Source organism: Malaclemys terrapin, chromosome 13 (assembly GCF_027887155.1).
Source record: "Malaclemys terrapin pileata isolate rMalTer1 chromosome 13, rMalTer1.hap1, whole genome shotgun sequence".
In the NCBI taxonomy this organism is placed as follows: Eukaryota; Metazoa; Chordata; order Testudines; family Emydidae; genus Malaclemys; species Malaclemys terrapin.
In genome coordinates, this window is record NC_071517.1 from 15,238,841 (window position 1) to 15,521,302 (window position 282,462).

General features: G+C 49.2%; 9 protein-coding genes across 21 annotated transcripts; 3 read left to right on the plus strand and 6 right to left on the minus strand.

Annotated features, from left to right (window-relative positions):
* The first annotated feature begins 974 nt into the window (after positions 1-974).
* ITGB4 (integrin subunit beta 4) lies at positions 975-56,882 on the plus strand. Of its 4 annotated transcripts, XM_054047154.1 has the most exons (41): positions 975-1,472; positions 15,976-16,070; positions 17,360-17,442; positions 18,764-18,865; positions 20,303-20,507; positions 21,009-21,105; positions 22,313-22,484; positions 23,233-23,496; positions 24,722-24,811; positions 24,991-25,113; positions 29,447-29,614; positions 30,338-30,414; positions 30,662-30,873; positions 31,854-31,957; positions 32,401-32,499; positions 33,583-33,712; positions 33,897-34,019; positions 34,954-35,060; positions 35,785-35,818; positions 36,533-36,721; positions 37,392-37,495; positions 37,871-37,929; positions 38,751-38,774; positions 38,966-39,114; positions 39,213-39,392; positions 40,039-40,187; positions 40,928-41,132; positions 43,337-43,497; positions 44,587-44,767; positions 46,589-46,726; positions 47,477-47,659; positions 47,858-47,989; positions 49,194-49,415; positions 50,304-50,474; positions 51,086-51,259; positions 52,856-53,005; positions 53,933-54,121; positions 54,514-54,669; positions 55,065-55,229; positions 55,760-55,870; positions 56,531-56,882. In XM_054047154.1, exons 1-41 carry the CDS (start codon positions 1,468-1,470, stop codon positions 56,668-56,670), a joined length of 5,622 nt encoding a protein of 1,873 aa, XP_053903129.1. In that variant the 5' UTR covers positions 975-1,467; the 3' UTR covers positions 56,671-56,882. The 4 variants fall into 4 exon arrangements, with proteins under 4 accessions (XP_053903129.1, XP_053903126.1, XP_053903128.1 ...); XM_054047151.1 differs by lacking the exon at positions 49,194-49,415 and having other exon boundaries at positions 976-1,472; XM_054047152.1 differs by lacking the exons at positions 975-1,472; positions 49,194-49,415 and adding an exon at positions 1,505-1,581.
* Positions 56,883-60,664: 3,782 nt separating this feature from the next.
* GALK1 (galactokinase 1) lies at positions 60,665-69,994 on the minus strand. Its single transcript, XM_054046938.1, has 8 exons — positions 69,712-69,994; positions 66,811-67,000; positions 65,943-66,062; positions 64,810-64,945; positions 63,318-63,499; positions 62,603-62,753; positions 61,642-61,804; positions 60,665-60,931 (listed from the first exon to the last, which is right to left on the minus strand). The coding sequence occupies exons 1-8, from the start codon at positions 69,877-69,879 to the stop codon at positions 60,860-60,862; spliced, it is 1,182 nt and encodes a 393-aa protein (XP_053902913.1). The 5' UTR covers positions 69,880-69,994; the 3' UTR covers positions 60,665-60,859.
* On the plus strand, positions 69,523-106,108 carry LOC128847484 (uncharacterized). Of its 5 annotated transcripts, none has more exons than XM_054046934.1 (17): positions 69,523-69,588; positions 72,559-72,706; positions 80,057-80,164; positions 80,419-80,494; positions 81,487-81,643; positions 82,029-82,074; positions 84,816-84,874; positions 84,980-85,015; positions 86,583-86,635; positions 87,536-87,668; positions 88,040-88,236; positions 88,673-88,718; positions 88,851-88,916; positions 91,609-91,668; positions 93,061-93,143; positions 93,537-93,631; positions 105,370-105,555. In XM_054046934.1, the coding sequence occupies exons 2-17, from the start codon at positions 72,670-72,672 to the stop codon at positions 105,507-105,509; spliced, it is 1,392 nt and encodes a 463-aa protein (XP_053902909.1). In that variant the 5' UTR covers positions 69,523-69,588; positions 72,559-72,669; the 3' UTR covers positions 105,510-105,555. The 5 variants fall into 5 exon arrangements, with proteins under 5 accessions (XP_053902909.1, XP_053902910.1, XP_053902908.1 ...); XM_054046935.1 differs by lacking the exon at positions 69,523-69,588 and adding an exon at positions 106,061-106,108 and having other exon boundaries at positions 72,246-72,706; positions 105,370-105,544; XM_054046933.1 differs by lacking the exon at positions 69,523-69,588 and having other exon boundaries at positions 72,246-72,706.
* LOC128847486 (histone H3.3A) lies at positions 96,694-98,617 on the minus strand. Its single transcript, XM_054046939.1, has 4 exons — positions 98,518-98,617; positions 97,803-97,944; positions 97,519-97,672; positions 96,694-97,393 (listed from the first exon to the last, which is right to left on the minus strand). The coding sequence occupies exons 2-4, from the start codon at positions 97,928-97,930 to the stop codon at positions 97,265-97,267; spliced, it is 411 nt and encodes a 136-aa protein (XP_053902914.1). The 5' UTR covers positions 97,931-97,944; positions 98,518-98,617; the 3' UTR covers positions 96,694-97,264.
* Positions 106,109-108,409: 2,301 nt separating the features above from the next.
* On the plus strand, positions 108,410-171,049 carry UNK (unk zinc finger). Of its 3 annotated transcripts, none has more exons than XM_054047869.1 (17): positions 108,410-109,043; positions 136,365-136,574; positions 138,928-139,104; positions 139,558-139,688; positions 139,818-139,953; positions 141,654-141,771; positions 142,703-142,787; positions 145,157-145,299; positions 146,486-146,533; positions 147,323-147,523; positions 157,459-157,527; positions 158,124-158,298; positions 159,574-159,675; positions 161,229-161,417; positions 165,913-166,094; positions 166,862-167,119; positions 167,507-171,049. In XM_054047869.1, the coding sequence occupies exons 1-17, from the start codon at positions 108,946-108,948 to the stop codon at positions 167,660-167,662; spliced, it is 2,478 nt and encodes an 825-aa protein (XP_053903844.1). In that variant the 5' UTR covers positions 108,410-108,945; the 3' UTR covers positions 167,663-171,049. The 3 variants fall into 3 exon arrangements, with proteins under 3 accessions (XP_053903844.1, XP_053903845.1, XP_053903846.1); XM_054047870.1 differs by having other exon boundaries at positions 165,997-166,094; XM_054047871.1 differs by lacking the exon at positions 159,574-159,675.
* An 8,421-nt stretch (positions 171,050-179,470) lies between these two features.
* Positions 179,471-229,120, minus strand: UNC13D (unc-13 homolog D). 4 transcript variants are annotated; one of them, XM_054047486.1, is made up of 34 exons: positions 229,020-229,120; positions 225,323-225,468; positions 225,045-225,109; positions 212,654-212,686; positions 211,900-212,007; positions 211,094-211,153; positions 208,549-208,615; positions 208,017-208,209; positions 206,915-206,959; positions 206,027-206,095; positions 203,385-203,454; positions 202,677-202,781; positions 201,243-201,335; positions 200,524-200,627; positions 199,552-199,669; positions 198,644-198,768; positions 197,606-197,696; positions 196,931-196,987; positions 196,198-196,295; positions 195,720-195,771; positions 194,967-195,097; positions 194,305-194,425; positions 193,026-193,169; positions 192,589-192,687; positions 191,043-191,249; positions 190,560-190,628; positions 188,595-188,674; positions 186,878-186,983; positions 186,711-186,782; positions 184,145-184,228; positions 183,169-183,289; positions 182,154-182,277; positions 180,969-181,174; positions 179,471-180,391 (listed from the first exon to the last, which is right to left on the minus strand). In XM_054047486.1, the coding sequence occupies exons 4-34, from the start codon at positions 212,684-212,686 to the stop codon at positions 180,285-180,287; spliced, it is 3,159 nt and encodes a 1,052-aa protein (XP_053903461.1). In that variant the 5' UTR covers positions 225,045-225,109; positions 225,323-225,468; positions 229,020-229,120; the 3' UTR covers positions 179,471-180,284. The 4 variants fall into 4 exon arrangements, with proteins under 4 accessions (XP_053903461.1, XP_053903460.1, XP_053903459.1 ...); XM_054047485.1 differs by lacking the exon at positions 229,020-229,120 and having other exon boundaries at positions 225,323-225,550; XM_054047484.1 differs by lacking the exons at positions 225,045-225,109; positions 225,323-225,468; positions 229,020-229,120 and adding an exon at positions 219,267-219,342.
* Positions 229,121-232,468: 3,348 nt separating this feature from the next.
* Positions 232,469-241,684, minus strand: WBP2 (WW domain binding protein 2). The gene is made up of 8 exons (XM_054047278.1): positions 241,477-241,684; positions 240,102-240,210; positions 239,427-239,562; positions 237,650-237,742; positions 237,156-237,293; positions 236,775-236,897; positions 235,012-235,088; positions 232,469-234,729 (listed from the first exon to the last, which is right to left on the minus strand). The coding sequence occupies exons 1-8, from the start codon at positions 241,533-241,535 to the stop codon at positions 234,676-234,678; spliced, it is 789 nt and encodes a 262-aa protein (XP_053903253.1). The 5' UTR covers positions 241,536-241,684; the 3' UTR covers positions 232,469-234,675.
* Positions 241,685-244,925: 3,241 nt separating this feature from the next.
* Positions 244,926-263,498, minus strand: TRIM47 (tripartite motif containing 47). Its single transcript, XM_054047788.1, has 6 exons — positions 262,752-263,498; positions 258,452-258,547; positions 257,187-257,417; positions 255,126-255,321; positions 254,085-254,159; positions 244,926-251,686 (listed from the first exon to the last, which is right to left on the minus strand). The coding sequence occupies exons 1-6, from the start codon at positions 263,442-263,444 to the stop codon at positions 251,061-251,063; spliced, it is 1,917 nt and encodes a 638-aa protein (XP_053903763.1). The 5' UTR covers positions 263,445-263,498; the 3' UTR covers positions 244,926-251,060.
* Positions 263,499-268,415: 4,917 nt separating this feature from the next.
* Positions 268,416-281,822, minus strand: TRIM65 (tripartite motif containing 65). Its single transcript, XM_054048106.1, has 6 exons — positions 281,308-281,822; positions 278,848-278,943; positions 278,461-278,694; positions 275,628-275,799; positions 274,577-274,660; positions 268,416-270,179 (listed from the first exon to the last, which is right to left on the minus strand). Exons 1-6 carry the CDS (start codon positions 281,752-281,754, stop codon positions 269,647-269,649), a joined length of 1,566 nt encoding a protein of 521 aa, XP_053904081.1. The 5' UTR covers positions 281,755-281,822; the 3' UTR covers positions 268,416-269,646.
* Positions 281,823-282,462: the final 640 nt, after the last annotated feature.

Below are 282,462 nucleotides of genomic sequence, written 5' to 3' on the forward strand. Positions count from 1 at the left end.
GGGAAGGCAGGTGGAGCAGTGAAGAGCTCCTAGAGCTGCCCCCACCACCCTGGAAAGGGGGTGAGAGGAACCCCATTGACGCTACCCCCTCCCCAGGGCTGGGAGAGGGGGGGTGAAGAACCCTGGGAGCTGCAGAAGGTGGGCTGAGGGAGCAAAAACGATGCAGTAGCTGGAAGTTGTGTAATTAATTGGACTGGAGAATACTTAATAAATTAATTAGAAGTGTGGGGCTTGGGGAGAAGCTGGAAGCTCCACACCATCAGCCTACCAGCCAACCAGCAAGAGCTGCAGCCAGGACCAGAATCACCTTACAGTGTTAAAGCCTTGGCCCGTCTAAGCCTTAGCACAGATCAGGGATGTGGGTGGGTCCCGTTTACACTACTGCCTGGAAATGTTGCACCTGGAACCCTGGTTTGGTTCTAGGGGTAGTGCCTATGAGGTCTGAGGGATTTTTCTCCCATTCAGGGCGCAAATGGAGGATGCTGACCATTAATTGTTGTCAGCCAGACATGGAAAGAGACAGGGTAGGTGGGGAAGGGGTGGTGGTTGTCCCTGCTGGAACTTGATTGACCTTTTTTTGCAGGGATTCTGCTGGGACCTGAATTCTGCAATACAATATTATCTCAGCTTGCCCAGCATAGAAAGTCTGGAGGAAAAGATCCTACCAGACAGAAGTGACTACGGAGGGTGGGGAATTCAATACAATCTAGGGCCAGCCCCTGGGTGCTGCAAAGCTGTAAGCCCGGGGTGGCACACTCAGCACTGAAATAAGCGTCTGGCTTTGCGCTCATCGGGTTTCTAACACAAAGGCTGAGACGCGAGCCCCCCTCCCTCTCCAAACAATCCCTTCTGTAAATCTTTGTTGGTGAAGTGTAACTGGGCTGGGCTGTCTCAGCTCCCAGCCCTTTTCCTGTGGGTGGGTGTTTGTGTGGATGGGGAGGAGGGAGAGAGTGCCTAGCTGCCCTCGCTGTTCTTGCCCATACAGGTGTGCATAAATTGAAGGAATGCCAGACTGAGTCACGGGAGCCTCCCCTCCCCGTCTACCTGAGCTGGAATAAAACTGTCCCTTTCTGGAAAAAGGATCCCACTACAGCTATCCTCACCTCACCCTCTCTCCTCCTCTCCTTACACCGCTGGTGAGAGAGACAGGCAGAGGGAGTAACTCCTAAGAGAAAGAGGAGGAAAAGAAGTCCATATTTGATCAGAGGGGACAGAGAGCCCTGCAAAGTTATGTCAAGTTCATGAGCTGCCTGCCTGCCCTGTGGATTTAAACTTGGCAACTGAATGGAAAAGAGAGAAAGGGGACCAAAGAAATAAAATAAACAGGCTAAGTGTGGAAGTCTGCTGGTGGCAGTGAAGCAGTGAAATTCCCCTTTTGCCTTTAGAAGAATTTCTTGGCTTGCTGTGTGGGTGACTGCTGTTTGGATTGTTGCAGAGGATTTGGACTTTGAATCAGACAAAGCACTAATGAGGTTTGTGGAATTAATGTATCTGTGTTCTTTAGTGTGGCACTTGCTTTAATTTTTTGCTATTGATTAACAAAGGGGAGCGGTTACATGAAGCACAGGGCTTCTCTCACAGGTAGGCACAGGACAGATTGAGGTGGATTGCTAATTGTATGTATCTTTTTTGTTTTTTTTTAACTTTGTGTATTTTCATTCCTTTGTGCTGCTTGGAAATGGCACTGGTTGATCAGACAGGTTTGTTTTGCAGAGTTGTGCACTTGTTTGGGGGGGAAGGGGGTTACCTTGTTAAAATATGTAAAGTGCTGTCTCTCTCTCTCTCTCTCTCTCACACACACACACACACACACACACACACACACACACACACACACACACACACACACACACACACACACACACACACACACACACACACACACACACACACACACCCATGTCTGAGTTGTGGATTAGCAAACGTCCCAGGTTTCTAAGGTTTGCTCTTTTCATTCCGCCGCTTTCTAGCCAGGGAAAGATGAACTGTGCCAGGAGAGAGGGCATAGGGAACTTGTAACTAAGATGGCCCAAAGTGTTCAGATATGTAGGTTGGGTTTAGTCCATTATAAACACAGGGGCCATTTTGCAAAATGTGGATCTGTGTCTAAAGTTTGGGGTTGAGCCAGTTAGAAAAGGGCCAACTATGAAATCCGGGTTCAGATTCAGGATCCAGGAGTTTGGTCTCTTCTGAAGTGCAGATAGAGCTCGGCTTTTTCTTGCGGGCAAATCTGGCGTAGAGTGTGCACAAGAGAAGGAATACAGGGATGGGGAGGGGTGGTGAGTGTGGGGGGGAGAAGGGAGTCAGAGTGTATGTGTTGGGGACAGGATAAGGGGAATAAAGTGTGTTGGGGGAGATAAAAGGGTCAGTGGAGGGTTAGAGGACAGGAGGGGGGCATGTGTCAGGCAGTTGGAGGATAAGGGGCTGTGTGAGGAGGGGGGCAGGGAAAAGCGTGGGGATTTGTGGACGTGGAGCTATATCCAAATTCTGAATCTTGGTAACAGCACAGACAAGATTTGCAGTGCACTGCTGCAGATGCTCACCTCAGCAAAACTGTCTCCTAGTTGCTGGGCCCCTTTGTGGGGAGGTGACTGGGAGGAGAGGGGCACTAGAGTGAATGTGGTTTTCCAAGGGGCAGTCAGTACGCACTGGCCCAGCTGGACAGGGGCATTCCCCATGGTGTAACATTAGCACTGGAGGGAACAGGATACCACAGGGCATTGCTAATGAGCTATGGAACATTTTCACTGAGCAGTATGACTCCTGCCCAGCTCAGCAGGGATTAAAAGTTGTTCCCACCTACTGGATACTTGGTGGCCCTTAATGAGTTTGGTTTAATGAGCCGTGTCATGGACGCACCCCTATGTTTTGCACTAGACTGTAAGCTGGAGGCAAGGGCTGGCTTGTGCAGCATGTTTGTACAGTGCCTAGCACGATGGGGCCCAGATCTTGGGAGTTCCTGCAGCAGGGGCCGAAATCACTTAGATGGCAAAAGTTTGTGTCTCGCCCACTGGAGGGGTATTTTGGGGAGATCTCTCTCCTAACTTGCGAATTTTGGGGGTTAGCAACAGAGAGTTCTGGCTCCTCTGCCTTGTGGGGACTTTCCGCATGTAGCTGCGCAGGGGGGGCTGATGAGTCCACAATCACCCTGCAGCCCTACCATTCAGGGAAGGGCTTAGTCCAGCCAAAGAGCAGCTTGCTGCTGGCCCACAGCCTGCAAGGGTTGGGGGTGGTCCCAGTGCTAGCATGGCTAGTCGGCCTTCATTATTAGTATGTATTGGTGCAGTGCCTGGGAGCCCCAGTCATTGTCTAGGACACATTGTGTTAAGTGCTGTACAAACACAGGACTAATTGTAAGTGTGATGTTTGACCACTCAAAGAGATGCAGCACATGAACTCCTTTTAGGGGGTTATACCTGGAGCCATGTGCCATTGGAAAGGGCATTTGGCTTTGGTTTGAAGGGGTGTCTCTGGCCCTATTATGTGTGTGTGTGTGTGTGTGTACATAAGAATAGTCTGACCCAGTATGGTCAATGGTGCATCTAGCCCAGTATCCTGTCTTCCAACAGTGGCCAGTGCCTGATACTTCAGAGGGAATGAACAGAACAGGGCAATTATTGAGTGATCCATCCCCTGTTGTCCAGTTCCAGGTTCAGGCAGAGGTTTAGGGATACCTGGAGCATGGAGTTGTGTCCATGACCATCTTGGCTAATAGTCATTGATGGACCTATCCTCCATGAACTTATCTAATTCTTTTTTGAACCCAGTTATAATTTTGGTATTCACAACATCCTCTGGCAATGAGTTCCACAGGTTGATTGTGCATTGTCTGAAGAAATACTTCCTTATGTATGTTTTAAACCTGCTGCCTATTAATTTAATTGGATGACCTCTAGTGTTCGTGTTATATGAAGGGGTAACTAACACTTCCCCCTTCATCCACACCATTCATGATTTTTTTTTTTTTAGACCTCTATCATATCCTGCACTTCAGTCATCTCTTTTCTAAATTGAATAGTCCCAGTCTCTTTCATTTCTTCTCATATGGAAGCTGTTCCGTACCACTGATCATTTTTGTTGCCCTTCTCTGTACTTTTCCCAATTCTAATGTATCTTTTTGGGGCTGGGGCAACCAGAACTGTACATAGTATTCAAGGTGTGGGCGTACCATGGATTTATGTAGTGCATTATGATATTGTCCTAATTGTTCCTAACATTCTGTTCGCTTTTTGGACTGCCGCTGCACACTGAGCAGAAGTTTTCAAAGGACTATCCACAATGACTCCAAGATCTTTTTTGAGTGGTAACAGCTATTTTAGACCCCTTCATTTTGTATGTATAGTTGACGTTCTATTTTCCAATGTGCATTCCTTTGCACTTACCAACACTGAATTTCATCTGCCATTTTGTTGCCCAGTGACCCAGTTTTGTGAGCTCCCTCTGTAACTCTTGGCAGTCAACTTTGGACTTCAACTATCTTGAGTAATTTCATATTGTATGCAGACTTTGCCACCTCACTGGTTATCCCCTTCCAGATCATTTATGAATATGTTGAACAGCACTGGTCCCAGTACAGATCCTCTGGGGCCCCCGCTGTTTACTTCTCTCCTCAGTGAAAACTGACCCTTTACTCCTACCCTCTGTTTCCTGTCTTTTAATCGGTTACTGATCCATGAGAGGACCTTCCCTCTTATCCCATGACAGCTTCCTTTGCTTAAGAGGCAAGTACACTATATCAACTGGATCACCCTTGTCCATGTGCTTGCTAACATCTTCAGAATGCTAAGATTGGTGAGGCGTAATTTCCTTTTACAAAAGACTCCTCCTCAACGTATGAAGTTCATCTATGTGTCTGACAATTCTGTTCTTCACTGTGATGGGTAGATTGGGAAGTAATGAATAGATTTCATTTGCATTACCAAAGAGCTCTTGCTGTGCAGACTTTGCCTGGGTAGAATCTAGGTTTGCCAATTTTAGTTGGACGTATTCCTGCAGGTTTCAATAATCTTTAATTAAAGATTCATCTTTAACTCCTGGAGACTCCAGGACAATCCTGGAGGGTGGCAACCTTAGCAGAATCTCTATCGGGCATGTTCACAGAAATCCGGTGGGTGTGCAAGGGATTAGAGGCATGCAAGGAGCCTGCCGCTCCCACTTGAGGCTTGGACAGGAAATTCAGTTCGGACCCTGCTGCCAAACCATTCTGCAGGAGTGAGGCCGTTTCAAGAGAGAAAAATTAAAGCTTCTGTGGAGTGTTCTGGGATATTCAGGCTGAGGGGTCAGATTCTGCTGTCAGTGACCCACGCCCCCTTTTCCTTGTGAAGAGAGGCTTTCTCTCACCTTCCCAGCTGCCCGGGGATGGCCTTGGGGTTTCTAAGCACCGAGCTGCGTTCCCTCCTTGCCAGCCACTGCCTGCACCTGAGCAGACAGTGTGACGTCTGGCCCCAGCGAGGGGCAGCTCTGTGAGGCTGGGTAGAATAAGGCACTAAGTACTGGACTAGGAGCAGGCAGTTCTGATGCCGGGGTCGTGACAATGATGAGATGTCGGCTTGCTCCAGGGGCAGGAGAGGCTGTGGGGCTGTGCAAAAGAACCAAACTTTCCTGGGAAGGGCCCTTTCCAATTAAGGACTTACTGTGCCCATGAGTGGTGGTGGTGGTGGGGGGGGAATGACTCAATTTGCACGTACGGATGTCAGGGCGTCCCAGCAGGGGCACTTTGAACATCCGCCATAAAGCGCTTCAAAGGGCAGTTGAACACATCACTTTAAAGGGTCAGATCATCCGTCCCTTCCTCAGGGAAAACTGAAATTGGGGGAGATTCGCCTAGGGGAGCAGGGAGATTCGCTCCGATTTGGACAGGCTGAGCAGGAGACAGCATTGACGTTCGCTATTCAGAGAGGGAAGGGTGGTCGAGTGCTGGAGGCACTGGGCTTGGGCATGTGTGAGATCTGGGCTCATTTCCTGGTTCTGCCACAGGCTCCCTGTATGACCCAGAACAAGTCTGTGCATCTCTCCAGGCTTTGAATTCCCGTCTATAAAGCGGGGCTGGTGTTTCCTTCCTCTGTCTCGTCTGTTTGGATTGTCAGCCCTTCGGGGCAGGGCCTGTCTCTCACCGCGTGTCTGTGGAGCACCCAGCCCAATGCGTCCTGTTAGCAGATCTTACCACCCTTGCCGCAACTATCACACTTTAGTGCTTCTGTAGCAGTGCAAAAGAACCGTGCGCTTGCACCCAAACTGCTGTTGCCTCCAGCTCCTGGCTGGAGACGGTGATCCGGGAGGGCTCAGGGTTAGGAAGAGGGATATTTCTTACTACTGCCTGTCAAACCTCAGAAATAGGGGGCAGTATTCCGGCAAGCGGCTTCTCATCTGTGGCGGGGGCTGAGATGCTGTAGGAGATGCTGCTGGGGGTGAGGGGTGGGCTGCTGTGAGGCCGTGTGATTTCCCCCCCACCCGGAGTGCTTTGGGAAGGGGAGCGGGAGCCGGTTACTTGAGAGGAGAGACTGAGGAAATTCCTATTGTCCAGCAGCACAACATGGCCGTCATAGACCGAGACAGGGCCTGAGGGGAAACCTGAGCACACTGAGTCGTTTCATATCTCATGGGTGTGGAGCACAACAAAAGGCTGCTGTGTCCCAAGCGCTCTGCAGTTCTAGCCCCGCTGGGGGAAGTGCTCAGCTCACAGCAGAACACGCTTCTAACAGCTGGACCCTTCTCTCCTGGCTCCAAAGGTTCCCCCCAATGCATGGGGCTGCCTCTGTGCAGACTATGAATTCTTGATCTTTCCCACTCTGTTTTTCCTCTTCCCTTTTGTCCATGTTCCCTTGGCTCCCATCAGGTTCCATCTCAGTCTAGAAACAGCTGTTGTCTCTGCCAGTTTAGTATGGCAGAGCGGCCCAAGCAGGTGGAGTCCTCCTCTCAATGGCCGGCCCTTGGTGTGTCCCCTGAATGTTACCGCAGCTGAGAACCTGGCACCTGTGTAGTTGTATCTGTCCTGGGTGAGCCTACCAAGTGCCTCTGCCTGGCTGGACCAAGCTCAGCTGGATGGAATCTCGCCCTCCCTGGCAATATTGTCTGGCCCCAGCTGTTCAACTCCAGAAGCTGTGCAGGCAGCAAGGTGCCTGGGCTTAAGACTCCGCCTCACACCTGGGCTCTGCCCAAAGCTCCTGGCCAAGGGGAAGCTTGGAAAAGTGACAAACTGCAGCAGAATCCTGGCTCTCCAAACCCCTTCTCCAACGTCTCTCCTTACTCCGGTGCTTCCCGATGAGTCAAACGTCTTTGCCCTGGCTCAGGCTGTTCAGATAATCAGGAACCCACTGCCAAACTTACCAGAGTTTGCACTTGGAGTTTTATATCTGAAATCCAATTGGATCAAAATCCTGGTTGCATAGAAACCACTGGGAGCTTTTTCCCACTGCCTTCAGTGGGGTCAGAATTTCACACATGGACTCCTGATGACCCATTATCTTCTACCGCTCACTGCCTTAGGGTGCTGTCTGCTGACAGATGGACGGACAGATAAACAGACATCTATAACCTTGCTCATCACCATGTGGCTTCCACATTCTGTTATATTGGTGGTCCCTTTCTAAAGCAGATGCAGTGGCAACATACTGAACTATATTCATGTGGGGTAGGGGGAAGGTAGAGGAGGAAAGCACCAGGGTTTCTGGGGTCATGACCCTGGTCAGATAAATTGTAATTTGTGTCTTTAGGAATTTACACTTTGGTAGATTCTGCTTTTTGATTTAGAGGATTCCATTAGTGCAACTGCTACAGGCAGCAGAGATCCAGCTACTATACCTACTGCTAAGAGACAGGAAACAGTAGGATTAAATGGTCCGTGTTCATCAACGTTCCCTACGAGGTCTAATGTTTAATCCATTTATTAATTATCTGGAAAGGAGGGTGAGCAGTGAGATGGTAAAACTCTGCAGGTGTCACAAAGCTAGCTTTGTTAGTCATGGCCAGAGAAAACTGGCAGGAACTTCACAAGAGGGACCTCCCCCAGCTAGGAGAACGGACAAAGTGCTGGCAAATGAAGTTCATTGTTAAATGCAAAGTAATGCACCTTGAAGGGAAACATTTAAACTACGCCACCACCTTACAGGGTTCTAAATTAACTGTCAACCAAAGAAAGGGACCTGGGCGGAGTAGGTCAGAAGGTATAGACAGCTCAGTGAAGATCTCCTTCAATGTACAGCTGCACTCTAAAAGGCAAACAAAATGTTAGTGTGTAGAAGATTTGAAATACTATGTGCAGTACTCATCCCCCCCATCTCAAAAAGGATATAGGAGAACTGGAGGTGGTTCAGAAAAGGGTGATAGGAATGATCCCAGGCTTGGGAAAACTCTCCTCTGACTAGAAATGGAAAAGCCTGGGATTGTTACTTTAGAAAGAAGATGAAGAAGAGGAGACATGATGACAGTGTATGAAATAATGAATGGTTTAGAGACGGTAGGTCAGGAATTTAGTTCTCCCTGTCTTATATCACAAGAACTAGTGGCATTCAATGACATTTAAAAGTGACAAATTCAAAACCAATAAAACAAATGCTTTTTCACACAACACACAAACGAAGTGTGGAATTTGTTGTCACAGGATGTTCTTGAAGCCAAAAAATTAGCGCTATTCAAAGAGGGGCTGGACATTATAGGGATAAGAATATCCAGAGTTTATAGTTAATGCTAATAAATCCTGCAAGGGATATTAAACCTTGTGCACCAGGGTTTAAACCAATCTCTATTTGGGATTAGCATGAAACCTAACATAGATTCATAGATTATAGGACTGGAAGGGACCTCGAGAGGTCATCGAGTCCAGTCCCCTGCCCGCATGGCAGGACCAAATACTGCCTAGACCATCCCTAATAGACATTTATCTAACCTACTCTTAAATATCTCCAGAGACGGAGATTCCACAACCTCCCTAGGCAATTTGTTCCAGTGTTTAACCACCCTGACAGTTAGGAACTTTTTCCTAATGTCCAATCTAGACCTCCCTTGCTGCAGTTTAAACCCATTGTTTCTGGTTCTATCCTTAGAGGCTAAGGTGAACAAGTTCTCTCCCTCCTCCTTATGACACCCTTTTATATACCTGAAAACTGCTATCATGTCCCCTCTGTCTTCTCTTTTCCAAACTAAACAAACCCAATTCTTTCAGCCTTCCTTCATAGGTCATGTTCTCAAGACCTTTAATCATTCTTGTTGCTCTTCTTTGGACCCTTTCCAGTTTCTCCACATCTTTTTTTAAAATGCGGCGCCCAGAACTGGACACAATACTCCAGCTGAGGCCTAACCAGAGCAGAGTAGAGCGGAAGAATGACTTCTCGTGTCTTGCTCACAACACACCTGTTAATGCATCCCAGAATCATGTTTGCTTTTTTTGCAACAGCATCACACTGTTGACTCATATTTAGCTTGTGGTCCACTATAACCCCTAGATCCCTTTCTGCCGTACTCCTTCCTAGACAGTCTTTTCCCATTCTGTATGTGTGAAATTGATTTTTCCTTCCTAAGTGGAGCACTTTGCATTTGTCTTTGTTAAACTTCATCCTGTTTAACTCAGACCATTTCTCCAATTTGTCCAGATCATTTTGAATTATGACCCTGTCCTCCAAAGTAGTTGCAATCCCTCCCAGTTTGGTATCATCCACAAACTTAATAAGCGTACTTTCTATGCCAATATCTAAGTCGTTGATGAAGATATTGAACAGAGCCGGTCCCAAAACAGACCCCTGCGGTACCCCACTCGTTACGCCTTTCCAGCAGGATTGGGAACCATTAATAACAACTCTCTGAGTACGATTATCCAGCCAGTTATGCACCCACCTTATAGTAGCCCCATCTAATTTGTATTTGCCTAGTTTATCGATAAGAATATCATGCAAGACCGTATCAAATGCCTTACTAAAGTCTAGGTATACCACATCCACCGCTTCACCCTTATCCACAAGGCTCGTTATCCTATCAAAGAAAGCTATCAGATTGGTTTGACATGATTTGTTCTTCACAAATCCATGCTGGCTATTCCCTATCACCTTACCACCTTCCAAGTGTTGGCAGATGATTTCCTTAATTACTTGCTCCATTATCTTCCCTGGCACAGAAGTTAAACTAACTGGTCTGTAGTTACCTGGGTTGTTTTTATTTCCCTTTTTATAGATGGGCACTATATTTGCCCTTTTCCAGTCTTCTGGAATCTCTCCCGTCTCCCATGACTTTCCAAAGATAATAGCTAGAGGCTCAGATACCTCCTCAATTAGCTCCTTGAGTATTCTAGGATGCATTTCATCAGGCCCGGGTGACTTGCAGGCATCTAACTTTTCTAAGTGATGTTTAACTTGTTCTTTTTTTATTTTATCCGCTAAACCTACCCCCTTCCCATTAGCATTCACTATGTTAGGCATTCCTTCAGACTTCTCGGTGAAGACCGAAACAAAGAAGTCATTAAGCATCTCTGCCATTTCCAAGTTTCCTGTTACTGTTTCTCCCTCTTCACTAAGCAGTGGGCCTACCCTGTCTTTGGTCTTCCTCTTGCTTCTAATGTATTGATAAAAAGTCTTCTTGTTTCCTTTTATTCCCGTAGCTAGTTTGAGCTCATTTTGTGCCTTTGCCTTTCTAATCTTGCCCCTGCATTCCTGTGTTGTTTGCCTATATTCATCCTTTGTAATCTGTCCTAGTTTCCATATGGGGGACAGATTATCCCACATCTGCCTAATGCGAGGTTTCTTGCACCTTCCTCTGAAGCATCGAATGCTGGCCACTGTCAGAGACTGGATGCTGGACTAGATGAACTTCAGGTTTGATCCAGTCTAGCAATTCTTAGGGTACTTATCGAGATATGATGCCTTCCAAGGACATCGATCTTCAAGCACCTCTGGCTCTTGTGCACGTATTAATACGTCATTGGACTAGGCCTCTATTCATGATGCACTTCATGTTTGTTGGGAGGAGGAGCTCCCCTTTCCAGCCAGGGCTGCGCACGTGGACCTTTCTTCCATTAAAACTGTCCTGGAATCCAGATGCAGCACCCTGGCAGGTTTACGCCTAACCCATCTCGCCAGCTGGTACAGCCATATTGGTTCAGTAAAGGTACAAGGAGCAGACTCTGGCCAAGACTAAGGTGGCTCAAGTGAGGCACCCACCTACTTTTAAAAGGATTTGCAGAGGGTGGCTGCTCCTTTCTTGCCTATTTAAGCTGTAACTTCCTCAGGGCAGGGACTATGTCTTATAGTGTGTATGTGCACCATCTAGTACAAACAAGCCCTGATTGCGGTTGGGAATTTCTACTGCTACAGTAATACAACTTGTATATGGCATTCATATTCCCATTTTACAGCTGGAGAAATTGAAGCATAGAGATAATTAATACCCATCTCTTATCTAATGCTTTTCATCAGTAGCTCTCAAAGCACTTCACAAAGGAGGTCAGTGTCATTATTCCCCTTTTACAAGTGGGGAAACTAGGACACAGAGGCAAAATGACTTGCTCAGGGTCACCCAGCAGGCTAATAGCAAAGTTGGGAATAGAACCCAGGTCTACCTGAGTTGCAGTCCAGTACTCTAGCTACACAGCCCTTCTTGAAGTGACTTGCCCAAACTTGCAATGCGAGTTAATGGCAGAGTCAGTATTAAGATCCCAGGTCTCTGGGCTCCCAGTCTGGTGCCCTGCCTGCTACACCCTCTTGCGTCCCCGGTGCTAGAACTGGCCAGAGCTGCTTCTTTCCTAAGCTGCACCTTTAGAAAAGGGAGAAACCAAAAGCGTAACAGACCACGTGTCTGCTAATGAGTGCCGGGAGATTAAACTCTAACAAATCTTTCCCACTGAAAAATTTTCACTTCCTCGCAGGGGTTTGGAGCCGTTTTCACTGGCTAAGAGGAAATGTGAGACAAAAGGAGAATTCAAAACACTCCAGGGTTGTTAAGACACAGTCATCTCCTGCCTTTAACTCCTGCTCTCCCTTTCCGTGCGCTGGGTAGTTCATCGGGGTTCTGAAATGGTCTGACCTGTTGGGCAGCTGTGATCCTTCTTGGTGGGCCTGGGGTATGTTTGGGTTGTTTCCCCCAGGGCAGGGCCGGCTCTAGGTTTTTTGCCCCAAGCCAAAAAAAAAAAACTTCCGGGAGCACAAGTGCCAAAGTTTCCCCCCCCCCCCCCCCAAAAAAAAAAAAAAAAGCGGAATGCCACCCCAGAAATTGTTGCCCCAAGCACGTGCTTGGCTTGCTGGTGCCTAGAGCTGGCTCTGCCCCAGGGTGTCCCCACGTTGATCTGACCGGGCAGGGCTGAGCACTGAACCTACTCTGCAACGTCTAGGATAGCTAGGTGAGAAGCGCTAGCGGGAAAAGTGGGGGCTACAGCACTCCTTATTATGTGTATGACAGTAGTGCCTGGAGACCCCATTTGAGTCAGACCCATTGTGCTAGGAGCCATACAAAAACCTAGTAGGAGACCACAGCCCATGCCCTGAAGAGCGCACTGTCTAATGGGGTTCCTACAGACACACACAAGCCATGCTGGGAATTACTGTCCACGTTCCTTGGTCTGTTGCATGGCAACATCGCTGTTAAAATGGGGCTGGATTTTATTGTCTTTTATCTAACCGCTCACCATGACTTGATGGCAGCCTGTGTGCCCAAGGCACTGAATAGCACATGGTGACTCAAACTCTCCCCTAATGGTTCTTTCCTGTCTTTCCTCTAAACAATCGAAGTACCCACCCTCCTCTGGAGTTCTATATATATCTGTGAGCTTGGCATGCCAACGCTGGTGCCGGTGTGACATAGCGGGCATCACATGCAGGGTCTTCACAATGGCCATGGGCTCTTTAGATGTGTTGTGGAGTGGGTTTTGCTGAGTGTTGGTAGTGGCAGTGCAGAGAGGTTTACCTCTGTGCTTTCTCCTGCTGGCTTGGGAAGAGAGATCCTTTGGGTCTCAATTGTGGATGGTGTTTCAAGGCATTTCTATAGCGCTCGTTACTGGAGAGTCTGGCAATTGGTGTTTCCCTGCTTCTCGTTACAATCCTGTCGTCAGGACTGGGGCTCAGGAGGGCAGGAGGCAGCTCATGGGAAAGGGAGACTTTCCCCAGTTCAGAACCATTCCCGCTCAGTAGTAATTGGAAACCGTTACCATCTGGTGCCAAATGAGATGGTCGTCTCAGTGCAGTGCCTAATGGCACCTGGCATTAACTAGAGCTTTGCTGGCAGTGACAGCAGAAGCACCAAAGTCTGAACGGGGGCAGAGGTTGAAATATCCTCTGACTCCTTAGAGATGGGTCAGGGTGAAATGCACTGTCAGGGAGTCAGGGCAGGAAGCCACAGCTGTGAGTAACCAGAAGACATTGATCTCCACGGCTGTCAACCTAGCATCTTCCACCAGCTCTAAATTCACTTTAAACTACAGCCAGCATGACGGGTGGCTTGATGATAAACCAGTGGGACTGAATGCTTAAGCCACAGCAGCAAAGTACATGAACTAAGTGTATCTTGTCATGTTATCCAGGCGCTCTAATGAAGAGCGCAGTATAACACCAAGAGGGAGAGGCCAGTGCTTGTGCACGGAGGCCCTGATCCAGCAGACTGACGCACATGCTCAGCGTTATACACTGTGAACAGTTCCGTTGGCTTGGCTTCAATGGAGCAACTCACCACAGAACTATAGAGAGGTAGGGCGGGAAGGGACCTGGAGGCAAGTCTTTGCAGGATCTACGCCTGGCCCAAAACCCATAAAGTCAATGGGAGTCTTTCTGCTGATTACAGACGATTTTATATGAGGCCCTTACCAGCTAGTTCACAAAGCCCAGTTCTTCTGAATGGTCTCCCAGTGGGAACTGGTGAGCTGCTGCTGTATGTGATAATCCAAGACGCGTCATTCCACCTTCCTGAAAGATTCCTGCTTTAAAGGGTTTTACAGCCTCTGGATATTTTAACATCATGCTCAGGAGCATGGATTACCCTGAAATGGAGAACCAAACCAGCTAGCCCCAGGCAATCTTCGTTGTGCGAGTCAACCTTGCACAGTGCCTGCATCCTCTAGCTCAGGGGTCGGCAACCTTTCAGAAGTGGTGGGTCAAGTCTTCATTTAGTCACTCTAATGTAAGGTTTCGCGCGCCGGTAATACATTTTAACGTTTTTAGAAGGTCTCTTTCTATAAGTCTATAAAATATAACTAAACTATTGTTGTATGTAAAGTAAATAAGGTTTTTAAAAAGTTTAAGAAGCTTCATTTAAAATTAAATTAAAATGCAGAGCCCCCTCCCCCGGACCGGTGGCCAGGACCCGGGCAGTGTGAGTGCCACTGAAAATCAGTTTGTGTGCCGCCTTCGGCACACGTGCCATAGGTTGCCTACCCCTGCTCTAGCTCGAGATGCTTTAGTACCTTACACTAGACTTCGGCCTTGACGTTTTTAATTTTACTGCCTACATGTAACAATACAGGGAATCACAGTCCTCCTGGCAGAGGAGGTGTCTATAATAGAAAACAACTACAACCACAAACTCCTAAACGAGCTTCTGCAAAGCTCTAGTTTTGTCTCCTTTCCTTCCCTGGGGGCTCCACACCCCATCTGGAGCGCTATGCAGTAGCCAGAGACATCTAGTGGCTGAATAAAATATTGCAAGTTCATGCATGGCCACAGGAAACAGGATTTAACAAGTCAAGGTTTTGCTACGAGTTTGACTTCAGTGAGGCTGCAGCTTTGGAACAGACAGAGGGTGTAAGTTGCTCTTCACTGGCTCTCAAGGATGCAAATTGGTTCAATAGCCTGTCACGGGGCCAAACATCTGGGTTCACTGTGGAAGTCTGGCACTTGCCAGGGTGGTTGGTGCCATTCTGGAAATTTAGTACAATAGAAAATAGCCAAAAGGAGGAATTCGGTATCTTGTTTTTCCTTCTCCATATTTCATTAGACCACTGGGCCCTGATCCCAGGAAAAGAAGGTATTTGCTCTGGCTGTGAGTCATGCAGGCTGACTGGCACTGGGCTCTGATTAGCCATGGCCTTACCCTATTGTTGGTCCCCAGGCTACAGAGGGATGGTGGAGACAGTCAGTGCTAGTGGGTTCTCCTCCTTAGTTGGGGCTGGAAGGCAGAGAACTATAAGTGTTTGTAGCTCTGCTGAGAAGGGTGCGGAAGAACCAGCGGTTACTGGAGCCTTTAAAACACCTAGCGACTCCTGAGAAAGGAGGATCTCGGTGAAGGGAGGAGTGGGCAGCTAAGAGAGGGGAAGGGAGATTGCTTGGGTCCGCTCCTGAGCAGAGACTGAGAATAGCTCTGCCAGAGCCAGGCAAGCCTTGTGCATGCCTCCCCATGCAGCTCTGCCAGTGCACTTGGATCCCAAGCCCACAGCCCCCATCTGTTTGTCCTGCCACTCTGCTGATGTACCTCACACCACACGTGCAGCACTCCCTGATATTACAGGGCTGGGCATTTTCCTAGTGACCAGACCTCACTGCTGCTAGGCATCGTTCTCGGGCCCCTTCTGGGCCCCAGTCCCAGAGCACAGCATGTTCCTGGATATGAGCGAGCCTGCCAGAGAAAGGTGACCCAATAAAATCTGTGCTGAACAGGGCAGTGGCTGCTGCCAGCATGAGGGCACTACACATAGGGATGCGTTGGGATATTCAACCCCTTTGCACAGATCACTGGCGCTTTAAAGCTGAAACACCTGTTTGGGAAACTAAAGACCTTGCTTCATTCTCCTGTCCTCCAGTATCCCATGGGTTAATTCCAGTATAAAATCCCCCCCCCCCCCCCCCACATACACACACACACGTCTGTGTGGTGGGAGGGTGTTCCTCCTTGTGGGGGCTCTGCCAATCACCCCATGCTGCGAACCTATCTGGAGGTAGAGACCTCTGCAGCCCCACGGCTGCTCGGCTGTGATTGCTCGTGTGTTGGATGCATTGCATGGGTTATCCCCAATATAAAACTCCACACACACCCCAGGGGAGGTTGTAACATTGTTGGCTGGTGCATTTCCAGGAGGAAGAGGATGGATGTGCTGCTCCAAAGGACGTGGGCCGGGCTGCTCCTGTTGGTCATGGTCTGTGATGTATGCCTGTGCCAGAAAACCAGAAGTAAGTTCAGCTCTTCTGTGTCTCTCTCCTATTTGGTTACACTGCTGAAGTCCTTGGCTCTGGGAGGTCTGGGGCACGGGCCTCTCCAGCTGCCTTCTCCTGGCCTGCTAAGCCAGCCACCTTGTATCTGCTCCTATTCCAAAAGTTCCTAAAATGCAGAGCTTGTGGGTAGCACCTAGGTGTCCTGTCTGCTAGGCCCTGGTGCTATCCAAGACAATAATTCTCCTAGTTCTTTTGTGTGCACTTGCTCCATAGCTCGCTTCCGTTGTTCTCTGACCTACTCAGGGCTGCCCAGAGGGAGGGGCAAGTGGGGCAATTTTAGGGTTACCATATTTCAGCAAGCAAAAAAGAGGACGGGAGGAGCCCCGCCCCTGCCCCTCCCACTTCCCGCCCCCCCCAGAACCCCCAACCCTCCCCCCGTTCCTTGTCCCCTGACTGCCCCCTCCTGGGACCCCTGCCCCTAACTGCCCTCCAGAACCCCACCCCTAAGCCTCCCTGTTCCTTGTCCCCTAACTGCCCCCTCCTAAGACCCCCCCAACTGTCCCCCAGGACCCTACCCCCTACCTGTACCCTGGCTGCCCAAAACTTTCTCCACCCCCTCCCAAAAGCCCCCCCCCCGTTTCTTGACTGCCCCCTCCAGAACCTCCCTGCCCCCGGTCCCCCTTACCCTGCTGCTCAGAACAGGGTGTTGGGCTCTGTGCAAGCCGAGCCGGACACGTGGCTGCGCTCCCCAGCACAACAAAACCCGGTCCCTGGCCCTGCACAGTGCTGCCGGACCGGGTTGCAGGAGAGGCCAACTCAGAATGCAGGGCGGCTCCGGCTCCTCTACAGCTGCTCAGGAATCCAGCCCGGGATTTTTCTGCAGCCCTCCCAGCCGCTCGCTCTGCTGTGCCGGGGGAGGGGGAAATCCCGGACATTGTGAGTGCTTTACAAATTCCCCCCGGACGCTATTTTTAGCGCGAAAAGGAGGACATGTCCGGGTAAATCCGGACGAATGGTAACCCTATTTTCCCCAGGCCCCCACGAGAATATAGTATTCTAAAGTATTGCAACTTTTTTTTTATGGAAGGGGCCCCCGAAATTGCTTTGCCCCAGGCCCCCTGAATCCTCTGGGCGGCCTTGGACATACACGCTGTCTCTGGTTTTGAGCCAGCTCCCACTAAGTCTGCGATAAAACTCCTATTGACTAGGAGCAGGCCCAGCCCCTCTGTTCGTGGCTCGCCCCCTTCTTGCTTTCCAAGGTCGGGCTGGCTTCTTCCGCTCTTGATGCGTTCGCTCTTGCCTCCTAGTTAATCGCTGCGTGGCCTCCAGAGCAAGAAGCTGCACAGAGTGTATCCGAGTGAGCAAGGACTGCTCCTACTGCACGGACGAGGTGAGCGCCTCCCCTCCCAGGACCTTGTCACGCACAGTGTGATCACGTGGCCTTTACCAGAGAGAGGCCCCCCATCAGCATTCAAGAGAGGGAACCTGGGTTTAGATCCAGCTTTGACGATTGAGCCCTCTCCTTCTAATAGGATGGATCCCGGCTTTGGCAACGTGGCTCCAGGCTGTCTCTGTCTGTCACTCAGACAGTTTCGGGGTATTCCAAGGTTTTGGCTCAGGCCCATGTCTCTCTTGACCTGCCGCCGCCTCAGTGCAACCCTCTGCTCAGACTCCCGGAGAGCCTCCCTGCTAGGGGAGCTGTATAAGAGGCTCCTTTAGATTCTGCTTCCTCAAGAAATGGGTCCAAAGGGAAATGGGCCTGGCGGCAGTATAACCCAGGGAGGGGGTCAGTTTGTGGTGGGCTCAGAGCAGGGATCTCTGGCTGCTCAGGGATAGACACCAACCCCCAACTCTGGAATGAGAGCGAGGGATGGGCATTTGGGTCCTGTGAGAGGAGGGGTTGGGCCATGACCAGACAAAACAATTGCCCCACTGCCTTCTGGTCCCCCGGCTCTCCAGTCCAATGGCACAAGTTACCACGGTGCAGATCTGCCCAGACGTGAGCTGGATAGCCCAGTGGCAAGAGAGCAAAAGCATTTCTTGCAGAGCTGCCGTGGCAGGTAGCAGGACCCCGGCCGCAGCAAGGTGGGGCGGAGGGGGGCGCACAGAGTAGACCACACGAGAGGTGCTGGCTCTGTGTGTGGGAGAGAAAGGAAGGTGTGTGGGAGAGAGAGGAGGGACTCAAGTGAACCAAGAATGCAGGAAATGAGGACAGGTGAGGAACTTGTAAGAGGGCTTTGTTGTAATTTCAGATAAGCCTGATCCTTGGCTCAGTAGAGGGGGAGAGGGAGCAGAGAGGCAATGGGATGTAAAACACAGGCGGGTGAAGCACAGAGACCGCTAGCATAGACCACAATGTGGGAGAGGTGGAAGAATGAACAGGTGGGGGACTCCCTCTTTTCTAGCTAAGATGACGTTTCAGTATCTGTTTTATGCTCTCCAGGGGGGTCAGTGTTTGCAGGGAGAGAGGGCTGACTGGCTGAACACCCTGGTCTTCATGAACGGGACGGGAGCTGGGGCCTGCGACAGAAAGGTGTCTAAGGGGCAGTCTCTCATGAAACTGAAACGCCTGCCCAGGCGAGCCTTTTCCACTCTTGCCCGCTCCCAGCCTAAAGGAGGAGGGGTCGGCTGCCTGACCCCCGAAATGCTTCCCGTCCGCATGGTGCTCTATTTATTTCCTAACTCTGGTTTTTCCTCTCCTGTGGTCACAGACCTTCAAAGAATCCCGATGTGACCTGAGAGAGAACCTGGTGAGCTATGGCTGCAGCGGGGCCAGCATTGTGTACGTGAGAGGAGAGATGCTGGTGCAGCAGGTGAGCAAAGAGCACCTGAACCCTGGAGATAATCCACCAATGTTCTGCTTCTCATTTCCTTGACAAGCCTTTCGCTTGATTGCCTTCGGACAGCTCTTCAAGGGGCATCAGCGTGTCCCGAACCTCACCTTCTAGTTGTTACAATCTGCTGAGAGAACCCCCTCCAGATTCCTAAATACTTCTTTGCAATTCCACACGGCTAGGCGAATATAAATCCCAGCAGCTATTGTTTACATAAGGCCTACTCAAAAACAGGCTACGCCCTTTGCTAGCTGATTAACATACCCCACTCTCAAAGCCCTCCTGGTGAAACGGATGCATGAGCAAAAAGAGCCGCGCGTGTCAAGCTCTGTTAGAAATGCAGGAGCGGGTGATGCAGCTCGACGGGCTAACTCTGGCGTGGGTAATGGGATAACACAACCTTTCACCTCTAGGGCGCCAGTCGGAATTTAGCCAAGGTTGACCGCTGAGTGGTCAAGACATGGGGGAGAGGCAGGGAAATGTTGGGAAAATGTCCTGGATCTTTTTCCGCCCTATTGGAAACAATGATGTCAACATTTGACCCCTGTGGCCCAGCTCCAGTTGACAGCTATTGATGGGAATGATTGGATTGATTGATGCCTGTTTGGCAGCCTATCCGAAATGAGTTTGGGATCACAGCACAGTTCCTTGTGGAAAGGGGTACCGGCCACACCCACCCCACCACAAAGTGCACCAAGGCCTCGTCGGCATGGAGAATTTGGGGCAACCTCTCCCTTCTGTTGCTCTCATACAGTGTAGCTCCTTCAGCCCTAATGTAGACCAGCTGCTGGCGCCTAGGGTGACCAGACACCAAGTATGAAAAATTGGGATGGGGGTGGGGGGTAATAGGAGCCTATATAAGAAAAAGACCCAAAAATCGGGACTGTCCCTATAAAATCGGGACATCTGGTCACCCTACTGGCGCCCTAGCATGGTCCTCTCACCCTGCCCAATCAACATGGCCTCTCTGGGGCTTCCCCTTGCCAACGCTGGTGCAGCTGGAGTGGGGTGGGCAATGGAAGGACCATCCTTCGTGCTGACAGGGCAGCAGAATAAACTATTCTCAAAGCTCCCAGTCCTCAGGTAGGTTAGACATGTCCGGGCACAGTCAGCGAGGGCCTGTCCTTAGAAATCACACGGATAAGAAGCAATCCCCCTCAGTTAGCACAAAAATAAACAGACATCTCCAGCTGGGGGGTTAACCCAGACTCACCTGGGTGCAGGGGTTTCCCACTGGCGTCAGTCCCGCCATGTGTCCCCAGCAGCCCTTCCCCTGAGCACATGCAAGGGGAAGGAGAATGAAAGTTAACCCCTTGTTCCCCACACACCAGCTATTACCCCTGCTTCCCATCGCAAGCACCAGGGTGAATCTCCTCTGCTGCTCCGCTAACTGTTTCCTGTTCTCTCCTCTGGCAGAATTTTAGCATCGACACATCTCTGAAGAAAACCCAGGTGTCCCCACAGCGGATGTCCATGCGGCTGAGAGCTGGGGAAGAGGCCAGCTTCAACATGGACGTCTTCCAGCCCCTCGAGAGCCCTGTGGATCTCTACATCCTTATGGACTTCTCCTACTCCATGTCTGACGACTTGAACAACCTCAAAGAGATGGGCCAGAAGCTAGGTGAGGCTGGAGCAAGGCATGCTAGGGGAGGAAGAGAAGCCAGATCCCCCTACTGGCAGCATGGGCAGAGAATCTCCATCCAGGGCAGGGAAGAGTAACACAACTGGCAGAGGGGCTGTGTGCATCTGGCCACCAGGTGTTTGTCGTTGGCCCTCGGTGCTTAGTGACGCACCTGGCTCTTTCTGGCCTGGGGTCCTCTCCCCACCTGGAGTGTTCCTTCTGGCCCTCGCTGCACTACAGGGCCCAGCATGGGTCCTCTTTTCTAGTCTTGTACTAAGAAAAGCTGAGAGCTGGTGTCTTCTGTGTGGTGCCCAATGACCCAGATGCTCTGTTCTCCTCATCCCATAAGTCCTTGCACTAGTGAGGAGCCTTACCTGAGGCGTGGCATTCAGAACAGCTCCATGTGAAGGTGATGGGAAAAGGGCTCTGGTCTCAGCTGCGACCCTGCCAGTGCGTCCCAGCTCACTGCTCTCTCTCCCTCCCTCCCTCCCTCCCTGCCAGCGGGATTCCTGCAAGACTTGACCTCCAATTACACCATCGGATTTGGCAAGTTTGTGGACAAAGTCTCGGCTCCACAAACAGACATGAGACCTGAGAAGTAAGTGAAGCTGAGAGGCCCCAATGGACAGGCTTCGATGAGATTGGTCAGGGAACGCTAGTCTGTCTCCTCATTGGCTCCCCCGCTCCGCAGTCTCCAGTGCTCAAACCCCCGTCCCGGTTTCTTCTCTTTAATAACTGCAAACCTCTCCTTTCCTGCCTTCCTGCCCTCCACGCCAGTGTCTCCCAAACACCATGGCTAATGCCATCTCCTGCCCGCAGGGCCGGCTCCAGCATTTCTGCCGCCCCAAGCCCCCCCCCCCCCCCCCCCCCCCCCAAAAAAAAAAAAAAAGCCGCGATTGGCGGTGGCAGTTCAGTGGCAGGTCCTCCCCTCGTAGAGGGTGTGAGGGACCTGCCGCCCCCGAATTGCCGCAGGTGCCGCCCCTCTTCCTTGGCTGCCCCAAGCACCTGCTTGTTAAGCTGGTGCCTGGAGCCGGCCCTGCCTGCCCGCCCTCCGCGCCGGTGTCTCCCAAACACCACGGCTAATGCCATCTCCTGCCCGCCCTCTGTGCCGGTGTCTCCCAAACACCAGGGCTAATGCCATCTGCTGCCTGTCCTGCCACAAGCCCACATCGGCCCCACTCCTTGGTTCCCATCCTTGGTTTCCTCTTTCCTACAACAATAAATTCAAGCTGCACATTCTCTTGTAGAGTTTAAGGCCAGAAGGGAACAGATGATCTAGTGTGGCCTTCTGTACATCACTAAACACCATCCAGTCACTTCCATGCTAAGCCAACAACCAGAATTAGACCAAAGTATTACCACCCTCAGGAGACTAGATGACTGGGTGCCTTCAGAGCCCTACGTGATCTTGCTCCCACTCACGTCTCTGCTCTCACTGCCAGTGCTCCTCCCAGTCATCTCACCTCACTGCTCCGCATGTCACTTTTTGGACCTCTCAGCTTCATGCCTTTGTGCTGCCCCGCCAACTGGAAAAGGGACTCTTCGTTCTGGGACCACCTTTCTCTCCTGCTTCTAATCTTTCTTTCTGCACCAATTCCTCCAGGGATCTCCTCTATCTTCTCACCAGTGATCCTCATGCAGGGCCCTTCCTTGCACACCCTCTTGTCCCATGCCATGCCGTGGGTTGCAGGGGCAGTACCTTGCTCTGTGCCAGACACGTTTATGGCACCATATGTGGTAATCCCTTGATGACTCCAGTAGCCAAGCCCCATTTGAAAGCCCTTGTTTTCCCTTTTCTCCATCAGGCTGCGAGAGCCCTGGAGGGACGCCGACTCGCCCTTCTCCTTCAAGAACGTCATCCGCCTGACCAGCAACATCCATCATTTCAGCCAGGAGCTGATGAAAGAGCGCATCTCCGGCAACCTGGACGCCCCGGAGGGGGGCTTTGATGCCATCCTGCAGACGGCTGTTTGCAAGGTGAGCGTGGAGGGGGCTGGCTCCTTTAGATGGTTTGTGTGTTGTTTGGGAGAGAGACAGCAGGTGGGATAGGTGACTAGCAATGTGGCTAACCCGAGCCCAGAACTAAGGGCCATACCTGGTGGGAGCTACTGCTTTCCCAGGATGGCCAGTCCGCTGCACCTGCTGCTGTTGCTGAGACGGCAGCTTGTCTCATCTTCCTAGAGTAAACCCCACTGAGAAGGTGCCTCCAGTCTGCGGTGCTCCCCTTGGGTCCCCTCACCCTCTGAGCTGTTCCCTTGTTCCTAGGGTTGTGTGGATCTGCTCCCCAGAGGCCAGCATGTCGTGGCAGCAGGTTTTCTGGCTGGGGAAACGGATATTTCCCTTATCAGCAGGCTAGCGCCCTGCCAGATATATCCAGGAAACAGCCTGCTTCTCCGCTGCAGCTGGACCTACCTGGACCACCCCAGAGGCTCGGTGGGAGATGTGCACTGGGGGAGCAGGGAAGGGGGTTAACCCTTTCATCTCTGCCGTTTTTGAATTCCCTGGGCTGTGTGGCAGTTGGACGTGTGCACTCGCGGCGAAGGCGGGGATTATGAACAGAGTCAGGTACCCAGAGACCCCTGGACTTTCAGTGAGGAGTCGGGTGCCATGCTCTGAAAAGCCTTGCCTGCCACCGCTAGTGCGCTCGCTGGAGACTAGCCCTGTGCATTGTGTTTGATGGGCAAGTGAATGAAATGCCCCTCACCCTCCTTCCCTCTGGCCCTAGGAGAAAATCGGCTGGCGGACCGACAGCACTCACCTGCTGGTGTTCTCCACCGAGTCCGCCTTCCACTATGAAGCTGACGGCACCAACGTCCTGTCAGGGATCCTGCCAAGGAATGATGAGCAGTGTCACCTGAACCGAGCGGGCACCTACACCTACGACACCAAGCAGGACTACCCCTCCGTGCCCACCCTGGTGCGCCTGCTGGGCCAGCACAACATCATCCCGATCTTCGCCGTCACCAACCACTCCTACAGCTACTACGAGGTGAAAGGGGTGGGTGGGCAGACGGTTGAGTGGGAGGCGCAGGGAGTTAAGGCAATGGTCATGGGTAGGATTTGCCAACTTTCTACTCGCACAAAACCGAACACCCTTGCCTTGCTCTGCCCCTCCTCCGAGATCCCACCCATGCCACTCCCCTTCTCCGAGCCCCCCCCCACTCACTCCATCCCCCCTCCCTCTGTTGCTCGCTCTCCCCACCCACACTCACTCGCTCATTTTCACTGGGCTGGCTCCGGGGGCTGGGGTGTGGGAGGGGGTGAGGGCTCCGGGTGGTGGTGTGGGCTCCAGGGTGGGGCCAGAAATGAGAAGTTCAGAGTGCGGGAGGGGGCTCCAGGTTGAGGCAGTGGGTTGGGATGCAAGGGGGGCTCCGGCTGGGGGTGCAGGCTCTGATGTGAGGCTGGAGATGAGGTATTTTGGATGCAGGAGGGGGATAAGGGCTGGGGCTGAGGGGTTTGGAGGGCGGGAGGGGGCTCGGAGGAGGGAGTGAGAGCTCCGGCTGGGGGTGGGGGCACTGGGGTGGGGCTGGGGATGAGGGGTTTGAGGTGCAGGAGGGTGCTCCGAGCTGGGATCGAGGGGTTTGGATGGCGGATGGTGGTGTGGGGCCCAGGCACTGCAATGGAAAGTCCCACAGAAAAGCCTACACTAAAGTGGGGAAGGGTTGGGGTGCAGAAAGGAAGAGGTCCTTCTCGCTTCTGGGTATTGATTAGGCCACCCTCCAAATCCACCTCCCTCTGGACTGAGCGGGCTTGTCCCATTGGGTTTGTCATGCTGATGAATGCGGGTGGAGTGGGCTGGAATTCAGAACTACAAGATCCCACGTGCCACCTGTCCTGTGCATAGAAAAATGATGTTTTGAAGATGCCCCCAACCATTCCCCACTGTGCTGCTTCACCGTCGTTGTGTTTGGAGTGATGCTCGCTCTGAATCTGGAGGTGAAATGGGGGAAGCCGCTGCTTTTTATTAAGAAGTGACTTAAACTACCTGAGCAAGATGGGGCCAGGGATGTCTCGCTTTAGGCAGGCTTCAGAGAAACGCCACGCACCAGCTGTCCACTCCAGCACAAACTCCCATTGGCTGTTCGTAGCCTGAAGGCGGGGCTCTGCTACCTTTGCTGCTGGTTTATGGCAATGAACCCTTGCAGGGGTGTCTCCGGAACCCCAATATTCCTGCGAGGGTTTGTGGCTTAGCTTCCTCTCCCTTTGTTTCTCAGAAGCTGCATAAGTATTTCCCCATCTCGGAAATCGGGGTGCTGCAGGAAGACTCCTCCAATATCGTGGAGCTGATTCGCATGGCTTTCGAGGTAAGAGATGACCTCTGGGGTGTTGGTCTAGCTCCCAAAATCAAGCCACTGGGCAGCTGGGTAGGGGGAGCATTCTGCCGAGGAAAGAGCAGTGGGGCAGGTGAGAAGGGGTGGCGTGGATGGGTTATGCGCTGAAGATAAGTGCTGTTGGGATCTACCTTTTTGTTCTTCCATCCCAGCGTATCCGTTCCAAGATGGACATCCGGGCTGACTCAGTCCCTAAGTCCATGAAGACAGAATTTACCTCCTTGAAATATAAAAAGACAGAGTCTGGGTCGTTCCATGTCACCCGAGGGGAAGTGGTAAGTCCTACGCTGAGCTTCAATCCGTCTGTAACGGTTCTTTGGGTGCCCAGGGTTGTGAGTCACCTTGTTACCTCCCTACCTCCAGCGTGAGAGAGACTTGCTTGTGCTGCACTGGGTGTCAGCTCCCTGACACCACCAGCTGTTAGCCACCCAAGCAATCTTCTCTGGGCTATGCCAACCAAACTTTGCCTTGCGGGTTACCAGTAGATGCATCCCACTCCGAGTCCCTTTGAGGCGTTCTCCTGTTACGTCCAGCCCCTGACACTGAATGCTCACAGAAATGACCAGGTTTGCTGTCCCCAAGAGAACACTACACACACCTTGACTGGTTCTACACAAGACCAGCTCCTATAGGACATCAGAGCACTGAGATATATTTATAGTGAAAACAATCTGAAGTTTATTATCAAAGATTAAGATTGAAGAGACAGTGAGTTAAGGATAATGGAAACAGGATGGTTATGTGTAAAACAAAGTAGAGCGCTCTTCCTAGAGCCATATGCGGCTCCTTGTATAGGCACCGACTCTGGGGCTGGAACTAGAGGCGTCAACTTTCCAATGTGCCAGGGGGGGTGCTCACTACTCAACTTCTGGCTCTGCCACAGGCCCTGCCCCCACTCCACCCTTTCCCACTTCCTCCCCTGAACCTGCCTGAGCCTCCTGCATGCCACGAAACAGCTGATCGGGAGGGGTAGGGAGGGCTGCCGGTGGGTGGGAGATCCTGGGAGCGGGTGGGGAGGGGAGCTGATGGGGGGCTGCTGACTTATTACTTGGCTCTTTGGCAATGTATATTGGTAAATTCTGGCTCCTTCTCAGGCTCAGGTTGGCCACCCCTGTCCTAGAGTCTAAACATAACAGAGTGAGCTTCTGTTTAAAGATGCTGATCTCACCCAAAACAATCTTCCAGCATCTCCAACCAACTGGCTGGGATCCCCCTTTCATGAATGCAGAAAGCACTGTCCTTTAAAGGATAAAGAGGCTTCCTTTTGCCTTCTCCTTATATCCCCTCCTCCTCCCGCAAATTCATTTTGTCCCCAAAATTGGGATGACCCCTCCTGGTGTGTTAACCTCACATCTGTATGCTGACTTTGTCTGCAACTGGGGCACGTCCATTGTGTTTGCTTACAATGCTTAATTTACACGTCAACCAAGGCAGACGAGTCGATATACATCCTGTGTCTGGCAGAAACTTGTTTGTCAACCCTGCCCTGATTCAGACTTTATGAACATATGTCCGTGGTACAGTACATACATACATAACTTTTAAAATTCCATCAATACGTACACATCACAACAATTATGAGGATCACTATGACATAGGGTTGCCAACTTTGTAATATTTAAAAACCTGACACTCGAGCAGGAGTGCCGGAACCTCTCCTTCCCCGCCCCTTTCCCCGCAAGGACCTGCCCCTGCCCTGCCCCTGTCCACCAGGCCTCACCCCTGCCCTACCCCTTCCCCTGAGGACCCGCTCCTGCTCTGCCCCTTCCCCTGAGCCCCCACCCCCATTCGCTCCTCTTTCCCCCTCTCCCTCACTCCCTGTAAGGGTCAGGAGGGACTTGACTGGGAGCTGCAGCTGCCTGATGCAGGTGGGAGGCGGCCCTGGCTGAGTAGGGACTGGCGCGGGTGATGACTCTGCGCCTCTCCCACATGCAGTAACCAGACTTTGGGTGTCCAGTCAGTAGATCTGACCAGACACCATCAGGTCCCCTTTCCAATTGGACTTTAAGGTCCAAAACCGGACACCTAGCCACCCTACTATGACATAAGCCTTTATTAGAGACCTCATGTGACATCATTTATGGATAAATACCATGAAAGCGGGGTGCTAATGGTTGGGAGTTTGTCAGACCTTGTCAAGGCTGCTTCCCCACTCTGAACTTTAGGGTACAAATGTGGGGGCCTGCATGAAACTTCTAAGCTTAACTACCAGTTTAGATCTGGTCCACTGCCACCACTCCCAATGTGCTAATTCCCTTCCCTGGGTAGCCTTGAGAGAGACTTCACCAATTCCCTGGTGAATACAGATCCAAACCCCTTGGATCTTAAAACAAGGAGAAATTAACCATCCCCCCTCCTTTCTCCCACCAACTCCTGGTGGATCAAGATCCAACCCCCTTGGATCTAAAAACAAGGAAAAATCAATCAGGTTCTTAAAAAGAAGGCTTTTAATGAAAGAAAAAGGTAAAAATCATCTCTGTAAAATCAGGATGGGAAATAACTTTACAGGGAAATCAAACTTAAAGAGCCCAGAGGACCCCCCTCTAGCCTTAGGTTCAAAGTTACAGCAAACAGAGGTAAACACCCTAGTAAAAGGTACTTTTACAAGTTGAGAAAGCAAAGATAAAAACTAACATGCCTTGCCTGGCTGTTTACTTACAAGTTTGAAATATGAGAGACTTGTTCAGAAAGATTTGGAGAGCCTGGATTGATGTCTGGTCCCTCTTAGTCCCAGGAACGAACAACCCCAAACAAAGAGCACAAACAAAAACCTTCCCCGCACCAAGATTTGAAAGTATCATGTCCCCTTATTGGTCCTTTGGGTCAGGTGTCCGCCAGGTTACCTGAGCTTCTTAACGCTTTACAGGTAAAAGGATTTTGGAGTCTCTGGCCAGGAGTGATTTTTATAGTACTGTACACAGGAGGGCTGTTACCCTTCCCTTTATAGTTATGACAGGCCTGTTAGGAGTTGCTGTTACACAATAGTGAACCTGTTGCCAGTTGGCACTGAGTGGCTCTTAAGGTCACACCTCTTCCCTTACTGGCTGATCTGCAGGTGTCGGGTCATAACCCTCTTGCTTGAACAGGACATCTGCCATAATATTTTCTCTTCCCTTAATCTGCACAGTTTCCATGCCATGTTCTTGGAGCGTGGTGTAGCAGTTTGGAATTAGTACTTTGGGTTCGATGCAGCCACACCAGTGGATATCGATCTGTCAGGACCTAAACCTTCTGTTAACAGACAGGGCCTTACCGGTTTGACATCCCATACAATGGGATAACATTCTTTTTCCATGACACAATAATTCTGTTCAGCGGGTGTCAGTTTTTTACTTCAGAAAGCGACAGGAGCTTTTTGTTACGTCCCCCCCGGTTTGCGTCACCGCTGCACCCAAACCAGAGTCCGATGCATCAGTGCATAGTTCAAACATTTTGTCAAAATTTGGACTGGGCAGAACAGGCTTTTCTGACAGGATTTTCTTTACCTCATCAAAACCTTTTGTCCCCACCCTGTTTTATTTGGTTTTGGCTTTTGCACAAGTCTGTGACTGCAGACACAATGTCACTGAAACATGCACGAATCGGCGGTAATAGTTAACCAACGCTGTAAAGACTGGACTTGTTTTTCAGTCTGGGCCATAGGCCAGATGAAAACAGCTTTCACTTTCAGGGGATCAGGAGAAATGTGGCCACCTCCCAACCAGTGTCCTAAATAAGGAACTTCAGCACCTTCTGTTTTACATTTTGACACCTGTATAGTAAGACCTGCATCTCTGAGTTTTGTTAGCACAGTGCCCAAGTGGTTTCAATGATCTGACCAAGAACTGCTAAACAGTGCAATGTCGTCAGTATAAACTTGGGCAAAGTCTTGTAGCTCGTTTAACACTTGATTAACGAGCCTCTGAAAGGTGGTTCCTGCATTCATGTGCACCCCAAGAGCCCTCATGCCATCCGTCTTGGAGACTTAGCTGGCCTGCATCATCATGGTATCTGAGCACCTCAGTCTTCAGTGTATCCATGCTCACAACACCCCTGTGAGGTAGGGCAGTGCTGTTATCCCCATTTTAGAGAAGGAGGACTGAGGCACACAGACTAAGTGATTTGCCTAGGGTCATGCAGGGAGTCTCTCTCAATGCAGGGAAATGCATCCAGGTCTCCTGAGTCTCAGGCTAGCGTCCTTCCTGTCTTGTGTAGGTTAGCAGCAATTTTGGCATGTGCACGTTCCTGGTGTTACCAGAGTAACAGCTGGACTTAAGCTCCTTGGAGCATGGACAGTCTTGTGGTGTGTTTGTACAGCACCTAGCACAATGGGGTCCCTCGTTTATTATTGCGGCTTCTAGGTGCTGCTGCAATACAGATGAATAATAGCGGAAGGTACTTTGCAGGCCGAGCCTCTACAGCCAGGGCAAGATAGTTCCCCACCATTCATTTATTATCCTGGAAAGGAGATAGGTATTTTAAAAAAAAAAAAGCTGTCTCTATCCTTTCCTTTACAATGTTTCCAGCTTCTCACCTCCAGGCCGCCAGTTCAAATCCACCAGAGCAGCGGCTGGATCTAGAAGGGGCGTTTGGCCGCTGGCAGCTAACAAACAGGTCTCTTCCATTCAGGGCAGCTTCAAGGTTCGCGTGAAAGCTCATGAGTATGTGGGCGGGGAGCACGTCTGCAACCTCCCCAAGAAAGAGCAGCAGGGCATAATCCACGTGAAACCCTCCTCTTTGAGTGACAGCCTGAAAATCGACGCCTCCGTCATCTGTGATGTCTGCCCCTGCGAACAGGTATGGCGGCTGCACTCCCACCGTCTTTGCTTCCGGGGGAAATCCTGGGATGTTTTCTGCCCTGATACAGATCTGGGATTGTAATGAATTGGCTAGTGTGTGTGAGCACCACTGCCCTCTACTAGATGGGATCCTCACTGCTCAACTGTGTGTCATATGCCCCTTGCAGCTACCAGCTAACGGAGATTCTCCTTTAGCTCAGGTAGCCATGGTTTGTGCTTTTAGAGCAGGAAATCTGTCCTTGCTGCTGCCATGAAGGCACAAGTGGCTGGGGTGAGCAGGGTAGTATCAACTGCAAAGAGCTTGGTGGCCGTGGATTTGTTTCACCGTTGGGGATCTGGGGGTGGAATGGAGTTTACAGGTGTGTCTGCTCGGGGTGCTGTGGGCAGCGTCTCTAGGCATTTTGAGGGAGGCTTCCCAAGTGAAGTGAGTTTATTGTTCCCTGCGTCCTGTGGAACAGATTCCTAATCTGGCCAAGGAGACATTTTGCTACAGCCCCGTGCACAGAGCCAGGGATACAGTACCTGCTAAAAAGAGCTCCCCTCACATTCTGCTGAAGATCTGTCCACCCCCCATCCGCCCTCTCTTCATGTGCCTTCAGGGGGCCATCAGCAGAGGGTCCTAGAGACCCTAGAGCCTGCTAGTCTGTCTTCTAGGGACATGTGACTGGGTCTGAGTCTCTGGAGGAGGGTCAGTAACGTCCCGTCTCTTTCTCATTTACAGCAAAAGATGGTTAGAGCGGCCATGTGCAGTTCCAACGGGGACTTAGTCTGTGGGCAGTGCGTCTGCTACCCGGGCTGGTAAGGATCCTGTCCAGCGCTGCTCCGTAGGGGACCCAGTCCTGGAAACCTCCTCCTCTGGGCTTCAGTTATCAGTGGAGGTCAAAAGATCTTGGCTTAGGCTTTCTCACCCTGTATGTGACGGCTGCTCTCTCTGTGGATGTGAATCTCCCCACTGGGTCCCGTGCCAGGGATCTGTCCCCTGATGGGCCCTGTGGTGCCTCTGGCTTCTAAGGCCTCTCATTGTGTGTCTGTCTGTCTCTGCCAGGCGAGGGGACATGTGTGACTGTTCCACAGCCTCTTCCAGTGACAACCAGGCCTGCATCCGCCCTGGAGACTCAGAGCCCTGCTCGGGGCGGGGCGAGTGCCTCTGTGGAAAATGCCAGTGCTATTCTGAGGACCTGACCCAGCGCTACGAGGGTGACTTCTGCCAGTTTGACAACTTACAGTGCCCGCGCACCTCCGGCTTCCTCTGCAATGGTGAGTGGGGGCCGAGAGGCTGGCAGCTGCTAGCTGGCCTCGGGGGGCTCCTGCAGCTCTTTCCCATGGGGCGCTGCCCAGACAGCGGCGGGTGCAGCCTGGTTTTGGTAGCGAAGCAGGCGCAGAGCTTTGCCATTCACACCCCTCAAGAGGTGAGCTTCAACGCCAGCTGTGCAAACGCCCCACAATGCAGGGGTTAGATCCGGAGTGTTGGGTCAGGACCCATCTCTGCAAAGAGCTTTTCAGAACAGTAACTTCCTAGAATGGCTGCGAAAGCTTGTCCACCGGCTCGCGTGACCGAGACAGCCCTTGAGAGTTAGAGCTCAATACAAATACTAAATACAACACAGAGCCTGGCTTTCAGCCTGCGCCTGTAACAAATCTTCCTGCTCATAGAGAGGCTGGGGAGAGAACCCAGGACATGAGGCTCTGAATAGAGAGGTCTCTGCCCCTTGAGCTACAGGAGATTTCCTTTAGCTGGTGCTAGTAGTAGTAGTAGATCCTTTTATGCACTAAGAACCAGCCACTAGAGAGAGACATGGCCCCCCACACCTCCTGAGCCAGAAGGCCACACTGCAAAGCACAAGGAAGGGAGTGCGCTTTGCTCACCTTAGAGTTGCTTTGGCCCCAGGGCCACAGTGAAGGATCGGTGCAGCTCAGGTCTGATTAGAACCCTGGATCCTGGCCCACCCCTCATTGAAGTGAATGGAAAGATGCCCGTTGATCTGAATGAAACTGGGTCATGCCCCTGGTCTGTAATCAGTATCATCAGTTGCTTCTTCGCACCACGCTTGCGACTATCCCTTCTCCTCTCCCCCGGGGACAAAGCCCAGCCATCTGAGATACAGTGAGGGAATCCTCTAGGGAGCAGCTGGGATGCCTCATTGGACTGTTGAAGGCAGGAATATCCTCAGGGGATCAGGAGCTAGAGATGCCGCCCAATTCAGCACTCACCTGTAGCATCCGCTCTTTCTCTGCAGATCGTGGTCGCTGCTACATGGGTCAGTGTGCATGTGAAAGTGGCTGGGGGGGGCCTGGCTGTGAATGCCCCACAAGCAATGACACCTGCGTCGACAGCAAAGGGGTAGGTTACGGAGTGCAGGATTGTGCCATGCAGGGGCGGGGGAGGGCAAATTAGGTGGAGGCTGGGTCTGACTTTCCTGCTACCCTGGATCCAAAGGATTCGGGGTTAGAGAGAGATCTGGATCCAATTAAGCTGGGGCGCTGGATGGCCTGAGAGAAGCAATGCTCTCCCTAGCCCAGTGCTATCCCATAAGTGGGGGAGTTTCTTCCTGACCCAGCTGATTATCAGCTCCTGCCCTGATGCATGAGGATCCGATGGACTGTATCATTTATATCCCAGCTGTTGTCATTGTGGGTAAGTGATGGGGATGAGTGGGTCGGGGAGAGGTTGACAGGGCAACACTGAAGGAGAGCTGCTGCTCTAGGACCTCTGTTACCAGCAGCACTAAGTGAGGGCTTATCGGTAGTGTCAGAGGCTGATCCTGGCCCCCTCTACTCCTGCAGGGGATCTGCAATGGCCGTGGGAAATGTGAATGCGGCAGGTGCATCTGCGAGAAGCCTTCTCGGTTCACTGACCTCACCTGTGAAATCAGCTACTCCCTGGTAAGGCTCCCAGTTCGATGTCAGAGACCAGTACTCCTAATCTATCCCCTCTCTGCTCAAAGCCTGGCTCCTGAGTCTCTGGGGGAACATGGGGCTCTTGAGAGGGCTGGCGGGGAAACCCCAAACAAGGCCAGGAGCACATACAGGCCAGAAGCAATCTCCTGGGGACGGTCCTGCTCTCTCCTCAGGCTCGTTAGAATGGTTTCCATCCTGGGACAGCAAGGCTAGTGTAGCTGCTGAATGGCTACAGGAGGCTCTTAGCCAGGTCTGTTTAGCTCACAGATGCTATTAAACTGATAAATACAACCGTATACCAAGATATGCATTTACAGGAAGGGAGCAGGCCTAGTGGTTAGAGCATACATCTGGGATTTAGCTCCTGGCTTCTATTTCTGACTCTGAGACACTTAACTTCCCTGTGCCTCGGTTTCCCCAACTTTAAAACGAGGAATATACTTCGCTACTTCTCAGGGGTGTGGGAGACTCAGGTTGTTAATGTCTGTGAAAGCTCTCTGAGATCCTCGGATGAGAGCTGCTACCTCAGGGCAGAATATCAGTGTAGATTATTTTACTGAGATGGGGCTGATTCAAAATCCCAGATCTAAGTATCTCCTACATTTGGGAAAGTTTGGCTCTGGATCAAAACTTTGTGACCCGGGGCCTGTCTCTGTTGATACACTGCGTGCATTGTGTGCGTACGTGCATGTGTTTGAATCTGGAGTTTTGGTTTTGCCCACTATAGAAATTAGGAGCCAGCTGCCAAAATCTAGATCTGGATTCCAAATTCCACCTCCAGGCCCGAAAGGAAAAGCATCCAGGATTGTTTGGGATTTCAGTTTGAGTTTGTAAAGGGATTTGAACTGAGCTGGGTTCCCACTCACCTTCTGCTGCAGAGTCGCTCTTTGTGTGTCACCGCCACACACTTTCACGCTAGTCCCCCCCGGTCTGATGTCCCTGCTCCACCCCCGCCCTTACTCTGACGATGAGGGCGCATGAATTGTCTCCAACGCTCATCCTTCAGAGTCCGACATTGTCCCTCTCTCTGTCCCCCTCACCATCTGATGTCATGTCTCTGGTGCACAGGGCGTGCTGGGGATTTGCGAAGACATTCGAAGCTGCGTCCAGTGTCAGGCCTGGGGGACCGGGGAGAAGAAGGGGCAGAAATGCAAGGACTGCTCTTTCAAGATCCAGATGGTGGATGAACTGCAAAAAGGTACTGAGCCCTCAGCCTGCGGGTGTCAAAGGTCTGTGTGTATCTCACGTGGCTTCCCCGAGCCCGGACCGTGTGTGTTTGCATGCGAGCAGCGCCTAGTACAATGGGGCCCAATCCCAACGGGAGCCTCTGGGTGCTACCTCCCATGACAACAGTCGCACACACACCCCCTCTCTCTCTCTAGAGAAGGAGGTGAACGAGTACTGCTCGTTCCAGGACGAGGAGGACGACTGCACGTACCGCTACACCCTGGACGGGGATCCCGGCACACTGCACAACAACACCATCCTGATGCAGAAGAAGAAAGGTGAGCGGGGCCTGGTGGGGGGAGGAGGCGTGGGTAGGGCTCAGAGCTAGCAGGGCCTTGTGCCTGCGCCAACCGCTGATCACAGCTCGACCTCTCTCTCTCTGCCCCTTGCGGGCGTCAGGGCTGCAAACCCTGAGTCTGAGCTCCCCTCGGTGGCCATTCTAGAGGCCACTTCTCTCCTAATGAAGAGTATGAACTTGGGGCTAGTGAAAGGTAGCATCCTGGGGGGTTCGAGCCCGCCCCATCCACAGCACAGGCCCAGCATGGGCAGGGGAAGATGCAAGCTACGGGGCCTCCTCACGGCCAAGAGCATGGCTCAGTCTCCAACTCACGTCTCCAAGGACACCTGTAAACCCTGGCTTGCCTGCCCCGCAAATGGTAGCACACCCCAGAGCAATAAGCTGAAATATCGAGGGACCCCCGGCTGAGCCCCCAGCCGCTTCCGGCTCGTGGCTTGTCTTTGCGCCTGTCCGTAGCACCCTGAGCGCATCGGTGGGGTTGTACAAATAATGCTAAGTGATCTGGCCAGGCCGTGGTCACTCGGCCAAGGCTGCCAGCAGAGGGGCCTGGTAGTGCCCATGGGGATGGTTACCACTGTCCCCTGGGAACTGGACTGAGATTCCCCCCAGTTCATCCCACACAGGCCACCCAACAGCCATCAGCTGGGAGCATTTTTCAGTCATTCCTGAAAAACTGGCTACGTGCTAGGGAAGTGAATGAAGAGCCGGCAGCCCCCTCTCCTTGCCTGGCGCTTGTGGGTGAGCACCTGGGATGTTACTGGACCTAGGGTTGGCTGCACCCTCCCAAGAAGAATCCCCTCTCCCATTCCCCTCTCCCTTTCTCTGGCTCGGCTTCCCTCTCCCCCTCCCCCACCCCAGACATGCTGGGCTCCGGCTGCCCCCGTTAACCGCTAGTTTATTGCTGCTGGTTGCAGAGTGCCCACCAGGAAGCTTCCTGTGGCTCATCCCCCTGCTCATTTTCCTGATGTTACTCCTGGGGTTGCTGCTGCTGCTGTGCTGGAAGTACTGCGCTTGCTGCAAGGTGAGATCCGGGTCCCGCCGGGCAGGGCTGCATGCCGAGCCCCGGGGCAGGTGTGGCAGACACGGGAGTTATCCAAGGCGGAAGACTGAAATCCTACCTATGGGAAAGCAGCCGCTCAGACCCATCTCTCGGAAGACGCTTTACAAAAGGCCCCACTGCGTCCTTGTGGATCCAGCCGGGAAGCCAAAGGGTTTGAATGTAATGTAGTCTGGGGAGAAAGGGGGCCAGTTCCCATTGGAACTCAGGGGAGTTGTGCCCGTGGCTTCAGTAGGAAGTAGACTGGAGCCGGCCTGTGCCAAACGGTCCTGGCACATCCGTGGCTGTGTCCCCCTTAGGGTAAACACACTGGCCCACAAGGGACAGCAGTTGGTCTGTGGTTTAGCAGGCAGACGTCTAGGCTTTCCGAACGTGGTTCGCCCTGCACTGCTGAGGAGTTTGCAGCCATCTCCCTTAGTGCTGTCGTGTGCACAGGCCAGGATGGCGTGGGGGCAAACGGAGATAGGGGGCGGCAAAGGGACCTGGCCTCAGCATTCCCAGGGGAACGATGACATGGGGTTGGCAGTTCTTGCCATCCCACATGGAGACCCCACAAGTTGTATCCAGGCCCGCCCCTCCAATGGATTCCTGTTGCTGATCTAACCCTCTCTGGCAGCACGGGAGGGAGCATTCGAGGAGCTCCTGGCCACAGAGGGACTCTCCATTTCTGTTTTTTTTTGTCTCCTAGGCTTGCCTGGCCCTGCTGCCCTGCTGTGCACGAGGTACCTTGTTCTGTGGGGAGGGGGACCACTTTGGGAGGGGGGTGCGCTTCCTGTACGGATAGGAAGGGAAGGGGCTGGGCGGAAGCAAGACCCCCAAGTGGGGTTAACCCTTCAGGAGCCTGAAAGGCTCAGCTGGGCAAAGGTTCTTAGTGGAGACCAGTGGCCTTGGTGGGAGACTGGACAAGCTGTGTGCTCTCTACGGGACAGAGCCGGGGCTGCTGCTAGAGCACGGCAGCTGAACAGGCACTGTTTATTCAGTGGACACGCAGGATGTCCTGCTGGCCTGATGCACCCTCGCTGCCCTTGGGTCCCCCATGAGCCATGCCAGCTCTGGGCAGATGCCGCTGGCATCCTGGGCTTGTAACTTGCAAAGAGCAAAGCACCGAACCTCAGGCAGCAGATGGATCGAGGGGCTCCTGGAAGGTCCTCCTGGGGGCAGTGATCTCGGGAGGGGTAAGTTCCACAGGGGCTAGGAAGAGGTTGCAGGCGCTGTAGAGAGGAGGGTTTAATGGGTCCCTTGCTGGCGTCTTGACAGAGAGGCCCTGGATGAGCTGGGCCATGGAGTCAGAGCTCCCCGGCAGGGCAGTGCGTTGGGGGAGCCTGCTTTGTGGTTTAAATGGAGGGGGTCTGTCAGTCCAGCACCGCGTGAGTGCAGGGCAGAGCCTGAGCCTTGGAGCCCTCTGAGCTTTAACCTGCTCCCCCCTCGCCCCGCAGGCCGCACTGTCGGGTTCAAAGAGGATCACTACATGCTGCGGCAGAGCCTCATGGCTTCGGACCACCTGGACACCCCCATGGTGCGCAGCGGCTCCCTGAAGGGCAGGGACACCGTCCGCTGGAAGATCAACAACAATGTCCACAAGCCGGGCTTCTCCTCCCACACCACCACAAACCCCAAGGAGCTGAGTGAGTGCTAATGCCGGGCGGGGGGGGGGGGGGGAAGAGTGTGTGTGTGCATGGCCTCCCACTGACGCCAGATGGGAAGAGGGTTTGGCTGCCTTGGGGTCTCCTCCTGGCCCTTCACAATCCCCAGGTCCCAGTTAGCTCCTTTTCCAGGACAGCACCCCTGCGAGGAGACTCCCCTTCCCATTCTCTTCTCCCGCCCCCAAGGAATAGATGCCTGCCCCACAAAGTGTATCCCCCTCTCTGTCGCAGTGACTGCGAGGGTCCCCCGGGCCCGCCACCGTGAGCATCCCCAGACGTTCCAGCCCAGAACAGCTATTCCAAGCAGATGCCCCATCTCTACATTCTGCCTGATTCAACTTTCCGCTCTCCCTGCTGCTGCTTTGGGAGTGGTGAGGGAAATGATCACTCTACTCCTCCATCCAGAGCGGCTGCTGAGACAGCTCCTCATGCAGCTGCCTTCCTTGGGCTCTGGCTGTGTCTTGCCCGGCACCTACTGGTTGCTGCAACTGATGGTCTGAGCACCACGTGAGCCGTCCGAGCCCTGGAAACTGGGCGCTGCTGGCTGGGGTGTGGGCCACCAAAGCCCTGGTGTTTCCTGACTCCCAGCTGTTCACGGGGTGGTTTCTCCGACTGACAGTGAGGGGGTCTGATCGGGGATTTCTCTCTCCAGTTCCTTACAGCATCTCGCTGAGACTGGCCCGGCTTTTCACCCAGAACCTCATGAAACCGGACAGCCGGGAATGTGAGCAGCTGCGCAAGGAGGTGGAGGAGAACGTAAGGGGCCAAACCGCGCTCTCTGGGCTTTGCCTTTTGGGGCGGAGGGAGCCAGGTACAGCCGGTGTGAGCTGTGGCTCTGTGCCTAGGGCCCAGGAAAGCAGGGGGCCGGTTGGGTGCAGCCAACAGGGCTGGGGAGCGGATGGAAACAGACATGGATTCTGAAGGGCTCGTCTTACTGAGGAGGTTCTCCCTGCCGAGGGCGGTACGGACGAGGGGGAGGCCCTGGGTTCTCTGGCTGGGGTGGTACAGAGAGGTGGGCAGGAGGGTGGGAGAGGGAGAGGGCTGAGCGGAGCCTGCTCGGTTTGCTGGCAGCATGGTGCCTGCTGTGCTGAGTCCCTGTGGGGCTGTAACAGACTCTCTTGCTCCTTACAGCTGAACGATGTTTACAAGCACATTTCCGGTGTCCACAAACTCCAGCAGACCAAGTTCAGGTGAGTGACCCAGGGACAGAGCGGATGTAGGGGTGCTGGGAAGAAAGGAGGGCATGGGGCACCCAGGGCTACAAACTCTGACCTAGAGGGGCACCTAAACTCTGCATGGGCAGTTTCTGAGGAGTAATCCTTCCCCGCAGCCCGGGTGCAGTGGTACCCCCAGTACCGTGATGTAAATGCCAGGGATTCACATGCTTGCCAGGGACCTCCCAGCGTGCCCCCAAAGGCACCACCATGGGCTCTCTGGGCTACTTCTGGCTCCGTATGTGGTACTAAAATGCTACAGATCTAATCACGTCTCGCTGAAGTCAGTGACAAAATTCCCATAGACTGCAGTGAGGACCAGGTTTTGGTCCTGTAAACGTGGTATCCTCCTCTCAGCTGGGAGAATCGTTCCCCAAGGTTAACGCTCTGTAAACCACATCCCTGGGCACGTCTGCTATGGTGTCTGGAAAATCTGGGTCATAGGGAGCAGCAGGACATGTAGGGACCAGTGATGGGGGTCAGCAGCTCTGGAGGACACAGCAGAGAGATGCCCTGCATGGCACTTGCTAGCCAGCGACTGAGGCTGCGTCCCACAATATGTGGGGCATTGCACAAGAGCAAGGAGAGAAACTGGAGTGACAGGGAAAAGTCAGAGGTGGGACTTGAACTCCTGCCTTCAGTGTTCCCACGAGGGTGCTCTGCTGCTGGGGCCAGCGGAGCAGCTCTCATAGCTCTAGCCTGTTATAGACAGACTCTGGATACTTAGAGACCTTCATGGTACCCCAAGTGGGATTTGGTGGGGTTATTCACTCTTGCTGGTCTGTTTTTTTCCCTAGGTTGCAGCCCAATGCTGGGAAAAGGTAGGTGGAGTGTTCAAATCTCTCTGTCTGTCCGTCTCTCCGTTCGTCTGTGCATAGCACATGTGTATTGGCTGATTGAAAACTTTGATGGCTGACTAGCGCTGTGAATGGCTGGTTGGCAGAGGCATCTGATTGACAGAACAGGGGCAAGTCATGAACTCCTTTCTCTCCTCCCCCTGACTGGGCTGCAGGCAGGACCACACGATTGTGGACACAGTGCTCACCGCTCCCCTTTCGGCCAAGACGGAGATCGTGAAAGTGACGGAGAAACACGTCTCTCAGGAGGCTTTCAATGAGCTGAAGGTGACGCCGGGTTACTATACCGTGACTTCTGACCAAGGTAGGAGGCGGGTGTTGAGCTTATTGACCAAGGCAAAATAGGGATTTGTGAGGAGGGACCCTCTCAGCTATGCCCTTTCACCCTCTCCACCTGTGCAGATGCCCACGGGATGGTGGAGTTCCAGGAAGGTGTGGAGCTGGTGGACGTCCGGGTCCCACTCTTCATCAGGGAAGAAGACGACGATGAGAAGCAGTTGCAGGTGGAGGCGATTGAGGTCCCCATGGGGACAGCGGCGATTGGACGCAGGCTCGTTAATATCACCATCATCAAAGAGCAAGGTGAAGGGGGCGGAGGGGCGTGTGATAAGAAATTCTCAAACCTAGATTAATAGCTCCTAAGGCCAGAAAGGACCATTCTGATCTAGTCTGAGCTCCTGCACAACACAGGCTGGAAACCCTCACCCAGAGATTCCTGTCTCCAGCCCAGTGATTTGTGTCTGAACTAGATCATCTTGATTTGAAGACAAGAAGGGAAGGAGAGTTTCCCCCAGCTGGTCCCTCCCTTCCTGTGCTGTCCTGGCCAGCAGCCCCCATCCCCACTTAAATGGCTCATGCTTTCAGCAGAAGCCGTCGGTCATGAGGCTAGGAGAGACTTTCTAGCTGGGCGTGAAGGGATATCTCCAGATTTCCTCTGTTCCTTTATGGGGTTCCTTCTCCCTGACCTTCCTCTTTCACACCCTTTTTTCTTAACTTTTACGTGATTGATGCCCCCAACTCCATCTTTCCTCCTGGTGTTTCTTCCTAGAAACTGCACTCTTGAGACTATCGGATCCTCAGGTTTTTTGCAACAATTTCTTTGCTGATGTCTTTGACAGTATGGTGGCTTTAAAGAACCCAGCTCTATTCAGTGTGTGTGTGTTTTTCTAAGAAGCCTCCATCAGATATTTGTTTGTTTCACATGGTCCACCTATCTGACTCCTTTCAGCCAGCAGCATCATCACCTTTCTGCAGCCAGCCTACTCTCACAGCCGCTTCGACCAGGTGGCCAGAATCCCTGTGCGTCGGGAGATCATGGAAAATGGAAAATCCCAGATCACCTACAGAACTCGCGATCTCACTGCGAAGGATGGCAAGGTGAGGACTGTGCTCCTTGGTACTGGTGGATCTGAGCATGGTGGCATGAAACCCAGCAAGTGGGGACCAGTAATTACAGGGGCTGCCACAGCAGAGACAGATCCCAGTCAAAATGAATATACTCCGGGGAGGGGTGGGGCGGGGCGGGAGAGATGTGACCTAGAGGTCTGAGCGCAGAATGGGAGCCAGGAGCTCACGCATTCTCTTCCCAGCTCCGTCCCACCAGGTTTGCCTGTTGGAGGCCTGGGTTTGTGGCTAGTAAAAATGTTGCTCTTTCTGTCATCTTGACCAGCCTTCTGACATGCTTGTGATAATGGACTGTTTGGAAAAACCGGGATAAACCAGGAAGTTCCCCAGCAGGAATCATGTGCTGGTCATGTCCTGCAAAGCCTTCTGCAGCAGGGTCAGCCTGCAGAGGTCCTGCTATATAGACTATACTGCAGGAGTGATAGCACTAGAGAGGGGAGTGTGTGTTTTGTGTTTATATTGCATGAGAATACAGCTATGTGGGTTCCTTTCTGAATCTGCTACAGTACCGAGCAATATTCCATGGCTATGTAGAGGGTCGGGGGACCATACTGATGAGCTATGTCCTGTGGATGGAGAGGGGGTGGGCACACTGATGAGCCATGTCCTGTGGATGCAGTGTGGGGAAGGACTGAGTAATGAGCCATGTCCCGAGGATGCTGTGGCTGGGGAGTAATAAACTATTTAGCATGTTCTTTCTTCTCCTCTCCCAGGACTACGTCTTCGCAGAGGGCGACTTGGTCTTCCAGCCTGGGGAGATGCAGAAGGAGGTGCAGGTGGCGCTGCTGGAGCTGACCGAGATCGATGCCCTTCTGCAGAACCGCCAGCTCAAACAGTTTGCTGTGGATCTGCTCAACCCCAAGTACGGCGCCAAGATCGGCAAATACCCGCAGACCACGGTGACCATCACTGACCCAGGTGGGTGTCCCACCGGTGAGCCGTGCTTTTCCTGCATCGCCAAGTTCTTGTGCCACGTGCTGCTGGCAGATAGAATGACTCTAGGCCAGAAAAAGTAGTGTGAAGTGTGTAATCACTATAGTGTGTCACACCAGTGACATGTACAGATGTGTGGCCTGAGCTACCAGAGACGCTCCTTTCCCTTGATGCCTCAGCAGGCTGCAGGTCTGGGTCCTAGCTCCAGTCGGACAACTGCCTGGGGTAGTTAATGAGACAGGGTGGGTGAGGTGACATCTTTTACTGGACCAACTTCTGTTGGTGAGAAAGACAAGCTTTCGCACTTACCCAGCGCTCTTCTTCAGGTCTGGGAAAGGTACTCGGAGCGTCACAGCTACATACAAGTGGAACAGATTGTTTAGCATTAGTATTTCACATATATTTCAAGGGACCACTCAAGGTGAAGTGGTTCATTAACACCTCTCCAGTCATGGGGGCAGACACTGGGGGGAAGGGGGTATTAGTGGGTTATGGATTGTTGTAATAAGCCATAAATCCAGTGTCTCTGTTCAGTCCATGATTTTTAGCGTCTAGCAGAGTAATGAATTTAAGCTCATCTTTTGAAAGTTTCCTTTGAGGATGGGGACTGAGAGGTCAGCTACAGAGTGATGGCTTGGTGAAAAGTAACAGGCTGTTTTTGCCTTTTATCATTTTCCTGCGTGAGTTCATTCAAGAGCGTAGTGATTGTCTGGTTTCACACACGTAGTTGTTATTGGGCATTTAGTGCACTGGATGAGGTGCACCATCCAGTTGTGATAGGCACGTGTAAGACCCCTGGACCTTGAAAGGTGCGTTGTGGGGTTGTTGATGTTCTAGCTGTGGAGATATGTCTGCAGGTTTTGCATGTTGTGCTGGTGTATCTAATGATATAGTTTTGGTTCCCCCTAGTGGTAGATATGTGCATAGACGGTATCTCAGTCCCAGAGACTGGGAGGAGATGGATCATGTGAATTGCAAACCGAAGTGAAATTGGTTTCTTTGGGTACGTCTACACTTACCGGAGGGTCCGGCGGCAGGCAATCAATGTTCTGGGATCGATTTATCCCGTCTGCTTTAGACGCGATAAATCGATCCCGGATCGATCCCGGAAGTGCTCGCCGTCGACACCGGTACTCCAGCTCAGCGAGAGGAGTACGCGGCATCGACGGGGGAGCCTCCTTGCCGCATCTGGACCCGCGGTAAGTTCGGACTAAGGTACTTCGAATTCAGCTACGTTATTAACGTAGCTAAATTTGCGTACCTTAGTCCGAAGTGGGGGGTTAGTGGGGACCAGGCCTTTGTTTCCTTTCCCTGCGGATCTGGATGCAAGTAGCAGTGTGTTTTGGGGGAGTCGATGAACCACGTAGTACTGTCTGCACCATTAATGTTTTAGTCCCATGGGGCTCCGTGGGGTTTAGATACCTGTGCAACCACATGTGGAGTGGCCCTTCCCGCATGAGCCAGGCTATATGGGTTGTATGACAGGCCGTATCCGAGAGTTGTGTATTCTCCTCACTTGTTGGGTAGATAGTGACAAAGTAATTATTAGGTATGTACTTGACACTGTCATAGCGGCTTCATGGAACTGTGATCTAAAGGAGAAACCGTTATTGAAGCATCATAAAATGCACAATAGAAAAGCCCAAACGCTTCCAGAAAGCCAAGCCAAGCAGCTGGCATAGTCACAGATTCATTTCTGCGGCACAAGCCCCGCGTGCATCACAGAAGAGGCAGTGTGACTCGGTGGCTAGTTTCAGGGATAGGACACCTGGGTTCTATTCCTGACTCTTGCTCTGACTTGTTGTGTGACCGTGTCACATTGCCTCTGTGTGAATCATAGAATACCAGGGTTGGAAGGGACCTCAGGAGGTCATCTAGTCCAACCCCCTGCTCAAAGGGGGACTAATCCCCAGATAGATTTTTCCCTAAATGGCCCCCCGAGGATTGAGCTCACAACCCTGGACAGGCCAATGCTCAAACCACTGAGCTATCCCTCGCCCCCTTGTGGTTAGTCTGCGAAGTGAAGAGAACACTGATCCCATCCTCAGGGATGGCTTGAGAGCTAATAGTAATGGCTGTAAAGCCCTCAGAGAGCTGGAGAAGTGGTGATGTGGGTTGTCCCATTCTCGCTCCGTCCTGCTGAGGGAAAGTCACTCATGCACTCGGGCATTTCACTCTCCCCACTGCAGAAGTTGTGGATGGCATACAGATCCCAATTGGCCTGGGCCAGTTCCCTCAGTCTCCCAGAGGCAAGCTGGGTGCACCGCTCAATCCGAACGCCCAAGCTCTAAGCTCCAGGAAAATCCGCTTCAACTGGTTACCACCGCCTGGCAAACCAATAGGGTACAAGGTAAGGGCTAAACAGGTTCCTGGGGTGGGCATGGACAGCCCATCATCCTGGGGCATCATGGCCACTCCAGTCCAATGATCGTTCATCCTGCGGGGGAGGGGAGAGAAGGTGCTGGAAGGTGGGAGGGCATCGTGGGCTTGATGGATGTCCTGGGTGGATTCTCTACGACCATATCAAATCTTATTCAAGTCCAGTAAGGGAAAGTCAGCAAGGGGCTTACCTCTCATATGGAGCCTGTCTGTCTGGTGTGGGGGTGGGTGGGGCTGGGGTGGCCTTCGAGCTTGTGGAAGGGAAAGCGCATGTAGCTGGGGAGAGCCAGGTGTAGTGCCAATTTTCCCTCCTCACCTTTGTCAAGGAACTCGACCCTTAGCTCCTGTGTGTCCCGCTTCTCCAACCCTCCCCACCCCAGTTCACAACCTCTCCAGTTCAGCCACTGCACCTCATTCCTTCCCTGACGCATGTCCCGACTCGGATAGCCCACAGTCCTTAGCCCCAGCACAGGGACCTCAACCTGCAGCACCTGCCCTTGCCGCCTCTCTCCCCTGAGCAGCAGCGGCTAATCGTGCCAGAGCCCTTTCTAAGTTTCCTGGTGCGGAGCCCCCTGGGGACTCAGATGACTGTATTTCCCTTAGATGTGAAGTTACATTTCTCCAGCGGGGAAAGGCCGCTGTGTTCTCACTGGGTGTTGCTAGGAGCATGAGGGATTAGCAGGCAGAGCTTCCTGCCAGGGAAACTGGGGCAAACTCCATCACTTAGCACAGAAAGAACTAGTCAAGGGAAAGCTCCAGAAAATGTACTGGAGGAAACAATCCCACGCTGGGAGTGGGCTGGACTAGATGGTCAGTGTTGAATGTAGGGTGAAACTCCCCCTCTGCAGACTCTGCACCACTTATTCTCTCAAAATAGGGCTTCATTGGTGCATGGGTCTTCTCTGACCATTGCATCCTGCTGTGCATAACACTCACTACCCCAGGCAGCGGGTTGCATGAAGTTTGCACTAGGTTTATAATCGCTCTTGGTGGCTGGGAAGAGGAACTGAAGGAGAACAGGGGAGGGGAGACGTACTTATGGTTTTCCCTTTGATGGTAGGTGAAGTACTGGATCCAAGGGGACCCTGAATCGGAGGCCAGGCTGATCAATTCCACAGTGCCATCAGCAGAGCTGAATAACCTATACCCCTACTGCGACTACGAGATGCAGGTCTGCGCCTACAGCAACATGGGCGAGGGGCCGTACTCGGATATCACCCACTGCCGCACCCTGGAGGACGGTGAGCTGCTCCCCCTGGCTTGTTCCCACAGGCTCACCTGGTGTTTGTGGGGATTAGATCCTAGTGACCAGCTGATGTGGCCAGAGGACACCAAACCCAGTCCCACGTATTGAAGGCTGATGCCTCATTGGAAATGTCTGCAGGACAACCTGATCTTTTAAAAGGCACAATCTGGTGGTCTGGACCCAGGCCTGGCTCCCAGGAGCGTTTGAGTTTCTGCTACCAGCTCTGAAATAGGTGCCATCTGTGGCTTTGGCCCAGTCACTGAACCTCTCCCACCCTGTGTCCTAAGCTGGGACATCTCAGGGTATGTCTACACTGCATCCGGGAGTGAGCATCCCAGCCCAGGGCCACAGACTCGTGCTAGTGTAAAAACAGCTCAACCCCCCCCCCCCCCCCCCCCCCGGACTTGAGAGCCTAAGCTGCAGCATCTACATCAAGCTTTTTAGCACTCTAGCCTGAGTCTGTGGACCTGGGCTAGGAGACTCACTCCCTGGTGCAGTGTAGACGTACCCTTATAGGCCTCATTTTTTTAACTGCTGAGCACCCTCCATACCAAGTGATTAAACTCAAGCCCCATGTGTCCAGGTGTTTTATCCCGTTCTCATCACTGGGGGTAATGGGGATATTCCCCTGCTGTTCCCACAGGGTTGTTGTGGGGATGAACTGGTTAATGAACATGAAACATGTTGTGTGAGTGTGTTACAAAGGACTATAGGTCCAAGAGCCGCTCAGCTCCTCATAAATGGAAGAGTATTTGCTTCTCCAGGTACCAATCTGAACATCTTACTTCATCTTGCACTGCCCCGGTCAGTAGCCGGGGATGGCTGTTTTATTAAATCTTGCCAGGAAAACAACAAAAAAGCAGAAGGCCCCAAACAAATGGAAACCTGAAATATTGATCACAGGATTGCTATCGCCCAATGATAGCCGGACGTTTTATGAAGCTCTGAATGGAGCTAGAGAAATACGGGATTTTTTGGTTCACTAGCAATTCTGAAAAATCAAAAGAACAAAATAAAATAAAATTGGGGGTTAACCAAAGCATTTTCTTTGACCCCAAATGTAACATCTCACTTGGGTTTCAAGCATTTTTAAACATTTCTGATTTTTTTTTTTTTTTTAATAAAATTGACAGGAAATTTTGAAACAAGAAGTCATTTGGAAATGAAAAATGGAAACATTTCATATTTCAAGTATTGAGATGAAAGGTTTAGGATTTGTTTTACCAAAACAATTACACAAAATCGACATGAATTCATGAAATGTTTCATTGCATTTTTTGCCCAAAAAAGGTTTTGCTCTAAAAATTTCACCCAGCTCCTAGTTATGAACACATCTACCGCCACTAGTGCCTACTTCGTTTAAATCCTCTTTGTTAATGTGCTTCTGAACGCTGTGTACTGCACCTCCACGAGTGGCGGTGGAATAGACCCAAATGGCATCTTGTGTCCTTCTATCTCTGGTTTGTGGCTGGCAAGACTTTTCCTTCCACCAAGAAACCTTCCTCCAGGGGGCCCATCAGAAAGAACCAAATTGCTGGAGGAGAGGAGAAGACAGCCCATCATGGACATGGGGAGCGATAGGCATATTGGAAGGGTCTAGACACCCTAGGCTCTGTGATGCATTTTCCAGCACCTTCCAGAGCAACTGGTGTAAAATAAGCATGTGGTGGTGCCGCAGTCAGTCAGGAGATCTCCCCGGATCGAGTCAGTTGAGCCACACTTCCCTTGGTCATGTCCCATCACTCACACCCAGAAATATCCAGCCCTCCCCGCATGCTTGTTTCCAACCCCGCCTCTTTGCTCTCGTTCCTGTTAGTTCCCAGCGAACCTGGGCGTCTGGCTTTCAACGTCGTCTCTTCCACTGTGACTCAGCTGAGCTGGGCTGAGCCTGCCGAGACCAACGGGGAGATCACAGCCTACGAAGTCAGCTACGGACTTGTCAATGAGGACAATGGTAAGAGAGGGCTCTCCCTTGCCGAATGGTCCTGTAGAGGTGTCTCCATCGGGCTAAGACCTTGGCAGAAACTGCCAGGACCCATCTCCAGTGATTCGCTGCTCCTACCCCGGAGCCATGAACTGGGGTTGGGAGCAGCCCACGTTACGATGAGTGAGAGAGCACAGGCTGCTGGGGAGGTGGGGGGTGGTGGGATGCCAGAGCCCAGGACAGAAGTTCAGTATTAAGGACATGGTCCTGTGAGCTCCTGAGCACCCTCAACTCCTATTGACCTCATCTGACTTCAGTGGGCGTTGGGGATGCTTCTCACCTTGAACAGTCTAGGGATAATGCCCTGGAAAACCCGCTGCTGGAGGCCCATTTCCCGGTTCGTTTTGGGAGCTTCCCAGAAGTGGAGTTACACCCTGGGAAACAGCTTGGAGGATGGAGGGGAAAAGAGCTGGGACTGCCACAGTGCCATGAGCACACCAGCTAGGCAGCTGGCCAAGGGACTGAGCTGCATGCACAGGACAGACACTGCAGCTGTAGCGACCACAGAAAAGAGCGGGTGCGTGTGTGCAGAGGCCGGGGTGGGGCGGGGGGTGTCGCTGGGCCTTTGTGCTGTTTTCCCTTTCAAACGGGAGAGCAAAGCCGCCTAGCCCAATACAACGGAAGGAGCAGGGAGAGAAGAAATGAAGAGAATAGTGTGTGTGTATGTGTGTGGGGAGAGAGAGAGATGACCTTGCTGGATGGGTGTGTGCTTCCTTGCAGTTCCCTTTGGGCCCATGAAGAAAGTTCTGGTTGAGGAGGCGAAGAAGCGCATGGTTCTGATTGAAAACCTGCGGGAGTCGCAGCCGTACCGCTACACGGTGAAGGCCAAGAATGGAGCCGGCTGGGGGCCTGAGCGAGAAGCTACAATCAACCTCGCCACGCAGCCCAGGCGCCCAATGTCCAGTGAGTGCTTCTACTGGCCTGGGCGCGTAGGGAGTGGGGCTTGACTACTCTCTCTCCCTCCCTCTCCCCATTTTAACTTGTCTGTGTCCATGCTAACATGCCTATCCCTATGGCATCTGGGTGGATGGTTTTCCTCTGGCATGGGAGGGCCCCACACAAGCAGGGTGTTTAATGGCGCTCTCTGCCTGCCCCTTGCAGTTCCCATCATCCCCGACATCCCAATCATCGATGCCGAGGGCGGCGAAGACTACGACAGCTACTTGATGTACAGCGCGGACGTGATGCGCTCCCCGTCCGGCAGCAAGCGCCCCAGCGTCTCCGACGACTCCGGTACGTGCGCTGTGTTTTGCAAAGAGCGTTTTGTTGATTTCTCTTGACAGCTTTGAACACTGAGCCTCCCCCGGGAGAAGGGGAGTCGAGAAAGCAAACCAGCAGAGAACCTCCCTTCCGAACGAGGGAGTGATTTACTAGCCACAGGTTCAGCACAGATCGTTTTTTGTTCCTCGTTCTGCTGTGACGGCAGAGAGAAGTCCCAGCTCTGGGAGGACCATGCAGAGGCTGAGCTGCCACCTTGCTTCTGTGCTGCTGCTCTGAAGAGCAATGGAGGCTCAGCCTCCACCAGGCACAGTTGGGTAGGAACTTTGCATCCAGAGGTTGGGCCTCTGCCCGTTGCCATGAGATTAGGGTACAGCGCACAGTCCTGACCTCCTAGCTCCTGGGGATGTTTCTTAGTTCAGCCTTTAGGCCAACAAGAGGGACCTCACTGGGTGGTGGAGCAGAGACATTTCAGCTAATAGCTGCTTAAGACCCAGAAGAACCCTAGTGGCCCATGGTATCTGGCTCTCTCCCATTGTGCTCTAGGGGTGTCCCATTGGCTATGTCAGGGCTGCTAAGGTGAACGTGGCACAGTCTCCGCTTGGAATAACTATTTCAAATGGGAAGAATGAAAGTGACTTGTAATGTGAAGCTGGGGCAACTGGTGTTGCTGGGGCAACCTTACAGGAGACCTAGGCTGGAGCAGGTTCGACAGTGGCTGGAATGAGGCGTCCCCTGCCCTGTGCTCGCTCTCTCTCTCTCTGTTTCAATCTGCTTTGGGAAGTGATGCGCCCTTGCAGAGAGTAGAGTGTACGTGTAAGGACAGCCCCACGGTGGCCAGAGTTGTGTGCACCTGTGAGCTTCATGGAGTGAGGAGGCCGCTCCTGAGCATGGGAGGACAGTTCTATCCAGCAGTGCCTGTGATGGGGACAGGTGTGCAGTGGGATCGCCAGCCCTGTTCTCAATCCTGACTGAAATGGGGTTGGAGCTCTGGTCTCCCCAGGGCTGGTTGAACCCCCAGCGTCCTGTTCCCTCCATTCTCCAGCTCTGTCCCATGATCTCTGCACAGCAGTAGCCCATCAGCGGGTTTGTCACAGGAGGCAGATGCAGCTGCTCCTGGAGGCTGACCCCAGTGTGCAGCAGGTGGCCTGATGGTGGCAGGTTCCCCACTTTGCCCCTGCAGGCCGTGCCAACGTGAGTACTTAAATTGTTCCAAAAGGCTCCAGGTGGAAATATGTGCAGCTGCTGGGGGAGGACTTGGACCTTCGCCGCATCACCTGGAGGCTCCCAGCCGAAATGATCCCCCGCCTCTCTAGCAGCAGCTGCTTCTCCTCGGACACCGAGGGTTTCCTCCACGAGGATAGCTCCCATTCTGAGCTGTTGGACAGCGACACAGCCAGCGGCAGCCTGACGAGGAGCACGACGCCCCGGCCCCAACCAGGTGAAGGCCGGCTTCTTCTGCAGTGAATGTCGTGTCTCGTCCTTCTCCGAGCCAAGAGCGTGGAACTGGGCCCTGCCCCCTAACATCCCCTCTGTACCCACATTGGTGTTGGCATGAGGCACTGGTCACATGTAGTAGAGTCTGCTTGCAAAGTGTTGTCATGGTCTGTCTGCTCAGGAGAGTGCCAAGGTAACGCCCACCTCGGGCATGGACTGGGAACCTGCTAGGAGCTCGCTTCTGCAATAGGCTCGGACCCTTAGGGAAGGAGCACATCAAAACCATGTGAAGCCTGTAAGAACAGCCGCCTCCAAGGGGCCACTCCTCATCTTAAGTAACTGCTCTGAAGTAACCCACCCAGGTTTCCAGTGGAAACCTGCAGGACTATTATTGAGAGAGCAGCCTCTAGGAGGCACCTGATTTCTGCTGCCCCTTTGGGTGGTCACTTAAGAGGGGGTTCATAAAGACCATTAATGGTGGGGTTTGCTTTTCAGGTCCGGCTGAGATGGGCTCCAATGTGAAATCTGTGGGAGCCGCCTCCTTCAGTTGGCATTTCTTCTTCTTTCGTTAAGACAAAATATAAACACGTGCTAGGATCAAGAGATCTGACTGTTAAGACACGTGAGGTTGGACCTTAGCAGCCCCCCGACAAGCTGAGCTCTGGAGTTACCTTGGGCACTGCGGGTCGGTTGGGTATTGTGCAGGGGGTGCAGGTTCCCGTTTGTTTCCCCTGCTGCTGGCTGTGCGATTGTCACTTGTCTGAAGAGCCGGAGTTATGTTCTCAAACAGCTGGAGAACAGGACAAAGCCGATGCAGGAGGCACGGAGCCGTGGTATGGTCCCGATGCCTAGACTGCAATTGCTGAGACTGACTGAATTCAATCTTTCCCAGAGCATCTGCCGAATGGCCGGATGGATTTCACCTTCCCCGGCAGTGGGGGCACCCTGAACAGGACCTTGAATGCTAGCTATAACCAGCTGACCTCACACATGCACACGGAGAGGAGGCTAATGGGCAGCTCGTCTCTGACCAGAGATTACAGCACAATGACCTCAGGATATGGTGAGTGTCAGGGGATTGGGGCTCTCCCCTCTGCTCCGCCATAGCAGGGACTTGTCTTCCTACCCTCTACCCCTTACAGCGATCTTGGGTCACACCAGCCGGGAGCTCCCTGTATCTCTGCCTCCCAGAGCTCCCTCTCTCCACACTGAGAGGGCTACCTCTGTGCATCCCACCAGGGCACCCTGAGAAAGGGGGGGCTGCCTCCATGGCTCCCCTCCCCTGAGCTCCCTGGGAAAGGGGAGGCGGCCTCCATGGGGCCCCCCCAGGGCTCTCTGGGAAAAGGGGGGGCTGCCTCCATGGCCCCCCCGCAAAGCATTCTGGGAAAAGGGGAGCCTGCCTCCATGGGCCCCCGCAAAGCATCCTGGGAAGGTCGGGGGCTGCCTCCATGCCTCTTACTTTATCTCCATGGTTACTTTGCAGCTTGAATTGTCTGAGAGTCGGTCTGGCAATGGGGACGGGGCTGGAGAAGCCCTTTTCATGCTCTCCCTTAAGGCAGCCCTCTCTGTACTGGGGCCCCAGCACACGGGCTGCTCTGGCTTCAGATGCCTTCAGTGGTGTCTGTCTCTCTCTCTCTCTCTCTCTCTCTCTCTCTGTTTTCCACTATCCTGTAGACCAGCCAGGGAGGATTCTCCCTTCCATACGTGAAGATGGTGGCAGGATGGCCTTGCTGCCCCAAGACGTAGGTGTCAGGAGCAGGGCAAAGGTGAAGGGTTCCTATGCCAGCAATGGCTTTCGGGATTCTATAATCATGACTGATGGGCCCACTGGGATTGCCAAGTATATAGGTACAGCCCACGGCAAAGCCTTGTCCAGTGTCTTCGTGGGTGTCTCCCCGCAGTCATGCATCTCATAACCAGCCCATCCACCCGTGAGCTGTCTGCTCCTCTCCTCCACCGGCTTTGTGTGTGTGCTGATCTGTGCCCCTGACCCTGGCTGCGCCTTCACCACACCACCTTTCCATTTGCAGGGTTCATTGACCTCGTTAAAGCCATGTGAGCTGATTAACCCGCCCCGCGCTCTAACGACTTCATTGACTCGCCGTCCGCGTCCTGTCCTCTTCGCTCCTAACAAGCCGATCGTTTTCTGTCTCTCTCCACAGGCCTTGGGGGAGAATGTGTGCCCGATGCAAAACATCCCTCCGAACCACGCTAGGCAGCTGAGCCCTAGAGCGCCTGGCATTGAGGTGCTGGAGAATCTGCTCGTCATTGCATCCATTTGCTGCCATGAAGGCAGTGGTTAAGGGATACCCCTTAATTCTTCCCACCTTTTGGTTCTGGAGGTGCTATTTGTAGAGAGAGCAGGGTGGGCTAATGAACTGAGCATCGGGCTGGGAGCCAGGAGCTCCCAGGGTCTAATCCCTCGTCCCATTTTGACTCACATGAACCTCTTTGCCTCAGTTTCCCCATCTGTAAACCAGGGATAGCAATACTCGCCTCCCTAACAGCTTGATTCAGTTACTGGGACACGTGACTGCAAAGCAGTTTGAGGATGATGGCGGAGGATTGCAAAGGCATAAAGGGCAGTTAAGCACCTGAACCCCATTGAGAGCCCATGGGAGTTGGGTGCTTAATTCCCATTGACCGTCTCCCCCTTGAAGTGTCACCTTTGAGTGGCTGCCGGCACGGAGTGGGGGGAGGTCAGAGAGAAGCTGGCGGGGGAATGAGCAGCTACGTAGGTGAGTGTGTGGAAGATAGAGGAGTGGCCAGTGGGTTAACTGTGGATGTGCGAATGGGTAGGGACGGCTCGTCCTTCACAGTACCTCTGTGCCCTTCTCTCCGATGGGGGTCTCTGATCCCACCCCCACCCTATCCCCAGCTTGCATGCAGCAAGGCTCAGGGCTGTTAGATGGCTGCTCTGACTCCCCTTCCCCCTCTCCGTGCGCAGGCCTGTCAGGCAAAGCACACACCCTAGGGTGCATTCCCTCTTCCCCCAGAAGGCCAGGAGTCTCACTCACTCCCAAGATGTCCTCGAAGCACCAAGCCGCCTGGACGTGGTGCTTCAGGGGGAGTGAGTTTGGCCAAGCCTGGCCCCAAGCCTGCTGGGGAGCTAAGGGGCTGGCAGGGAAAACGTCTAGATGTTTTCAGCAATCCCTTCGCTCCCATGGCTGGAGTTAGGGTGTTGCTTCTCCAAGTCCAGAGACTGCAGGGCGCCGTTGTCAGAACCCATTCGTACACCGCTTGACCCATCCTGGCTGCTCAGCTCAGCCCCCAAAGCCCCTCCGGGTAGGTTCTCGGCAGATCCGGCCCGTGGTTGCGGAGAGGACCTTTTGCCACATTCTCCCCGGACTGTAAGGACCATCACACACTGGGGTGTATCTGTTTCTTTTCCCCGCTGCCTCTCACCATTGAATCCAAGGTTGTGACTTTCCCTCTTTGCATCAGATTCCAGAATGGCCCTGGGCGTCCCTGACACTCCCACCCGCCTGGTGTTCTCTGCGCTGGGGCCCACCTCCCTGAAAGTCAGCTGGCAGGAGCCGCAGTGCGAGAAAGAGGTGCAAGGCTACAGCGTGCAGTACCAGCTCCTCAGTGGAGGTCAGTGAGCCCTGTTTGGCTGACGGCTCAGCCCCGGGCGTGGAACGAGTCTTCGTGGTACAGCATGGGGCTGGGAGATCTAGAGCGGAACCCGGATTCCACTGAAGCCAATGGGAGTTTTGCCTCTGATCTGAGCAGAGCCAGGATTTTAGGCGGGGGGTCTATTCCCAGCTCTGCCACAGACTTCTTGGGTGGCCTTGGGCAAATCATATATCCTCCTGGTGCCTCATTTCCCCCCCGTCTGGACTAGCTCAAATGCCCGCCCCCCCACTCTCCCCAGTGTTGAGGACTTGCTCGCTGACATCTTTGAAGTGCCGTGAGCTAGCCGGATGGAAGGTGATGGAGGAGGGGCCTGAGTCTGATTCATTCAGCCTCCTTGTTCCCTATTACTAATTTTAGTCAGTGTTTAGAGCCCGTCGCCTCCGGACCCTGAGGCAGATGCTGGAGAGACGCAATGGCAAACACAGACGTAGAGTGGCCATTATGGGGGTAAACATAGCTACCATCCCAACGCTTCCCCCAGCCCACCCTCACCCCTCCCTAGCCTGTCGCACTGAGTTCAGTGCTGCAGCTGGGTCTGGAAAGGAGCCGGATAACCCTGCGATCAATGAGGGCAGAGTACCCAAGCTCATAGGACTTGTCTAAAGGCAGAGGGGTCCTATCACATGAGTCAGGCTATTGGGGGTTTGGAAGGATTCCCCCCATAAACACAAACACAGCCCTGCTGTAGGTGGCCACCTGCATTGTAAGGTCACATGCGCTCCGTGTACAGGCCGCGGCCAGAGGCAAGAGAACAGGCTTGAGGGATGGTTGCTCTGCTCTGGTGTGACTGACCACACACACACACACTGCTCTGTACTGCGGCTGCAGCCCTGCTGTTGTGACAGTTAGGTGGCACCTGTCTCTCTCCTTCCTCCCGCCTTCCAGGAGACGTGTACAGACTGAGCATCCCCAACCCCACTCACAACTCGGTGGTGGTGGACAACCTGCTGCCAAACCACTCCTACATATTCAAGGTGAAGGCCCAAAGCGAGGAGGGCTGGGGCCCCGAGAGAGAGGGCGTCATCACCATTGAGTCCCAGGTGGACCCGCAGAGCCCGCTGAGTCCTGTACCAGGTGAGAGGGCCCGGCGCTGGCTTCACTCCATTCCCGTCTCCCTGTGGCTGGGCAATGAGCCGCGGGACCCCGGTGCAGCGGGTTCACACACTGCTCCACTGCCCGGGGGGGTATGGAGGCCAGCCTCAGGGTGCACTGGGGGTCTGGGGCATGGTGGCGGCACCCCCATGTCGAAGTTTAGGCTCTGTCAGCTCCCAGTTGTTGCTCCTTCACTCCCCCTTTAAAATGAACACCCCCCCCCCCTCCTTGAATGCCGCTCCCCAATGTGCCATCTTCAGTGCACTATGCAAACAGCTGAGACTCCCAGCCCATTACAGCAGTGACCTGCACAGACCCAGGCTGCTGCTTCTCTCCCCCAGTCCAGCACTGACCTCTCGCTGTTGCTCCTGCAGGTTCACCGTTTACATTGAGCACCCCCAGTGCGCCAGGACCCCTGGTGTTCACTGCCCTGAGCCCGGACTCGCTTCAGCTCAGCTGGGAGAGACCCCGCAAGCCCAACGGGGCCATTCTGGGCTACATGGTCACCTGCGAGATGCTGCACGGAGGAGGTACGTTCTCGCTCCGGCTGGGCTGGAAACAAGCCATCGGAGAAGTGACAAATTATCCCTTGGCTGGGACTAAAGCGTAGCACGTTGCAGCTGCAGACCTGATCCAGGAACAGAGCCTCCCGCTCCGTTCAATCCCTGAGTAGTCTTAGTGGGGAGGGCTGGGCCTGAGACCCAGCCCTGTACTGAAATGGGGATCTTTCGACAGAGAACCGGGGATGTCATAAGGGGGGGATGAGGGCTGAGACAAGAATAAAGTGGGGCAGGGGAGAGGGTGGTGGAAACTGCAGGAGGGTAGCAGCTGGGGGGTGAGTGGGGAGGAAGTTGGTGGGAATGATGGTGGGCTTTAGGGAACCATTGTATTCTCTCTCTTCATACCGTGCTTCCATTTGGATTAGGGGAACCCAGGAATATCTATGTGGAGGGGGACAACCCAGAAACCTCCCTGACAGTGCCCTACCTGAGCGAGAACATCCCCTACAAGTTCAAAGTGCAAGCCAAGACCACCCAAGGGTTTGGGCCAGAAAGAGAGGGCATCATCACCATTGAGTCTCAAGATGGAGGTACCACATTTCTTGTGTATATATGGGGGAACAAAAGACAACTTGTGGGAGATGGCAGTCATGGGAAGAGCCGGGAACTGGGTCAGGACTCCAGGGTTCTCGTTCCACCTCTGCTGGTGAAACAATTTCTGTGCCACAGTTTCGCTATCTTTAGAATGAGGATAATACATACCTCCTGGGGGCAGCAAGGTTTAATGTAATATTTATAAGGGGCTTTGAGATCCTTGGGTGAGAAAGGAGTCTGAGAACTTATTACTTTATTACCAACCTTCTTCTTTCGATGACTGTGCATCCCCAAGACCCAGCAGCCACCTCACAGGGTCTTTCAGCCTTCCAGTATCTCATGAGCATTCTTCAGATTTCTTTCTTTAAGGGCTCCTAATGGAACAGTATGACATAAGCTCTCTGCCTAGTGGTATAGAGAGAGGGTCGTTGGCGTTGATTGCTCAGTGACGGGTAGCTAGGGGCTCCATGTGATCGTACAGCTCCTGCAACATTCCCCGAGCTGACTTTTCTCCTCTTCTCTCCAGGAGCTTTCTCACAGTTCGGAGGGCAGCAATACATGAGAGAGGAAGTGTACAACCTCCCCGCGGAATACAACACCACCATCAGCCACTCCTCTCTGGAGCCCTACTACACAGGTAAGGGCTTCCTGTCTGGAATGCTTCAGTCCCTGGAGATGGGGCAGATTGTTGTACGGAGTCACAGTCGTTGGTATCGGCCAGTGCAAAGGAAGGTGCCTGGTGTAGTGAATAGTTACAGCACAATCCTGATTGCCCATAGATCTCAGGGTCCTAGCTCTGCAGACATCCAGGGAGGGGCTATTGGAGGGCTCCTCAAGGCTATTCAACCCTATAGGCTTTCAGCAGGGTGGGCGAAAGGAGAAAGAGAGAGGAAAAATGAACAATTTAAAAAATTGTATTTAAATATCCCCATCCCTTCACCCCTCTGGTGCCAAGGGGTAATGATTTTGAGACACAATAAATTGCTGTCAATAGGAACTGAACCAACTCCTCTCTGTCCTCGCTGCAGCACTGCCTGCTCTGCCTCCCCTAGTACTGGGTGAATGCCAGTCTGAAATGCGCCATGGTTGCATTTCCTGAACGCAGCCCAGGTCCCGCTGTGGCTGACGGCCTTCATGTGGGGTCCGGGAGAGAATTTCGTTCCCAACACGCAGGCTAGGGCCCAACAGCTACTGGTCCTCCTGCAGATACCTGTCTGACAGTCCAGACGGGATAGAGCCAGGGCAGCACCTCACGTAGGCCGTCATGCCCACGGCTGACCTGCTCCTCTTGTTGCAGATGGCATGTTGATGACCACCCAGCGGGTGGAGAGCAGTGGCACCCTCACCAAGCAGGTCACCAAAGAGTTCGTCAGTAGGACCATGATGTCCAGCGGAACACTCACCAAACAGATGGAGACACAGTTCTTCGAAGACTGAGCTGGGGAGAGGCTGCCATAGGGGTGTGCGTGTTCAGACTGCAGAGCTTTTCAGGCAGGCTCATGCTATGGTCAGCTTCCAGGCTCTGGGCCGCCGTGCCCACCTAATCTCACCTGGGCATAGAACTGCAGTGGCACTTGACACACTGGTCATTCCTTTGAAGCCCACCGCCGTGGAGGCGGCAAGAATATATATATATATATATATATATATATATATATATATATATATATATAATATATAAATGGAGATATCCTATCTCCTAGAACTGGAAGGGACCTTGAAAGGTCATCGCATCCAGCCCCCTGCCTTCACTAGCAGGACCAAGTACTGATTTTGCCCCAGATCCCTAAGTGGCCCCCTCAAGGATTGAACTCACAACCCTGGGTTTAGTAGGCCAATGCTCAAACCACTGAGCTGTCTCCCCCTCCTCCCCAAGTCAGCGGATGGGGTGGCAAGTGTGTGATTGGCATTTGGAGCGCTCCGTTTCTGGGCTGGCCGGCCTAGGATCTCCACTGAGTGGTCTGTCACAGAGGCTTCTCAGTGCAGGGTCATTGGCCAGCCGTTTGTGGAGTCCCGTGTAGTATAATCCTTACCTGCTGACTTTGTGTGTATGTGCTGCCTACCCACTCTCACATGGCTGGCCTCCTGCTGGGAGTCTGACTGCACTGGGCTTTGGTTTGTATTTAAATATCCAGCTCCCCCTCTGTCTTGTGTGCTACCTGTCATGCATGGTCACTTTTTTATTTTTCCAACCTGCTGTCTCAGCCCTGCTTTTCCCCCCTGTTCATTTCACCAGTGGGAGGCAACTCCATTGTGCTCTGCAAATGTGCACAGTTCCATTGTTTATGAGCATGTGTTGCAATGTAGATGGTCAGGGTAATCGCTGCATGCCTACCGCACCTGTTTGTGTAAAGCCCCCTGCTGCTAATGTGTGGTACTGCAGTAACAAATTATAGCCTTAATTTGCATAGCATTACCCACAATGCTCTATGATGCAATTTTGCTGAACTCTTGTATAGTTTTCCTCGTATCTATAAATATATTTTATTATTTTATAAAGAAACCTAGGTAAATGAGAGCTACCATGAGCATTGAAGACACACAGCTTTTGGGAAACATTTGTAATAGCAGAGACTGGTTAAGGAGCCTGATACAAAGCCAATGGGAAAACGCCCAGTGACTTCAATGGGCTTTAGATCAGTACCCAAATCCTCCACTGTTGCTTTCTGCAAGACAGCAACCCATCCTCCTACAGCATCCCAGATCGAGGAGCTTGTGTACTGCATAGCATACAACAGTCCAGTCTTACTGTAGCTACTGCATACTCTTGGGCGAAGGCCAAGTAAAGCCTGGAGGACTACAAGGGAAGAATCAGAATTGCTAGTTCAGTGGTGTAGGATCGGAAGAAATGTACTATAAACGGGTAATAATTTTGTTTTCTTGAAAGACCAACTTGGTTATAAACCTAAGACCCCAAATCCTTATTGGTGTCACTTTCCCCACAGTGGAGCTTTAGTGCAGCTTAGGCAGATAACATTGTGTGACTTGTAAAGGCCTTTGATCCCCTGCCCAAAATACTCCCTGTAGTGTATTACATTCCACTGTTACCCAGTAACTACAAGGTGATGGCAGAGAGAGAAGTGGGGGCAGGACAGTCTCTCTCCTTTAGAGTGGATGAACTGTTAGCCTCAGCCACGTCATTCTTTCCCCAGCATCAGCCATTCTCAGACCACATTGGGGCCAAGAACTGTGCTGGAACCCTGCCGTGCGTGGCTATCGTTTGGTGGCAAGGCTGCGGCTGCGTGAACCAAGTCGCTCCCACGGTCCTGCTACCTAAGGCTCAGGGTAGTAGGGGCTATCGTGCGTCTGACCGTTGTCCAGTGATCCTTTACTAGAGTTACTGCCGTGTGTCTAGCTTCTGGGTCGATGAGGCATCCTAGCATCTTGCCATGCCCTTTGCTGAGTTCCCTCCCTGCTACTTCCCAACCCGGTGGTGCTGGAATCTCTGTATGTTCACTTTCCCTGGGGGAGGAGGGGAGCTTTGCCTTTCTGTCCCACATGCCTCTGCAAACACTGCACTAAGTTATGCCAGTGGGGTGACTCGTTCGTATGTTTCGCTTCCCAACCCTCTCCCCGAGGGGGTGTCTTTGAAGTGAGTGTTTCTGATCATAATGTACAGTACTAACCGCAGGGCTTGTGCGCCCAGTTCTGTAGCCACACGTCCAACCCAGCTGTGCTGATGTTTAATATGGCTATTAACCTAAAGACTTAAGGGAAGATTTGCAAAGGCCCAAAGGGCAGTTAAGTACCCAACTCCCATAGGAAGTCGGTGGGAATTGGGCAGCTCCTATTTATGCCTTTGAAAATCTCCCCCTAAGCCCCTCCAGGCCATTGCACAGCGTTAGCTGGCTGAACAGGAGCTGAGGCAGCATGGGCCAAAAGCTAGAGCTGTGGAGTGGGAGGCAAAACCCCTAGGGGGTTCTAGCCCTGGCTGCACCACTGACTCCTTCCCTGAGCTTGGGCAAGACCCTTAACACCCTGGTGCCATGTGGCACATCTGTCAGATGGGGATGGTAGGACCCACCTTTGAAACCCACCAATGAGAAATGCTCTTGAATTGCCTCTTGTTTGACATTTGGGTCTGAAGGGGTCTGAGCGTGGACTGGTTCAACTTCACCCTCAGCCGACTAGCAGGGGAGCTGCTCATGAGCATTTGGGAAACTGTTCCTAGTAAGGACGGCAGCTCCCACCTTTCATGGGTAAGGCCAGTTTTCAAAGGCCGCGGAACAAAAACAATAGCTGCCCTTATTCCCTGGAGGTGTCGCTGGTTTTATTGAAGCGGACTATGGAACTTCTCTGGTTCTCAAAGAATGGCAGAGAGAGCTCCCAGGACAGACCATTTCAAGGGCTCAATCTTGCACCTGGATTCAATGGGAATTTTGCCACTGATTTCCCTGTGAGCCAGACCCGTGTGTGTGTGATATTAATATACACACGTTCTCCCCATTGTGCATGACCATCCTGTCCTAAACCTAGGTGGGAACTGGGGCTAGTTTAGTTTTGGATCTAAATACTAGAAGCCTGGTCTGTTACAAATTAAACCAAATGTGGTTTTACATAGCCCATTAGAAATATTTAGTTACTGAATGAATGTCCAGTTGGCCTTATATTTCAGTTCCTGGCTTCCAGGGCTCTCGGCGACTATTTTTTTTCCGAGACATGGATTTATTTTCAGCTAAAGTGGCACTTCACTAAAGCCACGTTGACTGTAGCCTCCCGTCGCTGTGCATCACAGTGCTTTGTACTGTAGTTATAACACACTGATTCACTGCCACAGGAGAGTTCATACAATAATTGTAACCAAAGCGTTAATTAAGTTATCTGGGGCAGAATGCAGCCTGGTGGCTGATCCCAATTCTAACAACCTGCCCTTTTAAAAAGGTCTGTATGGAAGAGCCACAATAGAACATAACCACTTTTTTGTAGCTTTCATGAGATAAGTACAATTGTTGGCACATGAATACTTCCGGTGTGTACCAAGGAAGAATCTGTCCACAGGTGTTCTGGACCACATGGCTTTATATTGCACTTAATAAACAATTTTCTCTATAGTCTGGCTGCCCTGTTCATTGCAAAAATTCAGAGGTAAAGATTGGCAGTTGTGCCAGCTGGCAAGGGATGAGTTACAGGGGCTAGGATGTACCATGCTCCCAGCATATGGGTGACTCCTTCTCTCAGGCGACTTGGCACATGGCCCTCGGTCATCCTAGTCCCTATACTTCCCTTCAGTAATTACTAAGCTTCATGCAAGGCATTACTACACTGCCACTACATGTTGCCCATACCACTGCAGTAATCTGGATCAGTCTCCGGTCTCAGTTACACTGGGGTTAACTCTGTGGACTGTAAATCTCTCACATGTTGGTGTAACTGAGATCAGAACATGGTCTCCAGTGGTTTGGACTGAGATGGTTAAGTCAAGAGGCAGAACTGTTGTGCAAAATTAGTTTTATTACTTGAGTGGCGCAGGTTTGTACATTTCCCTGTGTTCCATTGTGAAGTTAGAAACAGAGTCAGGTTTGATTTCCTCCAGGAGGAAGGGGGAAGGCAGTTGGCTCAGGACTTTTCCTCTGATGCCGTTGAGGACCCGGAGGTCAGAGCCCTATGCAGAAAGGGAAATCGCTCCTTACAGAGGCTGTGCCTTTGCCCCATCTGAAGGCGTGGTGAAATAGAAGGTAGCTGTGCCATTGTACTTCTCCTAGGAGACAAAAGGAGAAGCAAACACTGAAGAGTCCAGCAGAGTCTGCCTGCTAATGCAATGGGCCCTGCGATCAGAATGCATTCAGGGAAGCTACTGCCAGACTCAGAGGGGTAGCTGTGTTAGTCTGAATCTGTAAAAAGCAACAGAGGGTCCTGTGGCACCTTTGAGACTAACAGAAGTATTGGGAGCATAAGCTTTCGTGGGTAAGAACCTCACTTCTTCAGACCTGAAGAAGTGAGGTTCTTACCCACGAAAGCTTATGCTCCCAATACTTCTGTTAGTCTCAAAGGTGCCACAGGACCCTCTGTTGCTTTTTACTGCCAGACTGAGCATTATTGGCCCCCAACCACAACTCATTTCATATACACTTCGGTACGGCCATCTGATGGACTAGTAAGATGGTCATATTGAGACTAGCGCCCTAGCGAGCCAAAGGTCCTATAGCCTCATTACCAATCCAAGTCCTCCAAGCAATTTCTCCAGCTATGTGTCACTTTGCTTAGTCTCTCTCCGGGGATATTCTCTGGAGACACTCGTCTGTCTCACTCTCCCAGCCTGATCAAGCCGCCTTCCATGGGCCTGATCCTCCTCTGCCTTGACCTTGCCTGGTCAGAATTCTCCACTCCCGCTGGTGGAGCCGGGCTCTGCGCTGCAAGTCCTGAGGCCAGGCTGAAGGCCAGAGCTATGGCGTTAGAAGGGCTACGTACCTTGATGTGCTGCAGAGCTTCCTCTGCTGCTCCAGCCTCCAGCAGCGTGACGGTGCAGCCTCCGAAGCCTCCGCCCGTCATCCTGCTGCCATAAACCCCACGGACTTCCAGCGCTGCAGCTACCAGCCCATCCAGCTCAGGACAGCTGACCTCATAATCATCCCTGGGAAACACAAACCAGAGTCTGGGCAGCCTGCCAGAGCCGCATCCCTGTACACACATTCCGTACACACCCAGCCCTATAGCACCTGCTGCAGCGGGAGATGGAAGAGTCGGCTGATTCCTCCTGAGGTCGAATTTCAGGGCCAGTCCTAGAAACACATGCATTTGCTAGCCAAAATGGAGAGGGCAAAGCCTCTCAAACTGCAGGCCCAGCTGCTGAGGTTAGCCTGGCACATTCCCTTCAGTGGTAAGGGTATTGGGTACAGGGCCGGCTCCAGGGTTTTTGCCACCCCAAGCGGCGGGGTGGGGGGGAAAGCCACGATTGCAATTGCGATCGGCGGCACTCCGGCGGCAGCTCCACCGTGCCGCTTTCTTCTTCGGCGGGAATTAGGCGGCAGGTGCTTCCCTCCGAGAGGGACCCGCCGCCGAACAGCCCGACGTGCCGCCCCCTCCCCTTGACCGCCCCAAGCACCTGCTTGCTGGGCTGGTGCCTGGAGCCAGCCCTGATTGAGGAGCAGGGGCAGAGGCCTCCTTCTGAATCCTCTGGTACAGACCAACGCCGAGGCTGTAGAACAGGATCTTCTCTGCAATTATTCCTAAAGTCCGTCAATTATTGCAGGTTGTTCCCCTCCGGAACGTTGAGCGGTGGGAGAGACTAGGTAAGACGCTGCACGGGAAATCTCATGGTTGAAGCTGTCCACCTTGCTATCCTTGTGTCCCATCCTTAGGCCCTGAGAGCTATTACTACCCTAGCCCCAGCTGGAGCGTCCCTACCCAGCGGGGTTGGCGATGCCCGTACCGGAGGGAGTTGTGACTCTCCACCATCAGCCTCCCGAACGTCCTGTAGTCCTTGGCCTGCAGCGCCTGCGCCGCCCGGGAGGTGCGCTCTATTTCTCCGATGACGTGCCTCGCGCGCCGGTACACCTCCTCACTCAGCAGGGCCTGGGCAGCTGGAGATGCACAAGGCTGGACTGAAACGTGACCCATGGCCTAGAGCCTCCAAACAGCACCAGTTGGAATGGAGCCCCATGCTGCCCAGTACCTTTTGAGTTCACTTCTCTATTTGCCCCCCCCAAAGTCACCAAGCCCACTCCCCAGTCCCTGCCCCCTCCCCCCCATCGCCAAGCTCGCTGCCCACACTGTCCCTCCCACCACCTTCCTCCCCCCCCAGCCGCCAAGCTCTCTCCCCACCCCGTCCCTGCCCCTCTCCCACCGCCTCCCCCTGCCCCCCATCACCAAGCTCGGTCCCCACACCATCCCTGCCCCCAAGCTCACTCCCCACACTGTCTCTGCCCCCACCACCCTAAAGTCACCAAGCTCTCTCCCCACGCAGTCCCTGACCCTCTCCCACCGCCTCTCCCCTCCCTATGGTAGTCAAGCTTGCTCCCCACCCTGCCCCTCTCCCACCACCTCCTCCCCCCACCCCCAGTCGCCAAGCTCGCTCCCCACCCTGTCTCACAAGATTTAGGCTGCAGCAGACTGTTCTGGTGACCCAAGGAAGACGTTCCACTCACCCTCCAAGTCAGCCATATAGGCCTCCCTCAGACTGGCCTTGCCCAGAGCCTTCGCTGCCTCCTCGCACTGGCGCCGGCGCGTAGGGTACTCGCTGCCCGTCAGCGCGTGCCGCACGTTGGAGTTGGCGATGAGAACCACTAAGCTGGGGTCGGTCAAAGGCAAGAGGTAAGTCTCCAGCGACCTGGAAGAGAGGTCACAGCAGGGTCACAGGGACGGGACTTCCTGTTTCCACCTGAGCCCCTGACGAGCTGGGAGCTGGGTCGGAGCAGCCACCTTGGCGCGCCTCAGGAGCCTGCATTACAGCAAGGCCATGGACATCACTCTGAGGCTCAGCGCCACCTAGGAACGACGCTAGTGTTAGAGCTGCTCTCCACCCACACAGCTGGGAGGCTGGCATCTCTAAAGGGGCAGAGTTAAGGTGGTTTGGGCACTTCGATGCTGCATTTTCATTATCTCACCAATTGTATTGCAGTATCAGCCACAGGCCCAAGTCAGGGCTCTATTTTAGTACGGTCTGCATGCACCGATAAAGCTAGTCCTCCCCCCACAGAGCTAACCCTCTACATAAGCTACCACAGGTGTTTGGGGACTCTTCAGTTTAACCTTAAGCTCTCTGGGGCTGTCATTTATTCGGTGTTTGTACAGCACCTAGCACCTGGCCAGCAGGCACTACTGCAATGGAAATGTTCAACAGGGACTCTGGAGTTCCTGGCCCTCCAAGGATGGGTTTTACTGGCCATGATCCTGTAAGGATTTTTACCATGAAGTTACAGACCTGATTTCTGTCAGGGTTTTACTGCTCAAGTCATTCCATTCCCATAATAACCCTGTGGAAGGCTATCCGGCAGCCACAGCCACGGAGCCATCTTGTGGCCCTATCCCAAGATCTCCGTGGCTTGTGTCTGAATGGCTCGGTCCCTAAAGCTGGGGGGCGCTGGATAGTGGGGACTGTGACCCTTTGTCAGTGGCCGAAGGTCACGGGATGCTACAAGTTCCAGTGGGGAGCAGCTCACCTTGCTGTCCAAATTCCCAGGCAAGGCTTGCCCTTGCCCAGCCAGCTAGACACTAGACATAAGAGTTACACGGCGCAGCTCGGGACAAGGCCGCAATTCTGCTCTGTGGGAGGCAGTGTGGTCTAGTGGGCAGAACACAGAACTGAGAATCGGCAGACCTGGGCTGTAATCCCAGCTCTGCTGGTCTGCTCAAGGTCACACAGGGTGACCAAGGACAAATTCTCCTTTAGGCTGAGGACCCTTTATGCCACTCCGGGTATAAATGTAATTCACTTCCACAGCCCTTTACGCTGCCAGAGTGGTACAAAGGGGCCTTAACGTAACTGGGTGTCTGGCCCTACACCTCTCCCAGCCTCTGTTATGAGGCTTCGTGGGCAGATGATGAGGAAGCGCTTTGAGATCCTCGGAGGGAAGGTGCTGTAGAAGTGGAGAGTATCATCATTAGATGGTACAATAAGCTATGAGGCCGTAGCCTGACCTGCAGTCTATCAGCAATGCATGGCCCTCTTTGCCCATCACAGATATGAACTGGTCCATGATCCCACAGGGCATACCAGCAAAGGTGTGCTCAGCCTTCTGGCATGCCAGAGCCTTGGCTACTAAGTCCCCATCATCTGTGCCAAATGAGAAAGAGCTAGATTAGCATGGTGCCTGCTTCATTTCCCACCTTGCCCAAGGGACCCGGGGGCGGGATGGGGGGTGGGGGGATTAAAGCTCATTTTCACTTTCTTTCATTACAGAGCCAGCACTGCCGCTGCCTGTTTAAAAAGGGCTGGAGTTATAGCTCGAGATCACTCCCAACTAAAACCCTGGCTGCTTTAGGCAGTTCGGACTCCAAATCCAAATTCTGTGGCTTGAACCCATCTCTGCTAATAACGTTTGCAGCTATGCAAGCAGAGGGGGAATTGCAGCCTGGGTGAAATTCACCCCCCTGCAGAGAGCCTGCACAAGGCCCCAGAACAGAGCTTAAGGGAGGTATAAACCTTGTATGTAGCATATTCTGTGCTTAATTCTGTTGCTGATCATGTACCAGCTGGGATCACAAGGAATCTTCCCCACTCATGTGCAATACTGCACAATCCAGGCACACCCTTCCCCAGGGTGAGGGGCACATTTGTCTTCTTCTCAGGCATCACATGTGCTGGCCACTACCACAGACAGGGTACCAGGCTGCACGGACCAATCCAGTCACCATATGTTGGATGCCACATTCTTCAGGCAGAATTTGATTTGATACACTCACGGGGAAGGGTGGAAGTGCTGTTATTTTCTCACACTTGCTCCCAAAGGAGCATTCCCCACCCACCCATCCTGGCCAACCCAAAGAACTTCCTGGTTGATTCTCAACAGAGAGAGAGTTCCTATTAGTTGTGTGCAGAGTTAGCCAGGGATCTGGAGGGGCCCTGCTGGAAGGGATGGGTTCCACCTCTGAGAAGGGGGAGCAGCTCAGTGGCTGTGATGCAGCTCTCAGTGGTGGTGAAGGGGAGAACTGGAATCACAGCATCTCCTATAGTGGCTCTTGGCCAGCGCCTGGATTGGGCACAGAGGATCCCAGAAGAGACGTTCTCTCCTGCACCAGGCTTGTGGAGCTGATGAACCGGCTGCTGTTACCTGGGCAGAGCTGCTGCAGAAAGGTATACGTAGCCACTTCCAGCGAGGCTGAACTAGACAGGCCACCACCCAGTGGGACGTTACTGGCTATCACTGCGTTGAAGCCCGGGAGAGGACCGGCTGTAATGGAGACAAAAAACAAAGGGGAGAAGGAGAATGAGCCCATCCAGAGACCAGACAGAAAATGAAGTGGACTTGGACTGGTGACACCTCTGGGAGTACAACACCCCATGGGAGGCAGCTGCCGTTGGAGAAAGGCTGGGGGAACTATGTCCAGTTTAGAAAGGCCAGTAACCATCAAGCTGTGCCTGACTGGATAGAGGGCAGGTGAAGGCCGTCTGCAAGGAGCTGAGAACTACAGCTGTAATGAGCTGGTTCAAGGCCCGTCTCTAACTCTTCCGCTCTCGCTCCCAAGAGGTAATCCAGACAACCAAGCTGTATCCTCATACCACGCTTGGCCCACTGCTGTTTGGTCTCTCTATAGTTGCAGCCTAGTGCTGGGGCAGCAGCTTTAGGGAGAGGGAAGGGCAGTGGAGGAAGATATCCCTTACTCACCGCCAGTTCCTCCATGGAGCAGTCACTTTGGGGAGCAGGAAGGCAGGCTGCCTGGTGGAGGCAGAGAGATGGCACCTGGGTTTCAGGCACTATCTTGTAGTCGCAGACAAGACACGAATGGAACAGCAGCTGCAGGGATCAGCTGGGTTTCACTAATGTTCAGCTGGAAGTGAGGCTACAGTTGTTCCTAGTTCTGTCTCAGTCCCACTGTAACACCCACCCTCCCGCGCAGAGCACGCTGCATCTTGAGAGCCTGCAGAAACATTGCTGACCCAAGCAGCTCTCCCGCTGCCCAGGTGCGTTTGGACCTTACCCCGGTAATGCTGGATCACGCCCTTCACATAGTTGGCCCAGTGAGGTTCCCCAGGCCTCAGGGTGTTTGTTTCTGTCGGAGCTGGAAACTGCACCCTTTTGGGCTCCTCTGCCTCCTCCGCGGTTGTAATGATGGATATCGTTCCATCCCGCCTTGGGCTCCCGACCATCACGGTGCCCAGCTGCAGGGCCTGCAGAGAGAGACGTTGGCTGAACCCTACCCAATGCAAAAGGAAATGAGGGAAACCTGCAACACGTCCTGCTTCCGGAAAACCAGTGCAACTGACAGTGCAGAGATGTCTGAGGGTCTTGGCATTAAGGCTGGAAACTGGCCACAGGGAGCAGGCTGGAGCCCCAAGGAGCAGGAATTTCCCACTCTCTATGAACCAGTTGCTACTTTGTGCCTCTTATCACAAGGATGGCGATGGCCTGGCTGCCAAGTCCTGCAACTAAGATACCCAGACAACCTTAACGCTGCCCCCAGAGAGACACCAGCTTTCCTATACACAGTGGCAGAATTATACACATGTGCAGAGATGATGCTTTTAGGATTGTCTCCCGGTCAGGATTTTATTCCCTGGGCCAGTTTGTTCACCTGAAAAGCAGCCTTGAATAAATTAAAAAAACACTTATTCCCCATCTAGAGCAGGAGACCCAAAGGCATTACTGTGCTGTGCTAGCTCTTTGGTGGCCTGTAGGAAACCAGTATAATGGCTTCCGCCTAGCTGCTAGTGGACAGGTCATCGCATCACCAATGCCATCCTCACAGCCCAGGCTCTATGGAAAGTGAAGGCATCACGCTAGCTTTTTCTCCTAGGCTTTCCAAATGTTACTACTGCCAAACAAAGTCCTAGTCAGAGCTCAAGTTACTGGAGTCAGGATTTGCCCCAGGCAGTCAGAAGGGGCAGAAAACTCTGTCTGCATCAACACGTGTTAGCAAATTAAAAGTTAGAGAGGCAGAAACTATAGAGTGAGTAAAGAAAAGAAGGAGAATGAAGCAGTTTAATTGCCCAGTGGTTGCTTCAGGACCTACTTTGGGAATAGGGGAAGGGCAGTACAACCCATCTGTAATCTCATTTACCCAGGACCATGTTACCTGCCATGCTCAGCGGCAAGACTGCAGCTCTGAAGGAGATGGAGTTGTAATTACAGGCCAGGCCCACGATTGTCAAAAGACAGGCTCCCAAATCCATATTTAAGCACCTAAATAAGTGGCACGATTTTCAAAAGCCCTGCTGAGTGCAGGAAGTCGAAGGGCACTCAGCACCTTTGGAAATTAAGCCATTTATTTAGATGCCAGAAAAAAGGATCGAGGAGCCATCCACGGTTGGAAATCTTGGCCTAAAGCTGTTTTTCCTAGCGCTGTGCCCACACGGTGGTGCTCTAAGTCCGCTGTCTGACACTTGTTCGTTTCCTGGAATGGCAGGAAGATGAGAATGGTTCCTACCTTCTCCAACCAGTTACCCTGTGACCTAGAATTCTCATTTGGGGAAGTTAATCCAAGCCCAGGCCAAGACGCTGCTAAGATGTGCTTCCGAACACACCCAATACTGCATGTCTGGCAGTATTGCCACTGGATAGCCACAGCTAGGCCAAAAACCATTACACGGTGATGGGGAAATCTTAACAGTTTACTAAACTGGGGGACATATTGGCCTGAGGCCTGATTTTTATCCAGAAGAATGGCTGTACTGGGTCAGACCAAAAGGCCATCTAGCCCAGTATCCTGTCTTCTGACAGTAGGGTGACCAGATGTTCCAATTTTATAGGGACAGTCCTGATATTTGGGGCTTTGTCTTATATAGGCACTTATTACCCCACACCCCCGTCCCGATTTTTCACAGTTGCCAGCTGGTCACCCTATCCGCCAGTGGCCAATGCAAGGTGCCCCAGAGGGAATGAACAGAACAGGTAATCATCAAGTGATCCATCCCCTGTCGCCTTTTCCCAGCTTCTGGCAAACGGAGGCTAGGGCCACCATCCCTGCCCATCCTGGCTAATAGCCATTGATGGACCTATCATCCATGAACTTATCTAGTTCTTTTTTGAACCCCGTTATAATCTTGGCCTTCACAACATCCTCTGGCAAGGAGTTCTTCAGGTTGACTGTGCGCTATGTGATTAAAATACTTCCTTTTGTTTGTTTTAAACCTGCTGCCTATTAATTTCATTTAGTGACCCCCCAGTTCTTGTGTTATGAGTATAAATAACACATTTATTTTCTCCACACCAGTCATGATTTTACAGACCTCTATAATACCCCCTCCTTAGCCATCTCTTTTCCAAGCAGAGAAGTTCCAGTCTTATTAATCGCCCCTCATATGGCAGATGCTCCAGACCCCTAATCATTTTTGTTGCCCTTTTCTGAACCTTTTCCAGTTCCAACGTAATCCAATCCAACATCCCGAGCGGAGTGACTTGGTTACCGTTTGTACAGCACCGTGCTGATAAAGGCTGTAGCGGAGCGGGAAGAATTCAGTAGTGATAGTTTTGCTAGTTATTGTTTTGCTGGGACTGGGAGCAAGTCTGAGTGTTGTGATTTTCTCAGGGGGCGGGAGGGGGGCTCTGTATTCCACCACCCTTCTGGGGGAAGGGGCGGTTCATTTTGTGGCTCTCTCTACAGTGACGCCCCGTGTAACAAACACGCGGGACAAGTGTTCGTCTCGCGAGCCAGGGGGCTGCAGAAACACGGAGAGAGACAGCAACGTGGAGGATTCTGCTCCCGACCCTCGCAACAATGCGGACTTGATGCCCCGCTCCTCTATGAAAGAACGGGATGGTACCGAAGTGCCTGGGTTTACTGCGCCCAACTCGCGGGGGAAGGGGGGGGGGCGGCATGACCACAGCCCAAGTAATGCTTCGGCGGGCCCTCCCAAGCCCAGCCCCTCTGCCCTCCCCTTACCATAGGCAGCACGAAGCCCTGGTTGTAGTCCGTGTGCTCTCCGATCAGGTTCACCCTGCCGGGGGCTGACACCGCGATCTCAGGGTCCGCCCCTGCAAAGGCCCCTCGGTACGCCACCCGGGCCTGCGCCAGCAGCGAGCCGAGATCGGCCTCCCTTCGCCCGGCCATGCTCTGCAGGGGGCTGGGGCTAGGAACGCGGTGTTGCAACGTTCCACCACGGAACGCCCAGCTGGAGCGACAACTCCCGGGCCAGGTCGCGGGGGCCTCCTCCCGCTTCCTGCCTGCGCTGGAGGCTTCTTTACTGCCCCGCCCCTTAGCCTGGAGCTGGTGAATTTCTTTAGCTCAGGTCAGTCATTTCGCCTCCACATCAGGCGCGTTAAATAGTAACCCTGTTCAGTGATTAACTCTGCATCTTCCACCAGAGGATCTCAAAGCGCGCCAGAAGGGCGCACCCTAAAAGCAGAAAGGACCCCCCCCAGCCACCCAATGGGGGAGCTGCCTATATGCTCCAGTCACTGTAGAAAACCCCACGTTTTCCTTTGGGACGCTCTGGCTCTAAAGGAGGGGCTGCAGGAGTGGAGAACCAGGGAGCATTTGCTGGATGAAGTGTGGTTACTTTTCCTGTGCAGGGTGGGTTTCCCAGGAGATCATTGCTTTTGGTGAAGGAGTGGCCATTCCATCGGTACCTACAGCACTTCTCAGGCCCTGAGAATACTGAAGGGACAGTTGGCACTTTTTTCTAACACCAGCTCAGCTCTACTGGTGTTAGCTCCCTTGGAAATCCTCGTGTCAAGGGACCACTAGCTGCTGCTGTTTTTAACAGTATCCATTAGACCTGCCCTGATCATGGGTACTTGGCACAGTGTTAAAAACCCTGGTGGTAGCTGGTGACCTCTCTATAGCCTTCCCAGTGTTGCTAACAGAGGTGAGCAATGTATGGAAAATGACCTTAGTGCAGACAGGGCCTCAGATATGAGGGTAGAGTGCGGCTGTCTCCGGCAAAGGGGAGGGAAAGGAGAGGCAGAGGAGATAGCCTTTTTCTGGGGTGGTTCTCCAGATTCACATAGTTCCATATGAATGTCCCAGGAGCTCCATTGGATCCAAAAATGCCCATTTCCATCACAGCCATGTTGATTTTCTTTGAAAAACTGAAACCCCAAACATTTTTCAATTTTCAGCAACCCCCCCCCCCAAAAAAAGTGGTTGTCAGTTACAGTAGATAAATACACAGAATATTAAAAAATCAGTTTTGTTAGTTTGGGTTTTCAATGGAAACCAAAAAATAGACGAAAAAATGTTTTTTTTCCCATTTTTGTTAAAAAATTTTTGCAAGTGACAAAATAATTTTTTTTAGGGGTGGGGCATCTCTGTTAGCCATACGGCCTTCCCTCTCCCTGCTGGCTCAAGCTTTTTATCCATCCATCTTTACTGCATTTATCACAGTGGTGTCAGCCTCTCCGCCTGCTAGAAAGATCTGCCTTTAATATGTGCAAGTTCTAAATCACGGGGTTTGGGATTCATGTGTTACCATCCCACCTTTATTCCACTGGAAGGAAGCATGGCATATTAACTAACAGCCTCTGAGCAACTCTTTTAAGAAGCCAGGTCATTTTATGGATGAGGGGACTGAGGCCTGGAAAAGTTAAAAAAAAAAAAGGTATAAGGTTTTGGGATGCATTGCATGAAAGATCTATATGAAATAAAATGTATTAATTATTAATGATGATTAATTGTATGTGGCATTATGAGCTTGCAGGGCTACCAGCAACATTTCCTATCTGTAACGTGTTTCAGAGGGGTAGCCGTGTTAGTCTGTATCGGCAAAAACAATGAGGAGTACTTGTGGCACCTTAGAGACTAACATTTATTTGGGCATAAGCTTTCGTGGGCTAGAACCCGTTTCTACATCTGATGAAGTGGGTTCTAGCCCACGAAAGCTTATGCCCAAATACATTTGTTAGTCTCTAAGGTGCCACAAGGACTCCTCATTGTTTTTATCTGTAACCTGTAAGAGCAATGTGTCATTCAGGTGAACTTTCTTTCAGTTTGCAAATGTCCAGAGAATCCTTACATGAGTTGCGGATCTATCTAATGTAGGGGTTGTTTTGATAGCACTCATCTTTGTAGTTTCTAAGCAATATTATAGCAGTAAAATTGAAGGCACAAAATATTAATTTAAAAACCCTTTCATTCTTATAATGAAAGGCTTTACAATGTGTGTTTCAGTGAGATACTAAAATTTCACTTACCAGGTTAGTTTTAAATCTCACTCTGTCATGCCTTAATAGCCCTGAGGCTAACGTGTGATGCACAGTCGTCCTATTTGTCATTGCAAACACCCCTAGTTTGGCCTTGTTAATTATTATAGTCTGATTGAATTGTATGGTTGTAGTGCAGACAGTAATGTGAAGAAATGTCGTTGATTGGCTGTTTTTGCATTTGGAGATCATGATGTTTGTTTAATGGGAACTAAAAGACACATTCAGGAATAATAAGTAATGATAATGAGGTCTGGGTTTTCCTTGCCCCCCCAGGTGTCAGGATGCAACCCAGCCACCTCAGGTCTGTTTCTCTGATCAGCGTCATCACGCCGCTGACTTGTTGCAGGATAATAAGTATCAACATTCCAAAGCTGCTGGAACAGCCTAAAATCTCTTCCTCGGCGGGGGGGTCTCTATCGCTTACTAATCATTCACCCCAGACCACCATCTCGGGAGCATGATTCGTCACCCTCCAGGAGAGCTGATGAGATTATTCCAGCTTTTCTAATGCACAGCCTTGAATTGGGCTCCCAGCAAAGGTACTGAACTGGGCCCTGCTCCCTCTGCTCCCCCCTGTCTGCTGCAGAGAGAGTGGCATCTCCCAATATGTTGCCTTGTGTTTGCGGAAGGGACTCACAGTCGCCACTGGGTGGAGCCCTGCAGGTGTCTGTGGGGCTGCGGCTGAGGAGGGGGCAGCATGACTGGGAAAGAGCCGCTGCTGGGGACCCTGAAAGGTGAGTGGCTGGAGGAGGGGGGAGATGCAGGCACCTGGGCGTGGCTGCATGGTTGGAGGAATTTACAAGGGACAGGGTGAGAGGAGGGGGGTGTGACTGATGCTGCTCTGAGTTGGGCAGGTGCCTGAGAGACAGAGAGCTTGCGGGAGACTTGAGAGCCAGGCTGCCCTCGTGTTTCGCAAAGTGAGGGCTCCCCTGGGGCACTGATGTCTTGCAGAGGGTCTGAGTGTAAGTGCTGAGCTCAGTTCCCTGGTAAGGTTGCCATCCCCTGCCCTGGCTTTCCTGGGTCCGGATAGCCTTTTTTGTGGGGACGGTGGTCCTATGAACAATGATCATGGGACGCTGACGAGATCCTGAAATTGATCTTGGGGCCCACGGTGATGCAGTGAGCTAACACCATTGCTTTGTGATGTAAGCATTGCCATGTTGCACTGAGACATCACGGTGAGGGGTTTTATAGAAAACCAGTGGGGGTCGGGGTGAGAGAGATTGTTCTGGATGTGGCAGTCCTAGTTGGGAATAGTAGAGAAACAGCATGGTCAGCCTTGGTGGGAGTTTACCTCTCCCAGAGCTCTTGAGCGGCCCTCATGTGGCTGAATGAAGAGGTCGCATTAACATGCTCTGGTGGGAGCTCTTTACAGCCTGGAAGGTTGGTTTGACCAGTACAGGGTATTGGAGGGAAGTAATAAAATGGGAGCAAGGGAAGATCCTGGTACACACCTCACTGCCCTTCTCCTCTACACACACACTGCTGCCAGAACACCAGCTTTGTGCCTTAGAACACACTGGGGAGTGTGGAAAACCTCCTGTAATTACTCACTGTACAGTATGCTGTGACCTGTGTGTGCATTCCTTGGGAGACTGTCTATCTGCAAGGGCCTTAGACTCTCTTATGTTTTGAGCTGCTACCTGCAAAGCTGTCCCCAGATGAGCAAATGCCGCTGAAACATCTGTACAGAATCTGCCATGGAATCAACAGCCCTGCTAAAGGAGAGTCCATTCTCCTCCTTCAGTCAGGCTGTAATAATCCTCAGTCACTTTTATTCTGGGTTGTCATCCTTTCCAAGTAGAGACCAGTTTCTCCTCCAAAGGATGGTGACCCCACCATGCATTCTTCCTTTACATCCAGCCGTTCCCATCCCTGGAAACCAGCCAACCCTTCACTTGCATATTTTTGGTACTATCTTTGCTATCTCCGATAAGCTCTTACGCCTTTATCCCTTTTGGTGACACACATTCTTCTGGTGACTGGTCCCCTCACCCTTTCCTTTATTTTGGGGGTGGGTTGGAAGAGGGAACCCTGGATTCACTATTTTATTGTACATCCTGGGCACCTAGAGCTCAGACCCATGAGACTGAAGGGCAGAGCATACAGCCCAGAAAAGATGAATCAATATTTACAGAAGCCAGCCTATTGTATGCTGATAATGGCAGGTGACTCGGTTTCAGAGAGTTTAATTCTGAGATAGTTTCTCACTGTGAGTCACTTCCCTTTCTTAGGCAATTGGGAGTGTCTCCAGATGCCTGTTCAGAAGAAGTCAAAGAGGGTGGGAGGAGGATTCTTAGAATCATAGAAGAGTAGGACTGGAAGGGACCTCGAGAGGTCATCTAGTCTAGTCCTCTGCATTCAAGGCAGGACTACGTGATAACTAGACCATCCCTGACAGATGTTTGTCTAACCTGTTCTTAAAAACTTCCAATGATGGAGATTCCACAGTTTGTTCCAGTGCTTAACTACCCTGACAGTTAGGAAGTTTTCCCTAATGTCCAGCCTAAACCTCCCTTGCTGCAATTAAAGCCCATTGCTTCTTGTCCTGTCCTCAGAGGTTAACGAGAACAGTTTTTCTCCCTCCTCTTTGTAACAACCCTTTATGTACTTGAAAACTGTTATCATGTCCCGTCTCTCAGTCTTCTCTTCTCCATACTAAACAAACCCATTTTTTTCAATCTTTCCTCATAGGCCATGTTTTCTGGACCTTTAATCATTTTTGTTGCTCTTCTCTGGACTTTCTCCAATTTATCGACATCTTTCCTGAAATGTGGTGCCCAGAACTAGACACAATACTCCATTTGAGGCCTTATCAGCACGGAGTAGAGTAGAAGAATTAATTCTTGTGTCTTGCTTACAGCAGTCCTGCTAATACATCCCAGAATGATGTTTGGTTTTTTTTTTGCAACAATGTTACACCGTTGACTCATATTTAGCTTGTGATCCACTATAACCCCCAGATCCCTTTCTTCAGTACTCCTTCCTAGGCCGTCATTTCCCATTTTGTATGTGTGCAATTGAGTGTTCCTTCCTAAGTGGAGTACTTTGCAATTGTCCTTATTGAATGTCATCCTTTTTACTTCAGACTCTTTGTCCAGATAATTTTGAATTTGAATCCGATCCTCCAAAGCACTTGCAACCCCTCCCAGCTTGGTATTGTCCACAAACTTTATAAGTCTACTCTCTATGCCATTATCTAGATCATTAATGAAGATATTGAACAGAACTGGGCCCAGGACCAATCCCTGTGGGACCCCACTTAATATACCCTTCCAGCTTGACTGTGAACCACGGATAACTAAGGCTGTGAGTCTGTCACGGATTCTGAGACTTTCCAGGACCTCTGTGACTTCTGCAGCTGGCAGGTGCGACCGACCCCAGAGCTGCCTGAGATGTGGCCCCGGGGCCAGCCGCACCGCTGCCCCCGCCCCCAGCACCAGCAGCAGTCCCTGGCTGCCCCCCAGCACCAGCGGCGGCGCTCCTGGGCCGCACCCTGCCCCAACAGTGGCTGCGGCGGTCCCAGGCTGTCCCCCGCCAGCAACGGCAGTGGGGATCCTGGGCCAGAAGGGCCGTCCCTCGCCAGCAGCAGCAGCGGTGGTGGTCCTGGGCAGCCTCTCACCAGCAGCAGCGGCAGTCCCGGGCCACCCTCCCACCCCAGCACCAGCAGGCGCCCCAGAGCCCCTCGAAGCACCAGCGGGTGCACCAGCAGGCACTCCGGAGGGCCCCCCCAGCATGCGCCCCAGAGCCTCCCTCCCCCAGTACGAGTGGGTGCCCTGGAACCTGCAGTCCCAGCGGGCGCCCCAGAGCAGCAACTGTGCCCCCGGAGTCCCCCAGAACCCCACTGCTTTAGCCAAGGGTATATAGTACAAGTCCTGGACAGGTCACTGGGCCGTGAATTTTTGTTTATTGCCCGTGACCTGTCCATGACTTCTATTAAAAATACCCATGACTAAACCTTAGCCTTACTGATGATTACTCGCTGGGAACAGTTTTCCAACCAGTTATGCACCCACTTACAGTAGCTCCATCTAGGTTGTATTTCCCTAGTGTGTTTATGAGAAGGTCATGCAGGACAGTATCAAAAGCCATACTAAAGTCAAGATATACCACATCTACCACTTCCCCCCCATACACAAGCCTTGTTACCCTGTCAGAGAAAACTATTAGGTTGGTTTGACACGATTTGTTCTTGACAAATCCATGCTGACTGTTACTTATCCCCTCTTATCTTCTAGGTGTTTGCAAATTGATTGCTTGATTATTTGCTCCATTATCTTTCCAGGTACTGAAGTTAAGGTGTCTGGTCTGTAATTCCCTGGGTTGTCCTTATTTCCCTTTTTATAGATGGGCACTATATTTGCCCTTTTCTAGTCCTCTGGAATCTCTGCCATCTTCCATGAGTTTTCGAAGATAATCGCTAATGGCTCAGATATCTCTTCAGTCAGCTCCTTGAGTATTCTAGGATGTATTTCATCAGGCCTTGGTGACTTGAAGACCTCTAATTTGTCTAAATAATACCTTACTTCTTCTTTCCCTATTTTAGTCTCAGATCCTGCCTCATTTTCATCAGACTTCACTATGTTAGATGTCCATTGCTACTAAAATTTTTGATGAAAACTGAAACAAAAAAGTCACTTAGCACTTCTGCCATTTCCATGTTGTCTTTCTTCTCTCATTGAGTAACTGGCCTACCTACCATGTCCTTAGTCTTCCTCTTGTTTCTAATGTATCTGTAGAATATTTTCTTGTTACCCTTTGTCTTTAGGTAGTTTAATCTCGTTTTGTGCCTTGGCCTTTCTAATTTTGTCCCTACGTGCTTGTGTTACCAATTATTTGCTTATATTCATCCTTTGTAATTTGACCTGGTTTCCAGTTTTTGTAAGACTCTTTTTTTGAGTTTCAAATCATTGAAGAGCTCCTGGTTAAGCCAGGGTGGTCTCTCGCCATACTTCCTATCTTTCCTAAACCGGGGGATAGTTTGCTCTTTTGCCCTTAATAACATCTCTCTGAAAAACTGCCAACTTTCTTGAATTGTTTTCCCCCTTAGACTTGCTTCCCATGAGATTTTACCTACCAACTCCCTGAATTTGCTGAAGTCTGCCTTCTTGAAATCGATTATCTTTATTGTGCTGTTTTCCCTCCTACTGTTCCTTAGACTCATGATCTCTGTCATTTCATGATCACATTCACCCAAGCTGCCTTCCATTTTCAAATTCTTACCAGTTCCTCCCTATTTATCAAAATAAAATCTAGAACAGCCTATCCCCTGTTGCTTTCTCCATCTTCTGAAGTAAAAAAATTGTCTCCCATGCATTCCAAGAATTTGTTGGATAATTTGTGCCATGCTATATTATTTTTCCAACAGATGTCTGGGTATTTGAAGTTCCCCATCACCACCCGGTCCTGCTTTAGATGGTTTTGTCAGTTGTTTTAAAAAAGCCTCCTCTATCTCTTCTTCCTAGTTAGGTGGTCAGTAGTAGACCCCTACCATGACATCACCCTTGTTTTTTACCTCTTTTATCCCTACCTAGAGACTTTCAACAAGTCTGTCTCCTATTTCCCTCTCAACCTCAGTCCAAGTATATACATTTTTGATATATAGACATCTAAGATACTGATTTGATTTCTGCCCTATGTTCCCTCTTGTCTCTCCCTTGTCACTCATATAATGGCCCATGCTCCCCCCAGATTTTGACCAGTCTTCATTTTTTTTTAACTTACTTGTGGGCTTTTGTCTCCTGCCCCCATTGAAATGAGTTTAAAGCCCTCCTGTCTAGGTTAGCCAATCTGTATCCAAAGATACACATTGCCTTCTTTGATAGGAGATGCCATCTCGGCTCAGCAGTCCTTCTTCCGAGAACAGAATTCTGTGGTGAAGGAAATTGACGCCCTCCTGTCAACATCATCTGCACAGCCAGACATCACCCCCAGGATGCATCTGTCTCTGCCTGGGCCCCTACTCTTGACTGGACGGATCGAAGAGACCACCACATGCACCCCCAACTCCTTGACCCTCACTTCCAGAGCCCTGCAGTCACTTCTGATCTGCTCACAGATGGGGTAGTTGTTAGAGGGCCGGATGATCCTTGGCAGTCCCTCCATAATGTGTCAGATATGGGCCCCTGGCAGGCAACATACCTCCTGGGATGCCATGTCAGGCTGACAGATGGGTGCCTCTGTCACCCTCAGAAGGGAACCACCAACCATCACTATCCTACATTTCCTCCTGGGAGTAGTGACTGTGATCCTCCCAGCCTTGGGGGTACAGAGCTTCTCCTCATCCACCTTTGGGGGTGATTCCTCATTGCTCATTGCCAGGGCAGCATAATGGTTCTTCATCACTGTGGTGGGTGGGTTGGGAGCAGGGGTGAAGCATTGCCTGCCGTCAGAAGTAACCAGCTGCCAGGTCTTCCCTGTGACAGAGCCATATCCTCTTCACCTAGGGGCATGACAGAAGTCCTCTCTAGCTGGACACAGCTTCCCCAGCCTTGGAGGTTTCCATATGAATACACTCAATGAATTCCTCGTGGGCACGGATGTGCCTCAGCCTAGCCACCTCCTCCTGTTGCTCTCCTACCTGCTTCCTGAGAGATTTCACCAGCAGGCACCTTTCATACTGGACCGTCTCCCCAGCCTGACTTTCTGTGAGTGGGAAATGCAGGCGACAGTTCCTACAAATCCACACCAGGATCTGGGTAGAGGCCTCTGAGGTTAGGTTCCCTGTCTGGATGCAGGTGGAGGAGACAGGAGCAACATTGGCATTGCTAAACATAGGGATTATATTACGACTCCCTCTCAAACTCCCCGGTTTGCTGCCCCTGTTCGCTAGCTTGTTATTATTTATACACCACCAGCAATGCGCCCCGTGCTTCACAGAACCAGTTTGAAAGCTGGCCTGAGGAACTGACCATGAAGAATAACTTGGGAGAGTATGGGGCAGACAGGTGTTACAGCAGCAGGAAGGAGATCCTTCTGCCTCAACCTGGGAGATCGCTGCTGCTGCCAAGCAGTGTTTGTAAGGAGACGAGGTTCTTAGTCCTCCTGACTTGCTCTTTATGGCAGAAGTGTAGGCTGTGGTCGAAAAGTGAGACTAGCTGTCAGGCTCCAGCTGGTTTCTAGCCATGTACTAGGAAGTAGGAGAGTGCTGCTGGCTTTAGAGAAACAGGGTGATAACGTGGCAGGAACCCAATAGAGAAAGTAAAACTGATCTTCAGCAGGGCAGCCATGTCCTGTCTCAGGCAGCGATCAGAGCTTCCCCTATTCCCTAAGACAAGTGCTAAGCCGTTTTCTTCTGTATGTTGTGCTCCACCTCTCCAGATGGTAACAGGGCTGACCATCAGCTGTGAGTGAGCTGATAGAAAGGGGACAATTGCAGTTTCCAACCAAGCTGCTGAAATGCCCACCTTCCTTATGGGTAGAAGGGAAGGGGGTGCTGGCTTTTGTACTCAGTTCTGCCAGGTGTCAAGTGCTCTCAAAAGCCATTGACCGTCAAGGAGAGTTGAGGGTCTTGACACATTTCAGTCTTGGGCCTTTTGTGCCTACTACAAAGGAAAGACTATGTGTGAATGCTTCACCTCATCAGTGCCCTTGATAGATATTGTCTAATCCTCCCTCTCCCTCTCCAGGGTGGTGAAGTGGTGCTATCCCCGCTTGTCTCTGTAGGGAAACTCAGCCGCAGGGGTTGTGACTTGCTCAGAGTCTCAGAGTGCTCTGTTAGCAGAGCTGGCATGAGAATTCTGGCAGTTCTGATGCCCAGCCCTGTGCTCTTTCCCTAGACCAAGTTACCTCTCATGAGCCAGGCCTGAAGCAAGGAGTGAGTTTGCTTTCCTCCTGGTATTTAACATTGATCTTATATCTCTGGGGGCTGAGCAAATGGTTTGACCATGTGACTTGAACTTGGTCTGTTCATGGACCTTCCTGCCAAATAGAACAACCTGATGGTAACAGACTGACTGCAGAGTTATTCCACAAGCTGTTGCTCTAGCTCTGGTTAAAAATACCAGCTCATCAAGACCAGTCCCACGAGAGGATGATGTGAACAGGTGCCCTCAGCATTCTGCTTGCCTCCCACTCTCTCACAGCGTGCATCCTCGCCATCAAGGAGGGGAGCAGCCCATGCACCGACGCCTCCCCGCACCTAGCCCCCTTCTGCGAGATCTTGGAAACGATCCTTCGAAAAGGAATTAAACGTGAGTGGCCACTTCTACTCCATGCATGCGGCAGGGGCTGGCGCGGGCCCGAAAGAGGGGGAGCAACACAGACTGGTGCAGGTGGTGCTTGTTAGTAAAGGACAAGCAGAGCCCAGGAGGCCTAGAACTACCTGGGGAGTCGTGTGTGTTGGTTAGGAGTGACTCCATGCCTTTGCAGAATCTCCAAGGGAAGTGCTCTCCTGGTCACCTGTCAGAGGGCCTTCCTAAAGGAGCTCCTCTTCTCTCTCCTTCAGAGCCGGTGCTGGGCTTCAAGAGACGAGATTATTGGCACTGGTTAGAGCAGCTTCCTCAGCAGGATACCTGCAATGGGTGAGTGGCCTTTGAATGACAATATCCTGGACAATCTTTTGGGTTCGTTGCATGAAAAAATGGGACGGAGTATGTGTTATTGTGGAGGAGGGGGGGATGACGTTAATGCAAGTCCTCCGTTTGCAGCCCTTTGCAGCCACCCCCCTTGAACAGGTGCACGTACACTAGTTAAAACTGGATTATCCGGAGCTCAACGCACAAAGAAAGGATTTTTGGATAAATAGCCTGGTTTTAAACTGGCTCAGGGCCTTCTTCCTGATCCAGCCAATGGACAGGACCCCTGGTCCCTGGAGAGCCCCAATCCTTGGGGAGAGGATGAAAGGTCTGGGCCTACTGAGGCCCCATAAGACTGGTTGCTTGTTCCAAGCTGAAACTGTGATGAACTTGAAACCCCTTGGGTGGGGTTTTAAAGGACTGTTTCTGCCAGAGCCCCCGTTAGAGTTGGGGTGATCTCTGGTAAGCTTATTAGCATGCGTGGAGGTTCTTTTATTGTTTTTCAAGATGTGTTCTCTGAAGCGCTTGTACCTTAAGAGCACAGGAGGCTTGCATCGGGAGAAATGCGTGGTAATTTATAACCGCAGCAATTACACTGTATGCCGGCTCTGGAGGGAAAGGAAGCAAAGGCCTTTTCAGGCAGACTGACTTTGCGGGTCAATTCACAGTATGATCAGGAAGCAGTGCAACTTGGAAATACACTGGTCAGAAGGGAGTGAGACACATGTCTCCACCCAGGAGAGGTGATGACCAGGGGAGCTGGAAACCTGAGAGTGGGTCCCCTTGCTGGACCCTACAGGGGGAATACAGGTGCAGTTGCCCTGAACTGTGACAGGTGCCATTACAGAAACTGGCACAATGACTTGCTCCTGGAAGAGAACCCTATTACAAGTGAGCGACCAAGACCCCTTTGGCAGATGACCAGAGCCTGGGAATGGGTCGTCACTTGTCGATGCTGTAAATGTTTCCTGCTACCTTTTCATATTTCTTCTTTATAGGGTGACCCCCTTGTCAATCATGGTAGAGAAAGCCAGTTCCTGTGAGAAGGTGCTGACAGCGCAGGGACGAGGGCGGTACTTCCTGCGCCTAGCTTTAAATCAGAAGTTACTAGCTACTGCCATTCAACAGCTGGCTCGGAATCCAAAACTGCTGGAGGTAGGAAGAGCTTTCAGCATGAAATATCTTTATGATGAGGGGCAGCCGGGAACTGGGTTTGGGTAAACTAAGAACTGATCCAAATCTTGGACCTAAGGAGAAAGCTTTTTTTTTTTTTGCTTGAACCTCTGTATTTTATAATTCCAGCCTGGCCAAAAATTGAACAGGCTCCAGAGGATTCAGATAAAAATCCAGGCTTTTGGGTGCCAAGCTAAAACCACCTTCTAGAACAAATTTGGGGTCATTCATTTGTGTGTGTGCCATGGATGCAATTTAAAGTGTAGAATTTTAGATGGTTTTGTGGCCATGTTGTTCAGTTGATGGTGTGCAACTAAATCGTGTGTATCTGTGTGTGTGTGTTTGTTTTTAAATTTTTTAATTTCAGTGTTACGATCCTCTGGTCTCAGTGCTGGGAAATGAAGATTTCATGGGTAAGGTTGAGACTTCCTCCAAAATTCAGTAATGTCATTTAAAAAAACCCAACAACACACAAATTGGTTGAGATGTAGGTCTAAAAATATTTCCCCCCATTTATGAAGCGAAGATGACTGAAAGCCAGGGTATGCAATTTTGTATTCTGGAAAACCTCCAGTTTGTTTATAATTCCTGGATTTACTATAGCTTCCATCCTGCGCTTCTTATTCATACAATTCCTAAGGAGTTGTATCTGAGTAAGGACGCTGTGATGGAACCATTTCAAGGGATGACATGAGATTATTATTTTGAAGTCAGGATGAAATTAATCCCTGGTGTTACTCCGTAGACTTCAGCAGAGTTTACACCAGAGGATGAATTTGACCTTCATCACTAAGAAATAACCTTTGGCGATGAATGATTATAAGAAAACTCTGTTCCCTAACAGGGACAGAAAAGAAGGATGGGCTGGGACTCCAAGAGCTGGGTTAAATTCCTGGCTCTGCCACAGAATTCCTTAATGACCTTGGGCAAGTCACACGATCTCTCTGTTCCTCAGTTTCCCATCTGTAAAATATGGATCCTAATACCTCCTTTCTTCTACCCTGGTCTATTTAGCTGCAAACTAAACTAGGGTGAAGACAACACAATCAGCTGAGATCTCTAAGCACTACTGTAATACAGGAAAAAAATCAGCCTCCTTTTAGTCAGACCCAAAACTTTGGCCTTGTGAGGGTGTTTTTATTTTAAGTTTTACCAAACCTAAAATGAATAGAAATAACACTTTAAAAAAAAAAAAGCCAATGAAACAATTCTTGTTTGGATCTAAATCTCCCCCCACAGCATTTGCAGCCCAGGTGTCACAACCCAGTGCTAGAGCAGCGAGCGAAGCTAAGGTCTGTTTTATTGTCTAGGCGGAAGGAAGTGGTAAAATCTAAGTAAGCAGTCTCGGTGCTGGGGAGGTACATTAGACATTTATCATTCAGTTTGAATCAATCACAAGGTGGTGTTAGGGATCTGAGATGGGAATGTTAAATAGGATGATTTGTAACTGGAGTGTTTCTTTAAGTAAACTGCAAAAGTCTGATGTCGTATAGGTAACTCTTAGCAGCCTAAACCCTACTGGTCCCAGGTGAGGATGTCAGAACTGAACACTTTTCCAGCTATTATGAAAGGCTGGAATGCTGTGTGTCTCCATCAGCAGCTATTCTCCCAAGAGTACCGGGACAGGGAGAAAGCCTTTTCTTTTGATTATGATAAATAAGTGGTGGTAAAACTGTCCCTAGATTGCTTTTAAATCACTTAGGACTTCTAGTTGAAGTCTAAGTCACATGGAGGGATAGCTCAATGGTTTGAGCATTGGCCTGCTAAACCCAGGGTTGTGAGTTCAATCCTTGAGGGGGCCACTTAGGGATCTGGGGCAAAATCAGTACTTGGTCCTGATAGTGAAGGCAGGGGGCTGGACTCGATGACCTTTCAAGGTCCCTTCCAGTTCTAGGAGATGGGATATCTCCATTAATTTTAATTTATATAATTGCACGGTTAGCATTGGAGAGGAAGGATGGACTGGAGATTAAAACACAGAAGTGGAAGAAAGTTACCTGCTAGTCGTGGTTTCTATGATTCAAAGCCTGTTGAAGTCAATGGAAAGATGCTCATTGACTTCAATGGGCTTTGGATTGAGGCCCATGTAGAGTGACCAGATGTCCTGGTTTTATAGGGACAGTCCCGATATTTGGGGCTTTGTCTTATATAGGCACCTATTGCTCCCCCCACCCCCGTCCCGATTTTTCACATTTGCTGTCTGGTCACACATAGGCCCACGTGTATTGCATTTGTACTCCAGATGGGTGTCTGGACTAGGTTTTGAGGATATTTTGCACAAGTGTCCCACTAGTGCGGTTCCACCAGTGGTAGCAATGCAGCGGGGGCTGTTATAGACAAGGCTCTGACGGGATGTTCTTGCAAAAAAACCCTGGCGTTAACAAGGCCTTAGAATCCTGGCCCTGGCCAGTAGCAAAGTGGATAGGGGGTGAAAAACCAACATTCCGTAAGTGAAGGTCTAAAAGCCCTGCTAACCAGCTGGCCGATGCCTGTCTCTCCACGGGCCAGTTTGCTCATGGAGCCATCCCTTTCCCTGTCCAGAGTGCTTCTTGGTCAGCTGTTTTTCTGTAGCTGAGTTAGAATTCTATTTCGTGCCATGAGGTTAGTTTGTCTGCTGTGTGGTTTTGGTCAGAGTTCTGTGACTGTGTGACATAGCACGCAGGTCCTACAGTGCAGACCTGGAGAGAGCTGGGGTCTTTTCCTGGCTCTGTCACAGCCTTGCTGTGTGAACTTAACCATGATCCTGCAATGGACTCAGTCTGGTTGGACCCCGTGACCAAGTCACTTTGCCTTTTTGTTTTCCCTTCTCTAAAATGGGGATAATAATCCCTGTTTCACAGGCTGCCATGAGGTTTAATCCATTGAGGTTTGTAAAGTGCTTTGAGATCCTTGGATGTAAGGCACTGGAGAAGTGCAAAATATTGTTGGTATGTACAGTTGGGCAAGTATTGTTATTCTGAATACAGTATGACCCTGAGGATCTAAAAGTCCCTGTTGTCCAAATTGGGGGGTATGTCCTCTATTGTCTGCTACTGACGTGGAAAATCTCTTCTGATCTGGACCTCTGCAGTGTCCCTGGGACATGGGGATAAGCCAGTGTGCAGCTGGTGAGGAGTCTGGCAGTAATGTTGGCTCTTGGTCCCCCCTCTTACAGAGCCGTTCCTCTCACTGATGCTGGTGGTGTCAGAGATGAATTTCTCCCTGGATCTGCAGGTACGGTAATAAATTGGTCTAGGCAGCAGCTTTGTGTGTCTAACATAACTGTGTGCAGAGGTCTTCGTCTCCTTACTTGACACAGTTGCTCTGCTTTGTCTGCAGAATTCCAGTTTCTTGGATGAAAGTTGGCTGCTGCCGGTAAGACTCTGCTTCTCCTTCTGATGCGGGATCCAAGATTTTATTCTTCCTCCTTCCATCTGCTGGGTGGCCCCTTGCTGATTAGCTGGATCATAAACACAGAACATTGTTAGACTTCAAGAGACACTGCCAGGTTGAAAATCATTGGGCTAGATGGTGCAAATCGGCATAGCTCCATTGAAGCCAATGAAGTGCCATCTGTTTACATGGGCTGAAGATCTAGCCCATTATGTGATTCCTTAAAATAGGTCCTGAACCAGCAAACACTTACTCCCCTGATTCACTTTACTCCCTTGGGTCCCAGGGACCACTCCTGCTAGTAAAGTGAAGCAGGTAAGTAGTGTTTACAGGACTGGGGCTAAGTTACTAATATCGCAGGTATCTAAAATTGGAGGAATTTTTAAAATCTAAGTCCCTATTATTACTGCTGCTCTTGTACATCTTGCATTTCTCTGGGTTCAGACAATGAAAATAGGCTGGTCAGTTTCACTCAGTTCCATTTTTCTGGCTTTCTTGTGCTAGGAGGTTGCAAATCTGCAGGGAAGTGTTAATTTCTTTTAAAATTATCCCCTCCCCCTTTCCACTGGATTTTCAAAATCTTAGAAATAGTTCTGTTGGTCTTCATTCATTTATTTTATATTTTTATATATGTTTATGTTTATATATATATATATATATATATATATATATATATATATATATATATATATATATATAATATATATAAAAACAAAGATCTGGGATGGAATTCAGGTTGCACCGAAGCCAAATGCAAAACTCCCATTGACTTTCATAGGCCCAGGATTTCACCCATGGTGCCTGCCCCTAAAAGGCTTACAACTGAATGGACTGCATTTCAGGTTGCCTGTGTCCCTTTAATTAACGTGGCATGATGGGAAGTGTTTCTCGGGGGGGAAATACAAGGTTTGTGTGTGTGTCCTGCAGACTAATTCTGCCTTGGCCCTGCCTAAATCCCAGGTTAGATACCCGCAGTGAATGACCGTGTGTCAGTGAGGTCAGAAAGCTGCCTGCCCAGAAGGAGATGGCTCCAGGGCTTAGTAATGGGACAGGGAACCTGTGGCTCCACTGTCCAAAGGTCGTTACAACATGGCAACCTAAGAAGTATGGGGATGGGTGGCCAGCCCTGGCCTCCGTCCAGTGTCTAGCAGGCCGGAGTCTGTCTCAAAAAGCACCACCACAGTCACCGCTCTGATTGGCAGTTTCAGCAGAGAGGCTGAAGACTGAACAAACTTTGGCTGATCATCTTAGGCGGGCGTTTAGCAGACTCTGGAAAGACATGGCGGTGGGTGCTCGAGGTTGGGTTGGAGGCCCATGGGTGGGGCTCTAAGGGGGCACGCTCACTGCTGCTGCATGTCTTCTGTGGATAAATGGATGACCTCAGACTCCAGAGGTCTCAGGCTGGCGTCTCTCAGAGCAATTCCCCCAAATGTAAATGGAGCAAACGCTAATGGGGGCAAAATGCCCCCCTCCTTGCCAAGGCTGAAGGGCGCTGGAGAGGGGATTCTTGTGCTCCCTGAAGGCTGTCCTGACAGATGCTGTGTTCTAGGTGTGCATGACCTATGAGACTGTACCCTGCAGAGAACTGGGGATGGTGCTCAGGTGAGAGACCAGCTTTCCTCCTCCCTTCCCCTACTGTTCAGCAGCCTCCCGTCCGCATTGCAGTGGGTGCTGCTGGGATCTATGGACTTATCATAGAATCGTAGGACTGGAAGGGACCTCAAGAGGTCATCTAATCCAGGCCCCTGCACTCGTAGCAGGACTAATTATTTAGACCATTCCTGACAGGTGTTTGTCTAACCTGTTCTTAAAAATCTCCAATTATGGAGATTCCACAACCTCCCTAGGCAATTTATTCCAGTGCTTAACCACCCTGACAGTTAGAAAGTTTTTCCTAATGTCCAACCTAAACCTCCCTTGCTGCAATTTAAGCCCATTGTTTCTTGTCCTACCCTCAGAGGTTAAGAAGAACAATTTTTCTTCCTCCTCCTTGTAACAACCTTTTACATACTTGAAAACTGTTATGTCCCCTCTCAATCTTCTCTTTTCCAGACTAAACAAACCCAATTTTTTAATCTTCCCTCATAGGTCATGTTTTCTAGACCTTTAATAATTTTTGTTGCTCTTCTCTGGACTCTCTCCAATGGCCGTGGCCTGGGCCATGTCCCTGATTAGATGCCAACCTGACCCGGGCTGAAAGTGCTCCCAAGGCAGGGCGCATGCCCCATGCCAAAACCAGAGCAAGGGGAAGGATGACTTGAACGGCAAGCTTGCACCCGTTACACCCCAAAACCCCAAATGCCAATGGACTCTGCGAGCAGCTGCCTTGTTCTCCAGTGAGCAAAAGGGCTGTAACTGGCTGGACCCACCTCCGGTTTGGGCCAAGGGATGTAGAGCCACATTAGTTCTTCTTCTGGCCCGAGGAATCCTGCATCCCCAGCTGCTTAGGATGTTTTCATCCGGACCTTCCAACTGAACTCTGTGTCTCGGCTCTGCCATCAGGTACTTGGACGGTCGGATCTTCGTCATCGAGGTGCTTCCCGAGAGCCAGGCAGAGGTGGATGAGGTGGTGCTGGCTGGAGACGTCATTGACGAGATCAGTGGCTTTTCCCTGAGAAATGCACGCAACGGACAGGTGGGGGGAAGCACGCTGGGTCAGACGAACTCCCGCCTTCAGAAGCTGATGTGCCGCCCCCCTCTCCTGGGATCCTGTCTCAAGTGAAAGCCTCACTGGTGTGTGGGGCAGGGGTGGGAGTTGCAGAGGGATGAGGTGTCTGGCCGTGGGATGGGTACAGAACAATTTCCCTGATCTCAGCGAGCAGGAAGGGGAAGAACGATGTGTTGGCAGCTTGTGGCTGGATCCCAAGGGCGGGGCCGGGTTGTTCCATTGTTAACAGCTATTGAGAGTACACACAGCTACACCACAGAAAGCAGGGAGGGGATTGGCATGGGATGATCCAAGCCCCCTGCCCTCAATGGGTGCCCTGGCTCTCTCCTCTCCTTCAGGCAGGGACTGTGCTGCAGAAGCTGAAGGGCAAGCCCCTGAGCTTCCGCATGATCCGGTGGAAGTGGCACGACGGAGGGATGTACAAGCCACTGCTGCCCTACCTGAACGTGCTGAGGGAGAAGGTCCCCAGCTTCCAGCTCCAACAGGAGCACAGACACAAAGAGGAGAAGGAGGAGCGGTGCCTGCAGGGGGGCAGGTAGGGCTTGCTGGAACTGAGGAGTGCGCGTCGGTAGGGGCGACATGATTCCACGTGCCCAGCATTGGGTTAGCCCCCCCTGAGCTTGGGAAATGAAGCCAAGCCGGGATGGGGAAGGGAGTAGAGGTCTCTGTTACATATGTGGGGCTGGGCAGCGCACTGCAGTGTGTGCTCCGGAGCAGTCCTCCGCATCCAACACACACTAGGCAGCTGCTCTTTTGCGCTGAAGCGTATGCTCCACGCCTAAGGATTGTGGAGATCCTTAAGATTGGTATCAGTATTGTGACTCATCTAGAATCTCAACCGTAAAGCAGCCAGCATCATTCCGTTCTGGGCATGAGTGGGTTTGGTGCAAGCTTTAAGTTGTGCCATAGCAAGACATCTTAGAGGAGCTATGCATGGACTCCCAGTCCTAATTCTGTTTCTTCCTCCCCAGGCTACTGTACAACCTGCGGTACCTGGGCCAGGCCAATGTTGGAAAGGTACCGTTGTGATTCTGATGGATTGTAGAGTGTGTGTGTGTGTGTGTGTGTGCAGGGGGTCTTGTTTCCACTGACTTTCATTTAACATACTCATTATTTTATTTCCCCCACCCCACCCTGATCTGTTTTCAGTACGGTGGCAAAGAGGTGCTGGACGAAGGCATACCCAAGGTGTTAGAGCAGCACCTGTGCCCACAGGTGAGTTCCTAGCTGTGACTTTGCAGGAAGGATGGACTGGCGGCTGGCATCGCTCCAGGGCAGAGATGAGGTGGTTTGGGGTGCCGGCGCCATTCTAGACTTCTCAGCTCTTTCGGTTTCTTTTTGGTTTAATCTTAACGCTGAATTTCTTCGGCTTCTAAGAGCTTGGGGGTTTATTTGTTTAATAAGCACAGCTTCCCCGACACTCTCACCCCTTCCTCCAGTCTGATTTCTTTGTTTGGGAATTTCCTTACTTTTTAATTCCCAAAAAATCCTCCCTGGGTCCTTAGAAGTGAGGGTGTGTATGGCAGGATGAAAACAACTAACACAGCTACCACTCTGAAACCTGTAGCAGGGCAGGCATTCTCTGCTCCCTGGGGCCTCCTGCCTGGGGCCTTCAGAGTAGAAAAATGGGGCATGGAAGAACAGGACAGGGGTTCTTCACTGCCTGGGAACAACCTCCCTCCCTGCTGACCCCCAGCTCTTCATCTGTCTGACAAACCCAGGGTCTCCTCTTCAAACTCTCCTCCCCGCTCATTCCTCTATGGTAGCAAACCAGACCTGTCTAGTCTCTGGTGTTCAGATGCAAATTTTAAAGGCCCAGCATGGTGATTCCACTATACAGGATAATGCAACTAACTTGTCTAGCCTGTCTGTGGTCCATAAGGGTTAACCCCTCTTCAGGAAATCACTTATCCATGGGTTTTAAATCCCATTAAAGTCACTAGAATTTAATCATGTGCTGCTTCAGGGCTTTCCTGAATTGGGGCCTGAGATTGTGATGTAATTTTCCTCTGGAAAATGCCCTTTCAATTTAAAACTTCCCCATTCACAGGAACTAAAGAGCTGCAGACTCCTGTGAAGTTCAATGTTTTTGAAATTTTCGGCTCTGCTAAGAACAGGTGGACTAAAAAAAGCATTAGGCACTGGAGAAAACTCTAAGCCACAATGAATTTTTGATTTGGTAGCATAAACACTTCCTGCACTCTCCAGATTCTAAGGAAAAATCCTTCTCCTACCCTGCTTTAAGCATTTCAATTTGCAAACAAATGGGTCAGAGCCTGAGACATAAGCCCTCAGTGAAATGGATGGAGTTGAACAGGCTGGCTAGAACTGCTCACTGTGACATAATACCGAGTGCAAAGAATGCTCAGGGCTTGGGGGAAAAAGACGTGCTCTACCCTGCAGAGTTATAATGTAAGAGCCTAACTCTGGCACTCTCACGCCAGCTGAATAGTACCATACTCACTGAATAGGCATAATATACACCTCCAAGTTCACCAGCAAACCCTGGGAAGACAAGACTGGTCATTTCTGATCAGATTTAAGGTGATGAAACAAGCGGAACCCGTTCTCCTTTAACAAAATGTCAGGCCTTCTGTAGACCTCACAAAGAAGCAAAATAAAGGCACAGACCAGACATTGTTTTCCCTCTTCAGGACACTTTTAATATTCTTGTACTGGATCCATTCCTGCCTTATGTAAGCTCCACAGGGAGAGATTTTTGTTGTTTGTCTGGCATTCTGACCAGTTGTAAAGTGCGGCGTCCACCTTGTGGTGCTAGAGAAGTGCTGAAGAGTAATTCTATGATTAAGTTGGCACAGAACAGACAGGTTTAGGTTCGGAGCGTGTGTGGGGGAGGATGTGGCTGGCAAAAGGAGAGAGACATAATCTAAATGAGAATCAGCCCCAGCTGGGTTTACAATTACGCTTCAGTCATTCAAGCTTGGTGTTTGTCTACTATGAATACTGGTAGATTAACGTTGGCATTGAAGTTGGCTGAGCTAGGTTTTTGATGTTGTCACCACACCTCAGTAAGATAAATGTAGGATGGTCCCATCTCTGCCAGTGCTGTTCGCCCACTCTGGTTCCAGATTCAACCAGCCGGGCTGTATATTTAACAAGCCACCAGTAGGGATTTAATGTATAGAAGGATCTTTGCAACCAAAGAATAGAAAACATTTAAAATAGGGAATCTGAGGATTTAAATCCTCAATCAGTTATCTACATTTCTGGGCTTGATTGACCAATGCCCTGAACCTTGCGTAGATGTTTGTGAAGTAGGTTTAAAACACTACCGTTCTAGAATAGCTGTGATTGATGCCCACGATGCACTGGTATAAAGGATTTTACAAGATGGAGGGCAACAGTGAATCAGGTCCTGTGAGCTCCGAAGAGGAGAACACAAGCGGAGTATTGCATAACTCCTCCTCCGCACACAGCTCTGCCTGTCTTGACCTGAAATATCCTCTGCTGGTTCCCATCCTTTATTCCTCCTGAGCAGAGATCTGACAATCAAACTCAATTATGTGGCAATTTTGCGATCCTGTCAAATCACCACCAGAGGTTAGACGGAGAATATCACTGGGGTTATTTTCACTCACGACCACACCTCATTTGCTGCACCAACCAGCCCTTGTGATCTGTGGATTTTGCCACCAGCGGAAGAAGGCTTCCTGAAAAATTGGGCTTCCATATGATTTACTTTCAGAGTAGCAGCCGTGTTAGTCTGTATCCGTAAAAAGAACAGGAGTACTTGTGGCACCTTAGAGACTAACAAATTTGTTAGTCTCTAAGGTGCCACAAGTACTCCTGTTCTTCATATGATTTACATTACTCCTGGTTAAGCGCTCTCTTGCTATTACCTTTCTCTAAAATAAATCTTAAAAGTTGGTTTTGTTTATTTAATCAGGAAGTTTTATTTGACGTGAAAGAAACTGAAGTCTTCATACAAGAGAAAACCTCTTCCAAGGTGAGAAAGGGATCTCTTCAAGTTTAGTTGAAACATTCTAGCATGTTAGAATATAGATATTCAGGCCTTCCTATAAAGCCTGTACTTTAAGAACTTAGGTGTATTTTTATCAGTTAGCTAGTTACAGGGGTATAAAAACAAAATCACGGTCTGCCTGTGGACGGGCCTTCTCTCCCTAGGATAGTCTGAGGCCTTGTTCTTAGGCTAAGGCCTTTGGCTAAGCAGCAGGGGCAGCCATAAGCTAGGAAGCGAACGGTCACATCCTCACATCCCAAACCAGTCACGCTGAAATGAGATGGTATTGGGCTGTTAGGAAGACAATCCTGTCTTGATAGTGCCCATCACCACCAGATAAAGAAACAGATCTTAAGATGGTTAAAGAAAACTTAGTTCGATAGCATCCTGTCTGTCAAGAAATCACTTATCATTGGTTGTGAACCCCTCATTTCTATATTGTTTTATCTTTATGGCCCCCACTTTTTTATTGTTAATCTGTCTGGTTCTCTAATTGTTTCTGTCTGCTGTACAATTAATTTTGCTAGGTGTAAGTTAATTAGGGTAGTGGGATATAATTGGTTAGAGAATTATGTTACAATATGTTAGGATTGGTTAGTTAAATTTCAGGAAAATGATTGGTTAAGGTATAGCTGAGAATATTGCTATATAAACTGGGGTCAAACAGGAAGTGGGGGGAAGGGAAATTGCAATCATGCTTGCTGGGGGGGGGGAACGGGAATGGAGAACAGGGCTCTGCAGCGTCAAAGCTGGGAAGGGGGACATGGGGTAAACGCTCTACGGCGTCAAAGCTGGGAAGGGGGACACGGGGTAAACGCTCTATGGCGTCAAAGCTGGGAAGGGGGACGGGGTAAATGCTCTACGGCATCAGAGCTGGGAACAGAACAGACTCTATCAGCGTATAGAGATAAGCCTGACTGGTGTGAAGGGCTTCGGAATATGCTTGCTTGGAAACTAACCCCAATAAATATCGCAGTCTGCACTTCGGACTTCTGGTCTTTTGCTGCTTGCTGTCTGCGTGACAAGAACCAGGGAAGTGCGAGGGTGAAGTGAAAGCCCTCTAACATGGCACATTAGTGATGTTTAAATACCGATGTGTGTCCTCTCACTTTCCTTAGCATGGTTTTGCTTTTGTGTGTTTTTAGCTTGTAGAAAGTGCACTGACCTTTGTGTGTACACAGCAGTGTCAAAATGTGAAACTATTTTGTGTCTCTTATGCATGGCAACAGCAGCTCTGACTTCATTCTACATTTCCCTTTGCAGCAATTTATTTAACGCCGGACTAATTCAGTGAACAAACGGCAGGCTTCAGCGATTGAATCCTGAACTGTCAGCTTTGTTGCTAATCAAATCTCTCTCTTGACTGTTACACCGTAGGTTCTGTTCCAATACCCCTATCCAGAGATCTCCTGTGTGGGTCGCCGTCTGGACAGCAACAATCTTTTTGCCTTTTGCGTTGCGTAAGTGTTGATTGTGGGATAAACCTAGTCCGGTTTTGGGATCATGACTTTATCAATTACTTTTTCATGCATAGTCTTAAAACCATTATTAAGTTAGACTTAGAAAACATGTGTACTCTTTTGGAGAAACTTTGAAAGATCCGGAGATTGGATTTTGCTTGCTTGCCCCTCATGTGCCAGTCAGTAAATGAAAAAGGGGGCTAACAGCACAGGGTCCAATAGATGTGTGCCATTGCTGTATGTGTACATGGAGCATCAGCCTTACTGTTACAGATGCACCAGATGTTGAGATGAGGTCCCTCTATGGTACTTCCTGTACCTGGACACCATTTTAAACCCCTTTATGAATTACTAGACTTATTTTTGTCTATTGATAGGAATTTTCTTATTCAGGGTTTCACCAGGGACCCCTGAACACAGTACCTTTGACTGTCTGGTGTTTGAATCAAATTCTGAGAATGAATGTGAAGAAATTATCAAGAGAATTGGTAAGCAAACATTTTACTGTTTATTAGAGTAAAAAGGTGGAAATTCTTTGTGTTCCACCACATTCTGCCACATGCAAGTACTGACTTCAACTTTGTGTGAGGTACTAGCACATGTAGGTAAAAAGAAATGTTTTAATGTGATCTTCTAAAGGTTGTGCTTAAATCCCACTGAAGTTGATAGAACATGTCTGTAAATTAAAGCTATGTATGTACTTTAGTGCTTTCCTGAATTGAGGCCTGAGATTGTGAAGTAATTCTTCTCTGGAAAATGCCCTTTCAGTTTAACTGCCCCAATCACAAGATCTAATGAGCTGCACCCATGTGTGAAGTTAGGTGTTCTGGACACTGTCCCTGCTGAGAACAGGTGGGCTAAAAAAGCATAAGGCATTGGGAAAGATGTAAATCACAAGTAACTTTTTACTTCCACTCTTTTTTGTGATGTCTAATTAGCATAGTAGGTAAATTCTAGTGATTCTTATAATACTGTAGCTAATTTATTTACCACATACCCAAGTTTCAGTATCTCCACTCAGTGAATGGAGTTAGTGTTGTTTTAGGGAGCTAATATTTAAATATACTTTTCCAAGTAGGACTGAATCAAGCTGTGGGAAGTTCCATTGCTTGCAAGACTTGGGTTTTATTTACCCAGGTATCTAAAGGTGGGTCTACACAGCAAAAAACGCAGGAGTCCTCCAAGCCCAGGTCAACTTATTTGGGCTTGCAGCCTGGGGCTAAAAACAGCAGTGTACACTTTTGGGCTAGGGCTGGAACCCTGGGCTCTGACACTCAGCAAGAATCTCAGAGCCTGGGATCCAGCCTGAAGCCGGATGTTGACGCTATTTTTAGCTCTGGGGTGTGAGCCGAAGTCAGTTGACCAGGGCTCTGAGACTCACTGCTGTGGGTCTTTTTTTTTTTTTTTTTTGCTGTATAAACACCCCCAAAAGGTACTTATTGGGCAACACCCCTGTGTGAGGTAGGGCAATGCATTTATTGCCATTTTACAGCAGGGGAACTGAAGCAGAGGCTAAGCAACTTGCCCCAAAGTCACACAGGAAGTCTGTGCTAGAGCAGGGATTGAACCTGGATCGCCCAAGTCCTAGTGCCCTAACCACCGGACCATCCTTCATAATAAAATGTGTCAAGATAGTGGTATCCTGTTTGCTTAACTTTCTACATTTAAGATGTTTTCAAGTGATTTACATAATTCAATGCTCTTGTTAGTCTTGTATTACCCTGTAGTATTTGGACACTTATCTTGGTGTTGAGAGTATCTAAGATTTGGGGAAAAATAATGTTCTACATAATTATAAAGGTGTTACTGCTATGACATTGTCCCAAATTAATCATTCTGTAAAGGGGAAAGAGGGTGCTGGAGCCACCCTTAAAGAATTTGCAGAAGAGTAACTGGTAATAAGTGCTTGTTCCCTCAGCTGCTGGATTTAAACACACTGAATGGTTTGTCTGATGAGAAGGGGGAGTGATGGCTCTAGCTCTGAGCATTCTCCAGGCACTCCAGTGACCCACATGTGGAGCCCTGGTGACAATTCCATCCTATTTTCAAATGCTGACCTTGACAAGGGATTAAGAGGCTGTCTTCACTTGTAATATGAACTGAATTTCGGATTTTATTTTTAAAGTGTCAGAATTTTGGAAGGAAGTGTTTCAAATGCAGTCTGTTCTAAGGTATCAGTCTGAAGGCCAAGGCTAACTTACTGCCCAGTCTCAACATAAGCTGTTTATTAAAAAAAAAAAACAATGCCCCTGGAGTTTCACTAAAAGCTTTTAAATTTCTGTGGAATAAAACATGGGAATAACATAGCTGTTCCCAGTGTCAATTTTTCCATGCTTGACTTTAGTATGGATGCAAGTGCTTGTATAACAGCCAAAGGAAAAAAAAAAAAAACCTGACCTCCTTCCCCACAGCAAGTTGGGCAGGACAGCAATTTCAGTGTTAAGAGCAGCACTGTAGCTTGTGATATGTTAACACCTTTTCTGTATCTTTAAATTAGAAGTGAAATTAAGTTGTGGCTGCTACCACTAGCAAGTGCTCAAAGATGTATTACAGGTTTTGTTTTTTAAACAGTAAAATGTTTTAGAATTTCAACTAAGTTTGCTCCCCCTCCACCTCTGTTCCAGGAAGGGGGGGGGGGGGGGGGGGGGAAGTAGCTCAACCCTGCACCACTTTTATGAGCAAGGCTTTTCTTTCTTCTGCTTTCTGATGGAAAGTTGAAAGCAGGGAAGTTGTTTAAGAACAATTGTTCCAGAGAGAGAGAGGGGGGGGGGGGGGGGAAGTATTAAAAGTGAAACAAGAAGTTGAGATGGGGGAATTTTACTCCATCTAGAACTTGCTCACAACCTGTAACTTAAGTTAAATAGTTGGGAGGAAAAGTCAAAATTTTCAAAAGCACCTAAAATTTCATTGACTGTCAAGTCAGGAGGCTCCTCCTAAATTAAACACCTCAGTGTCCAGCTGAGATCTCCCCCATGCTTGTTGTGCCTAAACTGAAGAACTCCAAGGAAGATACATAAAGAAAATTGAAGTGACTCCAAAATGAATTAAGTTAAAGACCATTCTCTTCTGAACCACTAATATCAATAGTCTAATGGCCATAACTTAATGAGACTAAATCAACCTATTAAAGCCTTAACCTTTTCTGTAGCTTGTTTGAGGTGCTTTGGTTTTGGGGAAGAGATTAATGTATACCAATGCACCTTGAAGGTACAGGTAGCTTAAGGCCTTCTCCCCCTCAAGAAAACACACCACACACACACCACATTGTGCCACTGTGATTTAAGGAGTGGGACCAAGCTCTACCTTCCAGCCTAGACAAGACCAATTACTAATTTAAAACATGAGCAGCCAGAGGACAAAAGCTCAAGTTTTCCCTAGTTCAGGTCACTTGTAAAGTAGTTATACAAGAAACACAACAAATTAGGGGAAGCACATTCTCAAGTATTACACTACCTCTCCATTGGGCAAAAGAATATTAACTCTCCCTTCAAAAATTTTATCCAGCTTGCTATTTAACTCCAGGGACACACCAATGACAGGACACCTCACATGTGAATGTAAAACATTTAATTTAAAAATGTTGACACTACAATATATAAAATAGCTATTATAAATGCACATAGTGTATTCTATAGCTGCCAGGTTTACGTTTTTAGGAAACTGTAAGTTACACTGTGGTTAAGACTTGTAGTTTCACCCTCTGAAAGTCCACATTCTATCACAGTGATGTATGGTCAGACTTAACAGCCCCAATTGTTAAACACTTGGATCAAGTCATAACCAGTTTTATTGCAAAAGGACCCTGTACACATTTATATCAATTCTAGTACCTTACAATTTTAGCTACCCAACAAGTCATTAACATACAGAAACATGCATGAGAAGCAAGAAAGATCACCCATCCCTTCTGCATATTAGCAACTTGTCACTCTTGAGCAACAAGGCTCACATCACTGAGGTTTATGTGAACAGTCACTTTTAGCATTCATCCTGAGTGAAAGATGGAATGACTTAAGTACAAATGCAACATATTATAAACAATTTCTTACAAAAAAAGTCACAAATTAAAACCAAAGTATTTTACAGAATTTACTACAAAACACCATAAAAACTGCTTCCACTTAAGCTCTCTCCCCCCGTATCCTGCGAGCCAGCTGGATGTCTTTGGGCATGATAGTGACTCTCTTGGCATGGATGGCACACAGGTTTGTGTCTTCAAACAGACCCACCAGATATGCTTCACTAGCCTCCTGTTTTAAAAAAAAAAAAAAAAAAAAAACCACAAGAGTGTTAGAAACCTTCAGAAAACACTTGCTCCCCCCAGCTTCTTAAGTTATCATAAGAAGCAGCAGAGAGATCACTAGTAGTACAATACCTGCAGTGCACCAATGGCTGCACTCTGGAACCTCAAGTCTGTTTTGAAGTCTTGGGCAATTTCCCTTACCAACCTCTGGAAGGGAAGCTTACGGATTAACAGCTCTGTCGACTTCTGATAACGACGAATCTCACGAAGGGCTACAGTACCAGGCCTAGAAGGAACAAGAAGAAAAGACTTCAGTCCTCGAGGCTCTCTCAACACGTTGTTCCAGCTCCAAGTCTAGGGTTGCAGGATATTCTCAGACAGACTTGTCACCGCCTCAGCAAGGTTCCCTGCCTTACCTGTAGCGATGAGGTTTCTTGACTCCACCAGTAGAGGGAGCGCTTTTCCTAGCCGCTTTAGTGGCCAGCTGTTTACGGGGAGCTTTGCCACCAGTGGATTTACGGGCAGTCTGCTTTGTACGGGCCATTTTTCCTCACTTACCTAGAAGAGAAAGAGGCAGGTGTGACACAGGAAAGCCCCAGCCCCACGATTAAACCTCCTCCCTTGGTCAATACAACCCACCCCCACACGCTCTGTGCTCCCCAGCATGGAGAGCACAGGAAACCATCCCCCTTCTTCCGCCCCACGCAGAGGCGTGGGCAAATCGCTGCCAGCCCCAGGCAGCAGATGTCCGTGGGCTGCCTCCCCTCCCCCGCGCGGCAGGCAGGCAGCCAGCGGCCTCCCCTGGGAGGAGGAGGAGTCACGGCTCCCCCGCCCCGTGGCCTTTCTTCTCGGAGGGAAGAGTTGAGTCACGGCCGCCTCCCTCTGCCTGCGGCCGGCCGGCGAGTCCCGGGCGGCGGGTGCCGCGGAGCAGGGGAAGCCGGGATGGCCACCTCAGGCAGGCCCGCTCTGAGCGGACAAGGGAGCGCGCTTCTTCCGGGCCGAAGCCGGTCAGGCACGGTCCCGCGCGGGTCTCGTCCGACGCCACCAGGAGCTGCGCTCAGCGGTGCCGGTGGGCCCATCCTGTTGTCCCCACGGCAGCCGCTCGCTGCCCGGCGCGGAACAGCCACTCACCGCCTGTCCGAGGATCCGCCGGCTGCTGCTATAATCCACTCAACGTACGAGACACAACCCAACCAACAACCCCCCTCACTGTGCCCTCCCGCTCCGAGAACCCGCTTTTTATAGCGGGGGCGGCAGGTTCCGTGCTGACCTCATAATACCTGGAAACGGCGCACCTCCCCATTGGCTGGGGCTTCCGCCGGCGCCGTGCCGTCACAGGACACAAAGGCGGTGCACCGTTTACTCAGCGCTGATTGGATGCAAGCCTGGCTGCTGATTGGATGTTAAAGTAGCACGCCGATTGGCTACTGGGATGCAAGACTGAGCCAATCAGAACTATCTCTGGGTTTGTTGTTCTGATTGGACGAAATGGAACATGCTTTGGATCCTACTCTTTGTTGCAAAGCTCCACAATGGAAAGGCAATAGGAAGGCAGCGTGCATGAATGTCCTAAGCGCAGCTGGGAGGACAGCTGTAGGACAGGGGACTCGATAGAAGCATGCTGGTAGGGGCAGAGAGTAGGTTTTATTAATGTCCCTTATAAAAATGTATGTTAACAAAAATGCAGTTAATCTTACCTTTTAAATAATAACCATTATTAATAGTGAATTAACTTCATTTTCTAAAGCATTGTTCAGGCACAAAACACTAATTAGTAAACTTTATTTTCTATAATGTCTTTCATACTCTTATGTACCAATATATGCAATCTGTGACAAATTCAGGGATGTTTGTGGATTAAAATATTTTAATTCCACTGAAATACACTGAATTTGTTTTTTAAAGACAAAGCAGGGAATATTATAAATGCTTGGCTAAAAATAAGGATGGTCCTTTCTAAATGGGGACAGTCTGGGTAGGTAAATTCATTAAAAAATAAAGCAAAACAATTAGTAATGTAATAAATTTGATCTTTACAACACATTTCATATACCAAGGCCTGATCTTGCATACTTCATGCGTAAAGTTAAAACATTGGGCTTCATGGAGTTCACTGCAGGATCAGGGCCTTGTGTGCTTGAGATTTTTATACACAACACACTAATTTCATTAAGATTATTTTTGTCTTTCATACACAAATCTATTCATAATGTTTATTTTATACAACAGATACATAGCTATACATACTGAAAAATAAAGTTAAATAAGAAATATATAATATCTGTGTATTTATATATCTCCACAACATGGATGCCCCTCATATCTAAAACCATACAAATAAAACCTGATTTATAGTTATATAATAATAATTCAGCTATATAAAGGAAGAAATTTAGGCCCCAAATCTATAAATACATGTGGACTTAACTTGAAGCACATAAGCAGTGCCACTCAAGTCAATAGGTGCAATCCAGAACCCTGCAGATCCTGCTGGTCCCATAGGACCCGCTAGCATAATAATGGGAATGGGTAAAATGCACTTTATTGAGGGCAGGATTGAGTGGGCAAAAAAACCCAGACTGTGGTAATTTGCAGGAAAATACTTTAAAACTTTTTATACTTAAATTTAAGTGAGGGACAGAGATTTGGTGTCTACTATAACAGAGGTTAAAGTACATTTTACATGGTTTAAGCAAGATTTGTTTTATTCTTTTAGTGGTAAAAATTGTCTGAATTTCATTTATATATAGAATATACTGACTTTTTATTTTATTTTAGTAACTTGCGGGAATCTGTCTCTCTTGCGGGATTTGCAGGATCTAAGGTTTTCGTTGGTGGGAGCGAGATAAAAACACAAGAAAAAATGTGGGAGCGGGTGGAAGTGGGTATTGCGGGGCGGGGTGGGAGCAGAATTTAAAAAATAGTCCCACACAAGATTCTAGTGCAATCTTGACCCTACTGGAGTCAATAGCAGTTTGATCATTGACTTCAGTTGGACCAGGAGTTTACCAGTAAAACTGTTCATATGCTTAAAATTAAGCTTATTTATAAGTATTTGCAAGATTGAGGCCCTAGCACTTACAACTCACTCATCCTCCACTTCTTACTGATGCAAAACTCCCATCTTCAACTTCAGCATGTATACAAACATTAACAAAGATATCAATATAACATTTGTACAAAATTGGAGAGGAAGAAAAAAACCAAAATATTAATATATCATAACTGGGGAAACTTCTGAAAAATTCATAGAAAATAAATCAGTAATATGTAAGTCTTCATCAGCACCACATTTCAAAAATTTCAATTTTCTTCTTGTGAGCAGCATTAGCATCCCACGATCCACATCCATATAGCCTATGAAAAAAGTTACGCTTTTCACCAGTTGCACCTTTGTATATTTCAAGATGCCATGTATTTTCCACACTCTCTTAAGGGAAGCCATAGCTAAGTGAGCCATCTTTAGTCTTCTTCAGATTTCTTTGGAACAGCCTCCTTGGTTGGATATATATGATACCAAATAATTCAATAATCTACTGCTTCTACAGCTGGTCTGTTAATTGTGATGTCTGCTTACATTCTGTTGTTGTTTGTTGTGTCAAAGTATGTGCAATTTGTTTTTGTTACATTCATGAATAGTCCATATTTCTCACAAAACTGTTTTTGTGAGAAATATGGACTATTTCTCACAAAACTCCAGCATTTGTTGCATTGCATTGATGGTTGTAGTAAAGAGAGTTGTGTCATCAGCATATGTGAGTTTGGTTAAGAGGTGACCTCCAATGGAAATCCCAGCTCCTTCCACTTTGTAAAAATCTTCAAGACTTGTCTCATAATAAATTCTGCATATATGGTAAAGAGGGTTGGGGACAAAATACAGCCTTGTCTCTCACCCTGCTCAGGGGAAAACCGCTTACTGCTGTTCACACCTGTTGTTGGTGGTAGATACTTGCACTGAGTTTAGTCAGATTGGATCTGCAGGCTTGCTAATATCCTCCAAAGGTGGTCATGTCAGATAGTATCAAACACTTGGGATAGTCAGTGAATCATATGATCAGTGGGTGACTGTACTCTCTGCATTTTTCAGTGATTTGATGGATATTTGCAATTTGGTCAGGTGTGTCTCAGCACTTTCTGAAACCAGCTTGTGGTGGTAGTTCTGCGGCTAGACTTCTTTTCATGCAATCCTGGATTATGTAGAACAAAACTTTGCTTGTGTGCACTATCAGGGAGATGAGATGATAGTTACTACCCTCTGTTATTTTTCCCTTCTCTGGCAAGGTCAGAAAAATTCTCTTCATCCAGTTGTCCAGCCAATTTCTAGTCATCCATACATCATCACAAATTTACCACATAAAATCAGTATTGCTTTCGCCAATTGCTTTTAACAGTTCTTTGGGCACGTTATCTACCACTCCCCTGGTCCTTTCCCAGGCTTTAATTTCATAATGGCACGCACCATGTCCTCTCACAGGATTAGTGGCTCAAAGACACCAGCATGACACAAACTTATATACTTTGGTCACGTTAGGCATAGAGATGGAAATAAACTTGAGAAAGTTATTATGGAAGGGATAGGGGAGGGTCATCGTAGTCAGGGACAACCAGTGAGGAGATGGATGGATGGTTTGTGGCAGATCACTAGTGGTTGAGTACTCAAAGTTAACAATGGATCATGAAGGCTTCTGAAAATTCTGCTATGATGTCACCGATATTCAGACATAAATAAATTTATTTATGTACTTACTTTGTATGTAAGTAAGATTGTGTCTGTTTTGAAATGTAACCATCTCAAGGATTATGGAACCATTTCATTACATTTTTAACAACTGATAGGCTAAATCGTGCAATCCTTACTTCAATGGGAATTTGAATAGGATAAACAGGATCAGGCCCAAAATGCCTCACATGGACTATGGCATTGTTTTCAAATGTACTATACATAGGGCATAAACTGAACACCTAAAACTGCCTGCTCTATATTGATTCTTGATCACATCTGTATGTCCTGAAAACTGAAATAAAGAATTATATATTAAAATAGATATTACACAAGGTTTAGCACCCTCCCAAAAGCACATCTTGGGATTCACAGATTAAAAACATGAAAGGCAGAACCAGTACCGCACAGAACGTTCAGAAAGAGCTCTTTCTAAACATCTAACATAGCCCCACCACTTCATTACCGTCATCCCCATACACTACAGAAGAAATAAATAAGCCCCTTATGGTCACACAAAGTGGAAAAGCTGCTGGCAAGGATAGCATTTATCCCAAATTCCTCAAGGGACGAGCATGGTTGGCAGACCAATTCAAACTCATAAATTAATGGAGAGGTGTGACAGAGTGCTGAGGCCTGACAGATGAGTCAGTACTCTGATCACTGTAGCCTCAATTAATTTCCCCAGTGACAGCTGATTGAGGAAATAGGAATGAGCTAATCAGTTGGGGAGGAACGGTGAGTTAAAGAATTAATTGGTCCGTCAGCTGACAATATTGATAAAAGGCAGGAAAGACTTGTAAGTGGGGAGGACAGGCCTAGCTGTGCCCAGATTGAAGGTGATCCAAAGGAAAAGAGATCTCTTGTCTTTCCAGGGCCCTTATGAAGGTCCCATAGGGATTAAAGGACTGTCGTGTTGCACTATACAGGTATTGATGGAGGGACTTGAATTAATTATACAGAGTGGGAACTAAAAGATGAGTCTCTGAGCAGTTCTTAGGTCAGCCAAGGATGGGAAGAGGGCAGACAGGCACCCCATTACAAGAGGGTATTACGGGCCCATCTCACCCCTATCTTTGAAGCCATCCTGCAAAAGGAACAGGCCAGCTTCAGACTGGGACAAAGTTACTGCGACCAGGTTCTCACCATTACTAGTTACATTGAGGCTGGTTTTCAGTGGAATCTAAAAAATGGAACTGCATTGACAGGTTTATCTGCTGCATACAACGCAATATGGAGATATGGGCTGTTGCTCAAGGCATGAAGGGTCATCAAATGCTGTAGCATTATGTGACTCCTGGCCACAATGTTGAGCAACTGTACTATGTTCTCTTGAATGGGCAGATCAGCAAAGCACACACCCTTAATTATGGTCTGTCTCAATGATCCATGTTGACTCCTTCACTATTCAACATCTACATTAGTGACTTATGCTGAGAACAACGCTCTTGCGGTACAATACAAAGACCTCATCACCATCGGTGACATCCTCAATGTCAACCTCAGGATAATGAAGGAATACTTTCAATACTGAAAGCTCTGTCCTGATTCCTCCAAAACCTTGGTCATAGTCTTTCACCTAAACAATAAAGCTGCCAGGGAAAGACTTAATGTCACCTTTCACAGTGAATGAGTCCCAAACTAGCCCTATCCAATGTACTTGGGTGTAAATTTGGACAGAAGCCTGATTTTTAAATTTCATCTGGTAAAGACATGCAAAAAGGTAAAGGAAAAACTAGCCATGTCCAAAAACCAACATGGGACGCTGATGCACACACCTTTCAAACAGCAATGGTAGCACTGGTGTACTTGAATGCTGAATATTGTGCACCAGGCAGGGTGGGCAGCTTACGTACCAAATCTCTGGATGTGCAAGCTTAATATCACAATAAGAATTATAACTGGAACATTAAAATCAACACCCATTCAATGGTTGTCTACTCTGGCACATGTACCCCCACTCAAGATCCTGGAGAGACACACATACAGCTTGTGAGTACAATTGAAACGTGGCCATCCTGAATTTACCAATTCATAAAGACCTCCAGAACCTCTTGTAGAAATGCCTGAAATCTCACAAGCCTTTTTATAATTTGCCTAAAGCTCTTAAAGCATCCTCATTCAATCCAGTGGCACACTGGAAAGAATTCTGGGATAATGGTAATGTCACAAACCCGATTGACAACCAGACAAATGAACTTCCAGGCTTCAACCTACCTCAGAAACAATGGTCCACATTGCATCATTTCAGAACATCACATGGCAGATGCTATCATCTCTTACACCTCTGGAAGATGAGAGACAACACAGTGTGACTGTGGACATCAGTTGCAAGCTATTGATCACATTGTAAATCAATATCTGCTTCAATCATTTGTTGGTGGCAACTCATAATTACAGCAAGCCACTTCCAAAGCTACCCCACCAGCCCACTAATCTAGATTTGGTTTAGCTGAACATTGCTAATCATCTCTCTTGCCATATGCAATAAGAAGTTCTGCATAGATGTGGGTTATACACTAACTCAGACTTGTACTAATATGATGTGACAAGATCCATCACATGATTCAGGATAGGGACTGCTGTGGTTTACATATATGTATCCTCTCCACCTAATGTCTTCATTCTCTGTTTAATTTTCCTGTTCTTTGGGGTTTGCACATAAAAAAGTTACTTTTTATTAAAGCAAAATAATTAGATATAAATAAAACTATTTTGCATTCATTTATATAATGGTGGTCTGTTTGTGCTTTCCACAAAGAAGGGAGCTTAGTATAGGGCTGCCCAGGGGATTTAGGGGGCCTGGGGCAAAGCAATTTTGGGGGCCCCTTCCATATAAAAAAGTTGCAATACTATAGAATAGTATATTCTCGTGGGGGCCCCTGTGGGGCCCGGGGCCTGAGGCAAATTGCCCCACTTGCCCCCGGGCAGCCCTGGCTTAGTAGCTGAAACTTTGGAACAGGGACCTACTTACACTCCATTCCATCCAAAGCCAAGACTCATGGGCTGCAAGGAAGAGCCCATTTTAATTTGACTCACTGGGTGCTTAGAGAGAATGAAGATACTAGCCTTCCAGAAACTCTACAAGTTCAAACACTCTGTGATGACAACTGCATGTTTTTTTACTGGATGGTACACTATTAACACTGCAGAGAAATCTGTGGTTAGTGTTTATTAACAAGAGTTATGTACTGATTGTAGACTTTTTTTCTGTAATTCTATAATGATTGCCCAAGCCTCTAATTATAGAAATACTTTTATAGCTTTTTGTTCTGGTTTAGGACTGAAGAGGAGCTATCCAGCGGTTACAGAAAATGAAATTAAAACTAAAACAAGCTATGATGGGAAGGCGCATATGCAAAATTCCAAAGATACACGTATCTACTCAGACACATACAGATAATAAAATACAAAGTGCAGACAAAACAAACTTACCAGGTAAAACTTAACTTTTCTGTGTTGCCTTTCATTCAGAGTGTATGTTGGGTTTTCCTAACTGGAGCATGGAAGAGAACAAGCAGCGGAAACCAGGATTCAGGACTAATTGATCTAGAAAGTCTGTTTGGCTTAAACCAGTGATTTTCAAATGAGGGTGTGTGGAACCACTCCTTGTGGTCCACAGAGCTGACTGTTCACATGGTGCTAATAATACCTTGTGTGCAGCTGCTAAATTCATTTAAAAGACAGGTACAAACAGATTAAATGTTGACATAATATTACTTTATAAACAAATGTTGTAACTACTACAGGGATTCTGTGCAATCACAAATGGGAGGGTAGGTCGGCTATCCAATAGCACTATGAAAAGTTTGAGCTCCCCTAGGTTAAGCAGTGTCACAACATGTTAGTCTTAAGTGGAGGTGAGTGTGTGTGTGTGTATATCTATATCTATATAAATAAAACTTGATGATGATTTGAGTATTATTTGATAATCCAACATTTCTCCTTCTACAGGCTCATCACTTACTGTGATTTATTTGTTTATATATTTGGCCTTGTCTATGTACAAAATTTGTAACTTTACTGATATAGTTAAAGTAGTACAACTCCTACAAGTGTGGATACAGTTATACTGTATAAGATACTTATAAATTTTATCTTATTTCTGTAAATGTAGGATAATGAGCTCTTAAACTCTATCAGCATAATTGTGCTAGATGTTGTAGCAGTGTAACTATTCAGGTAAAAAAAATCACACCCCTAAGGCCAAGTTTACATTCAAAAGTTAAGTCGACCCAACTGCATCACTCAGGGGTGTGAAAAATCTGCACCCCAGTGACCTAGTTAAACCAAGCTAACCACCGGTGTAGACAGTGGTAGGTCGACAGGAGAATTATTGACTGTTGGGGAGGTGGATTAACTACTGCAAGGGGAATACCCCTCTCCCCTCTCTGTAGTGACTACGCTGAAGAGCAGCTGTGTTGCTATAGCATTTTAAGTGTAGACATTACCTAACCAAAATAGTTATACTAATACAAAAACTGTGTAGACCATACCTAAGAGTTTAATATTAACATTGTTCAATCTGTGCCTAGTGGCCAAGTTAAAATGAAAGGTGTTCCTCTCATAAATCCTTGTGCTCTTTCCCTCCCTTCCCCAACTCTAAAATAGCCCAGTGGGTTTAATAATTATGTGTTGAGCCTGAGATATCAAAATTCTGTGTACAAAGGCTTACATTATCTCCCCATGGAAGAAGATAATTTACACACAAAACTAAAGTTCCTGAGGTAGTGTTCCTTTCAGGAGAGGTTTTTCCTCCTTTGGAAGGCATGAAAGGTGTGCACAATCGTGATAACCCAACATTGATACAGAATCTGTGGTTAGCTATAAAGAGGCAGCTTCTCCATACAACTCTCCATCCCTCTCAAATCTAGTGTGCTGTTATTTATTCATTGACTATTTTTGGACCTTTTCTGCCTTGTGGGGTAAGGTAAGCAGTAAAAAGAAGGGAAATGTGGAAATTAATACCAAAGGATCAACTTTCTGCATGACATTCTGCTGGAATGTCTGCCTTTTGTTTTTAAGTAGGGGAGGGAGAGAAAATGAAGTTATATACAGAAAATAGCTCTCTAATCCTCTGCAAACCAACTCATCCATTACCTTCACAAAAGCCACGTGTCCCAAAACAGACCTTTGTGAATAGTGTATTTCTTTCAATTTACTGTACGGAAAAAAAGTCAACTGTTGTCAGGAGGCTACTTAAGGTAGGGTTACCATACGTCCGGATTTTCCCGGACATGTCCGGCTTTTTGGGCTCCAAATCCCCGTCCGGGGGGAAATCCCAAAAAGCCGGACATGTCCGGGAAAATCGGACATGCGGTCGGCGGCTCGGGTGCCGGGCCGGGGGCTCGGGGGCTCAGCCGGCGGTGCTCGGGGGGGCCGGGTGCCGGGCCGGGGGCTCGGGTGCCGGGCCGGGGGCTCGGCCGGCGGTGCTCGGGGGGGCCCGGGGCCGGGCCGGGCGGCTCAGCCGGCGGCTCGGGTGCCGGGCCGGGGGCTGGGCCGGGGGCTCGGCCGGCGGTGCTCGGGGGGGCCAGGTGCCGGGCCGGGGGCTCGGGTGCCGGGCCAGGCCGGGGGCTCGGCCGGCGGTGCTCGGGGGGGCCCGGGGCCGGGCCGGGGGGCTCGGCCGGCGGCTCGGGTGCCGGGTCGGGTGCCGGTGGTGCTTGGGGTGGCCGGGTGCTGGGCTGGGGGCTCGGCCGGCGGTGCTCGGGGGGGCCCGGTGCCGGGCCCGGCCGGGGACTCGGGTGCCGGGTCGGGGGCTCGGCCGGCGGTGCCGGGCCGGGGGCTCGGGGGACGGGCTGGGGACCTGCGGTGCCGGGGGTGGGCCGCGCCTCCTCCCCCCCCCCACACACACCCCCCCTTACCTGCTTCAGGCTTCCCGCGACTCAAATGTTCGCGGGAAGCAGGGGAGGGGGCGGAGACTTTGGGGAGGGGGCGGGGCTGGGGGCGGGGCTGGGGCCCCTTTAAAGTGTCCTCCTTTCGGAGGCACTAAATATGGTAACCCTACTTAAGGACCATGTTTGTTACAAAGTCTACTGTTTAAAAAATCAGTAGATTAGAATGTATTACAGCAATGGCATGTCTCCCCACATCCTATTTAACCATAACTTGGTATAATTCTATTTTTTATAATGTAGATGGATGTCTATTTTTAAGCATTTTTTTCAATTTTTATCTATTTAAATTTTCACAGCTGTGGGAAATCATGGGATAAATTAAAACAAGTTGTCAACATCACATGTGAAAATATACACTGTAAATAGCCTTGAATCAAACCCTCGAGCAGCATTTTCTTACTTTGCCTATCTACAAATTTTTATTATTGATGAAAATATTTTTCCCTAGTTTGTGTGGATGGGTGTGCACAGTGAAGTCAACATTTAACAATGAGCTTTCCAAGTCTAACCATAACCCTCTCTTATCTGAGCTGTGGTTACAGGTCTGAATCGCTGGTGTATGCACTCTACTTAAGCCGCAGTACTTCCATGTCCTCAATGAACTACCAGCTCTTTCCCCTGCCTCCAGGAGGTGCATAGCTAGGCTTCCGAGGGGCAGCTGAACTACAACTTCCATCAGGCCCTGCGCTGAAGTAAGTCCGGGGCAATGTCCACACAGTGTCCCTGGGAGTTGTAGTTCTACAGGCCGGAAGCCCCGCCAAGCGGTGTCCCGGGTTGGTGGAGTTTGCGCGAGCGCCCGGACTACAAATCCCATCATGCTTTGCGAACCGGGGCGGTAATGGCGGCGGCGGCGCCTGCGCATTGCGGTCTCCGTGCGGACCGCGCAGAGTGAATAATAAAGTCTCCTCGACGGTAGCGGCGGCGGAGGGAGCGGAAGGCAGGAACATGTCGAAGGGCCCAGTGGCGAGCGGTCCCCCTGCGGCCGGGCCGGCGGCCCCCGCCAGCGCGCTGCAGGCGCAGCCCGAGAAACCGCAGCACTACACGTACGTAGCGAGAACACCCGCCGCCGCCGCCCTCCGCCCGGCGCCCGCCCGCGCGCCACACACGCCTGACGTCAGCGGGCAGCGTGCGGCACGCGCGCACGGAGACCAACCGCCCGCCCGGCACCGGCTGGAACCGGCCGTGGCCGGCGCGGGCCGGTGGGATCCCGCCTTAGGGGAGGGGGCGGGGCAGGTACTGAAGTGACTCACCTTACCCCCACGCGCACACACCCACACGCACTGACCATGATGCACTGGGGCCTCAGCTCTCTCTCTCCCCCCCCCACTAGCTTTGCCCCCGGGGTGCCTTTGGGGTGTCTCCTTTGTACCCCCTTTATCTGGGTGTTCCCCCCAGTGAGGCTGCCTGGCTCCTTTCCATATGGTGGGGATGTTGTTGCAGAGTGTGTCACCCTTAGCAGAAGGGTGGGTCACCCCCATTTTGAATCTGCTTCCGTCCCCCACCCCCTAGCATCTCTTGGCTGGGTGCATCTGCCCTAACTGGAATACATTGCCCTTCCCCCCCCATCTCAGGAGGGTGTGTTGGTCCTAGGGCCACAGCACATCAGCCTTTCACCCCCATCCTTGGTGTGGGTGGCTGCTATGTTGAGCATGTTCATCCATGTGTTGTGCCTCCCCTGCCTCACAAACACATTCATGACAAATAATGCTTGGACAGGTCACATGCTCACCAACTAGGGACATGCCCCCAGGCAGGTCATACATTCACATATGGACCCATGAAGGAGACATCATCACTAGGGGTTTTCTCACACACCCATGAGGAAAACATTAGGAGGGTCTAGGCTCCCACCCCCGTCAGAGAACTGTCACCTCTCTATGGAAATACCAGAAGGCCATGTTGCACGCACATACCCCTGAGGGAAATCTTACTAGAATGCGTCACGTGGGGAATTCCTCACTAGAACATATCTCACCGGCATGCCCCGAAGGTACTATTACTTGAATATTTTGCACGTGCACATATGGGAAATATCACTAGTGTGTCACAGCCCCAACCATATGTGGCAAATGTTACACAAGTGTCTCCTTCTCAAGGAGCTATTGCAGAGCATGTTACTCTTCTGTGCCCCCCTCCTCCCCCCCCATTACACTGAAGGATGACTCCTCCATAAAAGAAATATTGCTAGTGTGTGTAGCATCCCTCACTAGAGCTTGTTTCTCCATGAGGGAATTATTGCTGGAGCATGTCTTCCCCAAGAATATAAAAATATCATTAGAGTGTGTTGTTCAGTGCTCCATGCCAGTGGTGTCCCCTTGGCGGTTGAAGTATTCAGGTTGGAAGCAGTGGCAATAAAGTTCATTTTTCTTTTTTATATAGGAAGAAGATGGAAGGGTTGAGTGGTGGGAGCATCAGGGTGAGGGGAGGGTTGGTGATGGGGGCCATGGGGGTAGAAATAACTGTCAGTTCTTGGACCTCCTATAAAAATATTAGACTGGAACTGTGCCTTGTGAAGAAAATATCCCTGACTTGTGTCACCCTTCTCTTTAGGGTGTGTCGGCCCCTAGAAGGAAAAATCAGCAGAACAAATTACCCATATCACTAGTGTGTGTATTGGTGGACTTTTTCTTGCTAGAAAATAATAGTTTGCATTTCCATAGAACCTTTCATCCAGTGAACCTAATGTGTTTTACAAGCACTGAATCACACAACACCATGCCTGTTACAGGGGAGTAAATTTAGGCATACCCGGGTTAAGTAATCTGCCTGCAAGAAATCACAAAGTCAATCTGTAGCAGATCTGGGAATAGAATTTAGGAGTCCTAACTCACAGTCACCTCCAGTAACCACTAATCTCAATTTCCCAACTGTAGTCTGAAGGGCACTTGCTGGTGTTTTGCAGAGAGCTGCTTGGCCATATTGTTCTGGCTCTCCATATTACCAGCCACTTCAACAGATGTAGATTTTAGAATCCTTTGACTCTACTGCAAATGAGGAGACTCTAGTTTAGCTCTCTCTATTAGGACCACTGCTACAAAGGTGGAGGAGAGGAAACAGGGGCTGTCCTTGGGGACTGGAGGTCACCAGTGGGAGTGAAGCTATCAGTCATGAGTGGGAGGGGAATGTTCACATGAAAAAGAAATTAGGTAGATAGATGGTTATGTCTAATATCGCATGGGGAGAGGCAGACCACATGGTTCTTAAGCATACCCACAAAAGTAGGGGAAAAGGGAACCAAGCAGCAAGAAATCAAGTGCAGTGGAAGAGAAACCAGGCAACAGGAAAATTGGAGGGGAGAGGAGAAGGGGACCAAGAAAAATGGGGAAGGGGAATGGAAACAACAAAATAGAGCAAAATTTGTGTGATTTACTTTTTTCAGAGAGGACAAAAACAGTTGCATAAAAGGCAGCTAAAAATACTTCTATCTATCCATGAAAGCAATTGCTGTAGTTGCCACAGGAATGTTGCGGTGACCTGCAGGATGAGAAGGGAAGTGTGTGTGAAACTACCTCTTAAGATGTGATTCTTACTATAAGACGTTTGAAAATTTATGAACTAGAGCACATCACGTCATAAACTCTTTTTATAATATATGTGAACCTATTTTGGTTGCTCTTATGTGACCATGCTATAAAATTTAAATATCTCATTTTACTTTTTTTGTTCTTTTTGGTTTTGTTTCAGTAAAAGGATGTTATGATCACAAATTGTAAATTAAAATAGAATTAATTATCCACATCCTGTGCTGTCCTCTGGGAACAGGGGCGATACAGGAAATCTCTGTCTTAAAGAATTTTGGTTGCGTTTATTAGGAAATGTTCTGATTTCCTTATTGGTATTTTCTCAATTGTTGGCAACATTGATATGTAATCTAATTTACTTTGGACTGTGGTTTTATATCTGGACTGAAGGTCCTTTTTATTTGCTCTAGAACAACAGCAAAAGGAAACATGAAACAACAATTGTTGTTAATACGCACCTTTTGTTCTGCTCCTTTTGTTAGTTGACCAAGAGCCTTATAAAATTTTAGCTGTGACATTAGTGGCAATTGTAACACATAGCTGGAAATGAAGTACATTGTTATGTGTGCCAACATTCTTTATTTGAGTGAGAGATCTCGTGTTTTTCCCCAGGGGCTTTATTTTTTTATTCAAATCTCTGAATTTTGGAAATTGCAGAATTCAGATGAATAGCAATTTTATAAGTACCCCCACTGTTTTTACGTTCTTTCTGGATTTATTGCATTAGCTGTCACCATGCATGATGGTTCCTTGTGATACTGCTTTAATTGCAAGAGCACGGTGATGTCATTAAGATATCCAAACCAGTCTTCAGGTTTCTGCTGGCTGGCTGGATGGATGTGTTGTTTCAATGAAGTGTTTCATGTAACATCTTTGTTGGTCTGGCTTTAGATTCCCATTAGCAGAAGGGAAAAATACTTTTCATGTGTTCTGCCAAACCTCCTGTTTGTTTTGCATTATTTCACATTGTTTCTTATGTTTAACCGGTATAGTTATCATCTTAGGTACCCACAATCTGCAAATCAGAATAGAGGTTGGGTTTGAAGAAACTAAAGCAAGTGATCAATTGCCTTAGAAAACCAATTGTCATGTAGTGAAGATTTTGTTTTGACTTAGTCAGCCTAGTCCATTTGGATCATAGAATCATAGAATAGAATCATAGAATATCAGAGTTGGAAGGGACCTCAAGAGGTCATCTAGTCCAACCCCCTGCTCAAAGCAGGACCAATTCCCAGCTAAATCATCCCAGCCAGGGCTTTGTCAAGCCGGGCCTTAAAAACCTCCAAGGAAGGAGACTCCACCACCTCCCTAGGTAACGCATTCCAGTGTTTCACCACCCTCCTAGTGAAATAGTTTTTCCTGATATCCAACCTGGACCTCCCCCACTGCAACTTGAGACCATTGCTCCTTGTTCTGTCATCTGCCACCACTGAGAACGGCCGAGCTCCATCCTCTTTGGAACCCCCCTTCAGGTAGTTGAAGGCTGCTATCAAATCCCCCCTCATTCTTCTCTTCTGGAGACTAAACAATCCCAGTTCTCTCAGCCTCTCCTCATAAGTCATGTGCTCCAGACCCCTAATCATTTTTGTTGCCCTCCGCTGGACTCTTTCCAATTTTTCCACATCCTTCTTGTAGTGTGGGGACCAAAACTGGACACAGTATTCCAGATGAGGCCTCACCAATGTCGAATAAAGGGGAACGATCACGTTCCTCGATCTGCTGGCAATGCCCCTACTTATACAGCCCAAAATGCCGTTAGCCTTCTTGGCAACAAGAGCACACTGTTGACTCATATCCAGCTTCTCGTCCACTGTGACCCCTAGGTCCTTTTCAGCAGAACTGCTACCTAGCCATTCGGTCCCTAGTCTGTAGCAGTGCATGGGATTCTTCCGTCCTAAGTGCAGGACTCTGCACTTGTCCTTGTTGAACCTCATCAGGTTTTTTTCTGCCCAATCCTCTAATTTGTCTAGGTCCCTCTGTATCCGATCCCTACCCTCTAGTGTATCTACCACGCCTCCTAGTTTAGTGTCATCTGCAAACTTGCTGAGAGTGCAGTCCACACCATCCTCCAGATCATTAATAAAGATATTAAACAAAACCGGCCCCAGGACCGACCCTTGGGGCACTCCACTTGAAACCAGCTGCCAACTAGACATGGAGCCATTGATCACTACCCGTTGAGCCCGACGATCTAGCCAGCTTTCTATCCACCTTACAGTCCATTCATCCAGCCCATACTTCTTTAACTTGGTGGCAAGAATACTGTGGGAAACAGTATCAAAAGCTTTGCTAAAGTCAAGAAATAAGACATCCACTGCTTTCCCCTCATCCACAGAGCCAGTTATCTCATCATAGAAGGCAATTAGGTTAGTCAGGCACGACTTCCCCTTCGTGAATCCATGCTGACTGTTCCTGATCACTTTCCTGTCCTCTAAATGTTTCATAATTGATTCCTTGAGGACCTGCTCCATGATTTTTCCAGGGACTGAGGTGAGGCTGACTGGCCTGTAGTTCCCCGGATCCTCCTTCTTCCCTTTTTTAAAGATGGGCACTACATTAGCCTTTTTCCAGTCATCTGGGACCTCCCCCGATCGCCATGAGTTTTCAAAAATAATGGCTAATGGCTCTGCAATCTCACCCGCCAACTCCTTTAGCACCCTCGGATGCAGCGCATCCGGCCCCATGGACTTGTGCACGTCCAGTTTTTCTAAATAGTCCCGAACCACTTCTTTCTCCACAGAGGGTTGGTCACCTTCTCCCCATGCTGTACTGCCCAGTGCAGCAATCTGGGAGCTGACCTTGTGCGTGAAGACAGAGGCAAAAAAATCATTGAGTACATTAGCTTTTTCCACATCCTCGGTCACTAGGTTGCCTCCCTCATTCAGTAAGGGGCCCACACTTTCCTTGATTTTCTTCTTGTTGCTAACATACCTGAAGAAACCCTTCTTGTTACTCTTAACATCTCTTGCTAACTGCAACTCCAAGTGTGATTTGGCCTTCCTGATTTCACTCCTGCACGCCTGAGCAATATTTTTATACTCCTCCCTGGTCATTTGTCCAATCTTCCACTCCTTATAAGCCTCTTTTTTGCGTTTAAGATCAGCAAGGATTTCACTGTTTAGCCAAGCTGGTCGCCTGCCATATTTACTATTCTTTCTACACATCGGGATGGTTTGTTCCTGCAACCTCAATAAGGATTCTTTAAAATACAGCCAGCTCTCCTGGACCCCTTTGCCCTTCATGTTATTCTCCCAGGGGATCCTGCCCATCTGTTCCCTGAGGGAGTCAAAGTCTGCTTTTCTGAAGTCCAGGGTCCGTATTCTGCTGCTCTCCTTTCTTCCTTGTGTCAGGATCCTGAACTCGACCATCTCATGGTTACTGCCTCCCAGGTTCCCATCCACTTTTGCTTCCCCTACTAGTTCTTCCCTGTTTGTGAGCAGCAGGTCAAGAAAAGCTTTGCCCCTAGTTGGTTCCTCCAGCACTTGCACCAGGAAATTGTCCCCTACACTTTCCAAAAATTTCCTGGATTGCCTGTGCACCGCTGTATTGCTCTCCCAGCAGATATCAGGGTGATTAAAGTCTCCCATGAGAACCAGGGCCTGTGATCTAGCAACTTCTGCTAGTTGCCAGAAGAAAGCCTCGTCCACCTCATCCCCCTGGTCTGGTGGTCTATAGCAGACTCCAACCACGACATCACCCTTGTTGCTCACACTTCTCAACTTTATCCAGAGACTCTCAGGTTTTTCTGCAGTATCATACCGGAGCTCTGAGCAGTCATACTCCTCTCTTACATACAACGCAACTCCCCCACCTTTTCTGCCCTGCCTGTCCTTCCTGAACAGTTTATATCCATCCATGACAGTACTCCAGTCATGTGAGTTATCCCACCAAGTCTCTGTTATTCCAATCACATCATAGTTCCCTGACTGTGCCAGGACTTCCAGTTCTCCCTGCTTGTTTCCCAGGCTTCTTGCATTTGTGTATAGGCACTTAAGATAACTCAATGATCGTCCCTCTTTCTCAGCATGAGACAGGAGTCCTCCCCTGTTGCGCTCTCCTGCTTGTGCTTCCTCCCAGGATCCCATTTCCCCACTTACCTCAGGGATGTTATTGAGCTCTTTTTAACTGTGTGATAAGGGTTGTGGACTTGTTTATCCTTCTTGTGAAGTCCAGAAAAGTGAAACTGGAGTGATACTTTCTTTGGCTCATGTTCTCACCTGAGTGTTAGATCTTTTGAGAACTTTGCAGAAAGCCAAACATTCAGATGTGGGTGAGATTTGATGAGACTCATGAATGTATCCATTTTAGTGTGCTCACATTTATTTTGAACAGTAACCCCTTTTCCAATCCTACTCCCCCAAGAGAACACCTTGGTTCAGGTGCAGATGATCTGAATATTTTCTACCTGAGTTATAAACCCTTTGGGGCATAGATTGTGAGTATATTTTCACTGCAGAGTTAGCGCACATTATCTACACTTGAGTTACTCCTTTCAAGTTAGCCTTAGGAATCATTAAAAAGGGGATGGAAAATAAGACGGAGAGTATCTTATTGCTCTTATATAAATCCATGGTACGCCCACATCTTGAATACTGCATAAGATGTGGTCTCCTCATCTCAAAAAAGATATTCAGTAACTCCTCACTTTAAGTTGTCCCGCTTAATGTTGTTTCGTTGCTGATCAATTAGGGAACATACTTATTTAAAGTTGTGCAATGCTCTACTCTTACGTTGTTTGGCCGCCTGCTTTCTCCACAGCTGGCAGCCTCCCTACGCCTCCCCCGCCGCCAGCACCTCCTGCCCGCCGGCAGACCCCACGGATCAGCATCTTCCCCCTTCTCCCCCCTCCTCCTGCCCGCGGCAATCAGCTGGCTTGCGACGTTTTGGAGGGAGGAGCGAGGACTCAGCGCGCAGGCTCCCCCTCCCTCCCCTGCCTCCCAAACGCCGCAAGCCAGCTGATTGCCCTGGGCAGGAGGGAGGGGGAGCCTGTGTGCCGAGTCCTCGCTCCTCCCCCTCCCTCCTAAACACCGCAAGCCAGCTGATTGCTCCAGCAGGAGGAGTGAGGACGCGGCGCGCCTCCCCCCTCCCTCCCCTGCCTCCTGCCATCGGCAATCAGCTGGCTTGCGGCGTTTTGGAGGGAGGAGCGAGGACTTGGCACGCAGGCACCCCCTCCCTCCCCTGCCTCCTGAACGCGGCTTGCGGCGTTTAGAGAGGAGAGGAGCCAGGACGCAGCCTGCGAAGTAAAGGGGGAGGAGGTGGGGGGGGGGAGAAGAGGCGGGTCAGGGGTGGGGGCTTGGGGAAAGGGGTGGAGTGAGCGGGCTGAGGGTTGAACCCCTGCCCCTGGTGCTTGCAGAGTAGGGAAAGCTGCCCTGGAACCTAACCCCTCCTATTTACATTAATTCTTATGGGGAAATTGGATTCACTTAACATCGTTACACTTAAAGTTGCATTTTTCAGGAACATAACTACAATGTTAAGTGAGGCGTTACTGTACTGGCATTAGAAAAGGTTCAGAGAAGGGCAACTAAAATGATTAGAGGTTTGGAACGGGTCCCATACGAGGAGAGATTAAAGAGGCTAGGACTTTTCAGCTTGGAAAAGAGGAGACTAAGGGGGGATATGATAGAAGTATATAAAATCATGAGTGATATAGAGAAGGTAAATAAGGAAAAGTTATTTACTTGTTCCCATAATACAAGAACTAGGGGCCACCAAATGAAATTAATGGGCAGCAGGTTTAAAACAAATAAAAGGAAGTTCTTCTTCACAGAGCACACAGTCAACTTGTGGAACTCCTTGCCTGAGGAGTTTATGAAGGCTAGGACTATAACAGCGTTTAAAAGAGAACCTCCATGAATTTATCCAGTTAAGTCCATTAATTGCTATTAGCCAGCATAGGTAAGGAAAGGTGTCCCTAGCCTCTGTTTGTCAGAGGGTGGTGATGGATGGCAGGAGAGAGATCACTTGATCATTGCTTGTTGGGTTCACTCCCTCTGGGGCACCTGGCATTGGCCACTGTTGGTAGACAGGATACTGAGCTGGATGGACCTTTGGTCTGACCCAGTACGGCCATTCTTATGTTCTTGATCAAGTGCAACATTGTAAAATAACACCGCTGTGTTATTTTGTGCCATGGACAAGCTGCTCTGTCTATACTGGGTCAGCACTCACTTATGAGTGACACTAAGATTTCTGGGAGCATATCCCATGTTTCTTAGCACTAAGTAAGCAGACTGCACTGTGAATTGTTTTGCAGTGTATTGTGGGAGAACTAGTCTGCCCTTCTTGGGCTCACAAGAGAATTGGGGGAAGGCACTGGATAACTAGCACCACTCAAGTAGTGCTAGCCTGCATCCACTGTGCATAGTGGTTGTGTGAGAAGCTGATGCCTTGTACACACACAAGCTTTATCTTATACCCGCCTCCTGGCCCAGTTCCTAGTAAACTTACGTTAAAAGCATCACTGCACTTGAGTTAAGGAGTTTTGTATGTGGATGGGAGTTGAGTTAGGTGCAACATTGAGTTATAACTCTAGTTAACTTTGGAGTCAAGACAAGCTACGTGCTTTTCCATGTATTTGCACAGTGCCTAGCACAATGGGTTCCCAATGGGTGCTACTGCTATATAAATATTATATCATAATAAGAAATCTGATCCCACTATTTTTATGTGGGTTTGGAATTCCTTTGAACAGTTTGGCAAACAATCTTATGTTTAAATTCTTACTCATAAATAATCACATTTTCATTTTTTTACAAGCATACCATTGAAATAAGTTTTTGAAAAAAAGTCTGAAGTGTTTGCGGTGCCTGAGCCCTTAAGATTTAAGACCACGACTCTTATCATTGGGCAGAGATGACAAGGTGAACGTGCTGTATAAATAGTTCAGACTTTATATGCATAAACTGTCTGTTTCTGGAAATATGATTAAAAATCAGCAGTGCGTTAGATTTCAGTGAAGTTATTACCTACAGTAGACTTCACACCCTTTATTGTTATCCTATAAGTGGGTCTAGATTTTTTAAGTCATCCTTTCAGTATGACTAGAAATGTTTTTTACTTACAAGCAGTTTGTTTAAAATTGTTTAATTTTATTTTTTTCAAAAGTTACCTTTTATACTCTTCAAACAAACAGATCTCTAAAAATAATAAATGATTGGCCTAATTCAGCTCTGTTACACTGGTTACTCCCTTTAAATCAATAAATTTACCCTGGATTTACGCTTGTGTCACAGCAGAATTAGGCCATATTTAAAAAGAGACAGGTACATTTTAAAGACAACTTGCAGCTCACTAATAACTCTTGAGATACCTGGAAGAAACCAAAATGCCTATCGTTATAAAATTTAAAACAAGGAACCACCACACTCTGCTGTATTGTGTTGTCTGTAAATGTCTGTTTACATTATTGGGCAAGTACAGGCTGGTTTATTGGCTGACTGAACCTCCTTGAAAGCAATTCCATCATGTATTGTTATTAGGACATGTGAACAGTAACAGAGAGGTGAAAATATGAAGTACTGGAGCAGTTGCAAGAAATGCAGCATTCACAATGTATGTTTACTATAGAAAATGGTTACAGAGACAAGTTGGAAACCAGTAGTCTCTTGACCATATACTCACAGACTTTAAATATAATTAGATGGTTTGGGTTTGTTTGGTTTTGGGGTGGGAGGATGTTTAATGTTTTAGGCCTTCTTGATCCTGCATTGGGATTGAAGTCAGTAGGGCTTCATGCAGGGCAGGGGTTCCCAAACTTGGTTTGTGGCTTGATCAGGGTAAGCCCCTGGCTGGCCGTGAGATGCTTTGTTTACCTGAGCGTCTGCAGGTGCGGCCGCTTGCAGCTCCCAGTGTCTGCGGTTCGCCGTTCCCGGCCAATGGGAGCTGCAGGAAGCGGCGCCACCGCTTTGGCCAGGAACGGTGAACCACGGCCACTGGAAGCTGCGAGCGGCTGTACCTGCGGACAGTCAGGTAAACAAAGCGTCTTGCGGCCTGCCAGGGGATTACCCTGAAAAAGCTGCGAACCAAGTTTGTGAACCCCTGATGCAGGGGAACTTCTGTGTCTTGCTGAGCTTCATTGATTTATGTTGTACTTGTATGCAGCTCCATTGTCTTTAATCACAATATGTGATTGGGGCCTTTGTTTGGAAGACTATAGTTTTCAGAAGATTGACTGATCAATTTTGTCCTTTTGGAAGTCATGTCAACATCTGAAAATTGTCAGAGAGTTCACATCATGGTGACTGTTGTGTAGGATATGAACTAGTGCTGTGCAGATGACGGAAGTTCCATTTCAGGAAGGATTTCAAGTTTTTTACATTTGGCTTCATCCCGAATAGGAATGAAAACTGAAATTTTTTAAATTCTCCACGAAGGAAAATTCTGGGGGAAATAATAATTGTTTTGGGTTGATCAAAACATTTTGTTTTGACAAAATTAAAATATTGTGTTTCAGTTCTATTTCCTTTTTTTTTTAACTTTTCTATTACATAATGCAAAAGTAAAAATTAGAAACAAAAAGTTGTTTTGAAACTCCAAAAAAAAAAAAGTTTCATTTTAAAAATGTCAAAACAGGACGTTTTGACATTGCCAGGACGTTTGTTTTCGGTTTTCTTCCAAAATTAAATTCCAGCAAAATAGGCTTGATTTCAAGAAGCTTTTCAGTTTCAGCAGAACTGTGTATTGAGATGAAAATGGTTCTATCAAAGTTTTTCTGACCAGCTCTAGTATTTACTCTTCTTATATACCCCTTGTAGAGTGAAGGCCAACTTTTATTATAAAGTTTTGCTCATTCTGAATTGTGTGTGTATCTCTCCAGCAAACGTTTTCCCCCCAGCATTTTAGAAAACTTGATAAATCTTCAGTCTGCTCTTCGTTCTAAGTATGGCATCAACTAACTTCTCAGTCAGAATGTTTCTCTTTATAGAACTATGACTTAACCTGACCAGTTTTTAATCCTAGGCAATACAAAATCTTTTCAAGAATAGCTTCCCAAAAGCAATTTTATGTGGGCATGTAATAGTAGCTTCATAAATTACAATTTTCAAAGAAACTACCTGGAATATGTATGCAAAGTTATAGAAAGCCACAGGGCAGATTTTTAAAGGAGTTCTTGCCAATTGGAGTAATAATTTTCAAATAATTTCTTTAAATTAATTTTCTAATGCACAGTTATATATAAAAGGACATACTGTCATCCAAGTCACATTGAAACCATTGGCACCCCAATCTGTAGTGCTTCAGGTGCAGGTATTCACAAAATGCTCCGTGCAGTCCTGCTCCTGCTTCACATGCACAGATCCAATCAACTAGAACTCCATCCTCTAGTCCCAATCTCAATTAATGTCGGATTCCTATCCTGTGCTAGCAGGCTATGGAAGATATGGAATTTCCTAACTGCCTTGCCCTGTTCCCTTCTTAGGAACTTGTTTTTGTTTTCAGGTATCAGTAGAGGTGGGGAGGTTGCTACAGTCTGGTACTTTCCCAAACTTTCTTTGTGTACTTTGAACAGTACTAAAATAGTTAACACTGTTGACATTTAAAGTATCACAGTCAGAGTTAACATCCCCTTGAAATGAAAAGGAGCAATTTACACTTTTCTTAGAGCTGTGGTTTCAAGCTGTCTTCTGGCTTTTGCAGACATCACTGCCTCACTTGTACTTAGAAAAAAGAACAGGAGTACTTGTGGCACCTTAGAGATTAACAAATTTGTACTTGGTTCACATTTCTAATTTTTGCAACAATAAGAGCTCTAGTCTTAATTTGTTTTTTAAAAAGAAGAAATCTTAAAATCTGGACCACAATGGTGCAGGTAAAAGTATTGGTTTGCTGAGCAACAGCAAAGTGGCCTAGTTTTAACCTTTTTGAAAAAAGTCACAGACCATCAAAAAACATTGGATAGAATGCGCTTTTTACCAGTACCTGAAGGATGGGAACCTACACAAGTGTCAGGAAGGAGCTTCCTAGATCCCTGCAAAAATCTAGGGCCAGCCCTTGGTATCGTGATGAGCAAAACTACTAACAACATTTTGTACAGCTCACTGGTTTATTAAGATTATAATGAATGGGTTTATTTTTCAGTCCTTTTGTGCCCATAACTCCCATTAAGGTCAATAGGTATTACACACATACAGAGGGGAGAATAGATTCCCAAGATAGTACCTGATGATTAATTACAAAAGAATCTGAATTAATTATGAAGTCAAGATTATTTTACTGGTTGGGTCTTTTTCTTTTTGATCCAGCTATATTACATACTAAAGAAGTTTCAGAGTAACAGCCGTGTTAGTCTGTATCCGCAAAAAGAAGAACAGGAGTACTTGTGGCACCTTAGAGACTAACAAATTTATTAGAGCATAAGCTTTCGTGGACTACAGCCCACTTCTTCGGATGCATCCGAAGAAGTGGGCTGTAGTCCACGAAAGCTTATGCTCTAATAAATTTGTTAGTCTCTAAGGTGCCACAAGTACTCCTGTTCTTCTTTATACTAAAGAAGGCTGTCCATCAATCCATATCCATACACTCAGAGAGCTGACTTTTCTTGCAACATTCAAAGGACTGTGAGATATCGGTAAGAACACTTGGATTACCATCACAACAGTGAAATAAACCATGGGTGAACACTCTAGAGCAGTGGTACACAATCTTTGCAGCATAAGATACCACCCTGGCAACTTTCAGTGATCGTGAGGGCCACACCTAATTTGCATATACATTTATATACAATTTTAATCTCAAATAAAAGCACACTTTTGTTATCGGTGCTGAAAGTGTCCACTGTGCTTTATAAAAACACAAAGTATGATTTGTGGGTTGCAGGGAAAGGAATATCAATTGAAAGACTGGCACTGCTTCTCTAAAACCAGCTTATTGATGTCTGGCTTTACCTTTGTGTTGGCTACGTGTGATACAAAATGCAGGTTCATATCTGATAGGTAATCACAGTGTTTTGATTGAAATTCACAGTAGAAAAGATCTGTTCACAACTGTATACCCATCCAAAGAAGCTACTACAAAACTGACATTCAGCAGGCAAAGAAACAAATTAATACATTTCATTCACAAAACTTGGGTTAGACAGAATTGGAGCATTGTAAATCAATCATTTCTTGTGGAGTTTTTGTCCTCCTTTTCTGGTTCAGTTGAGTATAGGTCTGCAAACAATTTACAAGTCTATCTATCTGTCTATCTATCTTGTTTGGGAGATAGTCTCTGAATCACTGGCCAAAATAATCTTGAAGATTCTTTGTCTGTTCATCATAGGGATGATTATTGGTCTTGTATTTCTTAAGAATTTGTTGGTAAATTAGAGAGTGAGAAAGGTTTGTCTACTTACTGTAAATGCCTGTAAAATAGTTTGTAGCTGAATACCAGTCTGTGCTTTGCCACAACTCAGTTATAAGTATCCGAAAACAATATTTATTTGAGGTGTTCTCTGTAAATTCCCACATATAAGATGCTGAGCTTTGGAACTTCTGGAAAGCAGAAGAAGTGACATAGTGATTAACACGCTTGTGCCTAGCCTATGCCAGGTATGTTGGTGCTAGACCAACAATGGGAGAATTGCTGTGTAGAAAGATATTTTGGAACCAGAGATCATGATTTGCACAACACAGACCTATATGGTCTTTTTCATTTGGTCTTTACTAGACCTTTTTGCCTTAAGCAAATTGACTAAGTACCTGAAGTTAACTGGTAATATGTTTATAAAGGCCTGTAGGCACTCCCCACATATTTGATAATAATAAATGGAGATATACCTATCTCATAGAGCTGAAAGGGACCCTGAAAGGTCATCAAGTCCAGCCCCCGGCCTTCACTAGCAGGACCAATTTTGCCCCAGATCCCTAAGTGGCCCCCTCAAGGATTGAACTCACAATCCTGGGTTTAGCAGGCCGATGCTCAAACCACTGAGCTATCCCTCCCGTCCTACAAATATTTAGGGAAAGAACAAACATCTGTAGTCTGCATCCAATTAATTCGAGGTAAAAAATAGTCCAGTGTAAACATACCTTTAATAACCACACTAGAGAAGCATGTTAGCTGGATATTTCTGCTAAATAATCAGTAGTAAAATAGTTAATGATGTTGACATATAAACTGGTGTTCAGATATCATGATGATAAGCAAGGGATAAACTCTAGATCAGGGGTCGGCAACGTTTGGCACGCGGCTCACGAGGGTAAGCACCCTGGCGGGCCGGGCCACTTTATTTACCTGCTGACGTGGCAGGTTCGGCCGATCGCGGCCCCCACTCGCTGCGGTTCGCCATCCCGGGCCAATGGGGGCGGCAAGAAGCGGCACGGGCGAGGGATGTGCTGGCCGCTGCTTCCCGCCGCCCCCATTGGCCCGGGACGGTGAACCGCGGCCAGTGGGGGTCGCGATCGGCTGAACCTGCCGCGTCAGCAGGTAAATAAAGTGGCCCAGCCCGCCAGGATGCTTACCCTGGCGAGCCGCGTGCCAAATGTTGCCGACCCCTGCTCTAGATAGATAAAATGTTCATGATTAAGTTTCAGAGTTTACCCATCATTGAAATGAACAGGTGCCATTCAGACCTCAACTAGAGGCGATGTCTTTAGTATTGGCCTGGTTTTCACCAAGAGCTGGTCTACACTGAAAATTTACATTGGCATAGCTACGTCTCTTACACCTCTGAAAGTAGGTCTACACTTACCTCCGGGTCCAGCGGTAAGCATTTGATCTTCTGGGATCGATATATTGCGTCTTGTCTAGACGCGATAAATCGATCCCGGATCGATCCCGGAAGTGCTCACCGTTGACGCCGGTACTCCAGCTCGGCGAGAGGAGTAAGCTGACCTAATTTTCTAGTGTAAACCAGGCCTTACTGTCCAGTTCATAGGCTCAAAAGGGACCCAAAGCATCAGGTGACATTTGGAAAGCTTTTTCAACGAAATGTTCTGCAGTCTAAAGTGAGGGCCAACTAGCAAGCAAACAACAAGTTCCTCTAGATTGGGAAAATAAGTCATATTTGAAAACATGGTAACTAATGTTATTTTAAGCATAACTTTGCTTTTGTTGTAGATAGGTCAAGTCATGTTTAAAAACATGTTAGCTAGGGTTGGCCACAATCAACTAACTCATTTGAAAACATTATGTGCCCTGCCTAAATTAGGTGCCAAGTTGTACTTAGAATCATGTTAATTAATATGTATTCAGACATGTCTAGATTGGGCAAAATAAGTTAAACCCAAAGAAACCTAAAGGCAGACTACATGTGGGGTTTTGGCTTGTGCACAACTGCTTTTAAAGACACTTCTGTTCCGAAATATAACATTGCAGCTATGGGCTAATCTATGCACAGACATGCACTGGTTTAGTTAAACTGGTATAGTTAAAACAGGGCAAACCCTTGGGAAAACACTCTTAGGCTTTGTCTACACTTACCCGGTAGTTCGGCGGCGAGTGATCGAACTTCTGGGTTCAACTTACCGCGTCTTGTCTGGACGCGATAAGTCGAACCCGGAAGTGCTCGCCGTCGACTGCGGTACTCCAGCTAGACGAGAGGAGTACCGCGGAGTCGACGGGGGAGCCTGCCTGCCGCGTGTGGACCGAGGTAAGTTCGAACTAAGGTACTTCGAACTTCAGCTACGTTATTCACGTAGCTGAAGTTGCGTACCTTAGTTCGAATTAGGGGGTTAGTGTAGACCTGGCCTTAGTTCTGTATAAAAATTATTATATTGATGCTTGGCCATGTAACTTTCAAGCTTAACCAATATGTCAAATTTAAATAAATTTTAGAATGCCCACACACAAAGTTGCACCAATTTTAACTAAGTTGGTTTAAAATTGTGCAGTTAAACCAGTGCAACTTTGTATGAAGGCCAGGCCTATAGAAGGTGTACACTGTGAACACGAATCTTTTTCCATTGGTATCCTATAGGCCCTGACTTCAGTGCAACTTTAACCCAAGTTTAGCCAGCCAGGCCTGTGTTTATGGGAAAAATAAGTGTGGTTTTCAATTGAGTTAGCATAGCATGATTGAAAACCACATCTTTTTTGCCCATCAATATAAAGCTTGATAGGATGCTTAGCTGTGAACATGATTTGTGCTCCCACAAAATATGGTCAGAACTTGGCTAGTAACAATGAAAGCTAACAGTGTTTTGTCCTTGCCAATGGCTTTTGTTGGCATGTGGCTGTCTTCCTGTAAGGGTTTTGGCACATTTTTTTAGGGTTTTGGGTTTTTTTTTCTTTTTCAGTATAGACCAGTGGTTCTCAAACTTTCCTACCCCATGCCTCCAGCGATGAACTATGGTTGGATTTGGTGGGGAGACTGTTAAGCATTCTCTGCACTGACATACAATATGCTACATTTAAAAAAAAAAAAAAAAAAAAGATTTATGAAGGTCATTTTTTAAATCGTTAAGACATACAGCATATTCTCAATATACTGTGGCAATTGGCAAGTAAGTGTATGGAAATATGTGAACACTTTACAAAAAATCCACAAGCCTCTAATAAATCCCCTCAACTTTCACCCTTCTTTGTTTGCCCTTAGACTGGCAGTATTGTCAAGAGCTGATGGAGGAGGGGAAATATAACAGCTCTGAAATCACATAGCACTGTTTGCAGTGTGACCTCTTTTCAGTTGGTGGTTCAATTTATTTAGGTGATAAAGAAGATACTGAGGCATGTAAAGGCTGTCATCTTGACAGATGCAAGCTCAATAGACTCTCTTTTCTCATACTTCTTCCCCCTCCTGCATTCACAGTTTGCCTCGTTTTCATAACATGATCCACTTCATTGTCTTTTAGTTTAAATGCTGTATAATCTTTTCAAGGGTTTAAAAACTGCCCCTATCTTCCCCTATGGGGAAGAAAATTGGATAATGCTTATATACTTCAGTGAGAAAGGAGACATTTGTATTTTGTGTAAGGCAGATGTGTGGAAGAGGGAGAATTCAAAGGCAGTTCCTGGTCTGGTGCAAAATGGAAAAGTCTGGCTGGCTAACTCTGGTTGGTTGTATGGGAAAGTACCACTATATTCAGATTTGGGGGAGTCCAAAAATAGATTTTCTTGCAAGACTGTAACTGTTTCAGCAAGATTGTTGTGTGTAATGTCTCCCTGCCAACACTTTTGCACCAATTAAGAACTAACCTGCCTGTTGCAGTGAGGCCTCAGAGGAATATGAGAAAGAAAACAGTGATGCTGTGTCTATGAGCAGTAGAAATTGAGGGAGAATACTGGCAAAATCTGCACAGGCCTTTCCTTCAAATCATGATGAAAGCTAGCAAGATTTTTGCCAAAAACTTATTGTCATTTGGCTTTCAGCTCTGTTGGCCCTGTAGCCTCTATTTTAATACCAGTTTGCACTATAAAACACTTGGTTTCAAACTAAGGTAAATTGCATCAGTGCAAGTCACTTTTTATGCTGCACTTGTCATGTTAGTCTACACTAGAGGTTTTCCCCAGTATAACCACACTGGTGCAAAAAACCCTGTGTAGCTGAGGCGCTCTGTAACTGACAACACTGTAGATCTCATTCTTGCCCTAATTTTTGTAGACAGTGTCTTAGCAAGGATTAGTCAAATAATTATCTAATGGCCTGGCTTTCTCTCTGGTATCACAATATTGCAGAAGACTCAGCCTCTGTTCTTTAGTGTTCTGTTCCCTAGTGTCTCTGCAGGTGCTGAAAGAATTTTGATTAGGAGGCGTATAGGAGGACTTAGACTAGAGGAGAACTTTTGGGGGTGGGGGACTTACTGAAAGGATTTGGAAGGTGAGGGTTGGGGGTGCATGAAAGGAAGGTAGGGCTTGTGTTTTTTATGGTGTGGGAAGGAGAAGAGTTTGGAAAGGTTGTTTGCTTGTCTCCTTTGACTTCCAGATTCCTCCAACTCTTCTCACGTCAGTCTTCCTGATTCCCTTGTCCCAATACAGAGACATTTGGCACACTCTCCCTTCTTCAGGCCCTGCTCCAAAGCCCACTGAAGTTAGTGGGAGTCTTTCTGTTGATGTCAAAGGGCTTTGGATCAGGCCTTTAATGAGGAATTTAGGGATCACCTGCCTTGATGCGCTACCAGCCCACTTCCCTGCTTTGAGATCACTCCACCAGGCTTTGGCATGCCTCATTTGTTACACCCCGTGAATACATGATATACTGTAGCATTTGGCAGGCAGTGCATGGCACTAAGACAGCTGGATCCTGTAATACTGTAAGGTAGGGAGAGGAGTATTGTATAGTGCGGAGGCACACAGCCAAAGGGCAGAAAGAGCTTGGCCAGTCAGCAGATTATAATGAAAGTGAGACAAAGCCCAGGTTTCAGTATAATCAATTAGGGCACCGTAAACATAATCAAGTCTTTTCCTGTAAACTGGGACACAAGGTTACCCTGCAGTGGCAGGTGAAAGTCCCTCCTTAGGAGGAAGCAAAGGCCAAGTTTGTGCTAAACAAAACAAAGGCCAGGTTTAAGCTAAAAAGGTAGGTCAACCCAGCTATGTCACTCAGAGGAGTGTTAAATCCACACCCCTGAGCAATGTAGTTAAGCCAACCTATCCCCTGGTGTAGACAGCTCTTGGTCAATGAACGAATTCTTCCATCAACCTAGCTCCCATCTTTCGGGAGGTGGATTAACTACAGCGACGGGAGAACCCCTCCCATTGCTGTAATGTGTGTTTACACTGAAGTGCTACAGTGGTACAGCTGCAGTAGCAGTTTAAGTGTAGACATAGCCAAAGTCAGTTTTTCTTTTAGCCTTCTTCCTGTGGAAAGTACTGTCAAATGAATGGAGTACCCAGCCCCACTGGATGTTTCTGATAAGAACATCAGTAACAAAATAGTTAACATTGATATTTAAATTTGTCATAATTGGGCGTTAGACTTAATGCTATGTTGAGAGGAATGGGGGAACATCTCACCCTTCTCTGACACAATAACACTTTCTGGTTACAATTTGAAGCCCACATTACAACCAGAAAGACTAGAAATTTAATCTTGTTTCAAATGAAAGCTTATATTGTGCAGAAAACATTGGGGATATAAAAACAATAAAAAACCCTTAAATCTTGTAAATATTCAGAAATTCAGCACATGTGGCTTTCTAGTGACCAGGGGGACCATACCAAAGGGAAGTAAGATCTCGTAAAGTACAATAAAATAAAAGATTCAGCCCATTCCTGTTGGATTGCCTTTACCATAATGCCACCCAGCAAACCACTTGGGGGTCTGGAACATCATCACTTTTCTGACACTGATGTTAAATTTCTATGTAAACTTCCTTCGAAGGGCAATGGAGGATCAGTGATGGCCACCTTTCTAAAAGCAAAGGCTTTGAGTGGATGTAAGTCTTGTTATTCCCTCCCCTGGAAGATCCCTTTGCTGTTGGATGATCTAGGTACCTGAATTACCTCCACCATCAGCCCTGTTTCATAATGTCACCATGTAGCTTTGGCCTATCAGTAGGGTCTGTTTGTCCACCCTGAGAATACTTCACATGTCTATAGTGGCTTTCATCTGAGGAACTCAGTATGCTTTACAAACATCGAGCCTCACAACAATCTTATGAGCTAGGAAAGTATCTCCATTCACAGATGGGGGAAACTGAGAAACAAAGGCTAAGGCCTAAATTTTCAAAAATGTCCATTAATCTTTGATGCCTGAATTTGCTGGTGTCCAGATTAAGACTGCTTTGGCCTGATGTTTCAGATGTGGAATTCTAGCCTTTTAAGGGCCTTTTCCTGTCTCCACAACTCAAGATTCTTCTGGGTTCCCTCCTTCCACGCTCTGCCCACTCAAATGCTTTTGGCCCAGTCCTGCAAATACTTAAGCACATGCATAAATTTCCTTACATGTGTAGTCTCATAAACTTAATTATGTCCTTGAAATACACATGTCAAAATTCTCTCAAAAATATATTGTCTAAGTGGAGAGGAAAAAATTGCATGTGTTGGGAAAAGCCATGAAGCCTGCAATTTTTTATGTTCAAGGTTAGCATTCATTTTTGTAAATGCAGAAAGTGTATATCTTTTTGAGTTGTGCAGGTACAGGGTAAACAGATATGCTGCTGCCCGATTGATTCAGTCCTTTCAGGCCATATTGTTGACTGGGATTGAAGGTGTAATGTTATGTTAGTTAGTAGCATTCTGAATGGATATGAGCAGGGCTAGATTGTATTTGTCAAGGCCAGAGAAAAAGATGGTCTAGTAATCGAGACATGTTATGATTTGAGCCTAGATGAGGGTTTTAGCTGTGTGGATGTATAGGAAAGGCTATTTCTTTGAGCTGGCAAGATTTAGGCCTATCCTAGATGTAAGGAACTCAAGCAGCAGATGAGACGCGGTTAAAGGCCTGAGTGATGGGCAGGATGGTGGTGTTGTCCAGGGTGATAGAAGAAAAGAGACAGGGGAAAGAGTTTGAGGGAAAGATTAAGAGCTCTGTTTTAGTCATGTTGAGTTTGAGCTAATGACTAGACATCCACTAGGGGATGCCAGAGAGAGAGAGAGGCTGAGATTTTAGTTGGGACAGAAGGAGACAGGCCTGGAGTAAAGTGATAGATCTGAGTACTTCTAAATCTGTTAATCCAAACAGTCTGAGATTGGACTACAAAGCTGGGGAAGTATCAGAGGGGTAGCCATGTTAGTCTGGATCTGTAAAAAGCAACAGAGAGTCCTGTGGCACCTTTAAGACTAACAGATGTATTGGAGCACAAGCTTTCGTGGGTGAATTTCCTGCGTCTGATGAAGTGGGTATTCACCCACGAAAGCTTATGCTCCAATACATCTGTTAGTCTTAAAGGTGCCATAGGACTCTCTAAAGCTGGGGAAGTATCTAACCCCTCCTCTGTATTAGACCATGAACCATGATTGCTCAACTGTTCTTAAAGTTCTACAGAACAATTTGTGTTAAGGGACCAGTAGCCCCTGACACGGTTAAAACACATCAGCCTGGCAATGTGGGTAGTACTGAATTATGTCTGAATTGTGCCTCGAAGCAGGTTTAGCACAATTCAAAAATACATTTACACATGGATACATTTTCTTTCTATGCAAATACTTTATCACCTTAAATTCTGGGTGACTAAAAAATCTTGCTTTTTGTTTATTTTATAATGAAATGTGCAGTAACTACATCCCCGGATGTGATTGATCTTGTAGACAAAACTGGTTAGTGCTAGTGTAACCCACAAATCTCCTGGGTGTGGTGTTGTGACCCATCTAGTGGCACTGAGAGACCACTTAGAGAGAGAGAGAGAGAGAGAGAGAGAGAATAAATAAATAAATAAATAAGTCTGCTATACAACGTTAGGTAACAGCCAGTTGGTTTTTAGCTCATGTGGTAGAGGCTCATGCACTAAGCGCCAGAGGCCCCAGGTTCGATCCCATCCCCCGACGGGTCGTCACCGTTACACTTGCTCGGTATAAACATGATTTGATTTGCCTCTGGAAACTGAACGAAAAAAGTATTTAAACTGAGTTTAGAAAGCATGTTCTAGCCTACACAGAAAACTAAGCTAGAACATGGTTTCCAAGTTCATTTTAAACATAATCTGGCTTAATTTACACTGTCTGGCCAAATTCATAAAATCATAGGACTGGAAGGGACCTCGAGAGATCATCTACTCCAGTCCCCTGCACTCGTGTCCCGGCTCTTTGAGCTCTGGTCAAGTGAAAAATTCTCTAAGTTTTATCTAGACCATCCCTAATTATATTAGCCTGAAATATTGCTTTCAACTGGTTCAGCAACAGGTTCAATTTGACCCCGTGTCTTGATCTATATTGTTCTCTTACTTGTTCTTCTGCTTGTTTAAAATGAAGAGTGGCTTTATGTGTTTCGTAGGAATGGTAAACAGTAACACCCCACTCAGCAGTCCTTTTGACTCAGTTAGCATTGTTACCGTTTTATTTATTTTGATTGTGTAAACCCCAAAAAGCATACTGCATGCTTTCCAAACACAGAGAATAACACAGTCTGTTTCCTGAAGAGCTTACAATCTAAAAAGACATACAGAAGGTGTCAGAAAGGGACACCACAGATAATGCAAGCAAAATGGATAGACACATGTCTTATTTGTTTATTTCATAAATATAGGGATAGTTTATATGTAAAATGGGGCTAATAATGCTTCCCTACAACAAAGGGTTTTTGTAAAGTTTCTTGAGGTCATTGGATCGGAGATGAGAAATGCAAAGTATCATTACTATATTTCCTCTTCCTGCCTGGGAACATCATTTGGTTGACCCTGTACTAAATAACCACTAGTTTGACCAACTGTTCTTAAATTTCTTAAATTTAGGGGTCATTCCAGAGATTCCTTATCTCACCTCTGCTGAGAAATTGTCTAGAGACCATTCTGATAACATGAGGGCTTGTTTTGACACTGTTTTCTCTCTGCAAAGAATCTCAACAGAGACAAAGAGTGCTCTAATGACTGCTTTGTGAGCTATTCCATCATGGCTAGTGTGGTCATGTGCATCTCTTCTGCAGCCCAAGAACATGCTAGAATACCTGCAATTCAGAATGTCTTTCCAAGCACCTCAAAACAAAGTGGATGTTTCCATCTGGGCTGGTTGAATGGCCTGTTTTTCATATTTTCCCAGTGAAACCAGATCTTGCTTCCTGGATCAAGACAGTGCATGGCTGTAGGAAGAATTTACCTTTCATTGTGGAGAAAGTGATTTTTAATGTTCCACTGGTCTGAAAAAAAAAAAAAATAGCCTTTGAATTTGCACCAAAACCAGTGATTGAAAATCTTGGAATTTCTGAGTTATTCTGACAGCCGTTATTTAGCTCTGTTGAGCTGTACTGCGGAAGTGTTTATACGCATTTGGTATGGAGCTCAATGGTACATGTTTTCAAGGCTTGCTTTGAAAGTGAGAGATCATTTATTTAATAGACAGCATTAAAGAATGAGTTTCCGATGAAGTCAGTTAGGTGTTAAACACTTTTCTTGTGAACCATTTACTTATGTAATTATCTCTCATTTACATTATAATAAATGCATCTCCAGGGAACTTAGCCAATCATAAAATGCAATTAATTTTGAACTGTGGTTCAGAAACAACCTACACTCCAGAGACTGAACTCCCTAGTCAGCATATGCATTTTTAAACTTCCCTGCTAAGCTAAAGCTGTTTAAATTCCTCTCCTCTCCATCTGTTCCATTCTTTATCTTAAAATAATATCAGTGCTCATACACAAGCAAGCTTACATCTAGAAGGCAGGGGTCCTGGGGCCCAGTACTGCAAGGTGCTCAGCTCCCTCAACTCTCATTAATTTCAGTGGAAGTTGAGAGGGTTCAGCACTTTTCAGAAAGGTCACCTCAGGAACACCCGATCGAAAAGGGACCCTGGTGACTCCGGTCAGCACTGCTGACCGGGCTGTTAAAAGTCCAGTTGCCATGGGGCTGGCAGGCTCCTTACCTGACTCCGCGGGCTCCCGGAAGTGGCCAGCATGTCCCTCCAGCTCCTAGGTATAGGGACGGCCACAGGGGCTCAGCACGCTGCCCCGTCCCAAGCGCTGGCTCTGCAGCTCCCATTGGCCAGGAACCACAGCCAATGTGAGCTGCAGGGGCGGTACCTAAGGGCAGGGACAGTGACCGGCACCCCCGTGGTGGCCCTTCTGTCTAGGAGCCAGAGGGACGTGATGCTGCTTCCCAGGAGCTGCCTGGAGCCTGTCCCCTGAGATCCCTCCCGGATCTTGCACCCCCACCCCCTGCCCCAGCCCTGAGCCCCTTCCCACACCCAAACTCCCTCCTGAGCCCTAACCCCCTGCCCCAGTCCTGAGCCCCCTCCTGCACTCCAAACCCCTCGGCCCAAGCCCGGAGCCCTCTCCTGTACCCCAAACCCGTCATCCTTGGCCCCACCCCAAAGCCCACACCCCCAGCCAGAGCCCTCACCCCTACTGTACCCCAACCCTCTGCCCTAACCCGGTGAAAATGAGCGAGTGAGGGTGGGGGAGAGCAAGTGATGGGGGGGATGGAGTGAGCGGGGACAGGGACTCAGGGGCAGGGCAAGGGTGTTTGTTTTTCTGCTGTTAGAAGGTTGGCAACCCTATTGCTGACTGTCACAGGCTTGTAGTCTGATATTGGACATATTACCTAGCCTCTCTGCTGCAGTTTCCTAATCTTTAAATTGAGGATAATATTATTTCACCATTGTGAAGCACTTGGAGATCTGTGGATGAAAAGGGCTATATGCTGCTATGTGTTACTGTGAAAAGCATTCTAGGTATTGGCATTTAAGTGATCATGTTACTTCTCAAATTCTCATAACTAGCATAATTGGTTTTCCCAACCCAGATGAGCAGGCATCAGTGGACAATCATTTTTCCCTAAGGCTCATTAGCATGGTACAGCAACTGGGCTTGATAAGCTAAAACTTACATGTTTGATAATGGTCAGCCCTTTACAAAGAGTGCTTGTTCCTACGATGGCGTGAAATTGTGCTAGGAATAGCTGTGTTAGAAAACCTTTCAAGCATGGCGCAGCCTTTCTAGGCAATTGTTTTTCAACACAGTTGTCACGAACCTGGTTGAGGCATGGATCTCTTCTCAGCGGAGCAGACCTTTTTAAAAACAAAACAACCGTAGTCCATAGCACAGTTTCTGAAAATGCTTTTGACTTGCTTTATAACTATATGGGGTCTATACTTATAACTCTGTTCAGTGTTACAGCCACACTAGCTTGCAAGGGTGTATAAAAATGGTTTTGGACATGATAGCCCTAGAACCCAATTTTCAGAAATATTGAGCACCCACAACTCTAATAGAAGGCAATGGAATATGTGGGTGCTCAGCACCTCTGAAAATCAGGTCTTAAATGTGTATAGGGCCAAAAGATTTGGAAGTGAATGGTTGGGAAAGTCTTTCACCTTTCTCAGGGCAGGTCTTCACTACGGGGGAGGGGGTCGATTTAAGATACGCAAATTCAGAATTTGACGTATCGGAGCCGACTTACCCCGCTGTGAGGACGGCGGCAAAATCGACCTCCGCGGCTCCCCGTCGACGGCGCTTACTCCTACCTCCGCTGGTGGAGTAAGCGCGTCAATTCGGGGATCGATTGTTGCGTCCCGACGAGACGCGATAATTCGATCCCCGAGAGATCGATTTCTACCCGCCGATTCAGGCAGGTAGTGTAGACCTAGCCTCAGTTGCAAAATTATCCTGTAGAAAACTCCTTGCCAGCAAGATTCTGGCTTCTGAAAATGAAAAGGCTTGGAATATGTTATGCATTTCTGAGGCCTCATCCTTGTTGTGGAAAAGGCTATTTTTGAAATGTGTTAGCCACCATATTTTAATGATTTTAAAAACACACGCTTCTCCTTATACAGACACAGCTTGACATTATTTTCTTCATCTTCAAGCATGTGGTGCATTTCTGTTTATTTAAAATCAACATTAAAAAGACAATAATAATGTAAGAGGGGAGTGAGCCCTTGACAAAGTTCAATACTTTTATTTTCCTGCCTTATAGTGTATATGTGACTAAACCGCACAATCAATAATTGTTAGATACCTGAATGAGACCTAATGTAGACACTTTCCTGTGAAGCATGTGGTGCTGGCCACTGTCAGAGACAGGATATTGGGATAGATGTCCCTTGAGCCTGACCCAATAGGGCAGTTCTTATGTTCCTAATAAATTTAGCACAGCTACTGAGTTTCGACTAATGTGGTATTTTGAAATAACCTGTATCCAGATCCCAGTCAGATCACTGTGTCAAAGTAAACCATTTTTTAATCTTCTGCTGCCTGTTTTTGAGATTCAGTTGTTGCTATGTCACCAACAGAGGCTCAGTTCCAGATCCAGTTTACAGATCCCTACCCCGTTGAGATTTTAAAGGGACACTGTTAGGTTGTTTTGGCCTTAAAAATATGTAGGTCTTAAAAGGAAGAAAAATCCAACAAAATAGCCCTTAAAACTCCTGTAAAAAATAATGTTTATACTGTTTTCAAAAAAATAATTTAAATCTCATCTGGGTTTTTTACAGTCCAAATACTGCCACATTTTCTTAGCAAGGGTTTGATCCTGCTAAGTGTGGAGCAGTCATGTGTGATGCTGAGTGCCTTCAACTCCATTAGACTTCAAAGTGAGGCTGCTCGGTAGAGTTAGCAATTTTGGTTGGACGTATTCCTGGAGGTTTCATCACATGACATAATCTTTAGTTAAAGATTAATCTTTAATTCCTGGAGACTGCAGAATAATCCTGGAGGACTGGCAACCCTAGTGCTCAGCAGCTACCAGGATTGAGTCTTTAATGCAAAAGACCCAGATAGTGAAACTGACTAGTTTTATTTTCACTGTCCAAGCTTTAGGAAAAGCAAAAAGTAACCAGTCAGGACAAATGGAGAAAAATATATCTGTTTTTAAAAATTCTTTCAGCTGTAATAATCTGAGGCATTAAACCTGTCTTTACGGTGTTTTTATTTAATGTGATTTTTTAACCTGACTGTATCTCTTTAAGGGAAGAAAAATCTCTTCCCACTCACACCTTTTAGAGTTAGGGATGGAATTAGATAGATCTGTATCTAAAAATACTGCTTGCTTACTAAATATTTAACTAGCTCACTAAGCATTCAGACAGCCCTCTTTTAAATGGTATTTAAAAATATGATAGGAAATTCTTTGTTGATTGCGGCTGCTTTTAGCACTGATGTTTGAATTCCAAGTTTGAGTTGAGCGGCCTGGAAACTAATGTCTCCCTGCTACAGAAAACCAGCAGCTTCCAATCTGTTATTGAGAATTAAAATGGGGGGAGGGTGTGGGAAACACAGCATGCATCCCTGTGATGGATGCCGTGTAGTTTGGCATGGGCTCTGCAGAGTGAGTTGACTTGGGCTCTGACCAGTCTCCTTGTTCTAATCTCCTTCTCCTTGATTTCTGCCTACAGTTACCTGAAGGAATTCCGCACTGAGCAGTGCCCCCTTTTTGTGCAGCACAAATGCACTCAGCACCGGCCCTATACTTGCTTCCATTGGCACTTTGTCAACCAGCGTCGTCGCAGATCTATCCGCCGTCGGGATGGCACCTTTAACTACAGCCCTGACATTTACTGTACCAAATATGATGAGACCACAGGAATCTGCCCAGAAGGAGATGAGTAAGTAGAGTCTGCTCATTCCTGCTTTCTGCCAGTCAGCTCTTGGGATCAGTCCAGGTGTTGATTCCAACCAGTGTTTATAGAGACAAGACGCTTCAGCAAAGCAGCTTTTTAAATTTAAGATCATACAGAGTAACATAAGAACAGATGTAAAAGCTGCAGGAGCAACCTCTGTATTTCAGCCCTAAAGCAGAGGTGCTACTTCTAGGACTGAGAGAGAAGTTCAGTCTCCATTACCTGTTCAATCCTTGCATCTTCAGCAGAGTTTTGAGGAGAACTGGACTGAGAATGGCCACCATGCAAACATCAAACTAGCTCATGTCACTATCAGCTTGAGCTGGCATTGAACTGGTGAAAAGCTCTGTGTCCTCTCACCTGTGCCCTGAACCATCCAGCCTCAACTTTTAAAATTATATAATTTAATTACCCTTTACTGATGCCTAGTGACCATTAATATGTCAGTAGAGCCATGGGAGTACACAAGGTGGAGAAACACTGTAGAATGCCATGTTTTTCCTCATCAATTGTTTGGTAGGTTCTATTGGACTAGAGAGATACTTTAGAAGATTTTTGCTGCGGTGTGCTAAGGCAGGCGTCAGCCATGCAGGAGTGAACATAGAGACTATAGAGTCAGAGACAAGATAAAGTGTAGAGGAATAATAGCATATCCTGTCGGTGGTCAAAATATAGACTGATGCAATTTCAGTTACGTTTCATGGTGGCAATATAAAAAAAAACGGTTAGACCTATCTGGAAATTCTGCTAACTGAATAAAGGATAAGGTAGGTGGAAGAGAGTGAAACAATCCACCAGACCTGTGGTGTCAGTTTCTATTCAGATTCTCTCTCATTAGTGGGGTGCTGGATGGGGAGGTAATAGGATATGGAGCCTTTGACCTCCAGATCACTGTTCATATTTGGCCCAGGTTAGTAGTGAATGAAACCATCTTACTGCTGTTGGTTGATCCATATCTTTGGATAGGTCCCACAAGTACATCAATTTCACTTATTTTTCTGGTTCTTTTACATTTCTTAGTGACAGGTTTGTGGATTTTTTCCCCACTCAGGGTATGACTAAGATGTAGTAGAAAGAAAAAAATAAAGTGTCAGCTAAAATGATAGTGTTCTGTAGTTCCTCCCTTGACCCATGCTCTCCTGTGAGGGGTCTGTCTAGCTATAGATGGACTGGCTCAGCCCATGGGGCCTGTAGCAGTACATTGGCAGGAAACGGTGACAGCTAGGAACCTAAATGAAAGGAGAGCTGCAAAGGAAATGTGTGTGCTGTGTGATGTCCCTCATTCATTGCTAATACACCAGTAAAGCCTTGAGAGTGTTCTTGCTCTTTTCCGGATCCTGACACTCATTGGTCTATAGCAGTGGTTCCCAAACTGGGGTTTGTGAACCCCTGGGAGTTTGCGAAATGTTACAGGAGGTTCTCGGGAAAAAATTTCCTAATGGCAGAAAGAGCTGTCCCTAGGGACCCCGGGCAGCCCGGGGCCAGCAGCCCGGAGCCCCTGGACTTCCAAGAGCTAAGCAGATCACAGCAAGCATATCTATCACACTGAAGAGATTTAAACTTCAAGAGTCCTTATAAGAAATGGAAAGGGGAGGTGGATATTTTTTGCTGTTTTTAAAATGAAATAGGCAGCTAGTGTTGTTTTTAAAATTATTATGAAGAACAAGTTTAAGTTTTGTTGTAATGTGCATTGTTTGCCTGGACTGCCCAAGACCTCAATGCTTGTGTAGGAGGAACTCTTTGAGTTGGCTTCTTAAATACCTTCATTCTTTCACATCTGATACTCCTTGATGAAACATAGGAGCCTTGTCTTATAACAGGCTTATTCAAAGTGATGCAAGCTACGAAAGTGAGATCTTGCCATTTTCATAATGTAATAAAAATACTGTAATGATAAATAATAATTAATAATAAATAGTGTGTAATAAACATGTCATAAAATAAATTTTATATTTCCAAGATCACTGCTTTTATAATTTATACTCAGGTAAAGGAGAAAAACCCTGGAAATATTCATTTTTAAGAGGGGGTTCACGAGACTTAACATTTTAGTGAAAGGGGTTCACAGGTTATTAAAGTTTGGGAAACACCGGTCTATAGAATAATGAGCCTCTGAAGGCTTAAGGATCCAGTTGTTTGTCTGTGAGAGAAGCTGTTATCTAGTATGCAGTGGCAAATTTAGGATTTAAAGAATGCTGTGAGACATGATAAAAGAGAGGGGCAGGGTAAAATTGACAACAACAGCAGTCTTCATCATCAGCATGTTCTTTCATACCGGTGAGTCCACCCTGGCAACAAGAGCGTGACCAGAATTTGGCTCTCTTCCCCTATGCCTCAGGTGTCCATTCTTGCATAGAACTACTGGTGACACAGAGAGGAGATATCATCTGCGCTACTACAAAACTGGAATCTGCATCCATGAGACTGACTCCAAAGGAAATTGCACAAAGAACGGCCTCCACTGCGCCTTTGCTCATGGGCCTCATGACCTACGTTCTCCTGTTTACGACATCAGGTAGCAGAGGATGGAGTTTCACATTGGGGCTGTGCATGGAGGGGTGATCACTGGACCTGATCGGAAGGTCAGCTGATCAAAGAATATACACAAATGTAACAAAATACTGCTAAGTATCAGAGTGATAGCAATATTTCCCTCCCTAGCAAGGCAAAACACAAAAACCTCTTCAAAGGGGTTCCCCCAAAAAGGGGGAAGCACGAGGCTAGTGGCACCCTGCCTGAGAACCCTGCAGGGGGTTCAAACTTCTGAGGCTGAAATTCCCAGGGAATGAACTGCCAGTGTTTGATCACTTGTCTCTATGTATGTTATGGCAAAAGCCAGTGGACATCATGAACATACAACTACTTCGAAGTGCTGTAGCAATTGCTGTCTGGCAAAATTGTTAGACACACGTATCTGTCTCTTCATCTGCTCTGTCTGCCTATTGTTCATTTAACTCTATTCCCGAAGGGAGCTTCAGGCTATGGAGGCTTTGCAGAATGGTCAGACCACATCAGAGGGTGGCATAGAGGGTCAATCTGCAGTCGCTGCTAGCCATGCTATGATAGAGAAAATACTCAGTGAGGAGCCAAGGTGGCAAGGTGAGTCCCTTAGGGTCTTGCATGGGGGGCAATCCAGTGTGCTTGGAGTGCCCGCTCCCATCAAGGGCTTTTGCATAGTAAGCAAAACACCTGTCATCTCCAAGTAACCAGTGGGACCTTCCTTCACAGACACAACGTACGTGTTGGGAAACTACAAAACAGAGCAATGCAAGAAACCCCCTCGTCTCTGTCGCCAAGGTTATGCCTGTCCCTACTACCACAACAGCAAAGATAGAAGAAGGAGCCCAAGAAAACACAAATACAGGTACACTCATCCTGGGTCTTTCATTTTCCAGCTTAGGAGTTCAGGGTTGGCGGAGGTCCCCAACCAAGGACCTTGGATTTGCTTCATTTAATATTGTTAGCCCTTCCTTAAGGCCTGTTCTGACAGTTCTGCTGTGCTGAAGGACTGGGTTAACATGCTAGTCCCAGGCTGGGAATTTGCCTTATAACTAGGGTCAATAATGAATGCCTATAATAAACAAATAACTGTTTTACCAAATCATGTTACAGCTCTGGTCTACTCATTGTGGACAGAACCTGCTTGTGGCTTCTCCATAACAACCATAATGAGTTAAACAAAAAACTCATTTATAAAATGATGCAGGGTGAAAAAAAACTAAAAGGGGAATTTACTTCCATTTGTAAACAAAACCACACGCTGCGTGTAGGTCATGTTTTTATGGGGTTAACTGAGAGCAGGTAAACGTTTCAGAATTATCAGGCCATCTTATATGTCTGATGATTGAGATTGAAAGGGATTTGGGGAGATCACCAGTGCTGCCTGCTTTGCTCTCCTCATTTGACTGTTAAAGGGTCCTGCAACTTAGTTTAGAGGTGTTTGCATCATTTTCCCGTCTCCTGACTCGTCACCATTAAGGTGTCTTCATGAACACAGTTTGTCCAGCTTATTTCCTGATTTCCTGGCTCTGATTTCCAAGAACACAAAAGAACTTTTATTAAGGCCTCAGGGGGGCTTTTCTTCAGTCCCTCTTAAAAACATCAAAACTGGCTGAAAAACATGGTGAGCAAATCATGAATAGTCTCATTTTCCTCCCAATATTTTGATCACAAAAATTTTTCAATCAATTCTAAAACCCCATAAAATCAAAGGAGCATTAACCCATCACCTCCAGGACAAGCATACACACCATGAGAGTCCTCAGGTAACATCCAGGGACTCTTCCTCCTATCGCCAGCAGGAGGCCCCTCCCATCTTTCTGTCCCATCTTTGTGCCTTATTAACAAGTATTGGAAGAGTTGAGGGCCCCCTACCAGTGCACAGAGAGCATCAGTATCTCTCCTACTTCTGTGCTGCCAGCCATCCTCCCCCAACAATTGATGCGGCTGTCTGCTCAGTCCCTGCTGCTGCTGCTGCTGTGTGCCTCCCCTGCAGTTTATTGAGGGAATGGATACGACCATATAGAACAGGGGGAGTGGGGCACATCAAGAGTGCAGACCGGGGAAACAGAAAAGGTTCCCAGCAGAGAGAAAGGGAACGGGCCTGCACAGCCAGTCTTCTACAGGGCCACAATGTAACCCTGGAAACTGACCAGCCTACAGGGCTATGTGTTTTGGGATTAGTCAATTAACTTATTAACATTATATGAAGACCCAGTTCTGAAACAGAAAACAGATCCAGTATCTTTGACACTATCGTATCACCTACTAATACAGTTAAACTATTTTGGTTCAAGTCAGTATTTAGTCTCCAATGGTGAAAAAAAATCTCTTTAATTGGGCAGTCTTTACAAGTGATAGAAGCTGCAGAGGTAGCAGGGAGGAAGTTGCATAGGCACCAAGAAGTGAGTGCAGGAGAAGAGGCTGGGAGAGCAGAGTGTGTACAATAGAGGGGAGCAGTAGAGCCTGGCTCCCAGTTTGGGATGTTGGGGTGACAGGAGTAGGGCTGAGAGTGGCCAATACATGTTTGTGTTTGATGCATTCCACTACCCCTTCTTTATGCAGATCTTCACCATGCCCCAGTGTGAAACATGGAGACGAGTGGGGAGACCCCAGTAAGTGTGAGAATGGGGACACATGCCAGTACTGCCACACTCGCACAGAGCAGCAGTTTCACCCAGAGGTATGGTAACCCGACCTTCCCATTTGACATCTTGCTATTTGAGAGGGAGAATTCCAGGATTACGGGTGTTGATAGGCAGCAAGGGCCCAGCAAACAGGCAGGGAATGATGATCTGCTTGCAACATGGTCCTTGAGTGCAGAAACAGCACATTTGAGGTGAACTTGGACCACAGCTACTTGACAAGGGTCCCTTGGGGGGAAGGCAAAGAAGGAGAGGAAAAGAGTATGTGTGAGGGAGAAAGAGAGGGTAAGCGTGTAGAGTGTATGTGTGTATTGTAGATGTGTTGAATGGGTACACAGGTGAACTAATAGGGTTTATCTACTATGAAAGTGATTTGTAATTGACAGTTGTCAATAACAGGTCCCCATGAACCAGTTCTGAAAACTGCTAGTGCAGACTGGCCCAAAGCTTTTCCAGAAGAATCACAGAAAGCATGTCGCAGTCACACTTCACATTATGGTGTTGAAAGTGGTTTTGTCTGGCCTACACTAGCAATGTCATTTTCCCCATCAGAGGAAGGAAGGACCCATCACTGACAACCCTGGTCAGTTATTGATCATTTTCTTACTAAACAGGGGATCAGTTTTCTAGCCTGTCATTTATCAGTTATTCCCCTAACACTATAATTTACTATTGTTCCACACCCAGAGCTCCAACTGAAGTCATTGGGGACTGATGGCAACTGCTACCCCTTAGGTGACCTTAGCTGTGATGGGACAATTATTGACGTTACCAGAACTCCAGTGGCTTTTCTTTCTTTAAAGCAAAGCATTGAAGTGGATACTCTAACATCTTTGTTTGTGTCTGTGACTCTAGTCTGTGTTTCTGTCTCACTATTGAGTCTATTTTAGGTATTTCTCTGCCTGAGTCACTACGCTTAGTCTTTTCTTACTATGTCTCTGTGTGTTTTGTTTTGTTTTTTCGTCTCAGATCTACAAATCCACTAAGTGCAACGACATGCAGCAGTCTGGCAGCTGTCCTCGGGGACCCTTCTGTGCCTTTGCACATGTAGAACGTATGTTGGCTTCTTCTCTCATTTTTCAGTGAGGCTTTAACCATAAATGTCTTTAGTTTAGTGCCTTAGTACCCAGGCCAGGGTAGATAGGACCACAAAGGGGAGAGCTTTCTTTGGTAGTTCATTTAAAGCCATGATGCCAATAGGAGGTGTGAGCACAGCTGAAGGCAATAGATGTTTTGTAGGGCTACAACCATAGTTACTCATTGCCTTCACTTTTGAAACATCTTTCCCGCTCTGATATCTCACTAGCTTAACTCTCCATATCCTCAGAATTATAAGGACTATAGTATAGAGAGAGCACTGCCTTTCTTCTTCATATGGTTAAACTGGGACATAGTCAAGTTCAAAGCATATGAGTTCTTAAAAATCTTAGAATGTAATTTCTGACATGAGATTATTAACATTTAAAAATCAAATTTATTTTTACCATTTGTGTTTTTAATTTACATCTTGTATCTTAACTGAGATTAGACAACAAAAATAGATTTGTTTCTAGTCTAGTTTTGCCTCCTATAATTGGCAGCCAGGATCACCTGAGTTCTAATCCCAACTCCAACACTGACTCCCTGACTCTGCAGTTTTGGACAAGTCATAGTCTTTAAAGCCAAAAGGGACCATCATGATCATTTAGAGTGACCTTCTGCACACTTCAACTTTCTGTGCATGTTTCTCCACGTATTAAGTAATGATAGTATTTTAGTGTGAGGATTAATTCATGGTTGGTAATATGCTTTGAAGATGAAAAGTGCTATATAAATACTAAGGAATGTTATTAAGCAGGTTCTCTTGCTAATTCTCTTATACAGTATTAAATGATGCTCCAACATTTGAGTCACAAATACTGCACAAGATTATTTAAATAAGATAAGAGCTGTTTTTATTAATATTTTTTTAAACAGCACTAGTAAATTTTTTTAACCGTTTTCTAGAAAACCTCTATACCTCCTGACAATGCCCCTTTAAAAGAGAGCAGAGAGTCTGTTGTTGGCTTGTTCTTCATATTTCTCTGGATGTAATAGAGCTAGTTACAAATGTCTGTCTGAATTTGGGACTTCCATTCTGGAAGCCACTTTCATGCATAACAGATAGAACACTTGAATTCTGGTCCCTTTTAGTTTCTTTGTCATAATTCTGGTTGATAAATTTGGTTATTACTGTCGATACTTGCATTTATAAATGAGGGCTAGCTCTTTCACATCCCATTGTTCCTATTGGATTCTGCACTCAAGTTGTAATGCTGAATTTAGGTAGTCGGAGCAGAATCGTTGTGAGCCAGTAGAAATGGGCTCTAATCCTTGCTCCGAGACTGATTCACTGCATGACCTTGAGCAAATCTCTTTGTGCCTTGATTTGCCCATTTAAAAGTGAAAACAATAATTTCTGTCTTGACAGAAATGCAATGAGGCTTAATTCATTACTATATGTGAAGTGCTTTGAGATCCACAGGTGGAAGCCCCTATAAAAAGGAAAATAAGATCATATCCAAGAATATCTAAATCTCTTGGAAATCATCCTGATGAATTTCACGAGTGATAGCCATTTGTTGCTGAGGGCTGTATAATGTTTTAAATCAATGCAGCGAAAGCCTGCACTATTTTCCTGGGTATTTATGATGTTTAAAGGGAAGGGTGCAATTCCATAGCCTTGTACACACATTACCATTTTCTGTAATGGTTGGTGTTGAGGACTTATGGAAATGTATCTATCTCCCTTAGCTAATCATAACAAATCAATCACCTGTGTGCATAGCATGGATAAAACCCCTAGTTAGTTCAGGATATCCTGAATGTGTAGCATGTAATTCGCTTAGTAAAAATACTGTTGGAGGAAGAGGTATTACCAAGGCCGGCTCCAGGCACCAGCCTACCAAGCATGTGCTTGAGGCGGCACCTGGAGAGGGGCAGTGCTCAGGGTTTTTTTTTTTTTTTTTAAACATACTGGGGCTGTTGGGGCGCCCGGCGGCGCTCCAGCCTGAGAGCAGGGCCGCGACTGGGCTCGCCGCCTCCCCCAGCGCTCTGGCCGGTCGCGCTGCCCTCCCCTGCTGCGCTCCCCGCCAGGGGACGGCGGGAGGCTTTTTTGCCTGGGGCAGCAAAAAAGCCAGAGCCGGCCCTGGGTATTACTGAGCTAGAGGCCAGCAGATTGCAGAACTGGAGAAAGAGTAATAATATAAGATGAGAAATGCCCATTTTGCCTGATAGGATTTCTTGTTGCTTCTATACTGATTAAAAATAAGCATCCCTGAAACATTCCCTGTGGAGAACTAGCAGCAGGAGATGTGTGTAGCTGCTGTACTTCCCAAGCATCTTGTGATCCTTGGCCATTCATGTAGCTTTGAGTGATATTGCATGCCCTTTTATTTCTCGCAGAGCCTCCACTCAATGAAGATTTACAGCCATCCTCAGCTGTATCCAGCCCAACGCAAACAGGCCCTGTGATGTATATGCCATCAGCTGCTGGTGATTCTGTTCCAGTGAGCCCTTCCAGTCCACACGCCCCGGACCTTAGCAATGTATGTGACCCTGCTGGGAAGCATTTGTCCACATGTTGTGAACCTGCATTTCCCTGACCTATTGTACCACGGTCTTCCAGAGGAGGAACATTTCCCAAAGGATTTGAATTTTGTTGGCTTTCAGCTCAGTACTTCCCTCAGAGAGCTTATTTGGGGAGGGACATAGGTTTCAGCCTTACTCATAGAAACCCACTCCATGCCTATAGCACTTCTCTGCTTTTCATTCTCTGAAAAGTTGCCTTTTTAGCTCTGGATTAAGGTATTTTTCAGGAAAGTGGAGAGTGGATTGCAGCGGTGCATCCAGCCTAACTCCTTTCTGCTTGGAGAAAAATGTAGGGCTTCTGTTTCCATGTACGAGCCATGAGCCAGTCTAATCCCGAGTACGAAACTGCAGTTTAGTTTGCTTATGCATGAAATCTCGAAGAGGTTTAGCCTGTGCACAATGTGTCTTGCATTATAGAATGTTTGTGATTTACCGAGGGGTGGCCAAGCCCTGCTACATTTACTGGTTTATAGAGTGCCCCAAAGTGTGCTACGTACATTAGCTGTACATACAAGACAAGAGGTCTCTGACAAGAAAAGCTTACAATCAAAGTAGACCACATACAGACACAGGAGTGAGTGGGATACAAAGCATCTTCTTTTCTTTCTGATCCCCCCCCCCCGTTTTTTTATCTTTGCCTATTTGCATTAAGCCACTTTGGAGCTTGCAGCATTCCCAAACTGTTGATGAAGATTTTGAAGAGCTACAATGGCATGGTCTTAAATCATGATTGCAAATTCTAAACTGGTTTAGATGAGTTGAACTCATTTATTTTCTCTTAGTAAATAACACTGGGGAATAAAGTACAAACATTCTTTTTATTTTCTGTGAAAGTGCCATCCGAATGCTGGGCAAGCCACAGGGAAACTGAATGTCTGTTCCATCTGATGATCACTGAGGTCTATTCTCTTTCTGGAGCTCTTCAGTCTTTAAAATTGAACCCTTCCTCATCCATGAACACGTACCAAAAAAGGAAACACACGTCTTTTTGTCATTTTCTCAGTCATCAGGGCAGCTGCATGTAGTCTGCAAACAAATATAGCTTTGCTGATGATAATTTTATATGAGTAATTAATCAAAGGAAAATACCCAGTGAAGTAACCAACCTCACTTGGCCTGTTCTGTTTTGTATTTGTACTGTAGGTGTGGAGTAAACCAGGAACTCTGCCAACTAGCCCCACCTCCACCACAGTAAGTAGTGACTGCAGGGGAGAGAAAACCGCAGAGAGCCTGTGTAAAAAATCAAAACATTGTAGGACGCTCCCAGCACTTCCTCTTTGTATCTCCAGCCCTCTCTATGCAGCATTTCAAACTTTGGGATCAACAAGCATGTGCAAACATAGTTCTAAGTTGCAAAAATAATCCCATTTAAATGCATGATGCATGGTTGTGGCCCAAAGGAGAGAACCTGCTGGGGAGCCTTGTTTTAACACTGGTTGTCGATACTTTGGCCTTGTCTACACTAGGATTTTCCGACTAGCAGGGTGCAGCTCCACTGGTAGATGCTGTAGCATATACGCTGCTCCTGCAGGCTCAGGTGTTTTTATTACTGTCTAACAGGGTTAAAACACTGTTCCGCCGCAAAGTGCAGACAGGATCCTGACCTGAATCACCCTATAGCTTAAGGAAAATGAGAAGAGCTTTGATCAGGCCTGTGAACTCCATGAGTTGCATGTAAGGCTGCAGAGGGGTTGAAGTGTCTCTAGAGCCTCAGGTTACAAATCACTGTGCTAAATCCACCACTCCATTGCTGAGAAATTACAACAAAGAGCCATTATATTTGTGAGATTTGCACACAAACAGTATTTTGTGCTCCCCCTATTGGCTGTTTAGATTTGTCTCTTGGTGCTGACCATCAATAAAGCTAATGCACAAACAAGGAAGTAAGAGAATCAGTGTCCCTAGGAATCATTTGACTCCGCGCTGCTGACTGTTTGAACTCTCCATTTTTATGACCCTTGTATTTTCTTCTCCCATTAGATTCTTTGTAGGAACAGCAGTCTCGGAAGTCCATCTAATATATGTGGGTCCCCTCCTGGTGCCATTGGGAAACAACACAGCTTGGAGAGCATTGGTTTTCCCACAGACTCAGTAACAGCAGCCAGCAGCTACAAGAAGGCACCAGGGTTTGAGCGGGAGGATCAGGTGGGAGCTGAGTATCTGAAGAGCTTCAAATGCCAGGTAAGAAGGGAGTGTTGGGTGGTGGAGAGCAATTGCCTGAGTTAGTTTGGATTGATTCCTCCATCTGTGGAACAAAAGTAACACACTATTGCCACAATGTTTGATTCCCAAATCTACTCTTCCACTCCCAACCTCCATCAATCCATTCAATCTTACATCAACTCGTGGGTGTCCTACTGCCATTGCAAACTCAGTCTGTCAAAAATTTAGCTTCTCCTCTTTACTTCAAGTCCCTCTCCACTTCTTTCCGTCTCTATTACCATTGGATAGCAACTTGACGTCATTTACATATCCTCCTTCCATATCCAGGTTCTCTTCGGATGTAGAATATCCCAGAATTAATCTTTTCCTCTCTCTCTTCACTGCTAAAATCCTTGTTCACATCTTGGTGACCTTGATCACTGCACCTTGATCTTTGCTATTGTCACCTTTCATTCTCTAGTCTGTCTAAAACACCACTGCTAGTCCTCTTCCTCTCCCTCTCCCTCTGCTCCAACCATATCATCCTTCTTCTGGAATCTCTTCCCTGGCTTCCACATTAAATTGAGACTCCTTGTTCTTCAAGTAGTGTCCCTAGGAGTGCTACACATCAGGATGTGCCTGAGCCTGTACACTCTCGATTGGAGAATTTTGTGAGCAGTGTTCATGGGTCTGCACCTGCTCTCTAGATATCCACGTGCTCTGGGTCAAGAATATAAGGCACGGTTGACCCGCCACCATTCCACTTCTTACTGAACTGTCTGTGACTTGAGATGGAGCGTCATGTTTTCCGTTAACTAGACACACAGCTTGCTGCCTCTCTTCACTTAATTTTTTGATATTTTATTTTTATGATTACTCATGTAAAATTATCGTCAGGATGATGAAGGCCCGCCAGGAAATGGTGGAGGTAGCAGCGGCAGCCATGGTGGTGAAGTTCGCACCAGTAGCCTTTGTCTGTTTTTTTCCATCTGTTCTTCTTTTTGTTCTTTGATACTTTCCCCACAAACTCTTTTTCTTTTAAGGACCCAAAAAGGGAGTGATGGGTGGAATAGCCCACTCATTATTTTGTCCACCAATTAGGTTTAATTTCAGACATACCAGTTTTGGCTTGTTAACTTCTGGCTCCACATCTCCTGTTTTTTACAAGCATAATTTCAACACAGTCATTGAATCATCTCGGCCTTTTTATTTAGATTAATTCAGTTATTCTGTCTCCCTTTCATACCTTTTCCCATCAACATTTGTTATTAAAGGTTATTTTAACATCTTATGAATTTTTACCCACTTTTTAGAGTTGAGCTTCCAATTTGGGTAAATTTGTAGGCCCATTTGTCACTACACTACTTACCCTCTGACCCTACCATCTTCAACAGTGACTTGTCCTCTAGTACTGACACAGTCACCAGTTTCCCACAAACTTTTTGAGGGTATCGAGAGTAATTTCCCACTGGTACTGACACATCCTCTGGTACCATCTCACTAGCCAATCAAGTATCAGCCTCTGGTACCAATGCAGTTACAGGACCCTTTCCAGATCCCAGTACCAACTTAGTCACTGGTAGCAGCACCATTTGCTCCTCTGATGGTCACTGAGGCTGATACCTCATCAGAGGTCAAAGTAAGCTGGCAGGGCTCTGGTGGCGCTTTAAAGGGCCCGGGGTTCCCCGCAGTGGCCAGAGCACCGAGCCCTTGCTCCGGCAGCCAGGCTCCGGCGGGGATTTAAAGGGCCCAGTGCTCCCGCCACTGCGGGGAGCCCCGGGCCCTTTAAAGCGCTGCCAGATCCCTGCTGCTGCTGCGGGGAGCCCTGGGCCCTGCTGCCAGAGCTCCGGCAGCGCTTTTGAAGGGCTCGGGGCTCCCCGCAGCGGCCAGAGCCCTGGGCCCTTTAAATCATCACCGGAGCCCTGCCGCCCCGGGGTAGTGGCAGCAGGGCTCCCACAGTGATTTAAAGGGCCTGGAGCTCTGCAGCGGTCGGAGCCCCAGGCCCTTTAATTCACCCCTGAGCCCCGGGGCTCCCAGCCGCCTCTGCAGCTGGTAGCTCTGGGGGATTTAAAGGCCCTGGAGCTCACAGCCACAGCCAGAGCCCCAGGTCCTTTAAATATTGAAAGGCCCCACCTCTCCTAGTTGAGGCCACGCCTCTTCCGGTTGAGGCCATGCCCCTGCTCAGGACTCCAGGGTACCGGTAAGTCCTTTAAGTTACTTTCACCCCTACACCTCATCCTATTCTGACGTGTCTATACAAGGTTCCTCCACCTTCTCATGCCAACCTCTCTCTCTCCCTTGGGGTACACTCTAAGGAAGAAACTCCCGGCAGGATATACACCCGGCAACCCTGGCAAAGAAAGACATGGGGCCTTGCCCCTTTCCCTTACGTCCCACCCCAGTGGGCTTATTGGAACCCAGAGGCCTCTTTTGGCAACCAGTTCTACATGGTCATATCTCATAAGAGGACGCACCAGGAGCAATAACCGTCTCCCTTGGATCCTGCTCTACAGGAGACTCTTACAGAGGAGCAAGAACCAGCTGAGGAAGAAGAAACACGACCTTCCCACAAATCCTCCTCCTCACCATGTGAGGCTGTCATGCCTCCCCCACCATCTTATACCAATGATTTATAGGCATTTCAAGACTTTATGGAATGAATATCAGGAGAAGATACAGGAACACCAACATTCCCTGTTGGACATCCTTCATACGTCTCCTCAGGGCAAAATCACCTTTCCCATCAACAATGCTTTGCTGGCCTCAGGCTCTACGGTGTGGTTACCATACTGCCTATATGTAAATGGGCTGACAAAAATACTATATCCCACCCAGAGGCTCAGAATCTTTTTTTTTCTCCCAACCTACAACCAATTCTCTGATTGTCATGGCTGTTAACAAACGAGACAGGCAACATCAGTCGCGCTCAATGCCATCTGACAAGGAGCTGAAATGGCTGAACCTTCTGGACCCTAAATGCTACTCCTCAGCCTCTTTGCAGCTCAGAGTAGCCAGTAACCAAGCCCTGATGGCAAATTATGATTTTACAAACTATTCAGTTTTTATCTTTTTTTGAACATCTACTTCAGGATCAGAGGGAACAATTTCAAGTCCTCCTAACAGGCCAGACAGTTGCTAAGGTGTCTCTCCAGGCCTTGCTCGATGCCACCAATAAAGCTGCATGTTCCATGGCTATGGTAGTAGTCTTGCACCGAGCTTCTTGGCTGAATTCCTACAGCTTCCTCCACAAGGAACAAAATACTGTCAAGAACCTTCCCATTGGGGGGCCCAAGTTGTTCAGCAATGCAATGGACAGGTCACGCCATTCTCTTAAAGACCCCCTGGAGACACTGATCTCTGGGCATTTAAATGCCTGCAGCAAAAGGAAAATACAATCTATTATAAATGGCTCAACACTCTCATCCCATCCACTACCTGCCCCCAAGATTGGCTGAACCCCCGCAGGAAGAAGCCCGGGTTCAGTAAGAAAGGGCCATCCCCTACAGTGATGTCCCAGTCAGCAACATTCTCAAAACAATAGTTTTCACCCTTTCCCTCTCTCCACTCTTCTCGGGATTGTCTCTCCGATTTTCTACCTTTCTGGGAGCTCATCATCTCACACAGATGGATCCTGGAGATGATTTCTACTGCCTGTTCCACCCATTTCAGTTCCTTCCAGACCTCCAACTCCCCTGTCCCATCCATCTTCAGCAACCCTTCTCATGAGGCCTCCTAATATAAGATCAAACCTGTTCTACCACACTTTATCTGGAAAGGGTTTTATTCCTGGAACTTCCTGGTCCTGAGGAAAATCAGGGGATGGAGACTAATTCTTGACCTCAGGACTTTGAACATCTTCGTTTGCTCTCAGTGTTTCAGAATGGTAACCCTAGCAATGATAATTCCCTCTTCCTTCAGAACACTTATGTTCGTATGGCCATGCACCCCTCACACAGATTTTTTCTACATTTTCTGGTGGGCAGGGACCACTACCAGTATTGCATTCTACCCTTTGGTCTCTCCACTGCCCCAAGAATCTTTACCAAAGTTCTCTCAGCCATCACAGCCCATCTTTGCCAGATGGGAATAATCATGTTTCCCTACATGGATGATGGTTCCTGAAAGGTCTCTCATTTCTTGAGATACAGACAGCAATCTCTGTTCCATTCACTGGACCGCCACCTCAGTGTGGAAAAGTCTATCCTCGCACCCACTCAATGGACTTCATTGGGGCCACTCTGGACTCCTCCACTGCCACAGCATACTTGCCCAAGGACAGATTTGCCACAATGTCCAGCCTCGTTTCAACAATACAACAGAGCCTATAAACCACAGCAAGGGATTTTCTGCAACTTCTGGGCCATATGAAAGCCTATATATTTTAACAAGACCACGCTTTTGGTGTCTTCAAGCCTGGATGGGAACCATCTACAACCCCAACAAGCACAGTCTACCCAAGCGTGGATCTGTACCTCGGTGGGTCCTCAATTGGTGAACGGAGCCACAAAAGGTGTATGTGGGGTCAATCTACCTCTGTAGCCCTACTGAAAAACATACCTATCTGAGACATCTGCAGGGTAGCCACCTGGTCTTCAGTGCACGTTTTCCCAGCATTACACTCTTGTGTCTGCTTCCAGAGCCGATGCGACTTTCAGTAATGCTTTCTACAAACTGAATCCACTTCCTCGGCACCCTCCTCTGTGACTGAAGTACTGCTTGGGAATTTCCTGCCATGAAGTACCCATAGGGACACTACTCAAAGAAGAAGGAGAGGTTACTTGCCTTGTACGGTAACTGGAGTTCTTCGAGAAGTGTATCCCTATGGATGCTCCAGTATCCATCATCCTTTCCCTCTAACTCAGAGTCCTTTCGCTGAGGATTCATGGCTGAGAAGGAAATGGAGTAATGGCGGGTCCATCCCCTTTATATCCTCATACTGGAGCACAAGGCTATCTAGGGTGCAGGCGTGGACCCACAGATACTGCTGACAAACATTTCCCATCAAGAGTTTGCAGGCATGCACACATCCTGATATGGAGCATCCATAGGGGCACGCATCTCGAAGAACACCAGTTACTGCATGAGGTAAGTAACTTCTCCTTCTCACTTGCCCCACATAATCTCATCCTGACCTAGAACTCAACTGTCATTCCTCTTACTCTTGATGTGCCTCCCAATCCTCTTGCATAATTGCTCCCTTTGTCTCTTTCCATTCTCAGTTTAAAGCCTTAATCATACTGCTCCCTAAGCTTAGAACAATCTCCTGTTTCTTGTCTGCCATGTGCCACCTTTTCCACCTTCAGGTCCAATTCTTCCATTAATTTCCTTCCTTGGTGTTACCAGTAATTTCTCTGCATTTTCCCCTCTGAAATTGATGACTCATCTGTGTCCTGGACAGGGATGGTGGCTTCGTCTTTATTTGTAAAGTGATGTTCTGTAAATTGCTGTTGCTGATGATATTGCTAGTGTGATAAGCAGATTTTTGTTAGGGATTGAAAAAGACATTTTCACAGACATCTTTTCATGAGGGCTGGTCTCTACCGAACTGAGATATGGTTGTAGATTACTGAAAGCAGAGGTGCCTAGAAAATCTGGCCACATTTAGGCCCTGTCTACATTACGTTGAGAAAATTAGCATTAAGCCTAAAAGGCACTGTCTACGTTGCACTTCGGTTACAATACAAACAATTGAAATCCCCAGCTTAGACAAGGTCTTGAAAAAATGACATGATTTAGAAGTCATTAATGTCATGTGTGCCCATATGATTTTTTTACAGCTGGGTGAAAAAGTCATGTTTCAAGCCTGCCAGGAGGCTAGTCTTGACCACTGTTTGGTTTAGTTAAAATGATTTAGTTGTGGAATGGACAGCGTTTAAGCCCTATTAATTTAAACCATTTTCAAAAACAGTTCTGGTGTTTGCTTAACACAGGCATGGCTTAAGAAACCGGGAATTGCAAATCTATGTAATGTGTCTTTGGGATCAAAGTTCAGGGCTGGCTGTGACTCCACCACATCTCCCTGCTAAGTACAGCAGCTTGTAGCCGTTGTTTAAAAACAAAAGAAAAGTCATGTGCTCGTTTTCCATTGCAAGTGCTGTAGTAAAGGAGTAACTGGGCAGCTCCAAGGCTGAAGGGCCAAAAGAACCCCAGTCTCCTGCTAACAGAGACCAGGCCCGAGGGAGACCCTGCTTTGGAGAAAGCCTGGGCAAAGAGCCCAACCTGAGGAGGAAGTGGGAGGGAATATAAATATGACACTTAGAAGGACCCTGTCTCCAGATGAGTGTGTGTGAATGAGGCCCAGTCTGCACTACCAACACATTGTGTTCTGGCACTGTGCTCTAACATAGTGTGGTGTTAACAGCTTGTGTGCATGCAGCCAAGTTGTATCGTAACTATGCTACTGAACTGTGCTAAAGCCCTGTAAAGAAAAATCTACAATATTCAAATGGAAGTGCCCAAAATTAGGCATCTAATAAATAAAAGTGGTCTGATTTTTAAGAGGTGCTGAGAGTCCACAGTTTGCACTGACTTCAGTGGGTCCTGCAGGTTCTCTCAGCCCTTTCGAAAATCAGGCCAGGAATTAGACACCCATCTTTAGGCGCTCATATTTGAACATTTTGGTCAGAAGCTTTTGCCTAGTTCTGTAACCTGGGTATGATGTAGATTTCATAGTGATAGTATTTAAATGAGCCATCTCATTCCTCTCTCCTTGAGATGAATGGAGGGGAAATTGCACCTTTGCTGTTATTGTTGTTTGGTTGAAGATAGTTTTTGGCAAGGGTGAGCTAACAGAGCAGTAATAATATAATAATATTAACACTTAGCATCTACATAACTCTTCATCTTTAAAGTGATTTTCAAACATCAGCTAATGTTTAGCTAACAGCAAAGGATTGAGAACGCTCTTCTCAAAGAAACGAAAGATGGACTCTTACATTTCCCCCCAAAATGAAAATTTACAGTTGGCAGAAAACTGGGCAAAGACCCAAAATTGGAGGATCTATCTTCTGCCATTTTCTGCTGTCATTGTGTCAAGTATCAGAGGGGTAGCCGTGTTAGTCTGAATCTGTAAAAAGCAACAGAGGGTCCTGTGGCACCTTTAAGACTAACAGAAGTATTGGGAGCATAAGCTTTCGTGGGTAAGAACCTCACTGCTACTCTGAAGGGATCTGGGCCATCCATATTAAAGTTCACATTGGTGAACCAGGCTTTGTGTGATGTTCCATAATGGTTCAGTTGAATGCATAAGTAGTATGTCATCCAAAACACATGGCCAGTAAAACAGGATGGTTGCTTAGCGTGCATGCTAAAGCGACCACAATACAAGTATAAGAATCTGAATGTAGCTGGATAAATGATACTAGGTTTTAAAAAAAGCAAGATAGCAGATTTTGCCAAGAGACCTGAATATCTGGCCTGGCTTCTTAAGCAAGTAACACAAATCACTTTTCATTAAGGCGTTTTCATGCTGTGCACAAAAGAATTAGCTTGAGATCCTATCAGGTTGTGACACAAGACTGGAAAAGCTGCGCCAATGAAATCCCGTTTAGTATTGATCCTCTTCCACCCCTTCATGTGCAGTGAGGCCGGAGTGTGATGTATAGCACGGTCTCAGAGTCACGACTCCTGGGGTTCTGTGCATGACTCTGCTGCTGGGTTTCTCTGGGCCCTTTTGGCAAGTTGCTTAACCTCTTCATGCTCTGCATGATAACACTTACCACACAGTGGAGTTGTACAGCTTATTTTATTAGTGTTTGTAAAGGCCCTTAAGCACTTTGGATGAAAGGTGCTAGTAACCTGCAAACATGCTGCACAACAGATTTCTTCTGTGCTGGATGTGGCATGTTCTGTGTTTCATCCATAATTGACATCACGCTTTCCTCCCCCACGACTCAACAGAGCAAATTATAGATTGAAATTCCATCTCCACTTTTAATTTTTCTGCCTGTTTTGGTTAGTTTTGTACTCTCTAATGTTATTCAGATATACAGGCGTTTCTTTACTACTGTACCTGGGCATAAAGGAGAAGAATGTGGAGCTTTTAACTGGTGTTGCACCAAATTCATTGTTGCAGACATTGGGGCTGGCCCTGAAATGTTTTAAGAACCTTCAGTGAGGCTTAGCTGCAACATTGCCAAGTATGTTGGCAAGAATCCTCTCAGCAGGGGTGGGAAAAACAATGGGCAGCAATTCTGTTTGTATGTGTGCGTCTCTCTCTCTCTCCACTCTAACTGCTGACTCCTGCTTATGTCACATTTTGCGTTCAGATGAGTGTCAGCAAGGAAGAGATGCACTGGGTGATCTAGCAGGCGTGTTATCAACACACGCAGATGCGCTAACATAACACAGCATCAATTGCACACAAAGAAAGACAAGCCTGAGATCAGTTCAGTTGTGACTGCCACATATACACGGTGCACTATTTAGGGAAAGCAGTACAGAAAGATCTTTGTGTCCATATCTCACCTGCCTGTTCACCAGACCTTGGCCCCCTGTGGGCATAAGATTAAAGAGAGAAAATGAATCAATTAAGTAAAACGAGAGGAATTCTATGCTCTGCTGCTGCTCTTTCTCCTCTTTATTCATTCTGGTTACAGTGTCCATCCTCAGCAGTCAATCATTCATCATTTTCATGACAACTTTTTTTTGTCTAACACCCCATCTTTCCCTCACCCCAAAAGGGTGAGCCAAAACGCCGAGGCAGATCATGGCAGGCAAGTGCTTCATTTTGTGTGATACTGTTGTGCATCATGCCTGAACCTCCCCTTCTCCCTACTCTCTTAGATCTGTTTACTCTCTGTACTCTCAATAAAATGATGAACAGCCCTTTTTATGTCTGGAATGTGTTTCTCTGAATCACAAGGATCCTGCCCAGTAAATGAAACAAGCAGAGCAGATCTGGGCACCTTTTCACAGCCTCAGGGAGTGTAATTGATCCCAGGTTGCCTTCTATCACAGATACAGCAGGATAACAGCAGCCATACCTCCATAATAAACCATTATGCAATGACATGCTCATGAGGGAAGTTTCTTCCTGACCCTAGTTATTGTAGTTGGTGGTTGGCTAATAATGTCCTGAAGCAAGAGGCTTGAAATCACTTGTAATTTTTTTATCTGAGGTAGTGGAACTGTGGATATATTTTTTTCCATATAGAGATCCACTCTGTTTTGGAATCCCACTAAACTCTCGGCTCAGTGGCATCTGTAATGGCATTGAGTTCCACAGGTTAAAAAAATGATTTCTTTGAGTCTGTTTTTTTGATTGCTTTTTAATTTCATTACATGTGCCTTTATTGTTTTTGTTAATGGGAAATGAAAGTAGGAGCATCTGGCTTATCTCTACCCCATCTTTTTTACATCCCTTTGTAGTAGTAATAATAATCCCTAGCTCTTTTCATCAGTAGATCTCAAAGCGTTTCACAAAGGAGCTCAGTATCATTATCCCCATTTTGCAGATGGGGAAATTGATGTCACTTCTTTTCCCTCTCCTTTTTAAACTAGGTAATCCTGGTTGAGACCTTGTCTGGAGAAGTAGCAAAATAAACAGTAAAGCATCTTGTCAAAAATAAATAATTCTGAAAGTAAATAAAAATGTAATGTGCTTCCTACCAATTTTATTGGAGAATGGCAGAGACTATGGGCAATGGAAAGGAATCCATACTTGGTCTTGTATTCTTAAGAAGTTATTAATGTTAATGAAGGGGTAATTCAGTTAAATGCAAACATAATTGCAGTAGATCCATAACTAACTGAGCAGAATGTCCGTGTATCGAGAGGGCGAGCGATTCAGGGGGATTCTCCATTTTTTAAACACCCAGCTCAGCTTTTTGGATTCTAAAGCATCCAGGACAGCCTAATAGAAGGGCTGGGGGCTGTCCAGGTTCCTCATGGCCTCTCCAAAAGCCATCAGTCAGCCATTTCCAATTTAGCTGTTAATCCCCCTGCTTATCTTTTGTTCTGTTTATTTACTGCAGCAGGCGAAAATAAAATCCCATTCACTGGAATACAGGACCCAGGAGCAGCCTCTGTTACAGCCCAAACAGGTACGGTAATGCCAACAGAGCTCTGAGACCTTGCTTGGAGCTCACCCCACCTCAAATGAGAATGCTAGCCAGATCTGTGGAGCCAAACGCATCGGCAGGAAGCCAATGACAGGCCAGACAGAGTCAGGGCACTCTAGGTCAGAAATGATCTTTTGAGAAGGGAGGAGATTTCTGGAGATTTGTGTGTGAAGGCCAAAGCCTGCGTGAGTTCAGGGTAGATTCACAGTTCTGGACTGTGGCAGAGAAAGGGTCGCTGTAAAGAGGGTTTCCTGTCAGTTTCCAGGAAATGTGTTTGCTGAGTGAGTGACCCAGACCCCTGATTGTATACTACCTGTGGGTCAGGTGAGTTTTTTTCAGTGAGGCCTGAAGGATCTTTGTAAGACTGAAAAGAAACAAACCTGTAGAAATGAAACACAAACAGTTAATCTCCCCCTCTTTCCCCGCCCCCACGCTGGTGGCAGTAACCATCTGTCTGAATGGGAGCAGCAAAGAACACGTTCACCAATGTGCCTTGGCTGATGTTATATCTCTGCATGTTATTGAAGTGATTCTTTTGTGGCTATGTTTAATTTCTTACCTCCCCCTTCTTGTTTCAGGACATACTGGGGATTCTTCCAGTGGGCAGCCCTTTGACTTCCAGCATCTCTTCCAGTATCACCTCCAGTCTGGCAGCAACACCACCAAGCCCAGCTGGCACCAGCAGCATCCCAGGCATGAACGCCAATGCCCTTCCTTTCTACCCTACCAGTGACACAGTGGAGTCTGTTATAGGTAACACTGCTTGTTTATTTACATGGAGCAGGGCTCTCAGGAGGGGCTCTTCAGGCATGAGAATTGGAATAACATGTTGCTGAGGGATGTTAAAGTGTGCTCTAGTTTCTTATCCCACACTTCCCTGGTAGTGTTGGCACCTCCCTGTGATTCTAGGGTTTCTATGCCTATGGCTCGGCAGATCTATTCTGCAGGTCATTATGGATGACATTCACCCCTGCACAGAGGATCAGCACCAGGGCTATGCACTCCTTAAGTGCAACTTGGGCCTTCAAAATAGTGCTTAAGTGAGGTTTGATGGTGCATAGATCGTAAGCTGGCCCTCTGCACAGGGGTTATTTTCACTCTATATGAATAACATCTGTTCCTGAGAGAGTGCGTGGGTTTGGCAGACTTGGGGTATACACTGTGTAGAGCAGAAAATCAGTGACAGTCTCCACAGCTACAACTTCTTTATTTTCCCTTTGTGGATTTTAACAGGAGGGGCTCGTCAGCTGTATGCTGATCTCTCCCCATCCAGAGGTCCAAGTGTAGGACAAACTCCCTAGAAGAGTAGAGCAAGGGGCTCCCATAGAGGAGTCACTGCTGTTCTGCCAGTCAGGTTCTTTATATCCTCTTTCATGAGCCAGCATTTCTGATGTAAATTAATTACAACAATAAAAGTAGTTAATCCAAATAAACAGGCCCAGGGGAACATATATATATATGTATGTATATAAGTATATGTATATCTGTAGGTCTGTGATGAGGTATGTTTTAATGAAATGGTTAGATATAGCATTGGGCAGGCACTGTGTAAGCTTTCTTCACCTTAGACTGTCTTTGAACCTCAGACCTGATTTGCAATCTGCCTGCTGCTTCTAGTCCATTTCTAGGCCTCTCCTCAGTACATTGGTGATACAGCACTAGCCATAACCAGACAGAACATGGGTAGGTGTTGTCGCATAGTACGAACAGAACCAGAACATCACTACGGGGGATAGCTGTGAGGACTGCTATTATTTCAGATTTGTATGTCTATTTTCATGTAACTGTTGGGAACGAGCTGATATAAAATCTTGGGGAATCAGGTCAGGCAACAGAAACCAATATGAAAAGCTGCCTGTTACACTCACAACGAATCATTTAATAGCGACTGCACAGGATCGAGAAAAGGGCTGAGTACACTGTCCAGTAGACAGCAATGGCTGTTGCAGTATGTAGGCTCTTTGGGCCACACTATCTCTTGAAGTTGTTGGTCCTTTGTAACATAATTGGTACCTCTGTGTCCGGCAGAATCTGCCTTGGATGACCTGGACCTGAACGAATTCGGAGTGGCTGCCCTGGAGAAGACATTTGACAGCAGCACGGTGCCCCACACGAGTGGCATCATGATAGGTACATGAAAGCAACAGAGCTTTCTGTGATCGTCTGCCAAGCAGTGTTGCCAGATCAGCTAGGCTGAACCAGCCCACAAAGCTCTAAAACCAGCCTCAAAAAAGATTTATTGGTTGGAAGCAACAATTGTAACTAACTCAGGCAACCAGTGAGAGTCCTGAGAGCAAAAGATCACTCTCCATGGCTAGCAGAGATGAGTTCTTGCCAGTGGCCTAGGAATGTTTCTGAGATGAGCATGTTTTGTTTGTCTTGGTCTATAAACACCGACCATCTAAAATGTGCCTGGTAGCTATAAAAACAGCTGAAAATATAGCAACTCACATCTCCTGAGGAAAATTCCAGGAAAAGTCACAGGGAACCCAGTGACCTGGCAATACTGTTCTACTGTCATAGGATCATTTGATAGTGTATGGCCTTCTATCAAAGCATACAATGTATGTCTCATCTTCTGTATGTGACATTTGAACCGGATCCATTTTGCCTGTCTCTAGTGGCTTGAAAGTTATAGATCTCAGGACTCTTTGCAGAGAGCATTGGTGACTAGCTGCCACCATTCCCATACTCAGTGAAACAGGTTCTTCTGTATAACCTAATGCTTGCTCCATAATGGCTTTTATTTGCCTATGCAGCTACTGCTCAGAACCTTACCTGAGAAACCAAACTCCATTCTGTGGACGATTTTAGATCCGATCCCCCTCAAAGGATCAACATACTGATTCAACATCCAGATTCTGTGTGCTCTGAGGGCCCCATTCCTGCCACAGCTCAGCCTTGTTGGCCTAGAGAGACAAGAAGCATGGAATAGAGGAATTGTGATCTTTCTGTCACTTCCTTTAGGTCTAGTATCAGGGGGTAGCCGTGTTAGTCTGTATCTACAAAAACAACAAGGAGCCTGGGGTCTGGGTGTTAACCATTGCCTTTTAAGCTGGGATCTATCAGTACAGAATGGAAGGGGGCGGGGAGAAAACTCTTTGGAACGATCTGTGCAGCAGGAAGAGACTGCTCTCTGGTGTAGTGGAGCTCGACTCTGTTACCATTAGATGCAGGCTTTCAAGTACCGCTGAAGCCAGTTGCTCATTTTAGATTGACCGAGTGGTGATGTGATCCTCTTTCTGGTGACTGCCGGTAGTTTATTGGTATTAAAAAAAGGAAGAGCAAATTTTGCAAGTGAATCTTCATTCCAAAGCTGCTCACTTGATATCTAAAACAAATGGTCTTCCGTAGGCTGGCAGGGACTGTGAACTCTGCAGGGGGAGCGCATTCAGGGTCTGGAGGGAGTGCCTCTCTCTGCTTTGGCCAGTTGACCAGCAGTCTTGGCGTACTCTGAAGGGAGTCACATCTGGTCCTACTTGGCCAGAAGGATGCTGGCCGCAGTGCCCCTTCTGAAGGTTGAGAGCTGTGTAATGTAGAAGGGAAATGGTGGGAATTCCCAGGACTCCCCTTTTTGATAAGCAGCGGGAAGCTAACATCTGCTGTTGTAAACTCCTGTGCTGTGCTCTGGCCCATACTTCATGATCATACATTCCCATCCTCTTTGTGTGTTCTTTGTCCAGGTGGGAGTTTGCTGCAAAGTTCTGCTCCTGTAAATATCCCTGGGTCCCTTGGAAGTTCCGCCTCTTTTCACTCTGCCTCTCCTTCTCCACCGGTCAGCCTATCATCGCATTTCCTCCATCAGCCCCAGGGACACTTAAGCCAATCAGAAAACACATTCTTGGGGACATCAGCTTCTCATGGATCATTAGGTAAATGCACAGTGTGTGTGTTACATGTACATATGTGTCTATACCATGTAAGTATTTTCTTTTAAGTTAACTTTAATTTGAATGTCTTATTTCAGTGTTGCCATTTATACCTCTCCTTCCCATAATAACAACAATACTGCAAGCTGCTTTACCAACATGTAATTAATGAATCTTCACAGCACTTCTGTGTTAGAGGGAGCAAATATCCCCATTCTACAGATAGAGAAATTGACGAAGAAAGGTTAAGTGACTTGCCCAAGTTCACATAGCGCTAATGATGACTTGCTGAGGTGAGAACTTGGGAGTTCCTGGCTCCCCATCTTGTGCTCAAACAAATAGACTGCATCTCTTTCTGCTCAGAGCTTAGGGTGAGTGATTATAGCTTAAATCCTCAGCGCAACAGAGCTGAGGTGGAGAAGGGAAGATGGTTTTAGGCTGCCTTCAGTTCGTGGGAACAAATGGGGGCTGGACTGGCCCTTGGAGTAATTAAGAGCATCCTCAAGCATACTGTAGAATATAAGAACATAAGAATGGCCGTACTGGGTCAGACCAAAGGTCCATCCATCCCAGTATCCTGTCTACCGACAGTGGCCAATGCCAGGTGCCCCAGAGGGAGTGAACCTAACAGGCAATGATCAAGTGATCTCTCTCCTGTCGTCCATCACCACCCTCTGACAAACAGACTAGGGACACCCTTCCTTACCCATCCTGGCTAATAGCCATTAATGGACCTAATCTCCATGAATTTATCCAGTTCTTTTTTAAACCCTGTTATAGTCCTAGCCTTCACAATCTCCTCTGGCAAGGAGTTCCACAAGTTGACTGTGCGCTGTGTGAAGAAGAACTTCCTTATATTTGTTTTAAACCTGCTGCCCATTAATATGCCCAGCTGCAGTTCCCTTCACATTGCCATTCTATAACCTGGGCTCAGCCGAGTGCAGCAGTGCTCCAGCCACATTCCCTTCCATCCCTACCTCCACTCCCAAAGGTGTGCCCCCTACACTGAGGGTGTGAGCGGCACAACACAGGCAGAATGGGGGAGCAGGATCTGTTAAGAACCCACAGATATTTCAAGAAATCAAATCATTTGATTGGCTGAATGTTATAGTGACTCTTTTGTTATCAATGTGTCTGACAACAACAGACAACAGGGCTTCCTTTAGACAATAATGAGAGCACTTATCAAACTTGGGAGATTTTTTAATTTTCAGTGCTAAATCTCAGCTAAATGCTTTGCTAATCTGTTGCTTCATGCATCTAACAACGCTGTGTCTCATATCTTGCAATCACATTCTTTGCTTGTTCAGAACAAGCCTTTTTGGTCTTGCTTGAACGGCTTATACCAATGGTCCCCAACCTTTTCCGGATGGCGGGCGCCGGACGACGAGCCACCGAGGACCGTGGCCGGTGGACAAGCATCTGCCGAAATGCTGCCGAGAAGCGGCAACGTCAAGCGGCATCGCTGCCGAAATTCCGCCAAAGTAGCATCATCAAGAGGCATCGTTGCTGAAATGCTGCTGAAAATCAGCGGCATTTCGGCGGTGACGCCTCTTGATGATGTTGTTTTTTGGCAGCATTTCGGTGGCACACATACGTGGGCACACATAGATGCCCCGGCGGGCGCCATGGCGCCCGCAGGCACCGCATTGGGGACCACTGGCTTATACAATGACATTTATGAGAAAAGACCTATCAGAAGGCAATGGTGTTTAATTACAGCTGGTTTTTATCATGGGAAAAGTCACAATTTCAGTAAGAAAAGGGAAACGTAACAGAAAACATTATTTTAATAAAGCTATACTTTTTATTTCAGCAGAAAAGTGTTGCATAGCTTGTATTCATCTAACCACACAGAGTGCACCACACAGAGTGCAGAATCAAATAAATGGAATACAATTGCAAAATGCATTTAGTGATCTGAATTTTTTTTAAAAGCCAAATACATCTTAGAACACACTAGAGGAGTGGGGATAATTTGAGTCTTTTCAGCTTTTGCTAAGGTTTTTTGACATAGTAACTTACCGGTTTAGAATGTAGGACTTGTCCATACAGCTCATTGAATGCAGCCGAGATAGAATGCCTAGTGTGAAAAGTTATTATTTGTATTGTATTACTGTAGGGCCTAGGAGCCCTAGACATGGACCCAGAGTGCTAGCTGCTGTACAAACACAGAAAAGATGGTCTCTGCCCCAGGGAGCTTACAGTCCAAGACAAGAGACAACAGATGGAGCCAGACAGGCAGGGGAGTACAAGGAAACAATCAGACTTCATGGTCAGCATGATAGGCTGTGGTATCAGCACACCAGCAACCTAGTCATTGCCAAATTCCCTTTCAAGAAATCTAGAACAGTAATAAAAATAAAGCATTAAACTTCTGTAGGGCTCCCTTTCCCCCACCGCCAATCCTTTTGCTTTACCAGCAGGAGGGCAAATGGACAGACAGTCCCTCCCTAGAGGCAGGAGATGGGAGCTGTGGGAAGCTAGGGACAGTTTTTGAACCGGCATAACTATGTCGGTTGTGGTGGGATTTATTTATTTTGCCAAAATAATTATACCACCTCTAGTGTGGATGCAGTTATATTGCTATAAAAGTGCCTGACACCAGTATAGTTTATTCCCCTTCCCATACAGGAATGAGCTATACCAGTTTAAGGCACTTTTCCACCATTATAATTGCATGTGCACTAGGGCATTGTGTTACTTTTATAATTTAGTTAAAGTGGTACAACATTCTAATGTAGACAAGCCCTGAAAGAAGCAGTAGAGACCCCAAACTAACCAGTTTCTGCCACTGGGTTTGAGATGCACAGCAAAGGTAACCAGCCTCTTTGTTCTTGAGTGCTGCTTCTGACTGAGATGCTCTCTGCATCTGGTCTGTATGCACTGGTTTATCTTAAATTTGGTCTTTAAATTAGTTTGAGTTAAACTGGTGCAGACCCCTGTGTGGACACTCTTACATTGATTTAAACCTGACTTATCTCAATTCTGCTTAATGCAGTTAGAAATTGAATTAAGATAAATCTATATAAGCCAGTTTTAAATTGATTTAAGAGTGTCCACACAGGGATTTGCCACTAAATCACTTCTAAACTAAAAATAATGGAGATATCCCATCTCCTAGAACTGGAAGGGACCTTGAAAGGTCATCGAGTCCAGCCCCCTGCCTTCACTAGCAGGACCAAGTACTGATTTTTCCCCAGATCCCTAAGTGGCCCCCTCAAGGATTGAACTCTCAACCCTGGGTTTAGCAGGCCAATGCTCAAACCACTGAGCTATCCCTCCCCCCATCTACATCACTTTTAAACAACCCTTTCATTAAACTGGTGCAAGCTGGTGAGCAGACAAGGCCTGAGTACCCAGAGCTCTCTGCCTTGTGTGCACCAGTCATCCCGTAGCTTCTTGTTGATTCTAACCTGGATGAGGGCTGCAGAGGTTCATTCTGAGTAAAAACAGAGATTTTTTTATTGGCAAGACACAAATCCTGGATTCCATGACCAATGTGCGGCCTTGTTTATCATATATTTCCTTCCAATGTGTCACCCAAGGCCCTGAGTCCTACTGTGAGAGGGGAAATGGGTTTGAATATGCTAGGCAGGAATGTGGCTATAGCTAGATCACTGCCCTCTTAGTGCTCGAAGATGGCATGCGTGGCACTAATTTGCTTACTGTGGAATCCGAAGGAGAAGTCACACTTGACTTTGTCTACACAGGCAAACAAAGTGGGTGTTTGCAGTTAAGGTAGCACAGCGGTTCTCAAACTGTGGGTTGAGATGCCCAATGACCCCATTTGAATGGGGTCACCCGGGTTGGCATTAGACTTACTGGAGCCCAGGGCCCAAGTCCGAGCCGCACCATCAGGGCCCAAGCCCCACCACCCGGGGCACAAGCCCAAACCTGATAGCTTCAGCCCTGGGCAGCAGAGCTCAGGCTTCAGCTTCAGCCTTGGGTGGCGGGGCTCAGGTTACAGGCCCAGGGCAGTGTGGCTTGCTCAGGCTCAGGCTTCAGTTCCCCCCTCTGGGGGTCATGGAGTAGTTTTTATTGTCAGAAGGGGGTCGCGGTGCAATGAAGTTTGAGAACGGCTGAGCTAGCGTAACTAGGCTACTGCATGGCAAGCTGACATGATCTTGAGGGAGTTAAACTGTCTGTCACAGGTGCAAACGGGGGGGATTTCAGTTGGGGGAAGCTAACTTGATTGAAAAACTCCCCTTTAGAGCCTGTGTAGACAGAGCCACATTCAAGGGGAGCTTCTGTCTGGCGGCAGGAGACGTCAGTTCCCAAACTACACACTCAGCTACCTAAAAGTGTGAGACCTTCAGTATGTGAGCATTGCTGTCCCCAAATGGATGACTATCTCCTGAAGGAGTGAACTGGTTCCTAAAACAATCCTCTGCCTCCTAAACATTCACTGTGAGCCCTGGATTTCACAGGGGCAGGGAACAAGTGGGGAAACCTCCGACACCTGTGACATAACCCTCTCTGTCTCCTCGTGAAACAGGTTTAAATGGGATGAACAGCAGCATATGGGAGCACTTTGCTTCTGGGAGTTTTTCGCCCAGTACCTCACCTGCGTTTCTGTCAGGTCCAGGTGCTGCTGAGCTGACGAGACTGCGACAAGAACTGGATGAAGCCAACAGCACAATTAAGCAGTGGGAGGAGTCCTGGAAACAAGCCAAACAGGTACAGTGCAGTTTGCAGGGGATGTGGCAACGGGATGTCAAGGCATAGCCAAAGAGGCATTTCAAACATAGAGATGATGTAAGGTGATGTAATTCAGACCCTCTTAGAGCTAGAATCCCTTAGACCTCTTTACACCCACTTACCAATGAGTAAAGGAATGAGAGCTGGTGTACTTCATGTGCTTAGGAGCTGGAATGGTATAAGGCCTTGTCTACACACTAAAGTTACACCAGTTTAACAAAAGGCACCATCTTAAACTGATTTAGTTAAAGTGGCACAAAAGTCTGTGTGGACACTTCGTATTTCAGTTTAAAGCAAGTTTATTTCATTTTAGCATAGTCAATTAGGAATCTGTTTAAGCTAAACTGAAAGCAGCCACTTTTAAACCGAAATAAGAATCTCCATACAGAGGCTCACAGCAGTTTGATTAAATTGGTGTACAATCACACCTTAATTAAACCAGTGTAACTTTCCCATGTAGCCAAGGCCTTAGTTACTGCAGAGAGTAGCAATGATTTAACTTGCACTTTCTTACATCCTTCAGTTAGCCACTTGTTTTTGCTACACCTCTCCTTTGGTCTCTCAGCATTCAAGTTATGCCAGCGCACACACCACCTCGGAATCTGGCCCACTGACTTTAAGGGAGGGTAAATTTCATGTTGGTAAATTGGTGTGAATCTAAATAGGTAGATAAGTAAAAGGGAGTCTCGGGTAGTCTCGGATGCTGGCAGAGGGTTTATACTGACTCTTTTTGCTCGGACTTACAGGCATGTGATGCTTGGAAGAAGGAAGCAGAGGAAGCGAACGATCGTGCCAGCACAGCCAACATGGAATGTGAGCTGGCCCGGGAGCAGAGGGAAGCCTTGGAGCTGCAAGTGAAGAAACTCCAGGAGGAGCTGGAGAGGATCCATGCTGGCCAGGACCCCCAGCTCCTGCGCTCATTCTCTGATCTAGAGACCCTCTCACTCTCCACACTGTACACCCTACAGAAACAGCTGCGCGCCAACCTGGAGAGAGTCGACAAGGTGAGCATGAGGGACCTTGGGGTGGGAGCATTTCGCTTACCTCTTACTTTCCAATTGGTCTGTAGAGATCTAAGGCCTTGTCTATCCAGCCAAAACAGAAGTTAGCAACTTTTTTGCTCAGCCTGAGTGAATATACTCAGATTGAGTTATAATCAGATTAAACAAATGCTGTAGCCCTGGTCTCTACAGCTACAGAGACCAGGGCTATAGCTAGAGTACAATTTTAAATCTAAGTAGGTCAGGGAATAGAACCTAAAAGTACCCAGGAACCCAGCGCTCAATACACCAGCCTGTGCTGCCTCACTTTCACTTCACAAAGCTGATGGGAATATACTCCACCATGTGCAGGTTGGTGATGATTGTGTTTTGGTTTGTCCTCTCTTGCAGGCAGTATTTCAGATGCAATCAGTGAAATGTCTTAAGTGTCAGGAGGAGAACCGGGTGGTGTTACAGTGCCAACATGCTGTGCTGTGTGAAATGTGTGCCGAGGAGGGCGAATGCCCCATCTGCCATCCCAACAGGCCACACACTCTCCAATCGTGACCCTTCAAGGACACTTGGTTTCTCATATCACATAGAACTTTTTAACTTTATATATATATATATATAAAAAACAAAAATTAGTTGCAGAGCACTTTTTAATATTTTACATCCCCCATCTAAACTGCCCCTCTCCCACTCCCCACTAATTCTAACCGTTTAGGAACTTTGACAGCTGTTTTTAATACAGCGCAAAGGGCCATTTGAGAAGAGTCTGTGTTTTTCCTCTTTTCTATTTAGGATATAACAAATTTTTGACTATTTTGGGAGTTTTGGAGTTGGGGAGAGGGGCCTCCAGGTGCTTTCCAGAGTGAGGGTTGGACTCATGGCGGAGGAAGGAGATGAATTCCCATTGCTTGATCATGTCTTCAAACCTTTACTCTTTTACCAACCCAGCTTGTTAAAGCCATCCCCACTGACAGAAGCCCTGTTGGGTGTCTGCTGGGTTAGAGCTTTGCTCACTCAGATGCTTGCTGATCTCTGAATACACAAGAACTTTGCCTGTCCATTTAAACAACAAAGTTCACTTTTTAGAAGTTTTTTTTACACAATTTGTATATTTGTAAGAAAACAAGAAAAGGGAAAAAATACTGAAATTAAAGCAACTCAGGCCAGGCCAGGCCAGTGGCTAGTGTACATTGTAGGTATGCTTGGGGGTCCTGGGTTTGAGAGTCCTTAGAAATACTGCCCAGACGGCAAGCTAAGGCTAATCCATAGAAGGAAGGTGGAACCACAGGTTCCAGCTCTCCCCCGGTGGCGTCTTGTCGAGATGTATTTCAGCTTCAGGTCGGATGGGGACTTGCTTCGTAATTGCTGATGCATGTGGAAGAGATTCCAGTTGGTGAGTGAGAATGTCAGGTTAGGAGATGAGCTGTGAGATGATGACCCTACTTGAACTGGCCAGATATTTCCTGTGTCACTGCCTCAAGGATAACAGGGATCCCACAGCTCTGTGCTCTCCATGATTTTCTGGTGGGTGAAGGTGAAGCCTGAGCTGCTCCTGGGTTCTGAGGCAGGGATCAGAACCCAGGAAGTTTGTAATTTTTCTCTGCCAGTGCATCTGGTTAATATTTAGTACTTTCAGTAATGAATTCTCAGAAGATCTCTGGGAGGGGTTCTCCTTCCATGGGCAGAGCCATTGCTGTGCCATGGTATACAGAGGTATCCACACCAACCCACTTATTTCTGTGTCACTATTGGGGTATTCAGCCCAAACAGGCAGGCAGTTCGCAGGACAATGATACATGCTCCGTCTGTTGTTCCCCAGCTGCACTCTTGCTACAGGTGCCACTAGTACTCATGCTGTTGACACAGCATTATGCCAGTGGCAACAAAATAATTTCCATCATGGAGCAAATCACTGCTCCATCTATTCCAGCCTTGAACAGTGGCCAATGCCAGAGGCTGCAGAGACACGTGTAAGTTATTTCTTCCTGATCACAGCTGACCACTTTATGCCCTGAAGCATGATATTTGATAACACTTGTGACTTTTAAACTTAGCAAGTGTAACTGCAGATACTGTTCTTATTCACATACATAACACTGATTCGAAACTTTACTAAAGCTAGTTTGCTCAGTAATGTCCAGTGGCAGAGAGTTCCACAGGGTAATTATACAGTTACTGGGACGAGATACCATGTCAGTTGAGAAAGGAAAAGAACTTTAATTTCAACTGGACATTGAAAATCCTCAAACCACCAACCATTGTGTACAAACATTCCTGGTGACTTGGTGGAGTTAGCAATAGAGTCTAACCTGCAGGTGTCTAGCAGACAGCAGCTGGACCTGGGGAGTGTAACAGGAAAGATATGGTGCCACCAAACTCAATCTCCTTCTGGTAATGGGGACAGAAGGGAAAGGAGGAACTCGGGTCCCATGAACACACTTCCTTTTCCAAGACATTCCTTTTCCTTGTTGCAAGGAAAATCTTCCGGTGTCCTTGGGCTCTCTCTCATTCTCCCACCTCCTGCTGTGCAGGTTCATCTCTTGGACATGTAGCTTTCTGCAAAGTCTGGCTGGATCCTTCTAGGGGATCTGACCTGCTGTGAGCACCATAGATCTTTACCTCCCAGCACCATCAGCAGGGGAGCTCATGCTACCTTCTACTTGTTCACTTGGGCTGGCATTGCAGTTTACTCCTAGGTTAGTATGGTGGGGAAGAAGAGAGGGGGGAACCTCCAGATTAGCCCTACACCAGCAACAAATGTTCAAGTTCATTGTTTCCCTCCAGGAAAAAAACAAAATGCCACTGGCCAGGACTCTGTCTAGTAGCTGAGCTTTTCTACAATCATTTCCTAAGTGTAAATTAACTTCTGATTTCAGGGGGAGGCAATAACCTGCTGGGTTCCCAACCAACTGGCCCACCAGGTCATTAATTGGTTTGTATTCTCTTTCGCAGTACGGGGCGGGCAGGCCCTGGGTCTCTCAGCTCTGAACAGACACTGCAAACAGGCTGACGTTAATGGGGCAAACTCCGCTCTCAGGTACAAATGCACGGCTCACAGTGTGTGCGTATCTGAGGCCTGAGTTTGACACTGTTTTATTATTACCCATTTGTGGCTCAATCCTGCAGCATCTGCAGCGGCAAAACTCCCATCAGAGTCTCTCTTTCTTTCTTAAGCATTTTTTAATGCACCTACTGCAGGCAGCCTCTAGACACTATAACACACATTGAAAAGTATCCGTTCTGTCTGAAAGGACAGTAACCTCCATGTCTGGGAGTTTTACCTGCATTAAAAACTGCAGGAGTGGATCTTTAATCCCATCAGTGACTCCTGGTTCTGGGTGTTTGGGGCTAGTTTGCCCACCTTCCCCACCCTGGAAGTGCACCGGAAACCCCAGCAGCCCATGGTTGTTAATAGGAACAATTAAACTGTTACCAGAGACTTTCAAAGTATTTCGTATTTAATGCAAGGAAATAATTAGATTTGCTTCCATGATTCCATCCTTCCTCTGCAGGGAAGGGATTAATATGCATTCCCAGATGATCTCTAAGTGCAGCTCTGTGTAGTTGTTTCCCCCTCCTCCCCCCATTAACTTGTTTTTGGTAAAAATGCTTTTTTTCCATGTGTATTTTATTGCAACTAGCATCAATTTTTTAATTTTTTTTGTATGGAGCGATAATGCTGGGTGACTATTGTGGCTATGTTGTTTGGTTATAGCCTTTGAATGTCTGTGCCATGAGGTGGGACTGGTCTCAAAGGCCTGCAAACCTGCCTCAGTTTGATCTTAAGGAAAGATCATTTGTTAAAATGTATGAACATTCTTTTTTAAAAACAAATGAAAAACCACAAAAAAAGGGGGAAGGAAAAACCCAATGAAAATGCAATTTACTAAACTGTTTTGGTAACTAATGGAAAAATAATAGGAAATAAACTCTTGAATCAGGTCTGTAATATTTATAAGCTCTGAAGCTGATCAGCCCACGTGGCTACTGGATGGAAATTAGTTTGTAATGTTTGTTTTTGTTAACATTGTGGTTTATTACTCTCCTTCCTTCCTTCCTGTAGGATTGTCCATTGTGACCCTGTGCTCTTTGGACAAATCAGTTTGTCCAGAGAACTGGCTGCATAATTGCAACTGATTCCCACATGGGAATGTGTTCCCCTCTCCTCCCAAAGTAACATTGACCCATGATCAGCATACTCATGTCTGTCCCATTAGGATTTGGTAATTCCTCAGTAATGCAGAACTAGTTGGTCATCCTGGGGAGATCAGACTTTTCCCCATTGGCAGATTGCTTAGCCAAGTGGGGTACAAGAGAAATTCCAACCTAGAGAACTACATAGTTTGCCTTCTGAGCAAAACACAGTTTCTCTTTATCCTGAAGGACCAAAGAATCCAAATTGGAAAGAATCTAAATCCTCCCCCTCCCTGCCCTCAAATCCTGATTCTCCCCTGCCCCACACCAGTCCTAGCAGAACAGGTTGACTGGATTAGCACCAGGTGTGAAGTGTGACTCTCCTCCCCAATACAGTGTGTTTTGACTCTCTCTTTGTACACACAGTGACTTTTTCTCTCCTTCCTCTGGTCCTTTAACAAAGGCTTTTAAAATCTAGGTTTCTATGAATTTTTAATTGCTGCTCTTTCAAAACATGAAATATCTGAAATGTGAATGATTTCTTTTGCTCCAGATGGAACAGAGAAATTGATCTTTGTGTATTTGATAAATAATGTTGGGGCCCTTTTCTTGCTAGAAATTAGAAATAAAATAAGAGTGAGTTGGGGGGTGGGGGCAAAACAAAGGGTAAAGGCTCTGACTCTCTCTAGCAGCTGTTGACTTTACATCATCTGAGCCAGGTGATACCTGCGTGGAGCCACTGTGCTGCTCTTAAAGCAACAGAATTCTGTGGTCAGCTTTTGTGTGTTATAAAAGGGGGGCCTGCTGAAATATTGGTGCTAATGCATCCAGCCCCTCTAATGTATTGTCACATGCTGTGTATTTTGGAGCAGAAAAGTCCATAGTGTAATGAATGGAATAATTAAATCAGACCGAGGGGACCGTTCTATGGACTGAGTCACGTTAAAAGAAAAAAAAAAAAAGTCTTAGTCAAAGTGGACAATTTCCAGCCCTTCTGAATTAGCAGCACAGTTGGCTGATGCTAAATAGATAGGGCATGTCTGGGAACACCCCCCCAGAGCTTCCACCCCTCCACATACAGTCCTTATTGGATAAGTAGCGTTGGAAGGGTTCATTAGAAACGCTGACCTCAATGACTAATTCTGCCTGCTTTGCAGTTTCCTAGCCATGATTTGAGGGAAGGGAGTATTAATTGTGTTGTGAAACCACAGTATTCTTAAAGGTCAATAAACTTGTACTTTATTATGAAAAATATACAAGTCTGTCCACTTGAAACAGATGAATTAGAGCAACAATATTCTACATACATACTTACATATATATATATATAAATGCTAGAAAATCTCCTTAGAGAATAGCTATGAGCCGGAGCATTTCTCCATGTTTGGGAGGCTACAGTGCATTTACATACCATGTTTAGATCATCTCCTGACCATATGGATACCCAGCCAAACCCAAACTGTGGCAGAGGGGTATGTGGCATAGTAGTCAGGTGATACAGGGAAATGGCCCAACTAAGGAACACATGTTATCTTCCCCCAAAGGGATCTCTGCAGCTGTTCTCATACAGAAGGGGTTTATACTTTCCATACATCTCCAAAGCTTAATCTGAGCCACTAGCAAGGGCTTGCACAGTTCAGACAATGAAGAGAATTCCTCACCGTGTGAGAAAGAGTTTAACGCTGAATGGACGCAGTAATTCATTGGTGTTCCACTAGCCACAGTTCATCCTCTTGTTCCCTCTTCCTCCTCCCAGAAGGCAGAATATTCTTACCAGTGTTTTCCTCCAGGATTATAATAATCCCTGGAGCATTGCAAACCGAAAATAGATGTTACTGGTGTCAAGAAAAGTATTGCAAAAGTGAAGTATTCCTGCAAATTAGTGACTGTGGATCAAAGATATCTATGGGGCTTCCCCACTCTGTAGCTTCCGATGTTAAAACAAAATAAATGCGTTAAACAATACACGCTACAGTAGATCTGGTGGCAGTTCTTGACCAATCTCTCTCTTGGACTTCCCGGAGAAGGAGCATTGGGAAGGAGCGTCCCTCAGTCTGTGTAGACGGTGGCAGAATGGTAATCCGTGGTGTGTACAATGTGTTGTTGATTCCATGTATAGACTGTGATTTCAGCTGTCGTTCTTTCTCGTATTCTGTAAATACGTGTTTTGGCTGTCGGAAACCTGGTTTAGACTCTTTTTCTAGGCAGAGTGAATTTGCATGTGGGGCTGGAAGAAATGCAATCTGTGTCACAGTTTCCAAGGGCAGGATGGATTTTCTAGAGGACAATAAATTTTTATTTTTTTGCTAATAAAAAAAACCCAAGCAGCTTGTGTGTGTATGTGCGCACAGTGCATCCGGGCAGTGGGGTGAACTTTCCGTGCGCCTTGGCCCTGCTCTTGGGAGCGAAAGAGTTCCTGAAATGAAGCCAATTACAGACCCAGCTCATTGGGATACAGCACTAAGAAAGGCTGGGCACCTCCCAGACAGCTCTGTAGCTCACGTTCCTCCCCCAAAGAGTTTACAATCAAGATGTATCTATACGATAACATGTAACAGGGCGGAGACAGTCCCATCAGTGGAATGACTGAGCCACATGAGACTCTTGGCAGGTGCCTCCAAACTAGCCAGATTTATGGGATTGGCTGAGAGATCAGGTCTCAAACTCCTTCTTCAAGAGAAATGAGACATAGGGTGACCAGATGTCCCGATTTTATAGGAACAGTCCCAATATTTGGGACTTTGTCTTAGATAGGCTCCTATTACCCCCCACTCCCTGTCCCGATTTTTCACACTTGCTGTCTGGTAACCCTAATGAGACGTAGCGCGGGTGAAGAAGCGGTCCCATGATATAATCAGTAAAAGTATCAAAGGCAGTGTTAGAGCAGGACCCTGGGAGTGGGACCTTGGATCTGTTCCCAAATTTGCCACTGACTTTCTGTGTGAAGTAGCATTAAAAGCATGGTGAGATCCTTGAATGAAAGGCACTATAAGGGTACATTGGTGGCGTGGAAGGTGGCAGCTGTCACAGAGAGCGAATGAAGATCTTTGGAAAATGCATTTTTAAACCAGATGTCACTGGCCTTTGGATCAGGCCTTGTGTGTGTTAGGAACTAGCTGGGGACCCTGCAGCATCTATCCTGGCTCTGTGTGGGGCTGGAGGGGCTCATGCAGGATTCTCATCCCCACCATGGTGTGTCAGGGGTTGGAGTGGGCCCATGTAGCCTCTCTGTTCCCCTGCCCCCCCCAGTGCACTAGGGGCTGGAGTGTCTCGTGCAGCTTTCCCATAGACTCTACCTTCTTTCTTATTCAAATGCCTCTTGTGCATTGAACTTTATCCTGCTGGAGCCGTGCAAGAAAGCACCCCAGGACAAACGGCCTGAGCCCAGTGCCTGAGTTCCCTTCAGGGCACCTCAAGTCAAAGACTTAACATTAGCTCACCAGCAGGCCACTTAGCTTGGGTGCCGGCACAGCACACCCTGAGCACGGGTGCTGCCCTGGATCTGGATTTCACGGCTGCTGTAATGAGAGGGGCTGGTCAAGATTTGCCAAAGTCACTCGTGGTTTTTGGTGCCCAACTTGAGACACCCTAAGAAGGCTGAAATGTTCAGGAAGCCCCAGGCTGTTTAAGATGCCTCTAATTTGCATCCAAAATTGTCTGTCACCTTGGGAAGGTCTGGCCTCTATTCCAATAGCCCACATTGCTCACGAAAGATCCTAGAGAGCTTCACTCACAAGACCCGTACGGCACCCTGAAAAGGCAGCCAGGATGTCTCCGCGCTCTCTGCTGCTCTGCTGACACTAGTATCAGTCACTGGTGGTCAGTTCAGTAGCTAATCTGTCTAAGAGGCATCCAGTCACTATGTGGCCAACTGCTCCCTTGTCCACCATGGCTGCGCCACAGCAATCATTAATAACATTGTTTAATTACACCTTGTGTTCATCACCTACGCTGGCATGGGGGCTGTTACTAGGTGAACCGTTTGCAGGGGTTGGTAACAAGCCTGAGTAACAGGAAGGCCAAGAGACACCCGTCACCATTTCCACTTAGAGTGGGAGACCAATCTCCTGTGTCGTCCCAGTTCCCAACATTTTCCCCCAAGCCTTCTGAGTCAACGTGGCAAAATCCCTGCCAAAGCCATGCTCCTAGCGAGAGTTAGAGGACTAAAAATAACACTGCATGGCCTCTGCTGTAGCTCTGTGGTGGGTTCACCTCTTTCCTGGCCTGGAGTAGCTCCAAGGGCAACGTTATTTTTAAATGGTAATAAGTAGCTAAGGTTTTGCCACCTCTCAGCCACCAAACATTTGGTTCTGCACCTCAGCAGCCTTGGCTCACTGTCAGGTTTCCAACAGGAACCGTTGGCATGGGCTGGATTAAGTCATTAAGCGGCCGTAGCCGCCCGCTGACATCTGGCCCCAGCCCTGAGCGATGCTGTGACGAGGGCGCTGTCAGGCACGGTCACGCCGTGGCTGGCTGGTGAACCCCTTACAGGAGGTGTCAGTGCAAAAGAGTCGGCGAGTGACCTTTGCTCGTGCCAAGGGCGGGGAGCTGCCTGGACCTGGTACCAAACGGTGTGTTGCCCTGTGGGGCTCACCCTGCATGGAGCCGAATGCCTTGGCTGGAGCAAAGGCGACTGCACCGCGTGTGCCATGAGCGGCCCTTGGGTCCTGAGCAGCAGAAAAGACACAGCTTGTGCCATCAGCTATAGTGACCTGCTGAATGGACGCCTCCGGGCGCTTCTCCTACGGGCAGCCACTGGCGCGGCCTCCCCTCCGCCACAACACAAGCCGCAGCGTCCAAAGCAGCGAGGGAGGGAATCCCCAAGAGGCAAGGGCTGCTTGTAAGGCAGGTCACGCCCACAAGTAGGGCTGCCAACTTGAATCCCTGACAACCAAACACCCCAGCCCCGCCCCCAAGACCCCGCCCCCATTTCGTCATTTGAGGCCCTCGCCCCACCTATCCCGTCCTGCCTCCACCCCCTCCCCGCCCACCCCTGCTCCACCAGCCTCCGGGACTCACCTGCAGAGCCAGGCTGGAAGGCGCTGATGCAGCGGCTGCCCAATTGGGACACAGCGGGGGGGAGGGGGGCAGTCCCCGGAGTGAGGGGCTGGGGTGGGAGAGGCGGGGCACAGCGGAGTGGGGCACAGGGAGGGCGGGTAGGGTCAGGCCCGGGGGAGGGGGGGGGGGGGCGGAAATTAGTGCACAGCGGGGGAGGGGGGGGGTTCCCCAGAGCGCGGGGCCGGGGACTCGGGGTGCAGCGGGGTGGGGAGGGTCGGGCCCTGGAGCGAGGGGCCGGGCGGGGTGAGGGAAATTGGGGCACAGCAGGGGATGGGGCGGGGCGCGAGGGGCCGGACTGGAGAACTCGGGGTACAGCGGGGTGGGGAGGGTCGGGCCCAGCCCTGGCGCGAGGGTCGGGGTGGGGTAATCGGGGCACAGCGGGGAAGTGGGTGCCCGTCCCTGGAGCGAGGGACTGGATGTGTGTGTGTCCCCAGAGTGACGGGCCGGGAAAATCAGGGCACAGTTGGGGAGGGGGGGGGGGGCAATCACACAAGTTACAGTGCCCGCCTCCCTCTGCTCCCCGCGCCCCAGTAAGTGGGGGGGGGGGGGCGGAGCAGCAGCTAGTCCCCCCCCCCCCCCCCCCCCCCCCCCGGTGGCAGAGGCCCGTTACTGCAGGGACCCGGACGTCCCTTCTGTACCGGACAGGCTGGTCAAAAACCGGCCCCCTGGCAGCCCTGCCCAGGAGCGCCACCACAGGAGACTAATTACAGGGCTGAGCTTGTGCCCGTCAGCCAGCTCCGGGGTAGGCTGAGCACCACTCAGTGCTTTGTACTGCACCACCTGTTAGAGACAGGCAGGGCTCTGCCCAGGGGCCTCAAGCAGTGCCCCGTGTTGGCTCCTCCCCCCCTCCCCAGGCGCTGCATTGGCAGCTGGGGCTGACACACACACACACCCCCACACACACACACCTGGCACTTTACTGACGGGGAGCAGATTCCTGGCAGGAGCAAGGAAAGTGGTTTTCAGCTTTTGTGGCAGCACTGGCTGGTTAAACCCCAGGGTTCATGGGGGCGCATTGTGGCGGGGGGGAGGGCAGCAGGCCAAACTGGGGGTGTCTGTTACCCTAGACACAACAAGTCTGCACCAGAGCAGAGGCCTAAGTAATCTGCTCCCACTGCTGGGCTGTACCTGTATTTCAGGGCACCTACATAGGCCCTGATGCAATAGGCTCATAGGCTTCTGCCCAGGATTGGGGGAGAGGCAGGTGCTGAGAGGCCTGTACAGGGAATTTGCTGTTGCCCACCCCCCCCATCCCAAGCTGTGTATTTTAGCATGCCTCTTTCCCCCCCCCATATGGGTTCTACCTGTTCCATGCAGCACTTCTACATCACAGGAAGCCTGATTCTGCCCTTGCCCCCCCCTGGGACAATAGTTGCACTGATGCAGGTGGGAAGCACCTCAAGCTGTGCGTTTGTGGCAGGCTGACCCTGACCGAGGCCTGGGGCATCGCGCCGTGGTGGTGTAGGGGCAGGGAGCTGGCTGCTGCTGCGTTTCGCCTGACCTACAGGAGTGGGTTAAGGACTCAGATCTGCTGCCCAGAGTGTGGGCTCCCCCGCCCAGTACAGAGCTGCCTACAGGGGGCAGAGCGGGACTGGCACAAGTGGGGCAGGGGGCACACTGGTGGAACAGCAATAGCCTGCCCTGCGTAGGGTCAGGCTCAGGGAGCTGCTATTACAGCTCCCACCTCCTCATCACAGCCACGCGGCCCCCCCCCCCCCCCCCCAGGACACGAGCTGCTCAGCCTCGGGACTTGCAGGGTGTGCTCATGGCTGCCTGGAGCAGGGAAGGCAGATCACTGGCTCTGTGCTGCAGCTCCTGTCCCCCAGCCTCTGGAAGCGAGCGCAGGGCAGTGGCAGCCTCCATCTCCGAAGCCAGTGGGGTGTTGGATGAGTTTGGGCTTAGGTCTCTCAGGCCTGTAACCAAACAGGCCTCGCTGCGGTGTGGCAGCTGTGGGGGAAAGAACCGCCTGGGCCCCGCCCCCGATCACTGGTGCTGCTTGAAAATGTGCCTCCCGCCAAACATGCCCGTGGCACACAATGGAACCGTTTGGCAGGAACCCAGCAGGCAGGTCAATGTTTGCGGAAAAGTTAACAAAACCCTGTGGCAGTATTTTGACTTGTCTGTTCTGAACTAGGTTAGAGTTTGTTTTAAATAAATGTAAAAGTCAAAATTACACCACAACAATGAAGTGCTTGGACCATATAGAAATAAAACATGTCCATAGGGGTGGGGTGCTGAGGTAGGTTTCTGGATGGTTGGGTTGATAGTTCCTAAATAGAATTTGTCAGAACTGTTGTGAGCACTTTGATTCGGGACACAAGGAAACATCAAAATGTCGGCCTAGCCCAGGGAATGGAAATTCTCCGTTTCTCCCACCCTTGACCTGGCTAGTCATTTTAGCACCCATCCCTGCTCTGCTTATGCATCACATACTTGTGTATATAATTTTGTCCCCCCCAGCAGCAGAGAGTTCCACAGGTTAACTGGAGGCTGTTTCCTCTTTATTGCTTTTACTTTTGTTGAACCATTGACCTGCAATCACAAACTTATTCCCTTACAGTCCTTGCATCAATTACTGTACAGCGGGGGGTTAGCTGTTAAAGGGCTGTAGCTTTGTTTTAAATAAGAATAGCTTATTTGTGAGAACCTTAAAGTAGGCTTAGCTGGAGTGCCCCACTTCCCTAGTGAGTACAGAATGGAGCAGCCCAAAGCCACGCTGATGCAGGGACTTACGCGTGGGCCATGTCTGGAGTGACAACAGTGAGCACGTGTAGCACCACACCCTGCCAGGTAGTGCGAGCCTCACGGGACGAAAGGGGAGCAGAGGCTCCGTGAATCTGGGCCATTACGACGACTCCTCCCACCTCTCGGTCGCTCTGGCGTTGACCCAGTCGCCTGCCATCACCGGGTGAAGGTAGGGGTGAAAGTGGGCTGGTACGGGCCGGTATGGTGAACCGGTAAAAAGTGGCCACCAGTACTGGTCCATACGCAGCCGACGTTAAAGTGTTGCTGCGGCAAAGGACCCTGCGTAAAGCGCTGCAGAAGGGGCAAAAGCAGCAGCTGCCCCGGGGCCAGCGATTGAAAAGCTGAGTGTGGTACCTACTTTTCCTTGTAGCAGAGAGGGGAAGCTATCCAACGAGATGAACACTTCCCCCTCCCCACCCTCCCACCCCCCAGTATTTCCCCTATGAGAAGTTTAGTTATTTGTAACAGTAACTAAAACATGGGAGAGAAGTAGGCCTGGGCACGGTCCCTTTGAGGCAAAGGGCGCCGCCTCTGCACCTGCCTGCAGCAGCTGAGCAGACCACAGACCTCCCAGGCCCTGGCCCCAAGCCGAGGGCCCAGCCCTTGCCCAGAGCCGGGGTCTGGGTTTGATGAATTCAAGGGGGCGCTGTTCTGCAGCAGGAGCGCTAGTGATTTCCCCACTGTGGCTCCCACAGTAGCTGCACGAGGACACAGTCCTGCGCTTACCCTTGACAGCAGCTCTCCCCTTCCCATCCTTTCAGCTCTGCTCCCTCCAGCACTAGTGAAGTCTTGCACGCTCCGTGCGGCTTAGACAGCAACTCCCCAATGGCATTGGTTGCAGCTTTTTTTGGCCTCTCCCCATTTTCCCCTCCTGCACCACCTGGAGAGCAGAGTACAGCATGGCCTGCGGGGAACGCAGCCGGGGCACATCGCACACCCTGCTAGTTAGCACCTGACAAGCTGCTGCCGACTAGCCAAGGTTGCTGATGCTGGGTTGTGATGGGAAGCAGCACAGGGCTCCCCCCATCCTCGGCCTGAAGCCAGGTCAATTCCACAAACAGCTGGGACCAGAGACTGCCGCAGCCTAGCTTCACCCCCCAGGGTCCTCCTCGGCGGGAGCCTCTTTGCTGCCAAGGGAGCTGGGATTGGATGGAGTTCTGTGCAACTGGCGTGGTGGTTTGGACCCTGCTACTGGGGCTGAGGCCTGCTCCCCTCTGGCCCGGTTCCTGCCCGGCTGTCATCACGCACTCTCCTTGGACTGCTTCGCCCGCTGCTTGCGCAGCTTCACAAAGGCCTGTGCCTCCTTGTCCCCTTTTCTGGACTCCAGCAGCTTCAGGAGTGGGTCCCCTGCGGTGAGGCGAGAGAGGCAGGGGTTAGAAAGGAGGGGAGCAGAGAGACTTCTTCTTCCCCTTTCCAGCCCTTCTTCTTCCCCTTTCCAGGGAAGCATCCATCCTAGGAAACCCACATTCAGCCCCCACGGCTGATTCCAAGCGACAGCAAAGCACATGGCTGAGGGGGCTACAGCTTCAGCTGTAGCAGAGTTCGGGGCCGAGCCGAGAGCTACAGCTGCCCTAAAGTGACACTAGAGCACAGACTATGGTGTGCTCAGGGGTGGACCCCTGCATGCCCCATCTGCAATGGGCCCCCACTATCAGAAAGCAGAGACATGTCTAAGTCCCTCCCCACAGGCCGGCACAGAGCTGGGTCCATGCCCCAAGGCTCAGTATAACAGGGCACTAGCATAGATCCGAGGTGAGCACCCTGCCACAGGAGAAGGGCTCGCGACTGGATTGTCTGGTGGCACAGCTGGGGACGCCAAGCACAGAGAGGTTAAGTCACTGGCCCAAGATGGCACAGCGAGGGAAGCAGCTTCAGGGAGGGGAGGGCAGGGCAGGGGAGCATCTGGAGACAAAGACAAGGCTACCAGTGGGTTTGGGGTGCATCAGCGGTAACCGGGTCTGGGACACCCGGGCTGGGTCAGCCGCTTCCTCGTCTCCGGTCAGTCCTGGCACATTGCAGAGGGGGAAAAAGGCTTCTCCTTCCAGGTCGTTGGCTCCCACCTTGTCATAGTCGAACACTGTGAGCAGCAGGCAGGCGCCGGCCTGCTGGCATTTCTCGGGAGGGACCAGACTGCAGAGAAGAGAGACAGGCACAGGCCTTCTCAGGCACAGGGCAGCCCACCCGCCAGGAGCAACAGGCAGAGACTCAGCCGGGTCCAAGCAAGGGGCTCAGACCCTGTGGAGCCCAGATACTATGGTGCCCTGGGGCTACTGAAGCAAAATCCAGCTGGCAGTGAAGGGGCCAAACTTGATTGCCCTTAGCATCAGGGCAGAGGAAGCCAAACAGGAATTATTTATAGTGCCAGAGGACCAGTGCGCTCGGTGCGCTACAAACCCAGACATCCCTGCCCCCAAGGGCTTCCAATTGGAGTAGTTATAGCGAGCAGGTAGGGCCTTGCTGCCGGTCACAGCTTCAGCGTGAGTGACTTGCCTATGGCTGGAGAACCCGGGGTCCTGTGCTTTATAAACCCACCTGTGAATAAGCAGGGGCTGGCCGGTAATCAGGAGAGAACAAATGAACCCCATGCTCAGTATCGGCTCTGCTCCAGTACTCACAGCACTGGGTATTTCCCATTTGGTTCAATGTGCCCTCCCGAACCTCACCCCTCTAATTTTCGTGCTGATTTGGTTTAGTGCCCCCTGTCTCCCCGACCCCCTCTCAGCAGGCAGCCAAGGGCGTGGAGCCGCTCAGGCAGGCAGCCCCAGCATTCCACATTAGCAGATGTTGGCCTGGCCCCACCAAGAGACAGAAAAGCACTGTGTGTATGTTTCATTTCAGCTGCCAGGGAAGGCCCAGCGCTCTGCTCCAGGCCAGGCTGGGCTCGCCCTACCCAGTGGGGCTTTGCACACACAAGCCTGAGTTTTAGCCCTCCTGAACTGTGACTGCACTAAGCACATCTGGAGCGCATGCGGCTCTCTTCCCAGAAGGCCCCAGTGCAGGATCTGCCCCCCCGGTGAGCAGAGAAGCAAGCAGACCCTGTTGGGAAGGGAAGGTCTGGCCACTGGGGAGCAGGCGATGGGACGCAGCCAGGATGGCTGCTCATACATACAATTCAAAGGCCTCGTCGAACAACGGGTGGAGCTCGTTCTTCCAGCACTGGGTATTGCGCGCCACCACCTCGGGGAACTCGTGTCGCGGCTCCAGGGTCAGCTGGACAAAGGGGTCGCTGGAGCCTAGGGGGGCGGAGGAGAGACTGAGAGAGAGCACAAGGCTGCCAGGGGATCCCCTCGCTCCCAAGGAGCAGTGCTGTGCGCGCTGCTGGGATTGTTTCTTCTGCACTGGCGTGGCAAAGCCACGCAATAGCAGCTTTGTGCCCTCCCTCCCTCCCACACCATGGATCTAACCTCCAAGGGCGCTCGGGGGCTACAACAAGGGGGCAGAGTGCGGGATTGGTTCTCTGGGGCTTCTGCAGCACAAGAGTTTCCGGTCTGAAGGTCAGTTTCCCCTCCACGAACCCCGCTGGGGGCACATGTCCCCACGGCTTCTGGATTCTTCCAATCAATGGGCTAAACCTGGCTATGTGGGATTATCAGCTAACGGGGCTGCCACTGCGGTCAGGTGAAGTAGTAGTGACCTCTCCTGGACGGCTGCATGAATTACAGTCTGTTCCCTAGAGATCACCCCAGATTATCCAGACCAGGTAAGAGGGGATGTGTGCACGTGGCTCTGGAGTATGCTAGTCTGATGCCACCCCCCCTGCTGTGTGTGCACCCCACACGTTACCTGGAGTGGAGACAAACAGGGATCGGTTCTATGAAGTGAGCCAGACCCTCTGCTTAATCTGCTGGGCTCTGTGCTGAGCTCCGGGCATATGTTGCAGATAACAGGGGATTTCACGGGTCATGACCAGACTAACTTCCCTGGGGTATCGGGCTCACAACTCAGCGCTGTGCACAGCTGACCGCAAAGGGACCCCTCTAGGCCATGTGCCAATGCTTTCGTCATTGCGCAGACAGTGCTTTCCCATACCCTGGAGCCACCGGCTGCATGCACCAGCTCTGATGCTGCGCAGGACACAAGCGGCACCTTGGTGCTGACTGTTTCCGCGGCCCACGGGCTCTCACCGTTCGAGTCCAGCGGGATGAGGTTGACAGCGTTGAGCACTTCAACGCGGAGCTTTTGTTCCGAGGGGCGGTAAAGAGCTTTAATGGTCACTGCACCGTACTTCTCGGAGTGGATCTCCAGCTGGGACGCGAGGAGCAGAACAGAAACAAGAGTTCGCCGGTTACGTGAATCACTGGTGCTGCCAAGGGGTGAGCATAGGGGTGCATTATCGGGGTACAGCACCCAGAGCCGGCATCACCACGAGAAAGAGATCCCGACATGTCTGTACTGGGGTTAGGTACGTGAAAGGTGGACATGGGAGCGACTCTCCTCTCCCGTCTCATCTGCTAAACTCCCAATCACCTGTCCTTCCCCGTCACCCCACCCTCTCCCTCAGGATGGCAAAGTAGCACTTTCTCCATCCCCAGTGGATCCTGCCATCCTGCACTGTGGGAGCAGAGGACAGGAATAAAACACACATGCTGGCCAACAAAGGAGGGTCCAAGAGTCCTGGTTCCACTTGCTTGTCTATACTGCAGTTTTATAGCCCCACAGCCTGGGCCCGTGAGCCCGAGTCAGCTGAGACGGGCCAGCCACAGGTGTTTTATTGCAGTGTAACAGGAGAATAACATGGTCAGGCCCAGCATATACAAGGAAATACAAACAGAAGGGGCGTGTTTTGTAAAGGGACCGTTCAATGCAACAAAATAAGTTTACTCACAATCACAGGACTGCAGGCTGGTAACCTGCTGCTTTATTTAACTGAATCACAACTGGGGGTGGGGGGAGGATTCCCACTGACTAAAAAGGAAGTGGGTGGGTGGGTGTGATGCATGGCTCCATCCCATAATTCACTAGGTAGCCCAGTTAACCCTACAATGACCACTTTCCTACCTGTGACTATGGAGGAGTGAAGTGAGGGGACAACCCAATGGGGGTGGGCAAGGTAATGGGGCTTTATTGGGAAGGGCCAGGCCAGGCTCAGCATGCTCTCACCTGCTCTCGGATTCTCTCGCTGAAGTATTTCTGGATGAGTTTTCTGCTCGTGGTGGAGCGGAGCTTCAGCCCTTCCTTCAAATCCTGAGAGAACGGGGGGGGGGGGGGGGGGGTGAGAGGAGAAACACATCCAGTCAGACACTCAGGCCAGCACATACACACATGCCAGCAGAGATCAGCACTCACATCCGCACTCTCAGACCTGAACTCGAACCCCGAAGTCCCCGAGAGGGAGAGCAGCAGCAGTGAGAAGCCACCAGGAAGTTTAGGCCGGGAAGGGATCAAGGGGCATTCTCTTCCCATGACCGTGCCAACCTCTGCAGGAGCAGACAGCCCCTGGGAGCCTTAGCAGGCTCATTGGCGCTTGCCCCACCACTGCCACCTTGGGAACATTTCAGTGGAAACATTCTAACATGAGCATCTGAAGAAGTGAGGTTCTTACCCACGAAAGCTTATGCTCCCAATACTTCTGTTAGTCTTAAAGGTGCCACTGGACCCTCTGTTGCTTTTTACAGATTCAGACTAACACGGCTACCCCCTGATACTATTCTAACATGAGAATGGCCATACTGGGTCAGACCAATGTTCCATCTAGCCCAGTATCCTGTCTTCCAACAGTGGCCTGTGCCAGGCACTTCAAAGGGAATGAACAGAACAAACAGTCGAGTGATGCATCCACGGTCATCCAATCCCACTTCTGGCAGTTGGAGCTTTAGGGACACCCAGAGCGTGGGGTTGCATCCTTGACCATCTTGGCTAATAGCCATTGATGGACCTACCCTCCATGAACTTATCTAATTCTTTTTTGAACCTCATCACAGCCTTCCCGGCAAGTTCCATAGGGCGACTGTGCATTGTGTAAGAGGTACTTCCTTTTGTTTGTTTTAAACCTGCTGCATACTGATATCATAGGGTGACCCCTGGTTTTTGTGTTATGTGAAGGGTAAATAACACTTCCTTATTCACTTTCTCCACACCAGTCATGATTGTATAGACCTCAAACATATCCCACTTTAGTTGTCTCTTATCTAAGCTGAACAGTCCCAATATTTAATCTCTCCTCACATGGAAGTTGTTCCATACTCCTAATCATTTTTGTTGCTCTTCTCTATACTTTTTCCAATTCTAATGCATCTTTTTGAGATGGGGAGACCAGAACTGCATGCAGTATTCAAGGTGTGAGTGTACCATGCATTTATATTGGCATTCTGATATTTTCTCTCTTATTATCTATCCCTTTCCTAATGGTTCCTAACATTTTGTTAGCTTTTTTGACTGCCGCTGCCCACTGAGAAGATGTTTTTAAAAGACCTAGCCACGATGACTCCAAGACCCTTCTTGAGTGGTAACAGCTAATTTAGACCCCAACATTTTGTATGTATAGTTGGGATGAAGTTATTTTCCAATGTGCATTACTTTGCATTTATCAACATTGAATTTCATCTGCCATTTTTTTGCCCTGTGACCCAGTTTTGTGAGGTCCCTTTTTAACTCTTCGCAGTCAGCTTTAGACTTAACTAGCTTGAGTAATTTTATATCATCTACAAACTTTGCCACCTTATTGGTTATCCCCTTTTCCAGATCATTTATGAATATGTTGAAAAGCAGTGGTCCCAGTACAGCAACTTGGGGGACTCTGCTATTTACCTCCATCCACAGTGAAAACTGACCATTTATTCCTACCATTTGTTTCCTATCTTTTATCAAGTTACTGATCCAGGAGAGCATCTTCCCTCTTATTCCATGACTCCCAATTTTGCTTAAGAGCCTTTGGTGAGGGACCTTGTCAAAAGCTTTCTGAAAGTCCAGGTATACTGTACCCACTGGATCACCCTGTCCACATGTTCGTTGATCCCCTCAAAGAATTCTAATAGATTGGTGAGGCGTGATTTCCCTTTACAAAAAGCCATGTTGACTCTTCCCCAATGTATTGCGTTTATCTATGCGTGTCTGATAATTCTGTTCTTTACTGTAGTTTCAACCAATTTGCCTGATACTGAAGTTAGGCTTACTGGGCTGTAACTGCCAGGATCGCCTCTAGGGTCTTTTTAAAAAAATTGTCATTACATTAGCTACCCTCCAGTCATCTGGTACAGAGGCTGATTTAAGCAATAGGTTACATATCCCAGTTAGTAGTTCTGCAATTTCATATTTGAGTTCCTTCAGAACTCTTGGGATAATACCATCCTGCCCTGGTGACTTATTACTGATTAATTTGTTCTTCTATTGACACCTGTCTGGGACAGTTCCTCAGACCTAACAGGAATGGCTCAGGTGTGGGGGATCTCCCTAACATCCTCTGCAGCAAAGACTGATGCAAAGAATTCATTTAGCTTCTCCGCAATGGCCTTCAGTTCCCACCACTCCTTTAAGATATCTCCCTGATGAGAGGGGCGTATTCTGAGCTCTGTCCCTGCAAGGGAAAGGGCTAGCGATTTACTAGGCGTGCAATGAAAGCTTAGGACTCCAGCAGCTTTGTGTGCATGCAGGCTCCCTCCTATCGGGACTCCTTGGCTGGGAGATCACTCTGCTAGAGCCAGCTGTGACAGGTGCAGGAGCTTCTTACCATGAATGCCGGCATGTGCAGGGCGTCCGTTGGCAGCCCGCAGCCCTCAGCGTGAAAGGAGAACTCCAGGCTCTGTGGGAACCAGAGAGGAGTGAACAGTTATTTGCTGTATGGAGACCCCTGAAGCCAGGCCTCTGCCCCATGCTCTGCTGCCAGGTGCTACCTACCTGCAAGGCGAACTTCAGCCTCTTGTAGTACCTGGAGGAATTTTGCTGCTGGTTGGCTGCAGCTGTCAGTTCATTCAGGACGTGGTTCCAGAGCAGCTCCAGGAGGCTGTAGTGAGTGGGGAAAGGCAGATTGCAGCACACAGCGAGTTCTAAAAAGGCCAGTGCAGCACAGCAGATACTATCAGTCCCTGGGCTGGAAAACCCTAATGCCTCAGTGGAGACATGAAGCTGTTGGTCTTAGCTAAGACATAAGTGAAGAGAAACCCAGGCCAGGAAAGGAGGAGGGGAAGTGAAAAGTGTCAGTGTGTGTATTGGGACATACTTCTATTGCAAGCGGAGCACAGGCTGGTTCCACTGCAGTAGAATAGAACTATCTATTGCAGTAATAGCCCATACACTGCAAACTGGGGTGATGGCCTCAGCTCATACACTTTCAGGTCAGAAGGGACCATCATGATCATCTAGTCTGACCTCCTGCACATTGCAGGCCACAGAAGCTCACTCACCCACTCCTGTGATAGACCCCTAACCTCTGGATGAGTTACTAAGTCCTCAAATCATGGTTAAAGATGTCAAGTTACAGAAAATCCACTGTTTAAACTAGTTTAAACCTGCAAGTGACCCATGTCCCATGCTGCAGAGGAAGGTGAAACCCCCCCAGGGTCTCAGCCAATCTGACCCGGGGGAAAATTCTTTCCCGACCCCAAATATGCTGATCAGTTAGACCCTGAGCACGTGGGCAAGACCCATCAGCCAAACACCTCGGAAAGAATTCTCTGTAGTAATTCAGAGCCCTCCCCATCTAGGGTCCCATCACCAGCCATTAGGGATATTTGCTACTAGCAGTTGCAGATCAGCACATGCCATTGTGGGCAGTCTCATCATACCATCCCCACCATAAACTTCTAAAGCTCCATCTTGAAACCAGTTCATTTTTTGCCCCCACTGCTCCCCTGGGAAGGCTGTTCCAGAACTTCACTTCTCCGATGGTTAGAAACCTTCGTCTAATTTTGAGCCTAAACTTGTTGACAGCCAGTTTATATCCAATGCTAGCCACGAAGTTATGACAGCTCCCCATAAATGTCTCTCAGGTTAGCATGGCAGGTGGGAAGTGACAGTAAGTGAGGAGGTAGCACTCTATCCCTCGGCTCAATGTTGAGCTGACAGCCCAGTACAGTGGTGGAAAGCACCATGGTGCTGGAGACGGCATCCTGGGGGTATAGACTTAAAACAAAGGCCCGGAGCTCTGTGGTGATCAAAGATCCCATGGTATTCTTCACAACTGCAGGGGTGTTTCCCGTGTGGTAAGCTGGCTGGGACATTGTGGTTAGTATATTCCCTTTGCCTGAAATCCCCCTCAAAAAGCCTGTTGTGTGCAGTGATTCTGGGCTAGAAAGGCTGCCGCATTCCACCCCAGATGTGGTTGCATTTCAGCAGTGGGGGAAGGATCTCCATATATGTGGTCTGCAGAGTGCTTTGAGATCTTTAGGGATAGAAGGCTCTATATAAGGTAGCATAGTTCCTGGAGGAGAGAGACATGATAGCAGCGGAGAAAGCACCCTGCAGGGAGCTGCTGTGTGCAAAGAGCCACGACTGCAGTGAACCCATTGGTCCGGTCCACAGCAATAGACTCTAGGCTAATGGTGCTGATCCAACACTCCCCCCCGCCCACATCCAGCCCACGGCTGACTCTTGTGGTCCCAACACCGCAGCTCACCAGTTAAAGTTCTCTTGGACCAGATGCTGGTTCATGTACTGCAGCTCCGACTCCAGGAACTTCATTAGGGGAATGATGGACTGTGGAGAGGAGAGTCAGGAAACTCAATGGGGAAGGAGTTTCTCAGGCCCTGCCTCCATCTGGAACTTCTTTGCCAAGCAGCTCCCAAGCTCTTTGGGCCCCTCTGCCGTTTCCCAGCCTGAGAGCTCAGCTGTGCCACCCAGCACCTGCCTCCTACTCTGTTGTGCCCACCTGACTAGGGTTACCATACGTCCGGATTTTCCCGGACATGTCCGGCTTTTGGGGGCTCAAATCCCCGTCCGGGGGGAAATCCCCAAAAGCCGGGCATGTCCGGGAAAATCGGGAGGGAGGGAGGGCTTGGCCTCTTTGGCCGGGGCCGGTGCGGGGCCGGGGACATGGTGCCGGGCCGGGAGCCGGGCCGGGCGCGCGGTGCCGGGCCGGGGGCCGGGCCGCCGGGGGGTGCGCTGGGCCGCGGGGCCGGGAGCCGGGGGGCCGGGCCGGGAGCCGGTCCGGGGTTGCGGGGCCGCGGGGTGCGCTGGGCTGAGCCGCCGGGGGGGTGCGCCGGGCCGCCGGGGGCCGGCAGTGCTGGGCGGGCCGGGGGTGGTCGGCCGGGGGCTGGGGCCGGCACCCCAGGGCCCGAGCCGACCCAGGCTGGAGCCGCCGGGGGCCAGCCTGGGCCGCGCCTCCTCCCCCCACACCCACCCTTACCTGCTTCAGGCTTCCCGCGAATTAAATGTTCGCGGGAAGCAGGGGAGGGGGCGGAGACTTTGGGGAGGGGGCAGAGTTGGGGCGTGGGCGGGGCTGGGCCGGGGCCCCGTGGGCCCCGTGGAGTGTCCTCCATTTGGAGGCACAAAATATGGTAACCCTACACCTGACCCTGCAGTGGAGCTGGGGCTGCTCCAGGGAGGCTTGGAGTTGCATGTGTGGCTCTTATTTTGGAGACAGCTTGTGCGCCTTTGGGCTGGGTCTGCCAGGAAGTAGCAGACATTGACAGGGGGCTCTGGCTGTGGTAACTCCCCCCCACTCCCCGTGCCTGGATTCTCTCTGTGCTACCTAGAGCGTATAACTGGATTGGTGACAGCCATAGACCTACCTGGCTTCCCCCCACCACATACACCTAACCCACCAATCACAGCACCAACCCCCGACTCCTCCCCCATGATCCCATCCCACTGAACTCCCGGCCTACCCCTCTTGGCTCCCAAGCTGCACTTTGACCAATGCAGGGTATGTGTGTGTGTGTGTGTGTGTGTGTGTACGCACATGTGTGTTTGTGTGTGTGTGCACCCCTATGATCTCTCAAAGACATAGGGCGGGTAACAGGGCTGGCACAGCCTAAGTGGGGAGGAGCTGGAGAGTTACAGCCAGGAGCCAGCAGGGGGTGCTGTGAGTACAGCAGAGGAGGGCCCTGATGGGCCTCTTGCACTTGGTATGTGATGAAGGGCGGGGACAGGCCCTAGATCTAGACACAGGCCAGTTCCTGGTACTGCCTGTGCCGGGGAGCCTGGCAAGGAGTCTACCAAAGAGACGGTACAGTTCGGAGCCGTGCAGCAAACAGCGTGTGCCTCTCGCTTCCCCCAGGAGCCAGGCTGGCCCCGAGCAGGGCGGGATGAGGCACCGTCGGGCATGCAAACCTCTAGCAGCACTTCCCAACTAGGGTGCAGCTTTGCCAGGGTGGGAGGGAGGGGGACTCCGCCCTGTAAACTGCCCGTGCCAATTATTATTGTAGGTTTTTATGGCGCCCCTCGGCGTAGCAGCCGGGCACCGAGGTGGACACGTAAGCATAGAGTCAACCCATCCACCCCACGCTGAGGCAGGAGTGGGTATTCCTAGGCCATCCCTCACGGCGCAGGCTACCGGCACACGCAGGGCACTGGGCAGAGCCAGGCTGTCCCTGGGGGGATTATCTCCCACAGGCAGCACATCTCAGGAGTTGGCACCTACATCTTCTGGATCCTTAGAGTCACTGGAGGCCGCCAGCTTCTGGATGTGCCTGGAGATCCCGGCATCCAGCTGCCAAAGAAACACACACTTAGAACTCTGGCTTTGCCCCCCGCATGCCCGAGGTTTCTGATGGAGAACCTGCCATGCCAGCTCCTTAGAGCTCAACCCCTTCATCACCCAGCCGCATCTGCCTCTGGCTCCGGAGTCCCTGATCTCCCTCCCGAACGAGGCCGCCACCCAGCCCAGCAGCTGGGAGTGGCGGGCTGTGCCCTGCTGCCTCCCACACGTCACTGGACTGGGTCCCTTCTGACAGCAGGGCAGTCCCAGGGAGAGAGGCAAGACTTAGCTCCATACTATTGGCGTCTCTATTGGCCAGACCCAACAGCTAATGGAGTCCATGAGTATATTTCTATTGGCTTCAAGAGGCTTTGGATCGGACCCTATTTGACTGAGTCTTCACCTTGAGCCCAGGCAGGGGGTTACCTTTTTTGCCAGGTTCTGCACCACGTCTCTGATCTCGTGGTCGAGACAGGTGATGGTGCCCTGCAGCTGGTTATGCAGGGTGTGCTGGATCTGCTCCGGCTCAATGATGCCCTCCATTCGCTGCTCCAGGAGCCCCCAGTCCAGCTGCGCCGGCAGCTTCAAGATCAGCAGCCGCAGCTGCTCCACGTTGTTCACCACGATGCAGAGCTGGGGTGGGAGGAAAGAGGAAAAGCCTCACGTCAGTGAACACGCACTACCCTCGCTGCCCGCAGCCCGCTCCCCCTGGTCCAGTCCCATCCTCACCCCCATAGGCCCATCGCGAAAGGCACCCTGCACCCAGGGGACATCAATGAGCAGTCTGGTACAAACACAGACAACTGGGGAAAGTGAGGCAGAGAACTATTAGGCTCCTGCCCAAGCCAGTGGCAGATCCAGACCCCAGATACCTGTCTTCCAGACCTGTACTTTAAGATCACACTATGATGAATTGTCTGAGCTAATCAGAGGGCAGGGATGACACCCAGTTCCCATGCACGACCATAGCTGGACATTTATTTCTTTACATTCTGATTGGACGAGGCTGTAACTAAATGTGCAACAGGCAAGCTCTGCAGCTCAGTCCCATCCCCTTCTCCCCCACCAAGATTTGAGCATTGGCCTGCTAAACCCAGGGTTGTGAGTTCAATCCCTGAGGGGGCCACTTAGGGATCTGGGGCAAAATCAGTACTTGGTCCTGCTAGTGAAGGCAGGGGGCTGGACTCGATGACCTTTCAGGATCCCTTCCAGTTCTAGGAGATAGGTATATCTCCATATAGTATAAATTAGCCCCAGCTGGCCGTGGTTATGAGACACCGAGTGCAATCATAGACACGCTGGGGAAATGCATGCTGAAGGTTGGGCCAGCGTAGGAGACATTGCAGGCAGGTGAAAGCTGGTGAGTGGGATTATGGTCCCAATGGATCCTGGGAGCAGGGCAGTGAACACAGGAGCCATCCAGCTCTTGTAGGTACTTATCTGGCCCCTATTACTGTGGTATCTGAGCCCCCCACAATCTTTAATGTATGTATCCTCATAGCACATCTGTGAGGCAGGGCAGTGCTGTTATCCCATGGTACAGATGGGGAATTGAGGCACAGAAAGGCTAAGTGATTTGCCCAAGGTCACCCAGTAAATTCATGGCAGAGCAGGGGATTGAACCAGGTCTCCTGAATCCCAGGCTAGCACAAACCACTGAGCAATCCTTATTCCCTGGTTCCCCCACCGAGAGATCAATGAGCGTTTCCATCCCAAAATGTCCCAGGACTTGCACAGAACCCCCCAGTTCCAATTCACTCCCTTCAGAACTTGGGCCACTCGCCTGCCAATGCACTCCTCAAATAGGACTATAGGGAACGAAGGCTGGGATATTATTACCCCCATGACCGCGCTCTGGTCACAGACCACCCCCCGCCCCCGCCCCACATGCGCTCTTTAGAGGCTCCCTGGACAACCTCCCAATCCCTCTCATCTCCCTAAATTTCCAGCAGTGGCTGGCACTGACACTCACCCTGTTGGCTGCATCCCCCTCATCCCGCTGCTTTGACGACAGCTCCTCTGCCCGGGTCTTGATCAGCTTGCAGTATGTCAGAGCGATTTTACACATGTCCTAGGGGATAGGGCAAGAGGCAGTGAGCTTGGGTAACGCACAGTGGACAGAACACTGCACAGGTTTGCACTGGGGGCAGATGTCGGCTTTACCACCCCAGATCATGCCAATGGGCCATTCCCTCTGAAGCCCTGTCTCTGAAATTGACCTATATCTGATGCTTCAGAGAAAGGGATTAAAAAACCCAAACCACTTGGCCGATGTGTATAGGGGTAGAAGAGGAATTCCTTCCTGACCCCCTGCGGCTGATGTTCTGAAGCATGACATTTGATCACCTCTTCTTAGCATAGTTACAACTTGCTATTACTGATCCGGCTAGACTGTCCGACTATACACACCTCAACAAACTTCACCATGATCATGAAGGCTTCTTCTGGGTCCGGCCAGTCCAGCTGCTGCCAGGTTTTAACAATCTGAGCATAGCACGTGGACAGGTCAACAGTGGACGTGCTGTGTTTAGTCAGCTCCCCCAGGGGCATCAGCTGGGTGGGTGGCAACAGAAAAAAATATTTTACCGAGAAACTTGCAAATAAACCAACAAACTAGTTCCAAAGCCAACTCTTATTGCAAAGTGGCCCCTTATTCACCTTCCTCCTGACCCTTCCCCTACTCTGCTCCCCCCAGGTCACTGGTCTGGGACCTGGCAGTTTTCTCTTGGCCAGAGCATCAGCATGCCGTGGCAGAGGAGTTAATGGTGCTTTCTCTCGCTAGGGCATCTATCCAGTCCGGGTCACATGGGTCTCTCCGTTGATTTCAGTGAGGGAAGGCAGCACAGGGGGGACACCTGGACTGTGAAGCTCTTTGCCCGTAAGGTAGGTGCAGCACGGGCAGAGGTGGCGCTGGCTTCCCCCACATTGTCCTGCCACCCATCAGGCCTCACCCGCCCTGGCAGGACCAGACTAAAGGAGACTGGGTCTCTCCTCTTCAAGGTTCATTCCATCCTTGGCCTCTCCGCTGAGACTGCCAACAAAGGGAGCCAATTGCGGCTTGTGACAAGGAATGAAGCAGAGGCTTATCAACACGCTTCACACAGGCTACCACGGAGCCACGAGAATACAACAGGGTCAGCAAGGACGTGATGCTGTGAGGGGACAGGGCTTCGGAGAGCGTAGAGAGCAAGGGCTCTGGGATATGAAGGATCAGCTGTTAGAGGAAAGGCAGGTTCCATCTGTCACCCCGGTGCCCCTCATGAGGGCTTGCCTGCCACAATGGCTTTCAGCAGGGGGAGGGGATTGTCGGGGTGCAGGAGACTGATATTGTAGGGGTCCCAAAGCCTGCTGAGCCTTAGGATTTCACATAGTAGCCAGGGGGGAGTCCTGGGGAGAAAGAATGGGCCTTCCTCTGCAGCATGGGGCGGGGGTCGCTAGCTGGAAGGTTCTCTGCGACTTGAAGTCTTTAAATCACAGAATTTGGGGACTTCAACAACAGAGTCAAGGGAAAGGGGTTGGGTCAACTTTTGTGGCCTGCATCATGCGGGAGGTCAGACTAGATGATCATAATGGTCCCTTCTGACCTTAAAGTCTATGAGTCTATGAGATGGGTCAGACCATGACAAAAGCTGGAGAGCCTCAGAAAGACTGGGGAGAGTTTCTCCCTCTGTGGCAATCTCACTGTTACCTGGTCCACCTGGATCGCTCTCTGGGTCCTCTCCAGCGCTATCATGTAGGTCTTCTGGAGCCACTTGGGGATGGCTTCCTTAAACCACTGGTGGAAGTCAGTCAGAGCAAGGGGGCCATCCCTGGGAATACAGACACACGACTGGTTTCTGTGCTGCAGCGGAACCAAGACAGGAGGCTACCCGTTCCGCTTCCACTAAGACCCGAAAAATACCTGAGAAGGCAGCGTTCACAGCACATACTGCACAGCTGCCCACCTGACAACACAGGACAGAGATCTGTAGGCTGGCAGAAGAGCAGCCTAAAGTATTATCTGAGCCATGTATGTAGCTGCCTCTGCCTCCCAGAACCCCACTTGTCTATATCTGGAGCTCTAGCTCTCTGAAGGCCTGTTCAGCGTCATGCCTGAAGCGTGGCAGGTGCAGGTTACATTAAAACCCCCACATGGTCTTGCATTTGTTTATGTCGTCACTGCACTAATCTAAAGCAACAGGTGGCTGGACCAGCGAACCTTCTGATTCCACTCAAATCTACTCCAATTGGTCCAGCAGAAAGTCAGCCGCTGAGGTGGTCCCAACCCCTTCCATTTCCCTGGTGCTGCTAATGTTTATCTCGCTCTGCGTGACTGGACTCTGAGCTGAGGCTGGCTCAGGTGGTCAGTACCTCTTGCACAGGAAGCTCTTCATCCGATAAAGCTCCTGCAGGCTTATGTAGAGCTGGAAAAGGCTCTCTGCTGTGAGTTGGGACATGCTGCTGTCAATCTCACTCAGCTCTTCTTTGACGTGACATGACACCTGCAGGGAAAGGGAACCGCAGGGAAGGCATTGAGGGTAGGAGGGTTAATAAGAAGGGATCTAGGAGTGCTTGCCCTGCAATGGGATCAGGGAAAGGAAATGTGCCATCCCAATTAGCTGATACAACACACTTTCCTCTTGTCTGATGTATAAGCTGTTTGAGGGCTCGGGGGGGGGGGGGTGTGTGTCAGATAATACAGCCCAAACCTGTTTATCCCCATTTTATGGGCCCAGAGAATTTCAGCGACTTGGTCAATTTACAGACTTGCAACTGACTCAGTTGCAAAGCCAGGAGTCGCTACTCCTTTGCTTTAGCCACTAGGCTGCACTGCCTACACCTGCCTTTCTTAAACTCCTGGCTAGTCCCAGTGTCCAGGCCTCTGGGGCTGGGGACAGGATTAGTCCCTCCCTCCCAATCCAAGGATGCCCACGGTCCCATATCCAGGGTTTGGAATACAAAGGTTTCTCCACCACTAGTGATCACTTCCCATGAGCCCTTGGGGAGCACATGGAGTGCAGGGGGGCACCTCAGATTCTTCCCTTCCTCTGACAGCTGGCTAAGTGCCTCGGCATTGCTTTATTCTCTGCTGTTCTGACTGGAGAGCCTGGAACACATGCTCACCAGCTTCTGTAGCTCCAGGTAGGCAATGGAGAAGAGATCCACCTTCACAGTGCTGCAGGGGAGAAACAGGAGGTCAGGAATCTGCCGGATATAACTCACTGACCAACCTGTCAAAGCCAGTGCAATTAACCCTCTCCCACCCGAGCCCTTGGACATGAACTAGAGTGACAAAAAGCTACAAAACTAAAACAAATCTGAAAGACTCCAGCCGGCAGAGCCAGTAATGCTGGAAAGCGAGGAGATTTGTAGTTAACCTCTGCTCCCTAAACAACAGGCAACTGTAGTACAAAACAAATCATGAGGGAACATTTCCCGGGGCTTTCCAGTCTCATACTTGGTGTCACAATCTGTTTATATTTACAATGTTCTTTTGCAGCTGGGAAATGTGGTTTGGAGCTGTCGCCTTCAGTGCCCTAAGCAAAGCTGCTGAGAGAGCATGGGGCAGATGCTGAGAGGAATGGGGGAACCATCTACCTACTTGGTGAAGAATTTGTTCCAGGTTTTGTAGCATCGTTCAAGATCCCCATTCACCTCCACGAGAAGCCTGACCAGTGCTTTCCCATTCTCCTCCATGGTCTGCAAAGGGAAGGATGGAAAGTCACCCCTTGGTTTTGGTGCCAAGTGATTTTGTGATGAATCAATGTATCTAGTGACAGCCCTCACCATTGTTGTATCCGAGCAGCTCACAGATTTACCTTCTCCATGCCTCACAGAGGTAGGGATATATCATTACCCCACTGGGGAACTGATGCACAGAGAGTGGTGAAGTAACTTCCCCCGGATCACACAGTAAATATGTGGCAGGGCTGGGCATTGAACCCAGATCTTTACCATGCTAGTACAGTGCCTTAACCACAAGGCCATGCTGCCAAGTGAAGGAGGGACATTCTTTGGGTGGCTGCTCCATTCCGTGTTATAATGGGAGACGTGCCAAGCTATCAGGAGTGGCCTGCTCAGACTGACACACAGGAAGGGAGGGGACCGGAGGTGAATGGCAACTGGTCGTTTCTTCTTATGGGGACAGTCTTCTACTCCAGCTGCAGTTGCTCAGCATCTCTGAAAACTGGGCTCAGGGTATCTTTTGGGCATCCAAAAATCACTGGCCACTTCTGAAAATTGTGGCCTGAGAAAGCGTCACCTCCCTCTTCCTACCCGAACGGCCCCTCAGCCCAGCCCAGCAAACTGGTGTATGAATGAAAGGGGGATCTGACCTTCACCATTGGCTTCAGGTGCTGCTTCTGCATATAAAACCACTCAGTGGTTCCTGACTGCAAGAGAACGGGACAAAGAATGAGGGGAGAGAAGCAGGAGCTGCAGAGACAACCCAGCCATCCCATTCACCCTGGCACAGCAGAGACACAACAGCACAACGCCTTCATTGTTGTGGATGGAACGCAGGTCAGGCTGGCAGCCCAGAGACACACAGCACAATGGGGAGCGGGACTCAGAGCTCACCATCCAGGCTCCAGGCTCTGTACTGCAGGGAAAGGAGCGCCTTGCACTTCTCTAGAGGGGTCCCACTGGGCAGTCAAAGGCGCAGTGCGGACAAGCTTTGGAAATGCTACCTCCCGCCCCCTCTGCTGGAATCAGGGTCAGGACTCAAGGCCTTTGCACATTGGCATAGGGGAAAGGACAATGCTGGCGGCTCCAGGAGGAAGTCAGAGGAACCACTATGGCAGTGGTTCTCAACCTATTTACCAGTGTGGACCGCATATGCAGCTCTCTATGTATTATGTGGACCACATCCACACAATATATGTACTACCTGTATGTTCCCGAGGATGTCACATAGGCCATAGCTGTGTGCTGATTGGGCTGCAAGCAGCCCGCGGACCATGGGTTGAGAACCACTGTCCTATGGGTTGGGGGAGGAGATGGTACTGTACCTTGAGAGCCTCCATCACCATCTGCTGAAGGTTAGGGGTCAGAGTACAAAGTTCTTGGAAGGCTTTCATTTTACACATCTGGACCAGGACCCTGTGAAGTGAGAATCATTGCTAAGCCATGACCCATAACCCAAAGAGCTTCCGAAATGAGAGCTTTGCCACCAGCGACAGCAACATCTCCCCACGCACGCTTTCCTCTATAGAGCATCCTTCAGTGAGAGGCTCCCTGTAAGTTAGCTGCCAGGTCACAGACAGAGGGACAGACATGTTCCTATGCTGGCAGCCTGGGAGAGGACCGAATGCTAAGACTTCTTCATCAGGGCTCTGAGCTTGGCAGAACTTATGGCCCAGAGCCCAAATTCACCTCCCACGAGGTGAGAAATACCTTGGGGCAGGAGAGGTTAAAGGGGATGGTTTGGAGTTAAAACGAACAAAAGCCATCACAGTGTGACAGCTGCCTTCATGGCCAACACACCAGGGGATGAACTGGGGACCTATAGAACGAAAAGCATGAGCTGCTACAGGTTGCACTAAAGAATCAAACCTCCTTAGGGGGGCTATAACAGACTCATCTCTCCCCCGCAGAGGGGACCTGTAACAGGAATTGACCGGGGGGTTACATAAACTCCAGAGAAAAATGTTATCCCATAGCATAAAGGCCTCTGTTTAACCCAGTCAATGCACACCCAGGAGGGAATACTCTCTAGGCATCACAGGAAGAAATGACAAGATGCCGGTTTACAATGGGGGAGATCCCTGGATGTCTGTCTACTTCCTTAGGGGATAGACCCGCCAGGGAAAGGCAGAGGAGAGGAGACAACGAAGGGAGCTGGGAATGGAAGTGGGAGAGAGGTTTTCCTGTAGAACAGTCTCCTCGGGGGAAGCAATAGAAGCTCCAGTACATGGGGTGTCAAAAGGTAGACTGGATAATGTAGCATAGGGAACAATGCCACACTAGCCCCAGGACGATGCGGGAGGGGGGGTTGTTTCTTCTCTGATTGACATGATTCTGTTTATGAAGCATTGCAGCTGGCTGACCTGAGCAACGACTGTAACCTGTGCGTGGACGTTGGGGAAGAGAGCGGGAAGACACTGCGGTACTTCTGGAGGAGAGAGATTCCATAGGCCAGCAAGGACTGGAAAGATTCGGCCAGTTCTGCTTTCTGGGAAGAAGAAATGGAAGATGCATCAGCAGCGACAGCGACGTTGTGATGGTCACAGCACCTCAGGTGGACAACGCCTGTCCCCAGCCAAGACGGCCTCACTGCTGAGGGGGGCTATTTCTGGATTTTGCAACATGCATCTGTCTCCAAAACCATTTTAAAAATTATCTGCCCCACTGCAAAGGGAAGCACTAAGGAACGCCAGGGAGGCACTGAAATTACTCCCAGCAGCCTCTCGGAAGTGAGGGGGAAAAGCAAAACTGAATCACCTTTAACGGATTTCTAGACTGCTTTAGGATCTTAAAAACTGTCTAGATGCTTGAGGCATTGGTAGAGGCTCCCTAGTTAAGGCTGAGGTGAGTTTTGCATTTAAAGCAGGTTTTTTTAGCATGATCTGTTCCCTGCAAAGGAAACGGCGTAGGAACGCCATCCTTCTAGGAAGGTGCTGAAGCTACTCACAGAAGCCAAAGGGAAGAGCAACCCAGAACCACCTCAATCTGATTTCTAGATTACGACACGATCTTAAAGACGGTCTGTATTATGAGGCGTCGGCAGTGGCTCCTTAGCCCATCGTCAGGTTTTTCACCTAGCTGGCATGCGCCATGAACTCCTTCTGCAGGGGGCTCCCACCCCAGCAGAACCAATTTGCGGCATTTCTCAACCATCCAACAAGGAGCTGAGAGAGATGACATGAAAAGGGTCCCTCGGCTGTCGTGGCTTATCGGAGGCTGCCCCCACTCCCCGGATCTCTGCCCCAAGCTTGGCTGTGGTGTCCGCTCATACCTGCTCAGGTCGCAGCCTTTCCTGGATCCACTGGTACTCGATGCTGGTGATCTGGTGGAGCAAACAGCTGCAGTTGAACTCTAAGGTCTGGTAGAGCTTGCTGTAAGCCAGCCACTGGCTGCAGTGAAAGGGAAAGAGACACACTGTGAGATTGTGGGCGCGTAGGCCAGGCCCAGTACCCTCCTCAGGTAAGAACATGTTCTCAGGAGAAGGAGGGATTCAGGCACAGATGCTTCTTATTACCCCAGGAGGCCAGAGTTAGCCACTCCCCAAGACTCGCTCAGGCCCAGAGCTCCTACCCTGCCTCATCCCTTTCCAAAGCGCAGTGCTGCACCTGCAGCGTTCCCGTGGAGGGAAAGAGACGGGCGAGGGAAGGGAAAGAAGCTTGGGATAGTGGTAGTGAGAGGCGAGTCCCCCCCGCCGATCTCCACATGCCCCAATCCGTAGCTACAGCCACGGCTGCAGTGTTAGCAGAATCAGGGGCTTCCCGGCGTGTGCTCACAGGCAAGATGGTGAGGGAGAGAAACCCAATAGTTCCGCTACCATAAACATCCAGGGAGAGCATGTCCCGGGGTGCAGTCAGTGATGTTTGTCTAGAGCAATGCACGAGGCAGAAGTGACCAAACTCAGGGAGAAGAGCAAGGAAGTCAGACTACTGACCCTGCCACAGGCAGCAGGTGTGAGCATCTGCAGTTTAAAACTAATAATATTAATGCTATACTTTGTACTTCCATAGCTCTTGTTATCTGGTGATTTCAAAGCACATCACTAAGCACAGTCTGGCTTCACATACCTGCGAAATAGGGCAGTGTTACTACTATTTTACAAACAAAGGCACAGATGGGTTAAGGGACTTGCCCAAGGTCACCCAGAATCAGTGGCAGAGCAGGAAATCAAACCCAGGTCTCCTAACTCCCAGACGCCGTTGCCATAATCATTATACAACACTTGCCGAGTGCATGCGGTACTTACGCCATGACCTGGTGAAAGTCAGACAGGTCTTTCTGAGCGGCGTGTAGGTACAGGATAGTGGTGGCGTGTTTACTCAGCTCCCCATCCCAGGAAGTACTCCCGGCCTGTACGAGGAAGAAAAGAGCGAGAGAGTTAATCCTGCCCCGCAGAAGAGAAGAGAGAAGAGTCTCCTAGAGCCAGCCATAGAATTTGGATCCTCCTGTGATTTGTACTTGGTTTTCATTTGCCCCACCTCCTCTCTCAAGCTCTAGAATGGGCCCTTCAAATAATCATTGCATCTGTCCAGGCAAATACCCACACGGTTCAGACACCCTTGGGCTCAGCCTGAGGGATGAGCTTACTGGAAAGGTAATGGAAAGTGCTGGGTCAAGTAGTTGTTGCAAGAGTGAGGAATAGGGCTGCAGATCGGCTGGCACTGGTCCAGGTTTCATGTCATCTCACACAATCGCCATAGAAACCAAGGTCATTTAATGGAGACGTCAAAGGAAGGCCCCCTTCTGCCTGTCCCAGGTGGACGTTAAAGATCCCAGGGTGCTACACAGCATGTCCCTTCTCAGTAACACAGGCGGTTGTGTTGGATGCCTGCACCACTGGAGGTAACTCATCGCTTTGGAAAGTCTCTTGGGATACACAAGCCGAGCCATCTGCACTGCAGCATGAAATTCAGTCCTCCCCCAGCTCCCACCAGCTTCCCTGATCCTTGCTGGCTTCACATGTACCTGGTGCTGCAGGATCTCATAGAGCACCATCTGCTGCAACAGGTGGCGATGGACGGTGTAACTCAGCTGGGTCTTGCTCAAAGAGGTGGCCCTCTGAAAAGAGAAACAAAAGCGGGGAGACGGCTCAGAGCGTGAGATGGAAGGGAGCATGTCTCCACAGGACACCCAACATCCAAGCCATCAAACAAACCTGGAGCCGGATTTAGAGGTCGCTTGTTTAATGGCAGGACTTTGGGTTCGTATCCAAGCGACCACATCCTTTGTGGGAGGTTTGACACTGCCTCCTGGAAGAGTTAAACCAAGTGCCCTGGTTTCAGGGTATTTAATCACCAGGCACCATTGATGCTGAGATATAGACCTTTATCATGGGAGGACCCAGGGAGATGCTAGAGCAGGGGCGGGCAAACTTTTTGGCCCGAGGGCTACATCGGGGTTGCGAAACGGTATGGCGGGCCGGGTAGGGAAGGCTGTGCCTCCCCAAACAGCCTGTCCCCATCCGCCCCCTCCCATTTCCCGCCCCTTGACTGCCCCCCCCTCAGAACCCCCGACCCATCCAACCCCCCCGCTACTTGTCCCCTGACCACCCCCTCCTGGGACTCCCTGCCCCTGACCACCCTCGGGACCCCCCCCATCCAACCCCTCCCCCCGTCCCCTAACCGCCCCCTCCTGGGACTCCCTGCCCCTGACCACCCTCGGGACCCCCCCCCATCCAACACCCTCCCCCCATCCCCTAACCGCCCCCCTGGAACCTCCCCCCAACATACCCCCTAGCTCCTTACAGAATGCGGCCCTGCGGACATGGGCAGAGGACTCAGAAGGAGCAGGGGCAGCCGTGCAACCGGAGAGAAGTGGCGGTTTCCCCTTCAAAGCGCCGCTTCTCTCCGGCCAGCTGCGCAGCCACCTGGTGCTCCTCCTGAGTCCTCTGGCTGCGTTCCCCACGCTCCCGCCACCCGCACCACCCGCCTGCTCCCCTGCCCCCGCAGTGCAGCCCCTCCCGCCCTGCAAGGGGTGCGCCGGTGCTGAGCTGCCCGAGTGCCCGGCCCTCGGGCCCCCTGTTATTGGGGGGGCCCGGCCAGAGCCAGCCATGCCGCCGCGCTGCTGGCACAGTGAGCTGAGGCTGCGGGGGAGGGTGGACAGCAGGAGAGGGGCCGGGGGCTCAGGGGCCGGACGGGACAGTCCCGCGGGCCGGATGTGGCCCGCAGGACGTAGTTTGCCCACCCCTGTGCTAGAGAGTGCCAAAGAGAAAATGGAACAAATAGGATACAAGAGAATGAACTCCCCACTCCTCGTCACTACAGCAGCCTGTGGGCCTTCTACACCTCTGTAACCTCGGGAGCAGCGACAGGACCGGCCCCGCTGATATAGCCCTGGCAAGCAACCCACAAACCTCATGTTCCTGTTTAACCTCCTCCCTTCACGAAAAGCTCCTCCTACCTTCTTGTGAGTCATCAGGGACTGCAAGTGGCACTGCCCCCGGTCGGGGTGGGTTTCTGTCCGGGGCTCCAGGTTGTACCAGTGGTCATTCCTGCAATGCAGGTCCTGTAGATAGACAGATGGATGGATGGCTGTCAAACACTGGAGTGTCAGCGGTAGGGGGATGCCCATTCAGCTAATAGGATCCATCACATTAATACGGCAGGAATTTGTAATATTAGACAATTAACATTTATATTTAATTTAAAAAATGACCCGTGGCTGGAGGCACTTTTCCTTATTTCCTAAATGAGTCTAATTTTTCAATACAAAATCCACCAGCAGCAAAGCTGTTGTACATCACAGCATTGAGCATGACCAATAAGACTTTGCTTATTTACGATATAGCTGAGAATTACATTAGAATTACCCTGGCCTGAGGGATTGATGATTGCCTGGGGGGAAGGGGGAAATAGCGAAGGCCAGCAGCCCCGGTTAGTCATTAATTCCTTAAGGAAGTAGGGTCCATTGGTGAGAGACCTGGGTTCTATTACTGGCTCTGCAGTTGATTGGCTTTGCAGACCTCAGTTTACCTTTCTGTCACATGGGGACTACAGGGCTGCCCAACCCCTGTGAGATTTAATTAATGCTTGTGACATGCTTTGAGATTCTCAGAGGAAAGATGCTATAGAACAACAGAGCATTATAAGCCTACGTTCCCACGCTCACCTGCAAGCGAAGAACCAAGTTCCCAAGGAAGTCATCCTGCCCTTTGTCTTTCCGAACCTCCTTAAACATCCTGGAAAGGAAAATATAAATCAGCTGGGTGAAATGAGAAAATCTTTTCCTGGGAATGTAAAACATCTAGAGGCTGTGCAATGCACTGGAGGGGCCAATCCTGCACTGGGCCCAGGAGACGGGTGTGATTGGAGAGAACAGAAGAATGTACAGATGGTCTGACCCGGAATTGTCAATGGTCCATCTAGCCCAGTATCCTTTCTTCTTACAGTGGCCAATGCCAGGTGCTTCAGAGGGAATGAACAGAACAGGGACGTTATCAAGTGATCCATCCCCTGTCGTGCAGTCCCAGCTTCTGGTAGTCACAGGTTTACAGACACCCAGAGCATGGGGTCGTGTCCCTGACCAGGCTGGCTAAGAGCCATTGATGGACCTATTTTCCATGAAGTTATCTAATTCTTTTTTGAACCCAGTTATACTTTTGGCCTTCACAACATCCCCTGGCAAAGAGTTCCATTGACTGACTGTGTGTTGTGTGAAGAAATACTTCCTTATGTTTTTTAAACCTGCTGTTACTTTCCTTGGACGATCGCTGGTTCTTGTGTTGTGTGAAGGTGTAAAGAACACTTCCCCCTATTCGCTTTCGCCACACCAGTCATGATTTTACAGACCTCTATCACATCCCCTCCTTAGTCATCTCTTTTCTAAGCTGAACAGTCCCAGTCTTTTTACTCTCTCCTCATATGGAAGCTGTTCCATGCCGATAATTTTTGTTGCCCGTCTCCCTCTTGTTTCTATGATTCTGCAAAACCCTCTCTCCGTCACCTGGGAGTCTCAGCACCAAAATTAAGTGCTAAACTAGGGAAGCAAATGATAAGGCACTTTCTCAGCATCTCCTTCTCAACATTGGTGGATGCAAAGTGCCTGTAGAGCCGGAAACAGCCTGGGTGCAGAGATCATAAACACTCAGTGCTGGTTGATACTCATTTTCCATTCCAGTATTATGCAAACTGAGCAAGTTAATATGCAGATAAGCTGTGGCCCAAGACATGAGCCCCTGGTCCTCCAGGTGCCCCTGGAAGTCAGGAATTTGGAGACCACTGGCTCTATGTCACTACGGGCATGGCTACACTGCAGGCTGTTTGCCTGCCTTCGCCCAACCCTCCTATAATCCACACTGAAAGCTCTCAAAGGTGCATCTAGGGGAGCATTGTACCCATAGGTGCCAACTCCGTGGGTACTCCAGGGCTGGAGCACATACAGGGAAAAAATGGTGGGTGCTGAACACCCACTGGCAGACCTCCCTCTCCCCCAGTGCCTCCCGCTGGTGGGCCCTGCTGATCAGCACCTCCCCGCTCTCCCCATGCCTCCCACCCAGCACAATCAGCTGTTTTGCAGCACACAGGAGGCTCTAGGGTGGAGGGGGGAAGAGCGAGGACGCAGCGTGCTCGGGGGAGGGGACAGAACGAGGCGGGGTGGGGATGGAGCGGGGGTGGGAAGAGGTGGGGCAGAGCCTTGGGGGAAGGGGTGGGTGGAGGCAGGGCCTGGGGAAGAGCTGAGGATCAAGCACCCCCCGGCACATTGGAAAATCGGCGCCTGGGATTGTAGCGCGCTTGAGTGCCCATCTTTGAGGTATGGGGCAGAGTGTGTGTTGAGCCCTGACCTGGCCCCTGACAGACCCATGGCTTGTCCCAGGATCGGGAGGGACAGAAGTGAGCAGCGTGCAGAGCCAGAAGCGCCTCAGCTTAAGGTGTCGGAGGGCTAAAGCCATTTCTACAAAGGGGTCCAGGGAAGACAGACAAGTTCTCCCACAACACACCACAAAACAATTCCTAGAGAGGCTCCACTTGATGAGGAGCCATGAACTCTGGGATACGCCCCCAGAAATCCTTGTCCCAGCCACAGGTAGATGCGGTGCCAGTGTGGACACAGCTAACCAGGCCTGGGTTCTGTGGCCATGTGGATTCTCGGAGCAGGGTTGGCTAACACATGCACATGAGCTAGGACACGTGGTACACCTGTCACTGAGACATGACGGCAGAACTGTGAGTGGGAAGAGGAGGCTGTGGCCCAGCAAGGAGGCGTTCATCACCAATCAGAGTCCTTGCCACATCCAAAATTCATGTGCCCTGGTCTCTTGCGGTCTGCACGCTGGGTCTTGTTACTCCAGTACAGCAGACACCAGGATCCCAGGCTGGAGTACATCAGGCCCATCATTGTAGTGACCTATCTGGTGCTGGGCTGGGAAAGGGAACTATCTGCATCTCTCTTTAAGGACATTCCTGGTACCTCTCCAGTGGAGCTCCATGCTCAGAGGAGGCTGCCCATTTTAGCCCCCCAGAGGAAACATTACTGCGGCAGATAAGGATTAACTAGTGTGAAGAACAGGACACCGGAGTCAAAGAGCAAATCTCCACAGGAGGGATGGCGAGCGTGCGAGCTGCTCCCATGCCTACAGCACAGCAAAGCGAAGGTTTGACGCCGACCCCCCAAACTCAGCAGGGGAGCCTCCCAAGAGCATGCTGAACAAGGACCTCACAGTGCTGCACTCAGAGCAGCATTCAAGCCAAGTGCGTGCACTGCTAACAGAGCGGGGTGACTGACAGCCCATCCACCCACTCCCCAGTACCGACCTCTTCAGGCCATGGAGATCTGTCAGCTCTCCCAGCTTATGCCGCACGGATTCCTCCATGTCCAAGTCCCTGCCGGGGAGGGTCAGAAACACAGCAGGTGAGGAGGGGGCACATTGAAAAATGCATCATTAACATTAGTTTGCCAAGGAGCCGCGGGGTCAAAGTCAGGACTAAGGAAGAGGCCCCCAATACACGGACTCCACCAGGCCAGAGGAAAGTCACAGAAGGGGGAAAAAATCAGGAGTTCGGGGAGGAGAGATGATGCCCAGATACAGTGCAGTGCTGGGGGCGGTATAAAACCCTGCAGAGCTAGATGCGAGAGCTGCAGAGTTCTTGCAACAACTGTGGCAGGGAGCCTCAACTCCCCACCCCCGCCCCAACTCCAAGGCCATCCTCATCCGTCATAAAGAAGGCAAAAGGGCACAAGCCCCAGTTTGACAACGCCCGGGTACGTCACCTTTGTAGAGATTACACAGACCCAGGGCACAGGGGTTGGGGCGAATGCAAATCTGGCTTTATTTCCTTGTCCCTCAGACGCCTCCCTCCTTCCTAGAACCTTGACATAGAAATTCAGGGCTGGAGTCTCTGTTGCCTTTCACCTCGTGGAACCCTTTCCACCTGTGCAAAGTGACTGCAGAATGCAACTCCTCTGATCCGATGGCACAGTGCACTCACTTTCCACAGGCGTAAAGGACAGTGTGCGGCCAATGGCTGTGGAGGACTGGGACCCGTGTATATTACTGGGGTTCCACACAGGGATCTGTGAGGGTGCAGGCTGCAGGAGTAGTGCTCTCAGAGCCCTGTCTCAGAGCAGGATCTCTCCACACAGACCGGTCTTGAGTTTTCAGTCCCAAGTCGGCATGGGTCCGTACACTCGATCACACTCACCACATGTCCAGATGGAAGCTGGAATTTGCTTCATCATCAAACTCCCTGCAGGACACAGAATCAGAAAACGTTACTTCTGGGATTTTGAGAGCATTTGCACACAGGCCACAAATATTAGGAAGGGAGGGTGAAGGAGAGAGAGATTAAAGGCAGGCAGCCCCCCACCCCGCCCCCACCACAACCTAGAAACAGTCTAGGGCTGGGGTGTAGCTTTGTGTCAATGAAGACGAGTCAGGCCCCTGGAAACCCTGGTTATTACAGCTGGGCTATCACAATTGCTCTCTAGTTCACTCAGGGCACTCCCAGGTTTATGGATGGACAATATGCTCCAAGTCCTCCGTTTGTGTTCTGATTCCTAGAGTGGTGGCAGGCCTTTGGCTGATTACCTTCAGATTTTTCCGGTTTGCCCAAGAATACTAGAAAGAGAAGCCCCCAGGCTGCCAAATATGGAAGACACAAGGCAAAATTATTCATAGAAGATCCAAGGAAGTCTAATCCCTGCAATAGACCAGGCCTGCTGGACAGGAGCCAGATGCCCACTGAGGCGTATCAACTTCAAAAATTAAAAATCCCCACATCAGCTGGTCTCAGAGCCTGGGTCTACAGACTTGGGTTCATGGGGCTTGTGCTACGGTACTAAAAATAGCCCAGCCCCTTCGCAGGGTCTCAGAGCCTGAGCTCCAGCCGGAGCAGGAATGTCTGTATGGCTATTTTTAGTGCCGGAGCGTGAGCCCAAGTCTGTAGACCCAGGCTCTGAGATTCATTGCTAGGGGTGTTTTGGTTTTGCAGCGTAGACATACCCTGAGAGATCATTGCACCTCACTTTTCCACTGTCTCCAATTTCTTTACCAGGCTGAAACAACACAGGAGCTTCTGCTCTTTCCAACAAGCAGAGGCCTGTGTTTATAGCACAGCATCCTGGCTTGTAATCCTGCCAGTCCCCCCACCCCTCACAACCTACTAGCAACGTTACCTCCCAGTTTATGTCAATCACAAAGACCAAACTTTGGACCTAGATTCCTTGCCAATGGTCCTTGCAAGCAGAGAGGAGACAGCTGTGGCAGCAGAAAAGGGAAAGGAAGGGACAAGGGGGAAGACTTACAGTATAAATGTCTCATTCCACACAGGATTGAGAGTTTGATTTACGACTTGAGTGCGGTGGGTCTGGTCTTCGGGGATCATGTCTTTCACCACGGCCTTTAATGGCTTCTTGTTCTCTGGATGGGAGCTGCTGTCGCTGGAAGGCTCTTGTCTCTTTGATTCTATCCCCAGCAGGCAGTACGGGTCACTGAACCCTACAACCACAAGGTATTAAAAAAAAAAATCCTCCAACAGAATTAGCTATTGTGACAAAATGCAACACCCACCCTTTGTACCAAGGTCCGCCTGCCTCTCGGGGGGGAGTGAACAATGATAACAATACTTTGCACTGGGCACCTTCAAGCTGAGGAGCTCAAAGCGCTTCACAAACATTAATTAATCCTCACATCACATCTTAAAAATAGGGATATGGGCGACCAACTTGCCCAAGGTCAGACAGCAGATGTGAGAACAGAACCCAGATCTCCTGGCTCCCAGTCCCCTGCTCTAATCAGGTACATTTGTATGTGTGTCATACATGTAATCACACTTACCACTGACATCTTTACCCAGAATGCCTTTGGCTTGCTTCACAGTCACTTTCAGACAAAAAATAGGTTTCTGGAATTAAAAAAAAAAAAAAAAAAACTCATCTCACCTGAAGGAAAAAATCTCCATCATACACAGAAGTGAATGTGTGTTCGATTTATTTGTAAACTCCATGATAAAACAAGGAAGCAGCACACAGTTTCGCTATTGCCAACCCTACACACTCAAATATCAGGCCCCAAAAAATCATGAGAAAATGGCTGAGAAAAGATCTTTTAAAAATAATAGATTTGGAGGGTTTTTTTTTTAAATTTGCCTTCTGGGTTTTTTTAGCTTTTATGGAGCACTCAGGTCATATTTCTCCACAACCAAGAGGACTAGAAACTTACTTTTTAAAAAAAATGAAAGCTGATTCTCACATAATCACGTGTCTGCCTTAAACTCCCAGCTTCTGGAAACATCAAGCATAGCTCTCCCCTTCCTTCCTCTCTGTACACATCTGCCTGCTGCCATTTCTGATTCAGCTTCTGTGGCAATTCCCCTCTTGCCGAGCCCTCCCCTGGATGCACAGCAGCCCCTTCAGAGCCCTGTAGGAAATGCAACTGACCACTGACAAAGAGTGAAACTGACCATACGTTGTGCTGTCAAGCACACAAAGTACTGTAAACAAGCAGAGGCTTGTCTTTAGAGCATAACCTCCTGACCTGTGACCCTGCCAGTCCCCTTCAACCACTAGCACACATTACCTCCCAGACTGCATCAATCATGAAGACCAAAGTTTGGACCTGAACAAGCAGCGGGGTCACAACGTGTTCAGACGTTGACAGTATCCCTTTTAAGGATATGATTGGAAAGTTGCAGACGGACAGATCCCCTCAGCACCACGTGTGACTCTCTTTAGCTATTTCTTTTTGCTGTCAGAGGTCAGTGCTGAGAGAGGTGGCAAAGTTCTCTCAAGAAACAAAAACCCAACCCAACCAACAATACTTTCAATCGCTTCTGAGCCCTGATCCTCTCCCACCTCTGCACGGAGGGGAACAAATTAGTCACTGAACTTCCGAGGGACTAAAGAGGAAGCTGCTCAGTCACCTTTTCCACCCATGGGAGCCGTGGAAATATGCAGTAGAATGGGCAAGGCCAAAGGAAGCATCTGAGGACAAGGGACTTATGGGAAATATTGCCCCCAACTCCTCAGCAGCGGCAGCTCCAGGCACCAGCGCTCAAGCGCGTGCCGCGGGGGGCGCCCTGCGAGGACAGCAGTCAGGCAGCCTTCGGCGGCTTGCCAGCGGGAGGTCCGCCAGTCCCGTGGATTCAGCGGCAATTCGGCGGCGGGTACGCCGAAGCTGCGGGACCGGTGGACCACCCGCAGGCAAGCCACCGAAGGCAGCCTGCCTGCCGTGCTTGGGGCGGCAAAAAAGCTAGAGCCGCCCTGCTCCTCAGCTCCAGGCCAGGTGCACAGAGGGTCTCTCTCCTCCAGCATTCACTCCCTCCCCTGGGGGCAGCAGAGATGGCTCCTGACAGAGCTGCTGCTGACCACCAGGCTGCATTCTGTCATTCCACTAAGGAGCACCGAGTGGGAGGGAACGTGCCTCATGAGTATGTCAACACCGAAGCTGGAGATGTAACTTCCAGCTCAGGTCGACATACTCGTGCTAGCAGGCTAAAAACAGAAGTGTAGCTGCCATGGCTCGGACAGTGGGATGGGCTCGGGTCCCAGGCAGGACTGTATGCGGTGCAGACAGCCCATCCTGCCGTCCACACCCCCACAGCGACACTTCTGCTTTTAGCGCGCTAGCTCATCTTCCTGAGCTGGAAATTTCACCTCCAGCTCCTGTGCAGTCGTTCCCACGGTCTGGCTCCTACCTCCTTTTCGTAACTGGTCTTTCAGCCCCACAGACTTTGCAGAGGGGAGAAAAGCTGACAGGTGGGGGATCATCCCATATACGTCACCTACCTCTTTCCAGAATCTCACCCTGGGTGGTTGGTTTCCCTCCTTGCTCCCCAAAACATAAGACTTTAATCCGGATTTGATAGCAATGACTGTCAGTATCAAGGGACAAACTTGGACTATGGATAGTCCACCCAGCCAACCAGCTGCTGTCCTACCTAAATAGGGCACAGGGTTTAGGACCAATCCTTGGGGATATCCATATTAAACATACCTCTGGCATTGACCTAGCCTCTATGTTGTTCCACATAACTGAAGCACTGAGGTCAGTAGCACGTGTGCAGGCTATAGATACACACGGCCATGTCACCTGAACATGTTACCACTCTGTACAATGGGGAATCCCTTGAGTTCTTCCTACAGATGCGCTGCCCTGGGGCGGGCACACACTTAAGGGATGATGCCTGTATCTATCACACATTCATGTACACACACGAGCTGACCCTGCTGAACTCAATGGGAGTTTTACCTGGGCTGGGCCCACAGGGGGAAGTGACCCGGCACAAATTCTGCTGGCATTGCAGGTGACTGCGGAATAGAAATGTACGGAGAATGCCCCTACTTATGGGTGGTGTGATCTGGGGGAGATGAGCAGACTTTACCTCCAACTCTCTGACCCGCTGCAGTATAACGTGATGCTCCTCCAGGTCCATGCTGAAGGCCTGTTTTAAATATTACAGAAGATATAGGGTTGGCTTTATAACAATGGGACCTGGGATACATCCAAGGGCTTCCCATGTGGGACCACTACTCCCTTCCTCTGGGAGCCAGCTGGCACTCACAAAGGGTTTGATGGGAAAGGAGAGAACAGCTTAAATTGAGCCTAATCAGGACCCAGACTCATGAACACTTGGGCGCGGTCCAGACAGACTTCCTAGACTGTCCTTCCCCTAGATAATAGCTTCTTCTTGGCCAGACTGCTCCTCTCAGCTGCACTTCCGCCCCCAGCCCCTGAGCAGACTCTGCTGCCCTTCCCCTTCCCTGTGGTTATTATTTTCTTCCCACTCCCAGGGGCCCGACCCTCCTGCGACCCCGCTCAGGCAGCTGGCTGGCGTTACTCCTGCTGCTCTATGACTCACGCCTGTGTCCGGCAGGCCCCCTCTAACTGCAGGAGCTCGGAGAAAAGATTCATGCCTAATTCCTGCTCTGCAGAGCAGCCGCAGCAGCTGCGGGGATCTGAAATATGGCGAGAAGAACTCCCGCTCAGTGTGGGACAGAGGGAACTCCAGGGTTGCGGCATGGAGGGGGCCTCTTCCCAATATGGGACTGAGGGAGTTTTGCAAGCTAGAGGTAGCGAGCGAGCCCCCGCCCGATGGCAGGATAGCAAGAGGACAGGAACGTAGGGCAGGGTTTCAAGGAGCTGCAGGACATGCACTTTCCCTTGACCTGGATGGGCCCAGGGACTGACCTTTTGCACATACTCGTACAATTCATCGGCATCGGCAACATAGGCGGGTTCGGGCTTGCCCTTGCGGTGCAGGATGGTGTAGAGAACCTCCTCGTACAAGAGGTTGAGCTGCAGGGCAAGAGGGTGACAGGTCACAGTCAGCTCCTCTACTAGACATTGTGTGAGCTAGTCATTGTGTGGGTGATGTCTTTTCTGGGGCGGGGTGGGGGTATGTGTACGGATTGTACTGTTAAATGTTTCCTCCATAAAACACAAGGGGAAACGTGTTTGCTCTCCCTTCACAAATTGCGTCTGCTGCCCAGAATAAGCAGCAGGACGTACTGTCTAGAAAGCTCCTGGCCATGTTATCCCATGCCTCAAATCAAGCCTGTAATACTCCCCCTTCAGCATTGGCCCATGCTCAGTAGAACACACTTGCTTTCGGGCAGATTTTACAGCAATGCATTTCCCCGTGCTTTGCTAGAGGGAATAGCTGAAGCCGGAGCAGGCTGGTAGCGACTGGACATTGTTATAATCAAGCCTAGTTCTGAGGTGTTTTGTCAACATGGCAATTGCCACTAATTAGCGTCTTTGTTGGCAGTCTCCACAGAGGACTAGTACTCTGTAAGGCTGGAACCTGTGCTAAGGAACATTGCAGGGAAGGTTGCATTGCCACTGCCTGTCTATATGGATAGAAAAAAGGACATCCATATGCAGGACTGCCAACCCTTTTACCAACACTCCATTGATTAAAGAAACAATGCCAGACTCATACCTCTCGCCTGGAAAATCGGTGGGACAGGTCCATCTAGAAGAAACAAGAAAGACAGAGACACGTTTCCATTCAGTTTTGATGGCGTAACAACCGTTTTTTCATCAGATGTTTTTTCTGAGAATGCAACAAGGCCACAGTTGCTTCCTTCTCCTCTCTGCATGCTTTTAAAAACGACATGTAGATTGTGACAGATGCATTAACTTCCTCCAATAGCTGTATTAAGTGCATGTAGCATTGTGAGCCAGGGATTATATGGACTTCCCTAGGGGTGGGGGACCACAGCCCTTCAGGTGCTAGGACAGCAGGGGGGTGATTAGGCAAATTCACTCAGGTTTAACACCTCCCAAGAGGCACCAACACTCGGAGAGGCTCGCATATACTGCTTCAAACCAGAGTCTCTCTAGAGAGCCAACAGACAAAAAAAGGTCTTTTAGATAAATAGCCTGAGTTAAACTGACTCAAGCCCTGCTTTTGCATCCAGCAAAAGGGCAGAAGCTTTTGTACAAGGGAGGCCCCATTCCTCCCTGGGACAGGTTAGAAGGACATGCCCCATTCCTGGAGGTTCTTGTTCTGAGCTGTTATGAACTTGTGATAGGGTGACCAGACAGCAAGTGTGAAAAATCGGGACAGGGGGTGAGGGGTAATAGGAGCCTAAAAAGCCCCAAATATCAGGACTGTCCCTGTAAAATCGGGACATCTTCCCTCACGGCAGGCAGAACAAACCTTTCTGAGGTTTCAGTTTAACAAGGGATACAGGCAGGTTCTGTACGCCCCAGTAGGGTTTGGTGTGGCGACGAGGCGTGGGGTGTCTAACAAAATACTTCTCCTGCTTGGCATCTGTACTGTGCAGCACTTTCCCTATCAGAGCAGCTCCACCCAATGGATTTATTTCAAGGGGGCAGTGGGAGGTACTTGGAGGGGAAAAGCAGGAGAGAGGGACTGGGACATACTACCCAACAAGGTCCCATGAATCCCCTAGTCAGCCTCAGCTCATCCCTCCATTCCCCGGTCAGCTCTGCAAGGGGCAGAAGCAGACAGGGGACAGTTAGGGGGTGTGGAGCACGTGTAGCTGGGCTCAGTAACCTAAAGCAGGTGCAACCATTGGGTATGAAAGGAGAAGGAAAGCTAGCAGCGGGCATCTGGTAGTGGAGAGATTTGAGAGAGGGCAAATACTACTTGTCTCTCAAGAAAAGAGAACGTTTATTTTAAATAACTGCAAACTTGTATTGTATCCCAGGTGAGGGAAGGACTTTCTTTCATTGCTCTACAGAGGGGAAGAGTGTAGTTTGTTTCTGTTTGGGGATAGGCTGCTCACCCTCCTGGAGAGAGAAAGCCCACAGTGTGACAGGACCCAACCCCCCAGGAATCCTTCACCAGGAGCATAACTGACCTGAGAAAATCTTGGCAGCAGTGGGTCAGAGACAAAGTCTGTAGATACATTTTTAAAAGGCTGGATAACTTTGTGACCAACAAACACTTGTAACTAGGCAAGCCAAGATAAGTTGAGGAGGACCTAAGTCTCATGCTTTCAGGTGTCAGTTTGTTGCCTCAGGAAGGAATTTCCTCTCCCCCCACACTCACCATCAGAAGAGCAGAACTGACCACCTGGGTTGATCTCCCTAGCTCTGAAGCTTCAAATATTGGCCACTGCTGAAGGACATATGGTCATTTGGTATGACCAATCCTATGTGCCTAGGGAGTGCAGCACATTCTTCACTCAGGTCCTGGGTTCAGTACAGTTAAAAGCGAGGCCTTTATGGAAGCACCAGATGCTTCTCTAAGGAGATCTGGGATCTCCTGGTACTTTTGAATGTTTCACATTCTAGTCTGGTGGTGCTACTGTGGACACAGAAATCCATTCTAAACAGGTGGCTGTTCAACACTGGGAAGAAAAAAATCCCCCATCAGGAGGAAGAGACAATTTCTTTCAATTCAATTATCCAGGCCAGTAAGGCAGCCGATCAAAAGTGGCAGCAGAGCCCTTTGCTACAGACAGTTCCTTAGAATCCAGCATTCATGACGCCAGGAGCAAGAGTGCAGGCTTGGAGCAAACATCTCAATTCAGTTCAGGAGTTACTGGTGAGGGACAGATACATTCAAAAGAATAGGAGAGATGCTAATGTGGCGTTTGAGCTATGTGGTATATGAGTATCTTGTTCTATTCATTATGAAGGTCAGTAGTATGCATGATTGATTCAAAAAAGAACTAGATACGTTCATGGAGGATAGGTCCATTAATGGTGATGAGCGAGGAGGGGCAGGGATGGTGTCCCTAGCCTCTGTTTGCCAGAAGCTGAGAGTGGACGACGGCATGGATCACTTGACGATTACCTGTTCTGTTCATTCCCTCTGGGGCATCTGGCATTGGCCACTGTCAGAAGACAGGATACTGGGCTAGATGGACCTTTGGTCTGACCCAGTACGGCCCTTCTTATGCTCTTATGATGAAAGAAAGGACAGATGAGATTCTCGGTATAAAGGTTTGGGGAATTCCAGGGATTATGGCGCAAGGTGACTAGAGGCTTCTTTATGAATAAATGGCTAAGATTTGTAGAAAGGAGCCACTAACCCCCACACTTTCTCTGTTTTCCTAGAAACACCATGATGTTTGCATTTTATTGTCATGTCACACAGTGTGATTTCCCTTTGAGACAGTGTTGTTTTGGGTTTATAAAGTTACTGATGGGGGAGGGATAGCTCAGTGGTTTAAGCATTGGCCTACTAAACCCAGGGTTGTGAGTTCAATCCTTGAAGGGGCCACTTAAGGGTCTGGGGCAAAATCAGTACTTAGTCCTGCTAGTGAAGGCAGGGGGCTGGACTTGATGACATTTCAAGGTCCCTTCCAGTTCCAGTAGGATATCTCCATTTAAAAAAAAAAAGTTAACACAGAAAAGCCAAGAGGACATATAAATCCTAACTGTGTTTTCCAGGAAGGAAATACTGTCCAGACAGCATCATTATGTTGCTCCTTGTTGATATATGGGTGCCTCCTATTAATGGAGAAGGGGTAATAATAGTGTCTGAAGGTTACACATTTGACCTTTGCTATGAACAACAACAAAATGTTTGATCTCTAGTATCAAGCGTTGTTTACTTTATAATACATGGGTCATGATAACGTGGTGGATCCTATATTGCAGCGGGGTGAATTTTTGAAAACTTGCTTAATTTTGTGCATTATGTAAAAAGCAACTCAATCAAAACCAAAAATGAGACATGGTTCTGGATCGACAACACCCAAGCATGGTGCACGTTTGGAGCCGATCCAAGTGGGCCATCGATCTGGTCCTTTTTTGTTTAATGGGTGGGACCAGCACTTCTGATCCCAACAACCCCCAAACTTTGTGGAAGTTGAGCTCCCAGCTTTGCGGCTCAAGCTCATCTCTAAACAAAATGGGACCTTTCCAGCCAATGTCCTTTCCTCTGTCAAAGCCAAAGATACCAGCAAGTCCTCACAAGCACCAAGTTATTTCTCTTCAAAGACTTCTCTGCCTGGTAGTAGGGGTAGTGCAGGGATTCTCAACCTTTTTCTTTCTGAGGCCCGCACAACAGGCTATAAAAACTCCACAGCCCACCTGTGCCACAATAGCTGGTTTTCTGCATATAAAAGCCAGAGGCAGCGTTAGGGGGTATCAAGCAGGGCAATTGCCTCAGGCCCCAGGGCCCCACGTGAAGCTACATAGCGTAGGCTTCAGCCCTGGGTGGCGGGGTCAGGGCCCTGGGATTCAGCCCCATGCAGTGTGGCTTTGGCTTTCTACCCTGGTCCCCAGCGAGTCTAATGCTGGCCCTGCTTGGTGGCCCCTCTGAAACCTGCTTGCTGGCCCCTAGGGGGCCCCAGACCTCTGGTTGAGAACCACTGGGCTAGTGCACACCCAGTTAACTCAGAAGGTGAGTGGGCCTTTATTTCACAGATATTCACTCACTCAACCACAGCCCGAGAACTGAGCAACACATTCCTAGCACGTAGCATCGCCTGATGAGTGGTGATTTCACCACCACAAGCTGGGTGATTAGGTTATGTTTTAACTGGACATGGTATGGTTTAAATTCTCATGTGACCTGTAGCATTAGTCTCGCAGCAGCATAATGACTAGGCACAAGAAATCAAGCGTGGGACAGTTAAAGGACAGTGTGAAAAAGCGTTATCACAGCGCCTTGCAAGAGATCAGTTTCAAATTTTCCTTAGGCCGCAAGTGAAATGAGTGGTCCTTTTAGCTCAGGGCTCAGCACACACATACGCGCATCACAAAACCACCATTCAGTTTCACCAAAGGCAGCCCCCACAGCGCAGGAAAGGTCCAAGAGCGAAGTACCAAGTGATGGTAAACATGCAGAGGCAGACGAGGGCTCAGTAGCACTGGAATGGCAGAGGTGTAATAGCTGCATTACTTACAGGATCTGTGTGGTAAAAAAAAAGAGATGGAAACAAATTTTTTAATACAAAAATTAGGGCCAAAGTAATCCCAGAGGTATTTGACTGAAGTCAGTAGTTACACCCAGGATGAATTTGATCCTTAAAACTATAGGGGGGAGGGAAAGCCATTTCTACCCCCGTTCTTCCAGTCTGCTAGGTTATCCCTGGCAAATTGCTGGAGACAGCTGGAAGCTGTATTTCACTCTTTGGTTCCTGAATAGCTCTGCTTGCAACGATCCTCTCTAAAAGCAGCACATTCCAGCTTCTGCAGCCTCCCGGTCCTTGGAGCACCTCCAGTCTTGGAAACACTGCATTTATATTGTCCCCTACCCCCTGCTTGAAACAGAGTATTGTCCTTCCCCCGGAAGCAGAGTGTAATGACCTTTCTCCCGGAAGCTGTTTCTGTGGATCAAAAGCCTCCCAGCCCTCCAACCATCCTTCGGACTGAGCCACAGGTGCAGCACTGTTTCAAGCACACGTGGAAAGGCCTTTGTTTTTCCTCAATACAATCCCTTATCTGCTGGACCCCAGTTCCACTTCTTCCCCAGTCGTAGGCTGCAGCGGGACTGTAAGAGGGGAGGGTAGAAGCTGCTTTTGGCTCTCTCTCTCTCTCTCGACACTTTCATGGCCCCCATATAGAAACAACCGTCTCTTTCTTTCTTGCCAGTGTAACCCACACACCTCCTGGGTGTGGTGTTCTGTCCCATCTAGTGGCACCAAGACCACTAAGAGAGATCAAATGAGTCTGCTCTACAGCCTTAGCTAACAGCCAATTAGCTTTTAGCTCATGCAGTAGAGGTTCATGCTTTAAGCTCTAGAGGCCCCTGGTTTGATCCCGCCTGCCGATGACTAGGGTCTGTCAGCGTTGCCAGCCGCCTATAGGAGAAATAGCTTGATTAATTTGATAGGGTGTTTTCGTTCTGGGGTTGGTTATTTTTTTGTTCTTTTGCTCATTTGTGTGTGCACGGAGATTATTATGGAAAAGCTAAGCTGAAGAACCAGAGTTTGCAGTTAGTGCAGAACGTCCTGAGGTCAGTCTTGCCTCGAGTGGGAGGGAGTTTCACAGTCTAGGTCCAGGTCTTGTGAAAGTCTCCTGCACTCCTGAGCCTCTCTTATTAGTGGACAGTTTCATTGGTCAGGTAGAACATACCTGATGTGGAAAATCAGACTTGCAGAGGGAGAGGCGACCTGCCAGATAGCTATGGCCAATCCCATGGAGGGCTTTGATTATTAGGACAGATTAGCTTGGGGAGCCAGTGCAGATAGCGCCAAGATGTGGTCCCAGGAACCTTTACGATGAAGTACATAGGCTGCTGTGTTTTGTACTAGTGGGAGATTTTTCTAGAGCACGTGGCTTTGAGCTGCAGTAATCAAGCCTGCGTAGGATCAGCTGTTGTACAGTCTTTGGGCTTGTTGCAGATGGAAGTAGTATTTTTAGCTGCTAGTGCTACTTAGGAATACAGTAGCAGTGAGGCGCCCAAAAGGACCCTAAGACTGTGGATCAACAATCCCAGGGCAGATGCCCTCAACTGTGGAGGATGATATTCAGAGTATGTCCTTCTTCACTGGTAGAATTGCAACGGTGGAACATCTCTGGCAAAGAAGCATAGTGCCGATGCCCTAGTCCCTGCCCGCATCAATCTCTGACTGGGCACTTTTGCCCTTGCTACTCAATAACCATGACTACAATGAGGTTTCTCTTCTTAATCTCCCACCATTATCGCTCCAGTGGTGCTTGGCACAGTGGCAGTGCTAATGTAGACCAGCCAGCAGTGTTTTTACCACCAGGTAATCTAGACCTGCTTGAAGTCTACACTGGAGTGCCCGATTGCCAGAATTGATGGAGGAGCAACAGTGCTACAGCAGTGGTGAAGGATTGAGAGCGTTTAGTGTAGACACAGATAATATAGGGCCAAGCACCTTCTCCAAGGTGTTGAGAGCTCTCATCTCCTTCTAGGTTGGAGACTTTATCCCTCAATTTTGGACCTCAGGGGAACTTCAGGACTTAGTAGCCCCTGGCTCTCCTCCTAGTCCCTCCATGTGCCAACAATTAAACCCCAGAAGAAGCTCTGTGCAGCAACGTCTCAAGCTCTGAGCGAAGTAGGAGCGAGGGGAAGTGAGAACACCAGGCATGAAATCAGAGACGCATAGCATGCAATGTAAACACCTGTTTAAAATGAGAGTAAAGAGACCACATACGTCACTGCTGTCCTCCCCAGGGCCGTCCCCCGCTGGCATCTCGCTGACGGACTCCATGCTGGGGTGGATCAGAGCAAGTCTGTGCTGGATGCAGGAGGCCAAGCCCCAGAGAACACAGCTACAGCCCTGCTTATTTAGGCTTGAACAGCCCTCCTCACCAGCATCACCTCCTCCGCCCCTCCCCTTGTTCATATGCTCAGAGGAAACCACACTCTTTATCTCACCCTGACCATTTTAACAGCAACCGGAAATGCACAGGGGCCTCGTTCAATAGATCTTGAGCTATACTTTCTCCCCTGCTTGTGGACTCCATCGGGGGTCTAGCACTGGGGAGGGACTGAGGCTGCGTTCCTCTGATCCCCGGCTGGATCCTCAGTTTCTTTCACATTATTAGCTATCGAGGGTTGTAAGTGAACGTGGCACTTTACAGACACCCAAGGAGGCATCTTACAGTTCAACTCAGACCCAGGCAATGCAACTGAAACAAGAAAGGCTCTGAAGCAGAGCTGTCAGGGATAAGATGGACCAGGGAAGGCTTTGCAGAAGGAGTGGGAACCCAAGGGGGCGATTGTTAATGGGTGGGAAGTAAAACACTGTTTCAGGTGTGGGGGCTGAATGAGAAGGGAGCAGCAGGGAGAGAGGGCAGAGCACAGGGCCTGTGACGGGGAACTGAATGGAACACGTGTGAAGATGCAGGCAGAGTCGGAGCCACACACAGTGTCGAAGGCGAGGATGTGGTGTTGAGGTCCTGGTCCAGGGTGTGAAGCCAGCTGTGGGGCTTTAGAGGGTGGAGTTCACTGTACACCTAAACGCAGCACAGGAGAGAATCATCCAGACTCCATTCCCGTGAGTTTGTCAATAGCAGAAGCTGTCTTCAAACCAAAGGCCACTGCATCAGAGGGGGTGGGGAATAAGAAATGTGGCTCGGGTGCAGGTGATTGTGTTTGATTGAGGTCAAGCTGGGCCTACTCCAGACTCTGCAGCTCAGCTCTGTACTTAGGCCACTGGAAAGAGCTAATCCAGTTAATCATCCCGCTGTATTACTGGAATGGAAAGGGAATTATCCTCCCTAATGCTGGAAAGGGACATGCTGAGATGTCTGTTCTCCAGTGGGGGTTTCTGACCGGGTGGAGCAGATTTCAGAGAAGCAACTCCTCTCTAGTTACGGGAAGCAGAGTTACAAGTTTTGTTTTACCGGCACTCTTCCCTCTCACAAACAGTTTATCTGATTGCAAATTACTAGACAGATGAGTTAACAGCAGCAACGGCCATCCCCTTCAAGAGATGCCTATCGCAAGGGTGGGCAAACTTTTTGGCCTGAGGGCCACATCGGGGAATAAAATTGTATGGTGGGCCATGAATGCTCACAAAATTGGGGTTGGGGTGTAGGAGGGTGCTCTGGGCTGGGACTGAGGGGTTCAGAAGGGGATCAGGGCTGGGGCAAGGGCAGGAGTGAAGGTTCTGGTTGGGGATGCAGGCTCTGGGGCGGGGCTGAGAGGTTTGGGGTGCAGGGTGCTCTGTGCTGGGATCGAGGGCATTGGGAGAGCAGGAGGGGGATCAGGGCTGGGGCAGGGGGTTGGGGCGTGGGGAGAGGCTCAGGGTTGCAGGCTCCAAGCAGCGCTTACCTCAAGCGGCTTCCGGAAGCAGTGGCATGTTCCGGCTCCGGCTCCTACGTGTGGAGCGGCCCCTGATCCTTGGAGTGGGGCCATGACACAGCTTCCGGGAGCCACGTGGTGTGGCCCCCGACCTGGTGCCCCAATGGCTTGCAGGCGGGATCCAGCCCGTGGGCCGTAGTTTGCCCACCCCTGACCTATCGAAAGGAGCTGAATTCCTGTTCACTTGATGTGTGAGAGGGAAGGATGGGAATCCAGAGAACCCCACAATCAGAAAGAAAAGCAGCCTAGGAAATCTCAAAAGGAAAGAGACAAGATGCTCTGGCTACTATATATTTAATGTATGTGTGGTGTGTACACAGATAAGGATGGGCTTGGTCTTACAATTAAATAGTGTCTTTTAGCCAGGAGCACGTCACACGTTCACTGCCCATAAGCGTAATAAGCACCATCTTGACTGACATTCCAGGGACCTTCCAAGCTAAAAGCATGAGTTGCTACAGCTTGAGCCAAAGAGGACAGGCTCCATAGCTGGGGCTGTCGCAGACTCATATCCGCTGCAGAACGGGCACAGAGTGGTGTCCACACAGCACTGGCGGTACCAGCTGTTGGCAGCACACAGGACAAGGGCTTTGACTCTGTTCTGCTGAAGCTGTGTAATCTACAGTGATTTCTCCCCCATGGGGACAGGAAGCCACAAATGTTGCAGCTGCACCGGTTCAGCTGGTCCTGCTAACTCCATCCCATAATGCAGTGGCTGGTTATGAGAGCATGTTCTATGCAGCAATGATGTGCCCTATGGGCTAGTACTTTAGGAGTCCCAGAAAGCACTGGTAGGAGTGCTGTGTGCCTGGACAATGTCCAAAACACTTATACAAGGGCAAGTGAGACTACTAGCCATTTCATCCCACTGATGTCCTTGCAACCATTTCCTAGCTTAGTGTAGGCACCTTCTGAGTTGCGACCACTTCTGGGGTGAAACTCAGCATCTGTTTAACAGTATCCAACAAACCATTAAACAGCTGGGTTTGGGTGAGACAGGGATTTTCTTTCCAGCTGAAAATGCAGGGGGGAAGCTGAAGTAGGCAGAGATAAAATTGGCCAGGATGTGGGTTAACAGCCCTCAATCTTGTGAAAAATGCTATGAGATCCCCTAAAGATCCAGACAGCCAGACACTAGTTTTACATCTCATCCCCTCTGCCCACCGCCACTGACATACAATTGGGCCAGGACCTTCTGCCCAGTGGCAGGATAAGCACACTCTCTCTCCAGTGACCTTCCAAGTGGAGGTTAATGCTAGTCCATTGATCAGATGGTGGAGACGCAACTGGTGTGGGAGGGCTGAGTTCTTTCCTTACCCTTTAAAAGCTGCTCATAACCATTCAATGGCACTGCAAACCTCCCTCACGGTTTCACAAGGGCTCCCAATAGCATCTGCTTTCACTCCCAGCTCTGGAGAGCCAAACCTTTTTAGCTAGAGACAAGTGGTTTTCATTTGCAAGGGCCAGCAATGAACCCCAAGGGCACAGTGCTTGGCAAAGAGCGTATACGCTTCCTCACAGCACAGGAGAGAAACCCCTTCCACCCCCTCCTACTGCAGCACGGACCGGTCCATCTCAGTCTGCGTCGCCCACAGGTCTTGGTCCTTGTTTCCTATTCAGGGCTGCACAGGGGATCATTCCAATTAGAGTTTCAGTTGGGTGCACAGGTTGCAACAGCCTGGGAGGAACTGTGGTGAGGAAACCCTTCTTTTGTAACCCTCCCCTCTTGCTACTATCCCAGACGTCCAGGGAGGAGATGCCTTAGCAGCGCTGTTTCCTCTCACGTTCATTACACTGCTCAGCTTTAGGGGCCACCTCTCTCCCTCTCCACTGTCACACTGACTGATCCGTTGATCCCCTGTTACAGATCATGCTCTCTTAGGTGGCCAACTGGAGTCTGAGACCGTGGGTACGCTATGGATTTCTGCTGGAACAGCGAGGGCAGTCCCTGATGGACATAGCTGTCCCAGCAAAAACCCCAAGTGTAGACCCGTTATAAGCTGTGCTTTTACGGGTATAGCTTGTTTTGCTCGTGGAGGTGGTTTTGCTCGACTGGAGCAAAGCAATATAGCTGGAGCCACACTAGAAACACTTAGTAGGTATAGTCTATTGGTATTCTTACACCAGTAACACTTCGAGCGTAGACACCGCCCGAGTCTGCCAGCCTTCAGGAGTTTCAGCCAAGTATTTGCTTCATGTTGGGCTTAGATGATGGAGGGTTTCTCCCTCCCGACCTCCCGTATGCTGGACTAGAATGATTGGTCAGACAGCTTTATTATTCCCTACTAGGGTGACCAGACAGCAAGTGTGAAAAATCGGGACAAAGGGTGGGGGGTAATAGGAGCCTATATAAGAAAAAGACCCCAAAATCGGGACATCTGGTCACCCTACTCCCTACATAGGCAGAATCTATAGGTGTTTTGCTTTGCGGCATCTGCAAGATGCCCAGAAGCCAGTGCACCATAATTGAATAATGAAGAAATATAGAGGCAAAATGATTTTGGAAACTGTTTTCATCTTCGCTTTTAGGTGCCGTGTGATAGGCAATAAAGCTTGTGACTGCAAAAGCAAGATCTGATGTAGCACAGCTCACAGGAGGTGCAAGAAGCTGTGGCATAAAACACAGACACCCATTCTCTCTCCATGAGCGGACAGCATCTTTCACTGGGTTCTTGCAGATGTTAAGTAACAAAACTCACAGAAATCTCTTATCCCTGCATGGGCAGAGAGGATGACTTAAGAATTTAGTTAGCCCTTGTATCAGCTTCACCTTCCTTTGGAAGGCTCAAGAAATACAATCCATCACAATCGGTTTGAAAAGAAACACGCAATGAAATAGACATTCTTCAGTCACAGGCCAGCCACAATGCTGTGGTTTTATCATTTAAAAAGACTCCTAAATTAGAAACATGGAAAGCAGCAGTTTAAATATGCGAGGGCCAGTTTTTTTTAAACTCGAAAAGTTTGAGCACAAGAGCCTGGTTTTGCAGTGCTCTTCGGAAACATGGCTGGGGCGGGGGACACAAGTACTTTAAATACAAAATTTGACCTACTTTAAAATTATGATCACAGTGGCCAATGCCCTCTAAACAGACCGGCACCTTACAGCTGACCCTGCTCAGGGTTGCAAGGGAAGGTGCACGAACCCTAGTGTGTATGCATGGAAGGGGCGAGGTCCTTGCTGGCCCTGAACTTAGGGATCAGTTGAATCCCGGGTATGTGATCTCTCCATCCAGCCCGGGGTTCATTCAGGCAACCTTTGCCATTGCATCTGGGCTCCTCCCAAAAGTAAGAGCGTGACAATGATATCAGACACCATTATGATAAAATATCTGATGTTACTGTATTTCTACCCAGAGATTGCACTGGTTACACACACTAATTGTCCTTCCCCCACTCCCAAAATCCAGTACCATGAATTTCACATGAACTTTCTGGGGCAGTGATTTTTGAATATGGATCTTCTGCTAGGGAAGATAAACCCTCCAGCACGTTCACAGGTACCTTGATCTCTGCCCTTCCTGATTCCTACCATGGATTTTTGAGCATCTTGATATTGTGCATCTCAGCTACCCTATTCAATTCCTCTGAAAAATTTCCACCACCAAAGCTCAGGTACCTAGTCAGACCCATGCAAACCACTCAAGAAAACCCAGGTCAAGAGACTGGTAGAGCACCCCAAAGAGAATGGCAATGGAATGATCTGCTATAATATACTGGCCAAGATTTTCCAGAGTAAGTATGAGTATACCTTCAAGGGCCTGTTTTGCAAAGACACCATCAGCACTTTCTGAAAATTAGACACCCCCCCTTTCCAGGCATCTCCAACTGGGATCCCAAAGTCACTTTTAAAATCTGGGCTATTTGGGTGTGCTCCAAACTAGAGTATGTTGCACCAAATAATGGAATCCTCTGAAAGAGTGTTTTAAAGCGGCATTGAATATATCCAAGGTAAATGAGATGCCACAGTTGAGTGATCTGGGAATATTCACTGCTATGGGAGTCTTCAGAGAAAAGCGAACAGATCAACAAAAGTCACTTTAAAAGGGATTTCCTCCTTTAAAAAGAACCCAGTGCTAAAAGCAATTCTCAGTAAATGTAAGTAACCCGCTTGTCTTCCTACCTCTTGGATTGGTTATCCAGCCGGCGGGCCCACAGCCTTTCCTCACTCTTATCTTGATCACTGGGCTGGAAATACACAAAAAGTTGAAAAAATGATTTCAACATGAGTCCCACTCACTTCTCCTTTTAACACCCAGGGGGCTGCTAGGGAGGAGGCTGGGTCGAATGACTATGCAAAACTCTGCCCTGCCTGTTACTGTTTGACAAGTCATAAAGAAAAACCCAAGAAGGCTACAGCATAAAAACGGAAAGAAATTTCATCATGCAATCATAACATACCCTTCTCCTCCTCTTCAGATTCTCTGAGCTAATGCTGCTCTCCTTGGGCTCGAAGTCCCAGTCGTCGCATCACCTGACGAAGCCTCCCAGCATCAGTCTCTCCAGGAGTGTATGTTCAGTGCATTCTGTTGGCTGCCACTCCTTGCCTTGAATAGGATGCAAATCAAATTCCTTTCTCTTCCACAACGCACCCCCTCTCTGTGCTGCACTCTGTTAGCTACACACACAGTCAAGAGGAGTAGGAGGACAAAGATTATTGGTATCCTGCCTAGAAATATGAGAAAGCCTTCCATCCTGAGGGGTCCCCAAACTGCTTCAACTACAGCACTACAGAAAAGCAGCCACCTCTGGGCTGGATGACAAGAAACTGCAAGTGCACAGTATGGTTGCCCCACAGTTAGGGAATTTTGGACACCAGGGCAAAACACTTACTCTTACAAGAAGTGCCGGGGACTTTTAATGCCAATGCAGGGCAGACAGGAGCTTTGTTTAAGCTCTCATCCTGAGGATACACTACCACGCATTTTCACATATACAGGGAACCACAGTGCAGGGTGCATAGTTTTTACATTAAATGCTCTCAATCAAAAGACAACATGCGATCATGTCTCCTCCGAGCCACAGAGATGCTGGGTTCCTGAAGATATGGGGATGGTTTTTAGTGAACAAATTGTGTAACTAACAAGTTTTTCTCTTGGCCTTTTCCAATAATATTAATTTGGTTGTGCCATTTATGCTACCGTAGAGCAGCTGCACATGGGCACCTAGTATCGCACTGGATACGGACCCACTCCATAACCTCTGTACCAGGGCCGATTCCAAGACCAGCTCAGAAATTCTTAGAGGTTATCACAATAACCGTTTTGGCATGGCACAACATGCCAGGGAATTACCTGGTAGGTCAGGACAGGACGTTCCACCACTAAGTGTCCTCCTCAGGACTGTGGGTTCCAGGGGCAAGGAAGGGGTAAAACCCTTCCACGCTGATCATTATCCCAGCATTCCTCTGGAGAGCAGGGGGGCGGGGGAGGGAGGTTTGAGACAAGCCCAACACAGCCATGATTAAAGAATTAATGGAGACCCCAGTGGTTTCAGACTCAGACCTTGGCTGATTTTTCCTTCCTCCTGCTAAATTCTCCAGTTACTGCCCTGGATAATTTAGCCATGCTTCTTTTTAATTAGATTTAACGAGCTTTCAGTGGCCTCTGGCTTATGGAGGACATTGTCCAATTTTTTAAAAAATTGATATTTTATTTGTTCAAAAAGAACAGGAGTACTTGTGGCACCTTAGAGTAACAAATTTATTAGAGCATAAGCTTTCGTGGACTACAGCCCACTTGTTCGGATGCATATTTGTTCAGTTTGCAATTCTCCTCAGAAGCTTAAAATAACATTTTCTCTCTACTAATTAAATCTTTAATACATGTGGCAATATTACCTTTTTCCCTCCCTGATCATTTCCCATTAAGATGAATTCAACCTCAGTCTCCTTTGGTTATTCACTTCCATATATTTGCAGTAGCAGCATCCATAATAGCACAACTCAGGGAAACAGTCACTGTTTCACTGCTTTTGGAGGGGCAGGAAAGGAGGCTTCAGAGTTCATAGGCCATTCCCTCACCAATTTCACACCGTTCTAGAGCCTTTAGACGCTAACACACATCAGCGTCCCCTTGAGACCAAGTCAGATGCTTCTGAGAAAGGCAATGTCAAGTGGTTTGAACTCACATCTGGGATCCAGACTCAGCATGTTGCCTGGGCAACCAGATATTTTATGTATTAATTTACCCAACATACCTACTATATGTGCCCAAGGACCATACATGAGATTATTGACCAGCTTCAATATTGAGAGACTCCCACCCACAAACTAAATACTCACCCCACAATCATCTCTTCCCCACACAGGTGAGAGCCTGAGAAAAGAAACGGGCCCTGAAGAGCAGCAGACTAGGGCCAGTGGAGGAATCACATTTCAGAGCCGAGAGCCCCGTACTGAGACCTTACGGGTGGGCGCTGTGGGCGACCACCCAGGGTGATGTGGTCAAGAGGCGAGGAGCAGGGCAGGCCTGGGGTGCAAAGCCATGGAAGGGAGCTCAGGTCAATGCGGGAGGGGGAGAGGCAGTGGGACCGGGGGCAATGGGTGGAAAGCCCAGGGAGGCAGCAGATGCTAGGAGTGATGGAGGGGTGGCCAGGGCACCACTTCCCCTAAGGCCGGCCCTGTCAGCAGTCCCTGGATATACGGATCAAGACACAGAGGGTACGTCTACGCTGCAATAAAACACCCATGGCTGGCTCGGGTCAGATAAGTTGGGCTTGCGTGGCTTGGGCTGTGGGGTTATAAAACTGCAGTGCAGACACCTAGACTCAGGCTGTCTAGGAGTCCCACAGTCCAGGCTCCTGCCTGAGCCCAGACATCTACACTGCCATTTTTAGCTCCGCAGCCCATGAGCTCGACTCAACTGAGACAGGCTCTGAGACTTGGTGCCCCAGTTTTTTTATCGCAGTGTAGACATACCCTCAGCCAGCCAGCACCCAGGCCCTACAGGGCTAACTGCACTGACCTACAGCAGAGAGTTGAAAGTTACCTTTGAACGGCGTAAAGGGAAGTTTTAGAAAGGTGGGGTTTTCCATACCAGATCATAGCCAGGAAAGGGCCAATACCTGTTGCTCCAGAGTGGCAATTCCTGCTGCTGCTTCAGTGAAAGCATCCTATTGCACAAGTGGCCAATTTCTCAATGCTGCCCATGGAGATGGGGGTGGGTAGGGTGGAGTTCCTTCCTGACCCCCCCCTCCCCCTTTACACCCTAAAGCATGAGATTTGATCACCCCATTGGCTGGCATAAATGTACATTATTGCTCATACAATTATCCAGCCCTTTTCCACATCCACCTATTATCAGCAGCAGCAGAAGTATTTAACCATATGACCTGCCACAGCAGCAAACAGATAGCATCAGAGCAAGCGGGACTCTAATACCAACTCTGAGTTTAATCCCATGATCAGCCCAATGTAACATGACGGATTCACTCTAGTGAATGAAGCTGTGAGCATTGCCCAGCATGACAGCAACAGGAGTGTTATTTGCCCCCCCTCCAGGCCGTTCATAGGTCTATATGCTCCACTATTTGCACCCCCCAACTTTAAAGGATATAATATAATCACATACAATGTTCTATATGCTGACACAATTTTTTGCCCCTGGACTGCAAGCAGGATGACAATTCACAAAGCCCCCGCCCCAAGGTTTCACATCCCCTTTTTTCCAAGCTCGTGTGCATCTAGCCATTTCAAACCCACCCTCAGCATATCAACCTCCTTCCACAGATTCAATCCAAGCCTGGGAACTAGCCCTCAGTCGCAGTCAATTTTAACAAACACACGGACGCCCGCCCGTTGTCTCAATCCCACACAGGTATGTGCATGACACAAACCTTTTTCCAGCTGCTCTCTCTCAGGAAACTCAAACACGCAGCCAAACCAACCAAACCCATTTACCTGAGGGGATCAGGAGAGATTCACTCACAGGGACACACCCTGCAATGCCTGCCACTTAAATATTTCAGGCTGAACTTTGCCCCTTGCTGTCCCCATTTGCATTTGCTATGATAGCCTGCTTCCCAGGCAGTGACTGCCTATAGGTCAGACCACCTCGATCACCAGAGACATAATCAATTGCTTTTTTCCATTACTTACTGATTATAGGAAGGCAGGCAGCAACCCTGCAGGCACTGGAAGGAAAACTACATGCAGGATATGAATGGGGTAGCTGGCTAGCCAGGCTTGTTCCACTGCAATCCCAGAGACAGAGTTACATGACTCAGCTGCTCCGGCTGGAAGTAAATTAATGCAAAACACAGATTTTATTACTAGGAGTTGTGCTCAGTAGGATAACAACAGTGCATTTGTTATGATCTCAGCAGGACTACGCGCATGCTGGGACTGGTCTGCCTTGCTTCCAGTGTTCTGCTTTCCGAACAAAAACAAATGCCAGCATTTCAAACTGAGGGCCTGAACCAACTCCTGCGGTCATCTGGCAGAGTTGGAATGGAGCCTAAAGTAAAAGCATCTGCACTTACCAGAACCATTCAAATAGCAAGTCAGAACAGAAGTTCAGCCAATTAGTTTCCCCATTCTCGATAACTGGAAGGTTCGTCTAGTCGGCTAACAAGTACTACAGGGATGGGCTCATTGGAGATACCACAGATTGGTTCCCATGTCCACAGAATTAGAACAAGAGCAGCAGGCAAAACGCAGCAGCAGAGTTGTAGAAAGTTGTATATTTCAAAGGTGTTGGGAGAGAATTAATCAACAATACCTGGAATTTTTGTAGCAGCAGTTTTCATCAGAGGATTTCAAAGCATTGTAGAAACATTCATTAAGCTTCACTGCACCCCAGTGAGGCAGGGAAAATATCCCCATATTAAAGATGGGGAAACGGAGGCAAGGAGATTAAGTGATTTACCCAATCTCAAATAGAGAATAAGCAATAGAGCCAGGTGAAGAACTCCAGGTCCTGTGCTCTAACCACTGATGCCTCTGTTATTGCTATCTTCCCATCAGCGCTTACCGACTTCAGGATCTAATAAGCTCCTAAAATCTGTGGGGGGGTTTTAAAAACCTTTTTATTGGTTCAGTAGGGACAAAAACACCACATAAAATAGAAGACCGTCCAAATGACACATTGTAATGGTATGATTTTAGGATCACATGATGTTGACTTAGCGCTGGTTTAGAACTAATTAAAGACCCAACATGCCGAAACTAGATCTGGAGACATATTAATTTATGCCATTTCCTGCCCTCTGCTCCCACTTCCAAGCGGAGGCAGTGCGTCCATGCCACTTACCTCTGCATCAGGTTCTTAACAGTAAGACGTAACGTCCCCCTAGAGCTTTTTAATCTGCAGATACCAAAGTGCTTTCCAAAGGAAAGACCATTACCCCCCCTTTCCAGATGGGGTAACTGAAACACAGAGATGAAGTGTCTCGCTCAAGATCATGCAATAGTTCAGTGGCAGAATCAGGAATAGAAAATCTAGGTCTCCTGACTCCCAGTTTAGAGATCTATCCACTAGGCCACCCTGTCTCCCGCAGGCAGTTGAAGGTGTTCTTCTTGTGCCAAAATACTCAACATGGCTTCTCAGTAGCTCAACAGGGTTTGTAGATTTGGTGGCCACTTGGGGGGGGGGGGGGGGGGAGGGGAAGCGGGAGATTTATCAGTCTGTTGAGTTAGCAGCCATTTTAGAGGAAAAGGTTCTGACTATCACTGGGTCTGTGCAGTGTTCTCTATTTGTTCTACTCCTAGTGTGTAGAGACAAGGCTCCATTTCTATGTTGATTTCACTCCGGAACCTGATGGATTCTGATTAAATCTGACCCCAGTTAAACCCAGACAGCTCCATTGAATTGAATACCCTGGTCCAAGCCTTGATCATCTCACGGCTCATCTATTGCATCCTCTACATCTTGGGCCTTCCTCACACTTGCTTCACAGCTCCCCAATCTATTCAAAACTGCTGCAAAAATCTTCTCAGCTATGACCGTGATCCACCCCCCTCCCCGCTCCATAAATCCTTTCACTCACACTCTATTGCCCCCTCAATCAGATTCACAACTATGCCAGGGCACGGTGAGTGGGAAGCATACTTGTTCTCCAACCTATTGCAAGAGGAACTGCAACGAAAAGGGTTAGAGACTGCTGATTTAGCCAACCAATTTCAATTCTTCAGATGGAAAACATTTGTCCGGTCCCAACTCGCTCCGTCCCCCTGAAGCGTATCCAGTTGTTAGCAGACATGACTCTCTACCTGCTTATCTCAGAATCTCCACTGGACTGGACTTGGGAGGAGACCCCTTCCCCGCTCAGTTTTCAGATGTGAGTGCCTTTAGTGAGCTAGCAAAGAACCCAAGGGAAGACACTCACTTTCAGCACCGGGTCCAGTTGTAAGCAGAGCCCCGTGTCCGTGTTTCTTCTCTGGGGCACATCCAGCAAAGGCAGGATTAATCAGGGCTGTGGAGTCACACAGTACATACAACAGCTGCAGGGAAAGGCCCAGGGGGAAGGAGCACAGGCAGCACTGTACCCAACCATAAATTCCCTGGGATTTCCTGTGCTTGGGCAAAAGGAAATCACAGAAGGGCATAAAAACCAAGTGTAGGATCCCTGCTGTACAAAGCACTCTGCTAGAGCCATGGGAAGTGTTTTAAGGCATCTCCAAGGCTACACTCCGGGAAGCTAGCAGAAACTATTGCTGGCTTTGAAATTAGACTCATAAAACAGGATTTACCAGGATCTTGCTGTGCTATAAGATTCCATTTCGTCTTGTCTCACACCCCTCCCCATCTTCATCTCATTAGGGAAAAACCCAGCAGCTAAGCAAGCCTCTGGTTCAAGTTACATACATAACACAGCCTGGCAGGTTGCCAGAGCTGAGTGTGCAGTAGCTAGAAACTTGGGTTTGAAAGATGGTCATGTCAGTGAGTGGGTGAATATCAGGGGTGTTAAAGTGTCCTGTTACAGCTCATGGAAGGAAGGAAGAGGAGTAGGGCTGAGGCTCCCGGTTTCCTGCTATGGACCAGACCCTGAATGCCCTCAACTCCCACTCACGTCAGTGGGAACTGGAGGTGTTCATCATCTCACAGCATTTGGCCCTAAGTGAGCACACTGGTTCTCCAAGCTGGAGCTGACTGTAAGTCACTGCATTCTAGAGAACACAGGGGTGAAAACGGTCATCCCAGGAATTCAGGGTCCCCAAAGTCTGAGGAGACCCTATGCTAATACTTCACTGGAATACTTTGTCACTCTACAGCACTTTCCATCCAAGGACCACAGAGCACTTTAATGAATGAATTTGGCCCAGGAAAGGCCAATAGCACCTAAACAACCTAGGGGAATGGGACGTAGGCTCCTAAATGACTCAGGCGCTCTGGAAAATGTTACCCATCATCTCCATTTTAGAAACAGAGAAGCTGAAGACAGATTAAGTGACTCACCCAAGGTCACACAGGAAATGTGTGGTAGAGCCAGGAATAGGATCCAGGCCTCCTGACTGCCAGCCCTGTGCTTTAATTGCAAGACAATCCTTCCATCCCACTGCCTGTGGCGAGACCAGCGTGACACACAAACGCACAGGCACAAAGAGCATCAAGCGAATTTATCTTTACTTCACAGTCTCAGCAAAACAAAATCTGCATTCAGAACTTTTTTAAACATTTATATATTAATTCAACTTCAAAATAAATACTTTTTTTAAAATACCCATTTCTTTACATCACTGCAATTTCAACAGCAAGTCTAGAAAAGTCAGTGCACAGAGCAGCAATGTGAGCAGTCAGCTAGCAAGCTTTCAGGAGATCAAACTAAAAGGAAACAGGAGGTGGGCCTTGTTTTTCGTGCACGTTGCATGCAGTAAACTTCAGCAAGCTTCCTTAGCACATCTTTCAGCACACTTGCTTGGAAGAGCTGTGCACTGCTCTCCCAAAGGAAATCTACAAATCTGATTCATATGCAAGTCTGCAGGATTCTCCCACAGCTGGTTACTGATCAGTCCCACAGAGGTTCCAAGTACTGCAGTGACTGCTACTGAAATCAATATAAAAAAAATGACATTATGGAACAAGCATGCTTGAATCCCTAATGGAGCTGAAAAGCCCATGTGAAAGCGCAAGATTAGTGTTATTTATAATTAAATTAATAGCTGGTCTGGGAACACTAACCAACGGTCCAGTGATGAAAAAAAGGAATGTTCTTAAGCTGTGCTACATTGCTTTCTCCTGCATAACCAGCACCGAAGGGCTAGTTCCAAAAATTAAATCCAACTGCAAGTGAACACATTGTTCTACATACTTCTGCTTGGAGTGCCATTGCTATAGTGGTGAGGTGATTTGCAACTGCTGCTAACTCGGAAAGACAGGACTGGCATGTGAACTTTCATCACGGAGCTCAACTCAGCTTGAGTACGCCAAACAAGCCAGGACGTTCAGGAATCAAATCTGTTCTGAAGTGTTGGAGGAGGGCCTCCTGTCAGCGACTAGAGAGATGCTGGCTTGGTAACTCGGCACTCCAGAGACCAGGAATCTCAGCACTTGTGTTTCCTTCTGTTGAAGGAAATCTAGGACACGCAGCCCTCTCGGGGTCAGATTCTGATCTCCCTCCTGAAAAAATGAGCAGTAACGAATTTGATGACATTACAATGAAGTTAAAACCAACATGAGAGAAGAATCAGGCCCTCAGTCTTTCCAGGGTGCAACAAGACCTTCTTCAGTCTCACAAAGGGAATGAAACATAGAACAGAGTCATCAGTCTGCGAGTCTTTTCCACATGCTCCCGGTTATACTAGCAGAAGAGGATGCATCTGGGAACCAGTTTGCAGGGGTGGGTGGAAGCATCAGGAAAGCAGAGTATGATGATGTTTCAGCTCCACCCCGTCAGGGGAAAAATGCTCTCCCATCCAAGTCAGAACGACAAACACAATTCCCAAATCCTTCCAGGGTGGAGTTTACACAACTATTGCCACACCCACCTCAACTGAACAGTCTAATCACAGCAGTAAGACGCGTCACTGGTCAGAAAGCGCAGCTTGCGTTATTGGAAAGAAAAAAAACCCAAGGTGCATTAATGACTAGAAAAGGAATGGCCAGGATTACTGATCTAAGACCCACATCTTACTGGGAAAGAGACAGCAGGACATTCTAATGCCCCAATAGACCCAAGGTATAGGTAGGTGCCACTACACAGCCTTGTAAGGAGAGTCAAACATTTCCTCAAAAGATCAAACTTGACTGCACCAAGATAGGACGCAACAGTGCACTTTGTGGGGTACAGCAATATTTCAGGTGTCCCTGCTGAGGGAAGTTTCCTAAGCACTGAAGTGCAATAGGTATCAGTTTCCTTCTGAAGCCCAAAGCAGCCTCCGCAGCCTCCCCCATGCAATTATGGAGCAGATGAAAGCTAGATGAGATGCACTAGGCTGAAGGGAATTCTTTAGAGTTAAGACAAGTCTTGTTTCAGTGTTAGGGATCTGTTAGCTTTAAAATTGGAACAGTCACCTCATTCAAAGGAGGACTATATTAAGTGTACTGGTGGAGAAGGGATGCAAGAGAAACTGTCACGGATATTCTAGCTATCACTGGGCACAGGGAAAGCAGGAATTTGACAGCAGGGAGTAACAAACCCTCAGGGTTGTAAGTGATAGTCCAGAACATTTTAAATCTCTTCCTTCACTCTGTGTGTGTGTCTATCTACCTGCCTCGAGGGAAGACTATGACTCCTTAAAGCTGTACACCCCACCCCAAGATTCAGCTAGATGGAAAATAAGGAAGCAATGCATCATAGAGAGGTTCCTTTTCAGCTTATTGGGTCTTCTTGTCCTCTGGTGGGAAGTAAGGAGGAGGGGGAGGCTGGTCCTAAAATAGAAGAGGGGAAAAATATGTAAGGAACATATATCCACAGCTAGGAAATCAATTAGTTCAAACAAACCCTGTTTCTCCAACAGGAACAATGGCTGTTAACACAATCAATATTGCTGCTTTTAACCCTCTACTATCTGTACATGATCACTATCCAGAGTATGGACATTTAATCTAATTTCCTGTGACATTTACTATGCCCTCTAGAGTGACTCTGCCCCCCTTTACACAGTCAACATACAGTTGTTTATTACATATAGAACAATGCGTGAAACTTACTGTGGGCATGTAGACATTATGAGGGTTGACTGGACTGTAATAAGCACTGGCAGCAGCTTCTGCAGCCTTCGCTTCAGCTATTGCAAGCAAACACAGGTTAAAGATTAGGTGACACTGCAGGGAAGATTAGGTGACACTGCAGCCCAGCATGTTTCTGCCTACCAGGTATTAGGCCAACCCTCAGTTCTGTACCCACCTGATCTACAAAGTGGCAACAACAACACAAAGCTACATAGTTAGTGGGACCCCTTCAAACGGCAGAGGGTGAGGAATCAAGTCACTATAGTATTGCCCAGTAAGAAACCAGGGAGATCAGCGGGTCCTGTGGGACTCAGCACTGAAGGAGCTATAATATCCTGCCACATCAGCTTGCAGTTGCCGTCGGGGTTTTGCTCTGTCTATGGAACAAATGCTAACAGCTGCTTTTGAAGACCAGCCGATCACAGGCAATGCTCCCCGAAGGCAATGATCCAAAGACTTTTTACAATAGAAAAATGAGGCTTTAATAGCAGCTGTGGGGAACTCACTCCTTAGGAAAGGCTAATCCACAAGAGCAGCCCGGATCGTGCGGCTGCCCCTGACTCTGAAGTCTTGCGTTCAGCCCCATGGACCCACCACCTTTTCCAAGTGCCAGTCCTGAGCTGAACAGCTATGGATTCAGACTCAAGAGGTGTGCTACACCTGCTCTTTCCCCCACCCCCAATTCCTTTGAAGACCAGAGATCCAGCAGTATTAAAAATCTCACTTATTTAGCATTTGCTTCATGTGATTTTAGTGTTTCTTCTGCATGATCGTAGCGATTTCACATGCAAGAACTTGAGAAAATGTCCCAAATCACTTTGAGAAACCTCATTTAAATGAAACAACAAGTCTGAGTTTTGTGACCAACTTCAGTCCCATTTCTATTATATGCCTCCCGTCCAATTTCATCGATTAGGGAAGTATGGGCAGGTCAGACGAAAGCTGGGCAGCTAAGATTAACACGGTTTGTCCTCTGGCTTTCTGATGGGATGCTGCAAACAATGGCAGAGCTGTGCCAAACAAATGCTGCTTAACTCTATGGATTTCTACCACGCTTCACTCATTGTTCCATTTCACTGAGTGACAGTCAGACTGATTCCTATTGAGCTGCTGCCGCTGAAAGCCCTTCTTTATAAGAGCATTTCTATTCTGAAAAGCGTTCTGTTCTTACCGAGACCTTCTTACTCATCAAATCTACTCCTACATATATCAGAGTCAGATCTGCTGACTAATACAAGCTTTTACACTGCTGTTTTGTTTTGTTTTTTTATTCCTGGTAGCTCTGCAGAATGATCATCACTACCGGAAAACAAGCTGGATTCTCTTCCGGCTCACACAGAAACAGAATTGATCCAACTGCAGAATATTTGTTGATGATGAACTTGTTGGAAAGACTCCAGGTTGGCTGTCAGACTGAACTGAGTTTGCAAGACTGGCAGTTAGGGAAAAACTATATTTTAACTTGTAAATGGAGCAGGTTGTTTCTGAAAACACCAAGAGATGATGTACATGAAACCTTGATTATGCCAATTTTAAATGTTACTTTTCAGAGGAGAATCACATTTTAATGCTTTTGCTCATATTCATTATGCTTTGTAGACAACTATTTGCTGCATATTTCTACATGGCCATTGTAGAGAGAAGAGAAATGATACTGGAATGTAGTAGATCAACTCGTTCTCAGTGACTGATGTTACTAACATTGCAGTAGTCTGATCTAATCCACTGGACACACTTCTCACCTGCAGGAGTGGAAGGAAGGTCTGGGCCACTGACTGGAGGCTCCATGGGCCCAGGGTAAGGAGGTGGTGGAGGTTGCATGTAACCCATGGCTCCATCCATCATGGGGGGACCAGGGTAAAACTCTGCTTGGAAAGAAAGAAAATGAAAATATTGTAGGAACAGCTCCTTTGGGTCAGCCATGGACCATATACAGCCAAAACAAGTCTGAAAACTAAATACAATTAAATAAGCTCAGGTACTTAAATTGCATACGGTGCTGAACCAAACCTGAAAACAAGCCAGACGTTACCTCCAAACATACATCCACCTTCCCTCTTCCTTAACCTGCTTTTTTAAATTTGGTCACTGGAAAGATTTCCTTATTGAGTTTACAGACTCACCAGGAGGTGGTGGTGGGTAGGGGTATCCTGGCGGAGGGGGACCGTACACCCCATTGGCTGCAGGTGGCGCAAAGGCGTAAGCTCCATTCGGCATGTAGGAATAACCATAGGCTCCATTGGGAGCTTCCCCTCTAGAGGCTATGAAAACAAAAGCAAGTTGATTCTACCAGATCCACAAGGACTGAATCAAGGTCAGGACAGATCCGACCTCTTCACAGCAGTAGATCAGACAAACTCGGAGACGAGTGCAATAGGCTAAGCAGATCTACAGCTGACCAGATGAGTAAAATTAATGATTTAAAAAAAAACAAAACAAAACACAAGTGAAATCCAGTTACTGGCTGAAATTCAAAAATATTTTAATCCATCCTGCCATACCTTATTCTAAGAAGGACACATGCACCTTATGCTCGTAACAAGCCCACACAAAAGAGCCAGCTCCCCCTCTACCATTACCCGATTTAGCCTTGTTGTTAAAACTGAAACTTCAATACCTTGAGATGCCACTTGCAGCATACGCTGTCCAAACTCAATAGCGCCCCCAGCTGAAAAAGTCATTTTGAACGTTACAGATCCTTCCCAGCCACCTGCAGAGGAGAAAAATCAGTTGAAAGAGGAGAATCTTTTTCAATGTTATTTAGTCTCCCTGCTATGAGGCAATTGTTGTGGTCTATCTATATAGATCCCTCACATGCAACACTAAAATACTTTAGCTTTGTCCCAAATACCTTAAAAGCCTGCAGGTAAAAGGATAGGATCATCATGATTATGCTCTGATTAGAAAAATACACATTGGCCATCGGAGTTTCAGGTCAAGGGGTACCTGAAGTTGGAGCATCAATCAGAGGTTGCTGAAGTTGTGTGCCTATTGTCATAGTCTGTCAGTGGTTGGCAATGACACCAGCAGCATGAGATTTGCTCTGGCTCGGTACAGGATTAGAGCAAAAAACAGGGATTGTGTTATTCCAGTTCGCTAAAAAGCCTTTACAGCTAGTCAATCATTAGCTATAAATTAGACAGGGGTGTCGAGTACCCAATGAAGCAAAGAGCATAAATGGTATGAAAGATGTTCTAGGATAGGATAAAAAAAATATGAGTGACATCCCAGGTTTCAGGCTTAAATAAAACAAACAAACAAACAAGAACAGCCCAAACGTCCCAGCACCACACCAGAGATGAATCAGTGTCCGTGTCAGAACAGGAAAATTAAATTACTTTGTGAACTAAACCCACGATGCTGGTGTGTGTTATAGCGACATTCCTATTAAAGGGGAACTCCTCTGGGAAAGGCTCACACAATTTTAGGCAAATCCTTTTGCTTTTTACATGGTTTTCAGAGTTTGTTCTCACTGTGTGCACCCCCCTCACAGGCTGATTTGTCCTATTTGATCCTGCACAGAAGCTATAATGCTGATTTCCAGAATCACAGACTGTGGTGTCCTAAGCACGGGATTATGACTTCAGTGCCAGAGTAAGCAAAAGAAATCGAGCTGGGGATGAGAGAGAGGTTATCAAATTACAGGTTTCCAGTAACAGTGAAAGGAGGAACACAAGAAGTACTGGGTAAATACGTATTTGTACAAGTCTTTCCCTGCCTCTCTCCAGGTTCACTCGAGTATGTAAGTTCCCCTTTAAAACCAGCCTCCCCAGTTTCAAGACTGCTTCTTCCCTTTCAAGCCTGAAATAGAACATGTAATGCCCATTTATTCAGTTCCTGTTAAAATAAAGTGACTTGAGATGGTTTTTACTACTAAGGTGTTTTGTGGCAATAACACAACCTTTCCTTGAGCTACACAAGAGATTTGTGATGGATAACTGTTTCTGGTTACTTGTCTGAAAGTGAACGTGGATTTAGGAAGAAGCAGAGAAGTTTAGCAAAGAATCATCTGGACAGGGATTGAACGGGTTTTCTCAACAGGCCATAGCTTATCGACATCCCTTAGAATTCTGTTGGCATGACCTTCTCTCTGTTATGAGCCACTTAAGGATGTTTCGTCAATGAGATCATTTGGCCAATTGAACTTTAACATTCAGAACAGAGAGCGGAAATTAGATCAGTTTCTGGAATAGACCAATTCATTGCAACTGGACAGGGAGAAAGGGAAGGGAGAGACATTTTTTGTTACAGTTTTTAAAGAAATACATTTTAATAGTATTGAATACTAAGCCATTTGGATAACACCCAGTTTAGCTCAATGACTAAACTTGATATTTCTCTGAATCTGATGCTATGTAACTACCCTAGCATTACTGTAACCAAAAATTACATACCTCCTGTCTCTGCTTTCACTGTCCCCTTGATATAATTTGCTCCAAAGACAGGCTGTTTAATCTCACAATCTTTTATCAAATAAAAGGGCATCATGAAAGACTGCATAGGATCCTTTCCCTTGGACACAAAGATAACCTGCAGGGGAAAGGAGCAAACTCACAGTAAGCGACATTTGAAACAAGCATGAAGCATAGAGACAATTTACTGTAAGAAAATGGAGCTCAATGTGCTGAAACTGCTTCCCACGCCTGGAGCTTTAAATCAGCCCTGCAGGTCACAAGATCTCCAGAACAGCAGCAAGATGCCTGAGAGCTGAGGCTATGAGGCAATAATGTGAAGTGCCTTCTAGAAGCATCCACTAGCTATGATCTCTCTCCTCCTGATTTCTAGTCAGCTTGCTGCTCTCCAGATGGTTACGATTATTAGTTTAACTGATGCATTAAGCCTTTGCTTTTCAGCTCCTGAGGATCCTTGGCAGGCTACATAGCTGCTTGCAGGAACTAATCAGTATTTATGTCTTTTGACAAAGGATTTACAATGCACTCATAATGCTGCTGAGGTCCAAAGATCATCCATTTTCAAAGGCTGCTAGATAACCATACTTTCAGGAACCAGGAAGGTTTCTCTGTCACTCTCTATTTAAAGTGTCTGATCCTATTATGAAAACTACTTACTCTAAATGGAGTCAAGAAGACACTTCCTTTCTTGGTCCCTTTGAAGGCATCTGGCATGTTTTCCATATCACTGAATGCAATTTCTATGTGGTCATAGGTCATCAAAATGCTACAAACAAGCAAAGGAAAGAAGAGGCCCATTATTAGGACTTGATCCAGAGTAGCAGTTTGTGTAAATTTGATGGCCTGCATCAGGGGTGGGCAAACTATGGCCTGGGGACCACATCCGGCCCTCCAGATGTTTTAATCGGTCCCTTGAGCTCCTGCCGGGGAGTGGGATCCGGGACTTACCCACTCCGCGCAGCTCCCGGAAGTAGTGGCATGTTCCCACCTCCAACTTCTATGCGTAGGGGCAGCCAGGGGGCTCCACATACTGCCCCCGCAGCTCCCAGATTTAGCTATTTTGATTTAGAAACTACTAAGTTAAATCAGTGCAACTCCTAGAGTGGATGCAGTTATACATCCTTTATACAGGTATAACTGCATCCATGACAGCAGGGGGTTACCTGGATTAAACCATACTGGTGTGAGGTCCCACTCCTAATTGAAGTAGTGAAATCGATGTGTAGAACAGGCCTCAGCAGAAAAATTGTACAAAAACTTGAGTGTTGGACAGGCCCCAGAGGACAGGAGCCATGAAGAGTGAACTACCCTGCTGTGGCAGAACAGGGTGCTCTCTATGTTAATGAGGGACAACATCCACTAACAAAATAACAAAAGCAGAAGGAAAGAGCAACTTTCTAAGGGCAGAAGATTGTTGAATGGCAGAGAGGGATACACAGATCTAATGGCCACTAGAGTCTGAGGTCTCACAGTTTGACCAGGTGGAAGAGGGGGGAGAGGAGGGGTGCTGCCTGGGGTCCATGCCATTGGCACTAGATGATCAACCCAGGAAAGAACATAGCTCCCAGCAGCACCAGCACAAGCTGTGGACAGGCAAATCTGCCCAGCCAGCGCCAGCAGCACAGTACGATGGGAAGGAGCAGGCTCTGCAAGGCAAGGAGCGAGAGTGGAGCTGGGGCTCACCGGCGTCACCTCCATTCCCGGTGCTGCCCAAAGGTCACCATGGCAGCCCGTGAGCTCCCAAAGGAGGGTGGCCACCTCTGCGGCACAAGGAACGGGGCAAGAGGGATGGGCCTGAGCCCCTAATCCTGGGCAGCTGGCAGCGCGCACCCGGGCAGCTATCTCGCGGGGGTGTGGAGATGGAGCTGCTAGGGGGAGGGGGGGGGCTGGTGAGCCACGCGGCTCTTGCTCCCAGGGTGGGGGCCCTGGTCTCACCCAGCCACGCGGGGGGGGACCACGTGACCCAAACCCCACCCCCCTTGAGCTGCCCACTGGTAACGGCCCCTCAGGAAAAAAAGGGGGGGGCTCTCACCTCTCGCTGTTATTGACAATCACGCCGCCGCCCTCCGAGTGGTTCCTGTTCAGCGCCATGGCCTCCGCGGCACACTCCCGGGCCTCCCGCTGCGGCCGGACACGGGCCAAGGGATGAGACACTGCGCCTGCGCACCGACCGAGCACTGGAGTGGGATGTGCGCGGAGACCGAATCGCCCAGCATGCAAAGCGGCACGGCACGAAGGCGGGAGCGTGGCATGCTGGGACGTTTAGGTCCCAGAGGTCCCTTAGAGATGGAGTGTTGCATGCTGGGATCTGTAGTTCCCATGGGCCTCTTAGCGGTAGAGTGGTGCATGTTGGGATATGTAGTTCCCATGGGCCTCTTAGCGGTAGAGTGTTGCATGCTGGGATGTGTATGGGTCTCTCAGAGATGGGCTGTTGCATGTAGTCTCCATGGTCTGCTCTAAGGGACATGGAGCATGGCATGCTGGTCTGAGGCAGGTGGCATTAGGTCGGCCTTCTGCTTCCCCATCTGCACAGCGGGCCTGCTACATTCCCCAAGGCTGTCGATGGGGTGGGGCTGCATGGGGTCTAGCACTCATAGGGGGAAGGTGCTTTTCAATGGTATGGCCCTGTCAGAGTGCCTTGTAGTTTGTAGGAGTCCTGTCCATCCAAATGGGCTAGGATCCCCCTCCTCTGGCAGGCCTATGACCCCATATCTCACACTCACCGCTCATTGGCCCCAAAAACATCTCAGGTCATGGACCCACAAAAAGTCAACACATTGCCCCACCACATTGCACAGAAGGACCCCACACGGAGGAGTCAGCGTCTTGTGATGCATCGACATCACCCTGCAGACTGGTGCAAACAACTCGCTGGCCACAAACATCTCCATCATGACACCATGCTTGTCCCTTAAAATATTATTAAAGCTAATGTTAAATATATATATATATACAGATTAAGAAAAGAGTATCTGTACATCTGGGTATAGTGCTTAGATTATCCACAAATACAAAGTTTGTTTTAAAAGTCATAAGATACATATACATAATCAGCAATAACCAAAATTTAGGTGAATAAATTTAACAATACACTTTAGAAATTAGCATCCAAATATTCAGGTACATCTAATTAAATCAATGCCTGACCCTGGGTGTGCAGGACTCCACAAGGTTCCACCAACACAACGCTGAGATAGTCGAATTTGCATCACACTAGGAGCATTGCAGCTCGAAAAGTCCTATAGGGAGCTATGGTCCTAGACTAGGGTGACCAGACAGCAAATGTGAAAAATCGGGACAGGGGATGGGGGATAATAGGAGCCTGTATAAGAAAAAGACCCCAAAATCGGGAGTGTCCCTATAAAATTAGGACATCTGGTCACCCTATCCTAGACTAAATAAATTGTTACTACTTTTACTAAAAACAAGTGTCACCAACGAAGAAGGAACTGGGAGGAAAGAAAACAGCCAGTGAACAACTCAGAAATAATATTAAATATAAAGGAGAAGTTAGTTGCTTGGTAGGGTTGGATTCGATCTGTTTTGTGGGTCTTGCTCTTTTGCTTGCTGCTCTCCCCAGCAACAAGTAAGTTCCTCCACTCAGAGCAGTGGAGGAACAAATAGAATTGCTGGAGCATAACATATTTTTTAAATGAACAAGAAATTAATTTCCAAATTCCTCTTTCAGATGCTCAGCTTCAGTGTGCTTGAGAGACTGTTTTGTGGAACTAAGGAGCAGAGGACTGGTTAGAGCTGGGCAGGGCCGGCTCCAGGCACCAGACGAGAAAGCACGTGCCTGGGGCAGCACATTGTAAGGGGCGGCATTCTGGCCAATTTTGGGGCGGTCAGCCCAGCCCTGCAGGGGAATGAACTAGCGATCCTCGCCGCTCACCATGCCATCGGGCTCCCCGGGACGCACCACTCCCCGCCGCCTGTACCAGCCTCCGCCTCCCGCGCCGCTCTGAGCCCGGCCGAGCCGCCTTTAAAGGAGCGGCTGAGCCAGCACCTCCTGCAGCCCCCAGGGGCTCTGCCTGCCCGGCAGGGAGAGGCACCCCAAGGCCAAAGGGCTGCCCACGGGCGGAGGGAGCGGGCGGGTGCCGCCCTTCACCCCCCTGCAAGCCGCCTTGACCACCCTCCACGCGCTCCCTGTGGCTGCTGGGGGGTTTTTTGGCTTCGGCAGTCTGGCCACCTTTTTTTTTTTTTCTTTCCTGGGATGGCAAAAAAGCTAAAGCCGGCCCTGGAGCTGGGTATATTATATACCACAAATTCTCCACAGGATTAATTTGGGAACAAGAGGCACATTGTTAGCTTTTAAACCAGGGGTAGGCAACCTATGGCACATGTGCCGAAGGGGGCATGCGAGCTGATTTTCAGTGGCATTCACACTGCCCAGGTTCTGGCCACTGGTCCGGGGGGCTCTGCATTTTAATTTAATTTTAAGTGAAGCTTCTTAAACATTTTAAAAACCTTATGTACTTTATATATAACAATAGTTTAGTTATATATTATAGATTTATAGAAAGAGACCTTCTAAAAACGTTAAAATGTATTACTGGCACGCGAAACCTTAAATTAGAGTGAATAAATGAAGACTTGGCACACCACTTGTGAAAGGCTGCAGACCCGTTTTAAACCATCACTAGCCTCAACAGAGAACTGAGCTAAAAAGGCAGTTCAGATTTTCTCTTTTCTATTAAACCCCATTGGGTCTATATTTTTCTATACTATAGTAGTAGGTATAATCCAAAGATTTATTCTCATCTTTTTGGGGACAGTTCTTAAAAGTGTTTGGAAACATAAATATCTTCTGCTAACATTTGCTTCTGACCAGATTTGGAGCTCCCTTGAACTGGCAAGAAGAAATGGTTCACTTGGACACAGAACTCTTCCTTGCTTAAAATGATTTGCAGTGTTGCTTGTGCCCTGCTGAGCAGCTGCACTTCACGGGTGAGCGTTTAGGTTTGTAAAACGCTTTGGCACGATGTGAGTTACAAGTTATTTTTGAACCAATGTATTTTGCTGTGGTTCACGCCATGGTTTTTCTAAGGAAATTTCCTACCTGGCTCAGTAGTGGCAAAAACACTCATATTTTCTGGGCTCACATCCAGTTTACAATCCCATAAGTGAGAACTGTTTGTACATCACAGTGCAAAACCACCAGTGATATTTGGTGTTGTTGGCAGGATCTACCAGAGAGCAGCGCAGGGCTGAGATAAAATGGAGACAGAGCTATTTCTGATTCCTAGTTGGTGCCTGGATCAGAATTCAGATTACTGGTGGAGCAGGCTGAGAAAGCTCCTGTTTGCACTATGGATAAAATGGTGGTCAGTCCCTGTTGCTGCAAGATGATTGCTGATAACCATCATCACTTGGAAACAAATCTCCATTGTCTTATCCAGCATTAAAAAAACATTGAACAATCAATGACAAGATGGCCAGATAATTCAGTCGTTTTGTTTTGTAAGGAAAGACAATCCAGTATGATGTTTGTACACTGTTTAATGGTAGTTAACATTCTTTAATAGCATTATATTATTGTTACAGTTTCCTCACACACTTTAATACAGTAATTGTATACCTAAAAAAATCCTAAGTAAAAAGATGATCACTATGTGAGGCGAAAATTGCTCAAGAAAAAACAGACACTCGAAATTGCACAATGCTGTTTAAACAGCGGCTTATTGGATTTATCCTGTTGCTTATGGAAAAGCAGAGGATCGATCCAGGGTTGGTTCAGTGTGAATTTCCTGATCATTCCAGTTTACACCCCATGCATGTTAGGAACATAGGGATTTCAATCCAGGCCAGTGGTCCATCTAATTCAGCACCCTGTCTCCAAATACTATCAGATGCACCAGAGGAATCTCGAAGAGGGAAGTTATTGAATAAACTGCTGACGGAACTTTCTTCCTATCCCTGATAGTTAGAGTTTGGTTTGTGCCCTGAAGCATGAGAGTTTATCTTACTTCCAAATGGACTGAAAGAATAGGCAGGGGATATTCATCTTAAAATGAAGCAAATTGTATAGCTGTGATAAAGTGAATCAGCTCAACTGTTACCTTTTATTAAAGCTACTTTCACAAATTATTACAGGCAAATGTGGAAGATCATTTATAGCAGGTTCTCTGTAAAAATCCTGTTGTTTCATTTCATGGACATACAATTACTTCTGGGGCCTAGTGGATAGGGTTAGGGCAGGGCACTGGTTTCATGGTTGACCTTTGAACTCTTCCTCTCCAACCTGCCAGAGACTGGCAAGAATAGGCCAAGTTCAGGCATGGAGGTAAGCAGGTATACCAGCTATAACAGAAGTTGCAACTGCTTATCACAGGGCTGAGAAGGGCCCATGTCAATAGCTTCCTGCCATGCACTGCATTTCTGCACTATCCTTGTGGCTGCTTATGGAGTGGTTCTGAAGTCTTATCTCAGCGTTTTCTTCCATCCATAGGGAGGATAATATAATAATGCTTCCCTTTTTTATAGCACCTTTCAACAGTGGTTCTCAAAGCCCTTTCTAAAGCCGGGCATTAGTATCCCATTTCACAGACTGGGAAAAAGAGGCTTGGAATGGTTAAGTGATTCATCCAGTGTCAGTGGAAGTCAGTGGAAGAACTAGGAACAGAATCCAATTCTCCCAACTCATAATTCCCTGCTCTAACTGCTAGACATCATTGCCTCCTGAGTACTGCCGCTGCCTTCACTGCTGAAGCCCAGGATGGGGGAAAAGTTATGCAGATACACAGGGGAAAGACAAAAGTTTAGGCTCAGCCTAATTGATTAATCTCCTGAATGAATACCACAGACAGGGCGCGTGACATACACCTTTGCTATGGGCAACTGGGAGAATGGGGAATGCCCACCTTTGCATAATGAACCCTCTGCCAAAGACACATTCATTCTAATAAGGAATTAAGTCATCTTCTTTGACACACAAATGGAACCAGGGGCCCACTCCTGCAGCCCACACTCAGGCAAAACTCCCGTTGAAGCTGATGGGAGCTTTGCTCGAGTAACACAGTCAGAATTTGGCCCATGAGAGAAAGCAACATTAGCCGATAAAGACTTAAGCAAGTGTCCTAGAGCCCTTACCGCACATATTAAGCAGAAGTACAGAGATTAATATCTTATTTTTCCCTCTCACTACATTATGGATAGCTTCTCTGTTGTGAAGGTTGAATCTAGCTTTTTTGCTTATATAGCCATTTCCAATCCTAATCACCTCTAGCTTCGCCAAAACTAAAGCAATCCACATGAAATATTGTCTCACGCCACATTAGAGATTTTATGCAAAGTCAGACACAGAAAAGACAGAGTGTTTCAGAAATAAGAGTTAAAAACATAAGAAGTGAACACTGGTCCCCATTGAAATCAATCGCAAAATACCCATAGACTTAAACAGGGTCAAGATTTCATCCAAGGTGTTTTCACTTCTTGAAGAATTTGCTAATCTTTTTTTTTAATAGCTCATAATATTTCAAAAATCACCATATAATAATAATTCCTAGCTCTTATCTATCTATCTATATCTAGCACTTTTCATCAGTAGATCTCAAAAGTATTTTACAAAGGAGGTAAGGATCATTATGCCCATTTTACAGAATGGGAAGCTGCAGCACAGACCTGGGAAGTGACTTGCCCAATGTCATCCAGCAGGCTTCTGGTAGAGTTGGGAACAGAACCCAGATCTCCTGAAGTTGGTGGCCTTCAGAGGACTGGAGCCTTTGACTATTTTCAGAAGGCGAGTGGGTGCATTTCACCAGGCCTCCAAGTTGGGAGATGTACCTGTAATTTTAACTGTGAATTTCCTGGCCTTTGGACTGCTTTTTTAATTACAGCATTTTATTAAGGTTTTTTTCCATGAATATATTTCTATGTATTTACAGCCTTAACTCCATCTTAGCCAAATTCATCCCTACTGGAAGTGGGTTACATCAGTGGTGAATTTGACCCAATTATTTTCTCTTTACATAAATACAGTACACTAGGTCTCTTTTTTTTATATATAATGCAAGCTCTAGGAGGTAGGTGATAAACTAATATCAGAGAAAATTAACTCATAGCAAAGTATATAAGACTGAGACAGGTAGGAGATGAAGCTACTGCAGTGCACAGATGTGACAGTAATTCATTCCAGCTATTGTATATCTCCAGGGCATACTTGAGAAGGTGGCTTGAGAAATGTGCTCTTGAAAGTTCTCTTTTCCTTTCCACCTTTTTTTAGAAGGGATTCGCCACCATCCTTTATATTCAGGATACATTTATAAATGGTTAATACATAATTAACAGATGTTTTAATATATAGTTAATGAAAGGTTACAGATTGTCAGAATCCAATAGGTTGTTTATAACCAGGGCTTACAACCATCTAGAACAGCTTCTACTGGTGTGCTTATAACCATCTTCTATAACACATACAGTTTATATCTGTTACAACTTAGAACATCTATTAATCATTAAAACCCTTTATAAACTACACTGGGGTACATTAGTAACTAAAAAGGAACTGCACTAACTGGAGTCTTTTAGGAGTTTGGGATTTTAATGCTACTAAAGTTCCCAGGAAAGTAGAGATGTGATTATAACAGAAAAGGAAACCTGCAGTGATACCTTAATTAACTAAATTAATAGTTCCCGGATAAGAAACTATCTATTAAAAGTGAATTTTAATAAATACCGCTATTGCTATTTCAGGATCTCCAGCCACTGAATGGTGCTGGAGTCTCTCACTAGCAGCTATTTCATCCCACTGGCTGGGATATTTTATAGTACTGGGAAGCAGATTAAGGGCCCAGAGCTGCTTCAGCGGAAGTCAATTGGAATTTAGCCTAAGTAAAGGGTTCAGGACTGCCCTCATAATGCCCACAGGAATATTTTGCTTTCCCAAATGCAACAGACCAACATTGAAAGTATCTGCAGAAGATGATGCTCATGATGCATATATAAATGGTTTACATGTTCCCTTTACATGTACCGTCACTTTGTTCAGGGGATTGGCAATGGGATTTGGGGCATTTCATCTCTGTGTCGCCAGTTCAAACCCATCCCATATTGAAAGCTGCTACCATCTGGATGGTTATTTGGTGGACTATGTGAAAATGAACTTGGTGGTCCCAGACCAGTTTTAGTGGACAGGTGACATGACAACGGGGGCGGGCTAGTTAGCAGTCTCACCGAAGAAGCCAAGAACTGAATGAACCTCTCACAGAAGCTAGAGACGGAAAAGTTCTACAGCATTCGTTCATCTACTCCATCTCCTGGCTAACGCAAGATTGTTCTGCACAGTATATTTTTTAGTCCTTTATCCAAACCACTTTTAAATAATTCAGCTGATGGGGTTGTGACGTTGCACCCTATATGATTTTATGAAAATATGCTAATGAGAGTGAATATAATGTAACTGGAATATGCTTCATGCAAAAGGTCTCTTGTAAGGTATCATTACAAAGCTTATAATCTACTGAGTGTGTTCATCCTATTTGTATGAATGTATCATTCTTGTATCTGAAACTAGAAATATTAAATATAACTCTGAGGGCCGACTGTAATTATGCAAAGTGTGGGCCATTAATGGTGGTTTGGAATCTTGATGGCTCCCATCAATCAGGACAATTGACTGTGGATGGCTCTGTTTGCAGGCAGGCCTTCCTGTGAGTCAGGCTGGGAGGAATGAAGGCTTGGGGTCTTACAGTGACATGTGATCATGTCACCTGAACTGGAATCCATCTTTAACCTGGTGTTTTTCCATTGAGAAGGAGGGCTGGGAACCCAGAGGGACAAAGGATTCCCACCTTATGCAAAAGATATATAAGTGGGTGGAACAGAATAAGGGGGCGGGCATCATGAGAAATCCCCTAGCTACCACCTGAGCTGGAACAAGGGCTGTACCAGGAGAAAGGATTGTGCCCAGACTAGGAAGGTGTCCAGTCTGTGAAAGAAACTTATTGAAGCATCTCTGAGGGTGAGATTTTATCTGTATTCAGTTTTCTTACTGTATTAGGCATAGACTTGCGGGTTTTATTTTATTTTGTTTGGTAATTCACTTTGTTCTGTCTGTTACTACTTGGAACCATTTAAATCCTACTTTCTGTATTTAATAAAATCACTTTTTGCTCATTATTTAACCCAGAGTATGTATTAATACCTCGGGGGGAGGGGGGACAAACAGCTGTGCATATCTCTCTATCGGTGTTATAAAGGATGAACAATTTAGGAGTTTACCCTGTAAAAGCTTTATACAGGGTAAAACGGATTTATTTGGGGTTTGGACCCCACTGGGAGTTGGGCATCTGAGTGTTAAAGACAGGAACACTTCTTAAGCTGCTTTCAGTTAAATCTGCAGCTTTGGGGCACGTGGTTCAGACCCTGGGCCTGTGTTGGAGCAGCCTAGCGCGTCTGGCTCAACAAGACAGGCTGCTGGAGTTCCAGCAGGGGCAGAAGTAGTCTTGGCACATCAGTTGAAAGCCCCAGGGGGTTTCTGTGATCCAACCCATCACCGGGGTCTTCCACCATTTCCCTTGGGAGACTATTCCACAAAAGAATAGATCTCGCCATTAAGAAGTTTCCCTGATATTCAACTTTCATTCTCCTTAATTTCATCCCATTCCTCCTAGTTATAGCCCTACTTACCACCCCTAACAATTCCTACTAAAATGCGGTTACATCCTTGTGCATCGGCGTCATGTCCCATCGTCATCCTGCAGCCAATCCAGGTATTCTTTTAATCTTTCCTCAACCAAGCCATCCCTCCCACACCCGTAGTCATTCTTGCTGGTTTTCCCTGAATTCCTGTCTCCCTCTTTCTGGTGTGGAGGTGTGTTGGACTCAGTTGAGCATTCTAGGTGTGATCTCATTGGTGCTGGTCTATCACTTCCCTGCTTTGGGACATGAGGTGTCTTTAGGCACAGCATCCGTATGGCTTGGGGGGGGCGCTCTCACTCTTAGATATGGTCCCTCCAGAATAAGGTTGAGGTACGCTGGTGGTTCAGTGTACTGCTGCTGTGTAGAGCATTGTATTTGTACAGCCTATGCTGTACCTGCTGTTTTTAAAGCATTGTCTAGGAGGTGTTCGCCCAGAAAGCAGATTTTGAAGGCGTCGGGGGGCTAACACGTATTAAACGACCATCCCGCATTTACAGTGTGGAATAAGGCACAGAGCAGAGTAAATGTGGGATCATATGGTCGGAGCGGTCACTAAGATTATATCCCCTTGGTTAGGAATGGAGGGCTGGCAGGGATAGGCCATCATAAAATGCCCGGTTTTTAAAGATAATAATAATAGCTAGCTCTTATCTATTGCTTTTCCTCAGTAGATCTCAAAGCACTTTACAAAGCAGGTTAGTATAATTACTCCCATTTTACAGACGGGAAAAATGAGGCACAGAGCGGTGACATGACTTACCCACGGTCACCCAATGGCAGAGCCAGAAACAGAACCCAGGTCTCCTGAGTCCCAGTCCAGGGCTCTATCCGCCAAGAGGCGACTTCTGTTTGTTAACTCCTGGGTTACAAACAGCACAGGGCTAGAGTGGGTTGGCAGGGCTATTCCAGAGAGAAAACTATATAAGCCACGGTGCTGGTAAACAATTACAAGAGAGACTCCTGGGTCTTCTCTGCAAGTTACCTCCGCTTTAACACTGAAACACAATCTTTCTTCAACGGCCCAATCTGCATATGGGCATCTACGCTTTCAAGGAAAAAAGCTGGTTTGAGGTTATAAGCAAACAGCGATGGGAACTGGTGGTTGATCTTATTCTGGAAGGGGTCAAATTGGCCTTTTTTGAAGCGAGCAACCTTGAGCTGTTGGAGACACGTCATCTTGGTGTCCCTGACCCCATAGAAGGTCAGTGCCTTTTCTGAATACTCCAGGTACACCCCGATCGTGTGAAAGAAGGGCTGCTGGATAACGGATTCGAAGCCACCAAACCAGGCCACGTAGTTCTGTCCATTCCACTGCAGGCAGCAGGATTTCTCGTTCCTCCCCAGGCGGCCTCTGTCGTAGGACTCCCGCGGGTTGAAGCCCTCGGCAATGACGCCGATGCTCACCCAGCCGTCGATGATTTCCACCTCCCAGTAGTAGTTGCCTCGGTTCATCAGGTTCTCGCCCAGCACCTGCTCGCAGTTGATGAACCTGGTTGGGCTCTCGGGGTAGCCGATGGGGGTCAATACTCGTTTGGCCCCTTTGGTTCCAAACATCTGGAGGAACTTGTCCGCGGTATCGCTGTCCAAATCGATGATGAAGGCAACTGTGCAGGAGGGGACAAGCAAACACAAAAGAGAGAATCAGAATCGAATTTAGCACAGAGCATCCCTTTCCCCTTTAGCCCCAAGTGGTGAGTTTCAGTGGCTAACGTTAACAGGTCTGTTTCTGTACTATCGCTCTCCAATATCTGGGCAGAGGCCTTTCCCACCCCTGGCCCAATGGCAATGAACACCAACTCAGCTGTTGATTGAAATCAGCAAAGCTAAAGAGATGCGCCTTGGGGTATGTCTACACTACAAGCAAAGGTATGACTGTAGCATGCGGGAGGGGGATACCCGCACTAGCTTTACTCTAGCTAGCACAGGTAACCGTAGTAGCGTAGATGTGATGGCCCAGGCTTCAACACAGGCTAGCTACTAAAGCAGGAGCCTGCTGGGGAGCCTGGTTGCTAGCCCATGCCGCCGTACGAGCTGGAGTAAAGCCAGTGCGGGTATGCACGCGCATGCTACGATCACACCTTCACTTGCAGCGGAGACATGCCCTTAGTACTGTGTCCTACTGGCTGCTGGATGGATCTGGCCTTTGTCTGATCATCAGGAGAATTCCAGAGCAGAGAGCCCTGCCCCTGAGAACTTCCTGCCACCCCCACCCCTCTAGGAATTCAACCCTGCATACAGAATCAAAAGCATTCCTGCTGATTGCAGCTAAAATACAGTGTCTGATCTGATGGTGCGTGTTAGGGTGATTAGCCACAGACTAAGGCAGCAGATTATTAGCAGGGCCAGAAACAACATGAAAGACTGGCTCTTTCTGTCTAGCAGAGCGGTTAAGAGGCGTATTCTGAATTTACCCCGCAGCAGTTTTATCCATTAAGAGTTTCTTAATGCTGCAGTGAATTGCACAGACTCAGCCCTACCCCCAAATAAATTGACCACATGCCCTTGCACTGAGCAGCTGAGCAGGTACCCACCATGGATACTGACTTTGAAAGAAGCAACAGATTTTTATGGCTGGTATTGTTCTCTAGGGCAGCAGGGGGCTGGAGGGACATGGAGGCAATGGGCCTCCTACCACTGAATACTGTAGTAATTGGCCCCGGAAGGATACTATCTAAACCCAAGGAATTTCTGTCTGGTCAGAAGAGGGTTATGGCCTGGGGCCTTGTTGATGGGTATTTACAAAACAGGAGTTCAGTTGGGATAGAGTACTGGCCACCCTCCCACGCACAGGAATAAGGCACAGTGTAGATCCACGAAGCCCAGGAGATCCAGCTTGCAAGTCAGATGCAGAGGAGACAGGGGGAACAGAAGGTCCTTGAATTTCCAGCTGAACGAGGCGTTCATGGATTGGATCCATATCTGCACAGGCCCAACTTCCTTTGGGGAGCGTGTCCAGCAGCAGCTCCTCCAAGAAGACTGAGGAGTACCTGTGGCACTTTAGAGACTAACACATTTATTTGGGCATAAGCTTTCGTGGGCTAAAACCCACGAAAGTTTATGCCCAAATAAATGTGTTAGTCTCTAAGGTGCCACAAGTACTTCTCATTCTTTTTGCTGATACAGACTAACACGGCTACCACTCTGAAACCTGTCTCCAAGAAGACTGTTGACAGGCATTAGAAAATCGTCCTTGGATTTGTGAGTAAACGCATGTCTGCATGAACAGGCGAGGAGCAGAAAATAAAGCCAGGGGAAGAAAGCAGAGACCCATGGTAGTGTACAGGGGAGAGATGGCTCACTGGGAGGGATGCAAGCTCAATTTCTCTCCCCTCTCTGCGAGCTTGTGCTCCAGCAGCGCATGGTGGAGCAGTCTGTCAGATCGAGCCTCTTTCGGTTCTACAGCTGGTCTTTGTGTGGCAGCTTGCCAAGCACCGCACAGTGCTTTGAATATCAATCACACTGTCTGAATCAGGCAACTTTTCATTGTAACCTCTTCAGTTAGCCTGGCTCCTCCTTGGGCTCTTTTGAGACAGAATTTTGTCCGGCTTTAACAACTTTATCTATTCAGCAACCGAATTAGCCACCTGCCTGAAGCCATCAAACTGGTTCAAAACAGAGCGTGGAATTAGGGTTATTTTGATTACAAGTTATTTGACTCCAGAGGTTCCGAGCTAATTAAACAGAGGATCAAATTCATCTGTGACTGAATTAAGTGGAAAGGGCTTTACGTGCAACAGCGTCTTGGCTAGGTCCCCCATGACTGGTTTGGCAGAGCTACACATAGGCTGAGTTTTTAAGACTTTAGCTGGAAGGCAAATGGACTCCCTTTATTAGCTGTATGGTATTTATCCCAACAACATGGACCGGACCCTGCCAGGGAGCAGACATACAAATGCAGTTGCCAGTACAGAAAGTTTACATGTCATCAGTGTTTTGAGCAGAAAGGGGAAATGCAGCATCTGGCCTTAGCAACAGAAGCCAAAACAAAGGTCAGGGTCTTACATTTCAGGAAATAGTCTCTTGTCTCCAAGCAGGCTGGATTGTTTGATTTGTCCGAAGGTTGGGGCTCAGCGACTGCTGCAAGGAGAGGAATAAAAGGCGTCACCATCGAGCTACATAAACAGCAAAGCCAACAAAGCCCCCGTGAACGGATGCTGTGTGAATCTCAGAGGGAGGTGCAAAGCCCTGGCCCTCACATCTCAGGGTACATCGTGCTGCTCCTGCATTTAAAAATATAAAACCAAGAGCAAAAAAGGAACATCCCTGGGACTCTACAACATTCATGCAGGGTCCTACGACAGATGGTCCTGCTGCTGCACTGCCAGCCAGCCAACAGGGGGCACTAACAACCCAACCCCATGTTCCTAGGCTGAGGCCAGTACACAGTATACACAATACAAGGCAGATCCCTGTTGGACTGGGCTTAATGGCAGGCAATGGCCACATGTGTTCCGCAGGAGGAGACGGGCGTGGCTGGGAAGGGAATGATTTTGATGGGTCTCCAGGAGAATTACAAACAACGGGGAGTTGAACTAGTCATTAAAAGCTAAAATGGAGCTGCCCGAGTCTGTCTGAAACTCAACCAGCAGCTTCAGCTTCCCCCTCCCCTGCCAGGACAGAGAGTCCGGGAATGAAGTGGTAGGTCTGTGTTCAGAGGAGACAAGTCTCCCTTTCATGGGACGCCTCTTGGGGGGAGTTCCCCAAACCGCCCGGCCACACCTAGCTCCAAGCCTGTTTGTTGCCTTCTGATTTTCTAGTCGCTGTGGAAACTTCATAAAACCCCCCCGAGCGAGACGTGAGCCCAGACGGCAGAGGCTGACTGAGTGGCTGATTATGCAATTGCACAGTTTCCAAGGCTGTCGGGACGGGTAGGGAGCGCTTCACGGCTCTGCCCTGGGGGTGCTGGCTTCTCACATTCATTTGCTAGTTATAAAAGTTAAACAGGGACTCTCAAGAGCCTCAGTGCTCCTTGTGCACACTGGGGAGCAATATAAACCTCGGCCCACACACCCAGGGGCTAGCCCACGGTGGCTAAATACACACCTTCTTGCATCCCATGGAAACCAGACTCTTCATACCCCTTCCCCAGCAATTGGTCCCACTGGTTCTTGCATGCAGTCACCAGCAGCTCCTTCACGGCACACACAGCCTGACTGGACTTGGTGAAGCTCAGTTCCTTCTGGAAGCTTGGACATAGGGAACTCTTTTCCTCAGCTGCTATTTTTAAGGTCTGGAACTCCTGAGCCAAGGATACAGGGATTAAGAGCCTGCAAGAATCTTGGGCTGCGTCTTGTTCCACCACCACACCCCTTCCCAAAACACTAGTGCAGTGATTGTTCCCAGGACCCAGCATGAAGACAGACATGCAACAGAGTGGGAACGACTTCTCTGGCCATGTGTTCCTTAGTCAGTTTCAAATCTGACTCAAGAATATCACATACAACAGTATCTCCTCCCACCAAGGACCATTGTGGCACAGTGGAAGCGTGCAGGGCCCATAACCCAGAGGTTGATAGATCAAAACCATCCTCTGCTATTTAGGGGGGAGGGATAGCTCAGTGGTTTGAGCATTGGCCTGCTAAACCCAGGGTTATGACTTCAATCCTTGAGGGGGCCACTTAGGGATCTGGGGCAAAATCAGTACTTGGTCCTGCTAGTGAAGGCAGGGGGCTGGACTCAATGACCTTTCAAGGTCCCTTCCAGTTCTAGGAGATAGGATAGGATATCTCTATTTCCACAGCTGAGGTGCTTGAGGATTGCTCACTCTGCAGAGATTGCCTCTATGCTAGGGGCTGCTTTGTGCATGCCCACAATAGCTGTCCATTATTTTTCCCCCCTTTAACTTTCCAGTGAGTGGCAAGAGGCGAGTTAGTTCACATACAACCCAGTATCAAACTCACTGTAGTGACCTTTAATTACGGGCCTGAGCCAAGGGCGTCATTTGCATTATTTTTTTCCCCAACAACTCCCCCTCTTCACCTCCTATTTCCATTCACCTGCTACCCGATTAACATGCCCTTAGGAGGCACAAGTCTACAGGCTTTGTCCCCACACTGCTGCATTGCAGATCTGAACCTGCTATTATGCATGTGTAACACCAACAGACCCTGATTGTCAGCAGGCACAACCGGACCTGGGACCTCTGGAGCTCAGTGCATGAGCCTCTCTCTACTGCATGAGCTAAAAGCCACCTGGCTGTTCGCTAAGGCTGAGGAGCAGACTCATTAATCTCTAAGGGGTCTCGGTGCCACTACATGGGACAGAGCACCAAACCCAGGAGATGCGTGGGTTACACATGCGCTGTCACATACCAGTAGGGATCGCTGACATATTCTAACCTTTGCCAGCTCCTGGGCCCTTGTTCTTCACAGAGTCATGCCCTCAGTTATAATGAAGGTTCAGTGTTAACAATAATTTGGTAAGTATCTAGCTATGTACTTGGTGCAGGTCAACATGCACTCCCAGCGTCTCGCTGCTCCCAGCACCCAGGCGCTCCCAGCTCCCGCTGCTGACAGTGAACCTCTGCTCCATCTGCTCCCTGTGTCCGTCTGTCTTCCATTTGCAACATGAGCGTGGGCAAGTTGCTCACTAGCAGCCTGACCCAAAGCCCACTGAAGGCAATGGAAAAACACCTGTTGCTTTCAGTGGGCTTTGGGTCAGATCCTGATTGAATAATGGATTAGCCAAGAGCTGCACTGCAGTTTGGAGGGAGAGGAGCTTGGAAGTGTCATGTTCCAGCCATGGCCGGCTCCAGCGTTTTTGCCACCACAAGCGGCGGGGGGAAAAAGAAGCTGCGATCGGCAGCACTTCGGCGGCAGCTCTACCGCCACCGCTTCATTCTTCGGCGGCAATTCGGCGGCAGGTCCTTCCCTCCAAGAGAGACTGAGGGACCCGCCACCGAATTGCCACTGAAGAGCCGTACGTGCGACCCCTTTCTGTTGGCTGCCCCAAGCACCTGCTTGCTGCGCTAGTGCCTGGAGCCGGCCCTGGTTCCAGCTCCCCAGGTCCACAGGAAGCGCTAGCGGAGATCAGTACCTCCGGTCATTTGTGATTTTTAACCCTGCCCCAGCGCTTGCTCCGCTCCTGGCGCCAGTCCCTGCGCACCTGTAGGAAGTAAATGGTATCCGTGCTCGGAACCCTCTCCAGGTTCTGTCTGCACTGAGCCAGCTTGGCACGCTTCTCCTCCTTCTGCCGGAGATCTGCTTCAGCCTCAAGCAGCATGGATCGCTCGCCATCCTCGATGAAGCCAGTCACCTCTTTCTGGAAGGTCACCAGAGCTCTGGATGCTTCATCAAAGAGCCTGCTGACCTTTTCCTTCTCCTTCAGGGCGGCGCTCTACGCACACAAAGATGGGCATCTGCATTATTAGTAATCAGCTTTCCCCTTTCTATAGCTCAGTTCAGGGAAGGATCTCAGAGCTCTTTACAAACAGCAGCAGTTCATTAAGATCTTGCCTGTACTGGGGTTTTTGGCACTAATGCAGCTGCACCGGCGCAAACCACCACTTGTACTAGGGCACCGTGCTTACATGAAGGGTCTGCACGGTGCAGCTGAAGTGGTGCCAAAAAATGCACTCCAAGCAGTGTAGACAAGGCCTATGCCACACCCCACCCCTCTGAGGTCGGCGGTTGTTACTGCCTCCATTTTATACAGGGAGAAACGGAGGCACAGAGAGGTGACGTGAACCAAGGTCAGGCAGGGAGGCAGGTGTAGAACCCAACAGACCGCACTGTGCCCCTTTGCGTTTCCATGGAGCATGGCTGCACTTGTCCAACATGTTTCACTTTGATCACCTCTCTCCACAGGAAATGGCAGTTCAGCACCTTCCCTCAGGCTGCGCTTTGCTGTCCCATGCAGAGATGCAGTTCATGCCAAATCCACGGTCTGAAATGTGGAGCAGGCAGGACACCTCCCCAGATGGGAGCAGAAAACTAGGTGAAACGTAGAGGCGAATGGGTGACAGACACGCAACCCTGGAGTATAATCAGCCTGCTGAAAGCTTAGGAATGTGGCTGCCATGGGGACTGACAGGGCTAAAAGAAATACCTCCCCAGCTGAGTTCCTCCAGGGGAGCAACCTCAGTCCCAGAAATGGTTTCCTCAGGGGCAGTATTTCCTATCCTGACAACATTCCAGATTGGGGGCCATGTATTGGGTCAGACGGCCACCATGCTTTCCCAAAGCACGTGAGCACTCCCGAACTGGGAAGAGCTGCCTCTAGTAGAAGTCTCTCCGAAGTTGCTCTTGGTTCTAGGGGGGCTCGCCGGGGCATTTGTTAGAGGCCGCAGTTCAGAGGGAAGGTGGAAGGGAGCAGGAAATGCTCCAAGCTCAGCTCAAGCCCTGGGCAAGGTGAGGACAAGGTCATCTTACTTTGATGAGCTCCACGGTCTTTCTGGTCTGCGCGACGGTGACTCCCAGCTCATCCAGCTGGTTCTCCACGCAGCTCAGGATTTTGGGTCGCTGGGCCTTGAAAACAAAAAGGATGAAAACAGCCCTGCTGAAAGGTGCGTTAGCTGCCATACCCGGGTTGCGTTCAGAACCTGAGCCTTCAGCGTCTTATACACATCACCTGCAGGGAGCCACAGCACTCGCTCCATAGCGAATGTTACAAACCCTTTTTCATGATAACCCTTATTTTTCACATCCACCCCTCTAAATTCTGTAAATAAAAACCAACTGAGCTGAAAATCGGGAGGATGCCTCTGAGGCCAAGGCAGAACTTTTCTACCAAATTTCAGGCAAATCAAACAGGGGATTCCAGAATTATGGGCCCCCAAAATCAAGCAGGCGGTCAGTTTGCAAATGCTTAGTCCTTCCTTAGTCCTCAAATTGCAGCGGAGACGCAGACATCAATGGACTCTGCCTTCCCTTGAGGTTCGGGCGGCCAGGGAGACACGGGAGAGATTTGGAGTTCTTTTCTAGACTGACAAAATCCCAGAACTGTGGGGCTGGAAGGGACTTTGAGAGGTCAGCATTGTGCACTGAGGTAGGACCAGCCGTGACAGATGTTTGTCCAACCTGTTTAAATGAGCCGCTCGCTGCGAGCAGGATTCAAACTTGTGCCAACCCTATTGGCTTTCATGTCCAACACTGCAAGCTTCCAAGATCACACGGCTCGCCCAACTGGATGGGGCATTTCATGGACCCAATGGACACCCGTTACGCCAGTCACACCTTCATGCCCCCTATTACCCACCGCTCAGAACAGTGTGTGCATCTTCAGCACCTTGCAGGGTGGGTAACTCACCACGCAGGGTGTTCCACTCTACTTCTGTGCTCATTGGCTTAATAGCTCTGGCAACATGGGGCATGGAGGGGAGGGCCACACCTATTGGCAGAGGCAGGGATGGGACATCATGCTCATTGGCATTGATGTGGGGGGGGTCAGGGAGGCTGTGTGGATGGGTAGAGCGAAAGGGGCATGCAGGAGGTAAGGGGTACTGTAGTTAGGGAGACAGGGAACCATCTCTGCCCCATCCCAACCAGGTCCCACTGCACAGATCCCCCACTCCCACATTTGAACTGGTGAGTCAGACCGGGACTGGCAGCTCGGGCATGAGGATATTTACTGGAGTTGAAGAGGGGGCATTTCTGGAGGGGGGTGTGTGTGGATGGAAGGGCAGAGATGGCTCCCCCAACAGCAATCTCTTCCTGCTTCCCCCCACCCAACTGACCCATGTCCTGCACATCTAGGACTCGTATTGGGCCTCCTATTAATGCCCCCCAGGGTGAGCAGGGCTATGGTGGCGTATGAGGGAAAGAGGGTTGGGGGCAGGTGGGTGCCGAAGGAGCAGGAGAAAGCAAGAGGGCACTAGCACTGCCCCAACAGACCTGCAAGGACTCACCAGGCAGGGGAGTCACTCTGTTCCAAGTGTCCTATTGGCCCCATCTCCCTTAGCCCCACCCCCGTCCTTTGCTACCTCCCACTTTAACAACAGAAATTCGAATGCAAAAAACTTTGTTAAACATGGAGCAACGGCTGCAGCCTCACAGCAGTGTAGTGAGCTCCCCATCCCCTTCCAGAGCAGGGACGAGACATTCCTCAGCATCCTTCCAAAGGGGAGAGGACTGCTCCCGAACCTCAAAGGTTGGATAACCAAGGAATGCTGTGTAAAGGCCCCTGCGCACCCCTTACAAGAGTGTCAGCTTCACCACAACACACATTAGAACATGTGCAGCTGTGCTGGATGTGTTGGAAGCATCACCTTAACTCTGCATTGCCTGGTGTTCTAATGGTTGCAGAGTGTGTTGTGTCCTCAGGCCAAAATTAACTTGTAAAAGGCATGAGGGGGCGGGACCTTGACTCCACATTTCCTGGGTGTCTGAGGTTTGAATTCTGGGAAGAAGGCTCTCCCCTTCATGAAGGTTGCGAGGGGCACAGTACGTGGCTGCAGCCACAGATGCACATAAGCAACGTTCGTGGTGTTTGGATAGACATCGGCCTGGGAGAGGTGCATTGAGAGCAAGGCACACTGTGCTGTCGCCCGATGAAGGGAAAAAGCCAGCCACACGCCAAACCATACCAACAGCACGGCACACGCCAGTGGCTGAGAGCATAAGGAGACCAGAGCATAGGAGAGATCTTACCCTGGAAGCTGCAGAACCCCATGGGAGGGAGCGAGGAGGGTCAACGAAATTGACATTGACACAGTCCAGGCTGTTTACGGCAACTTCAGATCCCAATGCAGCTGCCCGATACTTCTTCCCCAGAAGCTGACCCCACCCTCCTCCATTGCCAGATACCATCTTGGACTAACCTTTCTGATGCCTGGGTGGTGGTGAAGCATGACCCCTAGCATTACCAGGCCCCCTTTCCCGTCCCTCAAGCCAATCCACTGTGAGTAGCTACATTAATATTAATGAGCCAACACTGTCCAGTAGATTGTGCCTCCAATATGATCTGCCTTAAACACGCTAGATCCGGTGGGCAGTGTACTGTTTGCCTAAGGCTGGCAGCTCCTCGGAGATCCTGCCTTCCTGTGTGTTCTCCACAGTGCAGATCACACCGACGGCACTCAATAATAAAGGCAAGAGGATTTCTCTGCAGCAGGAGAGTGGCCTCAAGAACCAGATGAAATAGCATGTGTTAATTCCAGGCCGGTACTCCCCACTATAAATCAGGTCTGTGATCACCTAGGTTTGCCTCTACCAGCTACGCCCACTCAGAGCTTCCTAGCACCAGCGGGAATCAGACTCCGATCCATCTGCTGCAATAGCACAGAGCCCCTGCCACTTGAGCTGAAGGAGACTCCCCATTAAGTGTTAGCGGTATAAGAGCCATAACACAGACACTTCAGCAACTCTGATTCTAGTCAGTAGAGGGCAGTGGCCATTAGCCAGGTCATGGCAATGCCTCCTCTCTCGCTTTGGGAACTTCTCCCAACTACTGCAGATGAGCTAGAATGAAACTGACAGCTCAAGGAAACCTTGTGGGTGAGAATTTGGTAGATGAGTCAGGCCCATCTGGGAACTGGAGTGATGGAAAAATCCCTGCCGACAGAACACAAAAGACGAATGGAGCAAGGAATGGAATCTGGGAATGGAGCCAAAAGAAATAAAGGACCTGATTTAAGATACTGTGGGAAAGAGACACAAGTGGACAAATTGCTCCCGGGTTTAATTCAAGTGAAGGCCATGGAGTGAGGCCAGGGATGGATTTGGCCCAGTACGTCCCAAAGGAACCTGCATATGCCCAGACTTTTGTTTCTGCCTCCTCCCCAAACCCACACATAATCAGTTACATTACCAGATCTCTTGCATGTGTGTAATCTGGCAGCCCAGACGGAACCCTTTGTAGCAGTCCGGTTAAACTGTTATTTTTACATAAAAACATCTTGTCAGTGGATTTTCCAATGCGGCTTTCCCCCCGCCTGGCTGCAGCTCCAGGGAATTGCAGAGAACAGAGCACCATTTTCAAGTTAACAAGCACAGAGTGTTCTGGGATCTTGACACCTTTTTTCCCTTCCTTCTCCCTCCACTGGCAAAATCCTACCTTGACTGTTAAGCACTATACTATGAAAAGGACTATGCCATAGCACTGTGATTTAACAGGGTTGGGGACTTTGGTCCTACATGTGTGCACAGGGCCAAACTGTGTTCCCAGCTTGGAAAACAGACAACCCCCTCCCCAACCCAGGCTTTAGCCCATCACTCAATTTATATTTCAGTCCTGGGCTCCCTGCAGACAGATCTACCAATGCCCTTTAATCCTGCCCTGCAGCATCACTGATATTCCAGTCCTGGGATGCCTCTCCAAAAAAGCTCTGTGATGTCCTTCATTCCTGACCCCACCTCTCAATGCTGGTATGAACTAAACGGATCTGCTGATGCCCCTCAATCCTGACCCACAGCTGCTATCCAAACCTGCAGCTCTACCGATGCCCCCGATGCACAGCATCCTGCTATCCCACCCCTGCGCTCCCTCCCAGTTCTGTCAATGCTCCTCAATCCTGACCCAGGCCTAGGCTCCCCCCACCCAGCCCTACCGATGCCCCTCAATCCTGACCCACAGCCCCCTGCTATCCCAGCCCTGATGCCCCTCAATGCAACACTCCCTGCTGTCCTGGCCCTGGGGAGCAAACCCCACAAGGGTCTGGGCACCCAGCGTGGCGAGGGCTGTTCAGAGAGGTAGAAAGATCCTCCCCTAGCCCCTTCTGTGCCCCCACCTTACCTCCTTGTGCTCCCGCTCCACCTCCACCGCCACCACCTCGTGGCTCCGGTGCTCCTGGCCCTGGCACAGCTGGCAGATGCAGGCCTGGTCGGTGCGGCAGAAGCTCTCCAGCGGCCGGAGGTGCAGCTTGCATAGGCTGTCCTCGATGCGGCGCAGCGGGGGCACCAGGCGGTGGCCCTGGAAGGCCGGGCTCCGCAGGTGGGGCTGCAGGTGGGGCGGGCAGAAGGAGGCCAGGCACACCAGGCAGGACTGGGCCGCCGTGGCCCGCTCGCCCTCGGGGCAGACATCGCACAGCACCCCGTCCTCCTGCGCCGCCTCCGGCTCCTGTCGCTGGGGGGCGCCGCCGGGCTCCGACGGGCCGGGGGCCTCCTCCTCCGGGGGCGCCGGCGGGGCCATGGGGCTGCGGGCGCTGGGCGGCGGCTGACGGAGCTGGAGTAGCTCGCACAGCGTGTGGTTCTTGCGGAGCTGGAGGTCGGCCGGGAAGGGCTCCTGGCACAGCGGGCAGCGGGGGGCGCCCTGCCCGCCGCCCGCCCCGGCCCCCGGGCGGTGTCTGTGCGCCCCCAGGCAGCCCAGACAGAAGTTGTGGCCGCAGGGGATGGTGACCGGGTCCTTCAGGGTGTCCAGGCAGATGGGGCAGCCGAAGGGGGAGTCCTGCGGGCTGGGCAGGCTGCCGCCGGCCGAGCCGTTCTCCATGCTGTTCGGGCGAGCTGCTCCCTGCGAGTGCGAGGGACTGGGGGACTCGCCAGCCGGGAGCAGGGCGGCCAGCTCCGCCCAACAGGAACTGGTGTCAGAGCGGTAGCCCTGGGGCCGGCACTGGGGTAGCGTGACCAGACAGCAAGTGTGAAAAATCGGGACAGGGGGTGGGGGGTAATAGGAGCCTATATAAGAAAAAGACCCCAAAATCGGGACTGTCCCTATAAAATCAGGCCATCTGGTCACCCTACTCTGGGGGGGACGGGGGGTGCAGAATCCCCAAGAGAAACGGTTGTGGGGGGCAGGCCCCTGCAGTGGGGATCCCCCAGAGACCGTGACATGGGGGTGCCCCCTGCAATGGAGATTCCCTCAGAGACAGTGACATGGGGGTACCCCCTGAAGCAGGGACCCCCCAACAGAAAGTGACATGGGGAATAGCAATAGCCCCCTCCATTAGGGATCTTCCAGAGTAAGTGACATGTTGGTACCTCCCCACCCCCCAGCAGGGATCCCCAGGAGAAAGAGACCTGTGGCACAGCCCCCTCCAGCAGGGATCCCCCCCACAGTGCACTCACTGACAACATTTTGGGGGGGGGGAGGATTAAACTAACCTTTTATTTAAGTGTCAGAACAGAGAATTCTTTCCTGGGTGTCTGGCTGGTGAGTCTTGCTCACATGCTCAGAGTTTAGCTGATCACCCTATTTGGGGTCAGGAAGGAATTTTTCTCCAGGGCAGATTGGCAGAGGCCTTGGCGGGGGGGTTCGCCTTCCTCTGCAGCGTGGGGCATGGGGTCACTTGCTGGAGGATTCTCTGCACCTTGAAGTCTTTAAACCTCAAGTTGAGGACTTCAGGAGCTCAGACACAGGTCATGGGTTTGTTACAGCAGTGGGTGGGTGAGATTCTGTGGCCTGCGTTGTGCAGGAGGTCAGATTAGACGATCATAATGGTCCCTTCTGACCTTAAAGTCTATGAATTTAAAAAAAAAATCAGAGCAAGTTTCCTCCCCACCAAACCCTCTCTCCATCACCAAAGACGAGTGACTCTCCTTCCCCTAGAGAGGAGGGTTTCAGAGCAATCTGGGGCACGTTGGCTTTACAGGCCCATTGTCATGGACAGAGGCTGATTTTCTGTTCCGTGCGTGTACAGCTCCTAGCACAGTGGGGCTGTGAGCCATGACTGGGCTCCTAGGTGCTGCCTTAATACAAATAATAGCAGCAAGTGTCATGGTGATCAGAGAGGCCATGCCCCTGCAAAAACACATTGTGAGCAGTCCCTCTGGAGTTAATAGAACTATATGCACCTGGAGGATTTGGCTTGGCCATCAATGTTAGTAGGATTCGGGGTTGTGTATGGGGTTTTGGACACATCTGCTCACAACTGCTTGCTCAGAACCCACCATTTTCAGCCCATTAAAATAAAATCTGCATCAACCTATCTACAACCCCGGGAGCAATGCACCGAGTTTCCCATGGGATTCCTCACATGCCTCCAGTTGCTCATGTGCGTAAGAGTTTGCGAGGTTGGATCCTAGCCCAGGGTAGTTACACGGTGCCAGTCTCTGTAATTTCTATGTGCTGGATTCCAGTGACTAGGCCAGCCATCGTTATCAGGCCATTTTTATTTCTCTAGGATCAGGTCAGTTGTATAAATATCTTTTGCTGGACAGTCAGTTTTATGTGTGTTTGCTTTTAAGGTTTGAAAACGCCATGCCCATGGTTGGCTTCGAAGCAAGCAGAGCAATGAGATACAGGCTTTTTCCTTCTCGTGTTGCCCCAAACCCTTCCTGCTGGGGGCATGCTCTGGCCACTAGATGAGACAGATTCCTTCCCTCCTTCTCTCAGTCAGCCCCCTGGCCTGCCGGCTCGCATACCCCAGGCCAAAATCACTGCTGGCAGAGGCGGGTGCTGCTCCGTTGAAGCCGCTAGGCCGCCAGTGTTGAATATGGCCCTCTGCTATTCATGTTCTTCAGAGCATGGGAGCCAGGCTGACAGGGGACAGTGCAGCGTCAACAGGGGGCAGGAGGCAAATGGCCAGCCAGTATCAGGAAGGGTGCCCCCTTCCATGGCTGCTCCAGATGCTGCCCAGGTGAAGGGAGTTGGGCAGGGGCTCTGTGGAGAGCCAGAGCTATGGGGCAGTACCCAGGCTAAGGAGCTGGGTGATTTGCTGCCTAACTTTCGTCCTCCTGAACGGGGAAAAATAAAAGCTATATGGAGACCTGGGTTCCCGAAATTCTGCCACTCCTCCACCCCTTGCAGCCCAGCTCTCCCTGCAGGACAGAGCCTCCCTCCCAGCCTTTACCCTAGCTGACCCATTTTCCTCCCACCCGAGTCTTTGAGCTTCCTTCCAAGTCAGGCAGCTGTGCCTCTCCTGGCAGTTGGCCAGCAGCAACCAACTGGGACAGTCCCTGCTACTCTCCCTTCTGCTCTGCCAAGCCCTGCCCGCCCAACCCTGGGGCCCACCTCTGCGAGGGAGCGATCAGACATTGACATGGAAGCATGACGGTGGATGGAAAGCTGGAGAGGAAAGGGTTTGCAGCAGGGGCTGCTTGAAGTGGGCATGGATGGGGCAGTAGGGGCCTAGTGACCAGGGGCGGCTCCAGGCACCAGGTGAGCAAGCTGGTGCTTGGGGTGGCAGATTGTTTGAGGCAGCATTCTGCCCAATCCTAGGGCGGCATGGCCGCTTTTTTTTTTTGTTCTGCTCCGGCCGCCCTGTAGGGGGTGGCGGCGCGGAGAACCAGAGCACCCTGCAGGGCAGTCCTCTTCCTTCCCTCCCCGCCGACCGGAGCGGAGCCCTCGTGGCAGGCGGCGGCGTAGCGGGTGGGGCCGCGTGGCAGCACCCCTGCTGTAGCCCTGGCCGCCCCTTTCTCTCTCTTTCCCGCCCGCTTCCTCCCTCCCCCGCCCCCCCCAGCCAGTCCCCCTGCACCCGCGCTCCGGCCGCACCACAGGTTTTTTCTTTTTTGTTTGTTTGTTTTGCTTTGTCGTTCTGGCCGCCCCATTTTTTTTTTATTTGTTTTTGCTTGGGGCGGCCAAAAAGCCAGAGCCAGAGCTCACCCTTTTCCTGCCGACTCCCTTCCTCCCATGCCGATCCAGTGGGATGCCCCAATCTCCACAATTGGATGGGGGGGGGGAGAAAGGAGCACTAACCCAAGAGGGAAACAGGTGGGGGAAATAGGCTGGTCAGAGAAGGAAGCTGAGGCAAGGAGGGGAATCTGAATTCAGTCTCAGCTTTGTCTGCAAACCCACCTCACTGGCCCAAGCCATGGGGCTGTTCGAGGAGTTGCCCTGAGGCAGAGCAACATCTTCCCCGGGCAGGCAGCAGCCCAGGGGGTAGTGCCAGGGCTCAGAGTGGCACGGTCTGGGACGAGCTTGTGGCCCAGGAGGCATCTTTCCTGAGCAGGACACGTTTGCCAAGCAGGCTGGGTGAGGGGGTGATCAGTGGCCCCAGAGCCACGGGGGATGGGTTTGGGACAGGTGTGTGGGGAATATGGACAGAGGGGGGGTTAGAATGGACTGTTTGGGAGCTAGCAGACAGGGCGTAGCTGCCTTGTATTTTTGCACAGACATGGCATGGCTCAGGGAGCGGCAAGGCACGTTTCCTCACTCATGGCCTCTGTCCACTGTGAGGTAGGGGGATAGGGGGAGACAGTGTTCAAGCTTCAGGCCTTCACCATCTCCAGTGAGGCTGCCAACACGGGCACCAAGTCACGCCAGCTGCAGTGGTGGTATTTTGGGATGTGGCTGTGGATACTTGTCCGCAGGGAACTGGATCAAGGTCAAACTCATTTCAAACAGGGCAGCTGGAGGGGCAAATTACCTGTGGGAGTCCAGCAGCGACAACAGAGTCATTGGGCCAAATCCACTCCTGGTGTAAAGTGATGGGGCCAGGGGACCTCCCTGGAGATTTAGTGCATCAATACTTCCATGAGCCTCTCTGTTGAGCATCACCAAGGGCCGTGGTACCAGACACCCTCTCGTAGCAGGAGAGCAACAAATCTTTATCCTGGGAAAAGAAGAACAGGAGTACTTGTGGCACCTTAGAGACTAACAAATTTATTAGAGCATAAGCTTTCGTGGACTACAGCCCACTGTTCTTCTTTTTGCGGATACAGACTAACACGGCTGTTACTCTGAAACTTGTCATTATGCAAGGCACTGCATTTAGCCGTATGGAATGGAAATCCATCAACCTCATGTAAGTGGGCTGTAGTCCACGAAAGCTTATGCTCTAATAAATTTGTTAGTCTCTAAGGTGCCACAAGTACTCCTGTTCTTCTTTTTGCGGATACAGACTAACACGGCTGTTACTCTGAAACTTATCCTGGGAAAGGTACCGAGACAATGCCCCCTGGCGGTCACTTCAACCACGTGGCTGGGAGGTGAAGCTGTGGAGGATGGGGATGAGGGGCAGGCACAGAGCAACACTTGGCAGACTGGGCTGACCGGCAGGCAGGCTCACAGCTAAGGACCGCTGGGCATGGTCGGCCATTGCTTCCAACCGCTCTGTGGCCTGTCAAAGCAGGATAACAGCACCGGCACTACACGACGCTCCCCTGCCACCCAGCAAGGCACAGCTTCACCCTTCAGCACAGACTAGTTCGAGTGATGGGGAAAAGCAAAGTCCTGGCCAGTTAAAGGAACAGCCCCATGCTGCCCGGTGCAGGGGCTGCTGGAGAGGGTAGTTGGTTTGTGGGGTATAAGTTTCCTTTTTTTTTAAACTCTTACGTTTCCAAACTACGTTGGCTGAAACATTCATCTCCCTTGGGGACTGAATCAGACAAGACAAGGACACACACAGAAGGGATGGGACGGGACTCCTGGGGAGGCATATGGCCAGGCCAGGGGTATGGGAAGCTCGCCTACTGCTGCCCACACTGGGTTTGTTTTGTGGATAGCTAGAATTTCCTCCAATCTGCCTCCTGTCCATCCAGCACCTTTCACCAGACCTGAGCTCCCAGGCAAACTCTCACAGCATAAGAAAACAGAGCTTTATTCCAGAGGGGAACAAGTAGAACCCAACCATGGGAATTGACTGTCCGCAGAGCAGAGCAAAAAGTCCGCTCCCCTCTCATCCCCCCACCCGCACTGTGCTCTGAATGTTCTGAGGCCTGGCGCGAGAACAGCCCGGCATGTTAGAAAGGGGCCAGACTGGAATCTCTTCTTGGAACCATCCCGGAACACGGGTGGTTTGGGGAAAGTGGTTAAGAGTTTGCAATACCAGAGTAACCACCTCCTCAGCCCTCTACAGCACGTTGGTGAAGGGCCTGTCCCACCGGGATCTCCTCCAATAAGCTAAGAGTGTCTTAGCAAGGACACAGAAGCACCGACTTTGTGATTTCTCTGGGGGTGCTGGACTCCCACTCCAGTCCTTCCCCCAAACCTCTCTCCCACCCTGCATATTCCCACTTGCCACCCCGTTCTGCCCCCTCTCCCGCCTCTTCCTGCCCCCGCTCCTCCCCAGTGCCTCCTGCACACCACTGAACAGCTGATCAAGGCGGGCGGGAGGTGCTGGGAGGGAGGGGGAGGAGACAGAACTGATCCGTGAGGCTGCCAGTGGGTGCTGAGCACCCACTATTTTTTTTCCATGGGTGCTCCGGGGCTGGAGCACCATGGAGTCGGCGCCTATGCAAGGACACCTCTCTGCTAGCAACTGCTCTGCAGAACAAAAAGCAGGAGGTGACTGTCCAAGGTTCTGGGAGGCAGAGAAAATGCGGGTTGGGACATCAAGCTGTGCTATCTCCTCTCCTGCCACCATCCCATCAGAGCCTCCCAAACAGCAGCCCGTTCACTGGTGCCACCACAGGATCCTAATTCCTCCATGTTAATGTCACATGGGCTGGAGACGGGCAAGGACGTTCCACACGCAACAAGACTGAGGCCAGGTGCCTTCTGAATCCCACTAGCTTCAGCTCTTCCAGCAGGGGATCCTTGTGACAGGTCTCCTGCCACCTAACTCTAATGTACAGAGGGCTGAACTACTTGGGCAATTTTCATTCCAGCCACGTTTCTTTGCTTTTCAGGATTATTACAATCCATCTGCCCATGTTTAATTCATTGCAACCCCATCGCCTCGGCCCTGTCGAACCAGCTGCATTGGGACCCCTCCAGTCCAGTAGGCTGCCCACCGACTAAAGCCAGGCAGCTGGCTGCAAGATGGGATACGCCCCGCTGGGTGTGGCTTGGCTTCTGCATCCCAGCTGCTGGCTCAGTTCTGTTGGCAAAGGGTGACGGCTCGGCCTTCGCAGAGCCAAAAGACTGGGTAGAGGGGCTCGGTGAAGACACAGTGGAAAGAGTGGAGGAGCTTCATCTCGGCCCCGATGCCATAGAACGACAGGACGCCCGTGCCATAGTCCAGGCTGACTCCGAGGCATTTGTACAAGGGCGCCCTGATCTTATGCGACTGGCCCTCGTGCCAGGCCAAGTAGCAGTCCTCCCGGACCTGCAGCCCCCAGGACAATCCATCCAGGCCGATGCTGAAGGAGCGACCCGCTCGCTTCTTCCTCTGGATTTTCTTGTATGTTACTCCTAGGATGACGGAGTGGCCGGAGATCCTGACTTCCCAGTAGTGGCGGTCTTGGCTATAGCTTTGGCTGCACAGAACCTGCCACAGCTCAAACCTGTCGGCACGATCCTGACAAAGGCCATCAGGAGAAGGGGTGTGCTTGGCCTTTTGGTTCTGATTGGACAGCTGCAGGTACTTATTGGCTGTGTCTGGGTCGAAGGTCAAATTTCGATAATCTGTGGGCAACATGGACATCCACAGTGTAAACCACGGGGGCAAGAACAATTGAATTTTCCTTTAACCTTTCTCCGCCTCAACCCCCACCCCCCTGCCTATGTCAGGAATCCAGCCCAGGCATCACTCAGCTATGTAAAATTCTCTGAAGATGGAAAACGCAAAGCATGTTTGGGTGACGGGGTGATTTTGAGGGTAAGGCACAGGACTGGGAGTCAGGAACTCTAGGTTGTGTTCCTGGCTCTTGCACGGGCACGTTGTGGGACTTCGGGCAGGTCATGTCCCCGCCCCATGCCTCAGTTTCCCCAGCAGTAAAATGGGAATAGAGATACTCATGGGAGTATCAGGAGGTTAAATTAATGAGTTCTTGCAAAGTGCTTTGAGATCCTCTGAGAGGAGGAGGAGGATGCCAATGGCCTTCTGCCAGCACCGTCTTTGTTCTGGTTCTAAGAACTATTTCCCACTATCCCCTATCCACAGCATTTCCTAGTAGATGTATTGACCTCTGTTGGGGTGCTTCTGCTCCCCGGTCAATGGAGTCCCGCCCGGAGATAACCTTGCTCAGTTAGCTCCTATGGACCTTCGTTCATTAATAATAAATAACATTATTACAATTAATAATGTTTCAAACATTCTATGGCACTGCTTATTAATACATCTCTTTACAGACATTAACCAATCCCTGTATCAGCTCTGCACTGTAAGTATTAACGATTGATCTTCCAGGCACTGTGGTGATGGGTATATTAGAAACCTGTGTAGTAAATACTAACGTCCCTGTTTTACAGATGGGGAAGCCGGGCTGGAGAGGGTTAAAGGGGCATTCTAGGAATTGGCATCAGAGCTGAGAATAGAAGCCAGAAGTTCCTGGCTCTCAGCCCCTTGCTCAGAGCCCTAGGCTTTGCCCCTTTCTCAAAGGGCTGGGTTTTTTTGAAACCAGGAGCTAACCAAGCCAAACTGGAGACTGTCTGATAGACTCAGCAGGGTGATTGCTCAGAGAGGTAGAAATGGGAAAAGATGTAAAGCGATAACATCCAGGGAGACACCAAGTTCTTAAAACAAGGGAGCAGAGTCCAGGAGACTGCCCGGATCAATTAAGATTTGGAGCAGGGTGGGTTGGGGAGGGTCAAATGTACTGGGAGGGTGCTATCCCTTTCCCCTGAGTGGAGCAGCTCTCTGGACTGGCTGCCCCGTCACTTCAATTCTACGCTGTGCCACGAGACGTGCAGTTCAGATGGGACCAGCCAAGATGAATCCCTGCTCTGTGCCAGGAGCCTGGCAGCTGCTTGCAGTGATTAAGCTTCTCAGCATTCCCCATGGAAAGTTCTGTGCCTAAATATGGCTGGGCGGGAGCAGGCACGTGACGCTTGCCGAGGAGAGAAGTCCGAGAGGGAGGGAGAGATTGTGTGTGTGTGTATAAAAGAGAGGGACTCCCACCCACAGGTGGTATTCTGGAATTACTGTTCTTCTACAACTTACCCTGGCCCCCATTCTCCCACCCTGGGGGACGAGGAATTCCTGCTGATTGCAGCGGGAGAATTGGGTCCCTTGTAACTAAAGGGTCCACTAAAGGCTTGTCTCCACGTCCACCGATGCAGCTGTGCCACTGTGGTGCTTTAGTGTAGACGCTACTACGCCAACAAGAGAGCTGCTCCTGTCTGCGTAGTTAATCCACCTCCCCGAGAGGCAGTAGTTATGTCGAGAGGAGAAGCTTTCCCACGACAGAGCACTGTCTACACAGGGGCGTTAAGGTCGATATAACTATGTCGCTCAGGGGTGTGGACTTTTCACACCCCTAGTGATGTAGTTATACTGATGTAGGTGTGTAGTGTAGACTCAGCTTAAGTAATGGTAGCTGAGGTATTTGTGCCTTGTAAGCTACTAACAATGTTAACTTCTATCTGAAGATCTCAAAGCCCTTTGCACACATGGATGACTGAAGTCCCACACTCCCTTGTGAGGCAACGGAGTATTCTGATCCCCTATTGTTAGGGCAGCTGAGAGACAGCCGTGCTCAAAGTCACCCAGGAAGCCCGTGTCAGAAGCAGGGATAAAATCCAGATCACTTTAGCCACACTCAGGGCATGGCTACACTTGCAGATGTAGAGCACTTTGAGTTAAACCAGCCTTTGTAGAGCGCAGTAGGGAAAGCGCTGCAGTCTGTCCACACTGACAGCTTCAAGCGCACGGGTGTGGCCACATTTGCGGCACTTGCAGTGGCATTGGGAGTGGTGCATTATGGGTAGCTATCCCAGCATGCAAGTGACTGCAACGTGCTTTTCAAACGGGAGGGGTGGGGTGGATGTGACAGGGAGTGTGATGTGTGCATAGGCGCCAACTTTCCCCGGCGCCGGTGGGTGCTCGTGCCCCCATGCCCCTGGCCCCGCCCCTATTCCAACCCCTTCCCCAAAGTCCCCGCCCCAACTCCGCCCCTCCCTGCCCCTATTGGACACCTTCCCCAAATCCCCGCCCTGGCCCCGCCTTTTCCCCAGCGCGCCGTGTTCCCCCTCTTCTCCCCTCCCTCCCAGCCACGTGAAACAGTTGTTTTGCGGCACAAGCCCTGGAAGCTAGGGGGAAAAAACGTGCACGCGGCGCGCTCAGGGGAGGAGGCGGAGGCGGGGCAGAGGCGAGCTAGGTGGGGAGGCGGGGAGCTGCCAGTGGGTGCTGAGCACCCACCAATTTTTCCCTGTGGGTGCTCCTGCCCCGGAGCACCCACAGAGTCAGCACCTATGGTTGTGTGTATGTGGGGGGAGAGAGAGTGGGTTTTTGGGGGGCTGAGAGCATGTCAGCATGCTGTCTTGTAAGTTCAGACAGCAGCAGGCCCTTCCCTTCCCCCCTACCCGCACCTCTCTCTCTCTCACACAGCATTCCACAGTAACGGCTTGCCTACCGGCTGTCAGAAACGGAGCTTTGAAAGGGCATTTCTGCATTCCTACAGGAGTTCAAAACAATGACAAGAGTGGCCACTTGACTTAAGGGGATTCTGGGACTTTTCCAGAGGCCGATCAGAGCGCAGTAATGCAACACCTCGTTCGCACTGATGCCCGGGCGTTGTAGCCAAGGCGCAGCAAACGTTATTCCTCTCACCAAGGTGGAGTATCAGGAGCGCTGTAGCCGCGGAGTCAGAGCGCTCTACGTGCCTTCCCAGTGTGGACGGGGAGAGAGGTAGGGCGCCTGGGGCTCCTTTATTGCGCTGTAACTCGCAAGTGTAGTAAGCTCAAAGCCATCCTGCCTAGGGAGTGCAGGTTTCAGAAAATAACAGAACACCACTAGCTGTCACCTTCAGCCCCCAACTAAAACCTCTCCAGCGCATCATCAGAGATCTACAACCTATCCTGAAAGATGATCCTTTACTCTCACAGATCTTGGGAGACAGACCTGTCCTCGCTTACAGACAACCCCCCAACCTAAAGCAAATACTCACCAGCAACCACACATCACTGAAAAAACCACTAACCCAGGAACCTATCCTTGTAACAAACCCAGATGCCAACTCTGTCCTCATATCTATTCAAGTGACATCATCATAGGACCTAATCACATCAGCCATACCATCAGGGGCTCGTTCACCTGCACATCTACCAATGTGATATATGCCATCATGTGCCAGCAATGCCCCTCTGCCATGTACATTGGCCAAACCGGACAGTCTCTACGCAAAAGAATTAATGGACACAAATCTGACATCAGGAATCAAAATACTCAAAAACCAGTGGGAGAACACTTTAACCTGTCTGGTCATTCAGTGACAGACCTGCGGGTGGCTATATTACAACAGAAAAACTTCAAAAACAGACTCCAAGGAGAGACTGCTGAGCTGAAATTGATATGCAAACTAGACACAATCAACTCCGGTTTGAATAAGGACTGGGAATGGCTGAGCCATTACAAACATTGAATCTATCTCCCCTTGTAAGTACTCTCACACTTCTTATCAAACTGTCTGTACTGGGCTAGCTTGATTATCACTTCAAAAGTTTTTTTTTTCTCTTAATTAATTGGCCTCTCAGAGTTGGTAAGACAACTCCCACCTGTTTATGCTCTCTGTATGTGTGTATATATATCTCCTCAATATATGTTCCATTCTATATGCATCCGAAGAAGTGGGCTGTAGTCCACGAAAGCTTATGCTCTAATAAATTTGTTAGTCTCTAAGGTACCACAAGTACTCCTGTTCTTTTTTTTAGGGAGTGCAGGTTTGCCTCGAAAATGGTAACTCAGATCCACCCCAAGGCACAGCCTTGGCTTGCTAAATTGCTATGTTGTTACCAGTCCAAGAAGGAAACCCCAGTCCCCTTCATAGGTTATAGACACACTTTCCTACTCTTCCCACCCACCCGCATGGCTGGCTCCCAGCGCGTGTTATTCTGAGCTGCACTCAGACCCAGAACTGCCTCACCCTTCAGAAGCTCCACTCTTAATTCACACTCGGGAAGGGCTGGTCTTGCCTTCATCACAGTAAGCGCCTTTGGCTTGGTTGACTCTGCAGAGCAAAAGAGAAAGGAAAAGCTCTAGAAACAAGGAGGGAACTGTTCCCGCAGACAGAGGTATCTGGGTGGGATTTCAGAAGCACAGCCCAGTTCTGACCACTCAGTTGCAGCTGCCCGTCTGTGTCTCTCTGGGGTGGAAGGAAGGAAACGAGGGTTTAACAAAAACTCCAGCTCGGTCACTCTGATGTTACAGCCGAGGGAGTGGGTCCAGCTAGGCCTGCCGGGGAGCCCATGTCTATATGCAAGAGCCCCAGGGCATGCAGTAAAGCACGCCCTGATCAGAGCTAGACTGGGGAACTGGAATCAATCTCCTGACCCCCTAAGAACTGGCGCATCCCATTACATCTCCTGGCCCCACCCCACCCAGCCTGCTTGTCCGAGAGGAAGGATGGCCCAGTGGGCTGGATGCCAGCCTGGGACTTGGGAGACCTGGGTCAGTTCCCTGCTCTGCTACACGCTCCCTCTGTGACATTGGGCAAGTCACTTAATCTACTCTGGGCCTCAGTTCAGCCTCTGTACCATGGGGGTGACACCTCACAGGGGTGCCGTGATGCTAAATCCATTAGCGGGTGTGAGGTGCTCAGATGCTAAAGTAACGGGCGCTAAGCACTGGACACTGACTTGCTCATCTAATCCGCCTGTTATGTCTTTCAGATTGTCATCTGCTATTTGCTCGTACAGCACCTAGCACAATGGGGCCCAACCTTCAGGCTACTGCAGTAGATCTGGTAACAAAAACCTGGCCTAAGCCAGCAAGCGGCCCCTCTAGTGCCACATGTGGGGATGGGGGGGATTCTTGTGATGTGAATGGTGAGACGTCCCCCCCCACACACACACGTTAGCCCAGCATATCTACATCAGTTCCACTGCAGACAGGTGATTTATACAGGCAGGGGTGGGACGGTGACTTGGTGTCCAGCTGGGCAGTGGGGGGGGAAGGTCCTCAAGGGAAGAGCTTACCTTTGGTTTCAGCATCAGCCGCCTGTGGGTTCAGGGAATTGGGCAAATCCTCCAGCAAAAGTCTAGAAACCTCGGTGAGGATCTTAGCAGTGGACTCCACCGTGCTGGCCACATTGAATTCAACAGCTGGCAAAACTCCCAGGCTGGCCGGAGAAGGGAGCAGCAGGAATTCCTGCACGGGACAGGAAGAGGAGAGGAAATGCAGCACATACAGCATTCAGATCGGAGGCTCAGTGGCACAACAGCTCAGAAACCCCCTTCCCTATGGAAAGGGGAAGGCACAGTCATCATGTCCCCTGGCATCTGCATCTACTTCCCCAATTCATCTGCTCCGGGGACTCGCGGTAACCCTGCTACTTCACGGTGCTGAACAGCTTGTCCTGGCCTATGCCTGTAGCTCAGTTGTGTTCAGCTGCACCCACTGCTCCTATCACTGTCAGAATGGGTGATGTTCCTCTGTACAGGGGCCTTTACGGACTAGCATCAGGGTAGAACAGTCTAATTAGGGCTGCCAAGTGTCCGGTTTTCAACTGGAAAGCCCGGTCGGAAAGGAACCTGGCAGTGTCCAGTCAGCAATGCTGACCGGACACTAAAAGTCCTGTTACCCGCAGTAACCAGCCTCCGCCTCCACAGGGTGGGATGCACAGCAGTTGCAGCTGGAGCCAGGCGAAGCTGCTCATGGACAGAAGTGGCTGGCTGCTCTCGGCTAGCTCCAGCCTCTCTGGCAGAAGTTAGTGCGTGTGAGTGTGTGTAATCTTGTGTGTAATCCCCGATTTCCCCACCCCGGCCCCTTGCTCTGGGGACCGACTTCCCAGTTGGGCAGGCGGGAAGGCTCCATGTCAGCTCCTCCCAGCCCAGCTCTGCAAGCAGCAAGTGAGTCCCAGAACAGGTGGAGGAGTGAGCAACAAGGGGGAGGAGTGAGCAGGGGCGGGACCTGGGGAAGAGGCGGGGCAGGGGTGAGGCAAGGTGTGCAGTTTTCAGCAGTTAGAAAGTTGGCAACCCTAAAATGAATCCTCTTCCTTCCCCCACAGGCCTCTAACTATTTCCATTGCCCTCATCTGGATCTTCCTGTATTGTTTGGAAAGGGAAGGAGCCAAACTGAACACAACGCCCCAAGCAAGGATACGTTGTCACCTTGTAACATGGCATTCGATAGAATTAGATACCTAATTTGCATGCCTCATGCAGTCCTCTAGGGGGAGCTTCACGTGCACCATCTTCCTGAAAGGTGGTGTTTCCCAGTAATAACTGCAGCAAAGCTGAAGAGGCACCGAGCATGCTTGATAGTGTGGAAGTAGAGAAAGAACTGACAGGGATTTGAAAGGGATTTCAATGCAAACAGTCCTCTCTGTGAGCAAGAGTCAGGCTAGCTGTAACCCTAATAACGCGAGATTTGTAGAAGCGAGGATTGTGTGAGACGAGTGGGAAAGAACTGTGTGAGAAGTTGTTGCGACCTTGTGTTAGATAAGTATGGAATGTAGACTATAGTCTAAATAGAGGTGAGAAAAATAAGATATCAGGATGACCTATGTATAAACAAAATGCAACTGTTGCTCATTATTGTATGTAACAAAAAGTATAAATGCTGTAATTGTTTACCTGAAGAGAGATCTGTTTAGCTCTCTCCTTCCACGCAATTGCTAGAGATAATAAAGCAACAGAGGGTCCCTGTGGCACCTTTAAGACTAACAGAAGTATTGGGAGCATAAGCTTTCGTGGGTAAGAACCTCACTTGCATCTGAAGAAGTGAGGTTCTTACCCACGAAAGCTTATGCTCCCAATACTTCTGTTAGTCTTAAAGGTGCCACAGGACCCTCTGTTGCTTTTTACAGATTCAACTAACACGGCTACCCCTCTGATAGAGATAATAAAGTATCTGACTTGCTGCACCCAACCTGAGAGTGAGAACTCTGTTTTTCTCCGACAGTAGCATGGGGTTGCTTCGGGTCTGCCCGCACTCCCGTGCACAAGAGTCCTTTACAAACCACCAGAGGAGGGCAGAGATGCAACTCCTCAGAGTTCAGGCCCCGCTGTGTCAAGGGCACTCGCTCTAGCAGAAAAAGGTTGGGTTCAGCTGACAATGGGCCCTTTTCAGCTGCAAACGAAGAATCTGGATCCTGAGTGAAAAATGCAGGGCTGTTCTGTAACTGGATTTGACTTTCGCTCATTGGGAAAGTGGGGGCTATTCATAAACCGCTGGTCCATGCCCAGGGTCACGTTTCGAGCACACCAATGTTTCAGGGTCAGGAATTTGATTAGGCCCATCTCTAGTCCATACTCTACGATATTAAAATTGCCAGCCAGCCACTTTATAGACTTAGACTCAGTTTCCACTGTGCGCGTGCAGGGAAGGGAGAGATGGGTGTGGGGGGTCATTTCTAACATGGTTCTGGCTGGACATAGTGTAGAGGGTCTATGAACACAAGAACAGCCACACTGGGGGTCAAATGAATGGTCACCTAGCCCACTATCCTGTCTTCTGACAGTGGCCAATGCCAGGTGCTCAGAGGGAATGAACAGAACAGGCAATCAATGAGTGATCCATCTCCTGTCGTCCACTCTCAGCTTCTGGAAGTCAGAGGCTAGGGACATCCAGAGCATGGGGTTGCATCCCTGCCCATCTTGGCTAATAGCCATTGATGGACCTGTCCTCCATACACCTGAGGCTCTCTTCCCGAGCAGATGTTATGCACCCTCTTAGAGACTGGTTCAGCTGCCTGTGTGGACAGGGCATTATACAGAGAGTGATATTGCCTTTGGAGCACATGTGGCCAGGACAATGGCCACAGGGTGGTCGCAGCTCCCCCACACATGGCTGGGCAGGCACCAATACCTCTAGGAATTTCATGTCGTCCACACAGATCAGCAGCTCCTGGGCCTTTTGCCGGTGCTGGGTGAGCACTGTCAGATGATCCTGCAGCTGGCTCCAGTTCTCCTCCACTTGCCCTAGGGCAGTGGCCTGCTCTTGCTCTATCTTGTCCACGGCCCCCCTCTGGCACTCCTCCAGCTCTTTCATCAGGTGGGCAAACTTCTGCAAAATCCCCGATTTCAGCCTCTCTGAAGAATCCTGGGTAGAAAAAAAAAATCAATGGAAATGACAAGACAAAGAATTGACGTGACAGCAGTTGGGTGGCTTCCTCCCCGAGCCCTATCCAGAGGGCTTGGAGCCAGCCCCCTGCATCCCAGCTGTGGGGAGGGGTGACTGCCTTTGCCTTACTACCTTTATGGTGCCAGTTTGTTCCTCCAGTTTGTGGATCTCCTCCTCGGTCTTTACTGTCTCTTCCTGGGTTTTCGCCAGAGACTCTTCTAAAAGGACCTGCGAAAGAGGACAGATCCCGAAGTGTAATGTGAGACAATATTCAGTGTCACAGGTACAGGGCAAACTGCCCCTCTGGTCTTTCTGCGTGCCCATCACCTGGAATCACGCGATTCTCCCACTCTCAGACCAGGCCCTTCACCCCCAGACTCCTCCCGCTTCCTGCCACTCTCTGCTGCAGGTCTTCCTTCCCCCGTGGCTGGGGCCTGTGCTGGTGCTAGTGGGGTGCAATAGGGGGTGCGGGCTCCGGAGGGAGTTTGGGTGCAGGAGGGAGCTCAGGGCTGGGACAGGGGTTTGTGGCACGGGAGTGGGTTTGGGCTCCAGGAGGGGGCCAAAAATGAGGGATTCAGGGTGTGGGAGGGGGCTCCAGGCTGGGGCAGGGGTTTGGGGTGTGGCAGGGGTTACCAGCTCTGGGCTCAGGGTACGGGCTCCGGGGTGTGGCCAGAAATGAGGGGTTCAAGGTGTGGTAGGGGGTGCAGGGAGCGGGCTTTGGACAGTGCTTACCTCAGGTGGCTCCCTGGAAGCAGCGACAAATCCCTCGGCTCCGAGGCGGAGGCACGGCCAGGCGGCTCTGCGCACTGCCTTCACCTGCAGGCACCGCCCCCACAGCTTCCATTGGCCGCAGTTCCCAGCCAAAGGGAGCTTCAGTGTTGGCACTTGGGGTGGGGGCAGCGCCTCTGCCTAGGAGCCGAGGGACATGTCACCACTTCCGGGGAGCCACGCGGAGCCAGGTAGGAAGTCTACTGTGCCGCCAGCCAGACTTTTAATGGCCCAGTCAGCGGTGCTGACCTGAGCCACCAGGGTCCCTTTTTGACTGGGTGTCCCGGTCGAAAACCGGACACCTGGCAACCCTAGTTGGGGGTGGGGGGCATGCTGCCTGCCTGGCACTCCGGCACTCCTAGCCTCCTCAAGCCCGCGGTTCACCTGCCACCCATGGACAGGATCCATGAAGCTGACAGTTTGCCATGGTGTCTTCCAAGAGTGTGCCCGGGGCTGTTCACAGGCTCTGTTGTGTGTCTTTCCTGTGTGCCCTGCCCACAGCCCCCCATTAAGTTACACCGATACATTCAAACAGGACTTTCTAATAAACCACCACAGCACTACAGTAACTTTACCGCACTGACCAGCTCACTTCCAATAACCAACCGTTACTATCCATCAGTATGCACAGAGTAATACATGTCCCTGCCACCCTGGGCACCCTCAGCACTTAGACAACATTTATCTCCTTTGCGAATATCCATATACCCTGCACAGATCCCCCAGCAAACCCCACTCCCCAACAAAAGCTCCCACAGCCTCACACATCCTCCTTTATTCCACCCTCCTGAGCAATGCGGATATTTAGCTCTTATATGGCACTTTGGGTGCACAGGTCCCAAAGCATCTCACAAAGGAAGGTAAGTATCAGCATCCTACTTTTACAGCAAGGGAAACTGAGGCACGGAAGGGGATGGGCATTGTCCTGGGTCACATGGGAACAGAATGCAGGTCTCTGGAGAGGGCTACCTGACTTGGAAACCCTTTTATTTCCCTTCTGCAAATCCTCCTAGCTCCACCTTACACACACACTCAGAGGAAACCGCTCAGCTTGGACGCTGCGTCCCGGCTACAGCACTGGGCTGCTAAAAGGCAGCACCAGGCAATAGGAATTTGGACACAGTCCTTCCACCTCTGCAAGGTTGGGTCTCTCCCCTGACATCCCAGGCAGCAGGTGCAACCAACCAGCAGAGGATTCTGATCCCTAAATAAAACTCATTTCTTTGGGCAGGACTTCACACCCCATCATAGTCAAACCTTCTCAGCTACCTCATCAGAGGAAGGACGTTTGTCGCCTTTTGCCCCTCGTGCCGCCGTGGGGGAGCAGGTGCTGCATATGTTCTAAGGTTTGTTGGGTCTCCCTGTGCGGCTCAGGACTGGCTGCGCGCGCACACAGGAAGGCTGGGAGGAACTCCAGGAGCTGGTTACCAGACAGCAGTATGACACTATTAACTATTTAGTGTCCAAATACGCTGCAACATCTGCCAGTTCTGCTGAGCCTTGGTCTAGTTAAACATGTGAATACCTTGTACTTGTATTTCTCCTTTCGTCCAAGGGTCACCAGAGAGGGGCATGGACGCACTGCCTCTTTCACAGACAGGGAACCTGAGGCATGCAGAGGGTAAACGACTTAGCCAGGCCACACAGCAAACCAGGGTCAGGAATAGCAACCCGGGTGCCAAACTTCTGCCTCAATGAGGAGAGCACACTCACCCACCCACCTACCTGCAGGACTGACCCAGAGCAAGGCAGGAGAGCTGATCTCTCTCGCCATGGCCCTGCAGATTGGGAGCAGATCACAGGGGAGACACAGCCCAGACCTACCTCCTTTCTCTTGCGCTCCTCCTCGAACAGGACCCTGTGGTGGTCCCGGCACTCCTGCACCGTGCACACGCAGCAGATGCACATCTTGTCCTCTTGGCAGTATAGCTCCAGGGGCCGCCCATGCCTGGGGCACCTCCTTCCATTTGCGGGGGTTTTCCTCTCGGCACTGGAGGCCTGCACTTCCCCAGATCTGACCAGCTCCACCACGCTGCAAAGGGCGACGTTCTTCCTGAGTTCCAGCCGCTTCTCGAAGCGTTTCCTGCAATCGGGGCAGGTGTAGTCCTTCTCGCCTGGAGGAGCCTCCTTCTCTTCCTTGTTCCAGTGGTTGTTGATACACTTCATGCAGAAGTTGTGTCCACAGGGCATGGTCACCGCTGTCCCAAACATCTCCAGGCAGATGGAGCAGACTAGCTTCTCCTCCAGCTTCCGGGGGCCTTGAGAGGCCATCCTGCCTGGGACAGGAGCAGCTGAGACAGAGAAGGAAATCACAAACAGCAGCGTGCGAGGAGACTAGGACAGAGCTACGTATCGCAGAGAGGAGGGACGGGCACAGAGATGGCACAGAGCCAACCAAGCTCTTAAAGGGACATGCAGACCGGCTGCATCATGGTTTAATCAACGCATGTTCTCAGCTCTCTCAAGGGGGTTTTGTGGTTTTCATCTCCCCTAACTCCACAGCCCCTCAGTCTGCCGGCTGCCTGGGTGTCTTAAAAAACTGCCTTCACTCAGCATCGTGCTGCCGGCTGCTTTTTTGGAGTCACTTGTTTTCTGTTTAGCCCTTGATGGGATTCTCAGCTTTCAACTTGAATGTCTATTTTCTCCAGGGGCAGGGATGACCTTTACAAACCAGGCAGAGTCCTGCATCCCCTCACCACCCACTTTTCTGTTACAGGGACCACAATCTGGGATGGAATACCCTGCCCAGAGCCCTTGGCAAACTGGAAAGGACACTCTCCAGAGGTTTTTAATGCAGCACTCCTGCCGCCTGCTGGTGTGAGAGCTGAGCCTGGCAAAACCGTTTCCTGCACAGAGCAGCTCTAGTCATACATAACCCTTGCACTGGTCAGGTGCCTTGATCCCTGGGGAGGGATTGCTAGCAAAGCTGAAATGTAACATGTTTCAATGGAGCTTCATAACAGAATGTTGCATTTTCCC

What these genes read in the sequence shown, in the direction of transcription:
- ITGB4 (XM_054047154.1), top strand. An exon ending in CCCGCTGAGTCCTGTACCAG is followed by an intron (nt 54,122 to 54,513) that starts GTGAGAGGGCCC and finishes TTGCTCCTGCAG; the next exon opens with GTTCACCGTTTACATTGAGC. An exon ending in CATTGAGTCTCAAGATGGAG is followed by an intron (nt 55,230 to 55,759) that starts GTACCACATTTC and finishes TCTTCTCTCCAG; the next exon opens with GAGCTTTCTCACAGTTCGGA.
- GALK1 (XM_054046938.1), bottom strand. Translation starts at nt 69,879, where the DNA reads ATGGCCGGGCGAAGGGAGGCCGATCTCGGCTCGCTGCTGGCGCAGGCC. An exon ending in CTATATGGCTGACTTGGAGG is followed by an intron (nt 62,754 to 63,317) that starts GTGAGTGGAACG and finishes GTGCATCTCCAG; the next exon opens with CTGCCCAGGCCCTGCTGAGT. An exon ending in AAGCTCTGCAGCACATCAAG is followed by an intron (nt 60,932 to 61,641) that starts GTACGTAGCCCT and finishes TTTGTCTCCTAG; the next exon opens with GAGAAGTACAATGGCACAGC.
- LOC128847484 (XM_054046934.1), top strand. Translation starts at nt 72,670, where the DNA reads ATGACTGGGAAAGAGCCGCTGCTGGGGACCCTGAAAG. An exon ending in GCTGCTGGGGACCCTGAAAG is followed by an intron (nt 72,707 to 80,056) that starts GTGAGTGGCTGG and finishes ACTCTCTCACAG; the next exon opens with CGTGCATCCTCGCCATCAAG. An exon ending in GAACTGGGGATGGTGCTCAG is followed by an intron (nt 86,636 to 87,535) that starts GTGAGAGACCAG and finishes CTCTGCCATCAG; the next exon opens with GTACTTGGACGGTCGGATCT.
- LOC128847486 (XM_054046939.1), bottom strand. Translation starts at nt 97,930, where the DNA reads ATGGCCCGTACAAAGCAGACTGCCCGTAAATCCACTGGTGGCAAAGCT. An exon ending in AAGAAACCTCATCGCTACAG is followed by an intron (nt 97,673 to 97,802) that starts GTAAGGCAGGGA and finishes TGTTCCTTCTAG; the next exon opens with GCCTGGTACTGTAGCCCTTC. An exon ending in CAGCCATTGGTGCACTGCAG is followed by an intron (nt 97,394 to 97,518) that starts GTATTGTACTAC and finishes TTTTTAAAACAG; the next exon opens with GAGGCTAGTGAAGCATATCT.
- UNK (XM_054047869.1), top strand. Translation starts at nt 108,946, where the DNA reads ATGTCGAAGGGCCCAGTGGCGAGCGGTCCCCCTGCGGCCGGGCCGGCG. An exon ending in TGAAGAGCTTCAAATGCCAG is followed by an intron (nt 147,524 to 157,458) that starts GTAAGAAGGGAG and finishes TATTTACTGCAG; the next exon opens with CAGGCGAAAATAAAATCCCA. An exon ending in CCTGGAAACAAGCCAAACAG is followed by an intron (nt 166,095 to 166,861) that starts GTACAGTGCAGT and finishes TCGGACTTACAG; the next exon opens with GCATGTGATGCTTGGAAGAA.
- UNC13D (XM_054047484.1), bottom strand. Translation starts at nt 219,323, where the DNA reads ATGGAGTCCGTCAGCGAGATGCCAGCGGGGGACGGCCCTGGGGAGGAC. An exon ending in TCTGGGTAAAGATGTCAGTG is followed by an intron (nt 208,210 to 208,548) that starts GTAAGTGTGATT and finishes TTGTGGTTGTAG; the next exon opens with GGTTCAGTGACCCGTACTGC. An exon ending in TTCGACGAGGCCTTTGAATT is followed by an intron (nt 181,175 to 182,153) that starts GTATGTATGAGC and finishes TCTTCTCTGCAG; the next exon opens with TCTGGTCCCTCCCGAGAAAT.
- WBP2 (XM_054047278.1), bottom strand. Translation starts at nt 241,535, where the DNA reads ATGGCGCTGAACAGGAACCACTCGGAGGGCGGCGGCGTGATTGTCAAT. An exon ending in TCTTCTTGACTCCATTTAGA is followed by an intron (nt 239,563 to 240,101) that starts GTAAGTAGTTTT and finishes TTTCCCCTGCAG; the next exon opens with GTTATCTTTGTGTCCAAGGG. An exon ending in CTACCCACCACCACCTCCTG is followed by an intron (nt 236,898 to 237,155) that starts GTGAGTCTGTAA and finishes CTTTCCAAGCAG; the next exon opens with AGTTTTACCCTGGTCCCCCC.
- TRIM47 (XM_054047788.1), bottom strand. Translation starts at nt 263,444, where the DNA reads ATGGAGAACGGCTCGGCCGGCGGCAGCCTGCCCAGCCCGCAGGACTCC. An exon ending in ATACCATTTACTTCCTACAG is followed by an intron (nt 255,322 to 257,186) that starts GTGCGCAGGGAC and finishes TCCTTGGCTCAG; the next exon opens with GAGTTCCAGACCTTAAAAAT. An exon ending in AAGAGACTATTTCCTGAAAT is followed by an intron (nt 251,687 to 254,084) that starts GTAAGACCCTGA and finishes CCTCCTGCACAG; the next exon opens with TTGCCTTCATCATCGATTTG.
- TRIM65 (XM_054048106.1), bottom strand. Translation starts at nt 281,754, where the DNA reads ATGGCCTCTCAAGGCCCCCGGAAGCTGGAGGAGAAGCTAGTCTGCTCC. An exon ending in AGGAGCGCAAGAGAAAGGAG is followed by an intron (nt 278,944 to 281,307) that starts GTAGGTCTGGGC and finishes CCTCTTTCGCAG; the next exon opens with GTCCTTTTAGAAGAGTCTCT. An exon ending in AAGAGTGGAGCTTCTGAAGG is followed by an intron (nt 270,180 to 274,576) that starts GTGAGGCAGTTC and finishes TGTTGCCCACAG; the next exon opens with ATTATCGAAATTTGACCTTC.